Source organism: Python bivittatus, unplaced genomic scaffold (genome assembly GCF_059951505.1).
Source record: "Python bivittatus isolate LINGU-HERP-01145 unplaced genomic scaffold, Pbiv_v1 ctg000080_np1212, whole genome shotgun sequence".
NCBI lineage: Eukaryota > Metazoa > Chordata > Lepidosauria > Squamata > Pythonidae > Python > Python bivittatus.
In genome coordinates this window covers 44670336-44947672 of record NW_028277035.1, presented here as the reverse complement: position 1 = coordinate 44947672, position 277337 = coordinate 44670336, and the positions used below count along the sequence as shown (strand labels likewise).

The following is a 277337-nucleotide window of genomic DNA, read 5'->3' as shown; positions in this document are numbered from 1 at the left end:
AAAAAGGCAAATTAGATATTTTTTTTAAGTTGATATCTATAAAATAATATAGTTTGGGTATCTTGTGAAATTATAATAAACTGGGCCCAGCACACATTAAAGTTCCATCTTCCAACTCTTGTTAGACTCCAGGTCACATTATGACTGATCATTTGTCATGTTGCCTGGGGGTGATAAGAAATGGGGTCCAGCTACAAATTCCTCATTCATGCACAGGGCTACCAATTCTAGGCTGCAAAACTCCTGACACTATTAGATATCAACAAACATGCAGAAAACCATACTTCTTTGCTGCCATTTAATGATCATCCATATTTCTGTAGCCCAGATCTGGTAGTTCTATCCTTCAATGGCCAGTATTACAGTGAAAGAGATTCATGCACTAACCAATTAGTTTTGACAGTGAGTGATATCTGTCCTTAATTCAAGGGATCTCCCTGCAAGTCTATTATTTTATTATTATTGTTTAAGAGGTTTCTGCAACAGCTCATTGTCTTCTTGTAAAACCTCATTAACTGTCCTCAGAAAAACAATAGAAAGCTATCCTATCAATTATATTTTGCTGTAATGCTTGGGTGATCTTTCTGCTTGCAATATCTTTTCTCCCTTTTTCCTACATTCCACCACTTCAGTACTGAGTTTCTGTTGTTTGATCCTCTTATTGTAACTTTGACTTTTTCTGCTTTTGCCATGGAGATTGCTCAGTAAAGTTAAATTTGAAAATCCCCAAAGAAACAGGTGTGTGGCTTTTTAAAAGAAGCTTGATGCTATTTTGAGCTGATGAGCAAAGGACACAGCATGGATATACTGAACTGTTATGTATGAGCAGTAGTAATAATATATTGCTGGTTTACTGAGTTCATTGCAGGCAGCTCCATTTGAGAAAGGGCGTTGAAAGCTGCCTGGATGGCTGGAAAGTCTGGCGACCAATTTAACAATAAATACACAGAATTTTCAGAAGTCAACTTTCCCTAGGGCTGCCATATAAGCAGACAAGGAAAATACCCAGCTTGTCTTTCTGTAACAGTATGCAAGGATTAGCAGAAAATGTTTTTCACCATATGCCAAAGAGAGGAAATATTTTCACCGTATGCCAAAGAGAGGAAATATTGTCCCCTGCAAATGTCGGAAGATCAGGGTGATGCTAAAGGTGCAGGAAGATAAGCTTTAAAAAAAGAGGGAAAAATACATTTCTCTATCAAATAGAGGAAGGATTATGGAACCATCTATGATGACTTTCCTCCAACAGCTGATACAGGACACAGCAGTACAAGCAGTGCTGGGCAGGCCAGGCCACGGCCACGTGACACCCATGCGTCATGAACTGCACAGGTTACCTGTTGGCTTCTGGGTGTATTTCAAGGGGCTGGTTGTTACTTTTAAGATCCTACATGGCATAGGCCTGCCTCTCATGGTTTCTGTCCACCCTGCAAGATCCAGCAGAGTCAGCTCACTCCTGGTCCCTTCAGTTAAGCAATATCCTCTACTAGGGCCCAGGAGGCGAGCCTTCTCTGTTGCACCTGCCCCCTGGAACAGCATTCCCTTGGAGAGTCATGTGGCCCCTACCTCAGAGGCCTTTAAAGGAGTATTAAGAACAGGGCTCTTTCCTCAGATGAGCCTTTTGTTTGCTTGTATCTCCGGGATTGGGGAGGGGGAATTGGTGGTTGTTCCCTCCAGACGACACTGTGTTTGGGATTTTATTTTGATTATTTACTGTTCTTGTATGTTAAGCTGACCAGAGTTGTTGGTTTGAGTGGCCTAGAAATTTGAGGCAGGCAGGCAGGCAGATAGACAAACAGATGTGGCTGGTTAGGTGCCCTACAAATATAATGTACTAATTTTGTTGGTTGGGCCCATGGAATCTGGTGGGTATTGAACTGGATAAAGCTGATCTCGGCATTCTTTTTTCTAAGAGTTTTTAGGATTAAGCCACAATCAGCTCACTTCATTTCACTTGTCCTCAGTCCCACCCATAGGTGTCCTGACCAAGCCATTAGGATCTTAGGATGCATGTGATATCACTTGCCCTCTCCCCCTGTAGACACTCATATTTCCAAATTTAAACATACATGTTTTCTTCCTATAACTAACAGTACATGCATGGAACCTTAACCTACACATATGCATCTGTGCATGCATAGCATGTTTACTGATGCTCAGATTCCAGAAATTAGTATTTACAGGTTTCTGACAAAAAGCATTTAGCAAGTGAAGGTTTTAGTTTGTTTTTCTAGTATGGCACTATAACTGTTGTTGCTACAATGGTTATTAGGTTGCTTCTGACTCTTCATGATCCAATGGGTTTTACCAGGATTGTCTGTCAGAACTTTTTCTTTTGAGTTCTTGTTTGTGTCATCAGTAAAAGTATCTGTCTACCTTCCATACCATCAGCCCATTTTTCAATTGTCTTTGATTTTTCCAAGCATCAGGGTCTTCTCCAATGATTCTTGCTTTCACAGTACGTATCTAAAACGTTTAAGCTTTCACTTCATTATTCATGCATCCAGTGAGCACTTTTTCATGATTTTATTTCATCCAGGACTGAATGATTTGTTCTTGCAGTTCAAGATATTTAATTTTGAGCAAATCCTACTTCAGAATAGAAATCTGTTCTCTTTTCTCCTCTCTCCATAATACAATGTGATATAGACAATAGTACTATATCTACTTACAGAAGAAAGGATACACATCCAAGAGACTGCTGTCTTTCCGCCGTGGCAAAGTAGAAAACAAGCAGTACCTTAATGCTTGGGCAGTGCAAATTGATACTGACTTGGTTATAAGACGTATTGGGAACAGTGAAGCTATTGCAACAGGTGGCCATTCTGAAAAGACCAAGAGCATGAATATTCTCCCCACTTTCATTTCATTTGAAGTCTTTATCTTCAAACACGTTGCTGAGATTCTGATTGCTAGCTGTTTACTCTGTGGGGTCAATTGCTTTCATGTCAGCCTTTTCTCGAATTACTTCTGGAATGTAGCCATTAGTGATACAATTTTAATCAAGTAGTCAGATTTACTTTGCCAGTCTGGTACAGAATAAGTTGGCCATCTATGGTTTTGAAGGCGTCATGTGGTTTATGCATGTAATAGATTGGTATATTCCACTTGATGTATCCTCTAATACACTGGGGTTAGATGCCATTCTTTAAACCAGGGGTGCTCAAACTTTTTTAGGTGGTGGAACCTGTTAATTCCCAGAACTGTCAGGTTTGGCCCAAGAATCACAACGAGACAGTCCAGAAATCAGCTCAGCTTCTTTATTAGCTTGCACCTAATAGGCAGAATCTCGCCAGACTAACTCTAATCCCCCAAGGACAGCAACTATAACCATCATGCCCTTAGGGAGGGGCCAGTCTCCTCCTCTTGACTTTCACACAGTCCGTCTGGGGGCTGAGGAGAGGCTTCCCTTCGAATGTCTCTCCCCCCTCCCTGTAACCTTGAAGCTCCATTCCAGAACCCTCCCCGCTCATGCCTTCCATCACAAGAACCTTAATCAAAAGGCAAAAGTTCTACTGATTAAAAAATGGGCTGTGATGAAGTGAACTTTTTTCCCCTTTACTCTCTCAGACCCTCATCAATTTCTCCTGGACCCCTAAGAATCCCATGGAAAGCACTTTGAAAAACCCTGGTCTAAAGTATTCTGATATCCAGGAAAAGTTGGGCAATAGGTCATGTGGGAAAGGAAGGCCAAACTACCAAAAGCAGATTTGTTTAAAGGTACAGTGGGAATCTGCATATGATAACTTAAACAGTTGCCAGGTTTTCATTGCCACAGCATGGCTCGCAGTTGATAGTTCTCTTGTTCTATGCTCCCGCTTAGTTCCCCCATACTTCAACTAGCTCTGTGTCCCCAGTTCAGTAGCTCTGATTTCAGGCTCACACGCCAGTTGGAGTACTGTCACCTCTTGCAGGTAATTCCTTCAGGAGGTCCCCTGACATAGGAGGAGACCATCATAAGGCACTTTGCTGAGAGCCCTCTCTCTGGGAGCTAGCCCCAGACAGGAAGAGATGCCTGAGACAGCAACATAGGGGTCTCAGAAAATAAAGTAAAAGGCCACCAGAAGAAGAAAGGAGCACAAGTAGCAGGTGGCAACTAAAAAAATAAAGGGAGAATGAAAGTTGGAAATGAGACTATAAAGAATATGAAAACAAAAACAGAATGGTGTCTGAAGGAAAGAAAAAATGGAGAAGAGATGGGAGTAGAGATAGGGTAGGAATTCAACAACTCTATTTTGCCTCAGTGCTTTGAATTATTTAATGAGAATTGTACTGGCTCTGGCTTAAAACAAAAACCAGTCTGCACAACCCAAAGTAGTGTACATCCCTTATTCCACTGAGTTGAACCTTTCTGTGTCCATGTTTCACATTCCTAGCCAAGCCCATTCTTGCCAAAAGGGCTAGCAGTTAAAAGCTCTGCTGGTAATGCTAAATTCCTAATCCTTTTCCTTCCCTTGCTGTCCCCGCCACCTGCTGTGGGCAAAAGTACTCCCACCAATCACACAACTCAGGGGAGAGAAAGGGTTATGGGACCAATGGAGGAATGGGGCAAGCTGAGACATCCAGTCTCTGTGGTCAAGGCATATGTATACTTGGGGGGAAGGGGAACAGGTATGGCACATGTACCTCCAGGTTTATGCTCTGACTGGTCTTTTTCATTCTTCAGTATCTTTGTCAACTGATTTAATAAAGGCTGAAAAGTCTTTACCCAGCTTTCACCAACTTGTCTCCTCCAAAGTGATGGCCAACTCCTTGAATTACCAGCCAGCATGTTCTGCCATACTAGTTAATGCTAACTAGATTCTGGGAGTTACAGTTCAGCACATCTAGAGGTCAACAGGCAAGGGAAAGGGCCGTGTCATCACTAAAAAGAAAAAAAGGGGGAAAGGCATCAACTCAAATCACAGAAGCTGAGAAGACATTCAGCAAGAAACGATGGGGGAGCTGATTGGGTCTAGGTGCTGCCCAGAGCCCCTGTGGCAAAGGAAATGGGTAGAAGGCCATAAAGCCCACAAACTGTTCAGAGAGTGTTTATCTCTGTGGGTGCAGCATGAGGATCTCAAGCACATTCTTCAAATATCCCAGTTTCAATGCTGCCATTGTCTGGCTATGCATGCAGGCACAGGCAGAGTTGCTACTGCCACAGACCCACAACCTAAGGAATGCAGCATCCTTCACTGCTGCCCTTTTCCAGTGCTGACTCTAGTGTTAAACTCACTATTATTGATCTAATCCCATTGCAGTAGGAATGAGAGAATCCAGTAAATATTTCTGTGAATAAGAGAATCTATCACTTGATATTTTCAGAGGAATATGAGTGGACTGCCTAGGGGAGTTGGCCGGCTAAGCAGCCCTTGGCAGTGCTTCTCACCTCAGCACAAATAGGAAGAAGGCTGTCATAACAGCCATTGTTGAAAACATTGCAAGAGAAAGAAACTGACCTCCAAGAATCTCCTTTGTGAAAGATAAATGCTGCTTCCCTGCTTTTAACAGTTGTGTCAGAATTTCAAAAATCTACATTTTTTTCCAAAGCGTGAAATAGTAATGGGAGATATTCTACCTGCAGGATGTTTGAATTGCTCCAGTCATTCTGGAGGGGGGCAGGCAATCTCTCTTGCTGAGTTAAGGAGGATTCTCCTGGCCTGCAATGCCATCACCCCCTGAGTCGCCCCGGTGTCTCAACACCACCTGTTCCCACATTGCTACATTCTTTCCCCACAAAAACAATGTCTTTTCCTCTGCCAGCAGCTGAGCAAACACAACTTTTCCCAGAGAGTGGGAAAAAGTGATCAATAAGCTTCTGTCAAGCCCCAGGAGCAAAAGTAATATTGATTTCTTCAGGATTACAGGCTTTGGGGTAGAATCCTCAGTTTGGCTGGTGTGCAGTTGTGTGATACTTGGCTGGGGAATCAGATAATAGGAGGAGGGAACGGGTAGGTAGGGGCAAAGGAGTTTAAACAGTTGTGCAGAAGTCGAGCACTTCAGCAGGTGTAACTCTTCTGTCCCACTGCTAAAAGGTACAGGAATCCTTCCCTGTGTTGTCATCCTGAGTGGGAACTGAAGACAATCAAAGTTCAGTGTACAAGCCAAAAGAAACCATTGAGAGAGCAAGAAAGGGGCTAGAGAGAGAGATGGTGCTCTGAAGAAGGCTCCAGATCAAGTGCTCAGTGCTCAATCTGAAAAGCATGAGAGGACGAGGCATTGTGTAGAGCAGGGTTCCTCAACTTTGGCAATTTGAAGATGTGTGGACTACAACTCTCAGAATTCCCCAGCCAACATGGCTGGCTGGGGAATTCTGGGAGTTGAAGTCCACACATCTTCAAGTTGCCAAGGTTGAGGAACACTGGTGTAGAGGGAAAGAGTATATTCCTGGGATTTCTGCACTGCCTAACTTTTCCTGCTGCAAGTAAAGGCTCTCCTAACTTCTCTAGCTGAACTTTGCTCTCACCAGTGATCAACCTAGGCCCTAATCTCCAGGAACAAGCTTAGCAGCCTCTGATGCTGAATAATCATTCCTCTGGCTGTAGCCATGGGTACAGGCACCCCCCATCCCACCCCCAGTTTCTTTTCTGCCACAAAATTCCTGGGCACAGGTTCTGTTTTTAAAACAAAAAGTTGAATGTTGTGAAACAGAATGTTGCAGCAAATGCCATGATATCAAGTGCAAGGTTGTGCAGTTTGGGCAGTATTAATTGGAACTGGCTGAGTGTTAACAGGCACATCAGTGTGTTTGCTGGTCTGTGTACTGAATGATATGGTTCCTGACAAGTAGGAAAGCTAGTCTATATTCATAACTTGTTGCTGCTGGGCACCCTGGGCCTTGGTGAGCGGGGTCACAGTAGTCACAGCAAGTCAGAGTTTACGTTTGGTGGGGTATTCAGCTTTAGCAGGAATTAGAAAGGCAAAGCGTCTTCTGGGTGTCTTTACCTGCCCTTGCCTGGCTTGTTTTCTACCAGCCTATCTCCTTGTGTGTTGCTCCACTGTGATATTTTTAGCCTCTCTCTCCCTTCCACCGAGCTCCCGCACGCCTCTCCTCTGACTCAGTGGCACCAAACTCCCAATCTCTGGAATTGGACTGAGCTCATCTTACAGCTCTGTTTCACTGTGTGTGAGACGTGCCAAACCCGAGCACAGCAATGTGCAGGGCTGTCAGCAGTGGCAGGAGAGCAGAAGAGGGTGGACACTGTGGATTGGGAAGGTGCCGATGGGGGGAACACCAGGGTTCGGCTCCAAGTGTGCTCTGTCCGCCGCAGCTGCCCTTTGAAAGGAAAAGCCGTGGGGTTTTTTGCCTTGAGTCATGTGGGAGTGGTGACTGTATACCGGGTCTCTTTAAAGAGAGATGCCATAGGCAATAGCCTGTCAGCCTGACTTGTTGAGTCTGACGCTTGTCCAGCTTAGTGGTGTTAGTAGGAAATATTTGGTTCTGGATTTAATCAGTTTAGGAAGGCCTCCCTTTTTGGAGAGTATGAATTCAACCATGTGAAAAGTGAGGCAAACCAGACCTGCTATATCTTGACTGCTCATTGGGAGGACTCTAGATTCCTGCCCCAAGGGGACTCCTGGTTCATCATTTCTCAACCTGATGCTTTCTATATATGTTGAATGATAATTTCCATCATTCAGTGCAAGTATAGTCCAGTAGATTTGGAAGGGCCCTTAGGAAAAGCTGCTTTTGTTACAGAAGAAAAAAAATACTGAATGGCAAACTCTTATACAGCTTTGGAGTGTTCTTCAGCCTGGGGCCCAAATGGGTAAGAATCTTGATTTTCCTATATCAAATGTCAGCCTTCTTATAACTGAGAAGAGGGGTTGAAAAACAAAGAGCACCATCAATCAACATTTTAAAAAATTAATTCTATTTCATGGATGGCCTAACTAATTATATGTGCATTTGCCCAGAGAATTACCTCTATAAAATGAAATTCAGGGAAGCCAAATTTTGTGTAATGATTGGAATGGAGCTTTCTTCTAAATATCAGCTATTTTTTTTTTTTGTATTTAAAATTGGGTTGACACTTGCAATCCTGAAAGATTAAGAATGTCCCTCTTAGGTACCACAAGACTCTTTGCCATTATTGACTGACATTGTCAGTTTCTCTCGCTCAAAGGTAGGAAATGTTGATGAACTACAACTCCCAACATCCCTCAAAATTATTTGTGCTGACAGCATGTGCTGGAGATGAGGTTCAGCAACAGTTAGACACCATAAGCCTTCCAACTGTGTCCTAGCTGCTATTGATCTGTTTGTTTGTGAGTCTGTGTGTGTTTGTACATGCACATGCACCTGCCTGCACATTTCCTGCCTTTATTGTTATCTCTCCCTCACCTGGCAAGCCCCACAATCATGTCTAGGTAAAAAGGTGTAGCTTAGATAGAGAAAAGACAGAGTTTCTGAACTTTCTGTTACTGAACTGGACACTCGCTGAGTGTATCGCTTCTTTCTTTCTTGACCAATCAGTGATCACTTTGCAAGTCACAATTCTGTTGTAGCAGAGTAGGCCCTTAAAAGACAAGGTCACAGCCCTTACTATGATGAGAGACCAAAGGGGCATAGAAAGGCTGCCTTTCCCCAGTCACCTCTCTCCAGGAACATGGAAGAGAAGCAACACTTGTCCTGCCATGATGGCAGATCAAGTGGTAGCTTCTCTTGTTGTAAAGGGAGTGGTCATCTATTTTAGCCCTCAGTGAGAGCAGACAAGCGACAGTTCAATTTGAGGCATAGCATAGCTTAATAGAGGGGTCTACAGTTGCTGTTAAGAGTTTTCAATTACATGATTTTGAGCAGTTGATAAACGGAATCAATGAGATTTGTGGACTCAAACACAATATCCACAGAATGGAATGATCTCTCCCTCAACTCCAAATGAAAGAACAGCAGAGATCCCTTTTTGGCAGCAGGTCTTCACTTAAATTATTTTATCTTATTTTATTTTTGGAATGCAGTAGGGAGGTTCACAACACTTTCTATTCTAGTAATGCCTACATAGATATAAATCCCAATAATTTTCACAATTACATTCATAGTAACAAAATCAGAAGTGATTTGTTTCTGTTTTTAGTTTGGGTATAATACCAGATACAATAAGCTTTATTGGACTAATACAGGCTTTCCACCCAATGCTTTCCAGATATATGGAGGACATGGGGAGTTGAAGTCCACATGTCTTCAAGTTGCCCGGGTTGACACACACTGCCATAGAAGGTTCTTCTTATAAATTGAGATAAGTTAGAGGGATACCACCTGTGGATACCCAGGAAGATCATTACATGAATGTTAGTGTTCAACTGGCATTGAGAAGACCCACATTCTAGTCCACCCTCAGCCTTACCTTAGAAGCTCACTGGGTAGTTTGGGGCCAATCACTCACTCTAAGTCCAACCTACTTTACAGGATTTTTGCTATGAGGAAAAATAGGAGGAAGCACTACTTCCAATAGGATTTCACACCAGAAAAGCACAGAAGGGGGAAAAAAGAAGGCAATTTCAGCCCAGCCCCAGTTTGAGAGGTTTCCATGCTAGCTGGGGAATTCTGGGAGTTGAAGTCCACACGTCTTCAAGTTGCCAAGGTTGAGAAACACTGTTCTACGGTATGCCAGTACTGTAGTCCTAATACTACAGATGAATGGCTAAGAGAATGATACTGTTTAATGTAAAATTTAATTTTATGATTGAACAGAGATTGAACTGAAGGCTTTCCCTCTACACATTCTGATCAGAGGGTAAATGAAAGACAATGACTGCATATGACAGATTCTGCAGGCTTCCATTCTAAGCATAACATCATAGTAGCACAGGAAAGACTGCGACTGCAATTGAGAGCTGGCAGTGACAAACTGGTGCAAAGTAAACATATAATTTCATTGATACATAATTATGTGGCCTTAGCACGCATTGGCAGATGTGTCAAAATGCTATTATGCAGAGAGAAGACACTTCCCTATATGAAAACAGAGTTAGCTGGCTACAGAATGTCTTGGTGCTGAATAAAACCTGCTGCCCTGATTAACTTTCTTCTGCTGTGAGGATAGGACTCTTGACTTGTTGGGTATAGTTTTAAATGAACAAAATGGATCCGAGTGTTTTCAGGGGACCTGGGCAGATTAATTATGATACACATAGTTGAACTGGCCCTATTTCTTTTTGCCAGCAAGTCATTGATAGCAATGTATACATGATGAATAACAACTTCTATGAGAAGCCTGGTGGCATAGCTTTGTGTCATGTGTGCTGAAGAGTATGCAGTAGAACTTGCTTTATTATGCTGTTTGTGTGAGTAATTTTGATATGGGATATATGCTTACTTTGGGGGCTGGATTTGCTGGTATGGGGTGCTGAGCCTGAGAAGCATAACATCTGAAGTACAGTATCTGCAGTTTCATGGAAGGTTACGGGGAACTCATAACATGGAGAAAGAAGAGTACAGATGATTGCATCAAAAAAGGAGAGAGATTACTTCGTTTGCATATACCATTTAATTTCACGGGTATCAGGGGTGTCCGCTGAAGAAATGAAAAAGAATCACGATAGTGGCTGTGATCATGTGACTGAAGTCCTGCCCCTTTTTACTGGGTTGCACATGCAATGTGATAAAAAAAGGGGCAGTGCTTCAACTTCAGAGTGCCAACTTGACTTTCTTTGACTCTCCCCACCCCCCACCCCTATTTCAACTGTCAAGGAGTTCTAATGAAATATTGCCAAGAAATATATTGGATGCTGATATCTGCTGTTTCATACAGTACATGATTATATCATTGTAACAACTGTAGTTTAGAATCCTTAAAAAGAAAGACATGTGCCATAAAGCAAAATGATTTCTCCCTTGTGTCTAAGGAAGAAGAATATCTGACTTATTTGGAACATTTGAAATAGATCCTTAAGCTTGACTGAGGGGAAAAGAGTTCTGTAACTGCAAGCATCCATATGGCAGATAAGGTATAGTACCTAAGGTATATAGGTACTATACAGGTAGTACTATACAGATAACTAACATTTTATCTCCATTTAAACGAGTTGGGTTTTATTCTTATGTGCTTGTAATTAAGCAACTGATGTTTACAAATGACAGGTATGGGCATGTAATATTAAGGGAATAATGTGGCTCATAGCTTTATTCAACTAATAAGACATAGTTGGGGGAGCAGAGCAGCAGGGTCATCATCTTAATAGAATATATTTTAAAATAATATTTTGTTTAACAACAGTTAAGAAAACTGTTCTCTAATTGCTGTGTCTGCAACAGTTGTAAGACTGAAACTATCACTGAAATCTGAACACTTTGCTAAATCTCCACTATAGAGAGAGGTAGGTGAGAGTGTTCGCCTTTGTCCCTTGTAGTTCCCAACACCCAAAGGTGGAATTTAAGTAGACTGACAGAATGGAACTCGGAGCTTCAGAAATGTAGATTTAAAAACCATAAAGGTTTGGATGTTTCTAGTGTTTCCCTGGTATATATCCTTCTGGGCAGAAGACTGTTATCAGAAGGTTGCAGTCTTTATTCATAGTTTGTGGCACTGTATTTAACCCTTAAGAGGCAGAAGAAAGGAAGGAATGCATGAAAAAATAAATTAGGTTGAATGATTGGCAGACGTAAAGTGCCTGACAGGTAGAGAGTAGAGGCTGAGGACTGTTGGAAGGGTCAGGTGTTTTGTTTGTACATTTGTTTGTTTTTAATTAGTTTGCAAAAGCTGGGGGTCAAGACAGATGGGCGAAAAGAATTTGGATATGCTGGGCCAGTTTATTAAGATGAGCATTGTTTCTGTCTTTCACTGCAAGATCATCCCATGTTCTAGCTATATATTTAAGGAAAGTCCTACTGCTGCTTACAGTTCAACAGGCATCCTGTCACCATAAGTTTGCGTAAGTTCAGGGTAAGTTTGGACCCGGTGGACGGTCCAGGCTGCTAAACAATTGGTTAGTCTGGCTTTGTCAGAGATCTCTTGGGGCCACAATTTGCTTCAAGGGTTTGCACTCTACATATATCTGGGTAGCACGATACCCTTCTCTGTGTCTGCAAGATGTTCTGGACAGAGAGAGCTAATCTCTGTTCCCGAAATCCAGGATGCTGTTGCTTAATTTTTCTCCCTATCTCTGCTACTATTACCTTATTATGTGTGACTGAGTGATGCCTGCTGTAGATAAATAGATCCCCAAGGCCTCTTAAGAGTGGTATTTCTCAACATTTAAGAGGGACCCATTGTAATTTCAGAATGTAGAGAATTTGTCCATTTGAAAGGAAGATATTTCTCTCTAAACCCCTGATTAACTAGCCTGAAGTCTAGGGAATCCAGGAGTTAAACTACCTTGTGTTTTAAAAGTCACTGTTATTGCTGGAAGGCACTGAGCTGCAGTTTTGTAGCTAGGCTGCATTTCCTTTTAACATGTAATTGGGTCTTTGAACTCTCACACAGCAGCCCTGTCATGGACTGGCCCAACCAGTTTATACTCAGTAGGTCATTGTTCTGAGTCATTAAGAGACATCTCCGGGCCTGGCTCACTACCCACCCACATCCTGCCTTACAAAAAAGGACAGAAGGTTAATAAAGACTCCCTAGTAATGGAACAATTGTGTGACACTCAAGAGCCCAACGATTCAAACAACATTTCAGACCAAATACCTGCTGCATCTGGTCACAGAGGTGAAGCCCACTGGCTGGCCTCTGTTTTTGCAATAGATGCATATTTACAGAATGACTTCAGTTTCCAGGATCTGGTGCAGATTGTATAAGAATTTACCCTGAAATTTTTGCTCAAGTTATTGACCAGGTCTGCTAGATAGCCCCTCCTTTAGCAGAGAAATGAGTGACAAGGCAAGCTTGAAAGGATGAAAAAACGAACCCATCTCTCATTCCATTATCGGTTCCTGTTAATTTGTGTTCTCTCTTTCTCTCAGTGTTCTGCTCTTCATAGGTTTCTCTTATCTTAAGCTGCAGGCAGCTGTATATGAACATATGAAGCCACATTGCATCTTAGCCAATTGGTTCATCTAGACCAGGATTGTCCACTGTGATTGGCAGGATGTTCCAAAGTCATCAGTCAGAGGCCTGTAACAGTTCTACCAGCAAAAGTTCTTTATATGAGAGAGATCAGGGACTGCAAGAACAACTGTACTCCTCTGGGAAATGGACCCTCCCCATTCAGGAGGGAAACTGTCCCCCATATTTTCTTTCTACATCATCATCATCATCATCATCATCATCATCATCATCATCATCATCATCATCATCTAAACTTCTTGCCTGGGATAAGCAGAAATGCAAAAAAGGGAACATGCATGGAAGATCCTATACAACTTGTTCACATACAATACACCAAGTTTTTGTCTTGAATTCCCAGCTTGGATATGAAATCATGATCTATTGACTGCACATTTGGTGCCAGGAGGCAGCTGCTTCAAAGCAAGAGAAAGATTAAATGTAAAGTAAAATTAAAAGTCAGAGGTAGAATAGGCATAATTCTACAAACTCAGTAATCTAAACCTTTCTAATAGCAACATTTCAAAAGGGATTAACAAACCCATCAGCCACAAAATCATGAACCAGGAATAATAGTTGAAATAATGTTGGGCACATAGGAGACTATGCCATAACTGTCTCCACATCCCTTGGTAATTCTAACTATATGAAATTGGTATAACTATTCTAAGTTTATTATAGAGAGTTCCCTTAATAATTCTGAACAATACAAAATTTAATAAAAAGAAAGAACTCTGACACACATTAAATTTATTAGAATCAAATCCAACTAAATCCAATGGAAAATGATAATATGACTAAATATGATTTCAAGGGAACTCAGACCAAGCCAGACAGAAATCTGTATTTTAAACAAATATTGCTAATTTTGGTATAGGGCATGAGTGAGGTTCTTTATCACTAAAAGGACTGTACAGAGTTGAGAATAAAAATCTGTCCCTCTCTCATTTTTTACCTGCTGCATTTCATAACTTGATCTTTTTTGCCAGCAAACATTATTGTTGGTGAAATCTTCAAGTCAAGTAAGGAATGGAGAGGGCTTCACTCACTTTATCACCAGCTCCAGTTAATCTTTTTACAAACTAGTTGGCAAGTGCATGAAACTGATCTGGCAATTCTGTGGTATTCTTACTGCTAAGAGAAAGATGGGAGAGTACAACCCATCGTATCTCTCATAACCCTCGACAGTTTTCAGTACCCTTCTTGATCAAATATCTAAACTAGAGACTGACAGCATTATCCATTATAGTAGATTCTGGATTGGTTGCTTCCAGAGGATGCTGCTGAGGTATTATAACTCTGCTGTGGGGCAACTGAGTCATGGGATTTGTTTCCTATCCTATTTAACATCTATGTGAAACCACTGAGAAGGAACATCCACCAACAAACTCCAGTCTGTCTCACACTACAGGTACACAATCACTGAACTCCATATTTTCAGGACTGTTGAGAGTTGAGAAGTGTCTGCCAAGGCTTCTTCATTACAAAATGCTATGTGTAGTCTGATATCTACAGTACCTATTACTGATTAAAGCATTTGGTCCACAATTTACATCTTGATGCTGACTGTGAACATAATACCTGACCTTATGTTCATTGTAAGATTTGTAAGATTGTAAGATTTCACTGTCTCACTGTTAGAATTATATATATGTACTTTGTGAGCCGCCCAGAGTTCCCCACTGGGGGGAGATGGGCGGACAATAAATTGAATGTATAAATAAATAAATAAAAATAAAATAAATCTTTTAAAAACTTTCCTGCTTCTTCTTCATTGCAAATATGAAACCACTGTGGGAGATCATCTGGAGATGATGGACTAAGTTGTCATTGCTATGTGGATGACACATAGCTGTATCTGTTTTTCATTTCAAATGGTTGAGGGACTCCACATTAATGTGAAACAGCTATAGTTTACTAATAATATAGTACTGGAAATAGGAGTGATATATTGGAAATATGAATAACAAGAAGGGACATTTTATCATGTTTGGTGGACATTTAAAAAAGCTAGAAAATTCTGGATTCAAATACATACACTGATTCACAAGACTTTAAAGATTAATATACAATTAAGACCATAGGTTTTTCTTTTGGGATTGAGGGATAAACAGTTGGAAAAAAGTTATGGAACTTTGTTTTTGTACATAACAGCAGCGAGATTATTATATGCACAAAGATGGAAAGATTCGGCAGTGTCCAGAATGGAGGAATGGTTGGTGAAGATAATGGAACTTACTGAGATGGCTAAATTGACTTCTCTGATCAGAGAAAAGACAATATCTATGTTTATTGAACTAGGAGTGATTTGTGGCCATTTGGGAGGACGGGGCAGTTCAGATAACCAGTGGCTGTGTTCACACAGCACAGTCCGCTTTCAAACTCCAAGTAACAAGCTCTCTCCATCTGGCTTTTTAACCAAAGTGCTGTGTGGATCTGAAATAACCAACATCATCCTAAGTGACTGGATCATTGTAAACTATATGTTATATTTACCATAATCTTTAGGTATGGCATTTAGTGTACAGTCAGTAACTATTTAGGGTCCTCAGTTGGTAGCTGGTTGGGGTCCACGTGACATAGTATGCCTGTAACATCTGTTAAAGACCTCTGTATCCTATGGTGCTATCAGTTCACTCACTACACGAGCACACTGCTGAATGTGTCGTGCAACACACTACATCAACATCATTCTGAATTTCGGCGTAGGGGCAAATAAGCAACGTGCTCATCTATCTCTGCTCAGATCATTCTGGGAACAACTATAACTAACAGATCTATCAGAGATGGTCAATTCATGAGCTGGATTTGGTCTTCTCAGAACAAGAGAAAGAAGCTATAGTTTGTTCTTTGCTTCATTCCCTTGCTTTCTTGAAGAGGAACAAGCTAGATTCCATGGTAGAGACAACATGGATAATAAACATAGCTGTCAATGTGTCAGAACGAGAAGAGGGATGTGATTTATTCAATGTGCTGTGCATAATAGGATACATTTATATTTATTTCTCCTTACTCCTCTCACATTTTGTCCCTCAAGCACAAAAAAATAATAAATCCAAGCAACCAGACATTAGTAACTGGGCTGAAGCAGATTTTGCTGCTGGGGATGAAGTCTTTTCGAAACCCAGCCAAGAAATATAACCAAATAAAGAATACAAGCTAACAATATACCAGTAGACTGAAGCTGTCATTCACCACGAATGGCAAATTATAATGCAGTAAAAAAACCAAAAATCTAAAAAGTGGTAATGCATTCATTGTTGTACTTGTCACCAGGTTGTGTGGAATGAACCAATAGCTTAGCAGCATTTGTGCGGATTTTACTCTTTTGACTTTGCACATTTGTTCTTTGTTTGGTGATACGTCTATGTCCTTTTACATCATGAATCTCCATCATGAGATAGTTAGAAGTCACAGACATACACTGAACAAAACATTAATGTGTTTTCTGGAAACTCTGCAGAATATAGAGTAATAGATCCCTTTGAGATGAGGTGCTGCAGGAAATGGTTGAGAAAACCTTGGATCACAACAGGAACAAATCATTCAAGGCTACATTAAGTAAAACCAGAGGCTTCACTGGAAGCCGTAACAGCGAAGCTAAATATTTTGGACACATAATATGAAGGCCAGTCTTTGGAGAAGACCCTGATGCTTGGGAAACTCAAAGGCAAAATAAAAAGAGATTGACAGAAGAGAAGATGACCAATACTATCACTGACGATTCAAACATCAGTTTACATGAACTCAAAGAAGCAACTACTGGCATGCAGCTCTGGCAAAAAGATGTCCATCAGGACATGAACAGTCAGAAAGTAAACCACAGCAAAGGATGCCTTTTTATTCTGACTGTTTCCCCCTTCCTCTTTCAGTTACTTTCTTTGGTTGTTGATTATTGATGCTAGGTTTCACTTATTTAACAGAGTCTTCATTTGTTCTGATAGTTATTCACCCATTGCAACCTAAGGGAAGAGAAAGGAAAGAGAGAACTATGACCCATAATCCTGATAGAAACTCCTATCCAGTCACCTGCACTGGCTAATGGGCAAAACAGTGGTGCACAGACTAGCCACTCCATTGGGTGTCAGTTGGAGGCAGCAATTGTTCTCAGGCTACCCTTAAATGTGAGCTTAGCACACAAGAGCCTGTGTGGCATTTAAAGTCCAGCCACTTCTCTGGGTGCTGAGCATAAGGATCATGCATGTTCCTCATCAGTCATGCTGTTGGATTTAAGAATGGCTTCAACAGAGTTTTGTCCCTGTTACTTTATAGTCCCTGCAAGGTACCTGAGTTAGTTATTCCTGTCCATCCCTGCTGGAATTCAAATGGCATGGCTTTATCTTAGGAACAGATGAATGGCTCAGCAGGAATGTTTATGGGTGAGGGAAGATAAGCAACTACATTCTCCAACCTTGCCCAGACCTGCTGAGAACTAGTGGCCAAATCCCCTCTCACCTGCCTGCAGCTCAGTCATGCTTCCAGGCCAAATAGCTCAGCCTTTTAGCCTGAGCAGCGAAGGAATGTATTATCCCAGCACAGGAATCATTAGAACAGAGTCAAGTTTTACAGCACCTTTTCTCTGGACTAAGCATCCGCCTTTCCATCTTGCACAGAATCAGCACTATACTCAAGCAGAGATGCATAGCTTTCCTCTTTCCGCATTCATTTCATGAAAGCAAATATTGAATGAAGTCCATTTTCCTTTTCTAAGCCCAGGGGCCTAAATGCCAGGTAGAGCACATTTGGACATTATTCATATTAGGACCGGGCAATGCTCTGGAAGACAAGGTAGCAGAAACACTGTCCCTATCTGCAGTTCATTAAAGCATCATGTCTGTTTCCAGAAGCTGCAGTTTCAAATGCCTGGAATTCCACTGAAGTGATGATTTTGCTCTGTGTTTTGTAAGGTTCCCACCAAGCACTTTGTTTGGCATGCTGAGCATTTTAGTCCTCTCAATTTTTTGTATTTTTCAGTAGTGTTGTACTCACTGGAGTTGGGGATGTCTTTTTTTTTTTTAACCTCCTCCCTCATGAAGCATCATCTTGTTCACTATGAATAGGTATGGCATGGAATAGTTCGATCATTTCCTTCCTCTTGTCCATGACTGTGAACCTCTAGGCATTTCAATTTCCTTTACCATTACTTTCCCGGATCTCCACTGCTGAGAAGTATTATTGATGGCTCCTAGTGCTACCAAACAAGATGGCTGTTTTGTATTTAAGAAACAAGGAAAAAGAACAGTTGACAAACAATGTGGAATTACATATAAACAGGAGGTGATGTCCGAACCTCCCATAAAGTTCCACAAATGAAGCAGGCCATGCCTGAAGCATCCAAGGTCTCTAAAAGGGAAGTCAATAAATTTCACTGAGGATCAGACTGACAAGCTTTTCTCCCCAGTTGCGACTATTTCTCCAGAGAGAAACCAAAGGGGAGAGACCAGTGGAGATGAAGTGGATGGAGAAAAGAAAAGGTTTCACCCCAGCATCAGCCACATCACAATCAGACCCACTGATTCTGGTCCCCGAGCATGATGGGTTTCCCAACAGGGTAAGGAAGAGTCAGTTCTGTGTTATTAGTGCTTAAATTGGAGAAATAAACCTTATTTTGTGAGCGTACTAATACTTAAGAACTGAAGCAAGACCAATTTTGAAGTACTTGGAAATGTATCTTTGATTTCATCTTTCAGCAGCATTTGATATTTAAACTAGCCCAAGCTGTGAACAAGCTGCGGGCCTTGCTAAATCACCATTTCAGCTTAATGTACATCATAAGATTGTTGTGAGGCTGAGGCTTAAGTTATATGGGAAGTGGGAGATCTGTGATAAGAACATTGGTTTATTTGTAATTTAATTACAGCCGCCAGATGGTGATGATGCAAATAGCTCAGCAGCGTGTTGACACTATTCTCCTGTGTAATTTTCCTGGTCAATATTGCACACAGAAAGCTGCTATTGGATCCAAAAGCTTGCAGGAGAAGGGAGAAAGAAAACTGTAAAAGCATGTGAACCTCCAAAGTGTTTTGCGAGCAAATTCAGGAATTCAGATCTGAGCTGGTGTCTCACCCAGAGCTGTATGCACACAGTTCCCCATCCCTCTACACACACACTTTCTCCTTCTTTTTCAAAGGCTGGATTATGAAACATTATAAACCCAAATCTCTTGCTGAGAAATCAGATGCCTATCAATGGATGCAGTCTCCTGGAGTTGAACTATATTCTGAAGCTTCATCCATGGTTCTTCAGATGTAACCTAGATCTAGTACCAGAACCTACATGGTAAGCCAAACATGTTCAGAAAGGGACATGGTGATTGTTTTCTTTCCTCCATTCATTCTGAATTATGCAGCACAATATTGCCATCTGGTTAGTTCTACTACCTTCTTTATTTCTAACTAAGTCCCATGGTAATGTAATATTTTAGGTTTGCCTATCTGTAAATTTGTAAATGCCAAAGAGCAGTAGCCACAGCACTATCTTTCAACCTTTGGAAAGTATGGCCCCTGTATTGATGTACTAAAGCAGGAGTAGACAAGCTTTTGGGCCTTAAGGGTCAGTGTCATGCTGGGTAGTGAAGTGCAAAAGCTCTTCCTGGTGTGTGGCAGGCTGGGAAAACTATGATGGAAATTAATTGGGGTTAGGAGATGTTAAAGCTTCTTCCTGAACCAACAGCTGCAGATGCAGTTGTAAATCCCTTCTTTCCTGCTGCTACTAACTGGGAAAAAAGTAATTTTTATACAATACTGGGTTGCAAAGCAAGGGCTTTAGAGCTGCATCTAGCCATGAATTCCCCATCCCTATTAAAGTTTATCTGTCATGGGCTATATGGGAAATAGTTTTCATTTTGCCAACTTTTGGTTCAGGGCTATGGTTCTCAGGTTACATGATGAGGACATTGTTATCAACCTATGAAGCCTTCTAGTGTTCTTTAATTGATGGAGGGCAGAGTTTGTTTTTTTCCTGAGGATATTTAGCTACCTAAAACCTAGAAAAGTCCCACTGGACTTTGTTAGTACTGTAAACTTAGCATAAGTGGTTAATTCATCCTGACTGCACAGGTGGTCCCCTCAAGCTTCTGAAGTAGGAACTGGTCCCTATGGGTTTTGACCCTGCCTTCACTATCCCCAGTGGACCTGAACTGAGAGACTGTGAGCCATGTGGAGATCCTTTTTTTAAAAAAATTTTGGTAGACATGTGGTATTCTCAAAGTTGCGCTTAACACAGGTAAGGGCAAAATAATTTCTTATCTCATCAACTACTGTAATCCAACCAAATCCCATCACATTTTGTTCATCTGAATCAGTTTGTGAAGACAGCAAATTTTAATGGTAAGTCTTATTCAGCAAAAGTAAAATGCATGAAAACGCCCACAAGCATGCATTCAAATAAGTGTCATACCTGTTGATACACATTTGAAAGACTGAATTATATTTTGCAGACTTCCAGGCTCCAAAAACGGCTTCATATTTCTAGCCCGTTGGTCTCAAGTGTACCTTAATGGAACATGAAGACATAGCATTTGTTCTATAATACATATGCATACCATTCAACTAAAAAGATCTGTGTGTGTGTGTGTGTGAGAGAGAGAGAGAGAGAGAGAGAGTCAGAGCATTTTAAAACAAATGCTCTGTCAGGTTTAGTTATTAAATAAGCTAATATAAACTTCAACAGAAGCTAGCAGGGAGGTCTGCAATAAAACACAAAAAAGACAGCCTCACTTCAGTTAATACTTAAATCCAATTTATCAATCTGGAAATTATCTACACCTGAGAGAACACACACCTACACTTCATATCTGTTCATTTAGAGCAGGGCAGATAACCATGTCTAGTCTTGACACTGGATCCATCACCCCCCTGCCTGGGCAGGTTGGATGGTCCAGGGTGGGGCTTAAGGGGTGGGGGTGGGGGATGGAGGAGACTCTGCCCCTTCATTAAAGTCCTATCCCTAATATCATACATTTCTCCATGCAGGATGAAGCAGGAAGCCAACCATGTCTGCATGGCCATGCATGGATATGGAAGCCTTAGCTTCCTGTCTTTTCCTGCATGAACAGCAGCAGTCCATACAAGCTGAAGGGAAAGCCCGTGCTCCTTGGGGTCCGACTGGATATTAGAGCAACTTCAGCTGATGTGATGGAATGTATCTACGAGGAGGAGAGTGATGTGGGAGATCAAGGCTATCAGGAAGGAGGGGGTGCATTCCAGGAGGAGAGAGGAGACAAGAGGCAGCACAGTCCACAGGGGGAGCGTGAGAAGAGTAAGAGGTTCAGGATAGCCACTTCCTAGAATCTCCCAGGTTATATCCACTAGTTGCTGTAGTACAGATTGAGTTTGGCAAGATTCTGTCTATAAGGTGTAAGCAAATAAAGGATCTGTACTCAACTGGACTTTTCCATCATTGTTCCTGGGCTGGGCCTGACAGCTCCCCAGTGCTTTTCCTGACTGAAGAACTTGTGGGGCAGCTGAAACACATATTCTCTCTGTGGAATATTTGCAAAGGTGGTTCTGTTGGGTGTTGGCCATCCATTTGTTGAAAAAGGACAAAGTGGCTAAGACTGAACCACGCTTATTAGCAATTCAGCTGAGCTGCTTGCAAACATGGCTGTTATTACAAATGTTGGGAGTGGATTCAGGCAGAGGACTGGACTGGAAGAAAGATTAGGGCTACAGCTGGGTGTTTTTTCAGCCCTAATTTAGAGACTGTAGTCCCATCTAGAATGGGATGAACACCAACTACTTCTTTGAGCAGATAAATATCCTCCATTTGTCCTCCCAATTGATCAAGAGAGAGCTTTAACTTGTTGGCCCTTATCCCATCCATTACTTTCCCCAGATACAATGTGTGTCTCTACTCTGAAAGTTCTGTTAAATGATCTCTTGTTTTCTTGGAAAATAGCCAGGGTTCAATATAGACATATAGATTCTAGAGTTATTTACAAATGGTCATCTTCACAGTAAAAGGTTTATACGTTGTTACAGTTATAGTGAGTATACCTAAAACTGCTCTCTGCGTGAAAATATGTGTTTGTTATACATTCAACAAAATTAACTTGTGGGTATCTGTGCTTCAGAATTATATCTACAAGACTCTTCCACCATCAGTAGCCTCAGGCAAAAGAGATAAAGCCAAAGTTGGCTCCAGCCATCAGTTTATCTCCTCATCTCACCTGCTGAAGATGGAACTATGACCACAGACAGGATTTCACAATGCTGCCTCCCTCCCCTCCCCTCCCCAACAAAATAAAATTGAGGGGAGGGGGAGGAATCTTGCAAAAACAGGTTATTAAAGGGGGGCTATAACACTCTCTTCTCTCCTCTACTTTCTCTAGGTCAACCTCTTTTTCCCCATCACATTAAGGCTGTTCTGGGCTACAGTGTCCTAAAGAGCAGTTGTTTTGTAAGCGAAACTCCTAAGAAGCGTTTCCATTTAGAAAATTGTGATCCTTCTCCCAACAATATTTCCATTGCTCAGTTATTGCAAATATTGTCAAGACAGAACATGCATACATATCTTAAGCATATATTGGGCAATGCCTGTGTATCATCACCAACAAACAATACAGCCCCCTCATTATTTACATTGTTTATGATTTCCATTTTTTTCACTCGGTCCTTGTGATGTACAAAGGCTTTGAGGAAAAGTCACTACATATACAGTAATATTCCATGCAATATTGTCCTTCCATTTCATTAATCTTGGCCTTTGCTTTTAAGAAAAATTGCTAATAGAATTAGTTTTATGCCACCAAGATAGTTCATAGAATTTAATACAAAATGTACTATTCTTGCAATATAATAAAATACCACTTGCAAATTTAAAATCCAAACACAGCCTTCCCATCAGCCTGACTAAAATATTTTTTAAAAAACACAGAAGTAGCTTCCTCTTCAAGATTATTTATAGATTGCAGTTGCACAACCTGGTTATTCAGTTTAACCCATTTTCTGAGTATTCACAATACACCATGCTAAAAAGTAAGCAAGCAAATGGGCTGGCTTTTCATCCTCTCTCTCTCTCTCTCTCTCTCTCTCTCTCTCTCTCTCTCTCTCTCTCACACACACAGAGCTATCAAGTTTAAAATTAAGCAGGCTTTAAACATTGTGCAAGTATGAGTGCTAGGTTTGTAACTGCTTGTGTTGTGCAAATGTAAAAGCTTCCCAACTCAGAGTAGGAGGCAGAACAGGTAGAATAGTTTCCCCTAATGGCAAAAATCATAGTTTAGTGCAAAAGCATCTTTCTTCTTTTTCTTTATCTGAAGGAAAACAGTGGTATGCTTAATTCCCTTGCAAAAAGCTACCCATTCTGTAAGGACAGAACAATGTAGTACTGAGACTAGAATGGATTAGCATAAATACTAAAAATAGAATTGGGATAGAGTCTAGAAATGTTTGCCATCCAAAATGCCACAGTTCGAAGTCTATTTCATTGGTAATTATCAACCAGCTCACCCACACGTAAGTTATATACAACATTGCCAGCGTGGCCTGGCAACCCTAATTTTTTCCTCCTGCCCTCCTAAGACAGGCCTTGCTTGTCCCAGGTCATGGCACAGCTGCTTGACCTGTTGCTTTCCCAGACTGCAAAACACCAAGCAGCTGGAGGAGCTAGAGAGGAGTGAAGAGTCAGGATAAGCCTGTGTTATGTTGGCAGCTCTTCTCTCCTCCTCCGCAAGGGCTGGGTTCTTCTAAAGACCCCTACTATGGAAGCCTCCCCAACCCAGCATGGTCACATCTTCCAAAGTGCAACTGAATCAGGCCATAAGAAATGTCTTCCTGGCCCTGCCAAGAGGCCTAGCAGGGTAACTTTGGGTTTACCACTGTGGCCAACCTAATAGTTCTGGGAAATCTCCAAACAAGACAGGAAAGCAACAACAGCATGTTCCTGATGTTGCATCCCAGCAACTTTGAAGGCCTGTTGCTTCTGGAACTGAGAACATTATAGACCCATCACGACTCTCAGCCGTTTACCCCTTTTCCTTTTCCGTGTGTCATCCCTTTGGAGGAGCACTGAAGCTGATGGGCTTCACACATCTTCCAGACTCAAGAACACAGCTCCAATTTTGCCCTGTGCAAAGAAATGCTTCTTTAAAGCTGATCTGAATCTCTCACCAGACCACTTTATGCAGAGTCAGGCAACATTTCAGCCATTTCACAGCCTCCACCCCATTCATAATTCTGTCTGCCTACATTATGAGCCCCCCATTAACTAAAAAGCCTGAATTCTGTAAGCTCTGTTGCAAAGGAGCTCTTATTTCCCTTTTGTTTGGTTGTACCTTTTCATGCAACTTTCTTTATTGACATCCCATTCCAAGGAGGCTGACTTTATGGGCTACTACAGTATTGTCAATATCCCTTTCCTAATATCCTTAGCAGAGTATTTGCTCAAAGTGGCCGCACACTGCGCTGATATCATACCTGAACTCTCTAGCAAAGATAACTTTTCTGATCAGTCACCGCTAGCATAGTTTCTTGCCTCTAGCATGCCTCACTTTATTGGCTGAAAAAAAGAGAAGAAATGAAATGAAATGAATTAAATTAAATTAAATTGAAATGATATATGACTCTCCTCCTACATTTCAGTCACTAAAAGGTCCCCTTGAGACTTTTGTGGGAGATTGAAAGCTCAGTAGCAACAGTTAAATATGAATGAAGAATGGTATCTGGAAATACCCCTTCACGAACCTACATTAATTTCTTATGAAGATGATGTTCTTTGGCTCAATAAAATATCCTTAGCGTTGGGAAGGGGGGAGAATTTGCCAGAGTAGAAAAGGAAGGGAATAAAATACATTTTAAAATAAAAGTAATAGCATTTCATAACTAATTTGATTATATACAGTACATATTTAAGGAGCTATGTAGCATTGCTAGTTAAATAAATTCAGTTGCACTAAAACAAAATTACATTTGTTTGAAATATGAAAGGGAGGAGATTTGAAGATCAGTTGTATATGTTTTTTCCTATTCAGAAACATTAATTTGACCCCTGTATTTTTGTCAAACACACAGAGTTCTAAGCTGGCCCTTTGCGACATCAGGTGGTCACCTTGGGTAATGCACAAAACCTATTTTGAGATGCACAAATCTTTAGTTATACTGTATTAGTGTTGCTTCGCAGGCTGGCTTCTAGAGCAAAGGAAGTGACAGGTGAGACCATTGCCTCTACCAAGATATCCCTGGGAAATTCTGCGAGGAACATCCTCATTATTTAATATATAGCCCCAGACTTAGGAATTGTAGCTAATAAGCCACTGAGCAGCTTATTCTATTTATATTGTTAGCATTTTAAACTACCCTTAAACAAAAAAAGGTTCTAAAATGGCTTGCAAGATTAAGTAGTAAAATAATCCATGATTTTAGGCTTATAGTCTAAAAAGGCACAAAAGAAGAAAGGTGATGGGAGCAAGAAAAAGAAAGCAGCTACAGGCAAAAGTCCTTAGCATTACAATTCTTTAAAGCCATCTAAGCTAGATCTAGGCAGGCTTATAGATTTACTGGACCTTTTTTCAACAAGCCCCAGATCCATCAATCTGACCTGGTACACAATACATATCTTTGCAACTGAAGAATGGTGGCCCCAGGACTTTGCTGGAGCACAAATCTGAGCAGAGTCCATACAGCCCTTGCAATACAAAAAATCTTCTTGGGGTTATCATGCTTCATTTCTTCAAGTTATTTTCTTCATTTCTTCAGTATACTTCTAACTTATTTTCTTCAAGCTAAGAGGTGAACAGTAAAGCCCTTCATCTAAATAAAATAGCAAATTAAGCTACATTTAAATGAAAATTGCTCAGACACAGTTGGGGAAGGTGTTATTCCAGATGTTGTAACACTTGGGATATACTAGAAACTGATTGAAAAGGGCAGCTAAGACCAGATCTGTGGATGCCTGAGGCAAAGGATAAAAGAAGATCACAGAAATAAGAAACCAGAAGAGGGCTTTGAGTTCAGAGAAGAGATCCAAATTTAAACTTCCCAGACAGGCAGCTGTCTTTCCTCTGCTTGAATATTTCCAACTCCAAAGTTGGAGTTGACCTCTAGATAATTGGACGGATGAAGAAGGTAGTTCCCTTTCAATACAGATCTGCAGCTGAATCTTCCTTCATCTCTGGAGGCAAGACAATATTCTCCACAGTAACTGAAGACAAAGCTGTAAAAATTATACCACCCACATCAGGCAACAAACAGCCAATTTTTCAAAGTGGTACAATTTTTCATTGCAACTGTAGAAAAAAGAAATAAGTAGTAAAATGTGTATGCCAAGCTCCCAATAAGTTTAATGCACATATTTTGCTTAAAAGAAAGCCCTAAAGAAGAAGAGATGTCATAATCTTAATGCCAAGCCTTGGGGTTTTTTACACTCAAGGCAAGTGCTGTACCATTTGCTATGGCTTCTATTCAATCCCAAAGACTTCCAGTTAAAATTATCTTAATTTAAAAATCTGGGAAATACCTCAGTTTTAAGACCTGGCATCATTCAGAATGGATAAAATTGAGTTTGATGAGCTCATGGCTTGATTCAGAAAAGGGCAAATTCCTATCCATCCATCCATCCTCCCTCCCTCCATTAAACTTCTGGCCTATAGAATAAGTGAAGTTCTTTGGGTAGATGTATTGTTGCTCTTCAATTGTTCAGTTGCTTCTAACTCTTTGTGGCCTAATAGCCATAATTTTGCCAGGACTAACAGTAACTGCTTCTTTGAGTTCTTATAAGCTCATGTTCATGTCATTAGTGATTGTAAGTATCTGATTCTTTTTTCTTTTTTGGAGGGAGTGCTTTCGAGTCAGTCTTGACTCACAGTGACTGTCTGGACAAGTCCATGCAGTTTTATTGGCAAGATTTTTGGAAGCGGTTTGCCACTGTCTTCTTCCTATGGCTCAGATAAAGTGACTGGCCCAAAGCCACCTAGCTGACTTAGTGCCTAATGTGTGACTAGAATTCATGATCCCCCAGTTTCTAACTTAGTTTCTTTAATCACTACACCGAAGTGGCTCTTTGTTCTAAATTTGCACATACAATTATCTGGTAGTGTCAAAAACAGATCTTGGAAAAATGGACATAGAAGAAAAATTTTAAAAATGAAAATAAAAATAAAACACCATCATACCAAACAGTGCAATTGAAAAAATGCTATAAATGTTAGTTTCCAAGGGGAAAATGTTGAAAAGAAAGTCGTATGTGCAGTGACAATGTTGAAAAAAGAATAAGGGTGCAGATGTAGATGGTGTTAATGGAGAATGGCAATGTATGTAGTGGTACATAGATGTGGTGAGAGCAAGGTTGGCCTGCAAGGGGAGGAGTGATGCTAAGAGTATGTTTCCTTTTACTGTTGTCATGTCTTTAATTTGTTTGGGTATTTCTTATTCCTTTTCTGCATTCTGCATAATGTTGCTTACCCCAAGAGGGAATAGTGTGGTGGGCAAGTATATATGTACAGCATGTACCTGGACTAATCTACAGCTTCCACTCCAGCTTTTGTATTTTTGGGTTTCCATCTGGTAGTCATCTGGATTTGTGTCACTGAGATGCAAGTGCTAGATACGGGTTGTTGAAGAGCTGCAGTAAAGACCTCGTATCAAAACACAGCATACATGCAGCTTTGGTCATCAAAAAGGAGACAAGAAAAAACTGTGGCTATATGTTGAAGTCTTATCTGTCCCGGGTTGCATTTGGTAATGGACTGAACTTTTGAAAAGGACACTCTGTGCAGAGAGGAACCGAGGGGCCGGGTTTCCCCAGAAAACCCGAGGGGCCGGGTTTCCCAGCCAGACAGGCTACAGAGACACAAGAGCCGCGTCCTTTCAATTACACTTTCAATTATGTGTATTAAATCAGGGATGAACTAGCCGGTTTCAGGACCTAGTGCTCTCTAGGTCCAACAACCTGTTTAAAAAGAAAAAGGAGTGGCTGGGAAAGGCCAGGTTCCCTCAAGGCCAAGCCAGCACTGCTGAATTGGCGCTTAGGCCCAGAGTCTGGACAGGAGGGGCAGTTTCTCAGCAGGCTTCCAGATCCAACAAGAGCCAAGCAGGTACTTCCCCCTGAAGCCCCCTCCTCCTCCACCCACTATGGACTGTCTGGAGGGGAGGTCTTCTTCTATTTCCTCAGAGAAAACACTACTTTCATGCTGGACCACCATGGAGCAGCTTCCGCCTGCCTCAGCAAAGTGTTGCCTGGGAGATGGAGGTGCCGTTGTGAGGACAGACCCAATGGTAAGTGGGTCGTCTTCACATTGCAGTAAGCAGGCTATGTGGATAAGGGTTAGGATTAGGGTTAGAGTCTGCCATCTCTCATAAGATCCTTATTTTTCCAGGTGGTGTGGTTTTCCAAAGTAGCTATTTCAATTAAATCCATAAGAGGGCAGTGCAAACAACAAAATATCAAAATATACCCATAAGAAACACTGGGAACATTTGAAAAAATGGCTCCTCCAAAGTTTATTTACTGTTGCAGAATGCAGACTTTTACATACAGATATACAACTGTCTGCCAATTATGCTAAATTCTGTATCATTCCTCCTTACACTTCTCTAGAAATTTGCATTTGCCAAAGTATTGCTTGCCTTGTAGTATTGCTTTAAAGACCAAAAAAAATACCCTTTACTCTGTTTGAAAATTATATTACCTTCTAGATCCCTCAACCCAGCACAATCTGTTTTACATGTAATCTCCTTATTTTTCTTTTAAACAAGTCGGTAATAACCACTATTTAAGACAGTGGATTCTCAGCAAACATCTATGTACAATGTGTGTTGCTACATGTCAGCTGCATGACCAACTCCTCTGTATCACAATGATTTATATCCAGAAATGTCTCTTTCATATAATCAGAATGTATATGGTGGAGAGTACCATTAACATTTCTCTCTTTGAATTTTGACTGTCTCCCTAATGTCTCTATTTCATAACAGCACCATCAGAGCCTTTATACAGTATATATATACCCAGTAAAATATTGTTTTTTTTTCTACCCACAATCACTCTGTAGACAGTTAACTTTGTTCCTCCAGTTTTTATTTACTTACCACCCATTTACACATATGGAGCAAGGGTGGACAACTCATGGCTCAAGGGCCACCTGCAACCTACCAGCTCTTTTTTTGCAGCTGCACCCCACCCCGACGCCAGGTCTGCTAAAGTTTTCTGGTACAGATTTCCAGGTCTTTTTTTGTAATTAATAAATAAATGAATACTCCACTAAACTCTGTGTGCCTTAGAAGATGGCAGCATCTAGATTCAGAAGCTAAACAGGGTCAGGCCTGGTTAACAATTGGATGGAAGATCTCCAGGGAATCCCAGGGCTACAGGCTAGACTAGGAGGTTGGAAATCACCCCAGAAGAAGGCCGTAGCAAACCACTTTTTGCCATAACAACAACCTCCAGGGAAGAGTCCATGAAGTCACCAGGAGCCAAACTCACCTCAAAGGAGAATCTATCTAAACTCAATGTAGCTATTTTATTTTATTAAAAAAGCAACAACAAAGCAAAACCAAACAGTTGACAATTTCTGCACCCTCTTTTCCAATTATGTTGTTAGGTCCTTGTCACATACTCTGCAGCTCTTGGGTCCAAAATAATATTAAAAAGATGCAGCCCTGACAGCAAAAAAAAAAAAGGTTGACTGCCCCAACAATATTATCATCACCCTGTGGAGTACTTTACCCTTTCGTTGATTTTAGGACTAGAATAACAGTATTCAATAAACTGTGAGTCCAAATAGGCTTTTGATATTTCCATCATATTTTTCTGCCAAAGTCACTCAAGGTTTCAAATGTTAGCAAACAAACCTCCATTTCCCCCCATTTTTAAAAATATAATGTGGGCCATGATTCATTTAGCACTTTTCCTTTTTACAGCTTCAATGGACACCAGAACTTGCTGACAAACCCAACTACCCCCTTTTGATCACATGATGCTGGGTTACCTAATTACTAGCCCAGAATTTAAATTGTCATATGTTATTATCTCATGTTCCACAATAAAGCAAATCTTCCTGCTTTTTCCTATGCTGTCCAGCTTGTTTCCAAGTGTAGGATCTATAGTGCTTCACCATATATTTTGGGTGTAATAAGGGGCTCAGTGCCACCTTCCTCTAACCATGGCATGAGGACACTTCACTAAACATTTTTAAGGAATATGGCCTTATGATATCTCATCCTCAGCCCACTGCAGAGCCAAACTGAAATTGTCTTTACTGTACATAGTTATTTCTCTGTTAAAATGGTGTTTCCCCTTTTCTCTTGACATAAGCCTTGCCATACAAGCAATCTACAACAGTGTGTTTCAAACTTGGCAGCTTTAAGATGTGTGGACTTATGTATGCTGGCTGGGGAATTCTGGGAGTTGAAGTCCACACATCTTAAAGTTGCCAGGTTTGAAACATACTGATCTACAAAATGTTGGTAACTGATGAATGGTCCAGGAAAAGGATCTTCTCAGCATCTATTGACCTCTTACATCTGCAGCCCCACCCCCTATCCTGTCCAGTCACTGGTCATTGCCAGTATGGCCATTTTAGCTTGGATGATTTCCATGTTAGTGACTTACAGCATCTTCATAGCATCACACAGCCATCAACAAAATGATATAGAGCTTGTCCTCATTACTGTTATGTTGGCACAATTATAGGATTGGATGACTATAGAAGATACTCTAAATTACTAGTATGGAAATGATCCTGCTCTGTAAGAGTGACAGATGCCTAGCTCGCACTGCTTGTTTATTTTGACACGGAGATATAGATCTCCTGGAAGACTGACATTTTAAAATGATTTTTTATATAACATAGGAATATCAATCTCTTGTTCTCTTGCTGATGACTTGACCATTTTGGCTTGCGCTGCGAGAGAGATTGGACAACTTGCTTGACCAGAGTAGATCTGTCAGCTGGGAATTTGTCTTTTCTTTTCTTTTCTTTTCTTTCCTTTCCCCACAGGACTATTGGTCTTCCAGGAAATCCATAATCCTATAGTCCTATGGGCGTGAAGTGCAACTGACCAGTCAGTGAAGCATAGGAGGGGAACTCGATGAAGTGCCTGCAAGTGCTGATAGGTTGCAGAGTCCTGTAACCCACTCTAACACATCTTTTGGAGGGCAACTAGTGTGTCCCCCATCCCCTTGGTAGACGCTGCTTAATTTGTGGGCAAGGAAGCTAGGGAATCTACCAATCAATGCCCTGAAACTATCTACATGAAATCTGTAAGGACAACACCACTCCATGTTTCAGAGGGACAGTAAAGCTTAGCTATGGAAGCAGCATAAAGTATGCTTACATAGGTTGGCTGGTGTGGGTCTTCCGGGCTGTGTGGCCGTGGTCTTGAAGTTTTGTTTCCTAACGTTTCGCCAGCACCTGTGACCGGCATCTTCAGAGTGCAGGAGCACAGACAGTTCAGAGAGAACTGCTCCTGTCTGTGCTCCTGCACTCTGAAGATGCCGGTCACAGGTGCTGGTGAAACGTTAGGAAACAAAACTTCCAGAACACGGCCACACAGCCCGGAAGACCCACACCAGCCATCGTATGCCGGCCGTGAAAGCCTTCGACAATACATATGCTTACATATTTTCTGCCAATTGCAGAAATGCCTATTTGCACAGTTGTGAGTGCCCAAAGTCAGGCTACTTGCTCCTGGATGTTGCTGAAGGTACTGTATATGCATCCAGAGACATGGATGGAGTCTTTTCTGGCTATGTCAATTGTAGTGTTCAAGAATCCAGACAAGGAGAAATACTCTCCAATACTCCTTGCCAATTTCAGTGGCATTCCTTAAAACTATATAATCAAGCAGGTCAGGCTAAATGCAACATTGCTAACAAAAAGGTTCCTTTCTCCTGACTTCAAGAGAGAGACAAAGATGCTTTCAGCCCATGTGGGAGGAATTCCTCATATTGAAATCAGGCACAAGTGCAGACCTTTCCTGAATCCAAGAAAGGTAGTGTCAAGCCAATTCCCTCATCCAAACAAAACTTGGGCTGGGGGGGGGGGGGGGGGGACTAAGATTTCTGTGCTTAAAAGGGAGACAGGAGACAAAAGCAGGTGGGTGCAAGTACAAAATGGCACAACAGCTTCATTGTCCCTTGTATCTATACCCTGATTTTTTTTGGGGGGGGGGTATGTTGCCTACCAACAAGTCATGCTAACAAAGTAGGAGAGTAATAACACCTTAGGTTCAGTCAGTATACACCAGCAATGAGAACAGCACAATTTGGCACTTAGCCACTATGGATCCAGGATGGAGTTGGTAATTGGACAACCTTAATTTAGAAAGGCAGTATTGTTTGGCCAAAACAGTAAGCAGCTGTTGGTGCTTTAAGACAATAGTGTGGGAATGGCCTTTAACTACTTGGCTTTCTAGAAATTTTTAATTAATTTCTGTGGGACATTCCCTTCCTTGCCCACCTGCAAAGATTAATTCTCCAGAAGCAGATATTTTCAATTCCACTGTTTTCCGTGACACATCAGTCTCAAATTTGCTCTATACCTGTGACCTTTCTATTCTGAGAGCTAATAGTCTGCTTGCATTTGGTTCAAGGAGAGCCCATTTTGTTTTGGCTAAGGTCAGCTTATGCCGAAATGTCCCCCACTTTTGGAACCAGACATACATGCATAGGATTTTTTTTTTTTTTTTTAAGGAGCTCTGTCTCTCTAGGTGGCCCACTGTGTGGAATATGTAACATTTCTGGAAATTCTCTTTCTTGAAATAGCTGTTGAAAGCTAACAAAAGGAAAGTGGTGGAAGGAATGAAGCCGGCAAGGCAGAAACCGGTGGTTCCCAGGCTAGAAAGAACTGCTGTGTCAACCTAGATCAGGATCTCTCTCAAAGCCAACAAGAGAATGACCAAACATCTGTTCACTTGGGAAGGTGGGAGAAAAAGTCTTAGAATTTAAACTTTGGAAGGAAGACCTGCATATAGGCTTTAACTCCTATGTATTGCAGTAGGCAGATCTTCATTAGTCAAAGATGCTTCAGGTAACAAGCACAAACAGAAAACCCACTCACATTAATCTTAAAATCAAGAATTCTAGATCCAAAGAAACCATCAAGATACATACACATGTACTCATAACACTAATCCCTTTAGAGCACAGAAAAGGAATAATAAATAATAAGCAAAACTTTGTAGATATGAGATAGGAAAAAGAAAAGGAAACATGGCTAAAACTAGTTCATACAAACACCCCATTCATTCTGCCCCTCCATATCTTTCTATCTTACAAACCATCCTTGCTACTACCACATCAACTCCATTTACACAACATATTCCATAATTCAGGTTTATTAATTGTATCATACACTTTCTCTAAATCAACAAGCATGCAATAACTTGTCTATACCGGCAGGGCTGAGTCCATAGGAAGAAAGGTGGGAGGTCTGAAACCTCACCCAGAAGTACGCTCAGTTTAAACACCCTGGCCTGCCCTCTTGCCTTGGTGTAGTTGCTTCGTAGTTACTGCTGCTACCACCTATCTCCTAGGATCTAGAAGGATGCCCTTGGCTGGTACCCACCCCCAAGCCCAGCATGTGAGAAGATAGGAATCTTACAGCTTCTTTGCCATACTGCAGTGGCAAAGATAAGGAAAAAGATGATTAAAAAAAAAAAATTCCATAGCTCCATCTTTTGGCTTTTGTACCTTTTGGAAACCACCAGCCTCCCTTTGGGGAGCTGATCAATATCACAAGGTATGATTGAAAGTCAACTGTATTAAGAGAATGAAAAATGAGAATGTAAAAAATAATGTTTAAACTTTATGTGGCCACATGTAAAAACAATCGATGGTAGATGAAACAAAATCACCAACAGCGGTTTAGAGGATTCTCCCATTAAAACCTATAAGGGAGAAAGTTAAGCTTGGGGCAGATCACACAGTGTAATGGATTGGTTTCTCACAGATCCCAAGAAGCATCAGGCCTACAATAACTGAGCTTGCTTAGATAGGGTAGACATCAGAGACAATAAAAGGTCATAACGAGCCCAGAAAATAAAGCATAACCTTAGTGCAATGCTAACTGAACATTTTCCTATGTCTATACCAATGTTTCTCAACCTTGGCAACTTTAAGAGGTGTGGACTTCAACTCCCAGAATTCCCCAGCCAGCCATTCTGGGAGTTGAAGTCCAGACATCTTAAAGTTGCCAAGGTGAGAAACACTTGTCTATACAAACAACCATTCTTTTTACCTGGAATTGCTTCTTACTTTTCTGAAAAGCCCAAGCTTAAATCTGGGTCTGAAGGGGAATAGCTTCACCTTTCCCTTTTTCACCCCAGCACACACTTCCTGCTTCAGTCTGCATTTCTCAATTCAATCTGCATTACCCAAATGTTATCACTGTCAACTCTTGTACCCTTCTAATCAGAAAGCTTTCCCAGGCAAGCTAAATAAACTAATCCACCCATATGTTTTGCATTCATTTTTGCTAATGCATTTATCTTTCCCTTTGAAGAATGCCACACTTGATAATTAAGTTACAGAGCCACTAAAGAAAACTGCATCTATATTTTAACATTTGTCCGGTTACATCTGTCCTACACTTCCACTCTATCATTTTTCTACATTCTCATGGTGTTTATGACTTTCATCATTTTTTTTTTCTTTGACATCATACTGATAGTATTCATTTAAATTCCACTCTCATGGAACTGATAGTGATACACTGTGCAAATCTTCTTCCAGCATTTTCTTACTTCAGTTTCACCCCAAATCATTTCATCACTTTTATTTTTAATTCCATTCATTCTGCTGGAATTTCCTTGTGTAGCCCTCCTCATCCAGTTTCAGAACAATCTTTTATTTCCATAAGATACACTTTCTCTTTCTGCAGTCATTCTACTTCCATCCACTTACTTTCACTTCTTTCCTTTTTTCCCATGCCCATTTTTTCCCAGTATCCCCTACTGACATACCAAATAATAATTTATCCTACAGTCAGAACCTCTCATCACCCCTGAGTCTTTCATTAATTCTCTTAACCTTTCATGATTAATAACGACATCGTGTTTTTGGATTTATATTCATTCCTTTGCCATGTGTATGTAGGAACAGAGCTATACTTAAATCATGTCTTGGAAACAAACAACATACATTTTCTAGGCAGATACTCAATCATTCTCTTCACTCCAAAAGTCCCAATCACTTTTTGTGCACTTTCTTCTTGTTTTCTCCCATCTGTTCATGTCACCAGAGTATTTTTTGTTTGAATCACATTCACTCAGAAGTAGTTTCCCCCCAAACTCCTCCCTACTTCTTCCATTATCTTCATTCACTGCACCATAAACATGTACCTATCATCAACCTATGAATCCCAATTTTCATATGCATCCTAGGTGACGCTAGTTCATACTTTCTGACATACCTGTTAGCCCTTTCATTCACAATTAAACATATACTTTCCAGCATATATTCATCAACTCCACTGCACAAAATCAGACCCTCATTTAAATTCATTTAAATCCTTCCCATTTCTCTTAAGTTTCACAGATGCATAAAAATATCCATTTTTCTTTCTTCTTGTTTGTTAATTTGTGCTCTTTACGATTTACATCTCTTTTACCTGTCAAGTCACAGTCTTCCATATGCCACAGGTGTCAGCAGATGGGCCCAGAGCTACTGATCTCCAGGGCTCATCATGGCTCAAGTCAAGGCTTTCATATAATGCTTTTTGTAAGATAGACTAGGTTACCATACTTAGGTGCAGCATTCCCTGCATTCACAGTCAGTTTTGGCATGCTGCAAGTGTAACCAAAGTGCAGTTTTACTCTTAGCATGCTCACAGTATTCTATACAAGCTAGGATATCTAATCTAAAGGTTTTATGATCCCACACACTGTGTTGTTCTATGGATCAAATAATGCATTTAATATAAATATCTAGCTCAGTTCTGGTAATAATTAAGATGCATAGCTTTCTTCTGTCCTCACTTCACTTCCAATTTTATTTATTGTAGGATGCTGAAGTTTGCATTTCATTTGTTTGCCTTGTTCCAGGACTCAATGTTCTCAGCCCATGTTCTTTCTAGATTCACAGTAGTGTCTCCGTAGGGTATGCTTTTAGTCAGTTCCCAGCATGACTTGGATAAGACATTATAGCTTGAAACGCCTATTTCCATTCAGGTGACTCTTTGTATATGCATTACATGTGTTGTTCAGCTTGCCATATATCCTGCATAGACTTGCTCTGGGTCCCCTAGGTGAAGCAGTATCTCCTGGCAGGGCTTAGGAAGTGTGCCTCCTCTGTCGTGGGGCCTGCCTTATGGAAAAGCCTCCCCCCAGAGATACTGATAGCCCTCACCCTGATGGCCTTCAGGAAGGTAGTGGAGACCTGGCTTTTCCCCTAGCCATTGGGGCCAGGATGTTGGCACACAGTGGTTGGTGGATGGATGTAAGTTTTTATTGGGGCATCAGTGCAGTTTATTGTTTTAAATGGTTGCTTTTAATGAATTATGCTTTTTATTTTGTTCCCTCATGCTAGATACCTAGCTGAAGTGTTCAATATTGCAGAAGTCCAGGATGTTTTAATGTAAAAGCCTTCACCTGTGACTCTATATAGTTATAATAAGGTATCTTACCTAATAACCCTTATATCATAGGTTTTATCATCTCCTAACCCCATGAGTGGATAGCTACTATTTGAAAATACATAGTATAAAAACCTGAATACCACAAAACTATGCAGATGCCCTTGTAATGAGTGGAACACTAAATGGCGTACAGGCAGAGCTCCTGAAAGAAGTATAACCATCTGTCTATATTCACTGGAACAGCCATGGGTTGAACCTGATCGTTGTTGGCATCTGCTGTTGCAAGCACCACCTAGAGTCACTTGTATAGTAAGATGGGCAGCATATAGAAATTTCAAAAATAAGTAAGTATCTTTACTCTTCTTCAGCAACTATATGCGTTTGCATATATGTATTCACTGAATTGCAAAAAGAATTGGAAGCAGAAATGATTGAAATGAAGAAACTTGCTGGCTATGTCAAATTACATCATGCTTAGCTATTAAAGCAACACTTTCAGTAATTGTATTGCTTTTGAATATGATCAGCAATGCACTGAATTCTACAATAGGTATAGAGGCCTGTGGCATCCTAATCTTTGCTTTATGATTCATCTTAATCTTTTTAATGAAGTACTTCTTGAACTTTATTACTTGTAGAAGTGAGATTGTATTATAGCTCAGCTTTGCTCCTTTATTAACTCTTTCACTAATAAACCAAAGGTTTGAGGAATCAAAATTTCAATAAAATTATGACTGGTGTAAAGATTGCACCGGAAAACTCCAACAAAAGGCAAGCTAAAGAAAATCCAGTATACATCCCCAACTTTGCAGTACCTGAAGTCAATACAGTAGAAATTGACCATAATTTTAAAGTAAAGATGTTCCTTCCTATGTATGATTGCACCATCAGTGCACTTAAATGATGATTTACAGATAATTTCCACGTTTTAACTGGGGTCGATGTATTCAGTCCAAAGTGCCATTATTTTCTTGATTCAGAGAAACTCAAGACATTATAATAGCAATATGGATGGATTTGAAGCAGTACTGAAACTATTTCCAATACCTAGATAGGCATGAATTTGAGAGAGAAGTAAAAATTGCTACAATGAACCAAGTGCTTAATCTATCAGAAGAACAGAAAATCTTTCAGCAAACTCAATTGATTCTGTACTGTTGCCATCACCAAATGGCCATCAAATGCAGACTGTGAACAGACATTTTTGTGCCTGCATCAAATTAAGACTTGAGGGACAATATGAGTGATGAACATTTAAGTAATGTTGCCATACTGGCAATAGAAAAGAGTCTGTCCAAAATGTCCTTGATCTTGCAACAGTGGTTAATTGCTTTGCAAAACTGGGTAAGAATTGGTGGATTCAACTTCCGTGGGTATTTACATACAGTAGGTACTTTGCTTCCATTCTCCTCCCTCTCACTGATTTTCCACTTAAATTGGTCAGCCAGCTTGGATAAACAAGATAAACAAGACCTTGGATAAATAACAGTCTGCTGTGGTTATCAGTTTGCTTTGCTTCCTGTCACTGATGCTTGTATATTTCCCGAGATGTCTGTACTAGTAGTAACTCAGAAATAAGTAACTGTTTTTTGAAAGAAATCCTTTACCGATGTTTTATTCTGCCTAATTTGTCCATAAAATGTTTACATGGCATTTTGATTTGGAAGAAAACTTGTTTGGGAGCTGTTTTCCTTGTAATTTGAAATTTAGTTAGTAAATGCTTGCTTGCAACATAAGGAACCAACTACTATGTACTTAACTTCATCTAAATAAGTAGGTTTTATTTCAAAGACCATAAGCTTAGGATGAAGGTTCGCTCATCCTGAAATTCACTATGCCCCCATAAAAAAAGGGAGTCACCACTGATCCTTGCATAGCATATAGGAGGAAGAAAGTGACATATCGAGGACAGATTTGTACAGGTAGCTGTTCTACTGCATTTGCAGAATCTGGAAGCAACTAAGAGGGGTAAGGAGATCCAACATTTTTCTTCCATTTTAAGCCTATGTTGGCAAGAGAAAAATAAATGACACAATCCTCCTGCATAAAAGGAGCCAGAGTTTCTCCCAGCCCCCCCCCCAAGGACTCCCACTTTCCCTCTGGATGTTGACTACAGAAAGGAAGAAAATTACCTCTCTCCCTTTCTCATTCCCCTTTTGTAACCCCATAGGAGATTGCCACATCACATCAAGATTGCAAGAACCAGCACTCAGCTATTAATTTCTAACGTCTACACACACACCTCATTATTTGAGAGCAAGTTTTAACAAGATGCTCACAACTCATTGTGATTTGCATACCAAACCCAAGATTTTAATAACAAAATTCTTTGAAGCAGATACTTTCTTCCTGGCACCACCTAACATGAAACCTGCAAACATTCACCTTTTTTCACAGCATTTTGGGGTTGCAAATTTCTTTTGTATTTTCTACATCTGCCCAGAGTTCATCATATATGAGTATTTCCTAAGAAATAAAGGTTACTGATGGAAGCTTTCAACTTTCAAGACTTGCTTGAACCTTAACAGACTCTCCCCTTGTCTCTACCTCTTATGCGATATCACTCTTGGCCCAACCAAAACAGGGATGTGTTGGGAGCTGCTCTTTAGAGCTGCACAACAGTAATTGGAACAACAACAATGACCTTGTGATTCCCAGTGCCCCAACTCCACTTTTCTCTCACGGAATCCAAACTGGAGCCTAATATTTGGGAATAATTCCAACATGCCCTAGCAATTCCTAACTTAATGTCCTTGATTGTGTATTAAATTCCTCTTGTCAACAGGGAAGCTAGGGTGCTTAAGGAGTACCAGACCTGTATCTGATTTACATTTGTTCACTGATGATTGCCAAGATACCTAAAATATTTAGGGTACAGTTCTACTTAAAAGGGTGTAAATTTAAAAACTTCAGGCTGTAGGCTGAATTATCATCAGAAATCCAAGTTTACTTCTTCCTTCAGTTTGAAACCAAGGGTTATTACTGACTTTGCCTGGAAGAAACAGAACCAGTGAGCCTCCCTTCAGGGGAATTAAGGCCTGGCTGGGCCCTCTCCCGCTGAAGCGAAGCCCTTTCCCCCACACCTCCATACTGGCCTCCAGGGCCGGCCCACAAAGGGCTCCTGCTGGCAGGCAAGGCTGTTCCCACCGCTTCCCCCGCCATCCCGTGCTCTCCAGCCGCTGGGCTAGGCCAGGCCGCCAGCCAGAAGCCAAGGGAAGGAAGCGCCTTTTATGGCGCAAGGAAGGGCCATATATGGCGCGAAGGAAGCGCCATGTATGGGCAAGGCACTTCTTGCGTGGAAGCGATCGAGAGCCGCTTCCGCTCGGCCTTGGCTCGGCGGCTGGGATCAGATGACTGGGGTGGCTAGTTCAGCTGCGAGGAGAAAGGCAGCCGTGGCGCCTCGGGCCAGGCCGGAGGGACGCTCTTGCTCGAGCCGGGTCTCGGGAGCGGCAGGGGTGCCCGGTCCCTTGGCCCGGCTGGGAGGGAGCTCCGGCTCCCCCGGCTTAGCGTGCCTCCCGTCCCTTCCCTTCCCGCACCTGGGCTGCCTCCAAGAGTGACGCAAGGCGTTTCCTGTCGCTTCACGGTCAGCTCTGAAGCCGGGCTTTCAATTACAAACAGCTGCTGGCTCGCTGCGCCAAAACAGATTCTCTCCCACCGTCTGGCCCGTCGGGAGAGCTGCGGGCTTCCAAGGCGCGCAAGAATCCGGTGTTCTTGCGGCGAGAGCCGTGTGAACCCAGCAGGGCAAAGTGCCGCCTCCTTCCTGCTGCAGCCAGACCGATCCAGCACCATCCCCTCATCCACCCTGCTGGTGCGGCCATCTCAGAGCGCTTTCCACTTGGCAGCGTGGAGCTTCGCGCTTGCCAAGCAAGCGAAGCGGGGGATTCCCAGCCTCCGCTTCCCTAGGAAGGCGGGTGAAGCTAGGCGTGTTTTAAAGGGCTCGCGCGGTCTGAAGCGCTGGGCTGATCGAGCGGGCGGCACTCAAGGGCGCTGAGTTCGGGGGGAGGGGGGCGCATCACCAGCGCTTAATGCCGGGAGACTTATTTTAAGGGCCTCTAGTCCGGGAGCGAAATCCACGTTAAGAGGGTTCAAACTCCATTTCCACCTAGGATACACATGATGAGGACCCTATTGGTAATGGGGGCGGGGGGGGGGACGTTTTCATTTCGACCCACGTTTTGGCGATGATTTTAGTGAATGCCGACTTTCCTGACTATTTAACCTGGCACAGAAGGGAGCGAACGCCTGGATGCATAGATTCACTACCCCGTCCGCCGCCTGTTTGCAAATTCGGACAACCCCCGGCAGCCTCGGTAGAAAGGCAATTTTCCCTTCTTTTCTTCTTGGAGCTTCGGATCTCAACAGGCCTGTACCTAGAAGTGTGAGAATCAGGGATCAGAATCTGTCCTTAGCGGTGACTATTTCTGTCCAACTACTTAATTCCTGAAGGAGTTCACAACTCAGATTTATTTTCTTGACAGTTATATCCTCTGCCCTGGGCATTCTTCTCCATATTCCCAGTTGTGCGCCAACTAGGTTTGGTTAGTTACAGTACGGGGAAAACATTCTACACAAGCTTTATTGTCCTCCAAAGCTGCTCGTGTTGGGAGAAACCTTCTGCCTCAGCCATAACTCGCCTGTATGGCCTGGTGTGGCTGTTTCTGGGACGGGAATAAGGAGCTAGATGTTTCATCAAGTAAATAATCTCAGCGGAATGAAGGGGAAACCCGTGAATTATCCAGTCTCAGCCAAATCTTTCTTCCCAGGATAGGGGCAGGTCCACATTCTGAAAGGGAATTTTGTGCCGACCAGGTCTGTCTTTAGGAAGAAATAGGGGTGGGGAAGCAGTCTCTGAGAAACTTAACCTCTCGTAAATAGTGGGTTTCCTTTAGGTCCAGATCTGTCCCCCTCCCCACCCACGGGCCAATCACAAAAACTGCCTGACAGTCAATCCAGAGAGCAAGCTGGAAAGACAGCACTGTTTTCTGGACCGCAGTTATCTCTGCTGACTTCTCTTGGCCTGGAACATTTCTCGGTGCGCTCTGTACCCGCCGGGTTGGGCTTTCTCGACGCCTCCAGTCAGCTCATTCCCGCTCCCACACACCTCTTTTCTATTGAAGGGTCCCGAGACTTTGGAATTTCAACAGAACTAACGGGGAAACTTGTGGCACCCTGAAGGGTACCGTATTTATCCTGGCAGAAGCTTTCTGAACCGCCTGGGAAAGCTTCGGTCAGAATTAATATCTTCGTCTTTAAGATGCCGCAGGACTCCACTTCCTTAGCGCTGCAGAAATCGCAAAGCGCCCTTCCCTGCTGCACGCGCCCTGTCCTCCGCTGCTGCTTACTCGGGAGTAAGTCCTCTGAGCTGCTCTGTTGACCGGAGGAGGGACAGATGACCGGGCAGAGAGAGGTCTGCCCTTTATTACCACGGCAGAGACCACTCCAGACCGCTTCCCGGGTCCGGCCCGCCTGCCTCCTCGCCTCCCGTGGTGCTTCCAAGGATGCACCCAAAGCTGCACATTCCGATGAAGCCTGGCTGGCCGAGGCAACCCCTTTTACGTGATTAGGGGACCTCCCAGCAGCCGCAGCAGGTCAACGCTCAGCTTTTTGTCCCAGGGAGGAGCCCGCTGGGTGTCGTGCTGACCTTCAGCTTCTGAGGGCCATCTGGGAAAGGCTGGCCGGCGGTGGCTGCAAAGGGAGCCTAAAAGGCTGGGCGCGGAGTTAAGGAGGAGCTGGCCCGGCTTCCGGGAGAAGCCCTGCAAAGGCGAAGGATAAGGTGCAGGTGTCTTCCGCCAACTAGAGGAGCAACACTTAGCTCAGCCCTCTCCGACTCGGACCCTCCAGAAGGGTTGGGCCAGAGTTCCCACCGTTTCCCAGCGGCACAGGGGAATCTCTCCGGACGTGTCGGGTTACTAATTCCGGAATATTTTTGGAAGGGGAAGGCTGAGAAAAGTCTTGGAAGGAAGCGGATGGGAGGGCTCGAGCCGATTAAAGCTGATTAAAGCTGCGATCTCCGCGGGTCTCGAAAGTTAAGTCCCATCGAGCCTCAGATAAAAAAGTCTAGAGTTGCAGCTTCCGAGGACAGTTACGTGTCAAGCAGAACCGGGTACAAATCTCAGCCAGACCAAGCCGCCGGCGTGGCGTTCCTTCCCCGCCTCCCCCTCCTGGCCGTATATGGTGGAGGTAATCACCTCGGCCTCCCTTACAGGGTTGTTCTAAGGATCGGAAAAGGGCGAAGGAACGGGACTGTTCCCTCCAAGTCCTACAGCGCAACCGCTGCTTGGCAAGTTGGCCGCTCCCCTTTCGGTCGAGCCTGGGGCACGAATCCCGCTCCGATGGTCGTTTCTAGTTCTGAGAGTCGTGCTAATACTGGCATAATACTGAATTACGTCAGGAAACTGGGGTTCTGTTAACCATAGAATAGCGAACCACGTGTCGTGCGAACCACGTGTCGTGTTCTTTGTAAACTTATGGAAGGTTTATGCAAGAAGAGCAATTCAAGTTGCCTTCCTCAATTTAGCCCCTTTCGGGCTGTTGGAAGTATAAGACTTGGGATTCCCGGCCAGCCTGCCCGGGGAGGATTCTGGAGGTTGTCCTTCATTCCAGCACATGTGGCGGGTCCAGGTTGGGCCAGGCGCAGCTAGCAAGAGCCCGAGGTGCGGGGTTGCTTGCCGGTCTTCGCCAACCGCCCCACAGCCAGCTCTTCCTTCGCTCTCGGGGAAGCCGGGAGACTTCTCCCGCACTGCCCACCGGACCGGAGGAGTTTCTCGAGCTTCCGGGCGTTTAGAGCCTTTCCCCCGCCGACCGTTGTGCGTAAGGAGCGTTAAACACACCGCGCTGGCCCACACGGAGCGCCCCAAGGGCCCAACCTGCCAGCAAGCGAGTGGAAGCCTTTCACAGCTGAGTTCCCCGAGGCCCCTTGACCTCCCTGACTACTGACCAACTTCTGAGTAACTCTACGGCCATTTGAAACGTCCAGCCCGCTCCCAAAGGCGGCTTGGCTTACTCTTCGAGTGCCGGTGCCGCGGGGCCTCGGGACCGCTCTGCTCTGGGCGAATCCCCCACCCACTCGGCGTTCCCGTCCTCTTCCTGCTGGTGCCATCTCCGGAATCTCCAGATGACGCGGCCAGGTATCGACTCCGCATCCCCAACCTGACGTCCTCTTCTGTTTTAGACCACAACCCCTCCGGGTTCCAGACCAAGGGAAGGGATTGTGGGAGGCCCCGCCCCAAACACCAGGAGGCAGCCGTTTTGCCAGCTCCTGCCCAGCTTATCCTCTGGTTGCCCCAGCGGGGGAGAAGCCTTTCGCTGGAGGCAGGAGCGCGGCTGTCGCAAGAAGACTTTGGAGGACCGTTAGGACCGTCAACAGGCACCTGCTTGCTGGGGATCCCGGACCGGACAGCCAATATGCGATCGGCTTTCCAAAGAACCGACCAGCGCCTGGGCGGAGAAGCTGCCCAAGAGATGTCCTTCTGTTCGACGGTCAGCCTCCTGCTTCTCCAGCAACTACTCCGCAGCGGCATGGGCACCTGTCCCTCCCTCTCTAAGTGCAGGGACAGAAAATCAGGCTGTTTCAAAACTTCAGGCAAGAAGCCAGCCAGTCCATCCGCGGTACTTTCCCCAGGACAGGCAGAAATGCGTCCGATGCAGCCCCTCTTTATTGTTTGCGTATGCTAGTGAAGGTTATGCATGCTGTGCACAGGAATCCGACCTGCAAGAAAAAAAAAGCAAGCTTCCGTTTTGGAAAGGCCAATGGGGTTTGCTCGCGAAGCCTCTTTTCCACCCTGTCAAACTAGTGCCAGAAACTATCGCGATCCGGGAGGGAGATCCGCCAGAGAAGCCTTTACTGTGGCCTCAAGCCCCTTTAGGCTTGGGGTCGGGGGGCTTCTTTCATTTCCACCCTCAGTGATAGTCCCCTACCCCACAAAGTGGTTGAGCTGGGACAAGAAGATCTCCTACATTCATCCCGTGAATTCTAACCCTGGAGGAAGCCCCAGGGAAGTCTGACCCGGAGGGATCGCCCTCAGGTTGAGTTCTACGGCTGTTCCTGCTTACTGGAGAACAACATCCCCAATCGAGTGCTGGAGGCTGCGCGTGTTTGGCGGAAACGGGAATCGAAGGGAACTGCAGTCCTTTGCAGAGTTAAGGGGCAACTCCAAAAGCTGTTTTTCCCGCAGAAATCGGGGTTTGGCGTCCTCGCATTTAGCGCCGCCGCCGCCGCGGAACCTTTCAGCAATTGGAAGGGCTCAGTAGAAAAAATAGCCCAGGCAAGCCAGCGATGGGAATGAAAGCAGCGCAGCCTCGAGGGCTTCCCCCCTCCCGGGGCTGGTCATAACTTCGTTCGCGGATCCCCGCGCTGCTCCTCTATTTCACTGGCAGCTCCCTGAGGCGGTGGGGCTTGAACGAGGCTGTGATCTAAACAGACTGCCCGGGGCAGCGACGAATATGCCTTTCTCCAAGGAAGCCGCCCGCCCAGCTGATTTCTTGTCTGCCGGATTCTGGCTGTGCTCTTGGGATCCGCAGAGAATAACAACCGATCCCGCCCCCCCCCTCCCACCGCTGGGATCCAGAATGGGGAGCAGGAATATGACAAACAAGATTGTCCCGGAATGGAATTGAGATCCAGGTGGTTCTTAGTCTCTAAGGTCTACGGTTCCGTAGAGTCCTCTCAGCAGGCTTCTCTCCCTCCTTCACGAACCGCCTCTAGAATTGTCTTCTGCATTAACGCAGTATTAGAGTCAAGCAATCTCTCTGGATGCCCCTTTGCTTGCCTCCCCCTCCCCACCGCTCCACACTTGTTGAGGAGCAAACGATCTTCTTTTCTTGCCACCAGAATAAAAAGATGCCCTGTGGGGGCGGGGGAAGGGAAGAACAGCTGGGAGGCTGGAGCCCCCCCCCCCCCGCAGATCCCAGGGAAAGCAGGTTCCATACCTCTTCCCCCAACCCCCAGGCATCTGTTTCTTAGCCAGTGCTGGAAGGGTAGGCTTTTGGGGTCAGGCACCTTGAAGTAATATTGTACGGTAGAAATGCTGCAGAACTGCAAGTAGTGCGGGGCTCCAGCTTCCATCTGCTCCAGCCAGCATGGCCAACAATCAGGAGTGATGAGATCTGTGGTCTTTGAGAAAGCCACGGTTCTCCCACCTTTAGACTTCCCTTTCTAAGCCCATCTCTTTTTTGACAAAAGGGAGAGTCCATCAGCGACCCACCCAGCTAAGCCAGGGTATCAGGAACAGCTTGGATTCCCCCTCCCCACGCCGATCCCTAGAAAGAAGAAGCTTCCCCCATTGCTTCCCCATCACCCTCAGCCAGTATGGCCATGGCAGCTGGGATTGTTGAGAGTGGCAGTGGTCGGTGACAATGACTGGGTCCCGGAGAAGTTGCGAGCTAACCCCTCGCCTTCCCCTTGAGGCACAAAGGTGAAGTATCCTCCCCTCTCCATGCCCCAGCAGCGTTTTCCCAGTGGAAGGGAGCAAGGCCAGCGCACCAAGCTGGGCCTGGAATAAGAAAAAAACTGGACTGCTGGTCTCTCGATAGTTTTATTCACTTTTCCAGAGATTATTGTACACCAAATATTCCATTGGCAGTAAAGCGCATTCAATGTGTTGGCTTATAAACAAACACAAGTACAAAGTCAAAAATAAAACCACAAAAATAATGAACCGCATGTTCATAACATACAAAATTGCCGCCTACTCAGTAGGTAACTACAACATTTCAACTGCTGAATATATTTATAAATTTTTACACTTCTGTAACAAAAATAGACTTTTAAGAAGTACGGTTTTTTGTGTTTTGTTTTTGCTTACATTCCACCTTACGGCTCCTTCCCATTTTTGTTTCTGAGCCTCAGTCCCTCCTCTTCACACTTTCCCTTTACCCTTAAGGCTAGATGCAAAGCATCCAATCACACAAATGCATGACGTCAGCAGGGCTTCACAACAAGGCACCAAGACTTGGGACTGGGGAAAAAAAAAAACAAAAAACCGGAGGAAAACCAAAGAACTTTTTGCCACGTGAGAGTGCTTTCATCCTCAAGGTGATATTTACAAAGAACATCACACTTTTGACATGCTCAAACACATAGTTTTAAGTGCTGCTTTTTTTTAACTCCCGCACCCCCTCCCCCAGAACATGTTGTAAAACTCATTACAGCTTCGTCGTCACTAAAAGAGCAAAACTCACAACTTACAAAATAATAATAATGGTCCTTCGTACTCCAAAGAATAAGCAAGATGAATCTGCAAAGAGGTTGGCACGTCGAGGGTTTCCAGGAGGATCCCCAGGGGAAGCAAAGCTGTGGCAGCACAGGCACACGATCACATTGTGGCCGCCTGGAGCCCAGCGTCCTTTGCTTCCTGATGGACCACGGCCCGGAGGGAGGGGGAGGGGGCTCTCGGGAAAGAAGATCGAGCTTGCTTGTCCATGCAGGTTCAGGTCTTGGACAGAAGTGGAGCAACTCCATGGTCCTGGAGTTGGCGAGCTGCTTTTCAGGCAGTTGAAAGGTCCAGAGGCCCTGCAGGCTGCCCGGGAGACGGGCCTGGATCAGGCTGGCCAGGCCTGTGTGACCAGGCCTTGTGGGGGCCTCGCTTCCCTCTCTCTTTTCAACAGATCTCAATGGTCCGAGGTGAGAACGTGGAGGCCAAGTCGGGAAGGGTTGAAGTCACTGGGGAGCTGAAGGGGCTGGAGAGGCCACCGGGCGAGGGGAAGGAGCTGCCCCCTGCCCCTGCCTGGCTCTGAAAGGTGGATGAGGCGATCGACGCGTAGCTGGTAGCCACCGAGGGCGAGGGGTAAGAGGGGAAGGCCGAAGTCACGGGGGAGGAGTAGGAGGTCGCTGGGGGCGAGTAGGAGGCAGGCACCGGCGAGGGAAAAGAGGTGGCACTGGGAGAGGGATAGGAGGTAGAGCCCGTCGAGGCCGAGTAGGGGGCCAGAGGGGAGGGAGCTGAGGGTGCCTGGGGCCCGGCGGGGCCCTTGTCGGCCTTCTTGTCCTTCTGCCGGAGGTGGATCTTGGTATGGCGCTTCCTCTCGTCGCTGCGGGCAAACTTGCGGCCGCAGATGTCGCAGGCGAAGGGCTTCTCCCCCGTGTGCGTGCGGATGTGGGTGGTGAGGTGGTCGCTCCGGCTGAAGTTGCGCATACAGATGCGGCACTGGAAGGGCTTCTGGCCGGTGTGGATGCGAATGTGGCGGGTGAGCTCGTCGGAGCGCGAGAAGCGACGGTCGCAGGACTCCACGGGGCAGGCGTAGGGCCGCTCGTGTGGCGGGGTCTTGCTGGGCCGGTTGGGGTACTTCCTCATGCGGCTGGGCTTGACCAGCTGCGCCTGGTAGGAGCCGCCGCCCGGGAGGCTCTTGGGCTCCTGAGGAGGGCCGGCGCCGCCGCTCTGCGTGGCGAAGGCTTTGATGGTGGAGAGCGGCGTGAGCGAGGGCTGCGGGCCCGGGAAAGGCTTCTGCTCCACCGCGCCCAGACCCAGCTCGCCTGGCTGCGGCGGGGGCTGCGGCGGGAATAAGTAGTCCGGGATGATGGGCAGCTGGAAGCCGCTCTTGGCCGTCGGGTATGCCGGAGGCGGAAACTGCAGCGAGGCTCCGGACGGGCTGGGAAAGGGCTGGCTGGCTGGCTCCGGGAAGATGTCGGTCCCGCCGGGGTTGGGGAAGGTGGGCGCCGCCGAGTAGATGGGGCTGGGGTCACTGGCCTGCACCGAGCAGCTCAGGGCCGGGCTGGGAGAAGCGGAGCTGGCGATCGGCGAAGAGGCGGACGAGGACTGGGCGGACGTAGTCGGCGGGTTAGCCATGCCCACCAGGCCGCTCACCAGGCTGAAGAGAGGCTCCGGCCATAACGGGGTGCTGCCTCCACCGCTCGACGCCGGCTCCAAAGAGAAGCGGCCGGTGTAGGTAATGGGCGGGAGACGGGTGGTCTGGCTCGGGTAGCTGGTCTCTGCCAAGGGTTTCTCGCCGTTCAGAGAGATCTCGGGGAAAGTGTCTGCCGAGAGGAGAGCGGGCAGAGATCAGTCCCAGCAGGCTGCCTTCCCCAATCCCCACGAGCCCTGCCTGCCCCGAAGAGGCCAGCTTCCCTCCCCCCCCGGCCCCACTGGCGGGGCACTGCCCGGCGCCCGCGTCTCCCAAGGACCTTCCCCTTCATCCGGAGGGGCGGAATGGCTGTGCACAACATCTGGCAGCGCCTGGCGCCCCTCCAGCCGCAGAAGACCGGGGCCGGAGCGAGTGACGCACACCGGAGCATCCCCCCTCCCCGCTCCCTCTGGGCAGCGGAATTCCCTGCCGGAGGGCAGATGGACGGGAACTCCCGGCCACCCCCGCCCCCCGCCCGCGGGACGTGTGTCTGCCTACCTGCAGCGAGGTGCTCGAAGGGCTGCTCCCCGCCTTCGCCGGAGGGATTGAAGCCGCCGCTGCCGCCGCTCTCGGGGCCGCCGGCGGGGTTGAGGAACTGTGGCCCCCCACCGGCGAGCAGCATGATCTCCTCTAGCTTGGGGTAGTTGGTGTCCATAGTAGGGGGTGAGTGCGGGAAGGGTCCGAAAGGATCGGCCATCTGTAGCGAGGGCAGGAGCTGCATCTCGGCCTTGGCTGCAGCCATGGGGGTGTTCCTGGGCTTTGCCCGGGGCTACACGGAGGCTGGGCTGCCGCCCGCCGAGGGGTCCACGGGAGGCCTGCTAACTCCGCGGCCGGCCTGGGGTTTCCCCTGGCTGTGCCCGCGGGAGGCGCTCGGCTCCCTCCCCACCCGCCCAGCCCAGCCCGGGGCTCCCCCTGAATCTATTCGCTGGAAGCTCTCGGCTCCCCGCCCGCCCCGGAGCAGCCTCTATATATCTCGTCTCATCTCTCCGGCCCGCCTCTTTCCTGACGTACATGTCCAAATATGGAAGGCAGGAAGCCCTTATATGGTGGCAGGCGAGAGGACCCAGCCTGGCGTCAGAGCTCGACACCGGGGGAAGCCGAGCGGTGCGGCAGGGGAGGGGGAACGCGCGAGCTTCCCGCTAGCGACCTGGGGCCCTTTTTGGCTCCCGCGGCGCCCGTCCCTTGGCGCGAGCCCCTGCGCCCTGGTCTTCGCTGCTTCCCTTGAGAGGCCCCCCTCCTCCTTGCAGCTTCAGCCGCGGCTGCCGGAAGCCCCCGGACACTGAGGCCATATATGGCAAAGCCCTTATAAGTCCTTGTTCCGGCCGGAGCCTTCCTGCTCCTTATTAGGCAATTCCGGCAGAGGCGGGAGGGAGAGCGACGAGGAGAGTCCGGCTGGGAGGGGGAGGAGGAGGAGGAGCGCTCGGTCTCCGGCAGAGCCAGAAGCTGCAGAAACGCCCCTCCCGCCCTCCGCCGCCGAGAGCTACTATTTAAACCTGCCAGGCCCAGGCGAGGAGCTTCTACTCTAATCTGGGCCGGCAGGGGGCGCGCGGCGGGGTAAACACCAGGCAGGGCGGTGCTAGTGCCGCGGGGCGAGTGTCCCAAATAAACAGAGCCCGCTCCGCAGAGCGCCAGGAGGCTCCGGCGAAACGGCTTCCCAGGTTCGGGACGCCCGCAGAAGCCCGATCGGATATACTTTAGACGCCTCACGCAGGGCGGTCGGAGGCGAATTTCCGGTTTCCTTTTCAGTGCAGCTTCCAGAAGACTTTTAATGGCTCTGCTAACGCGGAGTTCCCAGATCTTGCTTTGGTACATGCAGTGAAGGCGACGTGGCGCCCTCGAGGCGCTTCCCCACCCCCGCCACTCCGCAGGCGGCTTCTTGCCTTTGGGAACCCTTCCCTTTTGCCTTCCTCTTAACTGTCTTTCACGGTGGCATATACAGTATATGTCGCTGGCGATTCTTTGTAGCGCGATTGTGGCTCCCGAGGTGCCCCATACGGGCACCGGGTGGCCGAGGCAACAACAGCCACCTGAAAGACCATCTTGCCTGATGGGGAGGCCAAAGCCACTTTGCAGAAATCCGCGTCCGTTTTCACCTCACTCGCTAATAATCCCTTCGGTTGAAGAGGCCGATGTCCCTTGATTCTCTTTGCTCTTTTCCCACCCCGCCACTCTTATGCTGAATGTAAACACCTCATGTCCCGGTTCCGAATCGAGGCCGCAAGACCGTGCGATCTTTACGTATTTGGAAGCTCAACAGCGAATCGTGCGCCCTGCGTGGGAGTGGGAGGCTGAGGGAGGGGAGGGAAAGCAAAGCAAAGCAGGCGGCGTGCCAGCGCCGAGCGCTCCGAGCGCGCACACTGCAGAAGGCTGCAGAGGCATCGCGTCAAAGGGAATTTCCTGATGATGCGAAATGCAGGGAATCTCGGGGAGTTGCGAAGCAGGCGGCTGGATGCTGCCCCCTGGTGCCCAGGGGCTGCCGCGACCAAGCGTAGCCCTTGCAGCTGGCTGGCCTTGCAGCTAGACCAGCAGGTCGGCAGCGGCGGCGGCGGCGGCGGCGGCAGCAGGAGCGATCCGCTCTGTTTCCCAGGGCAGTCGCGGTTCTTCAGTTGCAAGGAGAGGCCCTTGCCGCAGAGGATTTCACTGGGGGGCGGGGGGATTTCTTTCCTCTGTGCACCCCGCCCGTCGTCCTCCTTGGCTTCGGCCCAAGCCAGAACCTGAGACGCAGTGAGATCTCACTGAGCCTGCGCGCAGCCGCCTCTGCAAGTGCTTCCCCCGCAGTCCTGGGAGACTCGGCTCGCATCTCCGAGCGAGAAAGGCTCCTCCGCTGGAAGGAGGGAGGCTAGTGCTGCAGAGAACCGCGGAGCCAGCGCAGCACACCGCCCCCTCTGCGTAGGGCTGAGGAATCCCTGTCACGGAAGGGAAACCCTCCGATTCAGCCGCCGGTGCGGGGGCGGTGTGGCGGCGGCGGCTAACGAGGCGTTTGCAGGCGCTGGTTCTGCTTCCCCGCTCCCCGGGGGCGGCGATGGGAAGGAGGAGCCCGTTGGTAGCGGGATCCCCCTCCTCAGGTATCGCCAGCCTCGCGTGTTAGCCATCGCCGTAGGGCAGCGTTGCTCAACCTTGGCGGCGTGAAGATGTGTGGACTTCAATTCCCAAAATTCCCCAGCCAGCAACCCGCAGAAGCCCGAACAGATGGCTGGGGAATTCTGGGAATTGAAGTCCACACATCTTCAAGCTGCCAAGGTTGAGGAACGCTACCATAGGATCCTGCATCCCACCAGTCCCTTCTCTAAGGAAACCAGCCTAGGACTGGCGGGGGGAGGGGGCAATCCTCCAAACTTCCCTAAAACCCGTTTAGCGACTGCAGTGCTTCTCTGGGCAAAGGGGCAGACCGTCTGACCGCGGGACCTCGAGCGACGACTCGCCCTCTGGCTTTGGGATGCCCTTCCGGGCCGAGCTTTCCCATCTCTCAGGAGCCCCAGCTTGTCGTAGTCTTTCCCCTGCTCCCCCAGCCACATCTGCGGGCTGTAGAGGTTCCCCGGCCCCCTCTGCTTGGATTGCGCCGCTTCTCCCCCGCGTTCAGAAGCTGCCATGATCCATTATTTATTAGGCGCAGGTAGCAGCTTCTCCGCCTGCAAACTCTGCTGGATCAGAGTGCCTTGCCAAGCAAAAGCAGGCCTGAGCAGCGGAGAGTAAAAAGACCCCGGATGACTCCTTGCTCCTCTGGACCCTCTTTTATTTCAGATACAGCTGCAAATACCCACCCCACCTCCGTTGGCTTAGAATTTGTTGCCCTCCTGTATACCCGAGCCTTTGGTGGCACCATATAGACCATTTCCTCAGATCTAATCCCTCTCAGATGTGTTGGCCGTGGGGGCTGGGAACGATAGGACTTGAAACCCAGCACTTCTGAAGATGACCCAGTTTGGTAAGGCTGTCCTACTTGGACAAGTGTGACTGGAAACCACCTCTTAGTCAATGCTGGTCCTGTTCAGAGCTCCAGCCAGCTAGTTATTTTCCTCCTCCAGTGTTCTCTCCGCTATTTCATACTCTTACTTCCCTTCTTTTGCCTCAGCTGATGATCAGTATTTCATGGGTACTGAGTTAGTTTTAACTGGAATGCATTAGGATCTCCTCACAATTTCCAGGTTTCCTCCTAGAATGCTAATGCTCCTAATTTTTGTGCCCATTTTGGTTGTATGCCAGCCATTGGCATTCACTACCTGTGTCTGTTACTTGGGGAAGTAACATATTTATTATTCATTCAAAATATTGTATGCCACCCTTCATCAAATTTTGGAAAACTATTTTTAAACAAATGTATAAATATGGGCATACAGCAGATAAAACTTTAGAGTGGCTCATCAATGTTCTGGCTGCCATAGTGTGAAGACGACCCACTAATTGTTTGCTGAGACACATCCTCACAATGGAGCCTCCGTCTTGTTGTCAGCTGGCTACTGAGGCAAGCTAAACTCAGTCCAAGTGAAAATAATCATTTCCCTACTGTTTTGGTAGAAGAGCTCCCACATGGACTAGTGTCCATGGAAGAGAGTCCTTTGAAGGCTGATGACTTGCTGGGCTCCTACGGGCAAGCAAAAGTTTAAAAGGCAGATCTTTACGCAACAATTTTTTGTCCTGTTGGCAGAGAATGTGAGAGAGGGAGCAGAAAGAACGGATAGAATACCCAGATCATCTGCCCAGAAACTGCCTCTCAATGTATCGTGTAGTTTGAATAAGTTTTCTGTACTGTGTGATTTATTGAATTCAAACATATACTGGATCACAGAGAGTGATCTGTAGTGGAGAGTCATTTTAAAATATTCTGCCCCTCCCCATCTGATGAATTTGAACTGGGTTGTTCCACTGCCCCACCAGTTGCATTCCTTGAAATATAAAGACAGTGTGAATCTGTGCATGTTTTTTGGGAGTAAGTCCCATGTATTTTCAAAAGTGCAGGTGCGTAGGAACAACAGCAGGAAAGCTAATTTCAACTGGAGGGAGAGGTTGCGACCCTGAACCCCATTCCACCTTCAGAGGGCAACTGTTTTGCCTCCAGTAGAGAATGCTGGGCGGGAGGGGAAAAGAGGGCGCGGATTCTGCCAATCACTACCTTGCATTAGAGTAGGTACAGGCAGTTACAACCGACTGGCTACATGGCTGAAGTGTAGTAAATCTGAGCAGGGGGGCTGTGCTTTTCATAAAAGCATAGTTTCCTCCCAACTTCTGTTGAGTGGGAAGATCAGATCAGGTTTTAGGTTTCATATTATCAATAACAATCATAATATTTGCTTTTTTCCCCTTAAGTAAACAGTGACTGTAGGGGGAAAAACTGGTAATGCTGTCCACTTGCAGTCTGTGTGTAAACTCTCTACTCTCTGAACTTAATGGAATAATTCTAAACAGGATTGATCTGTATATCATTGATGGAACAAACATTTCAATTATGTGAAGGATTTGACTATTTGTTTATTTGATTATTAGGCTTTGATTATTGTACAGTTTGCAGCACATTCTGTGTTTAATCATAATCAATGGTATCATAGCAATTCTGTCTTAGATACTAGTTCAGCCTTCACCAATCTGATGTCCTCCTGCTCCAATAATCCCCAGCCAGTACAGTCATAGAAAATGGAACAAGCTGCATTAGTCATTTGTGTGAAGAGCAATCATACTTACATTGGGTTTCCTTAACAGAGACCTTCATCTGAAATTACTAGATGTCTTTTGAATATTTTCCTGTTCTTGCTGTTGCTTAGAGACTGTTCATTCAGTATGATTTATATTTTTGTTTAGGTGATTTTTAAAAATCACGAGGACTGAGTTCCCAACCTAAAGGTAGGGAAATAGAGATTGCGCACGCATATAGTTTAACCTACTTGAGGTAAAGTGAGTGCATAGTTGCTTCATGACAAGCACAACTTGCAACCTTGCCCACGCTCATTGAAGCCTGACTTTTGTTTCAGCATTCAGGTGGGCAGCTAAGTTCAAGGTGGTTTTTGTTGACTGGTGCTTTATTTAACTCCAGGTAATTAAAGAACACACATGTCTCTGTTCTGAATAGGTTCACATGTGAATAGAGAACACTGAAAATACTGGAAAGGCAGAGAGTCCAGTGCTCCCAGACTGCAAGCAAAATCCCAAGAACCTGAGATGGGTTTTGAGGGATGGTTCAAATGAACAACTTCAGGTTTATTTTTGATAAAACTTCCAGTCTTGTTCAACCTTGGTTTGTTTCTAGCTGCACTGGGAGTTGGATAGCTGGCTGAGCTCATGCCAAGGCCTCGGCTTGACTCATCTAATGCAAGAGACTGTCCCCTATATTGGCTGCTGTTCTTCTGAACTGCAGTCTTTCCCCGCTGCTGAGCTGAAGGGCTCTCCAAGATTTTGGCATGAAATGTGTTGATCCCACATCACTGTCCTGCTTTTATTGCCATTGTTTCAAGTCACTGCCTGTCACCTGACTTCCCTCCAAGATAATGGGCGGCAGACAGGTATTATCGACCATGAAGTTGTTCTTGGACAGAATTAGGGGGAAAATACTGCATTAACACTTAAGGTCAGCTTAAGGGAGAAAGTAGAAATTGTGGTTGTCTACTTATGTGCTTTTCTCCATAGGCAACGATGGGATTGGTTAGAAACAAGAATGAGGGCAGATCAGATGTTCATTAGATGACAGGAAGGATCTAGAGTTTTCTGTCTTTGCTGTCATCCAGTGGTCATCTGGATTTTAGCAGCTAGATGTGGTAGGCCTAGACCATGTGATGCTGTATTGTTGGCTGAGAACACAGATCATTTGCAATGACTGTTAAATAGATTGTATGATGTAACAAGAAGTATGGGACTGAAAATCAGTGTACCAAAGAACAAGGTAGTTGTGTATAACTAGGAAAATGCTGTGAACAATGGCGTTATACATAAATTGTGAAAAACGGGCCTGTAGATGAATTTGTACACCTTGGTACAAGGTTTACTAAAATGGGAACATGGTGGACAAATTTTAAGATATGTAAATACTGGTAGAAAGATAATGAGTAGTAAATAATCTGTTGCAAGCAGTGAATGTTCATTGGGAGAAAAATGGCTGTGTATAAGGTTGTGCTCCTGCCCAATTGACATATAAAAGCCAGGGTTGGATATGTCAGGAAAATATAAAAGCAGATCGAATGAAGTGGGAATCGGGAACTTAAGAAGTTTGTTTGTTAAAACAAGAAGTCGGCTAAAGAATGAATGAGTCCCAAATTAATGTGGATTGAAGAAGTAGGTTGAGGTGGCTCGGTCATACAGAGAGGAGGACTGAATTGCAAAATAAATATACATGACGGAAGAGTAAAAGTGCTGACAGGAAGGGGAAGACAGAGAGTTGTGGCTGGATAGAGTTGATGAGATCCTGAAAAACTGAAGTCAGGCATTTAAACAACAAAAGGAATCAAAGAAATGGTGGAAGCAAGGATGGTTTGACAGGGTAGAAAGGAAGAGTATTGTGAATGGTGTTGGTCTAACTTAGATTTATTTTCTTTTTCATATCTTTTCTTTACTAATTATTATTCCTTTTCTATGTTTTACCTAACATTGCCTACCTTGAAAGCATTGTGTGATGGATATACATGTACTGCATATACAGTAATCCACAAAGCAAGAAAAAGCAATGCAAATAACGTCAAATGTTGTGATACCATCCAGCCGCAAGAGGGCAACCTTCTCTGTGATTGTTGGGTGGGGGAAAACTCTGTGCAACATAACCATTAATCAGGGTGGGCAGACATTGCATTTGTGTGAAACACAAGCATAGCTGATGTTTTCTACCTGATGTTCAGGTTTTCACAGTCAAAAGTCAGTTACCATACTACTGCAAGCACGTAGCTGAGAGCAGCTGATAGGGCTCACTTTATTGGACAACCCACAACGTGAAGGATGAACTCTTATGGCCTAGGCAAAGAGGAAAGTTTGAAATACATGATTCAGTTCTTCTGTTGAAACAGTCAGCCCTGTGAGGTTCCTTGAGGAGAGAGAGTGCCTGGCAGCCCCCTGTAAAGTGATTGATGAACAGCAAGGTAGCTTTTCTCACCCTGATGCCATCCACATAGAATGGACTATGACTTCCATTATTCCTTAGGATGATGAGAAGTATAGTGCAGCATTACAGCATTGCAGAAATAATTTGGAAAAGAAGATTTGAACACACAGGAGCATGAACATAGCATCTGTCTACAACTCTTTAAAACAGCCACATCTTTTCCTGAGATCATATGGCTGTGTGCCGTGTGATCTTGGGAAATGATGCGGCTGTTTGAAGAAGTTGCAGACAGGTCCTATGTTTGTGCCCCCAGTTGCTCCAAAGCACCTTTTTGGAACTGAATCTAAAGTTTTGCCTAATCCTAAAGTGTAGTCCAACACATTGGAGGGCACACTAGGGAAGGCTGGAGAAAATGAATACCCTAGAACATGCTAAAATTAATGGGAAATTTGCTACTGCCATTACCCAGATACGGAAGTCACAAGAATAACACATAGCATAGAGAAGTAGACCATTCCCTTGAAGCAGGTACAATTAGCCTGAGGGAAATTGAAGAAAGAAAATCAGAACCCACAACCTGTTCGCAATCTGAGACAGCGTGCCTGGAAAGTAGGTTTACAGATACGTCCTTGGCAAAAATAAACTATCAGCAAAAAGAGGGAAGGATATGGAAGGAAGTGACTGTTAGTTATCTTCATGCCTTCTGGCTATGGAACTCTTCAGGTTGAAGGAAATCCTCCAATGTCAGCACAGTAAAGTCAATCAGAGGGAAATTTAAGAGAACCTTTTTTCAGTCTGAGAAGTCTCATTTCCTAATCTCTGCTGAGAAGAAAACAGATAAAAACTAAGTTGAATATTCTTTGGACTAATTTAGATTACATTCCCTAAATTATGTTAAAGGATAAAAAATACTGACATTTCAAATTACCATATTTAAAAGCAGGCTGGAATCTTCTGTTGTTTCACCTGCAATTTCTAATGCATTTGCAAATTATCTTTTTTAAAAATAATATTAAGTAACAGAGAATTGAGCGCAGGGATAAAGAGCTTTAGCTTTCTAGATATTTGATTTGATTATGTGCCATCAAATTGATGTCTACTCTTAGTAACCACATAGATGGATTTTCTTCATGACAATCTGTCCCCAACCTGGTCCTTCGGGTCTTCCAACACTGTACCCATCCCTATTGTAACTGAGTTCATCCATCTTGCTACTGGTCATTCTCTTCTTCTCTTTCTTTCCACCTTTCCCAGCATTAGAGCCTTTTCCAGAGAGCTGGGTCTTCGCATAATGTGTCCAAAGTAGGATAATTTGAGCCTCATCATTTGTGCCTTGAGTGAGAACTGTGGGTTGATTTGTCTGATGATCCATTTTTTTGTTTTCTTGGCTGTTCATGGTATTCTCAGGAGTCTTCTCCAATGCCAAAGTTCAAAAGGGTTTTGAATGGACTCTTTCTATCCTGCTTCTTCAGAGTCCAATTTTCACTTCCATACAGCGTCACAGAAAAAAACATGGCTTGCGCTATTCTGATCTTTGTAGGTATAGACACGTCATGGCATCTAAAGGCCTCCATGGCTGCTCTACCGAGTGCAGTATTTCTTGCTTGTTGTGACTCTGAACGGCATTCCACATTCAGAGGGCAATTGCTTTCCCTCCAGTAGATGAAGCTGGGTGGGAGGGGAATGGTTGATGGTTGGTCCTAAAAGGCAGAAGCTATCCATCACTTTGATATCTTCATTGTCAATTTTAAGGATGATTGTTGTACTTGTTATCATTAGTTTGATCAGTTTATATTTACTTTTAGTCCCATTTTTTCACTTGCTCCTTGACTTCTATTCCTAGAGCTTGCAGATCCTTTGTGTTTTTGGCTATGAGAGTATTCTAGATATTACTGAACTCCAAATCCCAGTGTTCCTCACTATGGGATATGCTACCCAACATTGGTGGGAGTTAGGGTTGAGAACATTTTGAAACCCGTAGGTGCTCCACGCTTAATCTAGCACTTTATACTTATGCAAGTATGTTTTGGATCTATTATTCATCCTCATTAGTCTTTGCTGAAAGCTAATGCAGTACCTTGACAAGCACCCTGATCCCGTCCGTACGTGGATACTCATAAGCAGTCTGACTGTATTCAGTGGACAACATAGAAAATGCTCTTTTTTAGTGGAACAATTGATCCAGGGGCAAGTATACAACTTGTTTTTAATTGTATTGCACACCACTGCAAATATCTCTGGTGACAGCCTGGAAGTACTTCTTGTCAACACCATTGTCTCAAGGAGCTACATCTATGGGCTAAGAGCCTTTTCCCCAGTTTAGGAAACTATCCAGCTGCACCATACTTGTTGCAAAGTGCTTTGGATTCCAGCAAAATAGGGTTCAGAATGAGGCTATTTCCTTTCAAGTGACTTATAGCATCTTCTATTCAGCCATCATCGTGCAGATGTCTAAGGTGACAAAACCTGGGCTGGAGAAGTCCAGTTGGCCACTAAGAGATACAGAAAGCCCTAACGCTTTGTTGACATCTAGTGGTTGTCCAGATTTCTGCAGCCCAACTATACTAGCCACATATATCACGGTAATTAGGACAGGTTTTGTATTGCATCAGTGATGGTGAGGTAATGCTACAAGTCACAGCAAATCCCTAGTAGGGGACTCGCCTGGCTCTCAAGGTCAGTCTTACCATACTAGTACTGTATTTTACAGATTGTTTATGGATTATTTCTGACCCAACTGAACACGTTGGCTTTGGCCTTCAAAGTCCCATGCCCTTTAGGATCAGAATATCTAAATATTGTTTCTCCGTGTATGAACTTACCCCGGTGCACAGGGCCTTTCCTCACTTTATCTAACTATGGTACCAACAAATTTCAGCAACCTGTTTATTCTGCCACATCCTATGATACTATCTTTACTTATCCTAGCCCCTGAATGAAACAAGGTTAAGTCATCTTTAGCTGTGCTAATGCCAAAAGGTTTCCTGCCTTAAGCTGACAGTATCCAGCGAGCACCATGAGGTGTGTAAGGTCTGTTATGCTCTGCCACCCCTGAAGCTGGAGGTGAGGTCAGAATGGGTGGGATCAGAGAAGTGCCCAATGGCTGTTTCAGTCTGATGCAGGCATGCTCCACCCAGTCCCCCGTTAGCCTTGTCTGCCCTCGTTCTGCTGCTCTTTCCCTAAAGAGCAGGACGCAGTGGTGCTGTGCCAGTGGCTTCTCAGAATTTCACAGTGCGTGATACTACCGTGTTCAGCCTGCAGTCCTTTAGTGTTTTAATTCTACGGACCTTAAAACTGGAGCATAAGGTTGAAATAGTGTAACAGTGGAATGACAGAACCTTCCCCCACTGCCTCTCAACCTGAATACAGAGGAATCTGGAAGCATTTCTCGCCTGTGTAAAGAAAGGAAGGGGGTGGGGTGGGATCATAAATAAAAGTGCTGTGACTCAGCTCCCGTTGGGATTCCAATTTGTTTTACTTATTCAGCTTGGATTACAAGGGCTGTGGGAGAGGGGCATAGGTTTGATTGAATCTGGCAGCCAGACCCACCCCATTCCTGCTATAGTGGCTGGTAGATGTTTTTCATGCCCACTAGTGATATACAGAAACGGGAGACAGCAGTGCTGGAGAAATCCACTTTACTTATCCCCATTCCACACACACAATCAGGTCTGCACATTTGGAAGTGAGTCAGAACAGAGGCCAGAGAGGGAGGACAGGGATCAACAATGAGGACAACAAATGAAACGGTGTATAGTTTTTTGCCAACTCAAGGATGAGTGGATGGTATTTAACTCTGCAGTAAGGAAAGACCCCTTAATAACAATGCAATGATTTACCAATGTTTTGAGTTATCAAGATGCTGACCTGCCAGACTGGCCTCCTCTTTTCTCTATTTCTTTTTCCAGGTTACTCATTTAAAGGAGTGTGGACTGACTGTGGGCATAATTTATAGAAGGTTCAGTAAAGCTTCTCATTATATTTTAACTAAGAAACTGGTTAAATCTGAGGTAGTTGATAGACACATCAGAAAATTTTCGGCTGATTGGAAAAATGTTGTCAAAAATAAGTTATCAGTAGCTCTTCAGAAAAGGAGAGGCGTTTTCTGTGTGATGCCCCAGGCTTTTTCTAGATCCAATGGTCTTCAACATTTTTGTGAACGAGTTATAAGTTAGGGTGAAGAAGGAGAAACAGCTAATACTTCAGAAAGCCAGCCTCTTACTTTGTTTTTAAATGATTCAGTCTTCTCTGCTCTTCACAAGTTAACTGCAATCCACCCACTTCTTTCTTTCTTTCTTTCTTTCTTTCTTTCTTTCTTTCTTTCTTTCTTTCTTTCTTTCTTTCTTTCTTTCTTTCTTTCTTTCTTTCATAAAGCATTCCTAGACTTCCTAGACTATGCTGTCAACTTCCCCATCCAGCACTCACTGCTTCTCTAGCCACTCCTCTTGTTTCTCCTCACTTTTGTCCTAGCGGTAGGGCTACTTCCGGTTCCCTTTATGGGCACTTGTGTCCAGGAGGCGGTGCATATATTTATAAATCCCCTGCAGCAGCTGGGCCTTGTTCTTGATGTGTGTTTTGGCGGAGAAAGAGACCATCATTTCAGTGCTGCACCTCACTTTACATGGCCAATGGTGGCATGATGGAGTTGACAGAAGTCCTCTGCTGTTCTCACTAGAAGGCTCTCCCTATTCTTTTTGAAAATTTATTTACAAAGAGACAGTATGTGTACATGCCTGCGTGCTTGCCTTCGGGTCAGTCTTGACTCCTGGTGACTGCCTGGACAAGTCCCTGCAGTTTTCTTGACAACATTTTTGGAAGTGGTTTGCCCTTGCCTCCTTCCCAGGGCTGAGGGAGAGGGGCTGGCTCACAGTCACCCAGTTGGCTTTGTGCCTAGGCAGGACTGGCACCCACGGTCTCCTGGCTTCTAGCCTGGTGCCTTGAACCACTACCCCAGACTGGCTCTCATTCTTTTTGACACTGCTATGAAAAAGCATTTGGGCTGGGTGAATAATCACTCTGTGGCCAGGCAGTGACGTTGTCCAGCCTTCCTCTGACCCTACTGAAGAAATCAGGTCTAACTGATCATCTGAGTTTCACAACATTCTGAGACCAAGTCATTGTAGCCATATCATTATGCTGCAGTGCAGGAGCACTTCCTAACCCTCCTAGGCTCTGAAAACTGTCCCATTTGCTTCTGTCCCCTCCCCTCTCCTCCCCTCTCCTCCCCTTACAAAAATGGCATTGAGACACCTGTTCCTTTATATCAAATGTGACATTGGAACATACTATTTATATGGCAAAGGAAAGAAATGAGGCTGACCCACATTGAATGACTTGTCTGTACAAGGGAACAACATGCCCTGTTCCGCCAGGCTGTAAATGTTTCCACTCAATATTATCCTAAATAGTTTTGGTCTTTAAAAAGAAGAGGAAGAAGGATGCTTCTGTAGTACATTTGTTTCCAGACTGCAACATCACCACCAGAAATAAGCATTGTGGTTTTTCGTTGCATCTCAGTCACCCTGACACAGGAAATGCCGCTCTCTGCTGCTGTCACATTTTCCACTGCTCTGAGAAAATCAAGATTCAGTATGATCAGCTTGAGGAGACAGAAAACAAAGAGCCGCACAGCACATGACTGAAATACAAAAAAAGTATTTCTCCTGACACCCCCTTTAAGTCACTGTTGGCCAAGCAATTAAATGGACATCACATGTTTTTATGTGCCCCAGAGACTGCGCTTCCAGGGTCATAGCAGATATCGTTATCATCGGAAATCATAATAAAGTTAATAGTTGCTTTTCAATAGCCTCACTGAAGACCAATCACATATTGATCTACCCAGGAGCAGATGGCATGAACCAATTCCATGTAGTCAGGCACAGCTGCCAAGATTTTGTTCTGCAACTTATATAACATGCCAGTTGTAATCAAGAGAGCCAGTTTGGTGTAGTGGTGAAGGTATCAGGCTAGAAGCCGGGAGATGGTGAGTTCTAGTCCCGCCTTAGGCACGGAGCCATCCAGGTGACTGGTTGGGCTGGTTGCTGTCTGATTTATCTACCATTTGTTCAGTTTGTAGACCATCCCATTCTGAGAGCTCAGAATTGACCCCCAAAGGCAATTTCTGTCTCTGCAATCAAAGGCCATGTCTGTACAAATGCTAAACCAACTTTGAGCCATCCTTCAACCTCCCTATGTGAAAATATGAATCACAGTCTCCTTATTCTCAAGTACATCTCCTGATTAAATGCACCCTTCTGGTCTCTGACCAGTGGCCTGGATCCCTAGCTGGACAAGAGTGATGGAAAATGTGGGATCTGGGGTGACTTTTCTGGAGAAAGTTTGCAGTTCTCATAGAATATCTCAAAAAGTCTTTCCAGCATTGCCCTGTCCCACCACCACCCACATTCCAGAGGCAGTAGTAAAAATTGTCATTAAATCCCCCTCTACTTCTGCTTGGGAAAAGCCTAGAGACTGGTAGACTAATGCTACAGAGCACATAGAAACATGCTTGCTGGCTAAGTTCCCGTATGTTCATGCATTGCACTAAGCTGTGGTTTGCTAAACCATGGTTTGTTGAAAGCCACAATTGTCTGAAATCACCCATCGTATTAAATCGCAGACCACAAACCACAACAGCTGTCTACACATGACCCATGTTGGCTTATCACAGTGTGTGCAATCTGCCTCCCCCCACCCCACCTCACCCCTTTTCTCTCCCGTACAGATACACTCACCCAACATATTGAAAGCTTAGGTGTGACTTAGCCAAACTAACCTTTCTCCCTGTCAGGTGGAAGGAGTGAAAGAAGCACATTCTGTCATAATGAAATATCCATGTTTCCAGTGTTGTTTCTTTTCTTTTTTTAAATTAAAGTGTGACTATTGTAAGAACTCCCTTGGGAACAGAGAAAGTAAATTTCAGTTTGTTGCTATAGCAACACCTTTATAGTACTTCTGGCCTGTCTCTGTTGTAAAATGGCGTCCTCTTTATTAGTGGAAACAAACACTTCTCAAAGATTCCGATTGTTGTTGCTGTTGTTGCTTGTGATTTCCTTTTGGAAATATGGTTTCCAGATGGGTAAGAAGAATGGATCTCCATCCCAGGCTAGGTCTCAGCATTTCACTTCTGCCCTTCCCTTCATATGCGCAATCAAGCTGTATACACAATTTTAACAAAAATTGTCAGGACTTTTTCTATACTAATTGTTGAATTTGGTCCATGTAGATATAAACTAAGGCAGTTTGTTCAAGGAAGTGACAGAAATTAAGGATTTGTGAAACATTATGTTCAGGTTTATGAAAGACTCATTTTAGTTTCTGCTGAAAGAAACTGCAGATTACCAAGCTGAACAACGAATTCACCACTGGATGGATGGCAGGGGGAACCCAAAAACAAAACATTCTTCCATTATTCCATGATGGGACATTAAAGGGGCAGAAAGCTTAAGAAAGGTAACCTTCCACCCATGAGGTATTTAGTTAAAGATCCAAAATCCTTCATATCTTAAGCTGTGGTCTAAACTTTTCATAAGCCTACCAGCTGCTTTCTCCAGTGTTAACAATTGCTTCTCTTAAGGGCCTGGCTTGGCAAGCTGGGCCATTGCTTTTTTTAAAATTCCCTTCTTCTTAATGTGAGCATACTTCTGTTTTTCTTTCTGAGATCTTGATATAAACAAATTAGTTAAGCCGTGCACAACACCCTGACATAATTGGTCAGCATGGCTGCAGCCATGTAGGGCATGGTCAAAAAAGTCAAGATGGCAGTCACAGTGATGTGATAGAAGCACCACTCATTTACACACACGTTGATTTTTTTGACCACACCCTGCAAACACCCCTAGCTAGATGTAACGACTTGGCATTCTTTTCAACCAAATGTGTTTCTGCTTGTCAAAGGAATACAACTTCTTTAATTCACTATTTTAAAATCTCTGGCTGCATTTTTAATAGATTTTTAAAAATGGTCTTGCTCTGAGAAACTACAAAGTGTTTCAGAAATAAAACAAAGTGAGTTTGATTTCCTAACAGCTTTTATTCTGTGTAGATCAGAAGAGAAACACCAGCTATGACCAAGGGTTAAACCAACAAATAAAAAATAATCCCAATAAAAGAAATAGTAACTTGTCTATACAAATAGCAAACCTGAAAACGGTCAAAAGAATGTTTTGTTTGCTCAAAATATTTGAAAAGCCAGCAGCTTCTACAACGGTATCCGCATTGTTCCTTCATGATTTGCAAAGTAAATGGAGATGGACTGGGGGTTCTAGCCAGTGTTCTAAAATGAGAACTCATAACAACAGCAGCAATGACAATAACAGTAAATTGTTCTCCTTTCTTTTTCTCCAGGTTTGCAACTGATTGTTCCGAGAAAAGAGATCCGGATGCGGTTTTGTTACCCAGGCCCAGCCAGTAGCGCTGCCATGCCTTCAGAAATGCCACCTCCAGCCTTCCCAGGAGGAATGAGGAGCATGGCTGGGGAACACAGCAGAGGTGGACACAGCTCTCCCTCTCTCAGTGGCTGGCATCTTACAGGTGCCAGCAGGAGGCTCATCTAGACCAGGAGGCTCACTCCTGTGGCTCTCTGGGATAGGACTTAGCTTGATATGTACACTGACTACGCTTATTGATACGCCTGGCGGTTTGCCTTGTTCTTGCTGAACGCCTCTCCTGATTTGTGCACTGAATTTTAAGTGTAGGAACATGATGATCTGAAATTTCCAAAAATCTAGCTAGCAGTACAAAAATGAAACTGCAAGAAGAAGCTTAACTTCCTTTTTTTTAAAATGGCACATTGCAAAGTGAGTATTTGCAAGCTACATCCTTTTAAAAATGAAAGTTCATGCCATGGCATTGCTTTGCTAGTTCTTTTTTTAGTCTCCACAATGGAAAAGAAATTGAGAAAGGCTCTAACGTGGCCCTATTTTAGCAGGAGTGCACTTTCCTGCACCCAGTGAGTCAGGCTAACTTTATAAAAGGGAAGCTGACCAGTCAAAAATAGGTAAAAATGGAAATCTTTTAGACAAAAATCTCATTGTAATAACTCTGCAATATTAAGCATGAGATATGAAATATATTTACACTGCAGTGTTTCAACACTCCCCTCTCCCAACGAAAGTCTATTTCTGTACATCTAAATGATCGACTTTTGACTAGTCCTACCAATCTATTAATGATCTCATTGTTTGCAATTTTGGAAGTGGGGGAATTGAATGTTGTCCTAAATATTATCTTACCCTTTTTTTTACTTGAAGAAAAACAGGATTTGCTGAATTCTGCATATAGAACAGCAATTTTCTTTGTGATTTGCTGCTGTATTAAGCGAGACCTGTCCTCACTGCATCCAGCAATATGTCACCCTTTCTACTTCCTTTGGGGGTTCCCCCAAAGGCTTTTATATTCCATTATCAACAGTCATGATGATGATGATGATGATGATGATGATGATGATTGTCAGAAAACGACAGACACGGGTTCGGTTATCCAGTAGACAGAAGTTTTTATTGGGCACGTTTGCAAAGGTGGGTCCCTCCCGCAGCAATGGAGGAACCCCGAAGCAAGGTCTGACAGGTTTTTATACCCCCTATCTGTCCTCCCCCTCCTACGAGGGCTTGGCTCACAATCTCACCTTTTTTACCACCCCGGAGCGCCGCTAATTAACCGCAAAACCGCAGACATTCCACTTTCCGAATCCAATCAGCGCAATACACATTCCAATCCCCACTTGACCCGACAACCGCCCCCTGCCGTTTCTCTTCACTCTGGTGCGAACGTGCCTCTTGCCTGCAGTCTTTCCTCCCTCCTGCCGTCCCTCTCCACTCTGGTGCGAGTGTGCCTTCTGCCCATCCTCCCTCCTGCCGTCCCCCAAGGCTGCCCCATGGTGCACAGCGCTCTCCCTTAGCAAACATGGTTCGTTTGAGGCCCTCACTTCTCCCTGCCTTCTCACAATCCCCCTTTTTCTTTTCACGCCTCTGTTGGGCCTCAAACCTGGCTAACAGGATTGCTCCCTCGTCCCGGACCCGGGGCTTCACACACTGGGACAGGTAATTCCCACAAGCAGGGAGACATTGCATTAAGCAACATACTAGGACCAGTAAGGCAATGAAACCAATGGCTAGTACAAAAAGTTGTTTTAACCAAGCAAAGTTAGGTAACCAACTAGTGAGCCACGACCAATTCCATCCCTCTGGATCCTCGGATATGCGAGAGGCTAAGGTCTTCAACTTGGCTAGTTTTGCTTCAACATAATTCTTATTGTTGGTTAGGTTAAAGCAACAAAGACCTTGAAAAGATTCACAGCCTTGTCCTGCCCTTAATAGGAGATAGTCTATAGCTATCCGATTTTGAATGACCGCCCTCCTGATCTCAGTGACTTCTTCAGTGAGGGCTGCAATGAGAGAGGATGTAAGGTTGACACTTTTAGCCAGGAGGCAGGCCACCTTCCTTAGGTCCAGGTAAGCCCTTCCACTTAGTGCAGGAACCCCTACTAAGGAGAGGGCCAGAGCCATGGCTTCTGTTTCAGACAAGAGTGTCACATCACTCTCACAATCAGATGGCAGCTCCCTTTTTCTTTTTCTTTTGATGGGTGCGCTTGTATTGGAGGCAGGGCATATAGAGAGGTCAGGCGCCCTATGGCACAAGGGCCCCCTGAACTATAGGCTGGAACATAGGTGTAAGCTTCATGTCCACATAACAAAAAGAAACCTTTAGGTAGGTATAGAGGGGTTGAGGCGTAAGGGATATTATAGATCCCTCCACAAGTGAAAGCAGGACCTTTTGAGGGCAGTGGGTGGGTACGGTTCTGGGTATTGTTGAAATATACACATTGAGTTGCATTGGTTATCCCCAAGAGATTTAGAGCTATTTGCCTTTGATTAGTCCAGGGTCTTGGAGTGGGAGAAGACCCAAAATGATAGAACATCCCCCCCCACGGGGGATCATCCCCAGTGATATCAATATTCGCTATCTGAGTAACATTCTTCAATGCTTCCAAGCTGATGGGCATTCCAAAGAAACAGGTGGAGGTGACACCCTTCACAGTCAAGAGTTGCCCCACACAAAAAGTTGTGCTGTTCAAAGCTGTCTGTGCCAATTCTACAAAAAAATTGTTGTTAGAGCTGTGCTGTAGAGCATCTAAGCAGTGACATAATAGAATAACCTGGATGCAAGCCTTCATGTTGTTCATCTCCTCCCCTGCCTTAGTTCAGTTCCTTTTAAGTTTTACTTTGAGTCCGTCTCCTGGTTGGGCAGTCCACGGTCGGGGGTCGGGAGCTCGCTTAACCCGATGGTAGTGGGTCCAACCCCCCTGTCGGGTTCGAACCGCCGATTCAGTTGTCAGGAGAACTTGGTATGGTCCCTCCCAAGACGGCTTCAGTTTCTCATCCTTCCACGTCTTTATCAGGACCCAATCCCCTGGCTTGTGGGGGTGTTGGTCTTCCAGCAAGGGGGGCCGCTGAGCGAGGAGTCCCTGTTTTCTTAAAGATAAGAGAGATTGTGACAGTACCAGGAGATACTTTCTCAGGAAGGCATCCTTTAGCTCGGGGATAGGCTCTCCCATTGGAGCCAGGAAAGGTCTTCCCATCATCAGCTCGAATGGGGAGACCCCCACATCCTTGCGAGGGGCTGTCCGCATTCGAAGCAGGGCAACCGGAAGTGTCTTTGTCCAAGGTAGCCCTGTTTCCAATCCCAGTTTGGTGAGATGTTGCTTCAATACCCCGTTAGCTCTTTCCACTTTCCCACTGGATTCAGGATGCCAAGGGGTGTGGAGTTCCCATCGAACCCCCAGGCTTTGCATGACCTCCTGCAGCACCTTGTGGGTGAAGTGGGTCCCCCTGTCAGAATCCAGACTCTCTACTATCCCATACCGGGGGACGATCTGTTCCAGGAGAACTTTTGCTACTACCTGTGCAGTTGCCCTCTGGCTGGGCACCGCTTCCACCCAGCCAGTGAGGTGATCTTTGAGTACCAACAGGTACTTCAACCCAGCCACAGGAGGGAGTTCCGTAAAGTCCACCTGGACTCGCTGAAAGGGCCATATTGCCAAGGGCCTTCCTCCCCTCCCTTCTCCTCATGGCTTTGCGATTGGTTTTCTGACAAATCAGGCATTTCCAGCACACAGCCTGCGCCTCTGTCCACATCCCCAGGCTCCAGTACCACGGCTTTACAGTATCTATCAAAGCCTGCACCCCCCAGTGAGACCCTTCGTGCAGTTTCTCCAACATCCCCCTCATGTCAGCACGGCTCACTACTGGGGTCCCCTCAATTGTAACCCAACGACCTGCTTCCTCCCTGCAACCTTCCCTTTCCAGCAGCACCTCGTCCAACTTCCCCGGCGTCCAAGCCGGAGGTTCTTCTATCTGGGGGATTGCAATCATGATGGTAATGGGGACACCCTCCGCTGCCTCCTTTGCTACTCGATCAGCAAGTCGGTTCCCTCTTGCCTCCATCGAGTCCCCCTTCTGATGTCCCATTATATGCACCACTGCAATCCTGTCGGGTTCTTGAAGAGCTTCCATCATCCCCTCTATCAGTTGCCGAGCTTTCACCTCCTTCCCAGCAGTTGTGAGTAAACCCCGTTCCAGCCAAATTTTCCCGAAAGTGTGCACTACTCCCCAGGCGTATCGCGAGTCTGTGTAGACGGTGAGGGACACTCCCTTTCCCAACTCTAGTGCCCGTTTCAAAGCGTGCACTTCACACAGCTGAGCCGACCAGTCCGCTGGTAGTGCCCCCTTCTCTATTGTCTCTCCCTCCGCAGTCACTATCGCGTACCCTGACTTCCTTTGTCCCTGCTCTACTCGGCTAGACCCATCCACGAACCAGACCTCACCCTCTTCCAGCGGGACCTCCTGCAGGTCCTCCCGGGTCTTTGTTTGCAGCTGCAACAGGGTGGAGCACTCGTGCTCCGCCGGCTCCCATTCTTTCCGCTCCCCCGCAAGAAACTCCGCTGGGTTCAAATTCCTGTCTGTTCCTACCACCACATCAGGACTTATCCGGAGAACTGTCTCATATTTCAACATCCTCCCTTCTGTCATCCAAGCAGCCGCCTGCTGACTAAGCACACTTAAGATCTGATGGGGTGAATGGACAATCATGGGGCTCCCAAAAGTGAGTTTTTTCCCTTCTGTCACTAGCACAGCAGCGGCAGCCTCTGCCTGCACACAAGTCGGCCATCCCCTCACCACTGGTTCTAGGGCTTTGCTCAGGAAGGCCACTGGTTGATATTTCCCAGCCCATCTCTGAGTCAGTACTCCAATGGCAGTTCCCCCATGGGCTGTAACGTATAGGTGAAAGGGGAGGGCCAAGTTCGGTAGAGCCAGAGCCGGGGCCGTCACCAGGCTCCTTCGTAATTCCCCCCACTTCTCTGTGTCCCTGTCTGTCCATTCTACCCTGTCAGATGATCCTTTCAACTTCTCATACAGAAACTGAGCCTTGCTCATGTACTCATCTATCCATAGCCTGCAATATCCTACTAGACCCAGAAACCGCCGCACCTCCGTTTTAGTATGAGGGGGCTTCAACTGCATTATCCCCTGTATCCGAGAAGGATCAATCAACTTCTCGCCCTTCCGGAGTACATGTCCTAAATACTTGACCTCCCTTTCCACAAATTGGACCTTCCCTTTTGACACCTTCAATCCTTCTTCAGCCAACCAGTTCAATAAAGCCACTGAGTCTTCTCTCACCTTTACTTCCTTCTCTCCAGACACCAACAAATCATCCACATACTGCAGCACCCAAGAACCCCCAGGGGCCCGGAACCCCTGGAGTTTCTCTTCCAATGCCTGTCCAAACAAGAGGGGGCTCTCGGTGTACCCCTGGGGCAGCACCGTCCATCTCAGTTGTTGCTTCCTCCCAGTCTCCGGATCTTCCCACTCAAAAGCGAACAGATCCCTACTTTCTTCTGCCAGAGGGCATGACCAAAAAGCATCCTTCAAGTCTATCACCGTGAACCACCGATCCCCGGGAGGGATCTTCCCCATCAAAGTGTAGGGGTCAGGCACTACCGGGGTCCGGGCCAAGACCAAATCGTTGACCCTCCTCAGATCCTGCACCAGCCTGTAACTATTGTCCTTCTTCTTCACAGCTAAGATAGGGGAGTTGAAGGGGGACATAGCCGGTTCCAACAGCCCTTGCCGCCTCAGCCCATCTATGATGGGCTTCAGCCCACGCCTCCCATCCCGGGACAGCGGGTATTGGGCTTGCCGCAAACCAGTCACCCCCGGTTTCAAGGGGATGCTAATTGGGGCAATGCGGAACCGACCCGCCCCCCCTTCTCCTGCCCATACCTCAGGGTTCACAACCTCCACGTCCGCCTCCCGCAACAAACACATCCTTTCTGCCTGTTCCACATTCCACAACTCCACTCCTAGACTACCCATTAGATCCCTTCCCAGCAAGTTCACCCCTGCCTGTGGGATCAGTAACACATCTGCAGTTACCTCCTTCCCATTCCACTCCAGTCTCACTCCCTCCAGTACGTCTGCCTTGACCGGAGAACCTCCCACCCCCATCACCGATACCGACGCGCCCCGGGATTTCGCAATCCCTGGGATCGGTTGGCACAACGATGTTCGAGAGGCTCCGGTATCCACGAGGAACTGCCGTTCCTCGCCGGTGGGACCCACCGTGATGTTTACCAAGGGTTCCCCGTGGGTCCCGGTTGGGGAACCATGACCCCCCTAGTTGTACAGGGGGAAACTCCTCTCACCCGTGGGGCGATCCACCTGGCAGTCCCGAGCAAAGTGTCCTACTCGCCCGCAGCAGAAACAACCTTGCCTATCCCCAGTCCACCTCTCCCTTCTGGGGTCGACGCCACCTCTCCGGGGCCAAGGTCCCCGGACCAGATGGGGAGAAGGTCGCGCCTCCCTCAGTCCCTCCCCCTTCGTCTCATTCTTGGCCGCCGCCTGAACGGCTGCCATCATCATTTGAGTTTTCTGCCTGGTCTTCGCCTCCTCCCTCCCCACATAGGTCTGTTGAGCAATCCTTAGGAGTTCCCCTATCCCCTGTTCAGTCCAACCCTCCCGTTTTTGTATCTTCTTCTGAATGTCTGGCCATGCTTTGGTGACGAACTGCATTTTTAACAAGGTCTCAAAGGCTGGGGTGTCCGGAGTCACGCCCGAGAATTTGGTCAGGCCAACTCGGATCCTCTCACAAAAATCTCCGGGCGATTCATCCTTCCCCTGGGTTACCTCAAAAGCCTTGGTCAAATTCTTCCCCTGGGGCACTGCTGTTCGGATGCCCTCCAAAATCATCTCTTTCATGTCTCTCATGTTCTGCCGGTGTGCGGCATTATTGGGATCCCAATTTGGGTCTGCCAGAGGGAATTTAGTATCTGCGGCCGGGGCATTTGGGACATTTGCATTCCTTCGCTCCCAAGCCCCGAGCGCAGCTCGCCGAATCTGGCCCCTCTCTTCTGGCGTATAGAGATGGGCTAAAATGTAATTCAGTTCCCCCCAGGAGTATTCCACCGGGCCGAGAAAAAGTTCCAATTGTTCGGCGGCGGTATGGGCATTCTCTTGCATACGAGGGAGGGTCTTTTTTAATTCCCTCAACTCACTGGGTTTGATGGGAACTGTTACGTAACTGGTGACGGTCACCCCCTGTGCGTTCGTTCCGTTCGGGACTTCCCGGATGGGGAAGGCACTGGCCGACCTTAGACTAAAGGGCAAGTTCTGAATGTCTTGGTTCAGCTGGTCCAGCTCTTTCCGCAGCCCGGGATAGGGTGGGGGCGCCGGAGGGGGAGCGGTAGGAAGAGGAGGAGGAGGAGGAGGTGGCGGCCCCCATTGAGGTCTAGTCAGCCAGAGGTCCTCCTCCTCCTCCTCCTGTTCTTTTTGGACAAAAATTTTGGCTAACTTGGGTCGAGGCCCCTCCCAATGAACATGGAACCAGACTTCCACATAGGGTTCCTGTGTTAACATTTTATGCTCCACAATGTAGTTTTTTAGTTGGGTCACCCAGTAATTACTGGGGATTCCAAGAGTATCCCAATGGTAGGGGAATTCGGGGTCCACTAGTGGATATTTTGGCCATTCTTTAGTGCACAAAGTTATCATGGTTGGTTTTTCCAGACCCCTGGTGAATGGACACAACCAGGGTGTCTCCCATTGTTGCAACAATTGTCCTAATGGAGAATCCATGGGGATTCCCCCTACTGCGTTTTTCCCACTGGCCCCTGGCCTTACACTCTTACTCTGCGCCTTACCCATCCTTCCTGACTACGTTTCCCACCTTACAGAAGGTCCCGGACTCTTCTGTCCCCTTGCGGCGTCCAACGCCTCGTAACCACGCTAATCTCCCCGAGATTATGGGTAGGCTGTACTCACCAGACCTCCCGGAGGTCCCCTCGTCGGCCGACTTCCTCTTTACTTCTGTCTGACTGGCGATTGGAGTCCCGTCCTGGACCCGACTCCGGGGAAAACGGGAGACACCTCAACGGGGTGTTACGGCCGATTACTCACCGGTTCCCCACAGTCCGGTCCACGTCGAGGACTCCTGGCTGGCTCGCCAATTTTGTCAGAAAACGACAGACACGGGTTCGGTTATCCAGTAGACAGAAGTTTTTATTGGGCACGTTTGCAAAGGTGGGTCCCTCCCGCAGCAATGGAGGAACCCCGAAGCAAGGTCTGACAGGTTTTTATACCCCTATCTGTCCTCCCCCTCCTACGAGGGCTTGGCTCACAATCTCACCTTTTTTACCGCCCCGGAGCGCCGCTAATTAACCGCAAAACCGCAGACATTCCACTTTCCGAATCCAATCAGCGCAATACACATTCCAATCCCCACTTGACCCGACAACCGCCCCCTGCCGTTTCTCTTCACTCTGGTGCGAACGTGCCTCTTGCCTGCAGTCTTTCCTCCCTCCTGCCGTCCCTCTCCACTCTGGTGCGAGTGTGCCTTCTGCCCATCCTCCCTCCTGCCGTCCCCCCAAGGCTGCCCCATGGTGCACAGCGCTCTCCCTTAGCAAACATGGTTCGTTTGAGGCCCTCACTTCTCCCTGCCTTCTCACAATGATGATGATGATGATGATGAAGCAGCCTCTAGCAGAATTGAGAACGTTGTCCTGATATCAGTGAAATACTGAATTTACAGATGAACTGGAGAGCAACAGATTGAAGGCAAGTTACAGTTGGTAGCGGGAAGCAGAGCTCTTGGAAAAGATCAGTAGTGCAGAGTGAAACAAGGCCAGAAGAGATCCAAGCCAAACAATGGTGACAATGTAGATTAAAATGTGTACAAGCATTTAGCAAGACTAAGCAAGTTATTCCATGCAAAACAGACTGAAAAAGGCAAGAAATATAATGCGAGAGACACTTGTTTCTCAAGTTGTTGTTGTTATTTATTAGTGTGTGTTTTGTATGTCCCCTTTCTACAATGGATGACATGCAAGGCCTTCAGAGAGCAAAGCTCTCCTCCACAGATCATTTTTAAAGTGCTGTTGAGTCAGAGTGGATTATTCTAGAGATAAGGACATAACTATTCACCTATGAGCTGAACTACTGCAATGATCCAGGGCCAGGCTAATCTTTTATACTGGGAGCTTCCATCCGGATGAAGCTGTCTGGCATATCTGTAGTGAATGAATGGCACTAAAGACAAATTTTGTCTGCCTGCAGAGAAAATTAAGTTACATTAACCACCTGCTTACAGATTCTGATCAAATAATATAACCAATGGATGTTAATGAGCAAATACAGCTGTCTTTTAATCACTATAGGGATTATATGAATAACCTGCAAGGTGAAGCCTTATGACTAATAATTGTTAAAATGAATTATAAACAAGGGAACGTCTCTCAGTGCTTCCTGCAGTCTTTCCCAGTCTGATGCTTTCCAAATGTGTTGAGACTACAAACTTCAGAATTCCTGATCACTTTAAATATTGGGAGTTGTACTGAAAACACACCTGGACACAGGCCAACAGGGGAAGGCTGACTGACTGGGGAGCACGATGCTCTTGCTTGTTGCTGTGTCTCATGAAGAATGCAGAGATGACCATTAAAATCAGGATTTGAATCCTGTAATACATTTTATCTCCATCTCCAAGTACCCTGATTACATGACTAAGCACTCCTTACCACAAGGATACTGTCTCCTTTCTGTCAGAGGCGAATGTTAATTTTTCTCAGCAGTACTTACTGAATCTAAGGGCTTAAAACAACCGATTGATTCAGATTTCAAGGAGCAGCCATTTTTTGCTTCACTGGCAGCCGACTACGGGAGTAAAGGAGAAAGAGGCGGGGGGTGGGGGTGGGGGAGAAAGGACTGCTGACTGATAGACTGACAAAGTTTGAAGCTCTACAAAGATGCATGGACTGGAAAAGTTTCACCTGCTGAATTTCTGCTGTCACATAATGGTTAAAAGCAAAAATGCCACAGCCAGAACTAAAGATAGCAACTGGGTATCTGTCAGACTCTTGCCTATTTAACACATGCTGTAGATTCCTATCTTTAAAATGTAAACATACTTAGCAAGGGTGAGGTCATTTGGTCTGTACTACTACATGGTTTACTTAGGATTTTCACAAGTGACTTGGAGCACCTCCTAGACTCACCCAGCCTTCTTATGATAAAAAACTTATCTTCCTTATGGTTATTTTGGTCCAAACATGGTTGGATGCTTCTAGAAGACCCTATAAGTCCCTAGTGGGGATCTGACTTAGTCTGATATGAAGCAGTGTTCAAGAGACTTTCCACAAACAACGTCCTGGCATTTTTTCCCCTGTGCCCCTATGACATCACATTCATCTTGTCCCTGCCAGTAAGTGAGGCAGGTTCAAGTTATCCTTACCTATATTGGTGTTCAAGTAGTCTTTAACCAGGGCAAGTTTGAGTAAAATCTGTTTATACCTTACCACTTTCTGTTCACACTTTGTCACCTACTGTATCAGAGGCAAAGTCAAAGGATCAGTGGCATGTGGGATCTGGACATTTCATGGGCCATTTCAGATTAATGTGGGTACACCCCCTCCCCTCCAGCCCCCAATCAGGCCTTGTCTGTTGCCATATTACTCTGTCTCTGTATAGCACTGGACCCAGCAGCACTGTACTGGTGTCCTTTGGATTTGCACAGAGCAGTATAGCTACAGTATATTTTTTTAACAGAGGGATTTTGTATTCCTCTGGCAACCCCACTCTAGCTGCATGCAAGAGTTCCCTGCCCCAAAGATACATCTACCTGTGTAGCACAATATGACACATGGATGTCACCCTTCTATACACTCCAGGGAATGATGGAAACAGTCAGTAGCTGATCTCTTGGTACTGGTGCAATAACTAAACAGCTCAATTAAGCAGGACTTTTTAACTTGCCTCTTAACTCTCTGACCCTTACTGTTTTTGTACAAGGCTGAAATAATGTAATCAAGAAGAGAAGGGACCAATCCCTCCCCCCTCCCCCCTGCTTCTTGAAGAGAACATGGCTGCATTTGTTGCCAATACAAAGGAAAGAAATGAAGGGCAGAAAAGTCCTAAAAAGTACAGCTTGTGACTCAGTTCCCTTTATGACCCTTCTTGTTTGTTTTACTTGATTCATCTTATGTTATGACAAAATGGATAGGAGGAGGGGCCCAGGGAGGAGTCTGGAGAAGAAAGGCAAAGTCCTGAAGTCAGATCTGCTCCATTCTTGCTATAATGCTGTGATTGGCATGTTTTGCTTTTTGTTTTACTGCCAGCTGGTGACACACTGAAGAGGTGCCGGGAGCCCTGGAGATGGCCTGGGAGAAACTATTCAGAAACCGTTACAAAAACCAAATATGCAGAAGCATGCCTCGAGCCTGGGAGAAGGGAAAGTATTAGGAAGAGACTCAGACTGGCTCCTCCCTGACTCGCTGGGGTCCAAGCGGGAGGGAAGTGAAAGCACAACCAGATTTGCAAGATTCTGTTACTTGCAAGCACATCTCAATAAAGCTTAGCTATAGTCTTCTTATGGAGTCTGTTTCCTAGTCTGGATAACTTCAAAGGGCTGGCAAGAGGCAAAGCAGCAAAGCTGGAGAAATTGCTCATATACTTGACTTGGCCCCAGTGCAATAGAGTCAGGATAAGGATTCATGATGGGAGCAGCAAAATTTAATGGCAGAATAATTTTGTACTGACTCAAGTATGGGGGAATAGTATTTCATCTCAGCAATGGAAAAGACCTAATGTCTTATAGTTAGAAAAGGGACATTCACCTGGTCCAATCATCACTCAGTGATATGAAGATCAGAGGCAAAATATTTATATTTTATTTATTTATTTATTTAGCATATTTATAAACACGTGACTCTGGGCAGCATACAACACAACAACAGTTAAAATCTCCATAGCAATCTAAAAATCAAAAATAAAATAAACATATAAACATAAAATAAACAGCTATCCCTTTAATTTAAACTTCTGTATTGTTTTCTTTTTCTTTTCATTTTATCATCTTTTTAATTGTTTAGATAAGCAATAGCAAATTTTAAAAAGGAGATACATGAAACACAAATAATTATTCTTTCTTCTACATTCCAGCACATATCCTTCTCTATTTCTCAGCCAAAATCATATTACCGTAATGAACAACCAGTCACTTGTTACAGAGTGCACTTTTGACTTAGTACATTTCTTGAGTTGTAGTCCTAATAAATCTGGAGTTGGGGTCTGTCTTACTAGACAAATTGCTGCTGGAGTTGAAGCAAGCCCCCTTCTTATGATGGTTTACCAGGGAGCACAAAGGTTTTCTTTTCACCTGGATATTTTAGAGTGTTATTACATTTTTGTGAATTGGCTTGAGCCACTGGGGTTGGGTTGCATATATGCTTTTTAAAATGAATAAATCAAAACTGAGTCTCATACATAATGAACTGAGTTTCAGTGAAATCAGTGCTGAATACTTTGGCATGGGCTTGTGCAGATTTGTGCTGTACAGATATCACTATCACACTATCTTTCTTAGACATGGCCCAATTCAGGTGTTCCCGTCAGATGTGGTGAACATCTCTCTTTGCCTCCTGATTAATTTCCCAGAAGAAGGCCTAACGATTTCCATGGTGTTGGCAGGAAAACTGGGTAGTTATATCTCTACAGCTATTATATAAGGACTCAACCCCAAGAGAATAATCACTTTACCTTTTTTTAACATAAACATTTAACACTGGTCTCTGTTGAGTTCGACTGAGAGCTCATCTGCTCCTATTTGGACTGGGAGCTGTTTTGGAAGCCTCAAAGGCAGGGGTTTTGCTTAGCCCCATTGCTGGAGATATTTTTAATAAAATTTGGTGGGATTGAATGTGGGGACAATACCTTCAGGATCTATGCTCTACCACTCATGATGGTTTCTCCCAACTTCATGAGCACCATAGTTTTGGAAAATTCTGCTCCGGGTTTTCCAAGGCTGCTGCCCACGAAAGAACGAAAAAGAAAGTAGTGGGTATTCCTATGGTTGCTCCTCATGGTCTACTACCTGCAGCACAAGGAAGCCCCATGAGCCGTTGTTAAAGAACATAGCCTCACAATGTCGTCTTCATCTCATTCCCAGCCCACTGCACAGGCAGCCTAAAGTTACATTTAGATGTTCCAGTGCTGAAGGAGTGCTTTTCTTCTGCTCCTGAACAAACCATAATGTATTTTCAGTGTTGCTGGGGACAAAGTGGCCAGGGGCTGGGGGGCAGTCCTCTCTGGTCTGCTTGCTCTGCATTACCCTCCATCATGCACTTTTTAGCTTGAGGCTTGAAGAGAGACCAGACCAGTAACTTCCAAATCACTCCCCCACCCCCCGATTTGTCAAGATGTGCCTACTTTCTTAGGGAGAGCAATGGGCAGTAATTTATGCCTGTGACGGGATGACACAGGGATCTACCAATCACCTTCTTTAAGTTGTCCTGCATAAAATCTCTGAGGATATCCCCAGTCATTGTGATCCTCACCAATAAGGGCAGCACAAAGCATGCCAGCATGCTTTGGCACCGCCTCCTGGACTGGGGAAAAGCACATGAACATGGCTGTGAGGAAAAGCCCTCAGGTGTAGCGGATCTTAGAAAAAGGAACGATGGCTGTATTGCAGAGGCCTGTCGATGTTTCTGCTCACTGGTGACCATGGAAACCCAAACTCCAGGATTTGCTGCTAGAAGTAATTGCCAGTTATATTCTTCTGCCTCAAAGAATAGCTCCTGAAATCAATTCACCCTTCTCTTGTTGCCGTTCCTCCTGCCATCCCCAAGCTTGGCTCCTATGCCTTTGACAGTCACACATGCAACGGGCGCAGTGTTGCCAAATATTGAGAATTCATAAGGAGAGAAGCATCATTTGTGGAGCTCCTGCCACATGTCTCCTTCCTCAAAATAGAGGGCAGGAAAATTGGGTTCCTGATGATACCAGTACAGTGCCATCTTCACCATATAAAACCACAAGGCTCACATATGCATTGGCCCATCAAGTTGGTTGGGGAATGTATGGTGTGAATCCAGCTATTGTGATTTGTAATGCAACTCCATTTTGATTTAACAAAATCTGTGAACTCAATGACACTGAACTAATTGTTTTCCTCTTTGTGTGCATGTACGTCAGAAATCACTTTTCAATATCCTCTTATTAGCATTTTAATGGATCAATAAACATGCAAATAGGGGAATGTAATCTTATTTCAACCTTCCTACCAAATCTATGGCTCTGTGGCTGGGCAAACAGTCTGACAGGTTTGCAGCAGAGGGGGATGCAAAATAGCTGCATCTTCTCTTAATCTTTTGGAGTATTGAGAAGTACATGCACTATCTCCAGATGAGAATTTGACAACCCTAGCTGGTCTCAGCACAATTCCAACATAATATAGATGCCACACATCTGATTTGATGGCTGTAACAGTGAGTCTTCTGGTTTTCCAGCTTGCTCAAAATTAACCATGTTGATGTTCTTTTTTTTTTCCTGCTTTATACTCCTTGGAAGGCCATTGCTAATTAGTAAAGTTTCTTTTTCTTGTTACCTGCAGTTCTGGGCCATTTAATAAAATCCTACGGATCCTTCTGCAGTGAAATGGCCGTAAAAGCAGCCTTTTCCTTTCAAGACAGGGCCATTTCTTTCCTTTTCTCTTCCTCTCTCTTTAGCTATTGCTTCTCTCTCTTCATTTGCCTCAGTACCAGGAACTATATTCTGAACAGTTGGTCCTTGGTAACCATGACTACTCCACGATGACATCTACAAAAGGTCCCACCATCACTCTATGGAGTCAGATCTTATTAATGCCTGTGATCCCATTTCAATTGCTATTTAATATTTTTGAGGCTTCTTCTTGCTCTGACATAGCCTCTGCTTGATTTATAAACATGCTCAGTGGCTCAGAGTATTTTTACACATATAATACTTATAATGGTTGTGAGCATCTCCCATGCTATTTTAGAGGATATGAACGTCAAGACTTTTACATGTACACTAGAAATCCCATAAAGGGGACACATAGCAGGTGATGGGAAGAGAAACTATTTAAAACTCATATTGAAATATAGTTGTCATATTGTGGGTTCCCAGGCCCACTTCCTTAAAAATGGAGAAGCAGCAGCTGTCAAGACTTTGCCTTCTTTTCCCTTGGGGGCATGGCTTCACACATCTAGTGATCATGTGTGTATTTATTTATTTGTTTGTTTGTTCAATTTGTATGGCTGCCCATCTCAGCAAGTGACTCTGGGTGGTGAACAATCTTAAAATGAATTAAAAACGAATTCTCATCAGAGATACAAAAATTAAAATACACAGCACCCAAGGAAATATTACTATTAATAGTTATTAACACAACCAGGAGATACGACCCTTTATACCCTCAGGGCCCCAGGCCCAGGCCAAGAACCAGGGCTTCAGTGTCTTGTGAAAGGCCAGCAGGGTTGGGGCCATCCCAAACTCTGAAGAGAATATTCCATAGGGTGGGCACTATGGCAGAAAAGGCCTGCCTCCTAGACTGCGTCGCCAGCATTACCTGGCTGACAGGACCCGGAGCAAGCCCATCCTGCTGGACCGAATCTGACAGGCAAAATCAACTGGAAAAAAAACAGTCCCTCAGGTAACCCGGCCCCAAGCCATGAAGGGGTTTAAAAGGGACAACCAGCACCTTGAATTGCACCTGGAAGCACACTGGCAACCAATGCAGCTCAGAGTAGTGGTGTTACATGTGCCAAGTAACCGACACCATTTACTACCTGTGCTGCTGCATTTTGCACCAGCTGAAGCTTCTGAATGTTCTTCAAGCACAGCCCCATGTAGAGCGCATGGCAGTAGTCCAGACAGGAGGTCACGAGGACATGAGTGACAGTGAGCAGGGCCTCCCGGTCCAGGAATGGGCATAACTGGTGCGCTACCCAATGTGTGTATATGTGTGTGTGCGTGTGTGTGTGTGTGTGTGAGAGAGAGAGAGAGAGAGAGAGAGAGCAAGCTAGCCAGCTGGCCAGCCAGCCAAACATTTCTATGCATCTATTTTGGCAGTTTTCTTGTTGATATATTTTGTTAGCACTTTTTAAAAAGACTACCTTGTTGCCAAGTCACTATAAAAAAGAGGAATATTCATTAACTGGTACTTTCATAGAAAAGTATATAAGGCAAGTTTAAAAATAGATTTAAAATATCTTTACAGGTTGATAGAACTATTTGGTCTCAATTCAGTGCTAAAAATTTTTTTATCCCATCTTAAAATATTAAGTTATGAAAGTGATTTTCAATTAATTCCTAAATGAAATTGCTTTTGCCCCTGTTAAATTAGTTTCTAAATGATAAAATAAGTTGTACACTCAAAGTTAGATGTACGATGCCCACTGAATTGTACAGCTGTACATACGGAAAGAGCACTAGAGCCATGAAGTGTGGCAAGTCCACTGCAATTTCTCCTGTAGCTGACTCTCAATATTGTCCGTTCAAAATGGATTAAGACATCCCCACTGCATTGGAGGGCCCTTCTGTTCATTTCTGCTGGGCAGAGCCCTGGGCTTCTGCTGCAAAGTTCTGCCCTGATAGCACTACGACAGTGGAGTTTTCCTAAGCCACGTCTCCTGTTCTAGCCATTCCAAGCCCAGCACCGCGCTGAGCCTGGGGAAACAGATGGAAAGGGGAAAGCAGAGGCAGGGGCTCTCTTCTCACTCAAGTAGACCAACAACCCAGCCCTAAAGGTTAAAAAAAAAGGTTAAAGGTTAAAGGTTAAAGGGGAGAGCTTCCCTCTAAATGCACATGACAACATTATGTCCTGAGGGTCTTACTAATGCCTTGTGTCTCCCTTATATTTTCCTGTATGGAGATGTTAGCATGACTGCAGCATTTTTTTTTTTCTGCATTAGCTCTTTTCTTGGGGATAAAAGAATGAGCTCAAAGATTTCTAGAAAATGTTGGCATGCATAATTCAAAATCATTGCACAGGAAGGCTTGTCTTCTGTCTTGAAAGTATCTGTGTCCATTTTCTTTGTTGCCCTCCCCCCTCCCCGCTTGTTAAAAAGCCATCCCCAAATTCCAGACAATGCAGGTTTATTATTAAATCAACACACACAAAGTTAGTATCAGCATTTATTAATCAACTTTGTGAAAGAATGCATGCATCTGGCTGTTTTGCACATCCTAGGAAATGCTGAAGAAGAATTCATTGTTAGCTGGATGCTCCTCCTCTCTTTTTTCTTTTTAGCATGTGATTGATTGATTAAGTGCCATCAAGTCAGTGTCAACTCTTAGTGACCACACAGCTAGTCTGTAGAGAATAAGGGAAATGGACTTGATGGAAATATGCCAGAACCATTATAGCCAAAAGAGGCTGGAACATGTTTTTAAGTCCTGAGAAACAAGGTAACATTGGGAAGCAGCCCGGGCAGATCGTCCCTTGATTCACCGGAGTATAGGAATGGGGAAAAGGTCCAGCACAATCCGACTTACAAGGTTCTGTTATTATAGCCAATCTCAAAGAAAGTAGTTCTAGCCTTCCTGTGGAGGTGATTTTTTGGTGTGGTCTACCTAGTGGGGCTGTCATTGACCTTCTCCAGGAGGATCTGTCCCCAACATGGTCCTTCAGATCTCCCAATGGTGCAACCATCAGCACTGTAATCTAATATATTTGCCTTGCTGTTGGTCATCCTCTTCTCTTTCCTTCACTTTTCCCAGCATCATGGACTTCTTAAGGAGGCTTGGTCTTCCCATTATATGTCAAAAGTATGATAGTTTAAGCCTTGTCATTCATGCCTCAACTGAGAACTCTGGATTGATTTGTTCTGTGATCCATTTGTTTGATTTCTTGGCTATCCATGGTATTCTCAGGATCCTCCAATACCCAAATTTAAAAGAGTTAATACTCTTTCTGTCTTGGTTCTTCAAAGTCCAACTTTTGCTTCTGAGGGTGTCACAGGGAGAACCATTATCTGTATGATTCTGATCGTTGTGGGTACATACACATCATAACATCTGAATGTATTTTCCAAGGACTTCATTGCTACCTTACCAAGTACTAGTGTGCAGTTTATTTGTTGCCTGCTGGTTCATTTAATGTTGATATCAATCCTAAAAAGCAGAAGCTATCTACTACTTCAGTGTCTTCATTGATAAATACCAGGCTAGTTGCTGAAGATCAAAGAATTTGATCTTCTTTGTCTTTCAACTTAGTGAATTCACTGTTCTCCTTCACCTTAATTATTAAAGCTTGCAGATAATTTGCATTTTCAGCTATCAGAATAGTATCATCAGCATAGAACTTTATTGATGTTTCTTCCCCCAGTTTTAAAATCATGCTCATCTTCTTCCAATCCAGCTTCTTTCTATATATTCAGCTTTGTCTCATTCCTTTGCCAACCTGGAGCCAGTTTATTTTACCATATTGCATCCAGACAGTGGCTTCCAGTCCTGTGTATAGATTTTGAAAGAGAACAATCCAATGTTCTGGGATTCCCATTTTCCTAAGGACATTCCACAGTTTGACATGGTCAACACAATCAAAGACCTTTCTATAATCAGTGAAGCACATAGTGACTTATTTTTGGTATTCTTGGCATTATTTTGCTAGCATGTGAAATAAAGTATACTGTGCAATAGTTTGCATTATCTGTTAAATCTCCTTTCTTTAGTGTTGGTATGTTGACTGACTCCTTCAAATCTGTTAGCTTCTAGCATCTTCTTGTATCATTGCTGCCCACTAGAGGTACCTGCTTGCTTTAGCTGGGCAGCTGGGATGACCTTCGTGCCTTGGTGACTCTGACAGGAGTGTATACCTCCTTGCACATCCTTTCTCAGAACACTTCACCACCATGGTGAGGTAGCATAACAGGGCTGTTGGGGCAGCATGTAATATTGGATTACATATTGGATTCAAAAATGATCAGAGACAACTGACTAGAATGATCCAACTGTGGTACAATTTGAAAACCCTGGGATACTTCCCAAGAGAATAGGATCTGTTGGAGCTCTCTCTTTGAGGTTGGAGATCCGCTTCCTATCATCTGTACAAAGTGTACTACCTTTAACCCTCTAGTTTGGATCTCTTTACAGCAGGTAGGAATCAGCAGAAGATAATCCCAATTCTACTAATGTACAAAATACACTAAGGAGATATTCAAGGACACAGTTCCTGTGTTGCAACCTAAATTATATTTACTCAGGAATAAGACCCATTAAACTCAGCAGAATGTATACCTTAGTAAACAGATTTTGCATCAAGCTTACTCAGGAAACTTAAATAAATAAAAGTTTTTTCTATTGATTGTCAGTTTGCTTGCCATGAAGTTTCAGCTCCCCACAAAAGGAAACACATCAGAATTGCAGGTTCATGCTTTTCTCTTTCCTACATTTTCAGCATGATATATGCAGACATCTGCAGCTTTAATGCTCACAGCTAAGGAGCTGCTTCGTTTAATGATACAAATATTCATCTGCAAGTTCATGATTTACAAAGGCTATCTGGTTAACTACAGCAAGAATAAGAATAACAGAATAACCTTACTTCAAGAGCACAATCTTCCTTCACCTTCGATACATACACGCGTGTACACAATTTGGTGTAATTTATTCCTGTGCTCTACATATTTATATCTTCTTCCAGGCAGCTTCTTACTGCTGTGTTCAATAAAGCTGTGCAGAGGCAGTTATTAAAAGCAGTCAGAGCAATAGGGACTCTGGAGGCATACATACGTCGACTTCCCTCTGACGTCAGAGTCTGGAAATCCCATTTTAATCAGGTTTGTTGATTTTATGTGTCCCTTCTGAAGAAGAGAATGAGAGTGAAATCTTGTTTAATTGCTCTGGGAGGCAGCTTCATTTTAACTATATACTCATTTCCTTGCTGCTTATATCTGCAGAATGGGAGATGAGCTGGCATAAAGGATGTTGCACTCATTTGTGAAAATCTAGAAACCCATTTCTAAAGAAGAATGACAAAATATTTCTGCACGCAAAAAATCTCTTGCTGGTTTTTGTTCTAAAAAAAACCCTTGGCCCCCAAATAATACAGGAACTGCTGAAAATGGCTATACCAATGTATATATGGTGACAGAATTTAGAAGTGGTATCCCGAGCAATCAGATAAGAATACTTTTATATTTCCTGTGGGAATATGTGTTCTCCTAACCTTGGGAGAAAAATAGATGGCCCAAAGGTGTGCATAACTATTACCTGTATTGCTGAGAGGCACTTGCCAAAAAAAGCAAAGTGCCATTTTTTATTTTTATTTTTTATTTTGCAGGCACGCTCCAGAACAACAAGAACAACCAGCTAGGTGCATCACACGTTAGAGTGCCCCTCACCATGTGCTGTTCATTTGCCTTATGGAAATCTTTTGAATAATTTACTGCAAGATAGTAGTGCACACTTAAGCAGTTTCACCACAGAGTAAATCTTACCAAATGTACTGATAATTCAATTTATTTCATTTATGATCTCAGTGTAATTGGGCCCGAAATCTTGAGTGCACTAGGCTGTAGTGGAGAGGCTGCTCAGGCACTGGGAATTATTGTTTTGGATCAAAATACCCATGAAGAAAATCTACAATGATCAGCCTTCAAAGCATGACCGAGGTGCTTTGTTTTCCAACTGCAGCATGAAAGAAAGGATGCTAATAGTCAAGAGACATCAGCTCTCTTTGTAGCAATCCTCTTCATGCATCATCCGGTCACCTCAAAGCAGATCACTTGCTTTTGGTGCCTTTTAGGAAGCAAATGTGTGTGCTGTTTAGGGATTTGATGGACCAGGTGATAGATATATAATCCATGGGTGAATTCTACAAAAGGCGGTAAAACTCCTAATTCTGCATCACCTTTCAAATGAAAGCAATTGCTTGAAACAGCTCCCACCAGCCTCCGTCAAGCCACATTTCATATAACCCCTGCTCATTCAAACTTGCTACAAAAAGTTTCTCTACTCTTCTAAAAGTTCTAATCAGTATTGTATTCTGAAAGCGGGGAAGAATGATTTCCAGGTCGCCATAGAAAGCAAAACCCATCATTAAGGAACACTGATGGAGGAATGCCACCAACCTTCTCACTACCCACTGGTTTAATCGGCTCAAATTATAAGGAGAACCCATACATCCTATCAAGACAGCAAACTGATAACCCTGTTATAGTACCTTATTGCAAGGTATGTTTTGAGGACTTTAATAAAAAGAAACCTTGTTTTAATGTTCAACAGTAGCTGAATATGGCCCATCATTTACCATTAAAACATATTTTGAAGGACTTTGTATGAATCAAGAAAGGTACAGAGCCTGCTTACAGAAATACCATTGAAACATATTAAAATCTGCACTGTTTTCAAGCCAAATCTGGTTCTCTTTCCCCTTTTCAGTTGGACTGTCCTTATTCTCTTCTTCATTTCTTGTTTGGCCTCATCCTGTTTTTTGATATTTCCATATCTAGAAGTCTATGATTCTAAATCAAATGAGCAGAACACACTGGGCACTTTAAAACCCATGCTGCTCAGGACTTCATGGCCCAGTGATATTGAATGTCTTCATATGCCATCAGCCAACATATGAAGCAGGAAGGATCTTTGGATTTTTGCAACCGGGTATGTGGAAAAGTGGAATGAAACTAGATGGATTGATTGTCCTGGTAAGATTTTTTTCTGGTGAGCTTTGAATTGACAGCAAAAGTCATTCATTCATTCATTCATTCATTCATTCATTCATTCATTCATTCATTCATTCATTCATTCAACGTAGTTCTTGTCTTTTTACTAAACCACACTGGCTCTTACAAGGTTTCTGATTTTTGATAATGATAATATCTCTGAAAAGCCAAGACACTTTTTTTTCCTTAGACTAAAATGTTCTGCATACCTTATTTGGGGGTGTTTTGGCACAGGCACATTATTTGGGGAATAGCGCTTAGTGAACTGTTTCCCCAAGACTGAAGTACTGAGCAGTTTCCAATACTTGTTTTGCTAAGATTGATTGCAGGATGAATAGAAATAAAAGAAACAGAGCTGATGATTCTGTAAGAAGGGAAGAGCAACGTATGATCTACATACAGCCCCAGCCTCTTTTTGGAGGTTCTCAGAACCTACCTTTCCCTCTGAAATGTAGAAGCAAACCATGGAATAATGGTGAAACAATTTTCTGCATATTTGAGGAAAAAGAAATAGTTATAAGATGCCTCCAATAATAGAAAATTGCTTACTTCAATGCACCTGGAGACTTTTAAAAAGGTCCAAGAATTCCAGTCTTGTCCACTCTGGTGACATTATTACTTCACAGCAGGCCCCATGGAAGAAAGTCCTGATAGAAAACTGGAGTCCCAAACTACAAACAGGCTGCCTGTCCTTGGCACAATAGCTGCAATCCCAAGGCTTTGCTTTCTTCTTCTTGGAAACATCGGCCTCCTTACAGATGATGCAGTGCCTAGCATTTTATTTTAAAATTTTGTTCACCCAGCCCTCCTAAACAGGTAGTTTCATTAAAGACAGAACAGTTCTCTGGAAGAGGAGGAGATCATTGTGTGACATTCGCTGAAAGAGTGACCAATGAAACCTTTTATTTAGGCCAGGTGCAGCATCTGTATGCTGATACAATGATGCATAGTGCTAACTCTATCAGCATGTGAGAGTTCATTGGAGATATTTGCTGAGCATTCTGTAAGACACAAGCCTAGCTCCCAAAGAAGGCAGTTGTAGACAATTATTAGTTTATTTATGAACATCATGCGCTAGAGTATTTCATAGCACAATTTTTGTTATCTCAATTATCCTCAAATAATACATAGTAAATCTCAATAATACATAGTAAATCTCATCCCCATATAGTGGATGGGATGGGTCAACAGCTTAGCTTCATTTGTTGGGCTAATGGGGAATCAGAGTCTTGACAAAAGAATGTTGAGGCTAGTTAATGATTAGGGAATTACTGAAAAGGTTGAAATATAAGGGCTTCCAAACAGGTAGCTCCTAATGATAACATATCATTGCTCTTCTGCTGTAAGCCACAAGTGGGAATATGATTTTAAAAGATGGAAGAGTGTTGGGCTACTCTTGAAGACTAGCTTTCAAGAGAGAGCCAGTTTGGTATAATGGTTAAGGTGCTAAACTAAAAACTGGGAAATCATGAATTCTAATCTTCCCTTAAACATGAAAGCCAGCTAGATTACATGGGCCAGTCACTCTCTCTCTCCCAGCCCAATCCACCTTGCAGGGTTGTTGTGGGGAAAATAAGAGGAGGGAACACTGTGTATGCTAATTTGAATTGTATAAAAGAAAGGTGGGATCTAAACCTAATAAATAAATACCTGGAAATTGCAATTGTTGAATAATGTAGCAGCTAGGATGATATCCAGTGCAAGATATGTGAGTCATATGGTGCTCATACTGAAAGATTTGCATTATTGCCAGTTGTTTTCTGAGTATAAAATATAGTGATGCTGTTAACTTTTAGAGCTCTAAACTAAGGTTTCTAATCTGTGGTCTGGGGGTGAGGCACACTGGTGGTCCAAGAAAATTGCTAAGGCTCTTGATGCAGCTGCCAAAAATCATTGACAGGAAAAACAAATCTCATGAGATTTGGTCACTAAAAATATTTTTGTTTAATTTTGGGGCCCTGGCATCTGGGGAGACACGAATGCCTTGGCATCTGCAGGTTCAACATTGCTAAACTCTGGCTTATGTGGTGGTTCTCAAATGCTTTTGATAATGAAGTAGTGATCCACATAAAGGAAAAGATTGGGAACCACTGTCCTAAATAACCTAGCATCTATCTGAAATGTAAGTCTTAAGATCTACAGAAGAAGCCTTCTAAAAATGCCCCCAATGCCAGAGGCTTTTATCTGAGGAAGTCTTCTTCTGTCATTACTGGGCTATGGAATAAACTCCCTCAGGGGTTTTTCTTGGTGCACCTTCTCTTGGCATTTTCCAGAGTAGTTAGAATCTAATTCTTTTGCCAGGCCTTTAAGGACACCTATCTTATTTATGTCTCAGTTTACCCAATCTTATATTTTTTTACTCTGTACTCATTTCTATTGTGCGGCTGTGTGTGTTGTTTTTAATATAAGCTGCACTGTGTATTCTTTCCAAACAAAAAGGTGACATATAAAACTAATAAATAAAGCCACACCAGTAGAGCCCATGTTACTTTTCTGTCCTTCTCAAAAAGTTTCCTACCCTCTGGTAAAAAGAAAGAAAGAAAGAAAGAAAGAAAGAAAGAAAGAAAGAAAGAAAGAAAGAAAGAAAGAAAGAAAGAAAGAAAGAAAGACTAGTAAACACCAGAAATTACCAAAAAGTGCCTTTATTATTCCTACTGTAAAATGTAAGTTAATGAGACATGCTGATTCCACAATATGTCCTTGTCTGTAAGCAGCCTTGTATGAATCAGGCACTTCCTAGTTCACATGTCAGTCTATTAGCCACTGTGGCATGCTATACTAATTCATAGCAGAAAGCAGATTGGTAAATCCAATTGATTCTGCTAAATGTAGACTCATTAATTTCCTAACAAAAATACTCCAGAAAACTAAACTGAACAGTATTGGGTCTGAACAAGCTGAGGCATGCGTCTCTCTTTCTCGCAGAATTTTTATTGATATTCCTCTAAAAGTACCTTTATAAATCCTTTTTTTCCAAATGTATCCTACCATTTCTAACCTGTTTTATTGCTCTTATTGTTTGTGTAATTTTAATTAGTCAGACATTTCAAGCAACACGTATGCATTAGAAAGACTGAGCATAAATTTTTATATAAATGAGTAACATAATAACATATAATCAGAAGAATTCAGCACAAAAATACGAATTGGAATAACACCATAGTTTGTCAAGCCTCTGGGTAGGTGGAGTGGCACATTTCTAGATGATGTTTTTTTCTTTTTGGTTGAGATAACAGTTTTGGCTGAATTCCTCCCCGTCTTTGACAGAGGAAGAACTGAAGTCCTAGGAAAGCGAAAGAAAGCAATCTTCCCTCTCAATTCCTTTTAGCACAGAGCGTGTTAAATTTCATTACATAACAACTGAGTAAAAGTGAACGGTATGTGAACTACATCATATATGATTTCAGTAATCATACACCCTTTATTATAAAGGACAGTTCTTTATTTCAGAAAGTTGCCTTTTGTTGTTGTTGTTCAGTCGTGTCTGACTCTTCATGACCCCGTGAACCATATTGCGCCAGGCCTTCCTGTCCTTCACTGCCTCCCGGAGTTTGCTCAGTTTCATGCTCATTGCTTCAGTGATGCTATCTAACCATCTCATCCTCTGCCGTCTTCTTCTCCTTTTGCCTTCAATCTTTCCCAGCATCAGGGTCTTTTCCAAGGAGTCCTCTCTTCGCATTAGGTGACCAAAGTATCTGAGCTTGAGCTTCATTATCAGTCCTTCCAATGAGCAATCAGGGTTGATTTCCTTTAAGATTGACTGGTTTGACCTCCTAGCAGTCCAGGGGACTCTTAAGAGTCTTCTCCAGCACCACAGTTCAAAGGCATCAATTCTTCGGCGCTCAGCCTTCTTTATGGTCCAGCTCTCACAGCCATACATTACTACTGGAAAGTTGTCTTTTAGATTTATTTATTTTTCAAAAACTCAATTTTGTCCTTTATTTTGGTCATTTATCTTTTACCATCCAAATGGTACCACTTAATGCACAGTCTTTCACATTCATGTGAAAAATAGGGAAACTGAATTGTCTTTTTAAAATAAATTTACATATACTGTTTGATTGTAGATATTTTTATTAGAATATGCATTTTTGTAAATTTTTTCTTGGTTTTGCTTTAAACATAAACAATTTTTTTTTAATCCTTATGAACCTCTTTCAGATCTGCCCCTTTTCAAGTTTGCCCTTTATTTTTTCCAAGAAAATATGGCTACCGTATATATGATTGGCATTTTTTTTTACTTCATAAGAAATAAGGTTGTAAGGATAGAGCAAATAAGGGAATTCTGAAAAGTTGCAAAATGAAATAGTTTTTGTTATAATTATGAAGTGAAAAAATAGTGGATTTTTTCCCAAACCCATGGTAGTTTATAGAAGGACAAAGAAGTAAAGACCTTAGATGATTGATTTTTCTGAGAAAGCCTCTTCTTGCTGTTCATACAATCAGGACAAATAAGAAATATAACTTGAGTACAGACTTGGTAACTAACAAAATTATAACTTTAATGTACATAACAATGTTTCCTTTTTGTGTCTGTTAAATGTTTAAGTGTGCTAGGGGAAAAAAGCCATTGAGATTATAAAAGTACTATAGGAGATCTCAGTTTACCAAACCATGATATAATGGACTTTGCATGTAACAGACCAGATTTCTACTGTGATGATGTATTCTGGTATTTAAGAGACATTCATAAATAATGGACATCCCCTCCCTTCTAAGTGAGTTAAAATGATATTTCACTGCACAGGCTATGCTTTAAAAAAGTAATAGGTAACATAATATTATTTTTTTTTCAAATTATTTTTAAGTTAGCTCTTTAGCAATTTTAGAGGAAGCAAACTCTTGCCCACTTCTTACCATAAGCAAAGAAACACATTTCTTGGGTCAAAAGCACAGTTATAACTGTGAAGCTAAAAAGCAGAATAAAAGAAAATCCACAAGGCTGAAATTTAGCTCCTAAATATAGTAGAAAAATCTTAACATGCAATTCTTCAAAGGTCACATTTCTATTTCTGTTTTTTTTTCCCCAGGGTTCCTTATCACATGGATGAGAAATATATCTTGGCTCAAGGGTCAAGGTGGACTTCATGCTTAGCGGACAGGGCCCTGTCACTGCACCTTTCTGTTTGTAGTGCAGTGAACTGAAATCTTTTCCCCACTTTCCATTCCTCAGATTCAGACACACATATGCACACCAACACACACTCGCTTACACACTGCTTCCATTTATACCAGTAGAATCCATTCTGGGGTGGAGAGGGAGCAAGACTGTTCCAGGGTAGGTAAAAGCGTGATGGACATAGGAGACAACCTTTCTTGCCCTGCAATGTGTCCCTCACTGGGACTCCACTGATAGTGGTGGAATATAATGAAGACCGTTTGCAACACAGAAAGTCATTTTCAGTGGTGGGCTCTAATATTGCCCTTCTGCCAGAATGCCAAATTATGCTTTAACTATCCTCCATTGATCTTGTGTGGTGTGGGGGGAAATAATTTTTCTCCAGCTAGCTGCTGATTGAAGAGGTTTTCTTTCTTGTTCAGGCCTGGGGACAGAATGTGGAGCTCAGGGGAAGGAGCACTTGGAAAAATTGTGTGAGTCAGATAGGGAACCTACCTATGGGCCACAGGTTCTTCATACCTGACTAATAATCAAAGGGCAGTTATGAAATCATGATCAGGAAAAATAGGATTATATTAGATCGTGGGAAATCTTAAATTAACTGACTTTTGGAGGTTTACTCTACTTTTGAAGTAGCAGCACTGTTTATTGTATATAATGGATCATTCTTGAAATGGTTACTTAAATGAAGTCTGCTACTCTCAGGTCACAAGCAAATACTGAGTGCTCCCTCTTCAAGAAATCCTAGATGAGCTAAAGTACTGCCCGAGGTGGGACAGCACAGCTGCAACTGGCCTGCTTCTTAAAGACCAGCTGAAAGTCAAGAAAAAAAATCAGCCCTAATACTAGATTTAGAGACATAAAAGAGGAGATATTAATAGTCAGCATTTAAAACTATGGCACATGCATATATTTTCTGCACTCATCAGCTGGGATAATTACACCTTTGCAGAATTGGTGTGACAATTTAATTCCTTCCTACGTTACGGCTTTTATTTTTACATTGCAGAATTTTATTTAGGACAATCATTAAGTGGGAAACGATATTTAGAGCAATTTCAGCAAACCAGAAAGAAAAAAACAAAGACACTGGGTCACCATGAAAATATATGACTAAGAACTCTGAAATAATCTATTTTTCAAAGAGTACAATGAGAAGATACCTTTAGTCACTCCTGTTTGGGGTGGTGCTTGGTCACTTCTTTCTTTCTTTTCTCCATTATATGCTTTTATTTCGTCCCTTTGTTAAATTATTTAAGTTGTTTCTAAAATAAACTAATCAGTTTCTCCTATATGTGCACCCATACACAGACATACTTTTTTTTACTGTTTTTATGGTTTTTATTTGTGAGCCGCCTAGAGTCACTTATATATGAGATAGGTAGCATAAAAATTTGATTTATAAATAAATACTTCAGTGCAGTTAGATTAATGATGTGGATCCCACAGCCACACTGCTAAACGTTAATCTAAACCTGTGTTTCTCAATCTTGACAACTTTAAGCATGGCTGGCTGGGGAATTCTGGAAGTTGAAGACCACGCATCTTAAAGTTGTCAAGGTTGAGAAACACAGATCTAAACACTAAATGATCCTTATGTTCATCTGTGAGCAGCTGGGAGACCTTCTGGAAAGACAAGATGTACTTTTCCTTTTTGTGATGAGTAACAAAATTAGTTTTCATTGTATTGAGTTTGTATGATGTGTAAAGAGGTCAACATGCATCAGTATAGCTTCTTGTTATGCTAACAGACTGTTCAGTAAAAAAGGAACATTCACATAAATGCCTTTTTAAAATTTCAGGATGACCACACTTACAAATGTTAAAGAGATGCTTGGAAAGAAGGAGATCCTTGCTTGAATGTGCAGCGCCTTCACTGATACCTCACAGCAAAATCTGGTTGGTGGCCTACCCAATTCTTCCGGAATCCATAATTAGGACAGATTGTGGGATGGCTGGGAAAGGAAGGGAGAAGATAACTGCGGGCAAGTCAACTGACACTTTATCTCATGGATGGCAACTGAGCTGTGCTGGGGAGAGATCTGGGAAAAGCATTTGAAAATATTCAGAGACTATTAACTCACGATAAATGAGGCTGGGAAATTCCTAATTATAGTTTCCAAGATTCTGTATTTACCTGAGACTAGCATTAAAGATACCTTACTGAAATCTGTGTAGTTTTTGATTCCTTGGTCTTGCCAGCTATGTGGGGCTTGACATCAATGTTCAGAATAGTGGATTTTTGGAGGGGGGACAGTGGGAGACTTATAATACTTTTCTATGACCTGAGGAAACAGAGGAATTCCATATGACTCAGTAGATCCTGTCCACAATCTAACAAAGAGTCTATCATGAAGTAAAGCTCTTTCTAGATTGCATTATTGCCTTCAAAAGAGGACTGAATGTTTCAACAAATGTAACACAGAAAATGCTCTTTTGCAGGAAAAAAAAATAGAAACTTTTCAGCCTAGTGTTTTCCTCAACATACTAGTTTCCTATGAAGCTGGAAAGGGAGGGAGGGAGAGAATGAAGTACGTACCCATGCACCCTTACTGAAATCCATCCTGAAGTTGTGTAGTGTTTTACTGAGTGAACTGATACCTGTACAGACCAATAAGATGTTTAAACACGTGGTTTTAAATCTATAGAACTTCATTTATATTAAATTAGCAAAACATTTCTTCCTTATTTTAAAAATCAGATCTGAACTGAAATACTGGAAATGAGCATTTGGAAATTTAAGTTTAACATTATTCTTATGAAGTTTTAAAATGCACTTTGATACCACTATGAAATCAAAACATTTTTCTGAATTGTGGAGAGTAAGCAGTCTTTCCCATAGACACACCAACACTGGAAATCTTTGCACAAGAGAAACCGTTAAGCCCCTCTTTCATAGTGGGTTTGTCTTATGGCACAATCTTTCTCCTTAGGGAAGTTTTAGTTTTATCAGAAGGTGAGGTTTAATCAGGCCCTTGTTGTATCTGCTACATGTCTTCTTCTATCTTCATATTATGGTTGGTGTTAATTGTCCAGTAAACTTTCAGAATTCATGGTGCACACAGGTTTCTTTACAGTTGTACACGGAGTTTTCAACTGAAATTTGTGCTACATCGGTGCTCAATCTTCATGCCATTCTTTTCAAATCTAATTTCTAGGTACTTGACATTATCATGTCTTGCCCTCCTACAGCCATTTGTCTCAAGGCCAGAAGCAGGTCATTGGTGATCACCTAGCAACCAATTATCTGACACACTTTCTGAGGTGCTTCTTGAATTTACTCCTCTCAGAATGATACACACATACATACACACAGAGAGAAGGCCAAATGAGGCAAGAAATAACATTTTATAAGGACCTCTCCCCAGTTGCTGTGAGAAATCTGAGGAAAATCTATTCTAATGAACACAGTCAATGAAGAATTTCCATCCCACCCATAGGGCAATTCCACACTGCAGCCAAAGTTGCTTCTCCCAACTGTTTCTTAAGCCAACTCTCAAAATCCTAGTCTGGACAGATTGTGGTGGGTTGGCAACAAAGCTGGGCTGGGGCCACCACAAGACCTGATTGGTTCCTCCCCTGCTTCTTGCCCTTCCCATCCATGGATGGAAAGCAAGCCTTGATGGCTGGTTCTTACGTGGACAGGTCTGTCAATGTCTGCCTTTTCCTTTCAGGAATTGTTCCTTCTTCACTAGTCCCCATGCCTTTCCTTTGCTTTTCCAGAAGCTTGCACACATGGATGCCTTCAACTCCTTTTCCATATTATCTGCTTTGACATCAGAGCAGACCCTGTCTTTTCCATCCATCCATCCATCCATCCATCCATCCATCCATCCATCCATCCATCATCTATCTCTATCTACGTATCTACCTATCTACCTATCATCTATCTATCTATCATCATCTGTCACACTTATATAGCTGCTCATCTCATGAAAACGTGACTCTGGGCAGCGTACAAACATAGCAACAGTTAAAACTATATGACAATCTAAGAACAATCAAACATAAATAAAATAAAAAGCATAAAACCAAGATTGTGGGAGAACAACAGTTACTTGACCTCATACAGCCACCTTGCAGGCTCCCCATGGGATCCCCAGGTTGATGGAAAAACCATGTGTTAAGAGCCATCCACAAGGCTAACAGAGATGGGGCTAACCTCACCTCAGGGGGAATGATGTTCCAGAGGACAAGGGCCACAGCAGAAAAGTCATGCCACCTGGGTTCCACCAGATGGAGCTCCTTTGGAGACAGGAACTGCAGTATACCTTTCCTGCTGGACCAGGTGGGATGGGTAGATGTGACTGGGAAGAGGCAGTCCCTCAAATAACCTGGTCCCATACCATGTAGGGCTTTAAAGCTTAAAACTAGTACCTTGAATTGCACTCGGAAGCAAACTGGCAGGCAATGCAGCTCACAGAACAGAGATGTAACGTGTGGCCTCCTAGGGGCACACATAACTGTCTATGCAGCCACACTCTGAACCAGCTGAAGCTTCTGGATGCTCTTCAAGGGCAGCCCCATGTAGGTCACATTACAGTAATCCATTCTGGAGGTGACCAAGGAGTGAGTGACTGTGAGTAGAACCTCAAGGTCCAGGAAGGGGGACAAGTGCCACACAAGACAAAGCTGTGCAAAGGCCCTCCTAGTCACGACTACCACCTGCTCCTCAAGCAGGAGTTGTAAGTCTAGAAGGACCCCCAGATTGCACACCGAGTCTGTCTGGGGTAGTACCACCCCCTCTAATACGAAAGATGGTAAATTCCCAGAACCAGAAGGCCCAAAGACCCAAGCCACTCTTTCTTACCAGGGTTCAGTTGAAGCCTGTTGTTTCCCATCCAGATCCCTACAGCCTCCAGGCATCGGGACAAGATATCAAGCATCACTTAGTTCACCAGGGGTAGAGATATACAACTGAGTATCATCAATATACTGATATACCTCACCCCATGGCAATGAATGATCTCACCCAGTGGCTTCATGTGGATGTTAAATAGGAGTGGAGAGAGAACCAGGCCCTGTGGAACCCCATGTAACAATGGTCAAGGCTGGGACCTCTCACTCCCAATTAACACTGACTGGTACTGGCCTCACAGAAAGGAAGTGAACCAGCACAATACTGTGTCACCCACTCCCGGCCCACAGAGCTGATCCAGAAGGATACCAGGGTAGATGGTATCGAAGGCCACCAAGAGGCCAAGAAGAGCAAGGACAGGTGCACAACCCCTGTCCTGCTCCTGCCAGAGATCATCTAAAAGCGCAACCAGTGCTGTCTAGGCCTGAATCCTGACTGAAAGGGGCCAGATAATCCAATAATCACATAATCATTATTATGGCAATGTTGTGCTCTGATGCTACAATAACCAAAGCCACAGGCTGTTCTTTGGTTCCTATTTTTCTCTGTAGTTCCATTTGAACCTTGTAACAAGGAATAACTCATAGCTTCATAGAAACAAAGTAACAATCTTCCTACTTGCTACTTAAAGATGTTTTAAAAAATAAGGAAAGGGGAATGGAAGCATTGCAATACAGCTGGCAGGAGGTGGGAAAGCAAGGGGAGCATCTTTCACCCAGCCTGGGTAGAAACATTAAGGTGCCCACTGGGAAATAAGTGTAAGTGTTGAATGAAGCATGAGCTTCTACGGCTGAGGATGGTTTACCAACATAAGAGACTATCACTGGATCAATTGTAAGATTTAAAACAAAAAACTCAGCAACTGCTGACCAGGAGAGAACGTAGCAGCCTGGCAGCCCAGGATGAAATTGACATCAACCGGCTATTGGAGGGGAAGGAGCGATCCAGGACTTGCAGCCACTCTGAGCTGCTCAGAATGGAACAAAGTGCTTGAAACCAACCACTCTGAAGGGCTTAAGGCAGCTCCAGTCAGAAAACGGCAATTGTGGATTGAAGCTGGAAAACGTGGATGTGGGGTGCTTTTGGAATGATTCTGCGAGTGGGAGAAGGAGGAATTATCCATTCCTGCACTCAGAAGCGGTATGTGGCCCTTACTGGTGAAGGGGCCAAGCAGAAAGTGTGAATCTGCCCACAGCCTTTAGGGAGAAAAAGGCAGGGTGCTATCGGCTTGATTCTGCAGACTCAGGCATCTCTTGCACAAGCCCTTCGATTTTGCTGTTCAGACATGGATGTTGGGTTCTGCATAGGACTAGGGATTTTTCAGTATGGTCACCAACCAAAGCCCTTATTTGGAATATGAAAAACTGGGGACAAATAATGGCAAGAATCAAAGAGATTATTTGATAAAAGAATAAAAATGGATAAAAATGGATCACTCAGCTGGGTAGAGATTTAACTAGAAAAAATTGAAGCTTTCCATTTCTTCTTGATTAATCCTGTTGCGACATTAATCCTTATGTGACATTTCTATTGAATGTTTCTATGCTATGCTCCAGGGATTTGATGGTTCAGGGCAGGTTGCCTGGAATTCCTGTTGATCTTCAGTATTTCATACCATCTCTAATGCTTTTTACCAGCTTGCCAAACTATGCTATTCTATGACCCCCTCACACCTTTAGATTGTAGATGAAATCTCCCTCACAAATTTCCCAAAGAGTAAATTGAAATGGAGACAAGCATATCATTCCACTGAAGCACAGATGGTTCATGGCAGTACCAGAGGCAGCAGAAGCAGCCAGGACTTTCCCATGGGAAGGAAAGACGGATGCAGCCATGGTGGCTCCCGTTGCAGTTCTGAAGCTGGGGTGCAGACCATCACATGCTATAGGTTAAACCCCTAGTCAGGTTCAGACATAATGTGAGGTCCCGGTCTGAGTAAGAGAAGCCCGGATAATTTTGCTTTCACCTTGGGGGCTTGCTGTTTTGATAGCAAAGTTCATAAGTCTTTCTCTGCTGAGTGTTTTCCTATTCAGTCTGGTCAGCTGCTTTTCTCATGGTAGTATTTCAGATGTAATCTCATCATCATATAAACTATACATGTGTAATCATCCAGGGAAGGCAGAAAAGCAACTTGTCATGATTTCAGGTTGAATAATGGTCAGCAAAGAAAAAACTGAGCACACCCAGCTACCATTTTTCCTTTCCATTTGCTGTGGGTCTTGGATGGATGGATGGATGGATGGATGGATGGAAGGAAGGAAGGAAGGAAGGAAGGAAGGAAGGAAGGAAGGAAGGAAGGAAGGATATACTGGAGTAAAGCAAATAGGTATAAAATAATTTTCTTTATCCTGAAACCCACATATGTGGTGAAATGCTTTTCTTGCATCTGCTAGTTAATGCTGATGTATCAGAGCTACTAAACTAAGCAAGTCATTTTGACCTGTGCTCTACATACATCTCATACAATCAGAGAATACAAATCAGGCAGACCTAGTTGCACAAAAAATGTGTTGAAAGAAGCTTCTTTGGAAAAGTTCCAAAAATAATCCCTTTTTCATTTATGACAGATGCTTTACATAATGATTATGCTAACTTGGACACTAAAAGATAGATCCTTCTGAGGACAAATCAAGTTGAAGTACAATTGTTCATATGCACAAGACCTAAGAAGACCAGATGGCTGGTATCTGATTTTAGGGAACAAGAGTGTTGGTGATCTAAGGCTCTGTTGCATTTCTATTTTAGTTTCAGGCACAAGGCAGTATCCAGAACAAACCATTAACGGCAGAATGAATCATAAATACTCTAGCACTAAAAATGAGATCAGAAGACATTTCTGGAGAGAACTCTAGATTGCCTCAGACAAATCTATTCATCGTGTTTCCTCTAGGTAGAATGTATGTTTCAATGCTTTTAAATGTTTAGGTGTAGGAGAAGGCAATTTAAATTTTAATAAAGCTTTCTATCTTTCAGTTACATTTTATTAACTTAAAAAATTATTTATTAAATAATTAATTTTAAAAAATTAAAAAATTATTAAGACAATAGTTGCCAGAAGAAATGATGTCAGGAAATGTGGCTTTCAGTTATGAGTTGTGGTTCATAATTTTACTAATACAGTAAAACATAAAGTGATTGGACCAAACATTAGCTGATGTCCAGTCCGGGACCAAAAATTTCCTCACATTATGTCTGAACCGGAAAAAAGAATGAGCCCATAGTTAGCTTCCTTTTCCCAGCCCTGGAGGAGAGAATGGGTTTTGGAGTGGCAGTGGCTACACTGCTCCCATTTCCTTCTTAACCCCTATAACTGACATCATGAGAATGGCTTTGAAGTTTCTGATCCTGATTGAACAATTGTGAGTTATTGTTTTTACAAAAACATTAAAAAAAATAGAAAGTCTCAGCCATGCAAAGGCAGCTGGGATATGGGGCTAAATGATATCTGGCACATTGCAGATAGCCATTGTTTGCCATGCCATCTGGAACTTCACAGATGGGCAAACAGCTTATTCATGACTAGGACCAAATATGTCTCAGCAAGTTGGGTGAATGAGCTCTGATTGAATGTCAAAGTTTATAATTCTTAAGCATACTGAGATACCCAGATTCTGGAATCCTCTGGCTTCAGGACCTCCTCAGGTTCAGCTAACGACCTCTAAAGTTCAGCTAATTTCAACACATCTCCTGGAATAAGCCTGTAGATCATCATCATCATCATCATCATCATCATCATCATCATCATCATCATCATCAAGAGACTAGCCCTTCTATCCTTATGTGTTCAGAATTGTATCTTCAGAACAAAGCAAAGCTTCAGAGCTCCTGCCCAGGCATTGCCCAGTGAACTTTGAATAGATATCACTCTCTCCAGATCACTTTCTCACATTCTGGTCCTGTCAACTAAAATCTACAAATAACATACAAACATTGTGTTCATGTAAATTCACAGATCATAATGCTTTCAGTGTATTTACAAAAGGGAAAAAACTTGGACAAATTCTATTTATATCTAAGAATTTTTCAAATAGTCATACTGCTAATGGGGGGGCATAAAAATGCAGAGGGAAAAGGAACATGACTCTGCTTCTAAATACAGGTAGTCCTTGCTTAATAACTGCCTTGTTTAGCAACCATTTGAAGTTATGACTGCAGTGAAAAAGTATTTTTATGACCAGTCCTCAAACTTATAACCAATGCAGCATCCCACGGTCACGTGACCACCATTTGTGTGCTTCACAGCCATATTCCAACAAGCAGAGTCAGTGGAGAATCTGGCAGTGAAATCACAGTCGCAGTCATGCGATGTCTCGCTTAATGACCACATCAGTTAGTGATGGAGCTGCCAGTCCCAATTGTGGTCATTAAGCGAGGACTACCTCTAGTGGCTCAGTGTTGTCGATATTTATCTTCAAAATCCATGAGCGTTTGAGGGAATAATAAGTTGTATTGCTATCTGGGTACTAGCCAAATAGTCTCATTATGGAAAACTCAGGAAGGGAAAAACTAAGAGCTACTAATGCCAAGAGACCAAAATAGAAATCACTCACTCACTCAACACACCATCAGAGCTGTACATACAGCATGAGACAGATAGTTCATGTGACAGAACAACCTATGAATCATTGTAACATATCTCTGGGTCAGGGTGTCATGCAGACAACAAAACTAAGAGATTAAAGAAAAAGGAAAGATAAGGTTTAAGATTTTCTTCACAATTAAGAAACTATATTTATGATTTTTGCTCTCTTTTCATTTATACAATTGCAGTATTTGTTGGAATATATTGGAATAATTGCTTTAATCTTTCTAGATCAAAGATATTAATGGGCTAGCAAATATAATTTAGACTACTCTACTACTCCAATGTATTTCTATACCTGGACAGTTAGCACAATCAATTACAATTATGACTAGGAATTACAGTAACCTTGTATTCTTGAAGAGCACCAGGCTGGGGAAGGTTAACATGAGTGTGTCACAAAACGAGGTGTACTATGTCAAAGATCCCCAGTTTGCTGCATGCCCACAAATGTATTCACATCTACTACTTGTTACTTGTCACATTCTTGCTCCACGTAGTATGGATGGATAGTTCACACTGATGGTGGAATGGAAGTTAAAGTTAATGAAATCCAGACAGAACTTTGCAATCATGTCTTCTCTGTAACTCCAGATAACTTTCTCCCTATTGTGAAATTTAACATTGTATATAAAAAACACATAATGTAAGAAACTAACTGATCATTACAGATGCTTACATGATTCTAGCTTCTCTTCGGTACATAATCAAACATTTACAGACAGGGTCTATTAGCCTGATCTGAGAGAGTCACACCTCAAGAATTTAAATGAGACACTTCTCATGCTACAATAGCTACCCAGTGAAGTGTTAGTAAAAGATTTATACAGCCACATTGATCCCCAGGAATAATTTACAAGATGCAGAATAGCATTCAGCTGCATCATCAGTGATCTAAGAGGCATCCTGGACAGTTAGTCCCACCACATGCATCAGACACTCCAGTATGTTGCATGACTTGCCTCTGGCCATTATCTGGAACTGGTACTGGCTACAGACCGTTGACGATCCTTTACAAACTCCTGTAAATTCCCTTTATTGTCACCTTGCAAAACCCAGCACTTTTTTTTTTTGCTCCCCATTGCCTCAGTGCTGGCTGCAGTCACATGAAAGCAAGTCCATTCCAGGGTGGGGGAAATGCATTTTCTTATTGGTCAAAGTGCTGCTGTATATGTTTATTTTTGCATTATTTTTAATTGTTTTTATTGTTTTAGAATTGTTCACCACCCAGAGTCACTTGGTTGAGATGGGCAGCTATAGAAATTACTTAAATAAATAAATAATTCTAGCATCAGAAATTGGCAACATCCAAAAACTAGTGTGAGAAGGGGAAGCTATTACCAAAGGAGAGCAAACACATCCTGCTGATCTTCCTCATCAGTTTGTAATCCACAGACAGAGAGGAAGGTGATGTGGCAGGGATCCAGGGCCTCTAGTGCCAAAACGAAGGACTGGAAAAGCATGCAACAAGTGCTTTCTTCCAATGCAGAAGGAAAAAAAGATCTCATTTCAGGCAAATGCTTATTTAGCTGTCTGCAGCAAGCTGGCGTTGGCTTGCGAGTGGTAACTGAATGATGTGGGCGGCTTCCAAAGCCAACTTTCCTCGACTGGGAGGCCCTGTGGATGGTCACTCACTCCCTGGTCACCTCACAGCTGGACCATCGCGATGCATTTTACATGGGGCTGCCTCTGAAGACCATCCAGAAGCTACAGTGGGTTCAAAATGCAGCGGTGCAAGCAGTGATGGGCACTTCTCGTTGTGCCCATGTTTCATCACTGTTCTGTGAGCTGCACTGGCTGCCAGTGGGGTTCCAGGTTCAATTCAAGGTATTGGCTGTTACCTTTAAAGCTCTTCATGGCAGAGGACCTGGTTACCCGAGGGCCTGTCTTTCTCCCATTGTTTCTGCACTCCCGGTACGTTCAGGCAATGTGGGTGCACTCCAGGTCCCTTCTATTAAAGGTTGTCATCTTTCTCTGGACTAAGGGGGTGGGCCTTCTCTGTTGCGGCCCCCACCCTCTGGAACAGCATCCCCCCAAAGACAGCCCCTTCTCTCCTGGGGTTCCGAGAAACCCTTAAGGCCTGGATTTGGTCTCAGACCTGGGTTAATGTGTATCTGGGGTGGGGGGGACTGTTGTGCTTTGTTTTAAGGGTTGTTTATAGTCCAAGATATCTTATTTCCTTTTGTCTATGTTTTTAATTGTTTTAATTTAGTATTATATTTTGCAAGCCACTCAGAGTCCACAGGGTGGGCAGCTATATTAATAATAATAACAATAACAGCAACAATAATAATTACAGTAGTAATAATATTAAAAAGAATTTCGCCACGTGTGGTAGATCACTCTGTGATCTCAAGGTAGCAATCCTTGGGAAGCTGGAATTCATTTGAAGTTCTAACACAATTCCCATAGTTTAAAGAAATATTACGTTTTCTTATCATGACTGCACATACACTGTAGTGTCTGTGAAGAGCTGCTCTACATTTGGTCACTTCGAAAGCCTTCTGCTCTCTCCCTAATCACTTCCCCTATCCTAAATATGAGCTCTTGGTATGTGTGTATAAAGTCTTCCTCCACAGGTCTGTTACTCCACAAATATGATTAAATGGAATATGATGCATTAAAGTTGATGCACTAATGCATGTTTTAGTCTTTAAACTGCTTCAAGTCTTTTTGCTATTTTTTAATGTAAAAGGCTAACATAGAAACATCAAACAAGCATACCCATATGATTCATAATGAAGATACATGTGCTGCTAAAGCAGAACCAAAAGCATTAGAAAGTTTTTAAAAAAGAGGCACAGTCTCAAAGTTTCATTCAGAATTGAAAAGATTTGTAAGACAATACAGTATATGCGTATTGTCTTATACTAATTATGCAGTAGTTAATCTAAAACAGTGGTTCCCAACCAGTGGTATGTATGCCAGAAGTGAGATTCTGTAATAATCTAAATAGGACACATGGTAAGTCACTGAAACGTTAATTATTTAAAATGTATTGTAAATGATCAATTTAATAATAAAATGCCACACACAGTGGTGTGCTGGAGCTGGCTCATACCAGCTTGGGAGACCCAGTTGTTAAACTTTCTGGAATTTTGCAAGCTGGCTGAGAGCCGAGCTAAGCCGCAATGCCTACTGCGTAGATCAGCTGTTTGGCAGCTTGTGGTGTGGCGTGGTGGCAGCAGTGGAGCTGGCAGACCTGGTTATTATACACTTATCCACACACCACTATCTATTCATATAGTATAAATGTCATTCTTGGGTAAAGTGGGCTTTTGTCTCCCCACAGGAGACAGTGATATTAGTGAGTCTGAAAGCAATCAAAGAGTGATCTGTGATATGGTAATGGACTGATGCCAACATCCTCTACTATCAGATCACACCATAACTGCCCTGAGACAGGATATCCAATTATATTTGCCGACCCCAGGCCAACCAAGTGAGGCTGTCGAGGTTCTGCCCCAGTGCTTTGAGGCTGTGTGGGCCTGGATGGGGGGAATGGACTCCAACTCAATCCTACCAAGACTGAGTGGCTGTAGATATTAGGGCCACCTGGATCAGAGAATATTCTGTCTTTGATTCTGGATGGGATTGTTTGTCCCCATTCAAGAGTGGTGTGCAATGAGCAGGTGGTAGCTGTGGCCAGGAAGGCCTTTGCACAACATCTAGCATGCCAGATGCACCCTGTCCTAGATCTAGAGGCCTTCAGACTGTCACTCATGCTCTAGTCACCTCACAGCTCGACTATTGCAATGTGCTCCCCATGGGCAGTCCTTGAAGGCTACTTAGAAGCTTCCAGAATACAGCAAAATACAACTGGTCCAGAATATATATGGACGTGCCTCAGTAGTCCATGTGACACCTCTGCATGAGCTACACTGGCTACCATCTGGGTGAAACATAAGGTGTTGGTTATGACCTATAAAGCCCTACATGGTATAGGACCCAATTATCTGAGGGACTGCCTATCTCTTGTGGTGATAGCCAGTATGAGCCAACAGAGTTGGTGTGCTCTGAGTCCCTTCAACTAAACAGAGTCATCTACCAGGACCCAGGAAGCATGTCTTCTCTGTCACGGTGCCTGCCCTCTAGAAAGAGGTGCCACTTGATAGCATTCCAGAAAGCCCTGAAGACCTGGATCTTCTCCCAGGATGTTCTCCCAGGCCTTGTGTTAGAGTGGTTAGGGAACCTGTTGGATATGTTTGAGGGTATGGGTGTTGTTAGTCAGACTTGCCATCTGTTCTTGCTTTTTATTCCCTTTCTAATTTCTTTTTTTTAATGGTTTTATTATATTGTATTTTTCTACTTTGTTTGGTTTTATTGTACACTGCCCAGAGTCAATTTGGAGCTGGCCAGTGCCTAAATTGAATAGAATTATTTTAATTTAATACTTAATTTAATTTAATTTAATTGTGTCATGGTGGGAACCAGTTTCTCTCACAGAGCCACTTAAAGTATGAAAAGTTGAGAATATTAATCTAGAACTTTAATTTCAGATCTTAACAGAGATATTGAAGCATGCTGGACATTGTATTTTCCACTGTAGCATTCTCCAACCTTATGTCCACCAGATGTGCTCAACCATCATCTGGAGACCACCAAATTTGAGAAAACTATGCTAATCTTTTTATTAAACACTATTATGAGTCTTTATCTCCTCCTGTGTACTACATAACCTGGAATATTATAAGAGACAGCTATCAAATGAATATATATGGTACTAAAATCCTGATCTTATGAGCAATCTCCACAGGCCTTTGCACTGATGTAATCCATGAATTTCTCAACCTTATCTAAAAAATACTTATTATATGGCATGTGCTCATACAAGATTCATGCACAAATCTTTTGAACACTGAAGATGTTTACATCTGATTGCCAGCTCACCTGGTTGTCTATGCAAAAATCTTTCCCAAGCTAATCAGAAAGTTTTTGTGCCCACAAAACATTAGGAAGCACTTAGAAGTGAATGAGTAATTTTATAAGCTCATCTGTATTATAAGGCTCCAATAATTACAACAACTTTGAAAAGGTACTGGGGAAGTATAATTATAACTGTACCACAAATGGGGCCTGAGACTGGCAGTTGTTTCTTTATGGCTACCCAACATAATCATGGTTAAGATTTAAGTCAGGGCCTGCCCAGTACCTACTCTTAGTGCAAACTCTGAAGCAGACAAATTGGGTTGAGGGCTGCACAACCACTCAGCCTACAACTCAATGTGGTAAACTGGAGTATGGTAATTAATTTTCACCCTTTGTGTATACAGTGTCATGTCTGGAAAGGATGACATGCTTTTGGCAGCTTATCGATTCCTAGAAAAGCTGGATCTCTGGGCAAGACCTCTTTCAGAAGATAAACCCAGTTAACGAGCTATCTTTCCCTCCTTGCATCATCATTGCTTAATTATATTATTTTCTGTTCAAATTCACTTAGACCAGCACCTTACCTGACAGCTTCCTGCCAAGCAGCGCTCACAGGCCGCCCTGCTGTGATGGCAAAATCTCCATGGCAACGAGGTATTTGCTGCCTGCCTTCCTCATCGGAGTGATGTGGCGGCTGCACTTGCCTATCAGGGAAATTGATTTGAAATTGAATCTATAAATATTGCAGTTACTTAGCTGGCCTGCTAAACAGCTTTCTTTGGTTGACAGAATGGAGGTTAATTAAAGAATTCAGCTTGCCTGTCTTGGCTTCACAATCATTTCCAAAGAAATCAGCAGGAAGAGCTTTTCTGTTGCATTTTTTCTTCAGCAGAAAGATTTACTGTCAAGTTATCTGAGGGGGAAGAATAGTTGCTGATTATCTTCCTCTGGATTGTTCCTCCATTCTTTAAGTTGTGCCTTGCTTTACATTGAAGAAATGTCCCTGCCTAAGGCCTTGTGTTTGTGTGTTCAGTGGCTAGGGTGACCAGTATGAGAAAAGTACAACATTTTTAATTAACAAGCTATTTTTGCCATCTTCTCAAAATTTAAGCCAACCAATTGAAAGCAGCTCGTGTCCTTGGACTTGAGACCATACAATGAAGAAATAGTTAATAATTATTTCTCCCCATGATTTTCTCATGTAAATCACAGTAGGAGTTAGGACAAAGGGTTGCTAGCTACTGGTGTATTAGACCAGGTTTTGTTCCACATAGAGTCTGGGCAGACTCTTGAAAATAGAGATCCAAGACTTAAGATATGCACAGCCCTGGGAAACATGAATTACAATCCTTGTTACCTCAAGAAAATGGCTGAGTTTACAGGAGAAACGTGGGGCTTTTCCACACTGCAGCCTTAAACTGCTTGACTCCTATACGAAAACTGGCTGGAAGTGAAGCTGGCTCAGCAAATCCCTTTCTGGGGTTCAGTCCCTTCCTCCAGAATAACGCCCAGGTGTTCTGCCAGACTGCATGGACCTCAGCTCCTGATGAGAGGATTCCCCAACTTCTTTCTCCTTCTCACCTGTGCTGGGAAAGCAAGCCCCAATGGCTTTCTTACCCATGGGCGGGCCTTTCAGGACTCGGGGTTTTCATTAATGGACATTTGCATGATCCTCCCTCCATTGACTTTCCATCATACGTGACAGCTTCCTGTCTGGCACAAAGAAAATAACCACTGCTTCCCTAGGAGGGAAAACTGGCAGAACTCTGCTCCACCTCACACAGTCAGAAAATTGGGTCGGGGGAGCCACTTTTACCTTTCTATCAGTGAAGCCTAAAAGAAAAGAAAACAAAACAGCCCAGCTGTGGACCATTGAAAAGGAGAAGGAAAATAAAAGAGGCAGACCCCGTAAAAGGTCCCTTCAGAAGAAAGCTGGCAGCCCAGGACCAGGTGGCCACGGGAGCAGCAACCATGGCTAGATGGGAGGAGGCATCCCTTCCGCAGTGCACTGTGGCCAGTGGGAGTGGAGGTGTTCATCTACAATGAAATGAAGCACCGCTGGCAAATTGGAGAGCACTTCCTACGCTGGCCTGAGTTGGAAAAAAGCTACTCCTGAGGTACAGAGGAAAAGATGGGCAGAAGGTGCTTTTCTGGTGGGCTGAGGTGAACAGAAAATGACTTCATGTGCTCCTGCCCTCATGAAACAGTAGCCCGTGCTCATACTGAGGCCACCTGTTGTACAGATTAGCCCCTAGCCACGTGTCAGCAGTCACATTTTAGTTAGTGTATTGTGCGTACCCAGCCCACGATCTTAATGTATGGTTCAGTGTATCATGCAAATCCAGAAAATTCAGCTGAGTAAAATTAATTGAGCAAATCATAATCTATTATGTCCAAGTGAAGGTCTTTGTGCAACAAATTTCCAGTTTTTAAAAAACAAAACATTAAACAACAACAACAACAAAAAGCAGGTTTAGGAGCAGCGTTTGGTAGCAGAGGAGAAAAGATGGAAAAAGCAGCCTGTACCTTTTCCCCAAGCAAGCTCTGACTCTTCATTTTCCCCCTTCCCAGGCAGACTTCTCAAGAGAAGAAACCACACTGTTTTGGCCGTGATAGAATGTCCAGAAGAAGAAAAAGTGCAAACGCCAATGCACAGTGTTTGGGCGGTTATGTGTGCTAATGTTATTTCTCAGAATGTTACTGCATTTATTCCTATACCTGAGCCTTCAGTTGCAGCAAACCTGCAAGTAAGTATATAGGTACAAAATGGACTAGGGGCATGTGTATTATGCATAGAAACACATCTGCATATATGCAACTTCTATCATCTCGTTCCTATAAAGCAAGTGCACTGGGAAACATGCAGAATCCATCAGACAATGCTTTCATCTCTCTCAGGTTGGGTATGACCCCTGTTCAGGTTGGTTGGTTGGTTTGCTTAATCTGTATGCCACCCTTCAAAACTAGGTTTTCCCAGGGTGGTTTATTACTGCTTAGGACTGGTGGAAGCAGGAGGCTGGCACATCCAACATCAACCCTGGGCAGAAGCCAATGACAAAGAAGAAAAAGAAAAGAAAGAGAGTTCACCTCTAGTCAAGCCTCTATAGGAAACCAGGCCTCTAAAGAAGAGTGAGAGTTTTGAACTTCAGCTCAAGCAAGAGTCCCATCATCCATCAGCTATCTCACGTCTCTTAATTGTTACAGCGTTTCTGAAATAGATGGCCTTGGGTCTCATAATCTAACATTTGATGTACAATATGTTGTTTTTATCATGTTATGCATTCTCCCAAGTACAGACAGTGCTTGTGCTACCAGGAGCATTCAGAGGATTGGAGAATAGTTTCAGAAGCTTGGGCCATGTCTTCTGCAGAAAGTCCAGAAAAATGGAAAAACAGGCTTGCACTGTTTTTTAAAAAAGTTACAGTTAAAAAAAGGGGGGGGGAGTAACCCAGTCCTAGGACTTATATAGATTACATACTACTTGCTTTTTCATGCTTATCATCTAATGTAGTTCTAAATAAAAAAAATATATTCAAAGTTAGGGTTAAGCTCAGTCATACAATGATTCTCCCATGACAATGTTCTTCTCTGCAATTTTCTGTCTTATTTCTGACACTGGGCTTTTCAGTAATACAAAACAGAAAAGTAAATGCCACAGGCCACCTAAGGCACATTGCATCAAAGCTAATGAATTATTGCATGAATTGAAATCATCATTAAAAATACTCAAGTAATTCAAGACCCAATTCATTTCTCCTAGAAACTGCCTGCCATGTATACAATCTGTCTCCTGCAGCACAGGAACTTAGCAACCAAACTAGCTGCATTTCCTGATTAAAATGAACAATCTTCTTTTACATATTCTCAATAAACATCTAGGTTTTCAATTAGGTCATTAGACATTTAAAGTTGGTTCTTATTTCATTTCCAATTTCAGATTAGATTAGAACAGTGGATGTATATATGCGTGCCCATGTGCAGGTCTTTCTGTTAAGATCAATAAAAAGGTTCAGAGGGAGCCGTGTCTAGTGAAGAAAGCTCTCCAGCCAACGTCATAGCAAACAGCCTGTTTTCGCCCACCAAGACATCAATTTAAAGTAATCATATCACAATTGTTCAGTTTGAATACACTAAAAATTATGTAACTCTAGCACCTGCAGGGTTAACACATGGTATTTTACTCAGGAACATTTCTGCACAGTTAATTGGCCATATTTCACCCAACGCCCCCCCCCCCCCAATTGTCTTCCATCAGATCTCAAAGCTAGCACTTAGTTACCATGGTCCCCTATTACCCTGGAAACTGTTAGATACTTCTGTATTTTTAGATTTCACAATTGATTCTTTTTTTGACAGAGGATGAATCCAGTTAAAAGCACTACCCTCCCACCCTATCTCAAGAGTCACATTGGGTAGTTGAATGGCATTTGAGGTTGGGTGAAGGAAATAAGTAAGAACAATGTTCTAGTAGGCTTACAAGAGAAACAAATCTATGCGTGAAGCCCCTCCCTGGAGAGTTTGCATTCAAAAGGTTGACTGGATACTGCAGGAATGAAAAATGTAGGATAATGGGAATGAAAATCTCTTTAAGTAGTCTTAACTCGTGGGTTTTTCATTAACCCCACCAATAAACTGGAAAGGATCAAAGTGAAACTAATTTCATTCTAGGGCTCCTCATTGACTTTCAAACCACTAATTTTACAAACAAAGGCACAGTTTTTACAAAAATTTTAAATGCTTGTCCTGCAGGGTTATCCAAATCATTCTCATCTATTTCCTACTTCTACCAGTTGTGGACTTGAGTACTGTAGTTTCAGCAAGTGTGCTACATACTCCCTCTAGTGGACCCCCCCCCAAAAAAACCTCACGTACTTTATTTGTAGGTGAAGAGGTAATGAGCCAACAACTGGAAAGAGCTGAACAGTTTTAAATTACTCAATATCAGTATTTTAAACATAATATTGATGAGCTCTCTCATATTCAAGCAGTGGAATTCTTTAAATCTAAACCCTGGGTATTATTTTGCCTCATTGCCATTGGTTTTAAGTCAGATACAAGGTTGCTGCATGGATGGAATATTTTAAGTTTTTGAAGACTAAAAATGTTTTGATAAGTCTATGAAGGTACTCCTATAATCCATTAGAAAATTAAATAATAATTATTAAGAAAGATAACTGGAGGAAGGGCTTCTGCATGATATGCCAAAAATTGTACTGATTGTGGTAGGATACAAATGAAATAAATGAATGAATGAATCAATAGCTAACTCTATTAGAATTATTTATATTTAACAATTTCCCTTTTTCACAATTCCCCTACTTTTAGACATTGCTGACTTGTTATTGTGTATTCCTTTTTTAAAATGACATAATTACTAATTTCTTTTTCTATTTTGATAAGGTTGTCACACGTATAGTGAAACAGTATTGGCTAAATGCTATAAATAAGTAGCTACAGGTGGCAAATGCTATTTTATACAATGTATCTTTTATTAATGAAAATTGGGATGGATCTCCATTTTGCTTGATAAAAAGTTCTGCAGAAAATAAAAAGTACATAAAAAGTATGCAAGATTTGAATTGGCTTAAAGAAGGTGTCCGCTTTGCAGCCCTGGGGGATTGGGACTTTATTTCTGATTACTAATCCTGCCAATGTCATTTCACCAACCTCATTTAAAGATTAACGTCAAATATTAGTACAGATTATAAATATGGTAAGACCGAGTCCCCTCTGGAACCTTCTCCCCCATGAGACCTTTAGTAACAGCCTACCAACTCAACCTTGGACTTGAAGATAAAAAGGCCCTCTGGAGATGTGAGATTGTAAACATAGCACTGCTTGCACCTCCTTTGAGTTGCCATTCTTTTTCCTTGGACCACATAGCATTTACACAGCCTTGACAAAAGACACGATTAGTTTAAGGAGTTGGACAAGTGCTACATTTGCATGTGAACGTATAGTACTTTTGGATACAGGTGCTGCTGTGCGGTTAGCTGAGAATTTGAACAAATTGCAGTGAATCTGAGTGTATGATGCAACGGGGAATAGGGATCTGAAAACTAATTAAGGCTGAGGTAGTATGTCTGACAAGGAAAACTGAACAACTGCAAGTTACGCATAAATGTTGAAAAACTAGAGCAAGCAGGTGCACTTATGGACTTCATAGTCTACTAAAAATGAGAAAATCTTTAAGACACGTAAATGCTGGTAGAAAGTTGCAAGATATCTGCTTGTTTAAAGAAGTGAAGGTAGCTGTGCATAAGAGCATGGTAAAACAAGTTATGGGGTCAAAAATGAACGGGTCCTGAATTAATGTGAATTGAATACAAAACAGTATGAAGGAAGTAGGTTGAGATAGATAGAATGATGAGGATTGAACTGGAAAACAAATATATCAAGAAAAGTAAATGGGTCAAGAGGAAGAAGACCAAGACATTACTGGTGGATGGAGTTAATGAGGTCCTGAAAAAGAGAGAAGGGAGAAATGTAAAGGACAAAAGGCACCTGAAATGGTATATCGACATGACAGAAACAAGGATGGTTTGCCAGTAGAGAAGTATGGAGTACTATACTGAATGGTGTTGATGTCAACTACATTTAACAATGTTTCCTTTTCTTGTTCTTATCCCATGCTTTTATTTCTTTGACATACCATTCTTATACTTTTATGCACTCTGCATAAAATTGCTTCCCTGAAAAGGGAAAACATACTGGTGTGTGTGTGTGTGTGTGTGTGTGTGAATACGCACACACATGCATCTAAATTCAAAAACAGAAGTGTTCCAGATTATCTTGTTTTACAAACCGCCAAATACAAACTTGGATTTTTTGGGAGCCACTGAAGTGGAAAAGTAAAATTCAAATTGAACATTGCAAATGTTTATTTGTTCAATGGCCTGTTTTGTTTTGTTGATTTTGCTGTCTATTAGATTATTTTAGTCTGGACTGTCTGCTTGATTTAATGTTTTTACTTGTTTCTAGTTTTGTACACCCCACAGAGTCCACTGGAGTTGGGCAGCCAATAAATTTAAATTTAAAAAAATGAGAACAGCAAGTTGGTAGAAACCTGGCCAAAAGTAAATCAACTGAACCTGTTATATGACCCTTCTCACACTGATGGGAATGAATCTACAAACTGGATTTGATCATTCTCAGCAGCAATACTGCAGCAGTAAACTGTAAAATGGTCTGGATCCATTCTTATCGTAGCAGTGGCAAATATAAAAACAAATCCAGGAAACAATGAAAACTTGGTGAAAACTCTGCTGTGTGCTGTGAGAATTTATCTACCAAGAGGATGTAGAACAGGATGTGTGCATGATTTTACACCTCACGTCTCCACTATATAACTGTGTCCAAATGTACAATACCAGCTTCTTTGTAGAAAGTGCCATCTCTGTAAAAGAACTCGCAAGGGTGCTGATTAAAGAATGAAGTAGGAGATGGTAGGAATTAAATGAGATGCAGACATGATCACAATAGCAAGAATGCTTAAAACACAATTACAGAGTTGTTCAAGGAAGATGGAAAAGCACTGTCATGTACCAGCTAACAGTAGTGCACCAACTGTTCCTAAATGGCAAACTTTATAAACAAATTATAGAAAAAGACAATGAAACTGCAAGAACTTCAAGAGAATAAAATTTTTAGAAAACCTGTATGATTGTGAATCTAAAAAACGCCGTTAAATATGAAAACATGGAGGCAATCATGGTTTTCACTTTGCTGAAACTGATGACCCAGGGGCAGCTGTGATGCCTGTTGAAAGGGGTGGGGCTTTGATCACCCAGATGCACCTGCTACTTTGACACTGCTGATGACTCCTGCGATTATCCTGTAAAGGCTGATTATTCTATGATCCTGGGATTTCTTCAAAGGCCCTTCTCTGATTGCTCCTGGTGCATGAGGCCAGGGTCTAGAACAGACTGTGAGCACATCCACACATCCATTTAAGCTGCTCTTGTCCGGTGCTCATGTCAGCTTGACTCTAGGCTGGTTTAAGAAAATCCTGTCTGGACTGAGACATTTTGATAACATCTTTAAAAGGATTTAGTTTGGACTGCAGGCTACCACGTCCTCCCAGCGGATCATTCTTCTGCTGCAGTACCTTCCCACCTTTTTCTTCCAGGAAAGCGATGGCCAATGGCTTTCCTTTCCTCCTGGGCATCCATCCACCCACACACATTTATTATACCCACACCAAGTTAAATTGAATGTACATTTACAATGTTAAAGAATCAAAATGCACATGTATGCAGACAAAACAAGCAGCATTTCATCCAAGTTTCAAAGTGCTCAAGGTGACACACCATGGAAAAGTGCACTTCCAAATGAGAGCAGAGAAATGCCTCCTGAGATCACTTTCAAGGTAAGTGGGAATTCATAGAAGGCGATGTCATTCAGTTCTGTCCTCCAGAAATGGTCGCCTGCCCATTTTGACAACGGGGCCACCAGACAATGCAGGTAAACCCAGTGCCTTTTTACCAAGGGTGCTCTAACTGTCAAATGCATTCACCAGGAAGTTACTTTTGATATAATTTCGCTCTTATATAAAGTTTTTATTTACTTGAACTTTTGTTCTGTCTAGAATCAATTTGCTTTAATTCTCTGCAATTTGTAGCTTTATGCTGTTTCTGTCATTTTTTTCATGCTACGGATGTATGAACATGAACAGTATCACTGAAGAGAAGTACAATAAATCCTGTTCTTGTGACAAGGGAAAATATATTTGTAAAAAGCAATACTGTGACATAAGAAAATCTTTCAGAATATAAGAAAATAAAGCTGGACATATTACCTTGCTAGATTTTGTTAAAGGAACAACTACACATGGACAATCAAAAGTAGCAGAAACTCTGAATTTCAAATCCATGCTATAGCTTTATTATCCTTTTTGGGTTGGTGTGAAGGAATCATAGAACTTGGAAAGAGAAATTCTCACAGAAGTAGAGATGGCATTATAAGAAAATGTGGTTAACATATGAATCATCTATATTAATTTCACTGTGATTCTTTTTATATAATCCACCCAAAGTTGCTATTGGCTGAATTAAAAATGCAAGAAATAGTTAGCCTGTTGGTTCTGCCTCTCGCTTGTTCCCACAGCCTACCATACCTTAGGAGCAAGAACCTTATTTGTGTAGTATCTCTACAAGTGCTATGCAGTGATCTGGACTGCAAGAGGAAAAAGTAAGAGTGCATGGAGGCATGCTGTACTTGCTGCCTCTCTTTAAACAAAACATGCCTTTCCCTGGGATTGTGTGAGAATCCAAGAAATGATGCGACCTCTCCACGTGGTTTCTGATTCGGAACCAGCTTTTTCAGAGTTCTAAATTGCTTGGGGAGCCTTCGCTGATGGGAATGGAAGGAGGAGGATGAGGAGGGAGCACTTTTAATTGGGTCTTGGGAAGGTGATCCCTGAAAATGGCTTTGGAAAACAGCATGGGGAAAAATAGTCTGAAATAGCAACAAGTAAACACTTTCTTCCAGCGTAGATGAAAACAGCAGATTGAATTCTACTTAAAAAGAAAACTTTCTGAAATTGTAAACAATATAGCCACTGGTGGAAGGAAGCAGGTGATGTTTTTAGTACTTAGAATATTGAAGAGACAGAGACTGATATATATTTTTCATCCAATAGAATACATATATTCTCTTCTATTGGTATATATTTTTCTACATTCCATGTTATTTCTGATTCCACTTTCTCATTGCAAACAAAATAGTAGCAGCTTTGATATTGGACTTTACAAACACTTGTTCAAATATGTCAGCTTCAGAGACTCAAGGTCTAACATCAAAATCCATCATTTTGGCCTAGAGAATTGCAGATAAGTTTGATTTCATAGCATAGGTAACTGTTGTAAACTATTCCTTCTGTTCTGGAATTCCACAACACATTTGGTTTCACTGGTCCCAATATTTTACTTTCAAATTATAACCTCTTGATAGCTGTCATACTCTGTTGAGGAGGGAGGAAATTTAACCATCAACATTCTGAATGGTAATAAATATGTAAAGAAAAAGGATTTAAGGGGTCTGGAACAGAAACAGAATCTTGTAATGTTCTATCAAGTGAGTCGGTACCAAGCCATATTAAAGACAAATGGATTAAAGAATTGATAGCTTCAAACAATTTTTTTAACAAATGTGGTGTACCTGCCACCAAATGTAGTATAATGTAGTATGTGTATATGTGTGTGTGTGTGTGTACAGGTAGTCCACACTTAACGACTGTTCATTTAGCGACTGTTTGAAGTTATGATGGTGCTAAAAAAGTGACTTATGACTGGTGCCCAAAGTTACAACCAACACAGTGCCCCTGCAGTCATGTGATTGTGTTCCAGACACTTGGCAATCAGCTCGCACTTACGACAGTTGCAGTATCCCAGGGTCACGTGATCACCATTTGCGACAGCTTCTAGCAAGCTTCCAGCAAGCAAAATCAATGGGGAAACTGCATGATTCACTTAATGACCATGTGATTCACTTAACGATTGCAGTGATTCATGTAATGACTGTCACAACAAAGGTAATAAAATTGGGTCTGGTCATGTGATGCTTTCCTTAACGACTGCATCACTTAGCAACCTAAATTCTGGTCCCAATTGTGGTAGTTAAGAGAGGACTACGTGTGTGTGTGTGTGTGTGTGTGTGTGCGTGTGTGTATGATTTCAATTAAAATTGTTCAAGCAATTAACCATGCAAATTAACATTTCCGAAATATCTTATCTTATTGGGTCACAACTAAAGGGGTCAGACAGAAATAAAATTATGAACATTAATAAAATCATATAAAGTGATAGAAATAAGTCTCATAAATTACCGAGAGTCTGCTAAAATCATATGTAATTAAAACATTACTAAAGATTAACAAATAATATAGATGGGTGTAGTTGCACAGAAGCTCTGACATATATACACAGGTATCAGGCAGGAATAACCATATTCTGGAATTCTGATTCCTGTTCCTGATGTGTGATCACAAATTTCAGATTGTTTGCTCTTGGCTACAATATGCTATTAAATTTTCCTTTGCTATTCACATCTTATTTTTTTAAAGAAGTCAAATATGACCTATTACGCAAATTGGCATAAGTGAGAATAGGCATAAGGGTGTGTGCCAAAGAACAGAAGGATTTTCTTTTCAGTAAAGCAGCAATTTCATATACAGAAATGATGGTTGTCTCTCCAAAAGAGGAGACAACAGTTTTCTCCTCTAAGGCAGCAGCAGATACATCTTCTTAGAGGTGAGGTACAAATCTTCTTTTGCAGATGTTCCGTGAGTCAGAATAATGATACCTGGAGGAGGAAGAGATCTCGAGACAATCTTTCCTGGGTTAGCAAAATAAGTTGCATTGGACAGAGCAATATCCTAAGGAGCTCACTGCAAGATGGAAGAGACGGGCAACAACCCCAGCCCCAAAGCACCAGCTGTCAGGACAGTGGATAGAAAAGAAGAGGCAGCCACCAGAGGTAAGTTGTTTTCCGAACACCTGGCCTTGTCGGACAGGGTGGGTATGGCGAGTATCCACATAGGTGACACCTTGGAGATAGATTACGGTTGAGAAATGGCAAAGGAAAAGTTTCTCATTGCTTATTCAACTACGAGACTTGATGCGATGGTGTGCAACAGCTGAGCTGTGCTGTGCTGTGCTGAGCATTTGCTCAACAAGAGGAAGACATGGCTTCACCAAAGTTGGCTGCTGATACACTGGGCTATTTGTATCAGCTCATGTAAGCTGACTCATCCTCCAAGTCTAAACAGAACTTGGGAACAAGCAGTTATTATCTCATCTACTTGGAAATCCCCTTTTTTTCTCAGTTTAGTCACATATATCCTGTGGGAGACTCTCCTCCAATCATTTATTCTAAAAGTTAGATTTCCCTGTCCTATCCTGCCTTGTCCAGAAGTTGAGACATTCTTCCCCTTCCCAAAAATGTAGACAAATGGTGTAGTCAAACAATTATTCTAGGGAACAGCACAAACAGCTTTACTTGCAAGACTGCTTACATGCTGACAGCACGAAAACTACAAAATGGAAAGTGGGTGTGAGAGTGTAGCCCTGATGAGGAGCAAGATCTTTTCATTTACTTCTTGATATAACCACTAATATCAGAAGCTTCCAATTGTCCTATACAAGTCAAGGGAGGGGGTAAAATTGATTACCCGTATCACAAGCTACTTTTGTCTGGTACAATGCATGCTTAAAGATACCTTATTTTAAAACATTAAATATATTGTAAAATGGTGGAACACTGCTGAGAGGTAGTACTTCATTCACATTCTCTCCGTCTAAAGGTTATACACACTGGTGCATAAGCATTCATCCAGCCATACAATACTTCCTCCAATTCTTTGAAAAGCTGTCCTCTCTAAACTCAGCAAGTATCTTTGCTGAGGACTTTTCATAGCAGTCAGTGAGGTACTGAAATAGCCAATGACAGTTTTAAATGAACAACAAGGTTAGGGTTACCAGATCTGAGCTGCAAAAATCTAGGTGATGATTAGATAGCAGCAAATAGAACTTTGCTGCCATCCAGTGGTCTTACAGATTTCTACAGCACAGATCTGATAGCCCTAATTAAGGTAACGTTAAAAAGCTTGACACAACTGTACCCTTTTCTAGCTATTTTCTCTGGCAGGAAGCAGAGAAAATACACACTACCCATATTGGCATGATTGCCTATCCCAACAAAGAAAGCACATTGTTGACATTCAACATAATCAGCCACTATTTGGGGGCCTCTTCCTGAGCTCCCATGCAGATTTAAACAAGTCATTTTATGTCTGCAAAAGGATGACTGTAGTACTGTCCCCTTGACACAAGATAATTGAGAATGTAAACACACAAATTGGCTTACCTTGCAATAATTCTGGCTAAAGGACCTAGATGAACTTGGGAGCACAGATTGTGTTGCTGAAGACTGAATTTATATATCAACATTGAAAACAGAGTGGCTTATCAGTTAGTGAGCTGCTCCCAAATGAAAGATTGTGCAAAACTCAAAGCCTGTTTGCTTACAACAACAGCTTACCCTTTCTGTGCCTCCCTGAACACTCACATACAAAGATAAAACCAACTGTTACTAATGTTATGACCAGTGTGACTGAAAGAAAACGAAAAAGGCAAAGGCAAAAACCTGAAAAGCTACAGCTGCAGTAATAAGAAATGCTTTGTTCTAAGCACTGTAAGAAGGTGCACTTTTCCCTGAAATTGAGATGAAAGCTTTTGTCCAGGTTTATTCTGCCCCATGAGAGCAGCACTGGTTCAAAATATAAAAGGCATTGAATTCCTGAATAAATACTTGACACTATTTGGCTTATATATAAAATAACACAATCAGCCTTTTGGAGGTTGGACATGTTATTCTTGCTCTGATCCTTCTAATTATAATGATACAAATCACAGTTGGAAGACCATGATAAGAATTCAGGACAAGTATTATATTATTATCAACCTCTGCAGCAATGGCTGCACCACCTTTGATGGACTGAGGGCCACACTTGGTCTTTGAGTGGTATGTTGTAGAGTGAACTAACCAGGATAAAAGAAGAGGTAGGGGCAGGACAAAACTAACTGTAATTAAAATGAATATAAATGATATGATAATTATACTCTGCATAATTCTCACAATTAACAATTGGGGGGGATTTTAAAGGGATTCTGGGGCCACATCCACAGCATTGAGAACAAGAAGATATGCACTGTGGTCCTGCAGAATCTAAGGTTCTCTATGTTCCTAGTAAGCTGCCAAAGATAATCCACGGTGTTCCCGCTATGTGTTTAGAGCTAGTGGAGTAAAATAAAGTTTTGAGTTCTTCCATTATGAAGGGCAAATCAAGAACTGTAGGTTAGAAGGGCAAATCAAGAATTGTTTATAAAGGTAATGTGAACTGAAGATACAATTTTAAAATAATGATTAGTTTCCACATGACAATCTCATTGCCAGAATCTTTCAGCACAAAGCACTAATAATACAATCTTTCAGTCCAGCTTTATTGGATCAGTTTGACCATAGCCCTGTACAGCAGGTATTCATCCACTGGTCAAGCAAATGCCTATGGGAAGTCCACAAACAGAACATGAAGGCAACAGCATAATTTCCTTTGGGCTCCTTAGCCACAATTAGCCAGAAACATGTGATAATTGTCATAATTAATAACCATTCTCCACATACACAACTGTTCTTAACGTAGCCAAAATGATGAAACTTGTGACATCACAATGCAAGCTCTGTCTTTTTGTACTTTCTTTACACTGTTGCACACAAGCATTTAAGGGGTAGAGTTTGCATCACAATCCTGCAACACACATTTCAACACTTGCCAGTCCACCCCTCCTGCAGATGCTTATGATTCTCCATGTATTTATCCAATCCCTTCCAGCTATACACTATGAGCTATGTGCAGAAATACTGATGGTTATCTGTCCTGAACTTCCTAAATTGAACTTCATTGGATGAATCTGGGTTTCAACACTATGAAAGAGAAGAAACTATGCATAATTCCATAAACCTCTATCATTTTCCTCTTATTTGCTATTTTTCTATATTGAAAAAAACCAATATGTAATCTTTCCACACAAGGGAGCTGTTCCTTATCATTATGGTTGTCATTTTCTGTGTCTTCTGTAGCTTTGCGATATCTTTTTATACGCATGCCTGTACACACATGCACACACAGTGTTTCTATTTTCATACCACAGATTTCTGCAATAGCCCAAATAATTGTCCATATAGTTGTGGCATTCAACAAAAATATATTTAATAGGGCTATCAGGATTGGAACTGCAAATATCTGATGGATCATTAGTGGACAGTAAATTTTAATTCTTTGCTGTTATCCAGTGGCTGTCCAGATTTTTGTATCTTAGATCTAGTAGTCCCATATGCAAGGAAATTATTGATTCCCGCAATGGATTACTAACAGGTAATCTGTATAACTTCTTCTCACTACAAATAACAATTGCTGGAAGAGCCTGATCTGCATTAGGACTACAGTAAAAATTATTCCTTTCTTCCCATGCGATAGTCTTGCCAAAAATTAATCTTAAAGCTTTCACTGATGCTAACTGGAGTTTCCAGCTGGAGGGAGGAGATGTTTTCTGAGTTTCCAGTGTAGGAGGAAAAACTTAAGTATCACTTCCTATGTGCCCAAACCTGATTAGTCCATTTTCCTGCATCAGCTAATACTTATAATTCTTAAAAATCAACAAAATATTAAACCATACATTTAATATCATGTTTTGACTGCATCCATTCAGATAAAAGTTAATTTCAAATAAAGATTTTGAACACCAATCAACCAGTCTACTCCACTGAATCATCATAGAAATCTTGAAAACCCAGAAATGTTTTACACTAACATTTCTCATTTGCTATAGAGTTTTAAATAAAATTGATGAAAATCGTGGACATTTTAATTAGTAAAAAAATAAGTTAGAAGATGCCACATCTCTAACAGTGATATGTGCAACAAAACCACTAAGCCAAATATAATCCAGGAATCACACAGTAGAGCTCCCAGATCCTTTAAACTCAGATTGGCAATAACAATGGAAGATCTATTAAGGCTGTAATATATATCTACCAAGCTGAATGCAGGCCAGTGGTACAATGTTCTTGAAAGAAAATCAGTAGGATATCAAAAATGTGAAGGGTCATGAATATTTTACACACACACACACACACACATTGGGCTGCAATGGGAACATGGACAAATAATGTGAAAGACAAGCATATTCAGAGTGGGCTAATTTGAAAATGTATAGTAAGAATTTTCCCAAGACTAGACTTGATGGGATGGGAAGAAGGTGAATTCATAGAGCAACAAGCCTCTTGCAGGGGCTTTAAGTCCCCCTGAAAGTACTGCTAACAGTCACTGTTGAAAAAAGAATAATGTACAAGATGATTGCTGTGAACATAATCCATTAACTTCTGTGCAAAATCACTGACACACAAAGAATCATGACTCCCAGGAACATGTTGTGAAAAATGAACAAAAAATCAGAATGTGCAGCAACCAGAACAGCAATTGGATAAAGCAGTGCTACTTTCACTCTGGAATGGAACACACATCCCTCTCTAATACTGCAGGAATATAAAGGCAAATACAGTCAAGCCAGACTCCAAATGCACTTCCTTTCCCCAGTCACATTTCATATATAAATGGAGTTGTTTCATATGTAAGCCCCTTATAAACAGCACCACTCAAGAGTAATTGCAGAGCACTGGGAAAGAGCAATCAACTGACCAGAAAGTACAATATGTTTCTACATTCTTACACTCAGCAAAGTCAATCTTCCAACTAATAAAAAGCTAATTTCATATTTAGGATCAGCATCCCTGACAAATTAGAAAATGTCTTTAATTGTTTGCCAAATCTTTGGCATTAAACACTGCTAGGGGAAAAAGAATAGCAAACACATTGTGAATTATTCTCTTTGTCCTTGCGGAAATAGGACTGCCAGATATCCAAGACAGAAGTTCAGCACAAGTGGATGGATATGTAACTGACTGGAAATGGAATAAAAATAATATCTTTAAAGGAAATTCCTTTGTAATCTTAATGATCTCTGCATCCAATAACAATGCAAAACAAGAGTTAGTTTAAAGAGGCAACTCTTTTCAAAGTATGCTTATTAGGATGTAGGTCCCGCTGAACTCAGTGTAATTTCACTTTTGAACAAGCATGTTTAAAAAGTAGTAAATGTCAGCCCGTGCTAGGAAAAAAGTTTTAAACAACACAGTGAAGTATTATGTTGCATATCTAAAAGCTGATGCTACCACCCAAGATCTTATGAATAAACCTAATAAGCAAAGATTTGCTCCATCTTTAAAGACTGGTGGCTTTGATGCATACAGTATTCATAAAATGGAACTAGCCCAGGAAATATCAGAATCACTACTATTTATCTCAACCTCCTTCCATTATAATTTTAGATTATTGTACTTAAGTTATGTTAAAGTTTTTGGAATAGTGCATTTTAAGGATTACTTCATCAATTTTATTATAATCCAAATAAAATCTGAATTCTGGTGGTCACTAGATGGCCTCAAACACCAAACAGCATTGCCTCTACCAAGTAAATAGCACAAGTAGAGTGATGGAAGATTTGGATGGTAAAAAGTATTCCTGAGAGCTGAGTAGCCGCATCAATTGTTTACAGCTAGAATAAGTGGGAATGTCCCTATCACTTATTACAAAATGCCACTCAGAAAAATTCCAAAAAGCATTATTTTTGGCCAACTTGCTTGGATACACTGACCAAGCTCCAACTTATATTCTGACTACAAATAAAGCACAGCAGAAACCTAGGTATCATTCAGGTTACTATGCTCCAACTTCTTCTACGCAACCACTTCTTTGAAACAATTCTTACAGAAAACAGACCGATCTGTAAAACCTAAAATATCAAGGCAACTCTGAAGTAGGGGCTCATAGGTGTGATAATTAGACTGTAATTATTCAGGATTCTAACTCTTTGGAGACAGAGTAATCTGGGCTCAAGTGTTTCCATATGTCCTGCTCTAACCACGGTTCACTTAGTCTCTTCATCTTTACTCTACTTGGAAAAATCATCTGTGCAAAGAGTTCCCCTTTCCAATACTTAGTGTAAGCAAAGTTACAACACTTCCACCCAGCAAAAGAGGCTGCTGCATAGAAAGAGACACCAGATATTGGTTAGCATACTTTCATTCTCAATATTTGTCTTTCTCTCAAGCTTCTGCAGCCCGCTCCCCATCAAGAACTTCTTTGCCAAATCCCACTTTCACCAACAGTGAAGATGTTGCCCTTATAGCAAACTATCACTTCTGTTTCTTTCTTTTGCCAGAACAACTTTGAATGATAGTTTTCAGTACCAGTCACTTTACTTCAGGCACTTCCTAACAATTCCCCATAGCAGCTAAATCATGACAGCCAAGTTAAGTGCTACAGGGAGCTCCCCATGCAAATTAGAATTTCAATTGCACCACTTTGAAATTTCTTTACCAGCCTCTCTGCCAAAAATGGCCCTAACCCTAATTAAAGAGTTATTCCAGCAAAGAGTTTCTCTACTAGGGTTACACATGGAGAGGGAATCCCAAAACAACAGGCTATATACAGACAGATTAGCAGTCTTCATCACAAAGATGAAGAGTATATAATTCCTGAGGATGGCCATCCTCTGATCTGTGTGCCAGATTTCAATCACCATCTCGCCTTGGAATGAGCTCTACAAAGCAGTAGCTGTTATGTACATGATCTCAGCTCCCATTCCTTGGAGAGTGTCCCTCATAGTGGCAGAAGAGCTCTGGGACAGACTCTAAACTGGATTGTCCTTAGGCTGATTCACCAACAGTAGTGGAGCCTGTAGCTTTCTTCTTAGGACGGGCTTTCATAACTTTCTGTGGAGGCTGTAAAGCAAGAGATGCCCAACATTACATTAGTTGCAAAAAAGATAACTTGTAAAACAGCTCTGTTTAGTTCATCACTGAGCTAACAGATTCAAAAACTGAGTAGTATTGCTAAAAATGCTGATTCTTAAATCCTCTGTTTTACTACTAGTAGTATTCCAACAACTGAACTAGTAATTGTGATCTCTGGAAGTCTGCTTATATAACAGCAGTAACATATTTCAATAAAAATAGAGCTAAAAATGGCATCCTTATTTTATTATTGTCAATATTAGTACTGTTTCTATTGGAAAGGTGAGATAGAAATTTAATAAGTGTCCAAGCAACCAGCTTAAGCAATTTTAGCATGAAAGGAGGGAGATTTAAGAAAAAGGAAAATGAACCTTTCCTTCACAATCACCCCTTCAATTCCAGTAGCAGAACTGGTTTGAAGGGTTGGAATTTAAACAATTAAGTATGGAGACGTAAGGCATGGGATGAAGAAAAACAGATGCTTATCTGTTCTCATTTTGATTTTAAAATTAGAAGACACAGTAATCACTAACGGGAGCTGCTGCCATCACCCCCATGTTTCTGCTTCAGTAATATTTCAAATACTTAATGCTGTAATTGTCTCACTAAAGCAAAGAGAGGAGAATTCTTTATCAGAATGTTTTCATTTTAATTCTTTAAACTGTCTCTTCTGGTGGCTTGGAGACTTGAGTATTTTTTTTCTATTCCCTCTTTTCCTTCTCTGGTGAATTTTAATAATCAGACTGAATATTGGGTGAGCCATTTTAGCTGAACAGCTTTAAACTCATTACGCATACTTAATTCCTGAAAACAGATTGATCGTGCCTAGAAAACAGAAGATGAGGAAAGTTTCATCCCTGGTCAGCTAAGTAAGTTTGTCCTCTATAGAAGAACTAGTACAGTCAGTTAAATATCTTGATGAGGATGGTGCTTCTACAGCTGAGATTTTGACAGCCAGTTGAAAAAAAACCTGTTATCACTTCTGATTATACTCAGGTGGGAATTTTTAAGGGATATTTGCCCTCCAGATAATGGTGAAATTGCAATGTATGTGTAATGTTATCAAGTCAGATCATGCCATGTGTTGCTGTTCATAAGGAAATGGTTAATATTCATACCTAGAGAGGAATATTCTTTATCAGAATGCTTTCATTTTGTTTAAATTGTTGATGAGTGGAAAAACAATGTAAAAGAAAAATGAAAACTGATTTACTGGGAAAGGCAGACACACTGTGTGAAGGGCTTAGGGACGAAGTAAAAAGGAAAGTGTGCCAGGCTGAAGAGTGTATGTAGTTTGCACCATTACAGTAATTCAAGTATTTCCACCCTCGGTTTTTTAAGAAGCAGCAATCTACACACACATAATCCAACTGCAAGCAACTATATGCCATCTCACCTCAGTCTTTATTATTTTCTTAGGAGCTTTAAGGCTCTGGGTTCGTTTGGGAACTTTGTCTCCTGTATCATCATCAGATGGTTCAGTTCTAGAATCAGACTGTGTTCCATTATGTCTCTGAGACACAGCCATGTCCTCAGATGAGGAATAATAAGATGCACCTAAGGAGAAAAACAATAGTAGGGCTGCTTCGTAAAGATAAAAAAGATACTCAAGATGCAGAGGCTTTGGGAGCCAAGGAAAAAATGAGTATCTTTACATATGAGGAATTTAATTCACAGAGTCAAAGGAAATGTGAAATTAAATGTATTTTGAATCTCATAATTGAAATTCCACTCCTTTGTAACAAAAAAGCAGCAGCAGCTTCACAACCCATCTATTCCCTCCACTCTAGACAGCCTTTCTTTTCCTCTACTATTTTAGCAGTGAATACTTAGATTTAGAATGTGAAAAGCTTGTTCATACAGTTATGAAATCAAATTCTCCCTGTTTCTACAACTTCCCCTCTCCAAGCCAGGTTCATTGATTGGATAAAGAGCTAGATGGATAGAGTGTAAGAATAAATGCTGTGGTTATATATGTGGGGAAAGGAAAGCTCCTTTTTTGTATCCACCCACTCTTTTACATGTGATTGAGGAGGATGCACATTTAAAAATACAGGTGAACAGCCGTTATGTGTCCTTTGATCTAGGAGACATTATTTTCTTTTTTCCATGAAAATGTGAGAGGTAATTATCTCCTCCTGAAGACAGATTCTTAAAACTTTTATACTAAGGCTCTCATACTTGCCTTCATAGAAGTTATTTAAAAAGTATTGATCTATAAAAGTAAGTTTCTTGCCAATCCTTTAACAGGTATTGATTTTTATTAGTTTTCATTTGTTGTACGTTGAATTATTCCTTGTGTGTATATGTGTTGCTTTAAATTATAAACTGCCTTGAGTGTTCAGTTTGATTAGAAACCTGACATATAAATCAATAAATTTAATAGAGATTGACTTCACTAACCTGAATCATCAATAGTTTCAAGATGGCCCTTAGCAGACGTATGCATGTTTGACTCGGGGCTTCGTAAATGCATTGTGTCATCATCTCGAATCAAAGTCAAGTCTTGCATGCTGAAACTCCGAAGTTTTTCAGACAAAACTCCCTGGCCCTTTGAAACATAATTCCTAGTTACGACTATCCACGTGTACTATATCATTCAGAATGCATCTTAAGGGGAACATTGGAAGAACCTTTGGTGAAAAACTAAACACAAAGGCAGGAAAATGGAACATTAGGGATATAGTCTGGATAGAAAATGAAATGACTGTCTCTTCTCTAACATGAAGAAACAGAGCAAATGCTATGTAGCTAGTCTACAGGAAGAAAATGAATGCAGTGAAATGAAACCACCAAGCAGAAGGGAACAAGGCAGATATTGAATAAAGACATAAGGAGTTACCTTTGCAGCTGCAGTAACTGCTGCATTTGCTGCCAAATTTAATCCTCGCTTGCCAACACGCATCATAGTTTCATAACTCTTGTCACGGGCCTGGCTAATATATTCATCTATTTCCTAGGATTTAATTGGAGTAAGTCTACATTTAGAAATTAAGATTATTTACCTATAGACCTCTATCATAAGCTTCTTACAGACAAGATTCTAAGCCTTGTAGAGTGCACAAGATCTTTAGGCTTGAACACTGAAATAGAATGCAAATCCTCTGATTTGTCATAATATAATATTATGATATAAACCTTATACCAATAATAAATATTCTCAAATGCACTAGTAGATATTTCCTCATCAGAATGGGCTACAAATTATCTATAGATCATACATATTCTGGAATGAGAAAAAAACATGGAGCATATAAGAAAAATGTTATACAAATCTGCACTAATTAAGTCTCCTGTTTTGCTAATGTACACCAAAATTCAGCAGGAAAAGGCCATAGAAAACTTCATATCTCTCACTCTGAGATTCTGAACAGTGATCATTATATCTGATTCTAAGCAAGCCTACTTGTATACCACAGAAGCTAGGCTTCTATTTATTTAAATTATCAGTTTGGTGAAGACCCTGATAAATTCGCAGCATGTATTCTAACAGTGCATAAGCTACTGTTTTAGGTGGTTGGTGTTTCATGGCCGTTTATTAGATAGTTGATCATTCTGTCTTTGTAAAGGTTTACTAAACTGTGTAGACACTTGAACTCACTATTTAAATTTCAATACTTAGGTGATTTTTAGTGATGAACTTATATGAGCAGTTCAAGCTAATTTAACCTTTTGACCTTTGGGTGGATAAAAAACTAAGGGCCATGACATAATTTGGAAACCCACTTTTTTACATGAAAACTAATTCCTTTATAAAGCATATAAGGGTAAAAGACCTATTTTTTACCTCAAAAAGAGTATACAGATGAGGAGAGCAACTTCCTGTGCTCTGCTACTCAGGTAAGTTTCTTTCAGCTCACTCTCTCATTGGTAATGAAGCAGGCTGGGAGAAAAGTGCCTGAAGTCAGTGACTGAATATAGTGAGGTAAGGAGATCGTTTCTTTCCCAAGGCTATTTTTCGTGGTGTACCTACAGAGTTGTGCAACTGTGAATAACCTGCACTCCTAGACATGTAGTGTCTGACGACCATCTCTGAATGTTTTCTCATTCTCCCCAAATTGCAAGATACTATAAACACAAGTAATAGAATATACATTGCATTTCCATCATTACATATTAATATATGACATTACATTGTATTATAAACACACAGAATATTGTTCTGCATTCATTATTTGCCCCCTGAACAGAAATTAAAAAAACAACAGTCACATCAGGTCTCCAGAAACAAAAAATTCTCCTGTATAGATTCTGTTTTTTTTTCTTCTTCCTAGTTGTGATATACAATAGAATGGGGAAAGCTAGGAGGAAGGGTGTGTGAGGTGTGATTGACAACAAATATTCACCGAGTTTAATTATAGAAATGCTTTTCTGTAGCCTTATATGAAGCTGTTGAAATATGTCACTTTATTTGTATTATTTTATATGAACTGATTGGTCTGAAATAAAAAGGGAGGATGATTTCTACTTATTCCCAACCCCAAAATCTGTTCTGTCCCCTGGTCCAATTTGCTCTAGATGGCTGTGATATTTTCTAGAACGTTGTATGTGATGGTATTGGCAACTGGTGGGTGGAGGTGAAGAAACCTGTAAAAATCACTGCCATACTACTTTCTTGCAGTGGGAAACTTATGTTGGATCCCAGTTCCTTCACTTTGCAGACACTCAGTTCTGGGATTCAACTTATTTATAACTCTATATTTATTTTAATTACTCTCTTTATGCTTTTGATATGCATAAACCACATAGGGCATAGTCTATAGAAAAGGAGGATGGATGGATGGATGGATGGATGGATGGATGGATGGATAGATAGATAGATAGATAGATAGATAGATAGATAGATAGATAGATAGATAGGCAGGCAAAGAGATGAAGAAGACAATAGATCACATCAAGATAAAATTGAGGTACCTTTGATAAATAAATCTGATATTAACACCAAGACAATTTGGCTTATATAAATATTGCAAATATTACATGTATTGTAGCAAATTTAGTCTTCTTCAACATTTATAGCATTAAAAAGATCATTTACACCATTATTTTACTAGTGAAAACAAAAATAGTTCCTGGAGATGCTCTCTCAAGTCTCTATTATCTTAACAAAGCTCACATTTTAGAAATATTAGGCAAAAAGTTATTTGGTATTCCAAATGGAGCAACTGAATTATTTTGTATAGTACCACTGAGATGATCTAAAAAGTTAATTGTCAGATTTATTCTTGATGCCAGCCAGTAGACAGCAATTGAATTATTTATTTGTTTGTTTAGTGATATTTGTATAGCCGCCTATCACACTCCCTGGCCAATGAGACCCGCAACATGCCTCTCCTACCAGACCTGATGGGATGGGTAGATGTAACCTGGGATAGGCAGTCCCTCAAATATCCTGGTCTCATGCCATGTAGGGCTTTAAAGGCTATAACCAGCACCTTGAATTGGACCCAGAAGCAAACTGACAACCAATGCAGATCATGTTGCAGAGGTATAACATGTGCAGATCTCGGAGCACACATAACTGCCCATACCATAGCTGCTGCATTTTGCACCAGCTGAAGCTTCCGGATACTCTTCAAGGGCAGCCCCATGTACAGTGTGTTACAGTAGTCCATTCAAGAGGTGACTAGGGCAAGAATGACTGAAACTAGAGCCTCCCAATCCAGAAAAGGGCATAACTGGCACACAACACGAAGCTGGGCAAAGGCCCTCCTGGCCACGACTGCCACCTGCTCTTTGAGCAGACGTTGTGAGTGCAGAAGAGCCCCCAAGTTGCACACAGGGTCTGTTGGGGCTTGGAGCACCAAAGATGGTAAATCCCCAGATACAGAAGGCCCTAAAACCCAAAGCCACTCAGTCTTACCAGGGTTCAGCTAAAGCCTGTTGTTCTCCATCCAGACCTCCACAGCCTTCAGGCACCAAGAAAGGACATCAGCAGCATCACTTAGGTCACCAGGGGCAGAGATATACAACTGGGTATCATCAGCATACTGATGATACCTCACCCCTTGATAATAGTTGATCTCACCCAGCAGTTTCATGTAGACATTAAATAGGAGCAGAGAGAGTACCAAGCCCTGTGGCACCACACATAGAAGGGGCTGAGAGCAGGACTTCTTGCTCCCAATCAACACTGACTGGAATGGTGTTGATGGCAATTTCACCAAAACATGAACTCTTAATATCTGCTATCTACCTAGTGACTTCTTGTGGTCACTAGAGCCAGTGAGTTGTAGTGTTTAAGGTGTTGGATGGGCACCAGGGAGACCCAGGCTGCCTTGAATTTCTAAAGGAAAGCAAATGTATGAAAGTAACAAATCAAACAATCAATAAATAAAAATTCATATAGTTAAAAAAATTTAAAAACACAAAAGGATTCCCTACTGAGTTCACACCCTGAACAGTAAAATTCCAAGGATCAACAATGAATATTTTGTGGAAAAGTAATAGTTTGAGATATTAATTTATGCTGGAGGCAGTTTCATTGAACGAAATATGAATAACCATGTGATCAAAAACTACTGATTTGTGTATCCTTAACAAAATTTACTTGCTTTTTAGGTAAGTTAAACTCTGAGAGAAACGTTAGTACTGGGATCTGTTAGAATACTTTTACCTTAAATAGAATAGAATCTTAAATGGAATCTTAACTGGAATAATTAGTCTCTTCCTTCTCAATGCATTTGATATGATCCGTATTAAATGCATTCAGAAGGAAGAGACTAATTATTTCCTAATTGGCACTCCTGGGTATTTTACCATGAAACATCAAAGTTTAAATATATATGGAACCTTCACAGCTGATACAAAACAGTGTAATATTGATCTGTATCCAAATACAAAAGAAACAAAGTTGCAGCTTTCAGGCAGTGTGATCAACCTTTAGCTTGGAAAAGGTGGGTCTTTTTTGCATCCCTCAAGTATGAACAAAGAAAATATAAAATGTATTTTATAAGATTTGAAGCTGCCTGGAGGGTACATTTTATAGTTAGCACATTATCTATTCCTAGCATTATAATACTTTATCTAACTGAATTCTTTTTTAACATAATTATTTTATGCAAGCAACCATTTTTCCGTAAACCCCATATCTCTTCTTTTAATATGATGCTGTAGAAAATGAATCATTTGCCACCCAAACCCCAGAAATCATGATGAAGTAGATGGCATAGCATATTGGAGCTTTAAAAGTGATGACCTAAGTTATCCAACAACAACTTTGACTTCATGCTGATTAAGGAAAGAAGTTTAATATTCCAGTGAACTTTATTACTCTGAAGGGTGAAAAACTGCATAGCTGTTCTTACCATTTAGCAAGAGGCAGCCTGAGCTACTTTAAAAGGAAGGCAGGGGAACTTTCACAAAGAAATTTCTGTCATCCCTCTTTTACTTTTCACAGGCACACACCAAACTGATAAATGAAGGTATCCTTTTTGTACCTCTAGCATCTGCTAGAATTACATGGGAGAATGGAAAGCAAATGCACACCCACCATTAATTGCTGCATACCTTACAAGAAATAAGAGAACCAAGAAAAAAAATCAATTAATGAAACAAATGCTAAAAAATTTGGCAAGTTCCAGATTATCCTATGAAAGAATGGAAACCATATTTGTGCACATACTGGTAAAATTCCTGATTTGTGGCTCTCCTTTTGGTTGGAGGTTTCTGAGTCACATCAAATGCTTCTCCTGACAACTAGCCTTCAAGTATGACTTTTTCAGAGAGACACAAGAAGTTACAATAGGAAAGAGAGAGAAAGCCCTGGCATGCACATACAGTAAAACAACATGCACAACCATTTGAATCATAAAAAGGAGCTGTGAAGTCCCAATCAACATTACTCAAATTAGAGCCAGCATATTCTGACTAGACTGCAAACTAGGAATTTACTGTTGCTCAGTAAGACAACTAATTGCCATTAGTATGGGCAGAGAAATTCTCTTGCCTTTTTTCTATCAGGTCTCATTCAACTGCGATGAAAGAAGATTTGTTTTAGAAATTCTTTTAATGGGAATGGAGTTTGGCATTCTTGCACTTAGTGACAAGAACACGAAGGAGTGCATATGAACTACTTTTCATTGTACAATAATCCGTCCAGCAGCCTGCAACCCCCCTCATGCCCAAAATTTCAAGTAGTAAATCAGAGGAGAACTCCTCCCATTGAGCGTTTGCTGTGGTGGTGCTACCTTCATCATTACATAGGAATCCTGCCCTTGAGATAGTCTTGAAAAAGCTCTCTAGAAAAAAAAAGTCTATCTAATTTTTCTGTCCACAAATTAGCTAGACAATTCTGAAAGACTATTTATGCCCAGTTCTAGCTGCCATGCATTCAGCATGAATAAGCATGGGCATGACTAATTTCAAGTTTTTTTCTGCAACCCAACCACATTTGAAGTGACTCAATTTTCATGAGTGATAACCGGGCAAGCTGCAGTACCTTCTCCTTATTGGAGAGCGTTGGGTGAACAAACTTCCTGTACAGGACGCTGGAGCCCTTGGTGTAAGGAGAGAGCAGCCAGATCACAAATGCGATTTTCAACTCGAAATAAAAGGGAAACCTGAGAGAAATGGAAAAGCTAGAATCAAGCTCAGAGTCAGACAAAGGTTGACAGCCCAGAACAGCCCAGATGAGATAAGCAAAGAGAGAAAAAAATGAACTTTAGATAGAATAGAATCAATACAACAAAGCCAGCTATAGAGGAAGTTGCATATTATTATTATTATTATTATTATTATTATTATTATTATTATTATTATATTTTTATCTCACCTCTCTTTTTATATATAGCTCAAGGCAGTGAATATACTCAATACTCCTGCCTCCTATTTTCCCCACAGCAACAGCCCAGGGAGGTGGGTTGGGCTGAGAAAGAGTGACTGACCGAAAGTCACCCAGCCAGCTTTCATGCCTAAGACAGGACTAGAACTCACAGCCTCCTGATTTCTAGACCAGCACCTTAGCCGCTACAGAAAAATGGCTCTCATTCTTTTCAAGAATGTTCTTTTCTGAAATCTCATTTTAGAATTCTTTTATAACTTTGATAAATACAACACAACAAACTTGAATTAAGTGCCAGCAATTACACCATTGAATTTTTTTTTTCAGAGAGCAATAAACTATCATCATTGTGGAGACTTACATGACTAGTACTTTGCCTAAAAATCACCCAACATCCTCATCCCACTACATACCCCAGTGATTTAAGTCTTTTGAACAAGTTGCCAGTAAGCTGTATTAAGCAACACTATTACTGTAGGATTGAAGTATCATCTTTTCCTCAATGTTTTCAGAGAACAAATCTCTTGATATTATTTTGCAAAGCAGAAGACATTGACGACTTGCAGTAGTACCAGAAACAACCATTTTATTCAGAACCAGAATCCAAATTCTTAAAAATTACTCTTGGAAGAAAGAATAATATATTATTGCCACCTTCAAACATTAAGTTTATGAGACATATCATATGTGATACAGCAAATGAATATTTCCTGCAAAAGTTTAAAATAACAAGACTTCAGAAAGAATATTCAAAGCTGTCAAGGATGGGAAAATAGAATATTTTACTGAAACACTTCACAATACAGTAGCCAGTTCTAGATTGGTGATTTAAAAAAAATGCAGCATCAGGTAGTTCCTATTGCCGGCAGAGAACTTACCATGACAGAATGATGTCTGTGAGCGTTTCTGCTGTGGTGAAGAAGGCAAACACAATCCAATACATCATCCACTTAACCTGCAAGGCAACCATCCCATTAAAAGTCTGCTGAACGTCAGGACCTACCTTAAAACCATTGTTGGATTTATACCAAACATTCTGAAGCAATTCCGTATGACAATTATACCCATGCTCAGCAACTCAGACCTCCCACTTTCAGGACAGAGATTTCATAAGAAAGTCCCCAAAACACAAACATTGCTTTGCATTTCCTTTCATAAATAATTATACAGGTAATTGTTTCCTGATATACAAGAACAAATATTTACATAAACATCATTTTATAACTGATAGTTCTGTAAGCAAGGCTTGTCATGCCTGTTCTTCCTATTCCTTCCCCCTTTTATTTCCCTCAAATTCTATTTGCTTCAAACATCGTATGTATTTCCCAGCTCGGCAATGCGGTATATAACTGTGAGACAGTCACTGTCCAATAGTTTGTCTAATGATAGATAACATAGGAAGCATAGGAAATTTCATTAAAAAGTGAAATCCACTGCAATTTTTCTGCTAATGAAACTTCCCCATTACCCCAAGGTGGGGAAAAAGCTTTTTGCAATCCTCTGCTTTCCTTCAAAACTTGCTTGGAAGTTTAGGAGCCCTAAGGAGCATATTTGGAGTTACAGAGAACCAGAGTGTTCTCCAAAATAGTGCAAATATGCACAAATAGTGCAACTAGGTTGAATCATGATGCTGATTGGTTTTTTGGTCTAAAAAAGCCCCATCAGCATCATGACTGAACATTGTAAATAGTAGTTGATACTGTTTTGTACTGCAATATACTGTATGTGACAAATATGTGTATGCCTGCATCTTGTTTGCTGGCAGGCAGGCGCTAGCTCCCCCTGCTGTTGTAGCAGCATAAGCAGAGCCATGGACTACCTGGTCCAGCATAGTGTTACCCAGAAGCCAACCAGATCCTGGAAATTCACAAGTAGACTGTAGCCTTCTTTCACTGTTGTAGACTTAAAAAATGCTTTCTAACAACTGATGTCTAAAACAGGCTATTATTTTTTAAATTCTAGAGGAATATATTAAGGCTAGCAACCATTGACAGCAATAGCTTCCAGTAATCTGTCTAGTTCCCTTCCACAACCATCTAAATTTGTGACTTTGGATCACAAACTTCTATCTTTGTGATCACAAATTTGCATCTTTGGATCACTGCTGAATCTTCCCACAGTTAACTTCACCTGATGAAATTACAGATATTAAACTCTTCAGGAAAACAAAATCCAGAAGTGATTCTGAAGAGCTCCAGAAAGGTATCTTTAAACTGGGTATACAGTCAATCAAATTATTAATGTGATTCAATTTAAATACATGTAAACAGATATATGTTGGAGCAAAAGATCCTATCCTCACATAAACACCAACAGAATCTGACCTGCCTATAACCAACCAGGAAAAAATCTTGGGATTGTATCAGTGAAGGTATTGAAAGAGTGCACATGAAGTATAAAATATGCAAATTCTGTGCTAGAGACCCTGAAGAAAAGGATTGAAAATAAAAATACCAATATTGTAACGCCCTTATATAAATCTGTCTGTAACTGGAATATTGTGTACAGTTTTGGTTGTTACAGTTGAAAAAGGATATAATAGAGCTGGAAAAAAGTGCAAGAGAGGAATATTTCTCTGTCTCCTAGTTGCAAGCATTCCAGTAGCATCTGGTTGGCAGATGTGAGAAACAAAGTGCAGGCCTAAGATGGACCTGGTCTGATCCAGGAGAGTTGTTTTTTCCTTTCTTATGGTCATGTGTTCTAATATTACAAAAAAACAGAAGAATTCTCAACACTGACACTGTCCAAACATGAATTTATATCCCCTTTTACACACCTCCATTCTAAGCTATTACATGATATTCTTTCCTAATTAGAGATCTTGTTTAGTCCCTAATCATATAAACCACAAGGAAACTATTGAAAATATTTTTGTCTTGAACAGCTGATTCAAACTTGCAATTGCCAGTTCTTACTATAAAAAGATAAAGCCTCCCTCCAGTTGAGTTCAGTTCCTTGTGATTACATGGATAAAACCAAAGCATTTTCATGGCAATGATGCAGAGTTTACCGTTGCCTTTTTCCAGGATGTTTTTCAACTTTCCAGCCTAGCCTACAGTCCTGTAATTCCCTGATGGTCTTTCATCCAAGTACTAATCAGGGTTGACCCTGCCTAGCTTCTGAACCCAGACAAAGTTACTCACATTTTCTAAAGTTATGAAAACAATTCTGTTCTAGCAGGCTTTCAAAGGTCAATGGTAACCAAGTTTTCTTTTTTCCTTTTGACTTTATATGTGGCCTCAAATCTAAACTGACTCTTGAATCACTTACACTCCTCCTTACAGTATTTGGGTCAAAACACAGAGTAAATATAAAATAATAACCAAACTATAATAAGAGGAAAATAAATAAGCATTATCATAATCATCAGTAATATCATGACTGCCTGGTACCACATCTTCAGTAATATTACACTGCCTGGTACCACATCTTCAGGAGCAATTTCCACACCGTTCCCAAAGGCCCTCTGAAAGAGCAAGCTCTCAGTTGTTTTCTCTCTGGATCTGCACTATTCCCAAGAAGGGGGTCACCGTGGGGTAGATTTGTCCTTGGGGTTCCTGCAGACAACAGTCCCTAGAAGTTAGGACCTGTAGCCACCTCCCCTATGAGAACTCATCAGACAGGCAGATTCCATTCACAGAAGGCAATTTTGGGAATACTTAGTTCTTAAACCGTAAAAGTAATGTCCACCAGATTGAATTGCATCTGGAAGCCTATTGGCAACCAGTGGAACCCCTGTATTAGTGGTGTAATACAGACAAACTGAACTGAGCCAGTCATTATTTGAGTTGCTATGCTCTGGACAGTATATCTTCTAAATGAACTTCAAGAGCAGCCACATATACAGCAAATAACAATAATCCGGAAGTGAAGTGATAAAAGCATGAATGACTGCAACAAAGCCTCCCAGTCAAGGATTGCCCACTATCTCCTTCCACTTTTCCACTGACAATTCTAACTCTTCTGCCGTGTCCACGTACATTTCTGTTCTTCCAGCTTGGTTTCTAACTGTCAGCTACAAACTTTCCCAAATTGGTCAGATCATAACATGCAGGTTACCACGTGCTTTCTGCTCTTTCCACCTTCCAGTCCTTCCTTCATGGATACTTATTCACATGGAGTGGCTTTAATGGCAGCCATGGTTTGTGGGTTATTTAACCCTGTGTTTGGCATGGGTTCATGATGTTTTATAGCATGGATTTCTGAACAATGGTATTTTATAATTGGTTTCCACTGCATGTGATCAAAAGCCATGGAATTAGGTGAACTTGCCAGTTTCTGCTGTGCTCTTTCCTACTAAGATTTAGGGTACAGAATACCTAAATATTATATATTTTTATATTTATAAAAATACACTTATTTTATATTACTTATAGAATATTTAGTAGAAAATACTATTAATTAATAAATAAAGGTTGGTCAGGTGCTGCTGAAAAGTTGTTGGTATTCTTAATCTGTAGTAATTTAGGTATAGATTTGTGTCATCATTCTGGGTAATCAACAGGCTTTCTTGCCTAACTTAGATCCTAGACTAGTGGCAGGAATGCATTTCAAATTCTGATCCTTTTAAGTCAACAAGTCTGAAGCCTGGTTTGGGAACTGACACAGATAATTATCATTAATTATCTATCAGTGAATAATTATCTACCCTGAAAACTGGGCAACTGGTACTGGCGGCCATTTACCTGTTATGGATAATAGCCACTGACAGAGCTATCCTTAATGAATTTTTTTATTTTTAAGAGCAACCAAAAGCAATTACAATGGCCACATCTTGTGGCAAGGAATGATGGCTTTATTATAGAAACACACCGATATAACTGTGTTTTATTTTCAGCCCTATTCCTAACATTCCTTACATGGAATTTACTTTTTTCTGCTGCCAGTTCACACTTAGCAGATTATTTTCAGAAGTTTTCTATTATACACTTAAGACTTCTCCAAGATAATCACAGATAGTTCTGATCTATTAGTGAACATGTGAAGATAAAAATTTCACTTCAGTGGGCATCACTTTAAACTTACATTGAATCAAATCCTCTATTTATATAAATTCATGTCAACTTAGTTTGACACTGAGGACTGAAACTTCCTCAATCATCCTAGTGGATAATCTGTGTGAGAAAAGAAGGAAAGCACTGCCCAATGGATGCTTCAGGTTACCGTTATAGCTTTCAGTACCATCAGTTACAGTTTTTCAGGATAGGCAATATACACTTGGTAGCAGGAGCCTAGGAGCCCTGCTTTACACAAGAGCCATTATTATTTTATCATGCATAGGATAGTTTGGGGAAACTTCAAGGTTCTATCACATCTTCTATTACCAAAAAAAAAAAAAGCAACCACACACATATCCTACTGCGAGAGGTTTTTAAGAAATGTTTAACAAACTGCCATCAGTAAGCTGGTGATATGTACAATGTTTCACTTGTGGTTCCTGACTTTATTGCATTTTAATTAAAATATATTTTATGTTGTATTTTAATAGACTTCTACTCTTATATGACATTGACATTTTAAATTATTGTAATTTCCCTGAGTAGCTCTTTGAATGGGTTGGGATAAAAATCTCTATATCCATGTAGAGATATATCTGATCCAAGAATCAGATGTGGTAATAGTCTCCAAGTCAAGCAGTTTTAAAAGAGGATTGGACAAATTCATGGACGATGGGCTATTGCTATTCCGATGGCTGTTGCTATTGGAGCTTTGATGGCTGTTGCTACTTCTGGAATTCTAGGTGGCATGCCTTGAATATCAGCTGCATTATACTCTTGCCCATGCTTCCTGAATGTATCTGGCTGGCTACTGGTTTGATTGAACAGGATTCTTCTTCTAGAAATAAAAAGCAATCTTACACATTCTAGATCTGGGATGCTCAACATGTGCCTTATACCAGTGTTGCCATGGACATCTGCCAGATTGCTTGGCCCTCTGTACTTTTCCATTTTTTTATTGCATAATGCAAAACAAAGCACCAGTCTGCAGGATCTTATTTATTTAAAAAATGCCCTTAGATACCACAAAGATCTATAGGTATTTTTAGAAAATAAAAATGGTGGATGATTACAGTTCAATTATTTCTTTGCAAGCCTAGAAAAAAAAGAAAATCATAATCTAGGGATGAAAGCAGATATCCTCATAGCCTAGAAAGAGTGGCAGGAAACCTCTCCACCAGTTTGCCTTCTGGTAAATTGGTATTTTGTGTCAGCTTAAATTAAATGTGGAACCATTTTATAGATGGATAAGCTTTCCGTGGCAGCCATTTTCTCTGAATGCTCCTGACAGGGTCTCAGAATGTCAAATGGCTCTCTGGCCTAAAAAGATTAGAACCCCTGATTTGGTCCAGAATATTTAGAAGCATCTTTCTTCCTCCATATATTGCCCCTACAAGATGTTTCAATCTTTTAAGGAACATATGAGCAACCCACAACTTATTACATGCAGCTTCAAAATTCTCATTTTTGGAGCTCCCAGAACAACTTTAGTTTGGTACCAGTAACATTCAACAGGAAATTCATAGAATTAAAAGATTCTTTGAGTGAGTTTGGCCAAAATAAAGAGGCTTCTAACAGTTTAGGGTCCCACACAATGGTTAAACATTTTAGCCCTCCACATTGGTAATATTGCCATGTCACCAATCCCACACTTTGTGAACCTCGGGGCCCCAAAAAAAAAAAAAAAGAGGCAGACATTAGTCATTAAAAGTTTGCTTTGGTAGGCCTATTCTAAAGTAAGGCTACTTAATAGCATGGCAAGGGTTTTTTTCAGCATTTCCTTAGTGGAACAACCTGAGGAAGGAAGAAAATCTCATGAGCCATACTATTAATTGTTTGAATGAAAAGGTCAAAATATGTTGCATGACATATCCTGCTGCTGCATTTCACAGATGTCTTTAATGTTAATTTATTTTAAAAGGGTAAAAGCTTTTTAAACTTTGAGTTATCTTGAGAGCTTTTTAATTAAAAATGAGAAATAAATGTAAGACAGCTAAATAACTGAAATATCACACAGTCAAAACTGGCATAAGCATTCTCTTTGTAAGAATAATGTATACTTCTACTTTCTAGTTTCCTGTCAAAACAAGCATGACAAGAAGACACCTTAAGAATTGGAAGTGTGGGTATCACAAGAAACATAGTCAGAATAGACATATGCTTTGGAAAGTCCCATGTTGTTACTTCAACATCAAGTCAAAAGTTCTCAAAAAGTATGAAGTACTGAAACTAACTAACATTTGTGGATCACATAAATGGCATAATCCATACTAGGCCCACAATAATTTCCCATCTGCTGTTTTCAAAAGCTAACAGTGTGAAAGTGCAAATGTACTGGATACCAGAATCAGTTTAGCATTGTAAATGCAATCTAGTGTTAGCCACCTAGAGTCACTTATACAGTGAGACGGACAGTGTATAAAATTGATTAATAAACAAGTAAATTGTATATCACAAGTATTTTGTAAATTGCAAACTTCTAAAAGCTGCTCCAGGAAGACTTTCAGCCAGGATTTTCAAATGCAGCCAATTAATTACTTTTCTCTACAATGAACTTTTGTGAAAGTTCCACTTACATGTATTAAATAGAGATTTACCTGCTACCCAGAGTCACTGAGAGTCGGGCAGCATACAAGTTTAATAAATAAATAACAATAATGATCCTATAAAGAAAGTACATACTTTGTTTTGCATAGTAAAGCATGGAACAGCAAACTAAGAGGCATGTGTGTAAAAAAGCAGCACTGTTCTTGAGACCAGTTTCAACCTTTCCCATGTTTTCTATTTCAATTCCTTATCTATTTCTCATTATTTCTGACATACACAGGATTAATGTACATGTTTTGACTTCCTTAAATCCCAACACAGCCTATTCACATTTTCATGAATTGCTAAAAGTAGTCTAGGAATGTTCAGTCCTGTACTTTACAATCCAATTAAGAAACCTTCATTTTAAAATAGATTTTTGCTTGTCCGATTTCATAGTAATTTTCAGGTGGCACACCCCATGCTAACTATTTGTGACAACACTCCAATATTCTAAAGTCCGTACTAGAATAAAGAGAGCCACTAAACAGTGGCAACAAAACTGAGCACTGGGTTTTCACCATTCAAAAGCACTTTTTAGTCTCCCATGCTTTGTGTGAATGTCAGTGACACAATAATTGTTTTTAACATGCAAAGTACAGTGTTAAGTTGGCTGAAGCCTGCAAGATGGTAGCTTTTCTGAAGATTGTGTACCATTAGAAGCATGTGATGCTTTAGATTAGCTAGCACTTTATATTAGCTGTAACTTTTACAACTCAACAAGCAAGAGGTGATTAGCTGAAGAAGTGGTATGGTGACATCATCAGCTTATGTAGGGGTGTGTGTGTGTATGCATGTGATGGGAAAAATTGCTTAAGAGTAGAACAAGCATGTCAGTTCTATCCCACAATATATTCACATCAAATAAACAAGATGCTCAATTTTTTTACTATCATGTTAACAAGAATACAAAAAGTAAAATCTCAGCTTCCTGCCCATTCACAAAACCCGGGCATTTTCCAAGCAGGAGACAAGCCATGAATGATAGCAGAGAAGGGTTAGTCCTTACAAATGTGATGGTCACCTTGCACTTACATATTCCTTCACGTTTTTCGTCTTCACAGCTTTGTAAGAAGAATAGGCAGGGTACAGGGTGCCAAAAACCAGACTGCAACCAGAGTTTTAAACACAAAACAAACAAACAAACAAAAAGGGGTGGGGGGGAGAAAGCGAGGTTCCAGTTATTCGGGGCGGGCTCCAGACTCTCGTAAATCTGAGCGACTCCCAGTCCCCACCCCCCGGCCCACCGAGCAGGCCGAGCAACGAGGCGCTTTGCTCTCCACCTGCCGCATCCACAATCCCCTTCCTCATCCCCGAGGCCCGTCAGGCTGGGTCACCCGACTGTCTATTTCGCGGCAGTTCCCCCCCCAAGGGGGCGAAGGCCCCCCGGGGATCAGGCAACGCCCCGTCTGCTTTCTCCCCCGCCAGGTTCAGGGCGAGAGCGCTCGCCTCCCACCCGCAAGCCGCCCAGGGGAAGAATGCGGGGGCCGCTAAAGCCCAGGGAGGGCAGCCCCGCGGCGGGCGCCTCGCGAACCGGCTGCCAACCGCGCGAGCCCCCTGTCCCCATCTTCATCCCGTTGCCTGGCAACAGCACAGAGAGGGCCTGCCGCCCGCCTCCCCTCCGCCGTCGCCGTCGCGCTCTTACACCACCAGCCGGGAGATGATCCAGGACACCATGGCGAGGCCGGGACTCCTCCGGCAACAGCGGCGATTGGGAGCTGGGTTTCAGCACCGGCTGCAGCGGCAGCAGCGAAAGAAAGCGGGGGGCTCTTAAAGGGCAGGTTTCTGCAGCAAGCGTAGCCCCGCCCCATCTCCTTAAAGGGGAGGGGCTACCGGGGCGTCGGAGGAAAAAGAGGTGCGGACCGCATCCCGGAGGACTCGCCAGCTTAAGTCTGCTCGCCCGCCCCTTTCTTCCCGATAGCAGACCCTGAACTGGGTGGGCATTGCGTCAAGCGATAGCAGCTTTGCTGCCTGTAGACCGGGGTCCGTCCTAGAGCAAAGCTGAGCGAGCGCACGTTAAGCCTTCCTTCAGCCTCGGCATTAGAGAGCTTAAAAGACCTGGGCGGCTACTTTGAAAGGTTTAGGCCGGAGCAAAACCCGGCATAGGATAAAGCCCCTTTAATCCACAGCGGAGTTAGTGCGCCTTTTCACGAGGGTTTTCATTGTGCATGGTAGGGGACACTCAAACGCAAGGGAAGGAGAGAAAATGACTCTTTTCCCCTGAAGTTTCCCTTTTCCAAAGAGAGAGAAAGATGCACCAGCATGCACACACACTTGCACGTAGAGTAGGATCTGTAGTAGGGAGGTACAGTACAGTAAGCTGGTACTGTCGGTCTTGCCGTATTCAAAACTGTTTTTGTTGACAAGCCAGTAATCAGAAAAAGGGGAGACAGAACCTCTGGCTTAGCGATTGCCCCCACCTCCCCCAATTACTGGAACATGGGCTTCCTCTCTTCTCGTGCTGGGAACAGCAACATCCATAAAGAGGTCATGAGGACCGTCTTATAGCATATTTTGCCCTTCATATCCTTGTGTGTGACTACCTTGCCACACCTGAAATTGTGATTAAATGCTAGTAAAAATGAAAGAAAGTAGAAAGATGATCAACTATAGTACATCCAGTGAGATTAACAGAATCATAGAATTAATGATAGAAGGAACCAGGAGTGTCAACTAATGCATCCCTCTGCAATGTGCAGGAAAAGCAATTAAATCATCCTTGAGAGTTAGCTGCCCACCTCTTCTGATGTTCAATGAGTGGACAAGCTTTTTTAATCTAGTAGTAACACAAACTGCAATTGTTAAAAAGCAAACTTTAAAAAAGTAAAAATCTCAGGCATTCAAAGAGGAAATATGGCTGAAAAGAAAAAAATATACAAAACAAGCATTAAAAAGCATTGGAATAGGTATGAGAAGATTTCCCTTGCGGTAATCTCAATATCTTCAAGTGTTGGTTTCACACATTTTCCACTGTAGGTGGTAGAACCAGACCATAGTCAAACCTCTTGCAGAAGGTACCAGCAGCCTTGAAAGCAGCATTGAGATGCCATTTCTTCAAGAGGCTTACTCTGGATCCACTTTTATTGGACAATCATTGTTCTATAGTCAACTTCGCCTTTGTGGGGAAAATGTAGAGAAAATGACTATCTAGCCAATTTCAGACCCTGTCATGGGGCTGAAATTGCACTGATTACCCTCATAGATATCTGTAGCAGGATTTAGATGGAGGGAATACAACCATCCTTGTCCTACTACCTCAACAACTTTCAATACAGTCACAACATCCTTCTGGGCAATCCACAAAGGCTGGGAATGAGAGGCACTATGATACAGATGCTCCACTCCTTCCTGGGTAGGCGGATCCTTTTTTGGTGGTGGTGGGAATAGGTCTGGCTCATTACAGGTCACTCCAGGGCTATGTCCTCTCCCCATTCTGTTTAACATCTATATTAAGTCTCTGGAAGAGGTCATCCACTGGCTTGGGGTGAGGTATAATCAGTACACTGATAATACCCAGCTTTATATTTCTTCCCTAGGCCAAATGGGGTTGCGGTAGAAGTCCTGATCTGGGATCTGGATAGGGAGAAACATGATCAGATTCAACCCATGTAAGAGGGAGTGGCTATTGCTTTAGAAGCCTGCTGTTGCTGGGGTTGAGCCAACTTTATTCTTGATAGAGTAGACCTTTTCCATGGAAAGCAGGTCTGCAATTTGGGGCTCCTCCTGGACTCATGATTCCTACTGGGGAAGCAGGTGGAGGCTGAAGCCAGGAGGGCCTTTGCCCAACATTGGCTGTTGCACTCATGCCCCTGTCATCTTCCAGCTTGACTGTTGCACTTCACTTTACATAGAGTAGAGAACCACTTGGAAACTTCAGCTGGTGCAAAATGCAGCAGCCCTTGTGCTTACTGGGTAGTCTTCTTATTGCCATGGGATACTTCTGCTGTGGGAGATTTATTTATTGAGAGAATTTATATACATTGGCTACTTGTATACGTGCAATTTCCAAATACAATTCAAAGTGTTGATTATCCACTATAAACTCTATATGGTTCAGAACCTGGGTATCTACGAGACCTCCTACCTTGGATTCTGTCTGCCTCGTCTAAGTGAACCAAGAATCTTTGTTGAAACTCACACCCTCTTGAGAAGATGGAAAGAGAGCCAAAAATGGCTATTTTCTGTGACAATTTCCTTCCTCTGGAATAGCTTGTCCCCTAAAGCAAAGATAGTCCCCACTCTCATGGCATTCCAGAAGCTTCTAAAAACTTGGCTATTTGTGGAAGGTCATTGGAATTTGACTGATACATTTAGCAGTGCCAGGTCTGAAAACTATTATTATATAAGGTTATTTTTACAGAACCAATATTCTAGAGCAATATTACGAAGTTCTCCCCAACTATTTGCCTAACATCCTGCTACACCTACAAGGTTAACATCTCTAAGAACACTGCTACTGTATTCAGGTTTCCTTGCTGCTTAAGATAGGCATTATGTGTACTGACCAGTATTTTTCTAGACCTATTTTTGTTTTTCTAGTATCACTTAGGTTATGGATGTATAGGATCAAAGGTCAAAACAAAAGAAAACAAAGCCTGGATCCTTATGATCACCAGTTAGAATCAAGTACCTGACTCATTACAAAGGGATATAGTAGCCCTGCCCTCAAGCTTGCCTAGAATTTGTGTTCTGTTCCAGAACAGAGCTTTCAAACTCCATTTTCTCATACAAAAGTGTACTTCAGATTTTTCTCTCATGTTTGCTTTGTTTCAGCAGTCTAAACTAGAAACCTAAACCCTTTGTTTACTACTGTACAGTATGGTACTGTAGATACTAATGTACTGTCTATCTTTCCCCCACATCATGATATCCCGTAGCAAATGTTCTGCACTTTTCAGGCTAAACCAAATCAGAATCCTTGGTAACAATACTTGGTAACAAGGAAAATCAGTCTGAAAGGGTTTTTCTAAACAGATCACATGACTTCCTCATCCTCCTTATCACATTTATATTCACCTATTGATCCCTTCTATGAATTTATTTAGGGTACTTTTTAAGACCAAATCAACACAAGGCAGAAAGGATAAAGTCTCCTCTGAGTTCTCTTCAACTCTTCATGACACCATGGATGTATCCATGTAATTTTCTTAGCAAGACTATGGAAATTATTCACCACTGCCTTCTAGAATGTTTTTTTCAATTTTCTAGTCTATCTTATAACTTGGTATTTTCTGTGCTTTGGCATCCTAGTATTAAGCATCCTTTTAGAGTAGGTTCCATTATAAAAACATAGAACTGCAAACAAAACATATCCACATAAAATATACATCAATATAAAAGTAGTATAACTAGAACAAAAATGATTAATAACAAGACCAAAATAGCAACACTTGTCTCAGTGCAGTATCATTTAAATAAGATATTTTAGTAGTAGAGAATTTAACAGAAACAAAATAGTATAATAGTTGTTATACTTGGGAAGTAGTAATTCCACTTTTTGAGGAAGAAATGGCGAACCAAGACAACTCCACTAAAAGTGGAGCCAACAACCACAGCAGAATGAAAAGGCGGCAAGTAGATCAAGTCTTCATAATTCCTCTCCAGACAAGGAGAGGACTTGAGATCACCAACAAGTACTCCAGTTGCTCCTCACAAGGAGACAAGACAGCTCCTCGTGAGGAGCTCTGGGAGACAAGGGAGTAGCCATCTTGCTCAAGCTATGGCCGGTGCCTTGAAAAGGATGCTAGGTTCGCATACTTCCTTTTCTGATCACTTTCGGAAATCGCTTATTAACTGGTTTTCAGCTATTAGGAACCTTTGGATTGACAGTCTGAAAACACCAGGTGAGTTCCTTCAATCCTTAGTGAAAGAAGTTTTAAATACAAGTTTAAGGGCTTAAAAAACATTTTTTTAAATAAACAGCAAAAGGGTGATTAGAACTTTGATTTAGAAAGTTACAAACAGACTAAGGGTCCAGATGGATTTGAAATAAGATTTTGGAATTAATTATAAGAATCATTCCTGTGGGAAAATGCTTTTGTTTTGAATTCTTTTTTTTAAAAAAGCATGATAGGATAGGATTTTGAAGGATGGACACTACAGGGAACTAGAAAGAATTAAAGATTACAATTAAAGAAGAACACTTCAATTTGACTTACAGAATGAAGAAAAATATTTTAACATTGGACATATTGAAGGATATTTTTGAACAATGGACCCAGAAGTTCATTTTATTTTAAGAAATTCATTTTATTTTAAGAGTGTCCGCCTCTATAGATAGACTGTGTTTAAAAGATGTTATGGAAGAGGAACAAGTTTTACCTGATAAGTTTGAGACTGATCTGAAAGCTAATTTAAAAATGACAGGCTACAAGAATGATATGGAAAAACATGCTACACTGGACATACAAAAGAAACTAGCTGATGAATTAATAATTAAAAGGGATTTACAAATAACAAACCAAGAGAGTGACCTGGATAATTTCCCTATATTGGATTTACAAAAGAGCCTTTTTAAAGCTTTGAAGACTTGTGAGAAGGGACAAAGAAAAAACGAAAAGAAATCAAGTTCTAGGATATTATTTGAAGGGACTAAAGGCCAAGAAGGAATATAAAGTTGGTTTATTTGATCAAGGTTACAATAGATGGTATCTCTGGTAACTCTTAATAGACTTTTGCTGACATCAGGACTGTAATGACGAAGTTTTAAGGATTTGTTTATAGATAAGAGATGAGATATGGGAAGAAGAGATCATTTGTTGTATTTTAAGAGGAGGTGATAAGTTACTAAAATTGTTTATACTTGTGATAAAGGAGGAATTTTTTTTCTTTACTATATTATTTTTCTTTTCTATTTTTTTCTTTTCTGCACTTCTATTTTTTCTTTTTATTCTTTTATTTTTGTTAGTTTGTATTAGTTTTTATTGTTGCAAAAAAGTAGTAGTAATCTCATTCTATTCTGTGTTAGATCACCACCAAAACTGTCCAATTCTGGAAACCACAATTTAAGGAAGATTCAGACAAAATAGAATGGGATTATAGAAGTGAAACAAGGAAAATCAAGAGATTAGAAACAAGGGTGGGGACACATGACTGCTCTTCCAATACTCTAAAAGGGTTTCAGCTGAAGGTGATATTGACATCTATTGTTCCAGAGAACACAGAGAATTCTCAAATTATAGGATCTGTTAGAAGTAATAAACCTAATCTATGATTAGGAAAACACTATGTTTATGGAACACACATAAAGTTCCATAAACGTCACCAGATTACATAAAGCAAACACGTCCAGGGTGCAGAACATACATACTTTGCCTGCCTATACTGTATAGCATTATTGCTAAAGCAGCTACTGCAAACAACAAAATGTCATTTGGTATAAACCAGGGTCTCACAACTTCTTCCAGTTTTCCACATTGGCCTTTTGAGTTTTATGCCAATTTAATTTCATTCATTTGAAGTGAATTAACATTAACAATTAAAAATCCATCTCCAGTAATACATGTAGTAATACATCTTTGTCACATTAAGCATTTGGAAGCAACTTCTGAAGTTCCCTTAATCATACCAAGGTTTTCAGGGCTGCACATCACTCTAGAGACTCAGATTGTGAAACTCTGGTATAATCAGCTCCATTCTGAAGACATCATAACTAAATATTATTCCAACTAGGCTATTTCAGAATTGGATTTGAAACAAGCTTATTCTGAGTGTGGTGGTGGGTGGGGAATCCTTCACAGAAACCTTAAAATTATCTAAGGCAACATGGTTCTGAGGCAGAAAATTGTCACCTCGTGCAATTATTTGAAAAGGTGGCATCCCTTATAAAATTTCATAATGAAAAGTATTCATGTCAAAAGTTTACTAATGAAAATGTTGCTTTATAATTAGTATGGTAATAATTTATAGCAGTGTTTAATTATGGAACTGAAATATGAATTCATGCATGTTTAGAGCTTTTCCTCTTCCATAAGATTAGAGATCTGAAAAGTAGTTGTAAATTACAGAATGGAAAAGTGCTTGAAAAACACAAAGGCTTTGCAGCCTTGACAGACTTAGGCTTCTAGAAAAATGTTTAACCAAAAAAGAAAATATTTTAAGAATATTTATGAAAAGTAGTATGGTAACATTTGGTAGAGGAAACTAATTTCTGATGAAATCATCCAACAAAATCAGTGAGAAAAAGAGGAATTTTGCCTTCTGTGCTATGGCGAAATGTCCTGAGAAAGCTGGAATTTGTGAGGAAAAAAAGCATGCAAAGAAAGAAAAGCACTGAGATCCGGACATGGCTGTATCAGCCTTCAAGCAGTTACCTGGGACATAAGACAAGGTATCATGAAAGTTACCAGTTAAACAGTGCCATAAACAGATGCAAACACGTAACTGTTGTTGCATCTTTGTTTTTTTCCTGGCCTCTGAGAACAGCTCTTACAGTTTATCATCTTGAGATTTGATAGTGTTCTGAGAGTCAAGTGTGATCTGGTGCAGCTAGAAGGTGTTCGCAGAAATACAAACAAGGCTTGAGCATCTGACTATTTAAATCAAGTTGCAGGTTCGCCTGCTCCCTAAAAAGGATTTTTGATTACCGGGGACTTGAAGGGAAAATGATGCATCAAACCTCAAAGCTGCCTTTCTCAGAAGTGTTTATGAATGCAGCTCTCAGGGATTGGGAGAATGGAAAGAGTATAGAAAGAAGAAAAAAAAAAACCTGTTCAAAAGCCGGGGTGAGGGCGGCGGATGGATGTGCTTGCTTTCCCTTCTTCTACATCTCCCCATGAGCTTCCAGCACAGGTACAATACAGGTCTAAGACAAGTCTACAGTAAATGACTTTTATTTTTTAAAAAATGAAATAACCGTGAACATATTAACAGGCCTGCAGGTGGCACTACAGTACAGCTGGATAGAAGGTAGATACAGTCCCAATGAACAGTAAAACAATGGAATCCATCAGTTCAATGGTGACAATTCTGAATACAACTCTATCAAGCAGGAACATTTTACTGAAAATATTTCTGGACAAAGCTGATATTGAAAATTAGTTCTGGGAAGCCGTAGTCCCAATCTAAAACTGACAACTGGTGTTTACCAGTTTAGGGAGAGATGTACAACATCTCCAAAACATAAAAGTTCTTTTCCCCCCTTTATATCTTTGTATTGGAAGTAAAATTCTTTTTAGCTCTCCTCAGGCCAATTGTGCTATTGGGAATTATTTCTAAGAATAATTTCTGGAAAAGTTTTATTGAAAGGAAGACTAAACACAATGTGCCTTTCCTTGTAGTCCAGGAACTGTTGTGGTATTTCAAATTCTAAAAATATCTACTTTCATGAAATACTGTTTCACTACAAACCTAATTTTTCACTAAATACACATTTTTTTAAAAATCCTGGAGCCCTCTGGGAAAATCAGTGGTTTCTCTCTGTGTTTCTGTATTTCTACAGCGTATAAAGGGAGCATGAAGAACAATTTCTCTTTTTTCCTCTTTCCTCCTTTTCCTCTAGTGTTGGTGTTCTTGCAGCCAGGATCCTGGCGTGCATTCTCATTCGGAGCTAGCTATTTAGGTCTGCAATAAAATGTCCACATTTGCATCATTCTTCCTAACTTCCTGGAAAGACTAATTAGGTATGAAAAAAGATCCACATATTTTTCTATTCATCATATGCAGGAACACCACCTGGTTTCCATACCATTTCAATTTGCAAAAGGCCACCAGAAAGGGACTCAGCACCCTTCATTCTTCAGGAATTCTGTATGTTATTGTGACCGTCTATTACATATTCAGACTGAGGCAGCATAGTAGGCAGTGGCTGGAGAGTGTAATGAATGCCATGGCATCTCTTAGGGAGAGGTTTCTGGGTCCTTCAGCGGCAGCCACGTGCATCCCCCTTCTATACTGTGAGCAAAAAAACAAAACAAAACAACTCCGGGGGGCGGGGAAGGATCGAAATCACCAGTTCCTAAGATCTAGCCAGTTTGGATTCGTGAGCTTTCAGTGTGCCAACAGCATCTTTGACTGCATGGTAGATAATGTTCTTCACCTGCAAAGAGAAGAAAGTGAATGTAATGAAAAATAAGAACATAAAGATGGGTCTCCATCTGCCCCCTTACTAAATATCAGAGTTCTTTATATTTTAATTGCCTATAAAGTTTGAGCGTGTATAATGAAAGAACATCAGCTAAAGCGTTGGAGCTACCAGTACAAAGCTTACATACAAATTATTAGTTGTTCTCATTAATGTTCATATACAATTTGTTGATAAAATTCTGCATGTGCTAATGTCTTTGTAAAAGGCATGCTTAACAAGTTGAATGACTTCAATTTCCATATACATATACATGAAAATTGTGATGTTCAAAAGAATCAATGTACCAACACTAATGCAATTTAAAAAATGTAACTGTTAAAAAATTCCTGTACTCATTTCTTTATTAGGAAATTAAAAAATTACAACTTAAACCTTTAATCACTGGTGTTTTTGAACAAGATTTTGCAACTCCGTTCAGCTTGTGAACATCAAACCACTAAATAGCTTATCATTATGTCTATCTTAAGGGAACTAAGGATGGACAGGTGTTTCTTCTCTATAACTAACATAAATAAATATAGGATATGTGAAGGTCCAAAAGTATTAGTTTTTTTAAATCTCCAATGAGCTGTTGTGCAAGTGTAGAACCTATATCTCTGAGTCAAAGAGACTATTTGAGGAACCAACATACTGTATAAACTATTCTGAAATAAACCTGAAACTGATATAACCATATCTAAGAATTCACTAGTATGACCACAAAATACCTCCCTTTTCTAGAAGATTTTTAAGTAGTACAATTCATTTTTTGCAAATGCTATTCTTCCCTTCCTACAAATATGATATTTGTCAGAGATTTTACCAGAAGATTTGCAAACATTTACCTGCAACTTATCCTCATGGTTTGTGTGAGTATTAGATAGATGCCTGAATTCTTGAGTCAGGCGGAAGCAGTGTTTCACATGTTCTGGAGATACAAAATCTTCTGCTACTTTAATGCAGCTATACAAATTATGAACCTGAATAAACAAGAAAAACAGTTGGGGTGGTCTATAACCCACAAAGCTGAAGAATCCAACATATTCACCATTGCATCTGGTTGCAGAAATGTAAGTAGATAAATGCTATTTCAAAGTTCTCAAGGACAAAGACAAGACAAAGTTCTTTTTGTCTTTCTGACAAAAACAGAATACATTTTTGAAGATCATTTTCATAACTGTTATAAATATGTGCAGATTTTTTTTACTACTTTAGCAGTATCCAACCATACTTTATGATGCTCATGAGAGAATCTATTAAAATAATTTACAAATTAAAATTCTGAATTCGTTATTAATTATCGGATATACAGGTAGTCCTCACTTAACAACCCTAATTGGGACTGGAATTTCCATCACTAAGTGAAGCAATCGTTAGGTGAAACATCATGTGACTGTGCCGCTTAGCGATGGCAGTTCTGGTAGTGAGGATTGTGCTGTTGTTAGGTGAGGACCTCACACTTCTCCTGCGCTGCCTCCTCCCCAGCCAGGCCCGGTGAACTACTTTCAGCAGATAAGGCTCTACCACCCTGCTGTGCTCACCTCCGCACTACTCCCCCCACCCACCTATCTCACCCCAACTCTGCCCTTTTGACCACCCTGCACTCTGCCATGACTGCCTATCCCTGTCACTGCCCCTTGGGTGAGGGCACAGCATGAGACACATGTAGTGAGTGTGGCGGAGATTCATACACCGAAGGGAGCCCACCAGGCCTGGCTGGAAAGGAGGCAGTGGGATGGAGCTGGCAGAGGAAACAGAGTGGCAATGCAGGTGACAGTTCCCCAGGCAAAGGTGGCAGGGTGGCAGCTCCCTGGGTGAAGGTGGCGGCTGTCAGGCAAGGTGGCAAGACTTTGCGAGGCCTTGCACAGCGCCAACAGCTGCCACCTTCGCCTGGGGAACTGTCACCTGCACTGCCGCCCTGCCTGCTCTGTTGGTTCTGTCCTGCTGCCTCCTCCCCAGCTGGGGCCAGTGAACTCCCTTCCACAGACAAGTCTACGCCGTGCTTGCCACACATGTCCCAGGGCCATGCCCTCACCTGGTGCCTGGATTCCAGGCCAGCAGCAGCAGAAGACAGCAAAGATCAGATGGGGGCAGCGGGGATAGGTGGTGGCAGTGGCGGACTGCAGGGTGGCCAAAAGGGCAGAGATGTGGGGGGATATTTGCAGGTGGACTGCCAAGTGCCCAAATTTTGATCATGTGACTGTGGGGGTGCTGCAACAGTTGTAACTTTGAAAACATTGTAATTAGCATTTGTTCAGCGCCCTCATAACTACGGTCACTGAATGAACGGTTGTTAAGTGAGGACCACCTGTATTTATATTTTGCTCTTTTTATTTTAAAGGAATTTAGAATATAAAGTTAGACAAAGGCACAACTGTAAACACTAAGCAAATTAGCTTCAGCCCTTAGAGCTTGCAATCAGAGAATAGTTTGGTCAGAATGAAAAACAGCTCCTTTTTAACATCTACATGAAACCACTGGGTGAGATCATCTACCACCATGGGATGAGGTATCATCAATATGCAGATGATACTCAGTTATACATCTCCATCCCGGGTGATGTGAGTGATGCCATGACCACTCTTTCGCAGTGCCTGGAGGCTGTGGGGGTCTGGATGGGGTGCAACAGGCTTCAGCTGAACCCTGGTAAGACAGAGTGGCTATGGATTGGAGGCCCCTCTGTGTCTGAGGATTTACCATCCCTGGTTTTGGACGGAGTTGCACTACCCTGGACAGAGCCGGTGTGTAATCTGGGGGTCCTCCTGGACTCACGACTCCTACTCAAGGAGCAGGTGGCGGTCATGGCCAGGAGGGACTGCCCAACTCCATATGGTGCGCCAGTTATGCTCTTTCCTGGATCAGGAAGCTCTCCGGTCAGTCACTCATGCCTTGGTCATTGCAATGCGCTCTACATGGGGCTACCCTTGAAGAGTATCCGGAAGCTACAGCTGGTTCAAAATGTGGCCACACAACCTTGGGTGCCCCAAGAACGGCACATGTAACACCTTTACTGTGAGAGCTGCATTGGGTCCCAGTTTGCTTTCAGGTCCAATTCAAAGTGTTGGTTATCACCTTTAAAGCCCTACATGGCATGGATCCAGATTACCTGAGGGACCATCTTACCCCCATCACATCAACCCATCCCACTTGGTCAGGCAGAGAGGGCATGTTGCAGTCCCTGTCAGTGAGAGAGCAGGGCCCAGGAGGACAGCCTTCTCTGCCATTGCCCCTGCCCTTTGGAATATTCTCCCCCCAGAGGTGCAGCAATCCCCTACCCTCCCGGCTTTCCGGAAAGGATTAAAGACCTGGCTCTGCCAGTTTGCACGGGGTGACAAGAATCTTACTCAATCTTGGGGGTGGCTGGCGCCTTGATGACACTCCCCTAGTTACTGCCAATTTTAACATCTAGCCTTATATTTATTTTCTATTTATTTAGGATTATTTTATATTGTAATTTTAATTGATTTTAACTGTTTTGTAAATCACCCAGAGTCGTTTTTTAACGAGATGGGTGGTGACAAATTTGATAAATAAATAAATAAATAAAAATTTTAAAAATGTGCTAAGTTTAAAAAATTATAATGCTCTTTATGGCTTAAATTTCCAATTAAAAAAAACAGGGATGTACAAAATTCACCAATTAGGGAATGGAACTTTAGACTATTCTGAATCATTATATTTCCCTTCTAGATTATGCTGAACACTCCAGGTGGAGGTTCAGCATAGTCCAGAAGCTCATGGTTCCAAAATCAGTGAGTTTTGCAAATCCTTGCAAGGAATTTCATTTTTCTTTCCTTCCAAGAACTAGAGTAAAATCATTGGAAAAGGATATGCAAATTGTATAGAACTATAAAACTTACTGAAACCCAATCCCTTGAGAACTGGAGTTCTGTTAGGGTTGTTCTCAAAAACAAATGTATAACATGTTAAGTGCATAGGTAAACATAGGCAGCAATATATATTACAGTCATTAACATATATTTTACCTTATATATCTATTTGGTGCAAAAACCAATTCATTACTCAACATAGATACAAATCGGTATACATGCTGACTGAGTTCTCTCGGCATTTATTTTCAGCTTCCAAAATTTCACTAAGATTTCTCTACTTATTTTTCAGTCCTTTGGTACATAGTCTGCCTATCCAATTGTGTGCTATTTTGAAAAATAAGCTTGTAGCAAGTGTCTGTAGCTTTTTCTTTTGGGAATGCTACAGGAATAACTTTAAAAACCCATATTCTGCAGGGTTGTCCAAAATTCCACTCACCTGATGTGGAGCCCCTGCAGGAATAAATACTGCATCTCCCAGGAACTGCACGATTGCCCAGCCTTGCACTCCATATTCCTCATACAGACGCTTACGTAGGATCTGGTCCAGATACCAGCTTTGGTCATGGATTGGATCATGATCAGGAGGATTTTCTTGCCCCTGTTCTTCACCAACCTAGTGCAAATGTATTAGGGTTCAATTATTCTAGATCTACTGGATGTCTTCTAAAAAAACACCTCCTACCTGCAAGTTATTTCATTACCTTTGCTTAAACGGTCCTGTGGCAATGGTAGCTATCACAGGGGGAAAAAAATCCAACTTTCACAGCTAAAACTGTTGAATATATGACCATAATAGATTTATTTATTGATAGCAAAATTTACCTGGATCTTAAAGGTAAATTTAAGACTGAGGTAGATCTCAGAAGTTTAAAATATATTATTGGGAAAAACAAAAACCTTAGTAAATTCTCTGTGTGAAATTCTCTACCTTCCGAAGAAGCTCCCTGATCTTTTCAGCATCCTTAGCAGCATAAATGTGCCACAGTGCCCCTGGCTTCTCCTTTGCTTCATGGATTCGCTGTTTTGTAACATCATCAGCATCTCCTTCATCTATGGTTTTCAACACCTCTGAAATCCAATTCAATACAATGCATAGGTTTTTATTGCAATGTGTAAAAATAAGCAACTTTGGTATAAATCATCATATTGTAAGGGAGCGCCAGGAAAAAGCAGTAACTGTATGCACCTCCTCTTGGTAACATAACATCAATTACAGTACTTCATATATAACTTAACTGTCTTAAGAGAATGTATTTTTTCATAAGGTCAAAGAGCATGCCTGGCTATCTGTCCCAGAAAACAACCATAAAAAGCCATTCTTGATCAGGTGATATATATGATTAGGACATTTTATTCATGTTTTGCCTTGTTCAGTTAGTATTGCAAAGACACATTCTACTTTTCATAATGTTCCTCATGATGGCTGGACAGGTATCAAGGGAGGCACTGTTTCAAGACAAGTTGATACACCTACACAAAAGTAAATTCACTTGTGACTAAATATTCATTTGTTCCTCTCATTGCTCCTCTAATTATTTTTGTTCACAAGTATTATAAGCAGAAAGGGTAGCATAGGAACAAACAGAAACAGTTCAAATTCAAGTTATTCCCTGAAAAAAAAAAATCAGCCTGGAAGAAAGCTTACCATCATCATGGGCACCTTCCCCAATAGGGATTCCAACGTACACCATAACATTAACTGCATCTGATACGTCTAAATGTAAATTGGTTGTACCAACTCTTCGGTCTTCTGCAGTTATTAGTCCTATGAAAAATGCAATAAAGAGAAGAGACAATCTTTACCCTGCTGATATTAGTACTCTTATGTGTGTAGAGCAGCCTTACTTAAGTAAATTCCACAGTATGGGATTACAACTCCCAGCCCCTTCATAGATCATTACCTTGTAGTGCTGAAAGGGCTTGTGCATCCCAAACGATGCTATGAGTTCAACTGTGGGGAATGTACACTCCCAAAAGAGTCACCCATGACAGGCAAGAGATAAGACTACCTGAAATGACATCTAGCTGCTGATATGTCCAGAGGCAAAAAAAAAAAAAAAAATTTGAAGCTGAAACATATGCGTATCACTGCAATGTGGAATGTCAGAACCATGAACTTCAATGTAGTCAGAACTGAAAGATCAAAATTGAACACTGATATTCTGGAAATGTGCAAAATGAAATGGGTCTAGAACAGATCACTTCACATTAGAGTGCATCAAATCTTCTACTGTGGACAAGAAAATCATAGAAGAAATAAAACAGCTATCATTATTAACCAAAGAATGTCACTGCTTGAATACAATCCAAAAATGGCAGAGTTCAAAGCAAGACAATTAATATTAAACTGATCCAAATCTACACTCCAACCACAAATGCAGAGGAAAGTGAATAATTATTTGGCCAACTTGCAACATCTTGTCAACACCACCAAAAAAAAATCTCATGTTAATTATACAGACTGGAATACTAAAACTGGAAGTAAAATAGCTCTTGGAATAATGGAAAAAATGGCCTTAATATAAGAAATGAAACAGGAAAGACTAGTAGTGCTGCCAAATCTCTCTCTCTCTCTCCTTCCAACAACCTATGACTATAAATGGACATCACCAGATGGCAGCACAAAAAACAAACTGATTATATACACAGCAAGCAAAGATTGGTGAAGCTCTATTTAGTCAGCAAAAACAAGATTTGCTGCTGACTGCAGGATTAAAATTAAACTTAAACTAAGAAAAACAAATAAAGCCATCAGATTAACAAGATAAGAACTCAGCAATTCTTTACATGATGGTGTGGCAAAGGTAAAGAATACATTTAATGGATTAACTTTGATAAATAGAGTGCCTGGAGAATTCTGGACTGAAATTTTTGACATCATTGAAGATGGAGCAAACAACAATATCCCCAAAAGCAAAAGAAGACAAATTAACTATCTGCCATGCTAAAAATAACTGAAAAAATGCAGAGCACAAAAATTAATAGAGACAGAAGAAAATTTGCCCTACTGAACACTTCCAAATAACAGCAAATTGAGACAAGGAGTTGTATCTAAATAAGCAGGCCAAGAAATTAAGGTTAACAGTCAAATTGAAAGGACCAAGAGATTAATTTAAGAAAATTACAGAAATCAAGGGATCTTCTTATGCAAAGACGATCATCAAAAAAGACCAAAAAGACAAAGATCTACTACAAAAATAAGATATAAAGAAGACATTGTGTAAATTTATAATAGAAATGCACAAAACAGATCCCCAAAAATGACATGTATGAAGGTATGACCACTAAACCAGAGCCAGATGTTCTGGAAAGTAAAATTAGACGAGTCCTAGAAAATATTGCTAACAATAAAGTTGCAGGAGTTGATGAAATACCAGCAGAACTGCTTAAAATCTTACCAGATAATTCAGTTGAAGTGGTACCTACAGTTTGTAAGCAGACATGGAAAACACAACACTGGTCAAAGGACTAGAAAAGGTAGATTCATATCCCAAATATCAAAAAGAGCAATCCTAAAGAATGGTCAGACTACTGAATAATTGCACTTATTTCATATCCTTGGAAGATAATGCTCAAGACTCTGCAATCTAGACTTCAACAATACATGAAACAAAAACTGCCTGATGTACAAACTGGATTCAGAAGAGCCAGAAGCATCTGAGATCACATTGCCAATGGATAATGGAAAAGGCAACGAAGTTCCAAAAACATGTCTATTTTTGCTTTATTGAATATACAAAGGCTTTTGATTATGTCGATCATAAATGTTAATAGACCTTAAAACATAGATGTACTGGGCCACTTCATCTGCCTAATGTTTAGTTTAGTTAAATTTCTATGGTGAGAGGAAGCAACAGTTAAAATGGAAAATGGAGCAACTAAATAGTTCAAAATTGGGAAAGGAATGTTTTATACTATCATATTTAACTTGGAGAAGAAGAAATCGAAATTGGAATTAAAATTGCTGGGAGAAACATTAACAACCTCGGGTATGTTGTTGATACCAGGTTGAATGGCTGGAGGAGAGGACTATGTAAAAAATCTCTTACTAAAGGTGAAAGAAGAGAATGCAGAAGCCAATCAGACTTTCATTATTAAAACAACTAAGATTATGTCAACAGGTAGTGCCAATTCAATGCAAACAAGAGAAGAAGCTGAAGTAGTATTAGGCTTTAACTTCCTAGGCTTAAAAATTCCTAGGGATGGTGACTATAGCCACAAAATACCTAAGAGATGTCTAGGAGAAAGACTATGACAGATGTAGGCAAAATATTCAACAGCCGAGACAACCCACTGACTACTAAGTGTACATATTGTGAAAACTATGGTTTTCCCCGTTGCAACATATGCCTGTGAAAGGCTAAATAAAGAAAAATTAATACCATTGAAATGTGATGCTGGAGAAAATTGCTGAGTATATCTTAGACCTCAAGAATGAGCAAGTCAATATGCAACAATTATGTTACTTGTGTCAATTATACTAATTATATAAACTGATACAAGTTACATCATTTACTTAACGATGTCATTGTCAAAAGACCCAAACCATAATGGAAATTTGGCAAATGAAACAGCTCTTTTGATACCAGAAGAGATACTGCAATCTAATATGGAAAACAGCTAGCACACAAGTCCTTCATTCTTCAGTCTGAAAGCTATAGGTTCTTAACAAATATCTTTAACTAGTATGCACATGTTTACATTCTTAAATGAAATTAATTCTTAACCTTAAAAAAATTAAATTCTAAACAAATGTGTTTTTATGATTTTGCTGCTTATTTATTCAAACATTGTAATTTCTCACTCCAAATATTTTCACTTTCAGGACTACTAATAGGCAGCAAAACACAACTTTCAACTTACATACCATATGCATTGTACATTTTGGGGCCTAGATCAGGCCGCACAAAGTAACTTGGCAACCTAGATGCCAGATTCAGTCTTCCATCTCTTTTAGTATATTCCGGAAGAGGAAGATTCTCCATTAGATCTTCAAACCTGAAATAGGCAAATATTATATTAGACCCTGAAGCATAAAAAAACTCCATCAACAATACAATGCCAAAATTAGCAACCTTTGTCCTCAATGACCCAACCAAAGGAACTTACCTTGTGGGCATCATATCCCTAAAATCCTCTCCTGGAGGCCAGTCTTTTAACTTCAGTACCATAGGCTGCCCATCATCTGCCCTTAGTCGCTCTGCAAAATAGCAATTACATTTACCTTATCAGTTGTATTCTCACTTTTTTTAAAGGAGGAAGTACAAGAGTGACAACCTAGATTTGCAATTGTACAGCTGAAGTAACAAATCAGAAAAAATTCAGGTTCAAATTAACTTAGCATTTGATGATTACATTGTACTGGGCAAGCCAACTTCTTTTATAGCACTATTGTGTACATGATATAATATTTTGTATGATGTACAGTATATGATGGCAGGATATATGTTCATCAAAATACTTCCTGATGTTCATGAAAAATATTGTCTGATGGTTTTGTTTGAATAATCATCAATTAGTGTGGTTATCTTTATGCAGGGACTGTGATAAATAATTAAATAAATGCATGTAAGATTTGGTATTGTAACCAATGACAAAATGCTACAAAAATTGGTTACATAGTTACACAAAAATTCTAACCATTACCACAAATTGGATCAACTTCTTCAACATCTAAAATGTAAAAGGAGGAAAGTGTTAACATAAAGGAGCAGGTAAGATAGGAAGAACTGATCTTCATAATATTACAATTAAAAATATTAACAAAAAACACTTAGGAAAACACCACTAGTATAATAATTTGTCCTGTGCAAGCATACTTTTTGAAAAACAGCTAAATTGAGAAAATCAGTAATTTTTCACAACTTGTAAGAATTTACAAAAGAGAATGGAAGTCAGAACATGATCTCGTGCATCAGATTCCACTTACTAGAAATGATTTCAAAGCCATCCCAGAAGTCACGCACTTTAACATCTGAGATTATGGCACAATTTCTACAATTGACCAGATCTACATCCTGATCTCCAAATTCTTGGCTAAATGCATCTGGTTTCCAAAGTTCAGGCTTCAGTTTCTTATGGACACCAGAAACTAGAACAGGCTGCAGAAGGATAAATAAAATAAATGAGGAGTTATTCTAATGTAACATAAGTGTTGCACATATTTACAAAACTAAACTAGTTTTCTATGTTAAGAGCTGCTGTTGCTTAGCCTACAATTAATGAAGATACATATTTACCTACATAGTTTAATTAGAAAGTAAAACTACTAATTTTACATGTTTTTCAACTATTTCTAGTAATGGGGAGGCTATGGATTTTACATCTGCTGACTGCTAGATGTCCTGAATTGTCTGTCTAATTTCTGAAAGTTTACCAGGCATTGTCCATGTGGCATTTTCTAATTATGATTTGAATTTAACCAAGCACCTGACTTCTTAATATTCTCTTCCAGATTCAAATTTCTGTGCTTTTAATGTTTATCTACCAGTATCAGTATTTTCACAGCAGTTAGTTGCCTTAAGAATAATATAAACATCACTATGATATAAAAGAAGATCTGGCTTTTAAAAATTTACCTGTCCTTGTTTCCAACATTCTCTGAAGATCTTCCAGTTGTTCTTGTTGCTGGGATCATGAAGACACAAAAGCCTTCCATCGCAAAGCCAAGAATGAGAAGTATGTGGATCCAGCACATTTAACCCCATTACCATTTCTTTTACTTCTTTATGTGTGTCAGCCACACTGCTTGCTCGCTTGGCAGCATCAGACATTTTTTTATTTTCCACCACAGATGCAATTATATGATCAAGGAAGTTTGGCAAACTGGCTTTACTCTTGGGCCCCTAGAAAAAAGAAATTCACATAGCAACCTAAGTACTGTGCTAAATTAAGGAATGTATCTTTGCCAGTGCCTTGGATCTTTCAACCAAATAGGCACTTACAGAAAAACGAACTTGTTAAAACAACTGGCAGAAAGGGAAAACCCTAAACTCTTGGAAATGTTCATTACATTCTCTAATACTACAAATGAATGTTGTACTAACAGGATTTACTATCCTACACAGTTAATCATATTCATCATCTATTAACTTAAAATATATCCATATTGCAAGATTGCAAGTTCATGAAACTCGATATAATGTCTTTAAAAGAGAATACCCAATACGTTACATTTCTGTGAGTTGAAGGGGCCAAGACTTCACTGCATTATCTCATGGCATTCAAGCTATGCTACTGAGATGAGTCTGCCTGATCCTATGGGACAGCTTTGGGGGATGGACAGAAGTAAGGTGAAGGAGTGATTCGCAACCCTTCTAGCAGTCATCTCATAAATAAGAGTTCCACTCATTGTAGTCTGAAGCCAATCTAACGCCTATTCCAATTTATTTTATTTTCTCATACTGTTTTATTTCATGCTATTCTCCCATGCATCTACTTTTCTATTACCAAATCTCCCAGTTCTAACACCTCACTGGATTATATCATGTCAAGGGTGCTAGGGAATCTTAATCTTATTTTCCTATATCAACTTAATCTAAGTTACTAACTGCCTGTTAATATAATTGGAGGATGCTCAGCTTTAGATTCATGCTGGCATTTAGAGGAATGGAGAACCTTTATACAGTAGCCCCTTGATCTATGGGAAGAGTCAATAAGGGGCTAGACCCCATCTAGAACAATAGGTAGAGTTATTCATTCTATTATTCTGTTCTCACCTTTCTTTCTCTCTCTCTCTCTCTCTCTCTCTCTTATTAGTTGGAGCTCCAACTACCTGTCAGATACAGAAACTATCTCCACACTTTTACTATCCCTTTTCAGCTCAAAGCTGGCTGAAAAATGGTGGATGCTCCAACTATCCAGCAATTGCATATGCAAAGAAATCATCTTTGAAAGCAATGCCCAATTCATCCCTCCATTGGCTTTTCCTGAGAGAAAGAGCAGGTGGAAAGAATAATGGTACATAGGTCATCACTTCTAATTAAGATGCTGTGACCTAATGCAGCCCTCAGATTCCAAACTCCCCCTGTGGAACAGAGTGCATCAATTGCTAAAATAACAAAATTGTGACTGAAGCAAAAAGTGAGGATTCTGGAACTTTTACTTAGTGAAAAAATCCTATCCCTAGAACAGTAGATTTATTTTCCCCCCTAACCTAGAGATACTTCACCACTGCTAAGGAGATGGTGAAAGATTTGTGAACAAACTTTCACTAGCTTAAGACTGAATCTACTGGAATTAAAGACCCTAAAGATTACTTTTAACTCTGAATGAGAACACATCTGTGTGATTTGGGGCAAGTTTCCATTGCAGTCCCTAAACATAATCCAGTGTTCAGTAGCTCCCTCCCCCACCTTTTTGGGAGAGTTTTAAGGAACACAGTAGGTTGCAGTACAGAAGAAGGAAAGGGAAAATCACTTGAACAAGCTCATTTTCCATATACACATTACTGGATGTGATTCTTTGTAGTTTTAACTATAAAATAAAATGGGAAAAATCAACAAAGTTTCTTCCCAATGAGATAGGTATTGTTAAATATAGTAATATGTGAACTTCTGTGTGACATTGCCTATATATACACAAATATGATAAGCTATGGGAAAAATGTTCCTAATCTGTTTAGCAAGCCACTTTACTTTACAACAGATTGCCTTGGGTAGATTGCCCTACCTCATTAAGGTAATAATATTAGGCTCTAAATCAGTGCCTTATTTTACACCATTAACACAAATTCTATCACCAGCCCAGAGAAAATGGGATGTGAGCAATTCTTTTCAGTTAGATAACCACTTTTTAAAAAGGAGAACTATTCATCCACCTCTCTATATAGTTAAGAAAAAAGAAAAAGCATTCCTTACTGTGGAAGCTCCAGAAAAAACAGGAGGAAAGGGGATCCCTGTATCAAGTGAGGCCTGAGGCAGCTTTCCAGGCCCAGAGTTAAGCAAATCACGAAGACTTGAACCTTCCGTTTTGTTGCTCGATGCAACTGGACCCAGCAAGAGACTATTAAAAAGCTTTGGAGTTAGAGGTGAGGCTTTTGTGCTGGAGTTGAAGGAATCCAAACCAAAAGGCGATGGAGACTCTTTACTGAGTACAGATCTCAAAGAACCTGCTTCTGAAAAACCATAAAGGAAAACATATAGAAGAAAACAATTTTAAAAACTGAAGTACTTTGATAGTAATACAATAGAAGTTGGCTACAACTCGGCTTTTCCTGAGAGAAAGAGATAGGTATTTTAAAAAAATGTAAGAATAGCATTAATAACTGAAAAAATACTATTACAAACCTTTTAGAAAGTACAGAATTAGCCAAACTCCTAACTGGAATTAACAAGACATGCCTAAGTATACGATAAAGGTGAAAACAGAGGAAATGTAAGTGTCTGAATACCTTAAATACAGGTACCTCTTGCCTAACGACCACAACTGGAACCAGAATCTTGGTTGTTGAGTGAAGCGGTTGCAAGACACCCACGTGACTGCTTCACTCAATGACTGCAATCTGAGCACTCCCAGTTGCAATCATTAAGCGATCTCCCGGGTTGTTAAGCGGAGGGAATGAAAGAGCTGTCTGCTGAAGGATTTCAACTCTGCGCGGAGCTGAAATCCTTCAGCAGACAAGCTCTTTCACTCTGTCCTCTTTCCCCTCCCCACTCTCAGAGGTGAATGGAGCACCTGAAGATTTGAGACCCCTAACTGCCCAGCGCTGAAAGGGGAGGGGAAACCTTGCAGTGGTATGAAGGCAGGGACTTCAAATCCCGAAGATTTGAGCTCCTTAACTGCCCACCGCCACATCCCCTCTCCTTGCAACCTTCCCTGCCAGCTTCCAATGGCGATCTCATGATTGCAGGGTGCTTGGCAACTGTTTGTAAATGCAAGCCGGTTGCCAAGTGCCCGAAATGTGGCCACGTGACCACAAAGGGGGGAGCGCAACATTTTACAATGGCTGGAAGTGGTTTTCGGGCTGTAAAGCACCCTTTCTGAGGCCATAATAATTTCAAACCGTCATTAAACCAACGGTCATTAAGCAGGGACTACCTGTATGCCAAAGAACACACAATATGTACAAAAAAACAGAGAAAAGATCATAATGGGAAAAACTATGCAAATTCTTTGTCTTATACAGCGAAGTCAAATGGAGGTGACACTCTAAGAGGAAAAAAAAAGTTCAACCACAGTTGCTCTTTTAGACTATTCCAATTTCATTTTTTACCATTTGGAGAGATACACAATCCCTATTTGGCTTTTGAACCTTAAGAATACTTGACACTCAAAAAGCAGTTATTTGGAAGTCTTCTTGACTCAGTTTGCTTTTGAGATCTTTGTCCTTCTTCCCACACAAGACACTGGGTCACTACTAAAAAACTTCAGTTAGTGAACAGCTTACCTTTTGTTTCTTCTTTTGCCTTCTGAGTTGCTAAATCTGCAAGCCAGTGCAATGCTGATGAAGGACTTGTTTCTGGACACAGTGATTTGTTAGGCTTCATTTCACCAATGTTGCTGGTAGCTGGAGTATCTGCCTTTATGGGCTCCTCTACTTTGGCTTCTACAGTTTCAGATTTTGGAGCATTCGTGTCCAATTGCCCACTCTCAGTTGTCCCTGTGCCACTGGAAAATGTGCTTTCACTTGCAGGACCTGATACACCAGGATTCATACTGGGCAGCTGCTAAAATAGGATCACATAGAGTCAAAAATATTTTAATCAATTAATAAAAGCTAATACCAATACTAGTTAGGGTAAGAATAAAACTATTTCAGAAACACAATAGCTATCACCATATTGTGAAGACCATGACTACAAGATCACTGAAATCATTTGACAATTAACAATTAGATAATATTGAATAACCAGATCTATATTTTAATGTGGTTACAGAATATTCAAAGAATATTCAAAGGGAAACCGGATCCCATTCCAGCACTGAAGATGTTACCTAGCCAGGTAATGAAACATTTGCAGGAAAAGAACCAAGCTCAGAGAACCCCAAGGACTCCACAGTTCAACCCTGAGCTACACATATTTGCCTCTATTGGTAAATAATATTCATTTCAGGCTAAAGCTGCAACTGGTGACAGACAGAAACAAATACAGGATGGGAGGGAAGACTGAGACTGAACAGTAACAGTAACAGTAAGACCCTATCCATTAAAATATCCAGTAGCCAGTACCATTTTCTTTAGAATTCAAGATTTATTTGATCATTTCTTTCTCTTAAACTATCCAGCCGATGTTATTCCCAATGCATTACATTCATCATTTTCCTTACTATCCCCCTATTGTCCAATAAACAGGCAAAGTGCTTTGAAGTTTTTAGGGCTACTTGATCTTTAATTTCTACATACAGTGGTACCTCGGGATACGAACTTAATCCGTTCCGTGACTCTGGGCGTATCCCGAGTTGGTCGTAACCCGAAGGAAATTTCCCCATAGGGTTCAATGTAAATCCGGTTAATCCGTTCCGCCCTCCGCCCGAATTTGGTCGCAACCCGAGGCAATTTCCCATAAGGTTCAATGTAATTACCGTTAATCCGTTCTGGCGTCCACGGACCACACGGAAAGCGGCCGGGCGCGGCGTGGTGCGGCGCGAAAATGGCCGGGTGCAGCGCGGCGCGGCGTGAAAACGGCGCGGCGCGAAAACGGCCCGGCCCGGCGCGGCGCGAAAACGGCCCGGCCCGGCGCGGCGCGAAAACAGCCCGGCGCGGCGCGAAAACGGCCGCGGACCACGCGGCAGGGCCGGAAAAACAGCCGCGGACCACGTGGCACGGGCGGAAAAATGGCCGTGGACCACGTGGCACGGGCAGAAAATGGCCGCGGACCACGTGGCACGGGCGGAAAATGGCTCGTACCCCGAGGCGGAGTTCGCAAACCGAGGTAAAATTTTGGGGCCAGAGCTGGTCGTAACCCGAAAAATTCGCAAGCAGAGGCGTTCGTATCCCGAGGTATCACTGTATTCAAGTCATATAACTTGAGTTAAAACTTATTTCCATTTTGCAATTCTTTAGTTGAAAATGACAGCTGCAAAGAGAAACAAGAGTCTGTCATCGAGTTGGGGACAGTAGCTGTTGACAGCCACAGTTTAAAACAGCAGAAGCATTTGTCACAGATGGCTTCAGTCTAGGCTAACTTGCTGAAGTGGATGGATAGCATGGCCTGTTTGTATCTATTAGCCAGTATCTGCTGTGCCCAGTAAGTGATAAGAAACTGAAGGACAGTAGTGGAGCATAACATATATTTTGTACATGTAGTCTTCAATTAAGTCACTGGACCTCCAGTTCAAAGGACCTAAAAACAGATAATGGGAAGTAGGAAAAGATTTTGCCCTAGCATGTGGGAAATTAGTACTTGTCTGTGTAGAAACCTAATATATTGGGGCTGCAACTTCTAAAATTCTTCCTCACCTGCCTTAAACATTTAGAAAAACAGACATCAACTGAAAAAAGCCATGGACAGGTCAATAATATGCCAGGACTAGGGCTGGAAATGATGTTTGACAGGGAAGGGAAATCCCTCTTGATCACTGCTGTGGGAAGCAGCAGGACATCTGCCATTTGATTGCTGCAAAACTATGTATACTTTCTAAACAAGATCTTGTTAAGGTGAATTTATTAATAGTTGGATTTTTATTGGAATATATGCAATTTTGTCATTTTTATCATATGATTTAGGACTGAGTACCTCTTTAATAGGCACAATGTAATAATGGTGAAAAGGATATAGCTTCTAACTGCTTATTATTAGGTCTACCATATTATAAACCACACAAATACAGATTTTGTCATAGCTTTTGTGGGTTTGGTTCAAATATTTTTTTTTTAAACAGGTGAAGAGAGGTAGAATTATTGTAATTAAATATGGGATAAAACGACCAGAGCAGAATATTATCATTTTAAAATTTAAAAAGAGTTTTGCACTTCTTTTGCCACATGAAGACACTGAGAATACATTAATATGTAAAATATGAATACCTTCCCAGGAAACACATTGTCAGAGGTCTTCTAAAAATTACAAAAGATAACATCCAATCAGGATAGGGTGTTTATTTATAACTTGCTATTGATATGCCAACTTTATTCCAATATGCATAATGCTCACTGGGGTGCTTTTAAAGAAAGTCCTAGTTATGGTCAAATTGAAAATTCACATACCTGTGAAATCCCATTTGTGACAGCAGGTCGCAGCACAGATTTGCTCTGCCGATTAATACATGGACAGTTAGCTTTAATGCCCCATTTGCCACGTGCTGCATGAACCATGTCTCCAATATTATACAGTGCTAGAAAGTTAACACATTTTATATTACACTCTGTAAGAAAATCTGGAAGTCTTGAAATGCAAGCATGAGTATTTATTGTTCAACACAAAGCAGAAACAGTAAAGGCTTTTTAAAAGCAAGAATCCTATCTTCAGATAATTCAAAAATTAACACATACTGTAACTGGTTTTGAGGCTGGGTAGTAAAGCTCTCTCTGCCTGAGTAATATATTCCTTTGTTGTGAAAGTGTATCTCTATAAACTCCTCTCCTAAGCTGCTTTAGAGGTGAAATAAAAAACATTACTGGAATGTATTCAGATCAGAATAAAAGAAACAAAATAGGTTTGAAAAACATTAATGATTACTGAAGTTTCACCTGTGCCAGGGATGATCTGTGTTGGCATGAGATTCTCTGGTTCATGCGACTGCCCCTTTGCACACTTCAGCCATGAGAAAACCTCTTCATCACCAATCTCTTCTGTCTCTGAAATAGGAAAAAAACACTAGTCTTTCCAAACATTATGCTTTGGTGGCTTCAAAGTATGTCAATAACATTTCAAGAGACCTCATCCTTTGATTTTAATGGGCAATGTTTTCATAGTAAGAAAATTTGCACTAAATCTGCACTGTTTAAAATGCTGCTGGACAGTACCCAATATAACAAGTCTACAAGACTAAAACCTAAACAAGCTTAGAATCAATCTTTCAGTCTATTTCCCCATGGCAAAATACAATCAAATAAACTTCCCCATGGCAACCTACTTAATCTCAGTAATGAGAATCTATATATCTACTGTATATTCTCCTAATTTTCCAATTCATATAAACAGAAAGAATATCACTTTGCAAACTATATATTAAGTAACCACTTTATAAAGGAGAAGACATGCTTATGTTAACAAGGCAAAATACAATGAGCAGATTGATGCCTCATCCCCCATCTAGATCAGCAAAGAACTTCAATTTTTATACCCCCAGTTCTCAAAGGCCTTATACTGCATTCACTAAGGAAAAATTTACCCATGTAGGAAAACAATTCTATTAGTAAACCTATTTGGATTATAAAAAAAACTACATACAAATCTGCACTTGATTAGTCTCCTAAGCACCTATCCAGAAGCCATTTTTCTTCATGATGGCCTCCAGAAAGTTGGTATAGCAGGCTTCTGATGAAAAAGAATATCAGTGGTGGGGAGGGGGTATACTTTTGGAATTAATGAATGAAGGTTCCTTAGAACAGCCCAAAATTTTGTTTCCTAGGCTAGATTTGAATTCTTCTACATATATTTCTAATCCGAACCCTCTTCCAAGTATCCTTCCATTTTTAGAGCTTAACATAGAAGAGGAAAAAAGAAGTCTCTTGTTCCTTCTGTTGCTAAATGGGAGTTAGAAACTCCTGATGATCAGTCTAAAATACTCAGAGATCCATCTCTGCTCATCATGAATTAATCTCCTCATAAGACACTGTGCTAGATACAGCCTATTTGTTTAGGTTTTACAATATTCTTGGACAGTTTCCAAATACTTACCACTACGTGGACGGCTTTTCCTCAGACGGTAACAGTCCAAACACACCCCAAAGCCACATTTGCGACATACCCAATGAATATTGAACAAAGTTGTTTCACATACATCACACATCTCCCTCACACCACGTACAGCTCTCTTCCAGGCCACTTTCTCTACAAGAAAGAAAACCAACAATTAAAGGATGTACAGGTTATTCATTGCAGCCATTTTAAAAATGTGAAGTACTTCACAAAACACCTCCAAAACAGTTTATTATTATTTATTTAATTCAATTTTGAGACTGCCCAACTCCTCTGGGCAGCTTACAATTGAAAGAGAAAAACAACATATATAGGAAAAATTGCAACTGACTAGAAAACTATAAATAAAAACCCCAAACCATAGGGACTTTGGGGGCAATGACCCTATCCCAAGGCCTGGGAAAACAACCATGTTTTAAATTATTTTCTAAATATCATTAAGGTGGGAACTATATGAATCTTTGGTGAGAATATCATTCCAGAGGGTAGGCACTGCAACAGAGAAGGCACACTTCCTGGGTCCTGCAAGATGACACCGTTTAACTGACAGGACCCAGAACATGTCCATCCTGCCTAACCTCAGTGGAGCGGGGAAAATAATTGGAGACAAACAGTCCCTCAGGTAGCTAAGAAGGGCTTTATAGGTGATAACCAGCACCCTGAAATACATCTGGAAGCCAACTGGTAACCAGTGCAGCTCACAAAGCAGTAGGGACACATGATACATCCACCACTTGTGCCACTGCATTCTGGACCAGCTGCAGCTTCCAGATGGTCTTCAGGAACAGCCCTGGGTATAACACATTACAATAATCCAATTATGAGGTGACCCAGGCATGAGTGACTATCTGAAGGACTTTCAACCTAGGAATAGGTGCAACTGGTGCACCAGATGAACCTGTGCAAAGGCCCTCTTGGCCATAGCTGTCACCTGCTCTTTAAGCAGGAGCTGTGAATTTTGCTAAGAGCACAGATTAACTGTTAGAAAACTAGAAGTCTGAGAAATTAAAGGAAAAATGTATTCATAAATACACTTGTGCATTTCTATACTGGATTCAGGATAACCTGTTTCACATTTTCAAAGACTAACACTGGAGACTAAAACTTGAAGTCCAACACATCTGGAAGGCATCAAGCTGAGAAAAGTTCTATCAGCACAAGGCCAATGAAGGAAATTATGCCTATCTTGTTCCACAGGACCGTATAATGTTAACCTAGCATCAACTGAAAGCAGTTTTATTTTTTTATATTATTTACTGCAACAAATAAAAATGGGCTTTTAAGAAATTTTCCTGAAATATAAGTATAATATAGAGAATAATATGAGAAAAGCAATACATAAAGTCCTGTTTTTATGCATCAAATAAAATCATCTGGGAGAAAGAGGCAACCCCTCTCCAAATTCCACAAGGACAACACTTGCAGAGAAAAGTGGGTAAATCATTAATAATGATTTGAATTTTATTTTATTTTGATTATTTCCATTTCCATACATTACATACACAGACAGGTTAAAAAGAAAAACGAACTTACGGTGTGGTTCCACCATCATCATTGCTTCTTTCTCAGACATTACTAGCTGACAAAACTGATCACCAACATTGGCCAGGATATATTTAGAGGTCTCCAAATCAATCCCTTCTGCAGGTGATGACGACGGGATCCACAAGCTCATAGCATCAGAATCACTTTGCTGGGGATTCAAGAATCCTTCCACTCGCAGTATACCCTTCCTAGTAAATATCAGTCTGAAACAGAATTGCAGGTATTAATCATTCTTCAAAAGAAAGATGAAATCAAAGCTTTCTTTATCCTATCGTTTAAAATTAGCAGAATTGATTAATTTTTAATGATTTTTTTTTAAAAAAAACCCTAGTTTTCAGAGGAACTTTGGGAGATGAAATAGCAGAAAAGAAGCCTAGAGTGCCACTGAAGGAAAATACAGTAAAGAATGAAACTGACTGAACATAGCTAAGAGCCTTTACTAAGGATTGTACCACAATGATAAGAGCAGCAAAACAGGTATTTCCCCACTTTTATTGCATTTGTAAATTGCCATCCCATGGCACTTAGTTAAGATAATCCCTTGGGAGGGACTGGTCAGAAGATCATTTGAAGGACTGCTGTAAAGTATTGTTGAGGCATCTGTCAGATAAAATTGCTCAGATTTGCTCTGAGCTGGAGATTCGCTGCACAAGTGCTGCTGAGCTGACCAAGGCAATGACAGACATTGTTATCTGGGAAGAGTTTGAGCCTACTAGTCCCAAGGAAGTGGACAGGACCCTCAGAGCTAGTGCAAAACCTACTTATTAGATCCATGTTCCTCTTGGTTAGTCAAGGCCTCCTGGGTGCTGAAATGTAGTTGAATCCAGGCAGCGGTGAATTCATCCTTGAGTGAGATGGTGGTTCTGTCTGCACTTAAGGATGCAGTGGTCCATCCCCTCTTCTAGAAGCCATCCCCAATAATTTTTGAAAATCATCTTCCCAATGTAGTAACTGATCTTTTTTGAAATGATAGCATGCACAGTAATAGTTTACTTTGATATGCAGATTTGCAGTTTAAAAGTATCAGCATATAGGACAATACTTCAAGGCTTATTATAGAATGGCCCATATAGATTCTGCATTACGAAATTGTATTATTTAAACAACTGATAGAAGGGAAATATTACTGTTGATTAATGCTCTGCAGCTCTGGAGTTTTGCTCAAAATCTGTCCCAAAGGATCCTGGAGATTTTGAGAATGCATTGAGGAACTGTTACATGAGTAGAACTCTGCACATGTGATGCCACACTTCATCCTAAGAAATTAATTTATTTCAGTTTGGCTATTTGCTTATATCCAAGAGAATTAGGTAAGACCTCTCATGGAAGCAACAGTGTTAGAAACTCCAGTTGGATGTTTCCACACAATTTTTATATTCACTATTCTGCTGCACTAGCCTAAGCCATGCATGTAGCAGTTCTCTGAAACTACAGAGGATTGCAGAAAGTAAATAAGATTAAAAGAGATCTTACTTACTTACTGTATTTACTTACAGAATGATAATGCTAACAAAGAAGAAAGTAATGCCTTTCCCAGTATATATAATTCAAGAGAGCTTTATTACCTGCGGAAGTGAAAGAATCGACAGGCTACAGTAGAGTCATCCTGTTCCTGTTCCTTGAACTTTCGGTAGCGTTCCAACCGGCATTCTCGGCACTTGTGCAGGTGAGGAGCCACATTGATGCAGGAGCCGTCCTGGAGGAAGGGCTCCCCTGATTGCTTCAGCTTCCTCACCTTACTCATATCTTTCAGTACAGACTGACCAACTACAAAGCAAAGCATCTATTAGAGTATTTCAAGCAGGTTACAAGAGAACATTTTTTGCCAATACCAGAAAGTATTTACTTAATCTTTAAAATGTATGTTTACCTATACAGAGATGTTGTTAGATAGCAGCAGGATTCTACTTGCTCCTAGCTGATATTTATTACATCTGCGGAGAAGCCAAGGCAGTAGGCCTTATCCAGTTAATCTCTGTACAATACAATCAGTGCACAGTAGGCTCTTCAACATATTGTTTAGGCAGAAATTGTAGTATAATCCTACTCTCCCATTGTACTTACGCTATCTTCAAACTGAATGACACTTAAATCACAATCAATATACTTCAAACTACGCATACCAGAGAGATCACTATAAGTACTTAAGTATACCAGATACGAACCACCATATACTTAGGTTAATTTTAAGCAGTCATTTCTAATTTCCCATTCAGTTTGTACCTGTATTTTTCCCAGGAATTAGACCTCTTCAATTCTTAGAGGTTGGACATGTGAAGAATTTAAATTTTCAACATCCAAAACTAGTGCAAGGATCTCAGAGGCACGGTATGTGTTTGTTTTTTAAATAAGCATGTTCAGAAAGGATAAATGCTGTAAGTTGTATTATCTTACTTGGAGAAAGTCTGGTATCAGCCATTTACTAGCATAATTTCTAGATTGCTAGAAAGGGCCTACAGAGATTTCTGTGACTATACAAAACACCTCTCTGGTTTATTAATCTCATTATTTGTATGTTAATTCCCCAACCACTCTTTCCAGTCCACACACAGTGCTGCCCTCCAATTCTCCAGTATTTTGTCTTGCTATTCAAATTCCTGTTAAATCAATCCCAGATACAAAAACTGTAAATAACTCAAAATATTCTGGTTTTATTCTGAGTTTCTAAATGAGATTTACTATGGTAGAAATCTCATACATCTGAAATGAAGGCAAAGCCACATTTCTTCTCTAAAATAGCATCTATTTTAACTAGCTTTGTATACTGAGTTTATACCACTGGACAACTTCTTTTATTTTTCCTGACATTTAGTATCTTAAGAAAACAACTGTTTTAGGACCCTCAATTTTACTCTCTTGAGAGTTTAGGGTATTTTTTTATTGTATCTTTTTTCACCCTGCATTTCATGTGAAAAAGCTTGCAGAGTGTCCTAATTAAGATTCCCATAAGTCATGTATCATGTGGTTGGCAATATAGCAGGTATGCAAATACTGAACTAAGCAGCCCATCATCTGTCGTCCCCAAATTACTAGACTCTGCCTTTTTTAAAAAAACTTCACCTTTCAGGGGGGCTGTGCGAGGCCTGCCCTTAGGGGTTTGTTTCCCTTTTCCCTTGCCCATTAGTAGTTCAGCATTCCGCTCGTCATTGGGACCCAGTTTGCCAATCAAGTGCTCTGGGATTCCCTTCAGACAAGCTTTGGTATGCAGTTGCTCCTCAGAATCACTCATATCCGAGAGGTCACTATTGGTGCTAGAATCAGAATCCTGTTTAGATGGCATGCTCCGCTCATCTAGAGAGAACCTTTTTACAGATTCAAAGGGGGCTTTGTTCTCCAGTCCTAGGTCTGCCTGTGGAGAGAAAAAGCCAGCCGGATGTCTGCCAAACACATTAGAAAAAGTTTTCATTAGAGGATTGTCCTGTTGCCCAGGCCCAACAGATGGCTTTTCTTCTGTTGGACTAGAGGAGAGTGTGGGCATTTCAATAGGCTGTGTCAGACTGCCAACAGGCGAGCTGGAACGGCCATTCCCCAGAGTAGATGAACTCTGAACACCAGCAAAGAGAGTTGCACTAGGCACACTGGGCAGCATCTTGGAGGAATCTGTCATTATAAACAAGCTTTTCTTTTTAGCTAAAGAGTCAGTTGAGGTGTGCAAATCTGGCCAGCCAGAAACAGTCTTGGAACCAAGGACTGAAGAGGGAGAAGCAGAGGCTCCTGGCTGCTGAGCTGAAGATGCAAAGCTACTGAAAGGACTAAGTTCTGATTTTTCTGCAAATGCCAGGAAAGGGTTTGAGGGTTCTTCTCGTGACAATTTGGGAGGTTGCAAAAAGAGATTTTCATGATTATCTGGAGTTCTTGCACTCATGAGGTTTCGTGGAAAAGCCGGAGTAAGAGTAGGCATAGACTCCAGTGGTAGCTTCCGTTCCGGAGGACTGCCCAACTGAGTTCCAGGTTTAATTTCTCCAGTGAGGCCTTTACCTTTGCAGATCCCCAAACTCAGGCTCTCTGAACTTTTTTTTAATGAGTCCTGATTTGTGGATTCTTCAGTCAGATTTTCTGACAAAGTTGTGAAGTAGTTACTGGAGGGAAGATTCTGGGACATGCACTGAAAAAACAAGTTCTTTGATAAATCAGAGTCTTTCTGGACCTCATGACCAGTGCTACTACCAAATGAAAATCCAACAGGTGCCTTCTCTGAAGCTAATACACCATTGGATTGGCTTCGTCCGCTGTCAAACACTAAAGGCTGGGATGCACCCGAGTGCGCCATTCCAAATCCTGCAGAAGCCAATGCTGAATTTTGGGTGTTCTGAAACAAAATAGGCAGCTAATTATATTCCTTCCAGAAAATCCAAATGTCACCACTCATGAAACAGTTTCCCCAATATAACAGGTCTTAGCAGTATATTCCATATCAAAATATATCAAAATCAAATCTTTATTATGGTCACAGACCAGCATATATCAAAATATATATATTGGGCAAGAAATAGATATGACCGGCTGCTTAAATTAATTTAGACTGACAAATCTTCAAATCTATATAGACAGGTATGTTATGTTTTTACAAAGCTGATTTTATAATTCTTTTTTTAAAAGGATATATGGTTCCAGATTTTTATTCCCATTTCTGAAACATCTAAATTGTCAATTTGTGTATTAGAGCAGTCATTCTGAAGGACCAGATGTTTACTACCCCTGTTTAAGGAAACAACATCTGGTCTGCCAGGTCTCTCCAACTGATCTGTCCTCTCCCTTCATGCAAGATCCTTCCCTCTTTTGCAACTATGTTTCATCTTTCCTCTTTCAAGGGGGGAAAAATCGTCCGGGTGGAACTGGCAGAAATGGATCTTGCTGGCATTCCTTCAAAAAATACCATCAAGATTTGCTCTGCTTTGTCTGAATTTCATCTTTCCTCCATGAAGTGAATAGAAGATGTAAGTGAGACCAACAAGATTACTGAGAGCTGCCTCTGCCTTCTTCAATATCTTCTCTGATGGAGGAAGACACGTACTGGATGAATCACTTCAGGAGCCGTCACATGTTTTTTGATCAGGGAAAGAATAAAGGACGGTACATAATGGACGAGCCCCTTCATATAAGGCAGGGAAGGGCAAGACTGGGAGCAATAACTCAATATGTTGTCCTGCACACAGAACTTTTCTCTGTGCAAAAGGAAATACAGAACACCATGATTTTGAATCCACTTTCCAGACTAGATCGCCACTTGTACCGCATTGTAAAAAAAAACAAAAAACCATAAATAAACCATCCCTTCCAGTAATTATATAACTTGCTTTTTAAAAAGAACACTTTTTACTAAGATAATCAATGTACACTAAACTGGAGACTTTTGAGTTCCAGTTTCATTTACTGTGTAAACTAGTATCTTCTGTCTAATGTATGAGGCAATACAGGGATATATTGCACAAGGAACACTACTGATACAAAATCTAAATAAGCTCTAATGATGTTCTGAAATTCTTATACAAGTACTGAAAGAGTTGGCAACACATGGACTACAACATCCCTAAACAGTGCCCATGGAAACCCAAAATAACACCTGTGATCATATTAAATGATGGATCAATTGATGGGATGGTAGGATGGGGTGATACTTCTAATACTTGTTCTTACTTTCTATTCACATACTAAGCCTTCTTTAGAAAATACTTACTGTTGCCATCCTACAAAGAAACCATTCCAAAACCCTATTACACATTCCTTTTCTCTTTCCTTCATCATTCTGCCACCCCATCAAAACTGAACAAATTTATGCAAAACTACATATAGATTGCGTGCATGTGTATTTATATGTGTATAAAAAATATAAACAAAATCCTAGCAATTCCCAAAATGTCTTAGCATTCTACATTCTGACATGAGTGTATCAAGTGTAATGTAATATGCTTTACAATACTAGGTACTCCTGAAACTGGGAATAAACAACTTACCTCTCCCTGGATCTGCAAACGGCCTGTTTTCTGCTTTTCTTGATCAGAAATTGCTGACAGGCCAGTATCTGAGACCCGTACAGTAGTTGGTGTTGTCCCAGTTGTAGTAATTACTGTGGGGGCTGCCACTAGGCCTTGACTGCTCTGTTCTAAGGATTTTGTCATCTCTTCACTTCCAGCTCCACTCAGCAGGGCTTGTGTAGAAGCTGAAGAAAAGGAAGTAAAGGTTGTATGAGTGTCACCACCTACTGGTTCATCTTGGACCACAAGAGTTCGTCCATTCTCCTTCGTGTACGTAGCAAAGCGAATACTGCGATTAACTGGAGAAACAAATGGGGGAAGTTGCTTGGTCTTTGGATCCAGAGTCATGTCACCACTTCCCTTCCAGGCTCCTTTATTTGCCTCGCCACCATCATTTCCATTACTATCCACTTCACCCCTCTCCTTTAGCTTCTTCGTAGCATGGTCACATCCAGTATCAGAAGCATTTTTTCTCCTTCGTCCATCTTTTCCATCCATACTCTCTCTTTTCTTTTTCCCTTTGGAGGATTTACCTGCCTTTAGGGATCCCCCCTATAACAGATAAAAACAGTACACACCTCTGAAAAAAGTCAGCAGAAATCATTGTTATCTTTATCTATTCAAAGATTCTAAGAAATGTTTCTTAATGCTAAGAAACTTTCAACAAGCTAAGCTGCTTTAAACAACATTTAGAAAGTATGTTACAATAATATTAATAGATCAAAAAGTAACTCATTCATTTGCACATAATCCCATGCCTGCCAATTTAGACGGTTCCACTGAATTCAGGGCTTATTCTTAAGTAAGTATGTATAGGATCTGGTTATAATCAGTAAGTCAAATTTATATCAGCAAAACACAGCAATTATAAAGGCACTATTAAGCTATTACAATAAGGTAACTACTTTGATTAATTACTTATCAGACTAAGTCATGCTTTATTTAAAATAGTTTATTAAATGAACCAGAACTGATTGGAATCATGCATTGCCTGACTGCATAAATCCTGGCTTATTTATCACAATGGTTGGGTTCATACAACATGCAAAATCAAGCTCAAATAAACTACAATGTATGAGCCAGATCTTTTGACATTTAAATATACACAGCTCACAAATCGCATGCAGTCCTTAAAAGCCTCAAGTATAGTCTGTTGTAGATGCTCATCTGCCCCTTCGACATAGCCTTTGTTTCATCATCATCTTCACTATAGTTGTCAGCAATCTTAATCATGATCACTGAGGAATAGAGATTCACTACAGCCTCTTCTCCCTACAGTAATCTTCCTTGAGTTGGGGAGAGATGGAAGATTAGAACCTCCTAACTGATGCACAACAGTGTGCATACATGTGTGTAACATGGCCAGACCCAGCTAAAGGGTATTGGAGAGATAATGGAGCTCCCTAGCTACACACCTTTATTTTAGCCCATAACTGTATACATCATAATCTATTAAAACACGGTACCTCATTCTGAGTAGATGTGTCCATCACTACATGAATCAGTCGAGGATCCACTGACTTGATTTCACCAGTCTGTTTTTGATGTGATGAATCCAGAAACAAAAGGGGAAAAACGAAATCCAATATTAAAGAAAAAAATACACTGTTCATAAAGTAGGATTTAGTATCTCCAAAGTACGTCCCTAAACTATGTTAGTTTCTGTTTTCACATCTCATACTTACCATACTCATTGTTTTAAATATGGCCTATTATATGATGCTCTATCACTGATTTTCTATTATTTGAATGTTATTCTAATTATATATATAAATCTAATAACATTAAGTATTAAAACTTGTATTAATTAATGCTTTTCATTAATTAGTATTTAATTTTAATTTAATTTTCATTAAAAGTATTAATAAACATTCAAGATGACTACAATTTTCAATTATACCAGATAATGCACAGATAAGACTGAAGGTATCACATTTGCTAAATAAAAGAATGAGATATTCCCTATATTTCCTCCAGTACTATCTGCAGTTCTACAGAAGGTGGTATCTTAACTCAGTTTGGACACAGTACTAAACCATACGTTAGTGTTAGATGTATGAGTTCAATCAAACTTTGGGTTCACTAAAATAGGAAACTAGAAATATCTACTTCCTTCTGAAAATAAACAATTTCCTTTAAATCTGGAGAACTCTGGTTTATTTTAACTTCTGGTTAGAAAACAAATCATGACCATAATCTACAATTTAGCCTGTCTTCCTACTTCTAGCTAGAGGTTAAACTAATCAAAATTTTATGTTCACATTACATTTAAACCCATGGTTTAAAACTAGAAGCAGAAGCTGTCCATCTCCATCTCTTACACACAAGACAAGAAAGAGAAAGTACACAAGTCTCAAATAAATTAAGGCTTTCCTTCATTATCTCTAACTTATAACTTGCTGTTATTCCTAACAAGCCCACTGTGAGAATCCAACAATCTGAATAAAAACATATCAGCAAATGACACAAATATTTTAACAATTTGTGTGAGGTGAGACTTTAGGCACATTCATCTTCCATAACCATTTTTTCTTACATATTCTTGGCAGCAGAGAAAGCTGCCTAAAGATTTTAAAAACATTTGATATAAAGATTCATGGGCAGAAGAAAATACACTTTAATGATGTTCTGAAATTTTTTATACAAATATTGAAAGAGTTGGCAACACATTGACTACAACATCCCTAAAGAGTACCTATGAAACCCCAAAATAACACCTGTAACGTGTTATTCTACTTGCATAAGATATTATGAAATCTTGGGGATGAAATAACTGTAATCTTGTGAGACTTAACAATCTCACAATATTTTGGCATATGTATAATTCTACTTGCAATATGTGGATTTTAGAAAATTAAGAATCTAGAAGCTAGATTACCTCCTTTAATAAATTCAAACAAATAAACAAACAAATAAATAAATACATTTCCATTCATCTCACTTTCTGTAACCAGCACTACAAACCTTGAAACAGACAGGTAAATCTCTCACAATCAGAGCCCTGAACTGAGGAATGAGGGTGAATTCACAGTTGGCCACTTAAAGAATATAATTAAATATAAGTTACCAGTTCTGGATTATCACAGTCTCTGTAATTCACACATTACCTACAAGAAGGAAGGTGCTCACAAGAAGACCGAAGAGGCCTCATGAAGATTTTATCACTTTATCATTTGAGACCAACTATTAATTTGATAATGTTGAATAAATGTGGACAGTAGCATCCAAGCAGGCATTCAACTAAGAGGACATGATTAAAAAGAACTGCAAAGTGGCTATCAACCTCACAGAATGTCCCCACATTGGCAGCGAGATTGTTGCAATGCAAGACCACAGCCTAGTTTTATGTTATCTATAAGCTTGCATGGATGCCTAAAAAACCTTTGGAAGCACAGAAGCAGGTGCTTATCCCTCTGAAAAACAGTGGAATCCTACAAATAAGAGACAACCACCCAACAGATACCCAGAACATATGTATATATGCATACATGTACATATATACCTTCAGGAGTGAGGAATGATAATAATGGGGAATAAGTATCTTTATTATAATGCCTGTAATTGGTTTATATTGTACAATATTTTAAACATTTACCCATGCTGCTCTTTAAGCACGCACTAAATAAAATTATTACTACTTTAGACCGCAGATGCAAATCAAAGGCCTTTATGCAACAGGTGGAAAATGATAATGTCAGCATTCCAAATTGAGAGCTGGACAAGGAGAAAATTAATAACCCATGAACTGAATATTGTATAGCATATACATTGTATATGTTCCCTTTGGGAAACAGTAACTTGGAGGGAATATCTTAGGATGGAAAAGGCTTTATCACCCTATTTCTAGCAGCAGAAATATTTCTTGTTTGAACAATAGCTACTCATGACAGGGACCTTCAATGAGATGACAGGGCCTTCAGTGATGGAACACACCAAAACTCAATGTGGTGGCTTTAGTCTATGATGGCATACACCCATGTATCCACAGTGGTAGTTTTCCAAACATAGTAGAAATATACAAATTGGTCCTCAGGTGGAAGAAACCAAGAGTGTGCAAGTCAAAGATGCTGAGACAACTTCCAACAATGCTGCTGAGAAGACATACTAGCATATGTCAGTATCTTAAAGATAATTCCACAGGAGGTATAGAATGGATTATCAGCCATAGATGAGTATTGGATGCAGTGAGTCTGTACCAAGATTTAAATGCATGATTCTGGAGTTACTGCAGACCCCATTTGCTGGCCACGCTCTTTGGTCAAGTTTATCACTGGCATTGGAGGTAAAATGACAATCCATCACCTTTATTTCTCTACAGGTTGTCTTCTTACCCAGAAACAAGTAACATGGAAGATGGTTTATACCAGAAGTTCTTTGCTACCTTCAGCAAAAGTAGCAACATAGTAACAGGGCTAGGATGTCACCGCTGTTGCATCTAAAATTCAAGGACTGAGATATTCTAAACATGTTTAGTATGCAGGCAGAGGCCTTGAAAAAGGAAGCAGGATATTTGGTCACGTATTAGGTAGGAGACTGAAGATGTACTGGAAGTGACCAAAGACAAATTGAAAGAATAGTCCTCCACTTCTTAGAAGCCAGCACTGGCATGTAACTGAACATTTCTATAGATTGCTTCTCTGTATTTATTGGTTAGTCCCTTCAAGTACCTATTGGAGTTGGAGGCTGCAAGCTGAAAGAGTGTGGCAATGGTGGATTATTGTAGAAAGCATAAGTGGTAGCAGAGCAAAAGACATGGGATACACACTTGACAGTGACCAACCTGAAGGGCTGAGACAAAGCTGCTTAAGTGAGGCTCTCAAGCCCAAGGTTTATTTGTATAAAAATAAACAGGAGCATCTGTGACACCCTGCAGGCAAAAGACATAAATAAGATGGATATGACCAGCAGGCATGTTCTATTTCTCTGCATTAATACTGATTTATGTATTCCTCAGGAACTTCTGTATATGCAGTATCTGCATATGATACTGGGGCATATCGTGGTTTGCTATTGAAATGCAAAAAAATGATATAAAGTGTCACAATGATTGCAAAAAAATCACATTAACAGAAATGAAACTGGATTCTAAAGGGACTAACTGCAACCTTGATGATCAGCTGCAACTCACTTAAATGGTGGAGAACTTTCCGGTATTAATGGCAGCGGTACTATACTAGATCCTTCAGGGCAGACAGAAACTGGAGACATTGGACATGACTGACCTCAAGCATCTACTGTATATACTCACATAGAAGCCTGCCCATGGATAAACTGACCCTCAAATTTTTTACCAAAATACCATGAAAAAATGTGCCATCCATGCATAAGCCAACCCACATTTTTCATGATATTTTGGTTAAAACTCTGAGGATCGGTTTATCCACAAATGGGATTATCCATGAGTATATACGGGAAATACGAGTACTTTTAAAAAGTATTACTGTATATACTTGCAGATAAGCCAAACCCAATTTTTTGGGTGTATTTTGGCACCTAAAATTCTTGGTTTATCTGCAAGTATATACCATAGTTTTCATGTCTGTGGCCTTGTGGGATGTACTGGGCACCTTGGGCCATCATACAAACACTGAATAAGCAGAGGCGCCAGATGTTGTAGAATTATCTGCTTTCAATGCTTTTTCCCAGAAAGCCACTTGCACTGTCATGCTGGTTTCTTACATGCTTGATAACCTTTACAAGACTCAACAGTATGTTCTTTGCCCAGGCATAATAAGGGCAATTTATGTCCATCCAAGAGAAGTTTTGTCCAGCAATGTTGGCACTTACAAAACAGGACCCTCAAGATCATAATAGACTGGTGCCCAGACTAAAACATATACTTAGAAATTAGAAGAAAGTACAAACAGAATTTTAACTAAAATAGAGAAATAATACTGATAAAACAAACACTTTAGAGAGATCAAAGAAGAACTGAGAAGTTAAGGGGAAGCCATGACTAGGAGTATATGTTCTATGCAAACACGGCAGGGCTCCCATCAAAAATTATTTGGTAATGATCCAAATAAAAGTACTCATAACTGCAAAACCCAAACTTGTAACTTGGAGATTACAATGCAGAACAGTATAAAATTAAAATCATTTCAAGGACCAAAAAACAAATAAGTTACTAATAAAGGTGATCAATTAAAAACAGGTATAAACACACAATGAACATTATAGTAAGTATAATTTACAAATTTACACTGCCCTTAGAACAAAGGTCAGCTAGTCAACAAAAGACTACTAGAGAAAGTGCCAACTTTGCCACCTAAAGCAGGGAATTCATCTACAAAATGCTATTCAGTGACCTGAAATGAAGAAATTGGACCACAAAACTCCACAAGAAAAGCTTCACACCTCAGTCAAAACCACCTCCATCAGACGTGTGATAGGATCTTGACAACTCACAACTGCAGAGACCCAGCTGATTTCCTCTTCAGGCTGATACACCTTCACTCTTTGACCCTGTATACTGTAAGGTCCTGGAAAAGAGTTCCACATGATAATATAAGACAGAAATAAAAAAAAACCTCTCAAAGGATTTTACAGAAAAAATACCCTGAGTAAAAAAGCACTTTTTTCTTAATATGAAAAACACAAAGTTTAAACTAAGTATTTGTGGGCTATAAAGTAAAATAGTTTAAGATATTACTGAGAGAAGTAGTTACCACAAATGTATAGGGTAGTGCATCAGTTTCTAAAATTTATTTTAAAAATATTTTAATTTGCTAACAGTAACTCCTAAATATTTTTATTTTTTTCCATATATGCAAATCAGTTTTTACATTATCAAATTAGCAAATAACTGGTGAAAAACTTGTAATGGAATTGGAGGACAACGTTGGACAAACTGCCTTTATTCAACACAGGGTCATGCAACCTATAGTTCTCCAAAGTTTTCAGCTACAACCCACATTAATTTTTCACACTATTAGTCATGCTGGCTCGAATATCCATAGGATTGGCAGGTTGATGATCCTTCATTTACTATATATCCCACCTTTCAGGCTTGTGGACAGCAAACAAAAAACAAAACAACCCCCCCCCCAACCTCTATTCAAAGCATAAAATGAGTAGAAAAAGAGAAATGAAAATAAAATATATCCGTCAAAAAACCTAAAATCACACACCATGGCATTAAAAAACATAATATAGCTCAGGTCTACCATGCCAATAAAAGTCCAGAGAGGAGATCAGAAGAGAATATGAGTGCCTGAGAAAAGGCCGCCTTTTCCGTACATCTCAAATATTCTTTAATACTGCCTGGCCACAAAGAAGGTTGGGTGTTAAGGACAGATTTACAATGGAAATAGTGATTCTTTGAGATAACTTAGTCCCAAGGTATTTAGGACTTTTAAAGATGACTAATATTCTGAACTATGCCCTAATCAACAATCTCAGTACCAGTATTTTGAACCAGCTGAAGTTTTCCAACAATTTTTCAAAGGAAGCTCTAAATAAAGTTAATTATAGTAATTTAAAAAGCACATGTTCCTGAAGCTTGAAAGAATGGATGCAGGTACTTAATGACATTAGTTCCTGGCCACATTTAGCAGGTTTGAAACTAAAATCTAGGAATATATTTATATTCCTAGAAAAGAAAGTAAAGGCCCAAGATCAATAGAAGCTGAGACCTATATATTGATATATTGCTTGTATGGTCCAGGACAACCCTTATCTAATCCACTGCAGATATTAGGCCATTACATCTAGGAGTGTGAATGTTGGAACCCATTTCCTGAACAGCAGAAAGCTGCTCCAAGTGATTCAGATCAATACTTGATTAATTTTTGATTTTCAACGTGAGAAGCTTGAAATATAAGAAACAAATTTCAAATAAAAAATGAGGTTTTAAGCAGCAGTTATAAGCATAATCTAACTGCTATCAAAATCAAACACATATTTTTTAAAAAATTATGCCTATTGATCTTACCTCTGCTAAAGATCTCCTGAAGTTTTTGATCACCAATCAATGCATTGACAGCTTCTCTTAATACAGGCTGCTGTTGGAGAAGTTGGTTCTGACTTTCTGTTGCCATCTGCCAAGATATGTTTTTAATATGAAAAAAATAGACAGGAAGTAGATAAAAGCTTGAATAATACTGCCAAAATTTTATCCTTTTATTCTATTGTTCAAAGAGAACAATTTATTCTATTGTTCAAAGAGTCAGAGTTTCAGAGCTGCTTCTAAGGTTAAAAGTTATTTTGGTATTATACAGTTCTGCTCCTTCTCTCATGCGTATTGTAATGTTTGATGCATATTTTTGCCCAAACACAACCTTAGAGGAACAGAACAGGTATTTTAATGCATTTATGTATGACATTTATACTATTTTAATTAGGGATAACAATATGCATTAAAGCTTTTTCCACAGCACATACCCTAAAGTGTAGTATGAAAGCCTTACATCCAGATATTTATTTTACTTGCTTATATTCCACCCATTCCCAAAAAGGCCCAGGGCTGGGAACAGTGTCAACACAATACAATAATCCAAAATCTCAAGTACACATTAAAAAAATGACAAAAATAAAAAAAGATTAAAAACTGACAAATACAAATGTCACACACCTGCAAACCCTGTCTTCAGTTATAGCACACCATCCTCCTGTGCCAGGGAAACATTTTCCTGAAGCTCAAGAGGGATGAAGCTTATTGGATCTCTACTGGGAGGGAGGTTCCAAAGAATGGGAGAGGCTACTGAAAATGCCCGTTTCTGAGGACCTTGTCAAGTGATAGTCCCATAGGAATAGGACTTAGAGGGAGCTGACCCTATTTGATCTTGCTGGATGGGCAAATCAATACAGGAGAAAGTGGTTCCACAGGTAGCAGGTCCGGAGCCATATAGGGCTTTAAAGGTGACAACCAGCACCTTGAATCATACCCAGAAGCCAAATGGCAACCAGTGCAGCTCCCAAAGCAGTGGAGCTGCCTATGCCACCAAATTCTGTAACAGCTGTAGCTTCCAAATGCTTTTCAAGAACAGCCCTATATAGAATGTGTTACATTAGTCAAAATGGGAGGTGACTAGAGCATGAGGGATTGTAAGCAAGGACTTCCTGTCTGGGAATGCTTGGAACTGATATATAAAATGTAGCTGTGTAAAAGTCCTCCTGGCCACAGCTGCCATCTGTTCTTTAAGCAGGAGCTATGAATCTAGGAGAACCCCCAAATTGTGGACACCTCTGAGTACACAGGAGTACAACCCTGTTCAGAGTCAACAATGGAACTTCCCTGAAATTGGTAGGTCTATAGCCACTCCATCTTGCAGGGATTCAGTTGCAGTCTCTTTTTCCCCATCCAGACTCTGACAGCTTCCTGATGCTGTTTCCACCACATAAGTCCAGGAATGAGCTGTACAGCTGGGCATCATTAGCATATTGATGATACCAAATCCTGGGTTGGTGGATGACCTCCCCCAGTGGCTTCATTTGGATGTTAAAAAGGAGTGGATAGAGGGGAGAAGCCTGATGAACTCCACAAAGTAGAAGTCTCTAGGCAGATCTCTCTTCTCCCACTACTACTGATTGGAAATGCCCTTTTGGGAAGGAGGAGACCACTGCAAGACAATGCCCTCCATTCCAATCTCTCTCAAAATGGTCCAAAAGGATATCTGGGTCAATGGTATCAAAAGCCACTGAGAGATCAAGGAGGCCCTCTGCTGATATGGGTCTCTCCAAAGATCATCCACAAGTGTGACAAATGCAGTTTCCATGCTGTATACCATTCTGAAATCTGACTGCCAAGAGTCCAAATAATCTGCCTCCTCTAGGACTCTCTGCAATTGCAGGGCCACCACTTTCTCCACAATATTTCCTAAAAAGAGAAAGGTCGGAGACAGGTGTAAAGTTGTCCAAGTCAGATTGAGTGATGACTTGAGCGGGGAGTATACCACAGCCTCCTTCAGGGGTGACGGACATATTCCCTCACTCAATTAAGCATTCATAATTGTTCAAATCCAACCCCTGCCACCTCATGGGAGGTCTTGGGCAGAGATCCAACTGGAAGTAGTGGAACTGATACTGCAGAGGGCCCTATCTGCTTCCTCAGGACTCACAGACTCAAAATGATCCCAGATCACTTCACAAGACAAGGCCCCAGTCATCTCTATTGGCACTGTCCAGCAGGAATCCAGCTCCTCTTGAATTTGAGGTTTTGTCTGCCAAATATGTGAAAATTCTTCACAGTGGCCCTTCAGATACTCTTGGCAAACTTCCTTCCCTAAAAGAGAATGGGTTGTTTTAAAAAGGGCCACTGGGCAGCATTCAGCACAGGCAATAAGGGCGGCAAAAAAATCTCCTTTTTGCCACTCCAATCACCACTGTGTAGGCTCTAATATAAGCTTATATAAGTATCTAGTCAGATTCAAGATGGTTCTTCTTCCAGCAGCGCTCTAGGTGTCCCTTCTACTGCTTCATCTGTATAAACTCTTTAATACCCCAAAGAGCTGCAGTTGGACCTGCAAATGGGAAGAAGCCACTTCGTAGCAATCCAATCCAGCATTCCAGATGTGCCTTTATTCCAGTGAGCGACCAGAATCTCAGCCAAACTGGCCACCAGATCTTTAGGAAACTTCCAAAGAACTCTATGAAAATCCACAAGATCCATCAGCACTTGGGGAGGACCAATTTAACAGATCATTCCCCACTGTGGAGGGAATTGCACCATAGACTCTACAGCAATCAGTGTGATCTGTCCATGATAAGGGGTGGAGTTCAATGTCCCTCCTTTCAGATGCTGCCTCTACTTCAAAACAAAAACTAGATCTTGTTTACGATCTCTCATGTGTATCAGTAAGTTGGTTCATATTTGTCACAACGACTATGAACTCCTGGGCTGCTCCAGACCACCCACCAAGGGAAGGTAAGTTGAAGTTCCCCAACATCACTAATCAACATTACTCCACTGCCACCCCAGCAACCAGGTTGAGAATTCCCGGAATGGATGCTGCTGTGTAACAAGTGGAACAGTACACAATCTGCAAACCCATCTGGCCCCTTGGGCCTAACTGCACAAACAAGGTCTCATATCTGGTTATCTGCACACTAATGCCTCTTGCTGCCAGCAGAGCCCCACGGATGACAACAGCTACCCTCTTCTACTACCGAGGGGTCAGGACAAGTGTTAAAATTGAAACCCGGGAGAGCAGATTTCCGAGACAGGAACACTCCTTATTTCCCCACCTAGGTTTCAGTGACATAAGCTAAGTCATCCATGATTAGATTGTGGATAAAGATCTAATTTTTTTTTACAGACAGAATTTAATTGCAATAGACAAAGCCCCTAGGCTTCAAGGATCTGGAGTCCTGGTTCCTAGTGTTAAAAGTGAGGGCTGGAAGGATAGGTCAAATGTACTGAATCTACCTTCCCTGAGTGTGGCCTACTCTTAGCCTTCCACCATATCTCAACTTGCCCATCAAAACAGAAATTTCTTTCCCCCATAAACCCAATTCCCATATTGGCTGTGACTCCCTCCCCGCTCAAACTCCCCAGCCAAGGTCATGCTCAACTAGATGACTTTGGGCTAAATCAGCTCCTCAGAAACACCATTGATCAAACTACTGCCCATAATACATACCTGCCCTCATTCCCATCCACCTCCCTGCCATGAGAGACAAGAGGACCTTCACAAAATCAGGAAACCTGAAGCCTAGCTCTGGACCTTAACCAGGGAATAGCCAAGGTGTGCATACACAAACAGTCCAAACCTGGCAACATCTTCAAACTCTCTTGCAGGGAGCAGCTTCTAGGGGATAGGTACTGTGTAATCCAGCAACCAAACTGTCCCGGCTGACATTCTCCTTCCAGCCAGTACTTAAAGAACTAGGTAGCCAGGTAATACTCCTCCAAACCAGCCTCCTAACTGGTCTACATGACACAAAAAGTTCCTGCAACAAAGTCTGGCTGAAGAACTCACAATTTAAAGCCAACCCTAGGCCAGGAGCCATCAATCCAGACCTCCTACAACCTGTACCTTCCTTGGAAGTCCCATCTGCTTCCACTGTTGGTAGGCTCAAGCTTCTGCAAGACAGATGGAAAAACAGCCAAAATGATGACTATCAGACTGAGGCCATCCAAACTCTGACACTATGGGTTAGCCAGCATTCCAGAGTCTAGGGAAAGTCCCCAGGTCCAGGCGAGCGCCATGCTTCTTCCCTAGTAAGCAAGCTGGCAAAGGCCTCAGCAGTTCTTCCAGCACATTCCACATATCATGTTCTAATAACACCACCATCTATCATCTAGGAAGTTGTCTGGTATTCCAACTCACCAAATGCCTTCAAACTCCAAACTGTGGGGTTAGCCTTATTTTACATCCTCTGACACATTCTTAGAGCCACCTTAATTCTTGCACTTCCCCAAAGGATTCTGACTGAGATGCCATGATTTATTTAGATGTAAGCTTTTAAACTAAAGACATTTGACTTCAATGAAGACCAACCTGCCCAAATGCAACATTGCATAAGCTTTTCTAGCACAACAGAATGTTAAAGCAGCATCAAGTATCAATTACTTAACATATATTAAGGAGCATCACAGAATAAAGCTTAGCAGCCTTTCAAGGTAGACCAGGTCAGGAAACAGATGCCATAAGAATTACTTGAACTCTATTGATACAGACTATAATAATAGAACCTTAACAGCCTTCCTCAGCATTTCTCCTTCCCTCCCTCCTATACCAAAGAGAGTCAAGGCAGAGCAATCTAGAGTTTCTTTCTCACGATCTCCTGGGCTAAGCTCATATTTTACTAACAGTTGCCGCCTATTTTCACCAAGGCAATCTCTGAACTCTACAGTTGAACTATTTCTTAGCTGACTGCAATAGCACTAGAGTGCTTTATATTAAAAAAATACACTCAATGGTGAAATTCTACAGTTACTTTTAGACACATCTAAATAGGATTTTAAATCACTTTTTCCTTCACAGATCTCCACTCCATTACAAACTAGTTCTGATACAACCTCTAGTTCAAAAGTTGCTTACCATTCAGCATGATAGATCCTAGCAGTACTTTGCCTACTTACTGCATTCCCTTTCTTTATAAGATGGTGTGGTGGAAGAAAACTGAAGACAAAGCACAATCAAATATCAAGCTCATATTGCCCTCATACTGAAATCATGACAAATAAAATGTATACAATTCTGGACTATTTCTATTTACCTGAAAAAGATGTAATCCATTAGCATCAGACAGGAATCTCAAGTCTCGGTCTACAAGAGACTCTACTGGAACCACAGAACCTAAACCCAGCTTATCTACTAAAGGAGTGAATGTCTGTGAATAAGAACAGAACAAAAGTGAAAAAACACAATAAGAAGACTACACAATTATCTGAAGATGCTCTCTAGTTTCAAACAAATTATTTTTAACATGCTCAGAATAATTAAAATTTTGTTTGAGAAAGATTGATTTAAAAAATACCTTTCTCTATCATCTGCTAAAAGGAATTATACAATTTTCTGTAAAAATGAAGGTGGCCAAGTTCTTATCCAACAAATAATATGCTTATTTTTTTACTTAGGGTCAGTATAGAATGACACAAATACATTTCAAATAAACCTATAATAAGGTAAAAATATTCTACTGTGGTTTAATTTTTTTCAGGTTTGATTAGGGTTTTTTCCACTATAGCCTAGATCCATTTTTCTAGCCAAAAAGTTAATGTAAAAGACAACTAACTTTTAGGTCTCCTTTTTAACTCCTACCAGAATAAAATTTGATATTATATAAGTTGCTTCAAATTAAGTATAACAAACAGTGAAGATACTCACCAGTGCAGGCCAATGTTCAACTGATACCCTGGTTCCTTGGAGCAAAACTGGTTCATTTCGAGGAACCCAAACAAGGGAACCTTCCAGCATCAAAACTATAACTTCTTCAGCATGAACTTTTACCCAAGCATGCTGTTTCCAATTGCACCGATCAAATTCCACAAATATCTGCAAAAGATTCCAGAATATATTCATTCAGATACAAACGCAATTACTCTATGTCAAACTGCCAAATATGTGTTCCTAAGAGTGTCTAGAAATATCAGCTTAGCTTTTCAACTGAGACTCTAATGTTCTTAACAGCTCAGCCCCCATCCTTTGGCATGTGCAAGCACATTCAGAAGAGGGCACCTCACACTGGTATGGAAAACAAGGAATCTTTCTGAGGTTTTTTCCCCCAAAACTGCTATGAGAGTGAAAAGGTCCTGTCCCTCTTTCAAACCTTTAGGGTACAGTGGGATTGTAAGAAAGGCAGTCTACCCTGATATCGAGGTAGTTATGGATAATGAAATAAAAAGCAGGCATTTGCCAAACAAATCCCACTGTGAAAAAAAATCTCATTTCTCTTTCAAGCCTTCTATGACTGCCTCTCACCCCAGGCCTCTAAAATATTTCTTTGCCTAATAGGAAGCTCTGAAGGAGGAGTAAAAAAGTTGGCAAAATTGCTTCTGTTCTTCGCCAATACTTCTTGCAAGTCTGCACAGAGAGCTACAAGCAGGAATTTGGATTCTTACAGGTTAGACTAAACTGCCTTTTCCAATTCTATGATATAAAAGACCCTTTCCAGCAAAAAGCTCCAGAAGTAGCATACAGGTTTCACCATCTTCAAAACCTCCTGCAAGAGAAGATCCCACCTCTCCCTTCTAACCTACATGCTCATCAGAGAATCCAAAGGAGAAGGAAAGCATTTTTAATAACTGTTGTCTCTCATGAAAAGATAAAGTATACTCAACCCTTTCAAGTAACAAAATCCATTTACAGTATTGTCTCCATTCCACAGTACAGATCAAGGCTCTACAGTATGCCAGTTCATGGAATCCTAAATATGATACATTAAAGGGAGAGGAGATAACATAGGAAAGCCTGTTCATTGCCTGTATTTTAAGACAATGAAATGAAAAGATAGAATAAAGAGTTTGGTCTTGATCTAGGAATGGGCAAGAAGCCAGGGTAGGAATTGAAATATGCAGGGATCAAGGTGAGTCAACAGTTAACCAGGAAGGAGATTACAGTCATCTTGGGGAGAGAGCAGACCAGGGCACAGACTAATGTTTTTCTTGAGAAGTGTGTTAATATCTTTGCAGCGCTGTTCAGGGAGAAGTGCTTCAACCTGGCAATAGACTGAACATGGGGGGGAAAAAGTAAAAAGTTACTGCTTTTTTTTTTTTTTCCATTTAAGAGGTAGTTGATTAACTTCATTAACAGATTTGAAATAAAGAACAGAGACCTTGAGACAGGAGAAATCTAATCCTGGACATACTGAATTTGAGACATTGATAAATAACAGGAGAAATACCACAGAAGCAGCTGGAGGCCTAGGACTGGCATGAATTACCTGTAACAACAGTACCCTACATCTAACATTAAGACCAATAAATATAGCAAACTTTGAATTATCTGTTTATATGTTTTCATTAAAAATGTCTCTCTCATTCTTAACGGTCACACAGATTTGTGAGTTGAGCTGAGATTTGTTCTTGAATTCCCGAACCGTAATTCTGTACCTAAATACTTCAACATTCTTTTACACATACATTGCATTATATTGCCTACCTGAAAATTGTTTCAAGACTGGAATGATATTCATCCCTGAAATGTAAGATTATGACCTGAAAATGTCTATGAAGTTTCATTCTAATCCTCAGTAATTACATAGTATATTATATCCCACATAAGAAAAGCCTGAAAGTTTAGTTTTTAGTTTGATTATTGTATATATTTATTATTGTGTCTGCACTTAGTTTGTGTTCTAACATTTCCGAAGATGAAAATACAAGAGCAGTGTTTCAGTAACATTATTCAAATGCCATATTCACCAAGAAAATTGCTGTTGTTTCTAAATATCTGCATGAAATTTCTCTCTCATGCCATCTCTTAAAACAGTTAAGAAAAAGAAATTCAGATTTTAAACATGAACATTAGATATAGATTTATACAACAATTATAAGCTGACCTCCTCAAATATTTGTATACAGTTAATCCAGATGGGATTTTCTTTTATACTTTGCAATGCAAAACATATGGAGAGTTAGGAAACAAATTAAATATCAAGTTGCTCCTAAAACCAAAGCACAATTACAAATAAATATTGAAAAAGAAATATTGATTCTGCTGTTTTTCCACTTCAGGATATTTGCAGAAAGCTACTGTCTCCAGAAAAATACTCTTGGCTTAAATTATGAGCTGATTTCCCCTTCCCATTTTTTAAAAATTTCTTATAGGCATTGTGCAAATGCTTCCTAAAATAACTTGTCTAGATACTATGTAGGGATAAAATATTAGAAAAGTTAACTGCAAGAAGAGGGACAGTTTGTTCTAGAAGTTAAGGTACTGAACTAGGAATAAGGCAACCTGACTTTTAGTCCTGACTTCAGCATGGAAATTAGTTGGGAGACTTCGGCTAGTCACTATCTCTCAGCCCTAGGAGAAGGCACTGGCAAACCACTTCTGAAATGTTGCAAGAAAACAATAAAACTGCATGGACTTGCCTATGAAGTCACTAGAAGTCATGATAGACTCAAAGACACACATCCACAATCCCTCCCCCTGCAAGAATATAGAACGTAACAATATGAAATAATTTATTCTGAATCAACCAAATACAAATATTTTAAAAGCCTTGAAGAACAGAAAAGTCTTATTGTAATGTAAAAAAGACAACAGCGTGAGCACTAGGCTGAAACAGCATTCCAGAGATAGTGGCTACAACTGAAAATATCTTCCCCTTTTACCAGAAAAATGAAGTATTTGAAGACAAGCTTCTGTGGATGGCCTTAAAGTTCTTGTTTTACTGATAAGAGCTGGAAGTAACTGGATAAATCCCATTACTTAAAAGTTGGGATGAAACTGCAAACGGAATTAAGTATAAAAATATAGTAAGTTAGAAAATCCAAAAAGAATCTGTAGAATACTTAATATTGATGTTTATGGCTTACTCAAGAACAACTTTAGGAGACCTGCTGGAGAACCTGCAGCTTCTTTAGGCCAAGGTCTAAGAGCAGCTTTCTATACCCTACTTAAGAATGAGACATACGGTACATGAATTTGCATTTAGCTAAAAAGAAGTTGGGGTTAGATATTATTTATGTATTTATTTAAATAGGGCTAGAAGAGATTACATTTAAATATTCTATATGGTAATATTATAAATTTAAATAATCAATAAGATAATTGAGAAATTCTAGTGAATACAAAAAGTTATTGTACAGGGTAGCTATCAATCTCAACAGCAGAGTATTAAGCTTTTCCCTATAAACATACAATTTCAGCACAAGATTATGTTAGCTAATCCATGAACTCTTTTCTCTAAAATATATGTGCCAGTACTTAAAAAAAAACAAAACACCAAAAATCAAAGAATCATTTTTAGCTATTTATAATCAACTGAAATACAAGGTTATGTTATCAGACATAGTATCTAAAAACATGAGTCTCTTTAAAGAAAATTCTTCAATTCATAACAAGATATAAAGTCAAAGTGGGAAGAAACTGAGCCATAAGCATAACTGTTATCATCACATACTGGCTCTATAAAGTACAAAGTGATAGTAAACAGAACCACTGTACTGAGACATATTAATTCCTTTCTAATTTAATACTGTCTTTTGATAGACAATTCAACACCAGAACAAAAAAGAGTACTTAGAACAAACCCTCTGCCTGAGCATCTCAGAATTCTTGTCACTTGAATTTCCCTAACAGAAGGTGTGATAGAAGCTTTTAAATTAAATATTCTTGCTTTCTTCACATCACATATGATTTTATAACCATGCATTCCTATCTTTTTTTCAATAGTCATTTGTCTAAGTTAAAAAGTCCTATTTACTGTGTTTTCCTTCAATAATTACTCAAATTGATTTTTAGTTGCCATTTAATCCATAACTTAGACTTTTGTTACAACTTCCTAAGGTGTGTTCTTTCCAGCACACATTTTAAACATACTACATACGTGTATTCTGGATGTTTGTAGAAAATAAAAACAATCATTACATTCTGAGAAAATGTTCAAGTTGCTATCTCTCTCATGGGAATTTAACATTATATAGCTAAACCATAAAGAATGAAAAGAGGCAAACCAACTTTCCAAAGCTGGTCACAGTTTTGGATCATAAATAATAATCACAAATATGTCCACAGTCCTCATATGGTTTGTCCATTTCAGACTTGCTCATGTACATACACAGCATTAAAAATATTCAATTCATATTTTTAGGACTTCACAATCCCCCAAGATATTGCTTACACATTTATTTACAATTCAATTTATATAATATAATTTATTCCAGAATAGTTTATTATTGTATTTATTCTAGTCATTTATACACTGTAATTCTAGTTGTCTGTCATTTAGATTATAAACAGTTTTCAACAGATCTACAATATCCATTTTTTTAAAAATTACCTGATCTAAGTAATTAAGTCAATTTATTTTTTTTTAATCCCCAGATTATATGTGCATGGTAGAAAGTCAAATCAAATGGCATTACTCCATCTATCATTTCTTCATTACCCATCATGAAAACCATCAACTACAACTGTATTATTTGTTCTTATGAATTTCTAGTCTATAAGAAGCTTAGTCTCCTATCAGAAAAATAAGATTTGTCATTACCTTGGCAGAACAGCTGTTCCCACATGAGTATCCAAACTGTACCTGTCCATTTGTCTCTCATCCACTACCAAATCCAACTGATTTCGCTAGCCTTTTACAATCAGACTAACCAGGCAGGATAATTCCACAGTTATTAATTAAGAAACAACATCTGTGATCATATACTGTGCTAAGCCAAAATATATTTTGGTTAGAGCTTAGAGTTATGAGCAAATCCAGCCAAATTATCCAATATTCAGCCTACCATTGTTAAAACAAACAATGGGTGATACAATTACCAACTACCAATTCTATAATAAATACCGAAAAAGAAAAGTAACTGCAGCATGTATTAGTAATAGTAAATATAAAATATAAAGGGGAAAAAAGAATTGCTATATGGTTCTTTATGATGATAGTTCTTTATTCTGACTACTTCAAAAGTCCCCAACCAAATGTCTCAGTACCACAAAGATCTCTAAAAGTCCCCAACAATTCTGTGATTTTTTAATTTTCCATTTATTTATATATTTTTATAAATCTTTTGAAACAAGTTCTAATTTTTAACCACTCAATCATATTTCTTTTTTAAAGAAGGGTGAGAGAGGTGGGGTAGGGCTACTGAAGCTTAGTTTTCTTTCAATGCACCTAAATGTCCTTTGAAAAATGAGTGAATATGACATTAGAGGTTGAAATCCAAACTGTGTCTTGCACTTAACAATTAAAGCCAATTTATGAATATATCCCATAACCAGGAAAACAGATGCAGAGTCCTACCTCCTTTATAGTGTCATATGTGAGGTTTGAAGGTGAAGAACTCCATCAAAATGTCCTGATTATCCCTTCTACATTATTCCAGATGCAATTTCCCATAATTCTGGAGACTTTTGTGTTTAAGGCAAAGTATTCTTAACTGACAAGCAACTTAAAAGTGACACAGCTCTAAGATAAAAGATCCAACTAAATTAGAAAAGTGTGATCTTTTAAAAAAGCTCATACTCCAATCGCACTGCAGCTAGTCAGTACCACTGTAAAAGGAATTTGCAGACCTGCCAGCCAAATTACTGCAAATATTCTTTAAGCCACACTGCGATGCTCGCTTCGTCTCTCAATAAACGGACCCTACACATTCTCCAAATGTGCAGGATTCGGATCCGAATGCAATTTTTCACAACAGAAAAATAAGAACTGCCATAAATGCAGCGCCTGAAATTCAAGATCGGTTGCAAAGAACGACCCTACAACAGAAGCGATCGCTTCTAGATAAGGAAGGGATTCCGGGTTATTTCATCCAAAGGAGAAAAACAGAGACGTTTCCTCCGGATTCCAAAAAGAGGCAGCTCCACCATCCCTTCCTCCCGACACGGACACAGAGGCATCACAAGCGCGCGAAGGAAACAAGCCGAACATCCACCCCCCTTCGCCTGAGGACTCTTACCGCTAGATCCTGGGGGACCGCCCCACTCATAGCCCGCACGGTCCCACTCCTCCAGGCCCGGGAGGGCAGAGCAGGCCCAGGCTCCGGACCCGCCGCTTCTCCCTCGCCCGGACCCGCTACCAGCAACAGCAGGAGTCGCTTCCCCACTGGGGAGGCCGTCGCGTCTGCCATCCCCACCGGGCAGAAGCCGCCTCCGCCGCGGTCTTCGAGCCCAACAGCCACCAGAGATACCGAGCGAGTCAGCGACAGCTCTCCTCTGGGCCCCCCGAACGCTGCCCGCCCTGATCCCAGCGTGCCCCGCGGCAGGTTCCTCTACAATCCCGGCGTGCCCCGCGCTTGCCAACCCCTCCCCAGGTCTGGGCTCCCAAAATGCAACGCGCAAACTCCTATTTATTTACTTTTTTGCTCCCGGCATGCAATGCTGACCTTTTCGTTCTTGGTGGTTAAACTAGTGCGGGCGTTCCCTGTAAGAGGGCAGAGGGGGTATTGCATTCTACAGAATAAAAGCACATAGGCGCGCCCCCTTGGCCCGGCCCGGCCCGGCCCCCTAACTAGTCCGGCAGGTGTTTCACAGTAACAGTCCACGTGTTAATGGGAGGGCAGGAGTGCAACCAAGGTATATCAATTTTGTCTCCGAGGAGTTGGTATTGAAAAGCTTATTACTTAGATGCTATGGTAATAAATTATCATTATAAATATCTATTGATACGCTTTTCATGAATACTCATATAGTGCATGTTCACATGACTCAAGCATGTTATGGCAGAATATGGTAGGGAAAATGCTAAGATTTAATTTTTTGTGCATATGCGCCTTCGGGTCAGTGTTGAGTCCTGGGGACTGCCTGGGCAAGTCCCTGCAGTTTCTTGGCAAGATTTCAGAAGTGGTTTGCCCTTGTCTTCTTCCTAGGGCTGAAAGAAAGCAACTGGCCCAAGGTCACCCAGCTGGCTTCATGCCCAAGGCAGGACTAGAACTCACAGTCTCCTGGTTTCTAGCCTGGTGCGTTAACCGCTACACCAAACTGGCTCAGATAATTACTGTCGACAATACTCTCTGGGAAATGAGGCATAGGAAGACTACTGTAGCTTCCAGCTTTTTTAAAGCAGGAAGACTACTGTAGTGTTTTATTTTGTTGACAAAGCCAAAGATTGAGATTATGACTATAGCTGTCCAAAACTGCATTTCATTTTTATGTTCTCAAAATAGTGTATTTGTTTAAAAGAATCTCTTTTTTTCAGATTATATAAATTAACTTTTGGGGGTAGTATTTTTCTTTGTGAAAAACTCTCATTTCTTTTATTTACATGACTATCTTCTACAGCTACAAGTCTTTACCATTCCCTTCAAAGTGAACTTTGACTTTTGAACAGAAAGATCAGTTTTCTGTAACAAATTGTGGAAGATGCTGCATTTAAAGGGAGAAGTTTGAGTACTCAATGTTCACACAGTCATTTACAGCTTACCATGAATTGTTTTGGGACCTTCATCAACAGCACCTTCATCATAGCAGGTTTATTTTACATCTTCACCCATCCTTAGGTTTACTAGCTTTTTCATTTTAAGGAAAAGAAAATGTACACTTGCACAATTAGACAATAAGACAGCACTTAAAGATATAAGATTCCATCAGTATTAGTTAAAGCAGCCACACACTGAAATGAGAAGACTCACATAACCGTAAACGAAATATTTATTAAAATATATTCAAGAAACTGTCAAACTTCTAACAAAAGCCAAGAGGGAATTGAAGGGAGAAACATCTGTACAGGAAAACATTGTTGGAAATGCTTTTACATGCCTTATTAAGTTTCACAGTTTAGTTATTGTCTACAAAAATATATTTCTGAAACTCTGAGTCCTCTATAAAAAAAAAAGCTGGTCAGCAACAGCAAATCTGACAAGCAGAATAGGACAGAGTGAACTCCTCTTGCAGATTAAGCTTGGCATGACCCAGAGCACTCCTGTCTCAATAACATTATGAAAAGACATTCTTTGGGATTAAGCTCCACATTAATTTTGAAGGAAGATTTAAAATGAATTTTTATTCTAATTTCTTTCTTCCTTAGCATGCATAAAACTTGGAGCTGGGAGCTGCATGTCTAAACACATTAAGGGGTTACTGAATAACGTTTGGTATCAGGAGGAAAATTCTCTTTTAGCATTTATGTCCAACTTTACCCCTTTTTGTGGCAAATGTTAATTCTAAGAAACAAAAACATCACAATGTGCAACTGGAGCACTTTCATCAGATCTAGCCTGTCCAGCTTTCTGGAACAGAAGCTTGATTAGCTAAAGTTTAAAACCTGATATGAATCTATATTTAATGCTACTCTGGTAAGCTCAAAATTTCTAAATTCCCAAATATAGGTCTGGGTAATACTGGTTATTTTTGAGGATTTAAGACTTAAATCATGCTCCACCAGCAATAGGTGACTGTTGCAACTCTACTACTGTTAATGTTTTTCTAATATGCCAAATAGCATAGTTTCTAATCAAAACAAACATCTCAGTTTGAACCAGCTGAGATCTTCCCAGTTTTTCTCCTTTTGGAGGTTTTATCTTATAAATCTTTAGAGGTATCCGTGTGTAAAAAATATCTTGCTTACTAATATAGGCTGCCACCATGAACTGAGTGTATCTTACACTATTCCCTGAAACAGGCAAGATAGGAGACTCTGGGCAATCCCACAGCTTGGAACCTTGATTAGAAATTTTGAAAACAAAAGACAGAAACAGTCAGCAACAAAGCAGTTGCCGATGAACTCTGCTAGAAACACAATATGATTCTGGGGCTTTTACTTCCCAAGTCTCTACAGCTGGAATCATAGGCATACATGGGTGGACAAAGGGAGGCAAGTGATGAAATGTGCATTGCAATGTAAGTGCAAGTACAAAAGCATGGAGCTTGTGTCATGATGTCATAATGCACATTTCTTCCTTTTGGCATCATTGTGGCTAGCTGTAGACACCTGTGGCTGGAACATTCAACCTATGGGTCATTAGAACTTAAAACAGCAGCTATAAAGCCACAGTGATATCATATGGGTTGCAAGAGGCCAGTGAAATATACACCAATATCAGATTAAGAATATACAGAGGCTTATTTCCAGGGCAGTGTGTATACTTGACATCATACAAGTATAGAATCTTTAGTTAAACTTAATATCCTGAGAATCCCAGCTTTCATTTTTAAAGCATATTCATGCTCTTATGGTTGTAGCCAACAACTTGATGTATTATCAACTAGTGAAGTTCGAGAACTAAAAAAAAATGGCATTCTAGGGCTTCAAGATCTTTCATAGTTCTCTGCTTTTTCTATGGCTACTATTTCCTACAATCTAATTTTCATTTCCCTTACCCTCCATTTTTATGCCTTCTCAGTCACAACAAAACATCTCAAATATGCCTACTGGAAACAACTACATACATCTTTTATATTTTGTAGATTAGTTTTTCCACTTCAATACATGGAACATGAACATCAATACACACCATTAAATCTGGCTGTTACTCAGCTTGAGAGCAGTTTTTCAAGGGACACTGCAAACATAACTACATAAGCTGTAGCATCACATCCTATGATTCCTTTCAATATACATTCCTTTTGCCATCTTTACCCTGGTTCAGAGCTGTCCAACCCTGGCTACATGCATAATGGTGTTACGGTTCTAATTTTTTAGAATGGGAAAGAGAAAGTAAAGAAAATTTATAGGAGGAGAAGGATGAGGGAGTAAGCCATTTCATCATCACTCCTGGTACCTCAACCTTCTTAGGGGATAACATTAAATTATGCTTGGACCTCAATTCCAGTTTTTAATTGGTTAGAAATTAGTACAAAGATTCCATAAAAAGCTATAGTTGTTGCTTTTGCCCTAAATAAAAGTTCTCTGAAGGTTCACTGAAAGGCCCCCTATACTTAAGTGTCACACATGTAGTACTAACGTGTTAATTTACCCCACCCCAGATACTGCTAAAAAACCTGAGCATCCCAAGAGGTATCTGAATTTAAAACACATAATTATAATCATCCATGCCATTATAAAGCTACTGTGCCTCCCACATTATCAGAGCTTACACTATATCAAACACTTCCAACTTACATTCTAACATAACACATACTATCAGGGAATATGCCATCTCAAGCAAAAAACTGAATCTGGACAATACAAAAATTAGATTTGTTTTTCTCCATTAGTATCTCACTCATATTAAAGGGGATATGCACCTGCCAGTTAGCCACTGACATTTAAGTCTGAAGAACAATCTGAAGCTTGGGAATGTGCTAACCTATTATTAACTTTTAGCTGTAAGCGCAGATTGAAGTGGGCGGGTATCTACTTCACCTTTTTCCAGATTGCCTGGCTGGTAGTTCTGTTAAAAAAACCACCACAAACCAAACCAAGACAATCCCTAGGAAAGAGGAATTGCCACTCTCCAAATTCATCTCTTAGCTGTATACTTAGGTAGACTGGTTAAAAACATAATTTTTCATGCTCAAAAGTCCAAGCAACATAAAAATAATATATCTGAACATTAATAAATATTTTGTTTCATGATGAAATATATGCTGTGTAGACAATATGCTAAGGAATAAGCAATTCTCCCCCTGCCCCCCAACAAATTATACCCTAGTTCTGCCTCTATATAGGGTTTAAATGCCTCATTTAAAACACACTCAAGTTAGAAAACCTATTAGAAACTGTCATAGAATAGAACAACTACATCTGTCAGGAAGAATCTGCATAGCTAGCTGCAGGCTTGAGAATAAGATCTGTTGGTTTGTGTTTGTTGCAGGACAAGGAATTCAGGGAAGAGTTGGAGTAAAAAATATGAAGACTGAATGCACACATCCCTAATACATTTCACACTAGACAAAGTCAAAGGGAAAAATCCTAGCTTGGCCTTTGAAGCTATAAAAAGACAGGTCAGAAAGACTTTGATCCTAAGTTAAATTCTAGGATTTCATCTTTTTTGTTGTTGCAAAGTTTGCACTATTAGTAGGCAGACATCCTGTAACATGAAGCCTTGAGCTCTGAAACTCCTCCTACTTCCCTATGTGGAGCTGAGTCCTCATTCCCTGAGCTGGGCTCAAATCTCAATTGAACCATCCTCCTTCCTGTAACCCCCCAAGCATCTTAACTATTAAAACAATTCAACTGATTCTCTGTAAATGTTTTTAAGCACAAATTCCAGGCAGAATTCCACATCCACTCTGGTCTTTGTAATTATTTATCCAGAGCCCCTGGGAACAAATCATTCAACAACCACATCGAGTTAATGCATGCAGGAAGGATTGAAGCAGTAAGTGCTCACAACTGAGCAAGGACTCCACTTGTTTCTATCAAGCAATCCAGATGCACAGCTTCCCCCCACCCTATCCCATTACAGTGTTTTTATTACTTGTACCTGAGACTTAACTGATATTCAACCTAAGAAATCACCTTAAAAACCACACCAGTCATAGAAATCACTGGAATTCATGTGTTCATCCAGGTACTGTTCAGTTCGGTACTGTTTTCCTCTGTATCACATACTGGAGGCAGGGGTATATGAACTTGCATGTTAAAACTAAGCATTACCAAAATAATGAAAAATCACTACTTCATTGCCCCAGGTAAGGAAAGAGATTCACCAAGAGATTTAAACTAAATCCATTATAAAAATACCTGTTTAAAGGCAAGAGCTAGAATTTGCCAACAATGAAATGCATTCTCCTGTCCATTGAGGAAGCAGTCCAGGAGAGGAGGGGGTGTCACAATATGTCCTAAAAACAGGAGCTTTTCCCTGTTTCATTTTAAGGGCTGAATAAGACAAGAGAGGTGCTACTGGTCAGTGGAGATTTCTCTGTCTGGCTCCAATTTGCTTGACTCTCCTGGAGAAGGAGTATGTGGTGCAGAGTGAGACACAGAGGGAATGCTGTGAGCTACAATTCCCTCAACTGGTGGCTCCGGCAGCCCAGAGGTTGCTACTCCCACTACTCCAGGAGGAAACCTGTCATAAGAAGAAACATATCGTAATTGCAAGTCACTTTGATAAGCACCCCTTGAAGGTTTCACTGCTAAAAATTTCAGTTATATGTATCTCACCTGTAAGCTGTAGCTCCATTAAGCTCTGGATGTACAGCTGCAGGATCAATGCTAGACCACTGAGCCGCTAAAAGCAAGTATTCCTTGTTAACACAGTTCCTCAAACCATCAGGTATGTGACCTATGTCAAAGTCCACAAATGAAGAAAATGATTATGCCAATATCCATGCTTATATACATTCCAAAACATATCAAAAGTTCCCCTGACTACCTTGCTAATTTTGGGGCAGGTAAACAAAGCAAGAAAAAAAAACACAGCAAATCATGCACACATTAATAATCTGACAGTTGTTTTCTCTGCAAAATAAGAGTCATAAAAAGAGCCCTTGCTATGTACCTTATGAGTCCAATACATTTAAAACAAATGTCCAGATGATCACTCCTTACAAAGACAGCAGCTAACTCTAAACTGGGTATGTATAAGTCTGGCTCATGATTTTTCTTTTTCCCTCTCTCCAGTAATTACATTTTTTTAAAAAAATTTCCAGTTGAACGAGTAGATTGTAATTAAAAAAATAAAAAGATATTACTGTGCCAGGATGGGGGCTTACAACTGAAAAGGCAAGGATTCATTTTTCTCTCACGATGCACTGTGATCTCTGCAAATTGTTTTCTGCATATAAATAAGCTTGACACTCAACTCTCCACAATTGTTTCAAAGGGGTGGGGATGAAGGGAGAGAGATAAAGAAAAAGAATGGACATGCATCTCCCTATGAATGAAGTGTGTGAGATAAGAAAGTGGTGTGGGCCTGCTCACTTCTGCTTTAGTCCTACAGGCAAGTGGCTCCTACTATTACCCAAGATTTTAAAAAACCCTTACAAATGAACAATTCAACCACATTCAACCTTGGAGATGTAGCTGAGGAAAAAGATAAGTGGCTCTTCTGCTGGCAGCACCTAGCTGACCTTCTCTGGGTTCAGAAGCTAAGCAGCATCAAGCCTGATTAGGATTTGGATGGGAGACTTCCAAGGAACATCCAGGGCTTAAGCGAGCCTTGGGAGTAAAGATATCCCAGATGGAAGCTGATTTAGGACTCTTGTAAAAAAACTGTGTCCCCATGAAATTACCAAGAATTGAGCTGGACTCAAAGGAGATTGTACATTTATTCCTTCTGCCATTAATGACATGGAACAAAGCAATCTTCTGGTCAGTTAGTTATCTGGCCAGATTACTATTTTCCTATTGCCAATGGCAACAGGAAACCAGTGACTTAGAGTGGTCACTGGAAGGAAGACAAGGAAGATTATATATGCACATAAACAGATTTGAAAAAATCCCCAGACTTGAAAAAGTTAAACATTCATAGTCAAAACTAGGGATCAAAAAAGCAGTGTCCATAGGTACTATGGCATTTAAAACACTACCAAATAGAGCCCATTGGCTCTCAATTTAAAAAAAAAATCAAGGAAGGACAAAAAATTACTTTTTTGTCACGCACAAAATTGTGCATAACCTGTTGCTATTACACAGACCTAGTCCAGTGAAGTCATTTGGGAAGCAACTACAGAGCTGGTTTTTCAATTACCTGTGATGGCTCTTCGGATCTCCTTAGCCGCATCCTCTCTCGACTCAATAGAAGCCTGTTCACTGTACCAGGCTGTGTGAGGAGTACAAATCACATTGGGAGCATCTTTTAGGGGCCCATTAGCAAAACTGTGATGTAGAGAAACAGGCATGTTTTGGATTATGATCGCTGGTGGCTCTAAGATGCAGAGAGATATGTATCCTATTGAAAAATGACAAAGGCCTGATAGTGTAATTGTTACCTGAAAGGTTCTGACTCATGGACATCAAGAGCAGCCCCTCTGATCCTCCCTTCCTTTAGGGCTTGAGCTAGAGCCTTCTCTTCAATCAGACCTCCCCGAGCTGTATTCACCAGAAAGCAGCCCTGACGCATCTATACAGAAAAATATAGAATAGGCCACTGAGTTTCAATGATCAAATGTAAACAGCAATCTGAAAATGATCATTGTAAAATTCAAATGTATTTACTCATTTAATTCATTAGTGTCTTGCCATTATATAAATGTCCCAGGTAATGCTGTTGTATATACATTAATCTGTTTAGTTTATCCAAACTTTTTGCTCCTATTCTTTTCAAACTAAGGATGACTTACATGAATAACAAGTGTCAAGACAACTAAAACCAAATAGCAATAAATATGAATAAAACCTCCACAAATCCTACCACATCTATTCCAATGGACCTTAGCAATTGACAAACGTATTTAAAAAAAAATGTATGCTACCTCAACAATACAAAGGCTTGCACAAAAGAAAATTTCCCCTCTGATCCAAGAATAAAGATGGACAGATATAGAGTGAATCACTTTTCTCATAACTAATCCCAAAATATTTAGACCTTTGTAATTCAGTATCAGTACCTTGACTCTGGCCCAGTGACAAGTCTTTCAAGTTCAATATAATAGGACTTCTGATAGCTGTACTTACCAGTGTCCTGATTGCTGCAGTTTAGATCAACTATACTTTCAGGATTATTTTCATGAATAACCAAAAATAAATGGCATTATAGCAATCCATATCAGAGGATATCAGAAGACTGGCAATTTCACATCAGCCAACACTGGAAAAAGGTATTCTATGTCACTGAGGCCACTTGAGTCTCTGTGATAAAAATGAATCAAGAAGTTCCCAGGTATATACAGTCAGGTCCAGAAATATTGGGACATTGACACAATTCTAACATCTTTGGCTCTATACACCACCACAATGGATTTGGAATGAAACAAACACAATGTGCCTTAACTGCAGACTGTCAGCTTTAATTTGAGGGTATGTACATCCAACTCAGGTGAACGGTGTAGGAATTACAACAGTTTGCATATGTGCCTCCCACTTGTGAAGGGACCAAAAGTAATGGGACAATTGGCTTCTCAGCTGTTCCATGGCCAGGCGTGTGATATTCCCTCAGTACCCCAATTACAATGTGCAGATAAAAGGCCCAGAGTTCATTTCAAGTGTGCTATTTGCATTTGGAATCTGTTGCTGTCAACTCTCAAGATGAGATCCAAAGAGCTGTCACTATCAGTGAAGCAAGCCATCATTAGGCTGAAGAAACAAAACAAACCCATCAGAGAGATAGCAAGACCATTAGGTGTGGCCAAAACAACTGTTTGGAACATTCTCAAAAAGAAGGAACGTACCGGTGAGCTCAGCAACACCAAAAGACCCGGGAGACAACGGAAAACAACTGTGGTGGATGACCGAAGAATCCTTTCCCTGGTGAAGAAAACACCCTTCACAACAGTTGGCCAGATCAAGAACACTCTCCAGGAGGTAGGTGTATGTGTGTCAAAGTCAACAATCAAAAGAAGACGTCACCAGAGTGAATACAGAGGGTTCACCACAAGATGTAAACCATTGGTGAGCCTCAAAAACAGGAAGGCCAGATTAGAGTTTGCCAAACGACATCTAAAAAAGCCTTCACAGTTCTGGAACAACATCCTATGGACAGATGAGACCAAGATCAACTTGTACCAGAGTGATGGGAAGAGAAGAGTATGGAGAAGGAAAGGAACTGCTATGATCCTAAGCATACCACCTCATCAGTGAAGCATGGTGGTGGTAGTGTCATGGCGTGGGCATGTATGGCTGCCAATGGAACTGGTTCTCTTGTATTTATTGATGTGACTGCTGGTAAAAGCAGCAGGATGAATTCTGCAGTGTTTTGGGCAATATTATATGCTCACATTCAGCCACATGCTGCAGAACTCATTGGACGGCGCTTCACAGTACAGATGGACAATGACCCAAAGCATACTGCAAAAGCAACCAAAGAGTTTTTGAAGGGACAGAAGTGGAATGTTATGCAATGGCCAAGTCAATCACCTGGCCTGAATCCCATTGAGCATGCATTTCACTTGCTGAAGACAAAACTGAAGGGAAAATGCCCCAGGAACAAGCAGGAACTGAAGACAGTTGCAGTAGAGGCCTTGCAGAGCATCACCAGGGATGAAACCCAGCGTCTAGTGATGTCTATGCGTTCCAGGCTTCAGGCTGTGATTGACTGCAACTGATTTGCAACCAAGTATTAAAAAGGGAAAGTATGATTTATGATTATTATACTGTCCCATTACTTTTGGTCCCTTAACAAGTGGGAGACACATATGCAAACTGTTGTAATTCCTACACCGTTCACCTGCGTTGGATGTACATACCCTCAAATTAAAGCTGACAGTCTGCAGTTAAAGCACATTGTGTTTGTTTCATTCCAAATCCATTGTGGTGGTGTATAGAGCCAAAGATGTTAGAATTGTGTCGATGTCCCAATATTTCTGGACCTGACTGTACACCTTCTCTTTTAAGAGAAGTGCAATCCCATTCAGAATAGATTACCTACCTACTTCTTCGATCTGAAAATTACCTGCCAGAGATGTCTAATGACATCTGTCATTAGAATTAAGTTCAAACTTACTGCCCCACGCAACCTACTACTGTCTTCAAAAACAGCACTTATGTGGGTTTCTATAACTCAAATGACAATAAAAAACAAAACTGGGTAGTAGCTCACCCTAATTCTTTCAATGATCTCTCAGCAGCTTCATACAGAAGTTGAAAACCATGAGAGGCTGAACAGAACCCTTTGGCCTAGCTACCAGGTACCAAGCATAAAACCACTCAGTACCACCTTTCAGAAACAATTCTGCACTTATGAACAGAATCATTTCTCAACGTAGAGTACTGTAGTTATCTAATAAGATATCCAGTCAATGGCATCATATACCACCAAAATCTCAGAAGAATCAATCTACTCTCTCTCTTGACAAGAGTGGGTTCTTATAATCCATTATACCATCTCATTTATCTCATCAAGATCTGGCCCACTCTGTGTGTCTTCTTCCAGGGAAAAATTCTAAAATACCCACTTCACATGAAGTGAGGGGGACAGGGGTCTTAGCAACATGCCTTCTCTGTAGTTGTTCCCACGTTGTAGAACACCTTGCTCACAAGATGGAGAACACCCCAAGCCTCCTTGTCTTTTGTAAATCCCTTAAAACCTGACTATTCTGCTGAGCATTTGGAATGTTATATTGATAGCTCTTGTCATATTTGCTCTTATGTATTGACCAGTCCTTGTACCTACAACAGTCAGAGTGTCATGTGACCATTATCTGGGTGCTCGGCTTGCAATTACAACATTGCAGCATCCTGCAGTCACATGATTGCCACTTGTGACCTATTTCCCAGCTTCCTACAAGCAAAGTCAATGGGGAAGCTGGCAGGAGGTCACAAATGGCGACCGTGTGATGTCCTACTTAACAATGGTATGGGATTCGCTTAACAATGGCAGCTGGAAGTGCTGGAATTTCCATTGCTAAGCAGTGTAGTCACATGATGTTGCAATTTACAACCGTATTGCTTAGCAACGGAAATTCCGCTCCCAATTACCATCATTAAGTGAGGACTACCTGTACTTATCATAAGCCTGAAGGTCTAATATGATGTTGTTATTTAAAGAAGTTGATCCATTACAGGTTCCTTGAAGGCTGTGGGCATCCTTGAGTATCAAAGAAGGATCACCTACTTCATAGTTTCATCAATCAATCAATCCTACCATTCCAGCTAAATACCACAAACTAAAAGGGCAAAAGTTGTAGCTATCTGGACCTTTTTAAGAATACAACTGAAGCCAAGGCCATCCAACTGAAAGCCTCAACCAGATTTGTACCAGTAGCAGTGTCATGTTTTGACCTATGTGTGCATTTGTGCCTTGAAAATCTGTTGCAGAAGGCTTCTGAGGATTCCTAATTTATCTGGCTGTGGGTGGAGAGATCAATCCCTAGGCCCTTCCTGTGTGGGGTTCCACAGGGTCCTACTCTCTCTCCCTTCCTTTTCAACATCTGCATGAAATTGCTGGGTATGGTCATCTGCCAGATTGGGATTCAGTATGATGATGATACCCAATTGTATTTCAAGCCTGGGCCAGCCAAGTGAGGCTGTTGAAGTTCTGTCCCAGTGCCTAGAGGCTGCACGGGCTTGGCTGGGGAGAAACTGTCTCCCACTCAATCATACAAAGACCAAGTGGCTGTCTGTATTTGAACTGCCCAGACCTGGAGATATTCCATCTTTGACCTTGGATGGGGTTGCACTTCCCCCTTCAAGGGTGGCACACAATCTGGGGATCTTCCTGGACTCACAACTCCTGCTTGAAGAGCAGGTGTCAGCTGTAGCTAGGAAGACCTTTGCACCAGTTGTGCCCTTCCCTAGATCAGGGGGTACTTCAGACAGTCCTTCATGCCCTAGTCAACTCACAGCTTGACTACTGAAATGCTCTCTACATGGGGCTGCCATGAAGACCACACAGAAATGTGGTCCAGAATGTGGCAGCAGGAGCAGTAATGGGCATGCCTTGGTACGCCCATGTAACCACCTCTGCTTTATCTACTTACTACTAAGGTTATTAAATGCTGGGCAGATTCTCAAACTTCAAGTGATGTACAAAGACACATAGCCTCCAAAACATATTATGGTAGTTAGAGCTGATTGTTCAGAAATTTAAGAACCATGATCACATCTAGCTCAACTAGAATGCAACATAAATCTCTCCTGAAAGTGTTTCTAATGGGCTGGACTAGGAGTAATTTCTACTTCCTAGATGTTCTGATGTTAACTACACGGAAATGTAAAGTCCTTATTACCTCAAAAGTTAATAATCTCTCTCATATAGCACTATATGAAGTACATTTTTGCAATGGCTTATGAAAAACAGATAATACATTTTATAATGATCCTGTGATGAAAAGACAGAAACATTTCATTAATCTGTACTAATGAAATGAGCAAGGATCCTATCCACATGATGACGTATCAGAGGATTGCTAGGAGAACTGCTACAAGGATTCTGCTAAGACTGCGGCCAGTTTTAGAGTGCCACTGGCTACATTAATATATTGAACTAACCCAATGATTTTCAAACATTTCGGTCTCAGGACCCCTTTACATTCTTAAAAATGACTGAGGACCCTAAAGAGCTTTTGTTTATGTGGGTGGGTTATATCAACTGATATGCACTGTATTAGAAATTAAAACTGAGAAATGTTAAAATATTTAGTTGACTTTGTGGACCCCCTGAAAGGGTCTCAGGGACCCCCAGGGGTCCCCAGACCACACTTGGAGATTCACTGAACTAAAACTACACTATTGTTTGGTTTTGGTTTAATGTGTTCTGTGAAACAACACAATAGCACAATGTGTGAACATAAATAGTGCCATTCTTCTGAGATGCTTAGGTTTGTTTGTTTGTTTTATTTTATTTTATTAAATTTCTCCCCCACCCATCTCCCCCCAATGGAGGACTCTGGGTGACTTACAAAAAACAGAGTTTAACCGAGAAAATAGACAAAACTCCTAAATTATGTGGGTAAAACTGAGGGATCTAGCCATAGCACATCACCTTTTTTACAAAAATGAGTACTATTTCTGCGGGTAAAATGTTGTAGGACTAAGTATGCTAAAGCTGATTGAAAAAAAGTACTTTTTTCTATTTTATTCAACAAATGAACAATTAAACTTCCAACTTCAAAGACTTCTCAGTTAGAGCCTTGATTCCGATTCCTGGTTGGGAATCTATAAATGACCAGTGAGGTTAATACTGTGACTACCCTTATAATAATAATTTTAAAAACCTGATGTGAACAGGCACCTAGGAGACTTCTTGCACATCTATGCACAATATAATATTCCGTTCAAAACAACCGAACTCTCACATCTGGCACATTCTCTCCATGCAAGGAAGGTGAAAGAAGACAAGAGTAAAATGTAGGGAGTGGGGTTTCCATGTGGGTACAATCCAAAAGTCTGGACAAATACTGGAAAGCTAAGCCATAATTTATCACCCTTGAAGCTTTTGCTTTTCACTGTCTTCTGCATGGTAAAAGAGAGAAGACAGACTACAGTGAAACTGATTCCAGCTTTCGTTGCTTCTCAGGAATCCTGACTGAGAAACAAGATCATGGCCTGAAAACTAAATTGGTATAAACTGAACTGGAGAATTAAAATGTCAGCAAACAAGCAAGAGCACAACGTGAAAAGAATCTGAAGCACCATCAAGAGAACCCAGCTGTTGTTGTTCTCGACTGTCTAATGCAACACGGCTAGTTAAATGGCAATGTGCTATGCAGATTAAAAACCAATTTAACTATTACAGGCAATCGCTAATCACAGAGTCTCATATACTCTATAAGAAGCTACGCTGAGTAGAATAGCTACTCAGGTCTGTACAATCCCAACTTTCCTGAAATCTGCACAGCAATAACTTGCATGATCAGCTCAGGGCGAAGCTGCACCTGTTTAATGGTGAAGTCATTGATGAGGTGATGATTATGCTCATTTAGACTGCAGTGTAATGTGATGCAATCACTGTGCATTAGGAGATCTTGCAAGGTGGCCATCCTCTGTAATCCCAAGGAACGCTCCACTCCGTCAGGCAAATAGGGGTCATAAAAAATAACGTTGAAGCCAAAGGGTTTTGCACGTAAGGCAACTGCTTGCCCAATTCGGCCTTAAAAAAAGAAAAAGAAAATATGGTAATCTTAAGCACGGCATAAGACACATTATACTAAGACACATTATACCAGTGTTTCTCAACCTTAGCAATGTTAAGATATGTGGACTTCAACTCCCAGAATTCCCTAGCCAGCATAGGTTGAGAAATGCTGCATTATACTAAGAAAGGATTTGTTTTAGCCATAGTTTGCCAAACAGGCCAAAGACAACTATGCAGACAAAGTAAACATAAGCTGTCCAATGCTTAGTTTGCTTTCCCTCCAATTTCTTCTGCCAGTACACATGACATATCCCCAATATTCTAGCCACTGTAAAGGACAGTTTTATATGTTTGTAGGAATCATGGGGTGTGGGACAACTTACCTGAATGTTTGTGGTGGGGTGAGGGCATATATTTAGGGATCTTTAATGATGTTTGTATTGGGGTGGTATTTGATTTTTCTGAGGTAACACTGTTGCCATTTTTTCTTGTGTGCTTGTAGGCTTTTGCTTTTCTGTGGTGCAGGTATATTTTGCCTATGTCTGTGAGGATTTCTGTTTATTATAGATGTGCATTTATGAATGGGGCAACATTTTGGGCTTTAATACAGAAATGAACTACAGTTCTATCTCCTAGGAGAAGCCATGGTGAGGGATGCGGAGAACAACAGAGCTTTTGTTACCGAGAGAAATAAAAGTACAATAAATAGAAATAATAATTGCAGTCCAGTTGGGACGTGCAGCTATTCAGATCTGAGGCACAAAAAGTGCCTCAGATCCTGCATGGGTGCTCTCAAAGTTGCCAAATGGTCCCAGGAAAATATGCATTTACATTAAGGAGGCATTAACACGTAGCTGCTGTGTGAACCCAGGAAAAGGCACAGCCTCTTTAAGAAGCCACTGATGGTTACAGTCAGGATACCCATGCCAGATCCAAAGCAACTTTCCTATTTCAGATCTGAATTGCTGCACATCCCTATTATTCTATTTATTGTATTTTTATATCACTCAGTAATAGAATCTATGTTATGCTCAGTATCCCTCAATATGGCCCTCCTAAGTGTTGGAACTGTAGTTTAACTATATTAAAACCCAAAATGGTTTTTGCCACTTCAGATCTAAATAGCTGCACTTCCATGTACTGTGGTTCAGCAATACCAAGAGGACCACAGGTTTTGCATCCTTATTATAGACAATAGCAAGGTAGCATAAACTGATGGTTGACAATATATAGCAGGTATCTGCCAAACACTGCTCTTGCAGGACTGAAGTTTACTTTATATAAGGGACACATGTTCATCTAAGGCAGCATGAGTGATTGCAGCTTGCTGTGTGAACTATTATATGGATTGCTTGGTTTTTCATGAATCAATCAGTGGTTTATAAGCCATGGTTTATGGCTTAGCATGAGGTATAAACTCAGTCAGAGTGGCAGCTTGTAGACTGCTTGTCCAACATCAGCATGGGGTGAATAATTGGGTATTTTTATTTATATTAGGAGAGAAGTTAAGAGGTTGTTAAAGGAGCACAACTGATTAAGAACCTCTGCCTGAGCCCTCAAAGAACTACCACCAGTCAAAGCACTTTAGTAGGTAGACCACTTAGTGGACATGTCATTCGGCAACTGACATTCCAATTTAATCATTAAAAATATATTGGACTTTTTTCTAGGAGCCAGTATTATGTTATGATTCTGAAGGTCAACCATGGAAAGGAGTAGAGAATTAATTACGTGACCATTTATTTTGATTTTATGGTAACCATTTTCAGAATTTTTTGTAGAGCCCAAGAATCAGAACATATTTATTTAAAAAAGCAATACAATTATTAGGAGATAACAGCTAGTATTCTCCTGCTCCACTTTAATGACAGCATTGCCATGAAAGAGCATCTTCTACAGGTAGTCCTAGGTTACGACTGCAATTGGGACTGGGACTGCCATTGCTAGGCGATGCGATCATAAAGCATGACATCACATGACCACATTGCTTAGTGATGGGCAATCCAGGCAGTCCTGATTGTAGTAACCTGCGTGGGTTGTTAAGTGGTAAGCGGAAGGAGTCCCAGGTAAAGAGCGCAGGGGTGCCGCAGAGGGGTGGGGGAGGCCCTGAGAGGCTGCGCGTAGTCAGGGGGTACTTGGTGCGGCACAAGCTCAGAAAGGCTGGGGAATGAGGGCACAGGGTGCATGTGATCACAGGGAGACCGTGGAAACAGGGCACGGGGTGTGTGTGATCACAGGGAGGCCAAAGAAAGAGGGAGCAGGCTGCATGTGATTGCAGGGAGGCCGAGGAAAGAGGGCATGGGGTATGTGCCTGTGTATGATCACAGGGGGGCCATGGAAAGAGGGTGCAGGGTACTTGTGTGCGATTGCAGGGAGGCCATGAAAAGAGGGCGCGGGGCACATGAGTGTGTGCGAGCGCAGGGAGTCTGAGGAAAGTGGGCACAGGGTGTCTGTGAGCAAAGGGGGGAAGGAGGGCGTGGTGTGTGCAAGCAAAGAAAGGCTGGGGGTGGGAGACTTACCCCACTGACTTGTGGCCTTCCTTGCCAGCTTCCCATTGACTTTGTTTGGCGGAAGCCAGCAGAGAAGGTTGCAAATGGCGATCGTGTGATCACGGAGCACTTGGCAACCAGTAGTAAGTGTGAACTGGTTGCCAAGCACCCAGATCGCAATCACGTGACCGCAGGAGTGCTGGGATGGCTGCAACTTAGAGGACGGGTCATAAGTCTCCTTTTTCAGCACCAGCATAACTTCAAATGGTCGCTGAACAAATGGTCTGGTCACTGAACTACAATGACCTAAATAGCCTACTCACCAGAGATGGGCAAAATTCACTGATTTGGGAACAGAATATTCCATTCCTGAATCAGTTCAATTCAATTCAGTACTCCTCTCCTGAATTCTAAGAATTTGAGTACTTGGGTATACCTGACATTCTTAGGGGTTAGCTATTATATTGTTGTTCTGATTATCTAAGCATTAGCACATTAAGAATTATGTTATTTAAAATGGTTCCATTATCTTGGAAGAGCTTGTTCAATAAAATAATTCAAGTGTGACAAATTTCTAAGACAAGGTTAGGTACAGATAGTCATGAAGAAAGTCTATCTTCATGGCCGCTAAGAGTCAACACTGACTTGATGGTACGTAATCTATCAATCAAATTTCTAAGAAATAGTTAAGAAGGATTAGATTCATATATTCAATCTTCCTCTCACCTTCAACAAAGAGCCTTTCTAATTGTGGTTTGCAGCGTAAGCACAAATCCTATCTTTGCTACCAGATTAAATGGAAAGCAATGAATTCCTTCAAAACATTAAAGAAGGAAAGATAACAGGCACATGAGAGAAGTACAGAAACTGCAATGTTCGACTGTTTCACCACACTAAACCATTATCTGAACTACTAAAAAGCATTAACTGCTTACCAAGGCCAATGATGCCCAAGGTCTCACCACGGATACGTACAGCACCACCAGCCACCTCTCTGATTTGTTCCATACTTGAGGCTCTGTTTCCTTCTCGCATGGCCTGGTGAAGCCATGTAACCCGACGATAAAGGTTCAAGATGTGGCAGAGGGTAGAATCAGCTGTTTCTTCTACAGAAGATGACGGGATGTTGCACACTGCAATGCCTAAGGAAAAGGGAACATATAATACATTTTGCTGACCTCTTGATGTAATCTCAGCATTTTTATATCAATCTGATCCCATACTTGACTTTCATGTAGGCTAAGATAGGAAGTTTTATTTTTGCCTGCCAATTATATTCCCTCAGAAGTAATCCAGTGAGAATCAAATGCCATTAGTGGATGAGACTACTTCTCCTTGCCCTTTTCTTTTCTCTTTTTTTAAATTTATACTTATTAAGAATTTTTCATAGAATAAAAGACAAATCAAAAGAAAAAAAGGGAAGGAGGGAGGGAATGAAAAAGGAGAAGAAAAAAACTAAAGTTAAGAAATATGATTTCCGACATTCTCTTCAACAGATAGTTACAATCTTATAGTCCTTCCTCCCACTTAGGTATTATACAAGTTCCTTCAGCCCCTCATTCTTCTTTTCCTTTCTCCTTCTACATAACCTATTCTCTCCTACTCTCTGTCTAACAGGTTACCAGGAAAAGAGCAGGTAACTTTTACCAGATTTCAGAACTATTTAATTGGAGAGGGCTTTTGGCTGCATTACAAAAGTCAAATAATAAGTTTGTCTAGTTCCTTTTATCCTGGCAGAGCCTTCCCTAGCCCTGCTACTTGAAACTATTTTAACTGACTGAACTTGGAAGGACTTTCTACATTCTACAATATGAAGCTATTACACTAAAGAACTGCTTCTCCTCAGGCATATCATAACTTATTATTTTGGCACAACTCTCATTCTAAAAAAGTGTAAAATTGAAGGTCAAACAAACATTCAAAAGGATTTAGATAATTCAGTACCAAAGAGGTGTATTGACTAGAAACCTGGGACCCAAAGAAATTAGAAACTTCTTCAGCCTCTCAAATATTGAGACAAGCAAATTAGTGAAACATTCTCTGCTTTTAAATTATACTTTTCTTTCTTTAGTCATATTACTTGGCTCAGTTATGTGAATTTAGTAACCTCAGTTTATCTGAATAATTTACATCTTATTCTAAGACATACCTGTAAAAAAAATAAAGAACCATATAAATCAGTGAGAATTATTTGAAAGTAAAGAGCTTAAGATCAAAGAATTAGACTATTGCTTTCTAAACAAAGAAAGCAAACGATCACTTGCCTGAAGAAACTGTGTATAGACAATACATGGGCTCCATTTATACTTATGCATAAGCATACTATACTTATGGGTTTCAAGCCATACTGTATGTCTTTAGCAAGTAACTATGTCTCAGCTTCAATTCTCTATTTCCAAAATAAGAGTAAGAGCTTAAAACAATTAATATTCTTATGAAAGCAATATAAAGTTATTTTAAATAACAACAGCAAGCTTTGCAACTTTATCATAATAACAGCAAATATTCCACTTGCCTGTTAGGAATTTAAATTTTTGACTAAAATTCAGTCTGAACCCAGAAACTGAACACAGAGAGGAAGGATGTACTCCCCACCCACCCACTCTACAATATTCCTCTTTTTTTCCACTGGGATCACCATACCTAATTCTGCAGCTGACTTGATATCCACATTGTCATAGCCACTGCCAATTCGCACAATGACCCGGAGAGCTTTGAACTTCTCCAGGTCCTGGCGCGACAAGGTAATGGTGTGGTACATCAGAGCCCCAACAGCTTCATTTAGAACCTAGGGGAAGACAGAACAACAGAATAATGCTTACTCCATAGCATTCAAACTAGTGAGTTCAGGATTCCGCAACCCCACTTATTATTTAACTTTCCAGCTCTGATCCATGTTCTGCTGTTCACTGAACTGCAAAGTACTCCAAGAAAGGAAAGGAACATGAAAGACATAAAGAGAATCTAATTGCTTCTACAAAAGGACAGACACCATCACTCCTTTCTTCCAAGTCCATTTACATTCACAGAAAAGAGAGAAAGAACTGTTTCTCTCCCGTCCCACTGGCCTTTCACACTTAAGCAGAACAGCAAGGTGCAGCATGCACTTTCCACAAAGTCTGCTAGGGTCAGAAAAAAGTCCACCCCTTCTCAGTTCTCTGAAGTTCCCATTGGTTTCCACAGAATTTGGTTCAAAACGAGGGTAGAAAGCAACTACAAATAATGGCTAGCTCTCAAAGCAACATTTATGAATTCTGGAACCAAATCACCAATTTTCATTGGAAAGTGAGATCGTCCCCCCTCCCCCCACATTTACCTTTTCGTGGATTTCCTGAGTTGACTGTGCATCACAGAAAGCTACTGTGGCAACATCTTTCAGGATAGGCATCTCTACAGTGCAGTCCCTGCCATCAAGGAGGGCAACCAATGGACGGGCTGGCATTGGACCATTACCAATAGGAGGTCTTATACCTTCAAAAAAAATAGCATTATTCACCCACAAATAAAAGTGAAAAGCATACTTCTACTAGTCCCACTAAGAATCAATTATGGCATCCAATATTTTAAGTGCCGGGGAAAATTCTAGAACAGCCAGATTACTGATAGAGAACTTCTTATAAATGCAAAAGATCTCAAATTCAAATTCTACAATTTTTCCAATAAGATTGGGAAGATCCCTCTTTTTTGTTTGAATATATAATAATATATATAATATACTAATATATAATAAAAACTGCCCAGAGTCACTCCACAGTGAGATGGGCAGTGACAAATTTGAAATATAAATAAAATAATAATAATAATAATAATAATAATAATACCACACAGTAATACATTACACGGTCAAGTATAGTCAATCATTTTACAGAACTGATCTGCAATACGTATTATATACTTTTATTCTTATAAAATCCCATTCCTCATCTTTTAATTTTATCTCATAATGCCCTTCCAGAATATTCAAAGTATTTTGATTATCTAGGTTATACATTTTTAAACTTACAAATGCAATAAAAGGATACCATTTCAAATAAATTATCTGATTAAGTTATCATGGGCCTCCTATGTTTGCTAAACTGATTTTTCAAAGAATGCATTGGTCCATAGATAAGCCTCTTGTGATTTTTCAGCATTGTTATTTCCAGTCATATTACTGTCTTCATAAATTAAGTATTTTATGCAGTAAAGATTATTACTGCCTAATACAGAGAAGAGCATACTTTCTATCACTATATTTTATACATTCTTCGGAAGATCCCTGTCTGGAACCTTGAGGGTTAGTGCAATCAGAGCAGAAATTACCGAGCAAGTATGCCAATGGCCTGATCAGTATAAGGGAGCATCCAACAATGCTTTTAAAGTTAAACTTTTCAGATACAAAAAAGTAAGATGGAAGGTATTTGCCCATACCTATGTGAAACATCAACTAAATTAATACTGTGGGCATCTGTATTCTAACATACTTCTAAGAATTCTGGGGAATGGAATAGTGGTGACCATCCATACAAATGTCTTTTATCAACCATTTAGTATTTTATGCACTTATAAACATGAATAGCAGAAAATTGATTTTAAAGAACCACCTAAGAAATGGTTATTACATCCAAAAAAGAACTCAGACAATTTACTCCTTTCTAGCTGAGGGAATAATGATGAAATACACAATTTTTCCAAGATACTATACTAGTCTTCTCAGCAATGATATAATAATTCAAAGATGGAAATTGAATCCACAGACCACATTACGTTACAATGTAGTTTGTTTTTGCTTTAGCATGATGTGTGAGCACAGTTGGTAAATCATGATTATGACTTAGTGAGTTGTAAGCCTAGCCAATTGTATTTATTCAATAAACCATGATTTAGCAAACCATAGGATAGTGTGATATGCTAACCCAACTAAATATAATACAATTCATATAACTTGAGAAATAAAGAAAAAAACCTCTGCATGGAGTAAACCACACCAAATTGAGGAAAACCTAATGTCATTTATCTCTATGTACGTATCATTGTATAGCATCATTCATGCTTCGGTGCCCAGCAAGACTAACTTATATGCAACGATTTGCTTCCTTTAATCATTTATTTTTCATTTATTTCTTCCTGGGAAATTTTACTGGCTTTTACTGTATTATTATTACACAGTTTTTATTTTTTTAAAAAACAGCTTCATAATCTGCTGAGAAAATTTCAGTTATTAGGTGTCTTAAAAATATAATAAATAATATCCCACAGAAGTAAAAAAACAAAAACAAAACAACCTTCTAAAACATTGGCCCTCAATTCCCACTACTTAATACAGGAAGGTGAAGGGTAAAAGATAAAGACAATTCAAAATGTGATTTAGTCAGCACAAAACTGGTTTGACTAAAAGGCTGAATGGCTAAGCAACTCTCATTTTTTGATACATCATAACAATTTACAAGACAAAAGGGTAAACATTAATACAGAAAACATACATTTCCCTTTTCCAATGGCAAATAATAATTATCTATGACATCTTTTGAAAGAGACACCTCACATATTTGACCACCTTAAAAAAACAGACATTTTCCCCCTTCTGTCAAGTGGGGAATCATAAGGCTATCCGGTTTCATGGGGTGGTACAAGGGATGAAATAGTACAGGCGTAGCTCTTTGACTGCTTGACCTTCTCTCCACCAAAGAAAGAGGATACAGACCGCGGTTTTTAAGTAGCAGGTCGGGACTGGTGCTGTAATCTGGGCATCTCAGTATATGGGCAGGGCGGACCTGGCCATAGCTCTAGGATCCACATTTTCAAAGGAAGGATTAGCTCACAACGCCTTACAGCAGAGACAGGCGGGCGCAAACACTTCCACGAGCAACCTTCTGTCACAACACCACGTGGAAAGAAACTGGGGACACGAGGTCCGAATCCTCCCGCAGCTTTCGATACGCGGGTTAGAGAGACGCGCCGCCCTGCGATCCCTTCCGAACTTCAGGTTACCTTCGCAAATGCGGTCCAGCCTCTGGCGCTTCACTTTGTGCCTGTCCATGGGACACAGCGAAATGGGCCTGGGCGACTCTGACCAGGAGAGGGGGAGCGAGGCGGGAGAAAGCGAGAGCGACGGAAGCTCAGCCCTGGCCGGGGGAGCGAAACACGCGAACTCGTCCCCGCCTAAGGACGGGTGGCGGCGTCGGCCTGGGTTCGGGGGCCTCCCTGGGAAGAAAGTCTGAGGCTGCGGGGAAGCCAGGCCGGCTCACCCGATGCGCGACAGGATCCCGCTGCCTCCGGCAGTCTCTTCCCCGTTGCTGCCCTTCCCCCCCCGTCACCGGCCTCCAAAACGGAAGCGGAAGGGCTGGGCTGAGCCCTCGGAAAACAAGATTCCCGGCACAGCCCGACGGGAGCGTACCTGGCTCTGTAACCATAGAGTCGCGTCGGAAAGCCCCCACACTTCCGGTCTGCTCTCAAATCATGATAAACGTGGATTCCGCGGAAAAGGATTACCGGTATCATCAGCAGTATCTGATCACTTTGGCTTCTGCTTTTCCCCCCTTCAATTTTACGTAGCTAATAATCTGTTTTTTGTTTTTTTTGTGGGTGATGTTATATAAGGTTCAAAAATATTAGTAGGGCTCTAGGGCTTATAAAGCTGTGCATGATAAAATCCTGTGACATTATAGGGATATTTGAATTTATTAGATTTATGCATACTAATCTTGTAAAAGCATAGGTGTTTTCCCACTAATGAAGTAAAATGTATAATATATATTTTATGTGAAAGTGTACATTAGAATACATTTTTAGTCAGTCTTCATTTTTGTTGAATAACAGAACCAGGTTTGAGAGAGAACATAGCATCAGTTCAAGAATTGTGTTTCCATGTTCTGGTTGCATGTACATTTTTATATGTCTGGCAGCTATACTTTTACACTTGACTAGAAGGAGAAAAAATGTTAAGTCTTTTCCGTGGAGTGAAATAAAGCTTTATAGGCAGACAGCAGGATATTTCTTGAATTCAAAAGCTAAGAGCAAAATGCTGACTTTTGGTAAACATTCGTCACAGAGAAAAACAAATGCCTATGCAATGTTGGATTTAATTTTGCTGTTTTTATCTTCCCATATTATGCTGTAGGTTAAAGTTCTAAGCTGACAACTAATGTGGATGCAATTCATCCAATAAACAACACTTGATAGGATTAGAACACAATTTCAAATTATTATAACACAAAGCTTCCTGTTTAATTTTTAAAAAGCAGTCAATTTTATTAAAGCTATTCCCATATGTAGATGGGAATAGCTTTATTCCCATCTAATAGGGACATCTATTAAGAATTTGTCATTTTTTCTGTGTTGTGGGACCAGAACTGTATGACAATGTCACTAAGATTATTGTTGCTTAATAGTAAAAATGAATATAGGTTGTGACTGCTGGGAAAGATTGAAGGCAAAAGGAGAAGGGGACGGCAGAGGATGAGATGGCTAGATAGCATCCCCGAAGCAATGAACATCAAACTGAGCAAACTCTGGGAGGCAGTGAAGGACAGGAAGGCCTGGCGCGATATGGTTCATGGGGTCACAAAGAGTCGGACACAACGACTGAACAACAAAATTGTTGATTAGGAATGAATAAGGAAGTTACTAAGATTATATAAGGGAATGTCTTGCCCCTTATATTAGCCCACCCCACTCGGTCCAGCAGAAGGGGCATGTTGCAGACCCCACCAGTCAAGGAATTTCGACTGGTGGGATCTAGGAAGAGCGCCTTTTCTGCTGTGGCCCCCGCTCTGTGGACAACCTACCTCCCGAGGTGCAGTGTGCCCTCATTCTCATGACCTTTAGGAAAGGTGTGAAATCCGGCTCTGCCAGAAGGCCTGGGGACTGGATGGGGGCTTGCATCAGTGGAGATGGCTTGTGGGGTATTGATTTTGCCCCCCATCATCTTGAATGTTTCTAGTATTTATGTATAGAGTTTGTTCTACAGTTGACTTTTAATGGATTAATTTTAATTATTTATGGGGTATTTTTAATTGTTTATGGGTTTTTGATTTTAATAGTGAGCTGCCCAGAGTCACCTGTTGGGGAAGATGGGCGGAATACAAATTTAATAATAAATAAAATGTGTGTGTGGGAAATATAAGTGATACGAAAGTGCTTTCTATTATCTTTGGGAAGAGATGATGGTATATGATAATACTATTAAGATCTTTATATGCACATAGATGACAAAAACAGAGATATTTAGGATTGGACATTAATGGCAGTGGCAGAGATGGTGACATAGTGTATTGAAATTAAAAAAGGGAGGGTTAGCCTTGCTTCTGTTTGGAAATCGTTTTGGGTTTTTTTGCTTGGGATTGTAAAATGCTATGTTGACTTGGTGTTTTGACAATTATTAGATTTTAGGATTAGAGAAGTATTTTATATTAGTTATATTTTTAGAGTAAAAGATGTATTTTATATTTATATCTGCAACAGAAAGTCAGAAGTCACGTATTCTTTCTGTCCATTTTCCTTTCCTGCACTTTTAACTTTATCTTTTTCTGAACTTTTCTTTGTTTGTTCTGTTTCCTTATATTTTATTCTTTATTGAAAATTAATAAAGTTGAAAAAAAAGAATTTATCATTTCTTTTCTTTGGAATAAAGGTTTCTGAGTGTTGTGGCATAGGATAGGCCAAAAAGCTTGCCAAAGAAAGCAAGTTTGTAGAACTGCTGACAAAGTTTTCTTCCTGTTCCCTTATGCCTGACAGGCTTTATCATCCCATCTTAGAGACATACAACTCCCTTTAGCAACTTCTTTTTATTTTCTCTTTTAATACAAAAGAAACAAGCAGACAAAACCCCGTTATCCTACCGCCACTTTCCCCTCTACCCCACCCCACTCCCCCACCCTCATCCAGGAGTGCAGCCTTGCTTTGCTGCTGACTCCAAAATCAGTTTTTCAGGAGACATCCAAATGCTAGTTCTCTTCAATCAAAGTTAGATCCAGATCACTAAAGTCTGGCTGGAAGAGTGTCCTTTTGCTTGCTAAACTCCAATTTATTTGTCTTGCTGCTTGTACTGCTGCTTCTTCTTCATCATCCTCTTCACTTTCACTGAGCACCTGGATACAATTATTGATAGGACTGCAAGGAGCTGAGGGTGCTTGTGGGCTGCAAGCCAAGAGCCACGATGGATAGCCACCTTCCTCAGATTTGTCTAACTGACAGACTCCCCCTGCAAATGGTTTCTGTCAAAAAACAAAGAAATGTATATTTCAACACATTTATCTTGTGTTCTAATGTCAGCTTATAAGCATATACATGGTTAGGTGAATTAGAACACTAGTGTGACTTGCTGTAGTTATTGCTCAGTTGCAGAAATTATATCATCATCATCATAATTGCACTGTTATATAAGAAACTATTATTATTACTAAATACAGGAGATATTCCAGATATTCATCTTGCTGGGATGCAGACATGAATTTTCAAAAACTGCTTTTATTAACAAATAAAATCTGCCAAGTCTATGGCAAGTATTGCTCCCATAAATCCTTTCTGAATCATTCTAGATTCACATAACCTGTTCTATTGCCATCTTTACTACTCCCAAGCTATCCTTACTAATTTTATCTATAGTCTCTCCAACCTCTGGCTATAGATTGCATTACAGATAATCCTTGGTTAATGACCACTTGTTCAGCGACTGTTCAAAGTTACAACAGCACTGAATGAGTGGTACTTACAACCAGTCCTCGAAGTTCCAGACATCCTAGCACCCTCACGGTCATGTGATTGCCACTTGCGATCTTCCCTGCTAGCTCCCCACAAGCAAAGTCAACGTGGAAGCCGGCAGAGAAGGTTGTAGTTGCTCTTGCCGCTTTCCCACATACCATCCCACACACTGCAGCACCCACCCTGCACATGGCCACACTCGCACTAGGTTACAGCAGCCACTCCTGCCCTCCAGAGCACCCACACTGCACCTAGCCATGCTTGTGCCAGGCTGCAGGACCCACTCCGCACTCGGCCGGCCTGCAGCAGTCACTTATCTGTCCACCGGCTTGCTTGCAAGCTTCCCAGGACTTGTGACTTCCTGCCAACTTCCCCATTGACTTTGCTTGTTGGAAGCCGGCAGGAAGTCGCGAAGAGGTCCTTGCTTAATGACCCATGGTCCTCGCTTAACAACAGCAACAGGGACTGCCTGGATTATCACCACTAAGCGATGCTGTCACAATGTTGTACTTTACAACCGCATCACTTAGTGATGGAAATTCTAGCCCCAATTACCATTGTTAAGTGAGGACCACCTGTAGTCTAGTCCCACTAATTTCAGCATTTTTCAATTATTTTAGTAAGGATCATGATATCTTGGGTATTTTTTTGTTTGCCTATACAAAAAAAGAAAAACAGGAGCCATAGTGGAATGCTTTGTTCTATGTATGAAAAACACTGCCTTTGTAATGTGAGCTCTCTTCAGCCACTTTGGTTCTAATTCTCCCTGCTCATGAAAGGTTTCAAATAACCACTGGCTGTTTTAACAATAAACCGACATCCCACTAATACAAGTCATTATAAATCCTAGAATTCATCAAGACTTACCAAGTTATTTCAACATATAGAAGGATCTGTTTTATATAGGATCTGGTCTGCCATTTGTATTAAATACACAAGGAGCAACGTAATTTGTTGTCATCAAGATAATCCCCAACTTTTTCCACAGTGTATTGTACTCAACAGATTGCATATCACCATGTAACTGTTAAATGTAAGATGTGTTTTGCTACATAGGCAAATCCAGCTGTATTTCAGTGGTTTTTCAGTTTTTGACCTCCATTTCACTTCAACCTTTCAATGATTTTGCAGGGAGGCTTTGATCCACATAGCTCTGAAGCCAAGTAGATGATGCTTCCTTTCTTACCTGATTCATCTTGTAGAAATCAAGTGAGGGCCTATGCCACCTCACATCCTCTTCATGGCGCCGCTTGAGACCACATTTCCTGGTGTCCAAGTCACAAGGCTGTGAGCGGCTGCGAGGGAGGCTATGCTGGTGTCGAAGTAGCTCTGGCGTGGAAGTGGTAGAGCTTTGGGGGGATGGCAAGAATCTGACAGGAGACAGAGAGAAACGTCGTTGCAGAGGGTAAGGCTGCAAAGTCTCTCCAGTCTCCCATGGTACACTTGCTGGCGATTCTCGAGACAGAGCCAGACTGAAGAAAGGTGGGCTCCTGCCACCAACAGCACCATCTTGAACACACTGATAAGAGGCACTGGGGACTGGATTGAAGCAAAGTCTGTTGGCTTCCTGAACCAGGTTCTGGGATTGTACTGCTAAAGTGTCCCCTCCACTGTTCTCCCGACGTTTGATATGTGTCCACACTTTGGAACCCAGGGGTCTCCAGACAGCTTGCCAGCGGGAAAGATCTTCGGGCACTGACAGTGAACGACAGTGTCTTTTGGTAGGGGGCACAGAAACTTTTTCTGAAACTAATGAGTTGGTGGCCAGTGTTTGGGATGCAAGATTGTTCCGAGGGCTGTTTTCTGGGCTGCAAGTTGGCAAAGGAAGGCTCAGGCTGGACTGTTGGTAAAGAACCGTGTTGTCTTGGAGATGGATCTTTGGACAGGGAGCTAGGTCCCTCCATGAAGTTCCCTCTGTAAGAAATAACACAAGATAGAAAATTTAAGTTGAGAGACTCAACTGTCACCCAGATCAACCTAGTTAAATATTCTCTGACACATGATTTAATAAAAAGATAGTGGATTCCTGTGATGGAATGGTTTGACGAAGACCGCGCTTGGGGAGATAAGCATTTCCTTAGCCCCCAACAGGAGCGTGGGAAGGTAAAGCGTATGAGACTGGCACCACCCTAAGGAATTCACGGTGTTTTGGCTGGCTGGCTTGGGAAGTGTAGATTCAGTCTGGAGATATTCTGAGTGGCTGAAGCTAATAAATGCAACAGAACTGTATCTGTACTGTCTCGTGGAGTTCTTTGGGCTGAACCTGACATCAGTCTCTCCAGACTGAATCTACACTTCCCAAGCCAGCCAGCCCAAACACCGTGAATTCCTTAGGGTGGTGCCAGTCTCATCTTCTTTACCTTCCCACGCTCCTGCTGGGGGCCAAGGAAATGCTTATCTCCCCAAGCGCGGCCTTCATCAAACCATTCCATCACAATTCCTCACACCAAGTTGGGATACCTTTCACCCTACTCCTTCAAAATGTTTTCAATATATTCTATAACTGCAACTGTAGAATAAAGAACAGATCTGCCTAGTATATTAGCTTATAAGTTGTCTAAATTTAATAACTCCCCTCCACCTCCATTAAGATTTATAATTTGTTCTTCTTTCTTCTGTATCATTACTTTCTTGACTAATGAATACAACACAATGATAAGAGTTGGGGGAATGTTCTCCAGCCATTCATTCACAATTTGTTCTCTCTAGTCCTCTAATTATGATAACTGCTATTTAATGGGAGATAAATAAGAGGTCTCTGAATTAAAAATGTGATTATTTCTTACCATGCTAGAAAGGAGGTATTTATGAATCAAAGAAAGAATAATGCTTCTTGAAGACAATCATATCTTATTTAATCGTTGCATTCCATTTATTGTTAGGTGTACTTAAAGGAGAAAAAATAGACACTATCACTTTTATTTCTACTAGAGAAACTAAATAATGGGAACATCTGATTGAACAACTGACAGCACAAATTAGAGATTCAAATGAAAATTAATACTTGGTTTATTTAAAAAAATCCTGTTTTCAAATGTTTAGCATCCCTGAGGATATAGGGCTGCTTTCCATTGTTTTCTTCCATCTATATGGAGAAACATGTATAATGTGATTACTGGACATTGTACACTATTATAATACACCTACTTCCTTCATAATCATGTCTTTAGAAGAGAAAGGCAAGAAACATACTATTTTAATTCTGTTAAGATTCCTTTGCCCAACACCCTGTATAACTGCAAAAACAGCCAGAATTACTCATGAAAATCATCAAATGAGTGAAGTACCAAGTTAAAAATACATGCAGTTCTGAAGTAAACACATAGAAAGAACTTCAGAGTTGCCAGTGCTTTATATGTATGGCATAGACGCAACCTGGCTTTCTCAAAATGGTAAAAAAACAATATAGATTATTTGATCCAAAAAACTTCACCCCACAACTAAAAATATTTGTGTTAGATTTGCACATATAATTAAGAGGACCAATGTAAAGTGTAAGTAGCAGGCACCAGAAGCACTTTTGTCAATAATATTGAACTATTAAAGTCTCTTTAAAATTATTTATCACATTAGATTTTTACTTTTGTAATTTTTTTGCTACAGCCAGTTTTTATGAAGAGTTAACTGTTTTGTATATTATACATTCTAAAATGTTTATGTAAGAATATCATTGGAACTATTTATTCAAATCTGTAAATTTACTACAGGAAGTACCCAATATGGATACTACAACATGAAAATAGAGTTGCCAGTATAAACATACAGAAATAAGAAACATACATTTTAAAAGCTATTAAACTTTTAAAACTTTTCCCTCCTCTACAGGCTGCCTGAAAATAGCGATTCCTGTTATTATTTGGACACTCCCCCTGCTTTTACTCTAACAAACACTGATTAAAAATTACTTCAAAGCATAACCCTGTATTTTAACAACATTTTCATTTAAGAAGAGTTATAGTATCTCAAATTTATAGCTTATACAAAGAGACCTAGAAAGCAAGTTTATCTTGTTAATGTGTGCTTCATGTAGAGAACATAAGAAGATAAAGAGAACAGACAAGAGACAAATGGATGTAGGCACAAAAGGTGGAAGTCCAGCCAGATGCTCTTACCAGGCGCTATCTGGAAGGGGCTGCCACAGCTGGCCACATCAGCATGATCAGGCAAAGGCTAGGGAGGGAAACACAAGGAGTCACCACATCACAGCAAGGATCAGCATCTCATTAACATGTCTAGCTCTAATTCCCACCATTAGGCCTCTCATAACATCCCAATGTCAGTTATGAAATTTTAACAACATTCAAATATGATGCTCACTTCCCAGTTCCTATAACACTCCCATCCCTCTCAGCAGACAACATTAAGCTTTGCTCAAAGGAAATGTTTCTAAAATTTCATTTAAACTGAATGCTGAGAGAATTGGGAGGGACAAAATAATCAAACAAAAACTATGATTTACTCAAGCTTGACTACCAGCCTTTTGTACCATGCTGTCTTCTACTCATCCATAAGCTATTAACTATGATGTTTGACACATTTTTAAAATTTCCCATTTATGCTTTGCCCATATTAGAAGTTTAAAGATACTTCCCTAACCCCACCCCCAGGAAAATATGAAAATGCCCAAGAAAAAAATAAACTTATATTTTGACCATGAAATTAATCTTTTTGTTTACTTGGGTCCCATTTTTCTTTTTTGTACTTTTTCAATTTTTTTAGTAACCAAAAACTCCCTGAATCAATTACAATATATTGTTATTATTTATCTGTATAAAAGCTCACTCATTATTCAGAAAATTAGCAGGTATTTTTTTCTGAAATATGACTCCCCACAGATTATCTAAATTCTAATCTTTTCAAAAATCATTGTTTGACAATGACAAAATATGCCTTATTGAAATTCATGGCCACAGAAAATTATTGGAAAGGTAGCACTTTCCATGGGGTGTGATAAAGGTGGCATTTATGGCACCTTTATCACTCCCCATCCTGTGATGTTTTGCTTTCAAATGCTAACAAAGTGACATGTAGCCATGCATTATCCAGGGGTTAAAAAATCATAAAGTCAAATTGAAGCACTTTCTATTCCAAATCACCAGTTCTCTGCTGCATAACTTCATCTGCTCAAAGAACATCATGCTCTTGATTGTACCTTCCCTGCAAAAGCTTCATTAGGCCACATCCCATTCTTGGAAGTCTACACCTCAGTGTTCAAACTTCTGTATGGAAAAGATGAGTTCTGTTCCTGGCTGCACCTGCAGTGACTTTGTGCTGCTATAATTTATTAATTTCCAGTCACGTTCACCATGGACTCCAGACCTAAAAAGAATCAGGAAGTACATGCTTCATATTCCACTGAATCACTCCCTTTTAATTTAAATTTTGACACAGGAGCACATTGTCCTTGGTTTTCCAAGTCAGGTCACCTCTCCTTAGGTTACAGGGATAGTTTGTAGAGAGAATTTCTTTGTACAGCTGATTCTGCCCCTATTAAGAAAAAAATATGGAAAAAGTACAGACCTAGAAATGCTTAATATTAAATAAAGAATTGGGATGATTGGAAAACAAGAAAGATAGAAGACATGCACAGAAGCTTGAAATTGGGAAAATTGGAAAAATGCAGGTAATTTTCCTTTTAAAGAGTGCTCCAAAATACTCAAACAAGGACATGACAATACAACAAGGAAAAGAATCTATGATTTGGAAGCAATCAGGACAGTGAAGGCATTGATTACAGTTTGCCTATTTCTACTACACTAAGCTAGAATAATATTTATAAAGCAAGCAAGCACAACATCTTGAGTCTTCCTCCGCACAAGTACACACATTCATTCTCTTTCCATCTCATTTGTTAGAGAACTGGTTACCCCTCTTAACTTATTCAAATGGAAAAGGGGCCTTCACCTATGCAGAGCTGTAGCAATTATGCTAATTTGACTGTACCTTTAATCAATTCATGGCAATAATTTCAGACCTTGTGCATTCCTTAAAGGTTGTTTTGCCAGGACCAAGATGGTTAAAAAAGAAAATATATGCAAGATGTATTTACAAACAATGCTACACCAGTTTTTAGACCATGTTGCACAGGTTCCTGAAAACATCCTACAAAAAATACACACAAGCACTAGCTTTTACGTAGATTCAAACCCAAATTCTCCTTATATTAAAATCTATGTTCCTCCATTTTCAAATTATTGCCTCTCGTATTTCTACGTATCAAAAATTGCTTCCCCTAATTTTCCAAATTCACCTCCCCCAAAAGTTGTATTATTAGAACAAAGCTGTAAATTAAAAGAATCAACTATGTAATTTGTCACTCACCTGCAAGCAAGCAGCAACAGTCCTTAAATGAGCACTCAGGATGAAAACTAATCCTCCTCATCTTTTTCTTTGTGTCACACTATTTAGATTATAAACCTATGAGCAAGGTAATTCTTTTTTTATTTGTGCATGTTTCTCTGGGAGCTTCTTTTGCTGATAAGCGAGGTAAAAATGCTTTATAAAAAATAACAAACTGCCTCTATTGCAAATAATATAGCTGCTCTCAGTGGCAATTGATACCATTGATCATGATATTCTCCTGGACCTGCTTAAGGTGTCGGGAGTGAAAGGCACAATTTTGTAGTATCTTTCCTCCTCCCTCCTAGGTTGGTTCCAGTTGGGTGTTAACAGGAGGGGAGAGGTCCAGCTCTAGGCCCCTGCCATGTGGAGTGCCTCAGGGCTTGACTGTCTCTCCACTCCTATCTAGCATCTACATGAAGCTGCTGGGCAAGGTCATCCGTCAGCATGGGAAAGGTATCATCAGTATGCTGATGATGCCCAGTTGTACATCTCTATCCTGGAGATGTGACACAGTAGAGGTGCTTACCCAATACCTGGAGGCTGTCAGGGTCTGGATGGGGTGAACAGATTTGTGACTCAATCCTAGCAAGACTGAGTGTCTCTGGGTTTTTGGGCCCCCTAGTTCTGGAGATGTTCCATCAATAACTTTGGATGGGGTAACACTCCACCAGACAGAGCTGGTGTGCAATCAGGGGGTTCTCCTGGATTCACAACTCCTGCTTGAGAAGCAGGTGGCATTGTAGCTAGGATGGCCTTTGCAGAGATTCATTTTATGCACCAGTTGCACTGTTCCTAGATCAGGAGGCTCTACTCACAGCTACTCATGCTTTAGCATCATCTGTATTACTGCAACACGTTATACATGAGACTACCTTTGAAAAGCATTCAGAAGCGTCAACTAATCCATAATGCACTAGCACATGCAGTATTGGGTATACTGAAGTTTGCCCATGTAACACCTCTACTATGCTTCCAGGTGCAATTCAAAGTGCTGGTTAACACCTTAACGCCCTAAATGGCACAAGGCCAGATCCCATGCCTGTTCCAGTTGTTTCTGCCCATCTCACCAGATCTGGCAGGGAGAATGCTCTGGGTTCCCTTAGTGAAACAGTGCCATCATGTGGACCCAAGAGACATTTCTTTTCTGTTGCAATGCGTGCTCTATGGAACAGCCTCCCCCTGGAAATCAGGATGGCCCTGAACCCACTGGCCTTCAGGAAGGCTGTAACAAAACTGGCTTTTCTCACAGGCATTAGGGCCAAGTTGTTAATGGAGCCTGATACTAGTGAATTTGAGACTGAGGATTAAGTGTGAGGGGCCTTGGCTTTCATATTCTGCATTTTATACTTATGTTTGTTGCATTTGTATTTATGCTGTTTTGTACTGTGAGGTGTTGTTGTTGTTTAGTCGTTAAGTCGTGTCCGACTCTTCGTGACCCCATGAACCATATTGCGCCAGGCCTTCCTGTCCTTCACTGCCTCCCTGAGTTTGCTCAGTTTCATGCTCATTGCTTCAGTGATGCTATCTAACCATCTCATCCTCTGCCGTCCTCTTCTCCTTTTGCCTTCAATCTTTCCCAGCATCAGGGTCTTCTCCAAAGAGATCTCTCTTCGCATTAGGTGGCCAAAATATCTGAGCTTGAGCTTCATTATCGATCCTTCCAATGAGCAATCAGGGTTGATTTCCTTTAAGATTGACTGGTTTGACCTCCTAGCAGTCCAGGGGACTCTCAAGAGTCTTCTCCAGCACCACAGTTCAAAGGCATCAATTCTTCGGCGCTCGGCCTTTTTTATGGTCCAGCTCTCACAGCCATACATTACTACTGGAGCCCAGAGTTATTTGCTTAAGATGGGTGACCATATAAATTTCCAGGTTCACATATACTGAATTTCTACAATTCTGCCATAAAGGCTGCATTTAGCAGCCTATGACATTTAGCAGGGAAGGGTTCCAGCACCAATTCTTATCAATGTACATGTGCAGTTACTATAGCAAAGATTTTGCTTAACTGTCATTCTATAGAAGCAACACACTTTATACTCATTCTCTCAAGAAAGAGAACATTAGACAATAAGGAACAGGCAAGTAGCACCGTCAGAAGGTGATGGCAACAGTGGTAACAGCAAGCAAAACCAGGAGGTGAGAAATGCCTGAAATAAACACAAGTTTTTCTAATTTTTCTAATTTATTCTATCATGTCATCTTAATTTTGGGAGAACAGAATATGATAATACAAGCTGCTGCTACAAACGAAACTCCTAATATGATAGGCTTATTATGTGATCCAAGTAAACGAATTTATACTTATTTGAAATTTTCCTTCTGCAAATTCCATAATTTCAAAAACTCTGTTCTCAGTTCACAGAATTTCTGTTACCCTTACTATTCTTTTATTAAATTCAATCTGCTTTCCCCATAGCTGCAATATAATTGTTATGCTAAATCAAAGCAGTGAGGCATTTGGTTCAGAACTTATTTTAGCAGTGGTCAGCCAGAAGGCAAAGAAATGTCATTAGCAAAATTGTTCCCTTGAATATATAGATTCTTCTATCTGTTGTGACTACAAGCTACCTATAGCCTACAATTTACTGTAGTAGATATTATCATGTAGCATTAAATTCCATACATTAATCACATCTATTATATAAAATACCATTTCTGTTTTTAGACAGGGTACCAATGATGTTTTTTCTGGAGGAAGAGAATCTATTTCCCACTACTATGAAATTTAATCCCAACTGACACTAGTAGTTTAATAATTATACAAATATATACCGGGGGGGGGGGCAGGGAAGGACCTAATGATGTTTCTATTAATTTCTCAATTCTAAAAGAAAGTCTCTTCCACAACCTCAAAAGAAGCTAGCCTGGGCAAAGTGACTAGGAAACCAAAGCCTGCTTCAGGTCTACTTGGTTTTACTCTTTCAGCAAAGAAAATACCCTATTGTTTAATGACAGATTATTACTGATTGCTCTTTCCTTGAGCCACCTGTTGCCCACTCAGCTTCATGTGCATTTAAAAAAAAAAATACTTAGGCATATAGGTTACAGGTACTCACCCATCTTTTCACATACTTCTTTTAAAAAATATTCTGTATCTCCTGACTATTGAGATGAGATGTTGGGTAAAGTAAGCGTGAATAATTTCACAGAGACTGATACCTGCTCTCGCTAAATAATGATCTCACTAAAAAAAATCACAGATCTACTGCAAAGATACTGGCAGTTTCTGAAGTTATTTTAGCTTTTCCAAGGTGCAGACTAAAGCACTGAATATATGAGAAACAATATTAAAGTAGAGCTTCCACAGAAGATGTAAGCTGCCTAATAAACCCTATTCTCTTTCTACAGAACCTTGCATACCATCGGTTCTTACAGGTAGTCCTCATTTAGTGACTACAACTGGGACCAGCAACTTGGTCGTTAAGCGAAGTGAATGGTAAGTGAAACCATGACTGTGTTTACTTCAGCTTTCCTTTGTTTTACAGACCTGCAAAGGTCATAAATGCGAGGACTGGTCATAAAGTTACTTTTTCATCGTCATAACTGTGAACTGTCACTAAACGAGGCAGTCGCTAAACAAGGACTACCTTATTTAACATAAAACAACAGAACCTATTTTGGCTCATACAATAGACTTGCACTAGCCTGGTGAATAAAAAGCAATGTCTATTTGAACTGCAAACTTAATGCTGTTTTTGAACTTCTCAGTTTTAAAAAACAGTTTATCCTGTAACATGGGCAGAAAGCTGTTCAAGATAAAAACAGTTCAAAATTTCCTGAAATACTCAGAGAATGAATTCCATGATTCCTTGGATCCTGGCATCTGTTTGTAGTACACTGGTGTTAGTACAATATTACCAATCTTTTCATTCATCAACTAGAAGACAACTATGGACAAGAGGAAAATATATATATCTAACACTAACCTAACATTCAAGGCTGAGACAAAGGAAAATAAATCATACCAGGCTGATGCTGAAGGATGTGCATTTCAATTCCTCCAAGCTCTGCTTTTGTAGCTGCAGAGTTATCAATGTGATCATGGCTTCTTATGAAGGCCTGGCATCAGAACTCTTGAGACTCCAGTTCTTGCCAGCCTTCTACCTCCCTCAGCAAGTCCAGCCGTGTTTAATCATCATCAGTTACCACATCTGCTCATTCACAATCTAGCCAAATTCCATGTCATTCTCCAGAGCCCTGCAGAAGACAGACATATTAATGCATCCTACTTGTTCAAGCCTGATCTGCTCCTTAAAACCTGAATGTGCACACTGTTTCCTTCCTTGTATAATCCATATATGCAATACGCAGGGAGAAGGCAAAGTCTGACAAACAAATCAGACTGCAAAAAAGTATGTTTTCTTCCTTTCTACTAACATTTTCAAGGTGTGTGTGTGTGTGTGTGTTCTGTCCCAAAGAAGTATCAGGGCATAAACTGCCACAATCAACCAGAAGCATCCATGATTCTCTTGCCATTTTACCCTCTTAACCAGGACTCAGCATCCTGTAGCTTTAGTGCTGAATGAGGCTACTTAGATACCTTTTTGCAGACCACAAAATCTTTTCTGACTGTAATTCCTGAAAACTGGCAGTATCATAATTTACCATTCAGAGGAAAAGGTTTAAATAGTTTCAAAAACAGTTTAAAAGCCCACCACAAGCCAAGCCTCACTTACACATATGATGTGGTCCCACTAAATTTAATATTCAAATGCTGTAAATAGAAGTGATTGGCACAGTCACCAGTGAGTGTCTTGCTATCTGGGAATCTGAATGGTCTGCCTGCCTGAAATCACCTACTTGACCTACAATTTTCATTCTTAATTTCTTTAATGTTTCAACAGACTGTCCTCCAAGTTCCAGTCATGTTATGTCTCATTTTTGTGGTACAAATCTAAGCAGCTAGATTATCTTTTTTCAGTCCAGAATTTATATCTCACCCTAATCAACCAGATACAATTAATAAAAATAACTAAAACAACTGCTAACCCCATAAATTTCAAAATATTCCTAAGAGTTCAGGTTAAAAGCAATGAAAACTGAATGGAAATTAAAAATAAAAACAGTAAAAACCAACCATCAACAATAAGGCAGTCAAATGATCTTTGGCTAACTCCCCAAATGCTCAGTGAAATAAAATTGTCTTCACCATCTTCCTCAAAATAGATATTGTGGGGGTGGTCAGGGCTTCTGAGGACAAGCTAATTCTCTTATAATGGGGCAGACAACAAGAAGACCTGTCTCCAAGCTCCCACCCCCTCACTTCTCACGAAGAAAGGATCTAAACCATCCTCTCTCAGCTTAAACATACTGTACAGGCAGTTGTTTGGAGGAGACATTCCTGAAGGTATGGGGGCCAAATTCTACAGGTCTTTATAGTTTCATGCCAAAATGTTGAATTGTACCCAGAAACCTACTAGCAATCAACACAATGCCCGCAAAATAGGTATTTCATGCTAAAACAGTTCTGATCTTTCAGCAACTAAGCAGCTTCCAAGTAGTTTTCAAAAGCAATAGGCTAGTCTTGAGGTGATAAAGGCATGAGTTACTATCACCAGCCTTTGTGCTCCAAAAAAAGCTGCAACTGGAATACCAATTGTAGGTGACCAAAAGGCACAATTTCTACTTGCTGATCAACCAAGAGCCATGAGCTCAGGAGAACCCAAAGTCTCAGATTTCCTCCTTCAAGGATAGTCTCTCTCAGCGTCCAACCACAGGAATCTGATCAAGGTAAAGGACTCATCACGATATCTTCCATCTTCAGTTTGTACTCCCATCTATCCTGAGGCAAAGACTAAGCCTAGCATGCGCTCTTCCATATCAGTCAGGCCAAAAAATGCCTGGGACAAGCCTGTCATTGCCACAGAAGCCATGAATTGCTGATCCCATCCAGATCATATGTCCTGGCCATAGAGATTGAAGTCCACCAGCCACCTGCAGTGGGGGAGAATTTCACACTACTCCTGTGTTTAGGAGAAAGATCAATGCTGGGTAGCAGGGAGGACAGCATGCCAGCAGTATACCTAATTTGTCCCTACAACTCAACTTCAAAGAGAGTCACTTTTGGGGCAGGGTACCTGGCCACCATCAAGATCTCTTGTAAGATCATTAGCACCATCATTCCCGAGCCTTGGAGTCACAGTTGCAGAAGCATCCAAAGCGAGAGCAAGTCTTGGACAGAACTACATCCCCATCTTTGCCCAATCAGAATTGTTATGCATGCCAGATCTGAACATTCATCTACCTCTAGATTGTGGAACATTGTGGTTTTATTACATAGGCTTCTGGCATTCATCAACAGCAGCCTTAGGCCAAGTTGCTAAGCAATCTGGCCTCCCATACCCAGGGAAGAGGTAATTGAACTAGAAGAGGGGATTGGCATCAAAATGTCAATCCCCTCTCCTCCTGGAACATCCAGCAAAAGGCCTATCATACCTTCCTCTGCCATCACAGTGGTAATCTGCCCCTGCTCTTAACATCCCACTCTTAAGGTCTCAGACCTCCTCCACCACCATATTTCCTACAAATATAGTTAGCTTCCCAGAGTCACTTTATATGGGTAGCCATATAAATCCAATCAATCAATCAATCAATCCTTCTTAAATATATTATGGCGAAACATACAATGCTTCATGATAAGAAAATGAAACTAATTACTGTTTGCAAAAACATGGAACAGTCCCATAGCCCATGTGACCACTTCTCATCAGCATTGCTCAGCATTCAATAAATTGGATTATAAATTATACTCAACTATTTGCTATCTCTACCTTTATCCCAGTTTGAGATTCCTTTCTCAGTTTGGATAGCTGATCTCTCATGTTGAACTTTACTAAATTATTTACTTCAGCATTCCAGATACTTTATTTGCTTTTGGAATACCTTGTTCATTTATCATTTCTTGTTTTGTACAAGCTAATGAAAATTAACCTGCACCATTTTTTTTTATCAGAATAGCCAAACTTTGCTAGATTTTTTAAAAAGTGAGCAAAATAACTTTTAAACTGTAGCAGAAGACAAGTTCTTTATTACATTCATTCTTAGGAGATTAAAGTTAATATTTATGCAATATTTTGAATATAGCAAGGTTCAAATCCTCTGTACATTTTACCTATAAATAACACTGGCTGAATGTGTCTTGTTTCTAAGTACATAGCAACAGGTTTGCATTGCAACCAATCTAATCTTTGTAGTACAATCCAATACATATCAGAACTCTTGCTGATTTCAATAACGCTTACTTTTGAGGAAAAATAGTCTTTTTGTCAATATATATTGGTAGCCTGGTTCACAAATCATGCTGTCCTGGCTTCTTTAAGAATAATGAGTTGATTAAGCCACAATCAGCTATTCATACTAAGTTACAAACTATAATTCACAAACCACAATGGCTAGGTTTACACTGCATTTGAAGCCAAAACAAAATATAGTTTATGGGTTAGTTTTACAAACCCAGTCAATTATAACTCAATAAACTAAACAACCCAAGCCTTAGCAGAAACTAATTCACTTATCACTTACTTAGTCACAAGTAAGTAACTATATTTCAGATTGAAGTAATTAGCAGCCTAACTCCTGTCTTAAGAAATTAGAATAAACCAGGAAAGGTCTGATGACTTTTCTGAAACCATACTTCCGTTACATTTTTAATATTACATTTCTTAATTATTCTTTTTAGTATCTTTATCTTCCATAATACCCTTTCTGAAGTCAAACATTAACCATAAAACTGATACACAAAAAGACTTTTTATTGTCATGAGGGAAGGGGCAAGTCTCCACAGATTTACTAGTCTTACCATTTAAAGTAAATAATTATTAAATATTTCAATAATGGATAAAGATAGAATTCCAAAGACAAAAAATACTGTACAAATGAGAAAAACCTTTTATTAGCAATCTAGTACTAATTTAAGTAGATTTGCTCACATTCACGTCTTTCCATCCTCCTCTTCTTACTGCCCGGTTTTATTCTCTTCTCCATTGTTTGCTTTAAATGTTAAGGTCTTTTAGGGCCGATACCTACCCCCTTGTTTATATTTGCTTTTGAAATTCAGGGAGGTAGAATATACTAGTGGTGCTATATAAGTAGAAACAATAAAAAATGCATATTCAAAAATGTTAGACTCATTAAGAATTAAGAGGGCTATCTAAAAAAAACTTCTTACTCTAAGCTTTAGAGAGATATCTACAACAATTCAATTACTATTACAAATCTAAGTGCAATTGTATATACAGGCTTTGTTCACACAACATGCAAGCCCACGCTTAACCCAGATGTCTGGGTACATACACCACACTAACCAATAAGTAAAATAAATAAATAATACAGTACTGGCTGGGTTTGCGCAACACAGAGTCACAAACTAGCAAGCTATATTTTAGCCTAGCATGTTATGCAAAACCAGGCTTACTCTGGAGCAAGTTATTTTAAATTAATGGAACCTGTTCCTGTACATATGGGCAGTTTCTTTTTTTCCATTTCAATAGAAATAACCATTAAAATCAATATTACATTTGTCATACATAGGGGTATATAAAAGATTCCTCATAACTTTTTTTGGACTAACTATGTCTTAGATGCTGATATAGACAACTTATATTAGCTCTATTTTCAATTTCATCAAGAATCTTAATCCTGATTAATTTAGCAGTTGATAGAATATACTAAATTTGCATCTGAAAGAAGCTCAGACCTCTCCTCAGTCAGGGAGCCTACTGGGTGGCCTTGAATAAGTCAGTATCTTTCCACATTAACTAGTAGAGCTATTGTGAGAATCAAATAAAAGATCTTCCATGGGCCTCAAGTAAATAACGTAAAAGAAGTCTGCAAGAATAATTAGAATTAAATTTTATATTCTATGGAAAACACCTCCTGATTATTCTTCACTATTGTTAGCTAAAATTATTCTTTTCTTTCATTTCCTGTTCTGCAATTATACACTGCATCTTCCTGTACTCCTCCTTATTTTAATAGCTTCAGGTCATGGGCCTTTAAGGCTCCAGATAAATGAAGCCATTTTACCTGATGCCTTTAACATTAAACCAGAGCATGCCAACCCCTTAACTATTTTCTTTTGCAGTTGATTTCTCATCCTGTCCTATGTAATTTCATTTCATTCAGTTCCTTCAATTACATAATTACCTACTTAGTAAGCACACATCAGAGGTAGGCCTTAAGCAACCTCAGGGCTCTCTGCTAGAAGACACATAGTAAGACTCCACACCACGACTGTATCAAGCAGTGTGATTCAACTGTGTTTTAAGAATGGGTCCCATCAACCTAGTTTTAGAAATGCATCCACAGGGGACGCAGTCTCTTAACAAAGCAGGCCCTGTTCCACCCTCTTCTGAAGGAGCCAATCACCTCCTCCCCACTTCTCCACCAGGGCCCTCCATTCCACCCCAAATTCCCATACAGATTCACACACTTACCGACAACATCCACCTCCTCTCCTGAAATCCCCACCTTGTCTCTCTTCCCCATCTCCCTCCGCATAAAAACAAAACCACCTCGACTTCCTTTTATGACATGTCCACAACCCCCATCTCTCACAAAGACCATCCCACCTTAGCCTGCTGGTTACCCCCTCACACCTAGAGCCCCCCCCGCCATATTTCAATATTACCCACTCAGGCTCTGCAGCCCCTTCAACACGTACCGAACGCCTGATCCCTCCCCGCCTGCTGGAGGGGGCGGCAGCTCCAACACCTCACGGCGGCTCAGCCAGAGAACTAGTGCGCCCCAATAGTCTCACGCGCCCCCCACCCCCTATTCTAAACACCCCTGGAACCAACCATCTACTGAAGGGAGACTGCCTCCTGGACTCTCAAGCACTAGCACCCACTGCCGGCGGGCCCTCCGTCTTTCCGCTGCCACCCCCACCCGGCGGCCCGGGCTCCCAGCCCCCCGCCAGGAGCCTCCGCTCCCCTTTCCGTCGGGAGTGGATCGACCTGCTTGGGCCAAACCACCCACACAGCAGCGGGGGCAGGGTCAAATCTCTCAGGGGCAATCGAGAAGGCAGTTTCAGAAACAGACTCACGCATCCGTCACGAGCTAGCACAAGCCTCCCTCCGGCAACGAAAAGATTTCACATTTTACAAGACAGACTCTTGGCCCCACAAATCCCCCCCCTTTATGGACCATACCACGTAGCAAAGTATGACGGGATACGTAGTACAATGTGATTTTTTTAGGACAAGGATGAACAGCCTTTGGAGGAAGGGGTTGCAATTCATTCTTCGGATTTCTTGCGGGCATGGTTGAAATTCTGAGACTGCTCAGGTTTATAAAACGTGCAATATTTCCGAATTCAAATTTTGCTAAAAATTGTATCTAAAGTATAGCACCCATGAGCATGTCAAGAGTACTTTGTTTTCTTTACCTGACATCTACCCAATTCCTCTCATCTGAAACTGCACAACAGCCTGCTGAAGCTATGGCGTTTGAATTTTGATCTTTCCATTAAGAAAAAAAATAGTATCTCTAAGCCTACTTATGTAAAGCATAAATCAGCAACTGTTGGCATGGTTGTGATAAAGTTTGATAGACTGTAGGAGTGTAATGAATAATTACAGTGTACTCCTACATTTGTAAGTCTCAATAAAGCTAATATGATTTACTCTCAGGAGCATACATAACTTGTACTTGCACATGCTTACTTATGGTTAACATAACCCAATCAATGTGTTCTACTAACCCACCAACTAACCACATGGGCTGAGTTAGCAGATCTACTAAACTAAAATGTGGTCAGCTAATTTCTAGTTCTATGTATCATGTGAGCATAGTCCTAGAATTGCAGCTTAACAGTGTGATCATGTCTAAAGATTGACAAAGTGGTTGTATTCGCTGCTACTGTAATAATGTGGTTTTGGTTAGTCTTACATGAACTCACTTATTATGCTTTAGCTTGCATACACCAGCTCATTATAGTTTACTCAACAAATAAGGATAGATTCTGCTTCGTACAATGTGTGAACCAGCCATGGTGTAAAACCAGATGCTATTTTTCTCCTTAAGGCCACTTTAAATAACCAAGCGAAATTCGATGCTATAAGTTCAGGCAAAGATCTTCCAATTATTCTATTGCTTGTTACCCTCCGCTACAGAGTTTCTGTTCTTTGGAGGACAAGCTGTCTGGACATTCCTATATAGGGCACACTTACTCAGGTTTAACAGAAAGGGAACAAAGCATTTTCCCCCAAAAGGAAAGAGGCAAATTGGACCCGTTAACTCTTCTAATGAGCTTAACACTTTTTGCCATGCCTCACCTTACAAATTTAACATTCACATGCAAGCAAATGAAGGATGTCAATTAAGAGTCAAATGCAAAAAAGTGTTATTTTATCCAACCACTGTGCATGTGTGAAGCAGATAAGAATTAACCAATAACAAACCTAGCAGTAGAATATGGGCTCAGAACAGTTTAGCTACCTGTACTTCAGTGCTTTGGTTCTCAATTTCCTTACCACAACCAACAATCTAAGGAAGCCATAATACTTTAGTTTAATAGCAGTCATCAATTGCCTTACATCTTATACTTATAATAATAGGAATGTGCATAACGGAGAGGCAACGGCAAATGCTTTGTGTTCTATCTGAATGAAGATTACTGTATGTAGAAAACTGTCCAATATAGAAATGGAAGATCATCTTGTTACAAAATTATGGATATTGTAGCAAACTGAGTGATAATACAAGTGAGCCGCAGTGGCAAAAAACTTGAAAATAGTTCTAATTCTTCTCCTTTAGATCAACTGCTTTGGGATCCCATGAGAACAAATGAAGAGCCAGGAGCCAAATGGACAATCTTCAACATCTTCCTTGAAATGTTCCCTGTTGGAGGGAGCATCCTGAAACAACGTAAAAAAATGGCCAGAAGATGACAATCCAGAAATCTAAGGAAGCAGAAAAATAACATGAAATAAGTAGTCTAAGTAAGTGACCTCTCTGAATGTGTCATTTAAGAAAAAGGAAGGTTTTATGTTTGTCCATAACAATAAGCCCATACTTAGAATCTCATGTCTCATAAAGGTATAGAATGCTCAGCTCTGCTTAGCACCAAATACAGGTTATGATTTTGTCTGTACGTTGCCAAATCCTCTTGTCATTTAACTATTCCAAAATAAGGCCATATAGAATATAGTTAAATAAAATCCCAATACCTGTTGTCCTAGGACTTCTTTACAAACATTTTCCTGAATACACTGAGCGTCAAACCAGTCATTTGGGAGATTAGACAAAAGATCCATTTTGGTCACCGGCTCCTGCCTTGCAAAACACAGCAGATTATTCACACTAAGCCAGGCAGCAAATGCATTAAACAGCTTTAGAGCCTACACCAGGAATAAGCAATCTGCAGTTGTCTGTCTTAACAGTCACTTTAGACCTCCAGCAAGAGCTGTCTAGGCCTTTCCTGACAGCTCATTGAGAATCCAGAGAGGAGCCACTTTGGACTGTGGCCCTGCCAACTGCCATGTGATCCTCCAAAATATTTTTAGGGAATGCAGTCTTCAACCCACAAAATGTTCCATACTCCTATCATAGAATGTAATAATAAAAACCAGTTTTCTCCCATCCTATTATGTTCTGGTTGGAAAAATGGAATAGGAGTAGTTGAAAACTACAATCTAAATGCTTCCACCTTCTGCCACAGAATGGTAGCCAAAATATAGGCAACCCATTCAAATTACTGGAATGAAAATATAAAATGGTGTTTTGCTCACTTCAATGTACAGTATGGCATATTTGCATTTCTTCCTTCTTTCCACATATATGTGACCCGTTTCATTTTGCATGTTAACATAGTGCAAAATACTCCCAGCCTCTGATGGGCACCAGAACCATTTGCTCTCACTGAAGAGCATGACAGCTCTGTTGACAATTAACTCTGTCTCCATGGTGATAAGGAATACCAAGGAGAGTGCATATAGACTGGAGACTAGGCCTGCAATTCCTGAATAGTGTGGGAGCATTACTTTATAAGTGGGTCACCAGGCTGCTGGGAGTAAATGTTGTACAATAAAAGGGGCTGTTTACAATACTGAACTAAGATTAAAAGTAAATCTGCCAAATGATGAATTCTGTTAGTAAGTTCCAGATGGCAAAATGTCTGACTGGGGAAGTGTATGGTTGGGTGTGTCTTAATTTATTTCTTACAATTTCTTCTCAACCTGAATAAGCTAGAAATCTGAAGATCTTCCTGGACTCACAGCTCCTGCTTGGAGAACAGGTGTCAGCTGTGGCCAGGAAGGCCTTTGCACAACTCCATGTGGTGCACCCTTTCCTAGACTGGGGGCCCTTCAGCGACTCACTCATACCCAAGTCACCTCGTGGCTTGACTACTGCAACACTCTCTACATGGTACTGCCCTTGAAGACCACTCAGAAGCTTCAATTGGTCCAGAATGTGGCATGCCTCAGTATGCTCATGTAACATCTCTGCTTCGCAAGCTGCACGAGTTGCCAGTTTGTATCTGGGTTTGATTCAAGTTGCTGGTTGTTACACATAAAGCCTAAACGGCATAGGGCTGGTTATTTGAGGGACTATCAGTCTCCCATAGCATCTGCTCAGCTGAGTCAATCCTGCTGGTTAGTGTGCTCCAGATTCCTTCGATTAAACAAAGTCACCTCTCAGGAACCCAGAAGTATGCCTTCTCTGTAATAGTGCCTGTCCCCTGGATCAGGTTTCCCCCCCAAGATCCAGATGGCCCCCAATCAGCTGTTGTTTAGAAGAGCCATGAAGACCTGCCTCTTTACCCAGGCCTTTGGTGAGGGAGAGTGAGACCCCTTGCTTCATTGCACTTGCCATCTTTTAGCTTTAATTGATTTTATTGTAATTTCTTTGTTGGATTGTTATGAGTCACCCACAATCATTGAGAGTTGGGCAACATACATGTTTTTTTATTATTATTATTATTATTACTACTACTACTACTACTACTATTATAAATACTTCCCTCTCATGTCCAAGTGGATCCCAACCATGAAGTGCCCTTCGCCAAAGCTTGATCTGCATGTCCCATGAGCGGCGACTGTACTTCTTATATTTATTTGGAGTACAGGGATGGATACCTGACTGACGAGCCAACCTGGAATGAACCATAAGAAATTGAAAGCCACCTCAAGGCCTCCCAAAGCAGGAGCACAGAGAGACCTGATAAAGCTCCCCCAAGTGTCTTTACCTCAAGACCAGATGGTAAAATGAACAGCCCAAATACCAGGATTTTGAGAAGAACTGCTAGTGATGACCACAGTAGTAGCCCACCCAAGCTTCTGCTATGTAGAGATTTAATAAAAAACAGGAGAGAAATAACAGTAACTGCTTACTTGGGAACCTGTTGGACAAAGTGCTGGTAACCAATAGTATTTTTCCCATAATCTATCTGCTTTTGCCTTCTTCGCAAGACAGCCTCATCTGTCTCTATGTAAGTTCTACAAATGGAAGGAAAAATGCTAGAGACAAAAACAAATCAAGTACTTAATAAACTATAGCAATATCTGTTATGAAACTCACCCGGATCCTGGGCTGGATTTTCTCACCCAGCCTGACCCTGTACCTACCCCCACGCTCACCATCTTAACTCCAGGTGAGAAAACTTGAAACGACGGCCTATTTGAAGAAAATAAAGGTTTGGTCACTGAACATGGAAAATACATTAAAGCTAAGACACAATCCATTTGTGTCTTACCTTTCCAATTGTGAAGTTAGTATTCTTCAAGTATTCACAGATTAAAAGAAATCAGAAGGATCTTTTTATTTGATAAAAATGTAATTAAATAATTTGTACAGATTAGAGACAGAGAAGAAGCCCGGGGTAAGAGCTCTCTCAATGTGTAATCTTTTTCCCTGGAAAAAGATCTGTACTGAAAAAACTATCAATAATAAGAGCTAATAGTTGGAATTAAATGATTTCTAATTTCAGACTATTCAAAATCAGGGCTCATTTCGTTCTAAGACATTAGTTGGAATTTTGAGCATACAGCATGTTGATAACCATCACAAAATGGTAGCCATGGGGTTCATGGCCAATAATGAAGCATGCATTTACTAAAGGGCAAACTGGTGAGGTTATTCCCCATCTACTCCTTAGCCCCTTCCCTAGCTTATCTTCATCTTCTTCTGGGACAGATGGATGCACTTCCAAATAAAGCACTGGGCTGCATTTATTTATCTTTTTTCCCTCCATGACTACATATCAAGTCTGGAGGCATTCTTACAACTAACGTTGGATTCAGGGACTTTTTTGCTGCATATCAGCCTCCAGATCTTTTTCGTTAAAAGAATATTTTTTTAAAAAAATAGTTCTTGGAAAAGGAAGCTAAATAGATGCAAGAAAGATGTCTGCAGCCACGTTACTGCTTGAGGGAAGGAGAGGAGAAGGAAGCAGGTTCTACACAAAGTGGTGGCCCTCTTAAGAACAATTTCCAATATATTATATCTTTTGTTCTCTCATGCTTTTCTGTCTATAGGGCACCCACTTGAAATAATCAGATGGACTTAGGCTTTTTATTTAATGCAGTAAATCTAGTTTATAATGCATAATCCAGTGAACTATATTTTTGGTTTACCTATATGTTCCTCTTTACTGGGCTATTGACTTCAGTGGCCAAAATATAGTGGAAAAACATTATGTTCAATGTAGTGAATGAACAGTGGGGGGGGGAAAGGCTTAAATGAATATTCTACCCACAGACTTCTCAGTCTTAAAAATGCACAGTTGAAGTGGCATAAAAGCATGCAACATAAATGTGTGTAGGAATACCTAAATATTACAATACCATGATCCGCTATGCAATTATTCACTGTAAAAAATGTATGGCAACTCTGAATAGAGAATGAAAAAGATTATTAATGATAAAGGCTCATCTACTTGAATCCACAATTCATTTTGACATGCACCTTCTACTTAGGCCAGAATCTATTATATAGTAGTTTAAATGCAAAGCCTCTTATAGGACACTTCCACACCATTTCCACTCCCTAATCCATCCAAAGCAATTATCTTCACTTCTGCCACCACAAACACAGAATATAGAAAGATTACTATGAATCAATCTGTACTTCCTCCAATTGACCCATAGAAGGCAAAGTCCATCATGCAAGCAGACCCTATCCTCAAATTCATTACAGATTCTGGAATAACAATTGCCTTCATACCTGCTCCAGTCCTGTCCATCCATGTTGCTAAGGTAGGGAGCTATATGGAGAAAAGTCATTTGTAAACATCCAGGCCATCCCTCCACAATTCCTCTGCTGAATTTAAAAGCCTCTGAAGATATATGGAAGTACTGGGGAAAAGAACATGAGAGCTGGGATAGCTCAAGGATTCTTACCAGTTGGAAAAAGATATCTTAAAAGCTTCTCAGAGAACTTCTGAGGAGATGTCCTTATCACTTACTCTAGATACCCAAATACTGCAGAAACCGTGCAGCGAAATTCATGTTTTTGTGCCAGCTCCCAGAGAGAGAAACCTGGATAAGATCTACCTATCAGAAAAAAGCCAACTATAGAAGCAGAGTACATCTGCCATATTTTTCCTCAAAGGCATTGTTGTTATCTTTCTATAACAAATATTTTAAAACTTGGAAATTAAATAACAGCCTGCTTCCAACTGAATCTCCTGATTTCTTTAAGCATTAATGCAATATACTTTCCATAGAGATTCCTTCTCCATAGAAAATAATGGACCATATTAACTTCTACTACCACATTTGGATGAAGTTATATTTTTAAAGACAGCTGAGATTAAAACAATAATTGTCAGGGCAGTGACAGAATCACTGGTTGTTTATTGTATGGTCCTTTGAGTCAATCCTGACCCCAGGTATATTCAGTCAGGTCCAGAAATATTGGGACATCGACACAATTCTAACATCTTTGGCTCTATACACCACCACAATGGATTTGGAATGAAACAAACACAATGTGCCTTAACTGCAGACTGTCAGCTTTAATTTGAGGGTATGTACATCCAACTCAGGTGAACTGTGTAGGAATTACAACAGTTTGCATATGTGCCTCCCACTTGTGAAGGGACCAAAAGTAATGGGACAATTGGCTTCTCAGCTGTTCCATGGCCAGGTGTGTGATATTCCCTCAGTACCCCAATTACAATGTGCAGATAAAAGGCCCAGAGTTCATTTCAAGTGTGCTATTTGCATTTGGAATCTGTTGCTGTCAACTCTCAAGATGAGATCCAAAGAGCTGTCACTATCAGTGAAGCAAGCCATCATTAGGCTGAAGAAACAAAACAAACCCATCAGAGAGATAGCAAGACCATTAGGCGTGGCCAAAACAACTGTTTGGAACATTCTCAAAAAGAAGGAATGCACCGGTGAGCTCAGCAACACCAAAAGACCCGGGAGACAATGGAAAACAACTGTGGTGGATGACCGAAGAATCCTTTCCCTGGTGAAGAAAACACCCTTCACAATAGTTGGCCGGATCAAGGACACTCTCCAGGAGGTAGGTGTATGTGTGTCAAAGTCAACAATCAAAAGAAGACTTCACCAGAGTGAATACAGAGGGTTCACCACAAGATGTAAACCATTGGTGAACCTCAAAAACAGGAAGGCCAGATTAGAGTTTGCCAAACGACATCTAAAAAAGCCTTCACAGTTCTGGAACAACATCCTATGGACAGATGAGACCAAGATCAACTTGTACCAGAGTGATGGGAAGAGAAGAGTATGGAGAAGGAAAAGAACTGCTCATGATCCTAAGCATACCACCTCATCAGTGAAGCATGGTGGTGATAGTGTCATGGCGTGGGCATGTATGGCTGCCAGTGGAACTGGTTCTCTTGTATTTATTGATGTGACTGCTGACAAAAGCAGCAGGATGAATTCTGCAGTGTTTCAGGCAATATTATCTGCTCACATTCAGCCAAATGCTGCAGAACTCATTGGACGGCGCTTCACAGTACAGATGGACAATGACCCAAAGCATACTGCAAAAGCAACCAAAGAGTTTTTGAAGGGACAGAAGTGGAATGTTATGCAATGGCCAAGTCAATCACCTGACCTGAATCCCACTGATCATGCATTTCACTTGCTGAAGACAAAACTGAAGGGAAAATGCCCCAAGAACAAGCAGGAACTGAAGACAGTTGCAGTAGAGGCCTGGCAGAGCATCACCAGTGATGAAACCCAGCGTCTGGTGATGTCTATGCGTTCCAGGCTTCAGGCTGTGATTGAATGCAACGGACTTGCAACCAAGTATTAAAAAGGGAAAGTTTGATTTATGATTATTATTCTGTCCCATTACTTTTAGTCCCTTAACAAGTGGGAGGCACATATGCAAACTGTAGTAATTCCTACACCGTTCACCTGAGTTGGATGTACATACCCTCAAATTAAAGCTGACAGTCTGCAGTTAAGGCACATTGTGTTTATTTCATTCCAAATCCATTGTGGTGGTGTATAGAGCCAAAGATGTTAGAATTGTGTCAATGTCCCAATATTTCTGGACCTGACTGTAGGTAAAATTAAGATTGCCCTCATTTCATCTCTGACTGATTGTAGTCCCACTGGAGACCATTTACTTTTGGAGAATGGAGAATGTTTTATCTTTGTCCTGCCCTTTCCTGAGAGAACTCAACATGACTTACACATTTCCTCCTCTGGTGAAATGTATTCTCAAAGGTAAAATGTATTATCAAACTGAGGAAAAACTTGAACTATTTTCAATGGCTTGGAACTATTCACTTTGTTACTCTTATACTGTATCTGACATGGGCTTATTCCAGGACGTGGTCTCCAACATACATCTCACCTGGCTACATCATCTTTTAGGTATCAAACAGAAACATGTTTAATACCCAGTTATTCTAGCCAATAATATTTGAGCAAATCTTTTTTATTAACTTTACATTGTAAACACTATGTAAGCTCAACAGTATGACCAGTATATAGATACTTTAGCAAGCATTTGTATAATCTTCCCCAATCTGAAGAAGCATGGCCTTAGGGACTTGAAAAGCTGCGCTGTAGTTTAGAGTTCAGTACAATATCCAACTTCTCTTTCAAGCACTTCTGAAACATCAAACATTGAAGTCATAATATTCAGCAGAAACATTCATTGTCCATTCATACCCAGAATAATTAGTTGTCATTCCTAATTGCTTGCCTGCATGAACTGTGTTTTACATAGATCCAAAGGATTTGGCTTTTCTTGACACTTGAAAGAAATATCCTCATCTTAGACTCCTATTACATGAATAATGCAACATCTCTTCCCGGTTTTTGTTACTTATCTGTTCCTTTCAAACACAGATGTGGCCACAGAAAGTTGTTCTTGGCTGAAATCCAGTGACTTCCCCAACAGAGAGCCCAGAAAGATTACAACAGATAATGAGAAACAACATTGCAATACCGAACTACACTCAGTCTTCAAAAATGTTTACCCCATCTAGCCTTTTCACAGACTGAGCGGTTCACAAAACGGCACATAGGCCTTGATCCAAGTAGATCTCAAGTCATACGAGGAAAAAAAACAAAACAAAAGCAGATGAGCAATCCATTGAGTAGGTGTACCCAGCCAATCACCTAGCGTAATTCAAACACTTAGTCTAATGAAACAGTATAGTAATAATGCTTTCCATTTAGGAAGCCACTCACTGCATCCTGCCTCAGCAGCCTCCATCCCGCCCACTTTACCGACTCAGGTAAGAAAACCGGAGAACGGGGACAGATACCAGCAATGGTGGCCAAGTTAAAACAAAACTCCACCCAACACCCGAAACCTAAAGGCAACTACCGGCCGGTTACAGCAGTCGAGGAGTCCGGCAAAGAATTCGGAAACTGCATGATTGGCCCTCAAATCATAACACACCTCTAGAAACCGCACGGCCAGCATTAAACGCGGCTTTAAATCTCCCTCCGGTAAGTAGGGAGGGCGAGGCTTTTTGCAGACCTCCGGCCTATCGCATAGCAGGAAAAAAAAAGAAGCAGAACTTTGCCCAGTGATTGGTTACGCGAAGAACAAGAAAGTGGGTGTTATCTCCCCAATGCATCGCGGACAATAACACACGTGCTTGAAGCCCCGCCCACTAAACCCGTATCCAATCAGCCGTCCGCGTCCCCGCGGACGTAAGCTCGTCGGTCTACCAATTAAAAAGCTGTTGACCCCGAAACTGAGGCTCTTCGCGCTCGAGCGTTCGGTGGTTGGTTGGCAAAGATAGAGGTACTCGGGATTGGCCAGCGTAGCGGCGATAAATTTAAATTTCTGAAGCGCTGTTGAATTTCAAGCTCGCCTTATGGGGGGGGGGGGGGCTGGGAGGGAAGAAGGGATTTCACAAGAATTGGGGGGCAAGCAGCGGTACTGCACCTCCCGGGGTCCTTTGCCGCAACGCTATGCTGGTGAGGGCTGATGGAAATCGAAGCCCAAACCGTCTGGATGGTCATCAGGTTATCCACGGCTAATCTTTTTGTCTTGCTATGCGAGCGAGAGAACTAAGAGATTCATTTTAGAGGATGTACTCAACGAATTTATATAAGCTTGAGGCGATGTATTCTAGCTTCTGAGCCAGCCAGCGATGCTGGTTAGCTAAATGCGTCAGGGTTGATTTTAATCAACTCTAAAAATTAAAAGCTCTTGTTTCCCTTTAAGTTGTTGAACTGGGATATCTTTTTAATCTTATTGTTATTAGCTTTCTTGCTTAATATTTTTCTGGAATAACCTCTGAGAGCTTACTGCTGGATGTTTCAGTTTTACGTGCATGATGATCTTATTTTATATTGTGAGCTCTTGTGATTATAATAGTAAAGGAAGGAAACTGCTGCGTTTGTCAATAAGTGGTGGCTTAGTGGAGCTGACAGAGGCTGTAGAATGCCTTGTAGAAAATATTGTTCGTTCACATCTTGGATTTCAATCTAGTTGCAGGATGGCACTGAACATGGTCCAGGATGTCAAGATATCTCTACCATTCACTCCAGAACCTCCTCTTACTCCTTTGTTGACTCTCACTTGGGATTTCCAAAACCTTAGCACATTAGCAGGGTAATTTTTTTTCTGTTTGAGATAATAATATGGGGTGAAATATTTTCTCTTTTTCCAAAGGCATGGCACAGAACTAGCTGGGAAGCTAATTTGAAATTTAATTCTTTTTAGATGATTATCCTAGGGAATATAACCCAAGAAGCTATGGTTAGGAACTCATTATAAAAGTTCCTAACTCCATGGTTAGGTGACATGTTTAGTTTTAGGAAAGACTAAACATAGCTAAAATGTGAATAAGTTATTTCCAGGTCTCTTCATCAGACATAAGTGGGTAGATAGACTGTGCATGTTGGGCCATCAGAGTTAATTTATCATTCAGGTGACATGCCAACTCTGAAAATGAGTACACTGAGTTTGGTAGTTGGATAAGGAGAGGGTTTATGAAATAGCTATAACCTGTCCCATATACGGTGGAACCCCGGTTCATGAACTTTATTCGTTCTGTGACTCTGGTCGCGACCCGCATTGGTCGCGACCCGAAGCAAATTTTCCCATAAGGTTCAATGTAATTACCGTTAATCCATTCTGGCGTGGAGGACAGGGAGGCGGCTATTGCTTGGAGGGAGAGTCCCCCTCCCTACGACCACGTGTCAGGGGCGGAAAAATGGCCGGGGACCACGTGTCAGGGGCGGAAAAATGGCCGGGGACCATGTGTCAGGGGCGGAAAAATGGCCGCGGACCACGTGTCAGGCGGAAAATGGCCGCGGACCACGTGTCAGGGGCAGAAAAATGGCCACGGACCGTGTCACGGGAGGGAAAATGGCCACGGATCCTGTTCGTGACCCGATCCGGCGTTCGCGGAGGCAAAATTTTGCGACCGGAGCTGTTCATGACCTGAATTGGTTGTGAACAGAAGCGTTCGTGACCCGAGGCACCACTGTATAATCTTGCTCTGAAAGTTAAGCAAACCCAAGAGAGGGTGACTTTTCCCATATCTTCTGTTTAACTAGAAGTAAATGGTAAAAATAATAGATTGCAGCTTTGAATTGCACATGGAGAGGGACATTTTTTAAAAATTCCATTTTGGGGTTCTGACATGGGAGCCAGAAGCTTTAGTCTACTGTATGGATAAACTTAGCCATTTTCTGACTTTTTACACTGGTTTCAATGAGACTTGACTAATTTGGCCTTGATCCAATCTATAGCAATCTTCTCACTTGAGTGGCATGCTAGGCTAGATATTATCTTTCAGGGATGTACTAAAAGGTGGGGAATAGTTGACAAATATAATCTGGCAGTTGGTGTATAGGACTGTGTAGGTTTTCATCCTAACATAACTGAACCTTTTATTTCAAAAGTGTAATGCTAATTTGTGTGAATTTTAATGATGTAATGCTGATACGTGTGTCTATATATTCACAATTTGAAGGGATATTCACCTACATCTACATATTCACAATTTGCAGGGATACACCAAGACGTTGCTTAGATCTGTCCAATCTCAGCAGTGGAGAAGAGGAAATTGCTTTTACCTTCAGTCAGTCCTCAGGAGCACTGGAAACTGGTAATAATTGCTGCCTGCTCTAGAGTTCTGGTTCTGTCTACTGCTATTAACCCGTTTTATCAATATATCTATAAAAGCAAGTTTTGTTGCAATAGACATATCAGCCAACTCATCATTTTCATCTATTATATGAGCTCTAGTGTTCTAACCAGATAAGATTGTTACTAGAACTAAAGCTATGAGAAATTCTGTCTTAAATTAATTCTTAGTAACGTTAAATCCAATGGTTTCATTTATTTTATTTAATTAGTACATTTGTTTCCTGAGGCAGTATATTGATATGTTTGTACATCATAACAAACCTAGAAATAAAAATAAATCCAAGCCAGATATCCATGTAAGTTTTACTGATACATTCCAGTTTTACAAAAAAGTGTAGAGCCACTTGCCTGCACACACAGCTGGCTCTTTTTATCTACTGGAGTACTCCAATTACAAAAAAAAAAAACACATCCTCACCAATGCTGGCAGGGCAAGCTACTGTATATAAACAGAGAGCAAACCCCATCCCATTCTAGCACTGAAGATGTTACCTAGCCGGGTAACAAAACGTTTGCAAGAAAACAACCAAGCTGAGAGAACCCCAAGGACTCCACAGTTCAACCCTGAGCTACGCATATTCTCTTCTATTGACTTCAATTACAATTTACTCCCAAGAAGTACAATTTATAAAATTTCCTTTAAAAAAAATTACAAAAATTGCAAACTACCCTTTGATCTCACCAGTTGCTGTATATTATCTATGTAGTTTCTTATGTGATAGGCTTGTCTTTATCGTTTGGGGGCTCTAGCAGTATCTTAAACATCATTTGAATATATTTTGTAAGCTTATATTCCATAGTGGTTGGACTTCTTTAGCTCAACCAGGATAACTAATTTTCAGATATGATAGATTTGTTTATTATATTTATATAGCCGCCCATCTCACACAAAGTGACTCTTTGTGATCCAACAGATGTCTTGGACTTCATCAATTCACTCTGATTTAGATCACTTAAGCTCAGGTTTATTTACTATTAACAGTATTGCCATTACTTAAGTCTTCAGGCTTATATTCTTGTCTCTCTCTCATCTTTGGTCTTTGTGACTTGCAGATAAGAATGGCTTAACAGAATTCCAGGATCAGTTGTAAGTTCTACCTACGGTTTTTATAGCTTATCATATTAGCTTTATTTTCATTTGGGTTTAATTGTTGATCTGTTTTCAAAACTGAAAATAATGGGTCCTAAATTCCTTTGTGTCACTTCTGTTAACCCAGCAGTGGCTAATTTTGTTCAGCACTGAGGAATGCATTAGATCAGTGTGTGTATTATGTTTAACTAGACTCATGGGTAAGGGCCCATTTGCTCCTTTCTCAGGTGGTATGGCTAGAAAACTACCTGTGGGGCTGGGTTAAAGAATGTGAGTCTTCTTTTTGTAACTGGGGAAAGCTGCCATTTTTTCCAGCAACTGACAGCTATAGGAACTGAATAGGATGATAGAAGGGAAGAACAAAATTGCTTATACTGTGAGGCAGTAAAAAAAAAAAAAATGAAATAGTCCAGCTAGGTACTGAAGGCTCTTTACATCTATTTTACTTTTAACTTTGCATGCAACCCCCAGCACCAAAATACAGGATTTTTACTGGGTATTTTTGTTTGTTTATTTTAAAGAAATAAAGGTGGAAATGGAAGCAGGAAGTCTCTGGAAGGGAAACTGCATTTCCACAGTTAACCCTGCCACCCTGGCCCAAAATTGTACTTTCAAAATTTGCTAATTTTACCATCAAAATTCAACTAAGATTTGGCCTTTAGGACAGGGCTTGAGGGACTTTAAGGTGGACATTGGAACAGCTTATATCCCAGAAATCTGTCTCCCATATCGACCCTTAACCCCCATCTCCAACGGAAAAACAGGTTAAAAAATGCAGTCCTGTCCCTTCCTGTGATGTTACCACCCTTTTAAAGGTCTCATCTTCAGCCCTCCAGTTAGCCTGCAGTGCAAGTTATTTCCCCACCCCAAAGTTGTTCACCCTGCGCTGAAACAAGAAGTAATTCATTTGGTTTTACTTAGCATATGGTGCAAACCAAGCCAATTGTGATTTATTCAATAAACTGTAGTTAAACAAAACATTGCCTGCCCTAATATGTGAACCAGGTATCCATTGTTAATGGATGCCTGGAATGGGATTGGGGGTTAGGGGAGTCCTTGGTATGCTAAATATTTACTCAGTTTATACCAAGGATCTCTGAATAGCTCTCTTTTTCTCTCAATAGAGACTCAAGGAGGCAGTGTGTGCAATTGCTCCAGGTATTTTCTTTCTTCTATGATGGAGTTTAGTTACCTTGTGGGATGTAGAGGTGCCTGAGAGGCTTTGAAGTGAATCTGTGAACCAGGAGCATCAATTTTTGATGTTCTAAGTCTCATATCAATATATAGATCAAAGCTCCTCAAAATATATGGAAGTTTCCACCCCAAGTCCAACACCCAGAGATTGTACACCAGCCACCAAGAGGGTGGGCAGGGTCTGATGAGTGTCAAGCCACTGTCCTGGATGAAACCCAGAGCATCCAGGAGTACATCACTAAGATGGCACCCAAAAATGAGCTGCTGAGAGAAGGCCTCAGGCAGCAGCAGACATGGGAAGAAATTCAAGTGGAGGAAGTGCCGTGGCAAGACAAGCCCCTGCATGGGATGTGCCATCAATAGATAACTGAGGTAGCTGACATTGGGAAATCCTACCAGTGGCTGGAAAGGGCTGGACTAAAAGACAGCACTGAGGCACTGATCATAGCAGCACAAGAACAGGCACTAAGCACCAGATCCATAGAAGCAGGGGTCAACCACACTACACAGGACCCAAGGTGCAGACTCTGCAGAGAGGCCTCAGAGACAGTCCAACACATAGTGGCAGGGTGCAAGATGCAGGCAGGAACAGCATATACTGAACAGCACAACCAAGTAGCTGGCATTGTGTACAGGTACATCTGCACAGTGTATGGGCTAGACCCTCCCAAATCCAGATGGGAGATTCCACAGAGGGTTGTGGAGAATGACAGGGCTAAGATCCTGTGGAACTTTCAGATTCAGGCAGGTACTGGCCAATCAACCAGACATCATGGTAGCAGACAAGGACCAGAAGACAGCAGTGGTGATAGATGTAGTGGTGCCAAGTGACAGCAACAGCAGGAAGAAGGAGTATGAGAAGCTGGAGATGTACCAGGGCCTGAAGGAAGAACTAGAGAGGATGTGGAAAGTAAAGGCCAAAGTGGTCCCAGTGGTGGTAGGAGCACTCGGGACTGTGACTCCTAAGTTGGAGGAGTGGCTCCAACAGATCCCAGGAATGACATCAGAGCTCTTTGTCCAGAAGAGTGCAGTGCTAGGAACAGCTAAGATACTGTGCAGAACCCTCAAACTCCCAGGCCTCTGGTAGAGGACCTGAGATTGAGGAATACACATACCACCCATAGGGGTGAGAGGGGAATTTTTTTGTATATATGTATGTAGCAAAACAAAACCGTACAATGCCTTGCCCCCTATTATTTCAGCCTGAGGTATTATGCAGCACACCAGGCACTCCAGGCTACCTCCAGCAAGTTAGGAGGGAAATTAGCAGTCCTTCAGTGAACAAGGGAAATGTGAGTATCTGTTGTAGCAGGTGGACTTTTCTATAAGTACCCATAAGCTTGTGGCAGGAAGTAGATAATTCCATTTCATGGCAGTGATGTCTGCTCTAGTTTTTCTGATATGGGGAAAAAATATGGATGATGCTTTCCAGAAGCAAATTGTAGGTATTTCTAAGGGTCATGCAGGGATGGGATTGTAATTAACCCAATATCTATTGTAAGCAAATTCTTCCAAGCATGACTAGTTTTGCTGATAACTTTCTCCTTCAAAGAGTAGACAAATGCACAAGATTATTAGCTATGCTTGAATTTTTAAAAGTTTTAAAAGTTATTTTTGCTTTATTTATGTAATGGAACAGAGAATACTAAATATCTAAAAATAAAATAAATACAATGACAAGAAATGATGTGTATATAAGGGCTTCTTATGCATATATCGTGTGTGTGCGTGCATGCACACACACAACAGTTTCAGTAAAAGATAAACATATTTAGTTATAATTGTCTATGCATAATTTATGTCTATAGGCAATTCATTTTTAAGATGCAAGTAATATCAGGGTTTCAATTCACTGAATAATTGGGGACATAAATTTGTCTTTCTCATATGGAAGAACTAATTTCTTGACAATAAGGGCACAGGGAATCCATTTCCATTGTCTAGCTGTCAATTTCTATGAAGTAGGTATGTAGATCAAAAGAACATTTGGATCAGAAAATATGAAACTAGTTTCAAACAAAAATACATGTAATTAATTCTTACCAGAATATAACTTTGGGACATTTTGAAAACATATCTTTTGTTGAAGCAGTATTCTGGTTGTATCTCCAACAGCTCAATTATTTATTCATTCCTTTTTGGTACAATAGGGTCTAATAAGTCCAGAATATTACTTTTTGTTGTATAAGCTAGAATCTAACATTTAATTAGGTTTTTATTATTAAGGTTAATACATTTTCCCATTGTTTAGATAAAATGAGGACTCCAGTTTATTATTCCATTCAGTTTTTAAAGTTTGCATATCAAGTTGTTATTTAAATTTGTATACTGCCCAACTCCCAATGGGCGGTTCATGAGTAAACAACATTAAAAGGAATAAAGCAATATAACGAGAAACAAAGAATAAAAGTTGGCAAACTGAACGGGAGCAAAAACAAACCCACACCACCTAAAGGGCCCTTCAATCACCTTTGCCAAAGGCCTGAGGGAAGAGCCATGTCTTCAAGGTCCGTTGAAACACCAGCAAGGTGGGGACCATCCGGATCTTGGGGGAACCCCATTCACCAAATAGCATATTATGATAATAGAGATTGATTATAGGCTTTTCAATCTCATAGCATTTAATGATTCATTCTAATAACTTAGGTCTTTCTGGTCCAAATCAAGATGTCAGTAAGTGTTGTTCTGGTAAATATTGCCAATGTGTGGCAACTGACAAGTGGTATTTATTTTTTTAAATAGAAAATTATAAAAACTCATTGTTGCCATCCACTATTTGATCTGATGTAAAGATTCCAGCATCCATCCACCTCTTTCTTAAAACTTTTTTAAAATCAATGTTAAGACCTGGATTACCCCATAACATCCATTTAGCATCAGAAAAAGGTTCAAAACACATTTTTCCAGAAATAATATACCACTGTTTTTTAATTGATGCAGTAGTAACAGGAGATATAGCAAATCTATTACAATACTTTTGAACCCAAAACAATTCAGTTAATTAAAGGTGTTATAAATATTCCTAAAGGACCTAGAATGGAGAATTTGGACCAAGTGAAGACATCCAAAATGTGGCACTAGGTATAATTCAAGATTTGGAAAACCAATGCCCCACCACCCATCTTTAACTAATAATTTAATCTTTTTCAAAGTTATCTTCAAAGTGAGGAACCTGATAGAAATTTACAAAGCCATGTATTTTTGAAAAATATTTTCTGGATATGTAAATAAAAATTCCATGCAAAATATAAAATATCCAAGGAATTACATTCATTTTAAAAGTGTTTATCCTGTCCAGAGAGTAATGTTTGATGATTCCTGATGATACACTGAATACGAATAAGATATAAAAACAGATTTCTCTGGACATTGATACTCATCAATGTCCAGAGAAATCTGTTTTTATATCTTATTCGTATTCAGTGTAATTATTTGAGAAATACCACTTGGAATGAAAATACCTAAATAACTGATAATAAAATATCATCAGCATAAAATATTTATATTCAAATTAGTTGTACAAAAATCCATGGTTATTATAAACTTGTCTAATAGCATAAGCTAATGGTTCTAGACAAAGATTAAGAGAGACAGTAAAACATCCTTGTCTAATACCTTTATAAAATTGAAAATTGAAAAATGCTATTAACATTAACTTTGGATTTGGGACCTCATGCAGAATCTGGACTGACTTTATAAAATCTTTAGGAAATCCACATTTGGCTAAGCTAATATGGATATATTGTCTGAAAATTGTATCAAAGGCTTTTCCAGATCTACTGATAGAATTGCAGGTTTGTTTTCTTTAATTTTATTCAAATGAATCAAATATACTACTAGCTAAATGTTATCTGATCCATGTCTGGTTTTGATAAAACCCACTTGCTCATTTATAACAATTGAAGAGATTACTTATTGAAGTCTATTAGCTAAAACAGCAGTTAAATTTTCAGTATTTACATTAATCAATGATTTAGGATGATAATTTCCACATAATATATGCTCTTTATCAGGTTTTGGTATAACTAATATATGGCTCATTAAAGGAAAAAGGAAAAATTCCATTCTCAAAGATCTCATATTGTTAATAGAGTTTAGGAGCAAGAATATCGATAAATGTTTTATACCATTCCATAGGAAAGTTATCCAGTTGTGGTGCTGTATCGTTACTCTTACTCCAAATCAATTTTTAATCTCATCTATGGTCAAAAGAGTGAGTAATAATTATTGTTGTGAGGAATTCAACAGCTAAAGATCAGTTTTAGCTTAAAAAGCCTTTATATCCATCAGCTAAGTTCTCAGGGTTACTAATATCTGAGTAAAAATTTAAAAATTGAAATTTATGTCCACAATGGAGCAATATCTTATTGTTCCCGTTTTAATGGCTGGGTCATTCATTCATATTAAGATGATTTGCTACAATCCTATCAGGTCTTTCTCCATTGTCCCAGTATTTTTGACATAAACATGTTAAATAAATTCAAATTGTTGTGATATTATATTCAACTGATGTTTAGTATATTATATCTCCCTTATAGGTTGGTAGTGGGACATCTGGCCATCTGTGTCCAAAGAGTTTTCAATTTGTCTCTCAAATTGTATTTATTTTTTAGTTTTTTCCTGTATGATGCATATGCAATAATAGACTATGCATATATGTCTCATAAGCCTCCCATTCCAGAATTAAGGAACCAGATTTCCTGCATTAAATTCAAAGTATTGCAATGTCTCAAAACCCATCTGCTTTATAAATTCACTATCATTCAATAGAGAGGCATTAAAACACCAGCTTCCAGATGGTTTAGTAAATTGTTGTAGTTGTAAATTTAGGCTGGTTGGACTGTGATCTGATATATAAGAGATGTCAGTTGTGCACATTTGAATTTGATGAAATAAAATTGAAGAAATAAAAAAAGACAAGTCTAAAAATATTCTGATGCACCACTGAGTTAAAAAAATGTACTTTGGGATGTAGCAAATGCCAGGGATCATTCAAATTTAATTCATCGATATAAGATCTAATTGTAGTTTTCATTAATAATGATCTTTTACAGGTGGGTATATTCCTATTTAATTCAGCATCTAATATCTTGTTATGATCATATTATTGTAGTATAAGATTTTAAGAGTTATTTAAATAATGAAAACACTCATGGAATATGGTGGGGAAGTCTAAATTAGGACCATAAACCTTTGATCATAACCATAGTTAGAAACAAACAAATGGATCATCAAACAAATCAATCAATCACTAGAGGCACAAATGACAAGGCTCAAGTTATTCTACATTGGACCCATTATGCAAAGACCTAGCTCTCTGGAGAAGGCTCTAATGCTGGGAAAGGTGGAAGGAAAGAGAAGAAGGACAACCAGCAGCAAGGTGAGTGGACTCAGTTACAGTGGCAATGGCTGTACCATTGGAAGACCTGAAAGACCAGGTTAGGGATAGATTGTCATGGAGAAAATCTGTGTGGTCTCTAAAAGTCGACACTAGCTTGATGGCACATAATCAAAAAATGAGAGGAAAACATAAAATCTAATTTCTTGCAATAATACACAGGAATTGAACAATAACATTTAACTTGTCCCCTGATTTTTGCATAATGGAGATTTTGTTCACATGTTCAATTTCAATTAAAGAAGTCCGTAGTCACAGAAATATCTCTTTAAAAAATTATCCATAAATTCAGTCAAGCGAGTTTAAGAATGTTCTCAATGCCAATCGCAAGCAGCCGAGACTCCAGGAGACTAATGTGATTATTCAAACCCTAAAACTAGCCTGCACCACCATCTCCCAGGCTTTCATTTGATCTTCCAGATTATAGGAATGTTATTAGTTTCTGTAATTAGTGTTTGAAGACAAGTGATAGACTCTTGGATTGCTTTTGAAATCTTTAACTGGCAAAGAATCTCTTTTATTACATTGGCTGGAAGGTCTTCCACTTTTGAAACCACAGATAGGGATGACATAGCTGATGCTGGAGCTGCAGTGGGAGGTTTCTTGACTCTAGGTGAGCAAAATAATCAGCTACAGTGATCTCAATAAGTGCAGAATGTAAATATGCTTAATTTACTGGTTTGATTAAATATTGTTCCTACAGTGTGGGATTTCACGTACTGTAGTTTAAGGAGAAAATAATCAAGAAAGAAGAGCGATGTCAGCTCGCCATTTCCAACAAGAGTATTCTTAACTTAATTCTAACAAATATGGAAGAATTAGTGAAGTAGAAGTAGCAGAAACAATGGAGGAAAGTGACCATAAAATGGTAGAATTCTGGATGTTATAGGAAACTAAAGTTCAGTTTAGTTGATTGCATAAGTTGGACTTAAGAAAAGCAGTTTTCAATAACTGTAGAACAGTGAAAATTATAAATCTATGGCAGGACTGCTGAGCTCATGATAGGTGGGAGTTCTCTCAATTGCAATTGCAAACTACTTCAACCAGGGGGGGAAAAAAAAAGAGGAAGACAGCAAAAGAAGAAAAGATGGTGATAGAAAAGCTTAATGAAGATTTGAAAATGAAAAAAGACACGTGGGAGGATGTGGAAGTCACCGTGGAAAACTACATAGCAACAACTTGGAATGGTAGAGATGTGTGTCAGAGGGACCAAAGCTCCAACTGAGTTGAGTTTGGTGAAAGATGCCAGGAACAGCAAAAAGGGTTTTTTCAGATGTTGTTGTTGTTCTTCAGTCGTTAAGTCGTGTCTGACTCTTCATGACCCCGTGAACCATATCGCGCCAGGCCTTCCTGTCCTTCACTGCCTCCCTGAGTTTGCTCAGTTTCATGCTCATTGCTTCAGTGATGCTATCTAACCAACTCATTCTCTGCCGTCCTCTTCTCCTTTTGCCTTCAATCTTTCCCAGTATCAGGGTCTTTTCCAAAGAGTCCTCTCTTCGCATTAGGTGACCAATTTTTCAGATGTACTCAAATTTAAAGAATCAGCATACCAGCTGGTCAGTGAAGATAAGAAAATGCTAATAGGTAACAAAGGATGGTATTTCTCAAATCCTATTTTGGTTCAGTCTTCGAGGACAGAGTATATGTAAAGAGCAGATGAATGAGCAGGATTGAAACTCAAGACTGATAAAAAGATGATCAGGGAATATCTATTTACTTTGAATGAGTTTAAATCTCCAGGACCAGATGAAATGCCTTTTGGAATACTGAAAGAACTTACTGATGTACTGGCCAAATCTTTATGTATTATCTCCACCTCTTGCTGAAGTGCCAGACAACACTTCCTGCAAAGAAAAGTATACAGAGATTAATCTGTAAGCAGCTCAAAAACAACATAGAGAATTCAGTATGGATTCATTAAGAACATGTCTTGCCAGTCTAATTTTACTCATTTTTTTATTGTGGTACCTTCCTTAGTGGAGTTTAAGAATTCTGTGGGCATTACATACTTCAGCAAAGAGTTGTACCCCATGACATGCTGATTAGCAAACTAGATAAATGCGAGCTGGATGGGATTACTACTAAGTGGATACATATTGTCTTGAAAATTATATGCAGTTAGTTTAACAAGTTGGAGTGAGATATCTAGTGGGGATGCCATAAGGTTTATTCCTGTGCCCTATACTTTTTTTTTTATGAATGAATGGGGAGGTGAAGGGAATGCTTCTCAGATTTGGAGATGATACAAAAATGAGTGGGATTGTTTATAACCTAGGAAACAAAAATAGAATTCTAAATACCCTTGACAGGTAAGACCAGTGTTTTTCAAACTTGACAACTTTAAGATGTGTGGACTGCAACTCCCAGAATTCTCTACCACACATCTTAAAATTGCCAAGTTTGAGAAACACTGGATTAGACAAATGGGCTACAAATTAGGAGTCTAGTAGCACCTTTTTGCATTAATCGGTTTTATTAAAAGCTATATGCTTTTGTGAGCCATGGTTCACTTAATTAAATTAATTAAAATTTGTTAATCTGAAAGAGTGCTACAAGACTCCTGCTGATTTTTGTCTCCCAAAGAGTAACATGACACTCTTACAATGTTTACAAATGAGCTACAAATCGCAGAATAAATTTAACAAAGAGAAATGCAAAACTATCCTCTTAAGAAAAATTAGATGTAGAGTGGAATGGGAGATACCTGACTTGGCAATAATATTGTGAAAAACTTTTTGCAAATGCTTTGGTACAAACTGAATGGGTCAGCGATACAGTGTGACAGCAAAAAAAGAAAAGGCAGCTTTAGGTTGCTTTAATAGAAATGTGTTTTCTAAATCATGAGATAGCTCTATTTTATTCTGCATTGGTCAGACCCCACTTCCAATACTACATTCAGTTTTGTGCACCATATTTTAAAAAGGATTCAGAAGATCCAGAGAAAAGCATTGAGGATGATCAAGGGATTTGGAACTAAATCTTGTGAAGAAGGGTTGAAAAATCTAGGAATGTTTGTTTATTCATTCTATTTATATGGCCATCCATCTCAAACAAGTGATTCCAGATGGCTAATATGTTTTAAAAAACAGCCAAAAAACCTAACAAAAACACAAAATAAATAGGCAGTCAGCAGCTGAGGTAATTTTGTTAAAAGAACCATCAGTACAGAAACAATTCAATATTTCCACGAAACTAACAGGTTCCAGCAGACACTCCGACCCCTCCAAGTGTTTAGCCTGGAGAACAGCGAAGACTGAGAGAGGATATGATAGCACTCTTAAAGTATCTGAAAGAATCGTACAGAGAAGAAGGCCAAGACCTACTTTCTATCAGCACAGAGGCTGGGACACATAATAATGGATTTAAGTTACAGGAAGGCAGTTTTCAACTGAAAATAAGGAACAATTTGTTAACACTATTAGCTGCTTGGCAGTGGAGCCAATTATTCTGAGAGATAGTGGGCTTACCTTTACTGAATGTTCAACAGATTTTTATACTGAATAGCCAGTTGGGCTCATTGATCTAAATGGTCCCTTCCACCTTTATAATTCTCTGTTCTTGATTCCAGAGTTAGAGCCAGTTCTCAGCACTAAAGATTGCATCCTTTATCTCATTTCAGGAAGACAGATTGTTTAAGCATAATCAGTGGCAAATGTCTAGATCCCTGCTGTTCCAGAAGAGACTACCAGACTCTCACCTAACTTATTATACTGCAGTGCTAGTGAGTTAATATTCAGTAATCTGATGTTATTAGGCTGGATTTAGCTACTTTTCATCTGCTGCAATGGTTATAGAATAGATTAATGCAAGTTATAGTTTGTTTGGGGATGTATAATTTATAGTATGCTTGGTATAATCTACACTGATTTATGGGATTCTACAGGATTACAGATTTCCATCCTATGAAAAAGATTTTTCCTACAGGAATGTTCCATATAAATGGCCGATTCATGTAGGTCATTAATGCTCTATTATGCAAGTTCTTCTCTATGGGTATGAATGGAGATAGGGCTCTGGACAACAACCTTAGAATTACTCATGTCCCAGCTTAATGTTCCACTAGTAAAGCATGTAATGGTGGTGGTTATCATCAGTACTTCATGTATAAATAAGGCCTCTGAGCCCATAGGTTTAAATGCCAAGTTTTTTTTATGGGTAGAATAGTCTGAGAGGTGCAGATCACGACAGGAGTAAATTTATATTCAGCTATAATAGAACTGGAGTTTTTAAAATTAAAATGTAATAAAAGAGAAAATAAATTCATAGGAATATCAGGATCAAGAAAAAATTAATCTTACAGAATATTATTGTAATAATTGAACTTATTGATTGTTCTATCAATCAATTTGAAATCTACTGCATACAAAGAAAATGGCATCAAATACAAGTCACACCCCAACTAGGCCCATAGCACTGTTTGCAGGCCAGAGATAGTGTGTATCACTTGGCTGAAACATTCTGGTTGCCGAAAACCTTTCTGATTTTGGTGTGAGTCAGATGCAGCTGGAAGCACATTCATTTACAGTATGTTTTTATATTGCACCTCCTCTTTTCCAAGCTTGCAAAGTACAGAAAGGGAATGTACTTTTAGTATAATTGTCCCTCCTTTTCCCAGAGTCTGGCATGTATCTGGGTTGTTTAGTGTAGGTTCTCTGTTGAAAAGAGATCACACAACTGTGCTAGTGGTGTTTGGAAGTTGAGAGTGGTAGGAAATACAGGGAAAAAGGTCCAGTGGCATCATTTTGGTTAGGGAAGATTTGAGTGCAATGTGACTGGTATTGTGGAGCTCATTAAGTGGAAATCAAAACATATATCCATTAGATACAATAAATATTTGCACGCTTGAAAGTGAATGTCATCTGTCATTTGTTTTCTTTGCCAGAAAGCAGAAGATTTAATGGAGTGTGAGATGAAAGATCTTGGCAGCCCAATTGATACTTCAGGAATCCCAGAGGCCTTGGATAGCATTTCTGAGCTCTGTTCCAGTGAAAAGAAAGAAACAGAGGTGAGAAGGATAAGTTAAAAGTCACTTTGTGGGGAACTATACTAATTAAAAAAATCGGAGAAAATGAACAAGTATAACTTGCCAACCATGAATAGCAGTGATGCCAGGTTATAGAAGTTTTGGGCCTACTCTGCTGTGAGGCTAGAGAGAGAGCTAAAAGCCTTTGATAAGAGCTATCTGAATGCTCTTTGGGGAAATTGGAGTTAGGAGCTTGTATTCTGTTACACTGAGACATTTTCAAACTGTAGAAAAACAATGAGTAGGAATCTTGCTCAAAGGGTAGGTTTAAATACAGTATTCCAAAAAACTATAAACACCTAATATTCAAGGTTGGCCACCAAATTTTTGACTAATTGCCATAGTGGTGATGAGAAGTTTATGTATTTATTTTATCCCTAAGACATGGGACTGGTCTTTTAAAGCCTAGGTATAATTCAGTTTATTTTTAGCCACTGGCTAAATTTCCAAGAATTCATCTACCTCCCTGTGGTAGCATATTAGAATAAGAAGAAGATGAAGCAAGGGCATTCCTTCTGGGATTTCAGTAATGAGTTGTTTTGGATTTTCTACTCTTAGAGTAATCTCACTTGTGGCATGCAGCGCATCTCAAAACATTAAACCAGTGTTGTCCAAACTTGGCCACTTTAAGATGAGTGGACTTCAACTCCCAGAATTCCCCAGCCAGCATGGCTGGCTGGGGAATTCTGGGAGTTGAAGTCCACTCATCTTAAAGTGGCCAAGTTTGGACAACACTGCATTAAACACTGTTTGTCAGCAGAGATTCTGTGAGCTACTTCCATTTCTCTTCTGTCAGATGAAAATGAACACCCCTAATTACAGCTTGTTCCAAAGCCGAACAGAATTTCTTAAACTGGCTACTATTTGTCATCAGTTCCAGAGCTGAACCACCTCAGAAATATCTCCTTTCTGTATCTGTAGAATTCTAGTTATATAGTATTAAAATACAGTAGTCCTTTCATCCTAGCTTATATTTTTGTTTTCACCCACACAGCAATCCTTTCTTTCCTCATACCTGTGACGTGTGGGATATGAAAATGACCCACACGGGGAGTCAGGGAGGACCATCCTGTAGAGTATGGAATTGCCACCTGAATGGGATATATGCTGGTAGAATTAAAGGAAGGGTTGTATTGTGTTTTTGTGAATAGAAGTGATTCTGCATTTGCCACTCTTCTTACTCAGTATAATGAAAAAGTTGTTGGGCTTAGCATAGCCAGATGCAAAAGAGGACTGAGAATATTTTGTAAGATGAGCTTCACCTGTTGAAATCCCTCTTTTGTTCAACTATTAAAACTGTAAATGCCTAATGTTCTCTTTTCATCTGGTGATTTTTTTTTTTTTTTAATGCTCTGTTTTCTCCTGTGATTCCTCCATAGAAGCCCCTTTCTGGGTACCACTCTAGCATGGCTGCATTAATAGAAATGCATTTTCTAAATCATGAGATAGCTCCACTTTATTCTGCATTGGTCAGACCATACTATTAAAACTGTAAATGCCTAATGTTCTGTTTTCATCTGGCAATTTTTTTTTTAATGCTCTGTTTTCTCCTGTGATTCCTTCATAGAAGCCTCTTTCCGGGCACCACTCTAGCATGGCTGCCTTGTTGTCTGGACCACTCCGTACTCAGGACGTCAATGTCAGTGAGGTAAGGAGGGATTTTTAATCTGCAATTTAGTTAACTTAGGCTTTTGCCTTGTAGCCAGTAGCAAGTAACATCTTGTCTTCCAAATGATCCAGTCTAGACTCTTTAAAAACAGCAGCATTTAAAGGTTCAAATGATTGACATGTATATGGCTAGGCCAGTAAAACAGTTTCTGGGCTGACTTGCAAGGCTGTTGCAGAACTGATGCTGCCAAACTCATCTGAGAGAGTTAACAATAGTTACATGGTATAATGAAAGTACAGTTGGTAGAAAATCAATCAATCAGTCAATACCTGTTAATGAGGCTGATGCCTTGAAGCCTTACCAGTGAAATGTAGGGTTTGTGAGGCTCTCCTCCTTCCCTCCTGCTGTCTTGATCTCCCTGTTTGTTTGATACACCAAGCAGGTCTCCATGAACAAGGCCCGCCTCTTCCGATCTCCATCTCTGCCAGCAAAACTAAACAGGCCCGCATCAAAGAGGGTGGTAAAAGGCCATGATGACGAAACTCCAACTAAGGTGAAACAGAAGTGCAGCCCGATCCAGGAAGGGCCAGATGGGGTAAGAAACTACTAGGTTTGGTCCTAATATCCAGGACCTTTTCCTTAAATTCCCAGGTCTTGGTAGCAAGGTTAGAACGGTAGCTGGGTCAACTGGGTCAAAAAGAGCCGTTAGGGAAGCACAGATGTTGGTTTTTTTTCCAGTCCTAAGCACATGCTTGTTCAAAGAGAGAGAGAGACAAAACAGCTAAGATGTTTGGAAGAGTCTTGCTGGCCAGAAGTCTATTTATTGCAGCATTCATCCACTGGTCAGCAGATACACCCAGTTTACACATTTGACAGGGCTAGCTCTCTTCCACTGTTATATCCAAGCAGTTGGCTTTTAAGGCATGATGCATTTGATTCAAGTACAACCCATAGGCCTGCTATCCCTGCATTTATTTGCGTTAATTGGACTGAGATGAGGTTCAGACCACGTTGTAGTTCACAGCACAGCAGGATTACAGATAGTTCTAAAGGATCATAAACTTTCTGTCATCACTATGTATGAAGTTCAGATTTTTTGCTCCAAGCTTTTGCACTACTTTTTGTTGAACTGCATTTGCCAATTTAAACTCATTCAAATTCAATTTAGAGAGCCCCTTCTGGAGTTCTTTTATTTTTTTAATTTATCAGCCCAAATAATTTTGCATTTAAAAGGCGCCAGTCCCAATACAGGTCATTAGGGAATTCTGCCTTGTACATCTCTCCATTAGGATAATTGTCCATTTATTCCCAATCTCTGCTTTAAAATAACTTTTGAACATTTTTAGCATAAGTTTTTCATGGTCTCTTTTTGTAACCTTGTCCATTTCTATTTCCATTGTTTGTTTTTTTATTATTTGGTTAAGAATTCTATTTTTTTTTAATGGATGTCTCCTTGCCACTCATATACTTTCTAACTGCTCATTAACTGAACTGGGATCCTCCTGTATTTTTGGAGCCCTTTCTTGATCCCAATTCTATTTACACTTTTCTCATGGTTTAAACTCAGTGGTTTTGCTCAGGCTGATAGTTGAATCAGTCAACGAATGGCACGTCAAAGGCCTCATTACCCTTATATCTAAGTTTTCCTCTAGTATTAAATATTTCAATTCTCCTGCTTTGACTCATATCTTTGTATTATTTCTGTAGAAATATTTAACTATGGTTTCAGTTAATATTTTGTTATTTGGGACTTGCTCATACACAGAAGACTGATCCACAGTAATTTGTCTGCATACGTATTGATGGATTGCCTGCTTGTTTATAGATTATGGTTTTGAAGAAAACAGCCTCCCTTTCTGACATTGAGATTGTCAGAGCCCTTGATCAAGACCATGGCTTCAGGCAGTTAATTGGCGATTTCTCCAGTGTAGGTGCCTTCTTGCTTCTGTGATTCTTTCTTTGGGTGCGTAGGAGGAAGAATGCTGACTTTGTCATTGGTGTGAATGTCATGCTGTCCCAAACCTCTCCTCCTAATTATTGAACAATGCTGAGATATAGTCATTCTATATCAGACTTTCTCAGTCTAGGTGCCCTTTTGATGACTGCATTAGTTGAAAAGTACCAGAGCAGTCATCAAACAGTATGGGAAATTTGAATCTCTGTTGGCAAGCAAGACTTATCATGATCTGACTTGGTAACAGATTAGAGAAATTGTTTGTCATGTCATACAGCTGGGTGATTAAGACTTCCAGTTAAGAATTGTTGTATGAGTAGCATCTCACGCTAGCATAAAGCTTTTATGCTTTTATAAATCCAAATAGGCATGATTCTAATGCACCAAAATCAAATGGAAAATACCTTTCTTAACAGTGTGGTGTGTGACTCAATTGTCACTGGCCATTGTCACAGAGTACCAGTGGGCTCTGAAATGGACATTAAATTAGCCTGAAATATTCTTGTAGCTTTTGAGCATGTTTTATTGTAGATTCTGTCATCTGTGATTACATTTCTTAGGAAGAAGTTAACCTGAGTCCCTCCTTCCATTTTCAAAGAGTTCTTCAGGTTAAGACTGCACTGTACTAGTCAGTGCGATACCCAGCACAAGATAACTGCCACTGTGCCATTAATGCACTTATATTTTGAATTTTTCTAGTACATAACTAGAAGAGTACATAATTCATTTTTCCTAGATCCCTGTTCTTAAAATGTCTAGCCCTCATTTTTGCAAAGAAGCATTAGAATATACATTATCCTGAATTTAGTTTAAAACGACAATTACAAGAACAAAATAGTGAAAAGTGATTGCAAACAAATTATAAATCTGCCTAGATGGGCTTGCCAATTGTCTAATAAAACTGAGTATTGCTTATATTAGAGTTGAGCAAAGCAATATCCCTGATACCAAGAGATAAATAGCAATCCAGATATAGAAGCTGCATGAATTGTTAGGTACTATAATAATCAGAAACTAACTTGAATTAGGGCAAAAAAGAAACTATACCATTTATATCATAAGTTTGTTTCTTCAAGTGTGCTGTGATAACTGCACTCCTTGCTGCTCTTTTATTTCTGTCATATCCTGCTACTACCGTTTTGTGATCCTGGTTATTTGAATAATGCATGTACTATAATATATTGTGGTGGTGTTAGTGCAGTGCAGCCTTGACCAACTTAGAACAATCTCCATCATGATACCAAGTCACAATAAAAATTCTTCATCTGGCTCTGCAAAATTGGGCAAACCAGGAAAAACACACCATTCAGCAAACTCTCATAAGGGAGGATTGGGGTTAAGTACAAAGTAAAATACATTTAACAAATTTAAAGATATGTTGTATCACATATATATATTCCCTCCCATCCCTTCTGATAGTAAATGGATTTTCAGACTAAAACATTTCATTCTATAATTTTCAATACTGCTTTGAAATAATTCAGAAAACACAGCCTAGTATATGGTCAACATATACTGTCTTCAAAGGATGGAGGAAGCTTTGGGAGTCATAATGTATATTTAGTATTGCTTCTTAATGCACATGCAATTGAAATGTTTGCAAATTTACTCCAAAGTATGTTCTCCTGAATCCAGGGCAGCTTATTTCCCAGTAACTGCATTCAGGATTACATTGTTGGCATTAGGATTTATCTAGTGGAGGCTTGAAAGAGCTAGAGCAGGGTTCCTCAACCTTGGTGACTTGAAGATGTGTGGACTTCAACTCCCAGAATTCCTTAGCCAGCATGGCTGGCTAGGGAATTCTGGGAGTTGAAGTCCGCACATCTTCAAGTCATCAAGGTTGAGGAACCCTGAGCTAGAGGATCTCTTGATTTGCAGAAATTCTAGACATGAAATGCGATTGTGTCTCTCTAGGTGTATTCACTGCCAACAGTCACAGGAAGGCATTCGGATCTGAGATACATCACTACAGATACTGTGAGCAATTGTGCCTGCTAACTGTTCATATGTCTGACTTTCTCTTTCCTTTTGGCTTGCAAATATGCTCTCTCGGGTCAGCTGAATTCTAGCTGTACATCCTTCTCCTTTAGTGTCACTTGGTTCTGTAAAAGTTTCAGAAGCTAGCTGAAGAGGTCTTGCTGTAGTACTTACCCAAGCAAGCCTGTCTGTTCTTAACATTCTTCTGTAGAGTATCTAAATGATTGCAGCTACACTACAATCTACTTTTAATGGTGCCAGATAGGTAGCCTTTTACGGGTAGGGAGGGGAGAAAAATTGTAGGTTTATTTATTCTGTATTTATTCAACTCTACAGCCAAAATGCTCAGGATAGGGTTAACTCTTTGCCCTCATAATAACTCTGTGAGCTAAGTAAAACTAAGATATAATCATTACTTCAATGTGGATACTATTCTGTTCTCTTTATAGATGGTAGCACTGCTCCACAATCAATTTCAAAGCCTTATAGAGAAGTTCTATATTGTTGACTGTCGTTATCCCTATGAATATCATGGGGGCCACATCAAGGTGAGGGATTTATATTCTGGATTAATCATGTTCTGCAAAAGAACTAATAGGTGTAACTCACTTGAGGAATGTTGTCTTAACAGCAGCCTTCCCGGTCTGGTGGCCTTCAGCTGTGCTGAAGTAGAACCCCAGTCATCCCTGGCTAGCATGGTCATTATAGAAGGCTATGGCCTACCTATAGCAGAGCCCAATGCATTTTTTCCCTTTACAGGGGGCTTTGAATATTCACAGGCAAGATGACTTATCTGAACTTTTCCTGAGGAAGCCCCTGCTTCAATCTTCGCCACAGAAGCGCCTCATCCTTGTATTCCATTGTGAATATTCTTCTGAAAGGGGTCCCAAGATGTGAGTGTGGACCCCAGTGGGGTGTGGAGGGGGGGGACTTTTGGGAGCAGGGAAACAGGTGATTTTGGAAGTCTCTGGATAGGCAGAATAACCAAAGTTGCCTTTGCTCTGAAGGTGTCGCTACCTGAGAGAGGAAGACCGAGCCATGAATGAATATCCTGCCCTGCACTATCCTGAACTTTATGTTCTTCAAGGTGGCTACAAGGAGTTCTTTCTAGAAAACAAGGTAATAACGTGGCAAAGACTGCTGTTATATAGAAATGCATCATATTTGTCAGGTGTTAATGATTCCAACAAATGGAAAGATCATTCCTTCTTTCAGTATTCCTAATCTTTTTATCTAGATTGGTTTTAAACTCAGAAACATTTATAAAGAACCTTAGAACAATAACTAAAAATTAGTAATTTGACCAGTAAAGAAGCAGTTAAGGATTAGATATTCTTTGTATAGATTCAGCCAAATTAATTCAACACCTTTAACTTAAAGCACCAGGCAAACTTCTGGAAGAGTTGGATCCACTTCATGTAATGTCCTATCTCTATTCACTTCTGGAACAGATACAACATAGAAAGGCTTCTATGATTGATTTTAACATTTAGATTTCTACATAGTCCTACCTATTTCGATTCAAGCTACAAAGTGCTATAGAGATTGAAACCAGCACTTTGAAATTAGTCAAGTTCTTTTAAAATGGGAGGAATGTTCTGTTTGACAAAAGATGCAGCATTTTGAACAAACTGAAGTTTACAAGTTGTCTTCAAAGGCAGCTCTGTGAATAATACATGCCTGTGGTCTAATCCAGAACTCTGTATCTCCCAGGGTGGTGCTATAGGCAAGGTTGCTGGGCAAAGGTTTTCTTTGCTAGATGTTGTCCCTATTTTGATTATGCTCAGACTTATCTCAGTTAAGAGGATATTGTTTGTAAAAGTATGTAGGAAACCTGCACTTAAAGAATCTTTAAGAACAGAAGAAACATTGCACATTATAATGCATCAGAAAAAAGCATGCAGTTATAAAACATCTGAATATCCTTTTCATCTGCATGATGACAGGCAAAAGTGCCAGACTAGGAAGTAGAGATGCAGGTTCAGGTTCCCAAAGCCATGAAGCTTATAGGATAAACCCTGGCAAATCACACACTTTCAAATTTATCCACACAGGGTAGCAGAGGATATAGAAAAAGAAAACAAAAGAAAGTGGGTGGAACTATGTATCCCATACTGAGGTGCTTTGAGAAATGGAAGGAAGGACGATGTCATACATTACTTGTGTTTGGTTTAAAACATTTAGATCCAGATTTGGGAAGGAATGGCATCTAGGAATGACACTGGGTTTTTATTTTTGCATTTTGTAAGCCACACGAAGTCACAACAAAGTGGGGCAGCTTATACATTTCATAAATAAATAAAAAACAGGGAAAGCAGTATGTATAGGATAGGGTTTTTTCCCTTATCCCATTCACATTTTTCCTGTTTTCTAAACCTTTAATAGAAATGAACTATGAAATTTCACTTGTTTTTCCTTATAAATCAAAGAGCCATAACCTACTGGCTCTTTTTTTACAAGTTGCATGTTGATATTTTTGTGACTAATTAACTAATTGTTGTGATTAACTAAATTATGGACTTTAAAATATGAGAACATGAATCCTGATTGTTCTCCCTTTCTAATAGGAACTGTGTGAACCACAGAGTTACTGTCCCATGGATCACCAGGATTTCAAGGCAGAGATGGTCAAGTTCCATGTCAAAAACAAGACCTGGGCAGGGGAACGGAGGCGCAGGGATCAGATGGCTCGTCTCATGAAGCTATGAGTTCAGAGTCAGCAGCCAAGAGAGGACTTTCTCCAAGAGACCCTAATCCTCGGCCAAGACTAAAGCTGAAGCTTCTGTAATATGCTGAAAGGCTAGGAAAGTGAGCTTGCCAGGACCAAGCAGCCCTTGCAGTGGTTACAATGAGGAGAGCTCTGAAATGTTGAGGTTAGTTTGAAAGTGCTGTGGCCAAGTGCAGAGTTTCCTAATGGAAGAGACTCAGTAGAATTGGCAATGGCCCCTGTGCAAAACAAGATTTGCCTCAGAGGGTTGCCAAATGCCTAGAATGTCTCCTAAGACAGCAGGCTAAGCTGTTCTGTAATCCAGACTTTAAGCTAGTTGTCAGCAGGAGACTTTATTCCTTTTTAATGTTACTTTAAGTTTTGGCCTTTGAGTACCTTATTTTAATAGAAGAATAAACTGTTCTGGAAGATTATCAAATGTTGTTTAACTGTGTATCCATTTTTGTACAAAAATACAAGTAATAGCCTCTGGTAGCAGAAAAATCAAACACTCATTTGGAATGGTATCATCCAGGAGGGAAGAAGAATACCGAGGAAGTCATTTCTTACTTGTTTTCCTTTAAGGGAATATCTCGTTCCTCTGAATATCCTAGCGAAGGTGCAGATGAGTGATTTGGTATAGAAAAAAGTATAATAAGCTAATACGGCCCATATCTTCACATCTTGTAAATTTGCCATTCCTGGTGAGTCACTTCTGTCCCTGGCAGTTCTGGGGAAAAAATGTGGTTTTTTTATGTTAGCATACATGAGCAGTTGTGCACATGGTATTTGTCAAGGATTATATCCAAGAAACATAAATCTGGACAAAAATAAAATTACATTGGATAAGTTAATACTTCTGCAGACAATGAAAGTGAATAGGTAACTCTCAAATAAGTACCTTTACAGTATTATTTTAAAATTTTAGAGGTTCCTTGGGATGGCAAAGGTGGTTCTCCTCTGACACTTCTCCCTTACATTCAAAACAGTGTAATGAGATAGGTTAGACTGAGTCTTGCCCACAAGAAATTTGAATGCTATATCCATTATACCCCACTGAAATGCTGTTAGTGTTATATAAAAAGAAGAGTTATATCAGTGGGGATTTGAACCTGGGCCATTTTAACTACGATGCTGTACTGGCATTCAGTTTGAGAAAGAGCTGAAAGCACTGGGGGTGGGGCAGGGAAACAAGATTCCCTAACTGAGGAAATTTCAGGTTTAAGTTAAAAAAAAAAAAAAAATCAGAATTTCTTTCATTGGAAGGGTGGGGTGATATTTTCCATGGCAACAAAATATTCTTTGCTAAAAGAATTTCCAGCAGATGGTGCAACTGCAACACTCAGGACAGGAAAGCAAATGGCTTCTGGCACCGTTAACAAGCAGCCTGCCCTGGAAGACAGTAAAGCTTGCAGAAGCACGGGGATCAGGTGAGGGAGGCAGAGACAGAGGACTTCGGTATTTCAAACGTGAACATCACAAACTCATGGCTGATGTGGGTCTTCCAGGCTGTGTGGCCGTGTTCTGGAAGTTTTGGTTCCTAACGTTTTGCCAGCATCTGTGACCGGCATCTTCAGAGGACAGGAGCACAGACAGGAGTGGTTCTCCCTGTGCCCTCCTGTCTGTGCTCCTGTCCTCTGAAGATGCCGGTCACAGATGCTGGCAAAACGTTAGGAACCAAAACTTCCAGAACATGGCCACACAGCCCAGAAGACCCACATCAGCCATCGTATTCCAGCCATGAAAGCCTTCGACAATACATCACAAACTCACCTAAATTAAATGCTCTTTTCTCCTGGCAGAAGGGTAACAGTTCTCCCAACATTCCCCACTCTTTGCTGACCAGGCACCAGGGCACCCCCCCCCCAACCACCATTGCCTTGTAGTTTTTTAAATTGAGCAAAGGGGCAATTTTGCAGCTTTCTGGCTTTATTTTCCAGTTCCTTGCAGTGGGAGGGGAAGCATTGGCTGAATGCCAATGTTACTCTCCCCCTTTGATTGGCTGCCTGACTCATGGGGAGGATGGCAGTGGGGACCATGTGGCGTATAAGGGTTTAGGGAATTAAGCCAGTGGCAAAGTAGATGGGTCTATTTATTCCTTTCCTTGGAGTACCTCAATTTAAATCAGAACCAGGAGGCTTCCAGGTGGAGAAAATGGCAGACTAACACATCTCCAAGGAGCAGGGATGAAGCTGATGTGGAGATTGGGGCCAGGCAGCAAGCCTGGACTTGCAGAACTTCTCTGGATAACGGAAAGCCAAGAGATTGCCCACTTGTGCTTCAGAAGGCAGCTCCTTGCAAAAAACCCACAGGATCCAGAGGAGCCTGTGGGCAACTTGCAAGTAGAGCGCTGGGAGCAGCAGAAGAAATATCAAGCTCGCAGCCTCATGCGGAGCCTGCATTAAGGACACTGGGTTCACCCCAAACTCCACTTTCTAGCACATGTTGGATTACAACTACTTAAAAAGCTATAGAGATCTTCTGAGGAACGTAACCTGGTACGTTATCCTTCAACCCAGGGCAAGATTAAAGTAAAAACTAAAATAATTATAAGGATTTAAAAGCAACTAAAAGCAAAAAGTTTACCAAGATTTTGAACTATGAAAGTTTAAAACAGAATAAGGGAACAGTTGAACTGGGAATATTCAAAGTACTTTCGAATTTATTAAATAATACATACCTCTGTGGGAACAAGGACTGTTTAAATTTCCTAAGAAGGATGATTGGCTGATTTTGTTAAAGAGATAAGGGAAAGTTGTGAAAGATCATGTGACCATAGAACTGTGCACTGCCAAATGGGACTAAAGAGTTAAGGACGTAAAGAAAGAAAAAAAAAAGGCTCTCTTTTATTTTTTACTCCTCTTTTCTGGATTATAAATTAAAAAAGAGAAATGGCTACTACCAGGAAAGCAGCAAAAATCACAGAAGAGAGAAGAGGATCATTAACAGAGCAAATAACAGAAAACGGGATTACACCAGAGATTTTATAAAGGATGTCTGAGGAAGTGGGGAGGAATGTTACAGCATCAGTGACTGAATCTGTCAAGACAGATCTGGATACACTTGAAGGGAGAATGGAGGAAAGCTTTGCAAATATGGAAGAAAAGATGAATAAAAAATTAGAAGAATTTGGAGAGGTTAAACAAATTAAGGAATAAATAGAAATTTTGGAAAATAAGAGAAAAATAATAAACCGAGAGATGGGAAAAGATTTAGATAATGTGGCACTACTGGAATTAAAAGAGAAAGAACTTCTGCTTGAGACTGAGAGCAGTTCCAGAGAAGCCTGGTGAAGATATTAGGGAGAGGGTCGTTGAATCCTTAACAAAATTTTTGGAATTGGATGAAGACATGGATGCAGAAGCAGACAAAATGTACAGAATTAATACAAGATATGCAAAGCTAAAAAACGTACCAAGAGATATACTTGTGTACTTAGTCAGGAAGACAAAAGACCAGGCTCTACAACAACATTTTAATACTAAGTTAAGGATTAATCATTCAGATGTAATTCTACTTAAAGAAATACCTAACAGAATAAGGCATAAGAGAAAAGATAGAACAACATAAGGCAGAATTTGAAATTGAATTATGTACAAGTGATGAACATCTGACTGCTAAAATGTACAAACTTTTGTTGAGATTTGAAATGGAAGAACAACAAGTTAAAGAGTGAATGATAAAATGGGCTAAGAAATTTGGTTATAATATACAGATGGACCAACTGGAGAGAATACAATTAAAAGGACTGAAATTCACATTGTGTTATAATTTAAGGGAGAATTTCTATAAAATGATGTACTGCTGGTATATGGCACCAGAGAAATTATCTAAGATGTGTAAAGGTACTTCTAATCAATGTCAGAAATATAAAAAGCATGAAGGGACATTTTATCATGCATGGTGGACTTGCAAAAAAGCAAATATAT

At 40.7% G+C, this 277337-nt stretch overlaps 7 protein-coding genes across 17 annotated transcripts; 1 reads left to right on the top strand and 6 right to left on the bottom strand.

The window, feature by feature from the left end:
* Window positions 1–45997: 45997 nt before the first annotated feature.
* On the bottom strand, window positions 45998–49253 carry EGR1 (early growth response 1). The gene is made up of 2 exons (XM_007439785.2): window positions 48817–49253; window positions 45998–48451 (listed from the first exon to the last, which is right to left on the bottom strand). The coding sequence occupies exons 1-2, from the start codon at window positions 49058–49060 to the stop codon at window positions 47082–47084; spliced, it is 1614 nt and encodes a 537-aa protein (XP_007439847.2). The 5' UTR covers window positions 49061–49253; the 3' UTR covers window positions 45998–47081.
* Window positions 49254–115958: 66705 nt separating this feature from the next.
* REEP2 (receptor accessory protein 2) lies at window positions 115959–142322 on the bottom strand. Its single transcript, XM_007420341.4, has 9 exons — window positions 142204–142322; window positions 141594–141666; window positions 133854–133930; window positions 132634–132754; window positions 127036–127149; window positions 126597–126744; window positions 125590–125750; window positions 118647–124181; window positions 115959–117083 (listed from the first exon to the last, which is right to left on the bottom strand). The coding sequence occupies exons 1-8, from the start codon at window positions 142233–142235 to the stop codon at window positions 124107–124109; spliced, it is 801 nt and encodes a 266-aa protein (XP_007420403.1). The 5' UTR covers window positions 142236–142322; the 3' UTR covers window positions 115959–117083; window positions 118647–124106.
* Window positions 142323–149373: 7051 nt separating this feature from the next.
* Window positions 149374–197117, bottom strand: KDM3B (lysine demethylase 3B). 3 transcript variants are annotated; one of them, XM_007420340.4, is made up of 24 exons: window positions 196799–197117; window positions 190551–190718; window positions 189940–190053; window positions 184712–184817; window positions 183136–183260; window positions 178245–178313; window positions 176758–177330; window positions 173864–175112; window positions 172369–172570; window positions 170792–171006; window positions 169238–169390; window positions 168085–168192; window positions 167602–167729; window positions 164842–165118; window positions 163313–163569; window positions 161033–161299; window positions 160384–160555; window positions 159564–159654; window positions 159322–159452; window positions 156100–156219; window positions 155383–155522; window positions 154891–155067; window positions 151467–151601; window positions 149374–150594 (listed from the first exon to the last, which is right to left on the bottom strand). In XM_007420340.4, the coding sequence occupies exons 1-24, from the start codon at window positions 196967–196969 to the stop codon at window positions 150514–150516; spliced, it is 5229 nt and encodes a 1742-aa protein (XP_007420402.2). In that variant the 5' UTR covers window positions 196970–197117; the 3' UTR covers window positions 149374–150513. The 3 variants fall into 3 exon arrangements, with proteins under 3 accessions (XP_007420402.2, XP_087990095.1, XP_087990096.1); XM_088133969.1 differs by having other exon boundaries at window positions 164842–165121; window positions 196799–197116; XM_088133970.1 differs by lacking the exons at window positions 190551–190718; window positions 196799–197117 and adding an exon at window positions 186837–187000 and having other exon boundaries at window positions 164842–165121; window positions 189940–190031.
* Window positions 197118–199518: 2401 nt separating this feature from the next.
* On the bottom strand, window positions 199519–220201 carry LOC103049294 (C-terminal-binding protein 2). The gene is made up of 9 exons (XM_007420339.4): window positions 219853–220201; window positions 217199–217353; window positions 216526–216670; window positions 214818–215024; window positions 211194–211408; window positions 204654–204784; window positions 204413–204540; window positions 202885–203005; window positions 199519–202789 (listed from the first exon to the last, which is right to left on the bottom strand). Exons 1-9 carry the CDS (start codon window positions 219899–219901, stop codon window positions 202621–202623), a joined length of 1320 nt encoding a protein of 439 aa, XP_007420401.1. The 5' UTR covers window positions 219902–220201; the 3' UTR covers window positions 199519–202620.
* Window positions 220202–222713: 2512 nt separating this feature from the next.
* On the bottom strand, window positions 222714–239969 carry FAM53C (family with sequence similarity 53 member C). 8 transcript variants are annotated; one of them, XM_088133965.1, is made up of 7 exons: window positions 239951–239969; window positions 237837–237987; window positions 233874–234105; window positions 228716–228882; window positions 227676–227733; window positions 224750–225477; window positions 222715–223076 (listed from the first exon to the last, which is right to left on the bottom strand). In XM_088133965.1, the coding sequence occupies exons 4-7, from the start codon at window positions 228743–228745 to the stop codon at window positions 222807–222809; spliced, it is 1086 nt and encodes a 361-aa protein (XP_087990091.1). In that variant the 5' UTR covers window positions 228746–228882; window positions 233874–234105; window positions 237837–237987; window positions 239951–239969; the 3' UTR covers window positions 222715–222806. The 8 variants fall into 8 exon arrangements, with proteins under 8 accessions (XP_025020488.1, XP_087990091.1, XP_087990089.1 ...); XM_088133963.1 differs by lacking the exon at window positions 239951–239969 and adding an exon at window positions 239706–239859; XM_088133966.1 differs by lacking the exon at window positions 239951–239969 and adding an exon at window positions 239570–239705 and having other exon boundaries at window positions 228716–229050.
* A 1689-nt stretch (window positions 239970–241658) lies between these two features.
* On the bottom strand, window positions 241659–246337 carry LOC112540306 (oocyte-specific histone RNA stem-loop-binding protein 2-like). The gene is made up of 5 exons (XM_088133968.1): window positions 244426–246337; window positions 244239–244343; window positions 243865–244000; window positions 242076–242177; window positions 241659–241808 (listed from the first exon to the last, which is right to left on the bottom strand). The coding sequence occupies exons 1-5, from the start codon at window positions 244587–244589 to the stop codon at window positions 241659–241661; spliced, it is 657 nt and encodes a 218-aa protein (XP_087990094.1). The 5' UTR covers window positions 244590–246337.
* Window positions 246338–250196: 3859 nt separating this feature from the next.
* Window positions 250197–274226, top strand: CDC25C (cell division cycle 25C). Of its 2 annotated transcripts, none has more exons than XM_025164709.2 (16): window positions 250197–250319; window positions 250789–250911; window positions 252318–252415; window positions 253510–253543; window positions 254671–254704; window positions 255943–256032; window positions 263758–263859; window positions 265021–265143; window positions 266729–266809; window positions 267213–267365; window positions 268596–268697; window positions 270639–270701; window positions 271151–271249; window positions 271461–271594; window positions 271709–271820; window positions 273269–274226. In XM_025164709.2, exons 1-16 carry the CDS (start codon window positions 250282–250284, stop codon window positions 273407–273409), a joined length of 1527 nt encoding a protein of 508 aa, XP_025020477.1. In that variant the 5' UTR covers window positions 250197–250281; the 3' UTR covers window positions 273410–274226. The 2 variants fall into 2 exon arrangements, with proteins under 2 accessions (XP_025020477.1, XP_087990905.1); XM_088134779.1 differs by having other exon boundaries at window positions 267210–267365.
* Window positions 274227–277337: the final 3111 nt, after the last annotated feature.

Excerpts from the sequence above, each read along its gene's own strand:
- EGR1 (XM_007439785.2), bottom strand. The coding sequence starts at position 49,060 with ATGGCTGCAGCCAAGGCCGAGATGCAGCTCCTGCCCTCGCTACAGATG. Across the intron at positions 48,452-48,816 it reads CTTCGAGCACCTCGCTGCAG|ACACTTTCCCCGAGATCTCT; the intron begins GTAGGCAGACAC and ends TCCTCTCGGCAG.
- REEP2 (XM_007420341.4), bottom strand. The coding sequence starts at position 142,235 with ATGGTGTCCTGGATCATCTCCCGGCTGGTGGT. Across the intron at positions 141,667-142,203 it reads ATCATCTCCCGGCTGGTGGT|TCTGGTTTTTGGCACCCTGT; the intron begins GTAAGAGCGCGA and ends CTCTGGTTGCAG. Across the intron at positions 125,751-126,596 it reads TGAAACTATTGATGATTCAG|GTGCATCTTATTATTCCTCA; the intron begins GTTAGTGAAGTC and ends TTTTCTCCTTAG.
- KDM3B (XM_088133969.1), bottom strand. The coding sequence starts at position 196,969 with ATGGCAGACGCGACGGCCTCCCCAGTGGGGAAGCGACTCCTGCTGTTG. Across the intron at positions 159,655-160,383 it reads TGGCTTTGAAATCATTTCTA|AGCGACTAAGGGCAGATGAT; the intron begins GTAAGTGGAATC and ends GCTATTTTGCAG. Across the intron at positions 151,602-154,890 it reads CTGCAGGGGCTCCACATCAG|GTTCATAATTTGTATAGCTG; the intron begins GTGAGTGGAATT and ends TTGTTTATTCAG.
- LOC103049294 (XM_007420339.4), bottom strand. The coding sequence starts at position 219,901 with ATGGACAGGCACAAAGTGAAGCGCCAGAGGCTGGACCGCATTTGCGAA. Across the intron at positions 215,025-216,525 it reads CAAGTCAGCTGCAGAATTAG|GCATTGCAGTGTGCAACATC; the intron begins GTATGGTGATCC and ends CCTTTTCCTTAG. Across the intron at positions 211,409-214,817 it reads CTTGGGCATCATTGGCCTTG|GCCGAATTGGGCAAGCAGTT; the intron begins GTAAGCAGTTAA and ends TCTTTTTTTAAG.
- FAM53C (XM_025164720.2), bottom strand. The coding sequence starts at position 233,951 with ATGATCACATTGATAACTCTGCAGCTACAAAAGCAGAGCTTGGAGGAA. Across the intron at positions 227,734-233,873 it reads CATCCTTCAGCATCAGCCTG|CCTTTGCCTGATCATGCTGA; the intron begins GTATGATTTATT and ends TTCCCTCCCTAG. Across the intron at positions 225,478-227,675 it reads CCCCTTCCAGATAGCGCCTG|AGGGAACTTCATGGAGGGAC; the intron begins GTAAGAGCATCT and ends TATTTCTTACAG.
- LOC112540306 (XM_088133968.1), bottom strand. The coding sequence starts at position 244,589 with ATGGATTGTGTCTTAGCTTTAATGTATTTTCCATGTTCAGTGACCAAA. Across the intron at positions 244,001-244,238 it reads TTTGTCCAACAGGTTCCCAA|GTTGGCTCGTCAGTCAGGTA; the intron begins GTAAGCAGTTAC and ends GGTTCATTCCAG. Across the intron at positions 241,809-242,075 it reads AAGAAGTCCTAGGACAACAG|ATTTCTGGATTGTCATCTTC; the intron begins GTATTGGGATTT and ends CTGCTTCCTTAG.
- CDC25C (XM_088134779.1), top strand. The coding sequence starts at position 250,282 with ATGGAAATCGAAGCCCAAACCGTCTGGATGGTCATCAG. Across the intron at positions 270,702-271,150 it reads GATACATCACTACAGATACT|ATGGTAGCACTGCTCCACAA; the intron begins GTGAGCAATTGT and ends TTCTCTTTATAG. Across the intron at positions 271,821-273,268 it reads AGTTCTTTCTAGAAAACAAG|GAACTGTGTGAACCACAGAG; the intron begins GTAATAACGTGG and ends CCTTTCTAATAG.